This window comes from Salvia splendens, chromosome 14 (assembly GCF_004379255.2).
Source record: "Salvia splendens isolate huo1 chromosome 14, SspV2, whole genome shotgun sequence".
Classification (NCBI taxonomy): domain Eukaryota; kingdom Viridiplantae; phylum Streptophyta; class Magnoliopsida; order Lamiales; family Lamiaceae; genus Salvia; species Salvia splendens.
Genome location: NC_056045.1, coordinates 28,835,549 through 29,068,624, shown reverse-complemented (window position 1 = coordinate 29,068,624; position 233,076 = coordinate 28,835,549). Strand labels below are relative to the sequence as shown.

General features: G+C 37.9%; 33 protein-coding genes, 1 long non-coding RNA gene, 3 other non-coding genes and 3 pseudogenes across 45 annotated transcripts; 24 read left to right on the top strand and 16 right to left on the bottom strand.

Annotated features, from left to right (window-relative positions):
* Positions 1-14,246: 14,246 nt before the first annotated feature.
* Positions 14,247-17,227, top strand: LOC121763902 (mannose-1-phosphate guanylyltransferase 1-like). 2 transcript variants are annotated; one of them, XM_042159997.1, is made up of 5 exons: positions 14,247-14,412; positions 15,549-15,674; positions 15,805-15,867; positions 15,943-16,182; positions 16,259-17,227. In XM_042159997.1, exons 2-5 carry the CDS (start codon positions 15,564-15,566, stop codon positions 16,928-16,930), a joined length of 1,086 nt encoding a protein of 361 aa, XP_042015931.1. In that variant the 5' UTR covers positions 14,247-14,412; positions 15,549-15,563; the 3' UTR covers positions 16,931-17,227. The 2 variants fall into 2 exon arrangements, with proteins under 2 accessions (XP_042015931.1, XP_042015930.1); XM_042159996.1 differs by having other exon boundaries at positions 14,248-14,412; positions 15,540-15,674.
* A 736-nt stretch (positions 17,228-17,963) lies between these two features.
* LOC121766163 (protein YIPF1 homolog) lies at positions 17,964-21,608 on the bottom strand. The gene is made up of 6 exons (XM_042162515.1): positions 21,493-21,608; positions 20,891-20,933; positions 20,720-20,806; positions 19,304-19,469; positions 18,803-19,076; positions 17,964-18,329 (listed from the first exon to the last, which is right to left on the bottom strand). Exons 1-6 carry the CDS (start codon positions 21,544-21,546, stop codon positions 18,138-18,140), a joined length of 816 nt encoding a protein of 271 aa, XP_042018449.1. The 5' UTR covers positions 21,547-21,608; the 3' UTR covers positions 17,964-18,137.
* A 754-nt stretch (positions 21,609-22,362) lies between these two features.
* On the bottom strand, positions 22,363-28,963 carry LOC121765343 (annotated as a pseudogene).
* Positions 28,964-29,413: 450 nt separating this feature from the next.
* On the bottom strand, positions 29,414-30,217 carry LOC121764486 (secreted RxLR effector protein 161-like). The gene has a single exon (XM_042160498.1). The coding sequence runs from the start codon at positions 30,215-30,217 to the stop codon at positions 29,414-29,416; it is 804 nt and encodes a 267-aa protein (XP_042016432.1).
* A 4,431-nt stretch (positions 30,218-34,648) lies between these two features.
* Positions 34,649-35,354, bottom strand: LOC121764485 (GDSL esterase/lipase At2g40250-like). Its single transcript, XM_042160497.1, has 2 exons — positions 34,786-35,354; positions 34,649-34,678 (listed from the first exon to the last, which is right to left on the bottom strand). Exons 1-2 carry the CDS (start codon positions 35,215-35,217, stop codon positions 34,649-34,651), a joined length of 462 nt encoding a protein of 153 aa, XP_042016431.1. The 5' UTR covers positions 35,218-35,354.
* Positions 35,355-41,408: 6,054 nt separating this feature from the next.
* LOC121764979 (GDSL esterase/lipase At2g40250-like) lies at positions 41,409-42,897 on the top strand. The gene is made up of 3 exons (XM_042161008.1): positions 41,409-42,064; positions 42,190-42,472; positions 42,553-42,897. Exons 1-3 carry the CDS (start codon positions 41,450-41,452, stop codon positions 42,756-42,758), a joined length of 1,104 nt encoding a protein of 367 aa, XP_042016942.1. The 5' UTR covers positions 41,409-41,449; the 3' UTR covers positions 42,759-42,897.
* A 677-nt stretch (positions 42,898-43,574) lies between these two features.
* On the top strand, positions 43,575-44,996 carry LOC121765009 (GDSL esterase/lipase At2g40250-like). Its single transcript, XM_042161042.1, has 3 exons — positions 43,575-44,211; positions 44,292-44,604; positions 44,699-44,996. Exons 1-3 carry the CDS (start codon positions 43,597-43,599, stop codon positions 44,899-44,901), a joined length of 1,131 nt encoding a protein of 376 aa, XP_042016976.1. The 5' UTR covers positions 43,575-43,596; the 3' UTR covers positions 44,902-44,996.
* A 237-nt stretch (positions 44,997-45,233) lies between these two features.
* LOC121765499 (serine/threonine-protein phosphatase PP1) lies at positions 45,234-49,794 on the bottom strand. The gene is made up of 4 exons (XM_042161679.1): positions 49,452-49,794; positions 47,283-47,842; positions 47,005-47,219; positions 45,234-45,571 (listed from the first exon to the last, which is right to left on the bottom strand). Exons 1-3 carry the CDS (start codon positions 49,627-49,629, stop codon positions 47,031-47,033), a joined length of 927 nt encoding a protein of 308 aa, XP_042017613.1. The 5' UTR covers positions 49,630-49,794; the 3' UTR covers positions 45,234-45,571; positions 47,005-47,030.
* Positions 49,795-52,866: 3,072 nt separating this feature from the next.
* LOC121765971 (protein DA1-related 2-like) lies at positions 52,867-56,437 on the top strand. 2 transcript variants are annotated; one of them, XM_042162276.1, is made up of 12 exons: positions 52,867-53,025; positions 53,390-53,544; positions 54,131-54,218; positions 54,295-54,412; positions 54,506-54,626; positions 54,727-54,810; positions 54,897-55,016; positions 55,086-55,298; positions 55,373-55,435; positions 55,538-55,653; positions 55,734-55,792; positions 55,894-56,437. In XM_042162276.1, the coding sequence occupies exons 1-12, from the start codon at positions 52,980-52,982 to the stop codon at positions 56,223-56,225; spliced, it is 1,515 nt and encodes a 504-aa protein (XP_042018210.1). In that variant the 5' UTR covers positions 52,867-52,979; the 3' UTR covers positions 56,226-56,437. The 2 variants fall into 2 exon arrangements, with proteins under 2 accessions (XP_042018210.1, XP_042018209.1); XM_042162275.1 differs by having other exon boundaries at positions 52,887-53,025; positions 53,387-53,544.
* Positions 56,438-58,593: 2,156 nt separating this feature from the next.
* On the bottom strand, positions 58,594-60,486 carry LOC121766002. The gene is made up of 2 exons (XR_006042886.1): positions 59,597-60,486; positions 58,594-59,468 (listed from the first exon to the last, which is right to left on the bottom strand). It is a non-coding gene; the product is annotated as an uncharacterized LOC121766002 (long non-coding RNA).
* Positions 60,487-69,396: 8,910 nt separating this feature from the next.
* On the top strand, positions 69,397-71,083 carry LOC121764725. The gene is made up of 6 exons (XM_042160736.1): positions 69,397-69,632; positions 70,171-70,243; positions 70,347-70,456; positions 70,548-70,623; positions 70,742-70,795; positions 70,904-71,083. Exons 1-5 carry the CDS (start codon positions 69,492-69,494, stop codon positions 70,756-70,758), a joined length of 417 nt encoding a protein of 138 aa, XP_042016670.1. The 5' UTR covers positions 69,397-69,491; the 3' UTR covers positions 70,759-70,795; positions 70,904-71,083.
* Positions 71,084-71,355: 272 nt separating this feature from the next.
* On the bottom strand, positions 71,356-72,328 carry LOC121764898 (putative lipid-transfer protein DIR1). The gene is made up of 2 exons (XM_042160923.1): positions 71,945-72,328; positions 71,356-71,522 (listed from the first exon to the last, which is right to left on the bottom strand). Exons 1-2 carry the CDS (start codon positions 72,270-72,272, stop codon positions 71,506-71,508), a joined length of 345 nt encoding a protein of 114 aa, XP_042016857.1. The 5' UTR covers positions 72,273-72,328; the 3' UTR covers positions 71,356-71,505.
* A 15,661-nt stretch (positions 72,329-87,989) lies between these two features.
* Positions 87,990-90,440, top strand: LOC121763605. The gene is made up of 5 exons (XM_042159663.1): positions 87,990-88,291; positions 88,365-88,607; positions 88,717-89,008; positions 89,593-89,730; positions 89,821-90,440. The coding sequence occupies exons 1-5, from the start codon at positions 88,133-88,135 to the stop codon at positions 89,937-89,939; spliced, it is 951 nt and encodes a 316-aa protein (XP_042015597.1). The 5' UTR covers positions 87,990-88,132; the 3' UTR covers positions 89,940-90,440.
* A 3,971-nt stretch (positions 90,441-94,411) lies between these two features.
* LOC121763381 (class I heat shock protein-like) lies at positions 94,412-95,146 on the bottom strand. The gene has a single exon (XM_042159392.1). It carries the CDS (start codon positions 95,025-95,027, stop codon positions 94,584-94,586), a length of 444 nt encoding a protein of 147 aa, XP_042015326.1. The 5' UTR covers positions 95,028-95,146; the 3' UTR covers positions 94,412-94,583.
* Positions 95,147-96,054: 908 nt separating this feature from the next.
* On the bottom strand, positions 96,055-96,681 carry LOC121764484 (receptor-like protein EIX2). The gene has a single exon (XM_042160495.1). It carries the CDS (start codon positions 96,679-96,681, stop codon positions 96,055-96,057), a length of 627 nt encoding a protein of 208 aa, XP_042016429.1.
* A 158-nt stretch (positions 96,682-96,839) lies between these two features.
* Positions 96,840-98,621, bottom strand: LOC121764483 (receptor-like protein EIX1). The gene has a single exon (XM_042160494.1). It carries the CDS (start codon positions 98,619-98,621, stop codon positions 96,840-96,842), a length of 1,782 nt encoding a protein of 593 aa, XP_042016428.1.
* A 2,716-nt stretch (positions 98,622-101,337) lies between these two features.
* LOC121766196 lies at positions 101,338-101,458 on the top strand. Its single transcript, XR_006042932.1, has one exon. It is a non-coding gene; the product is annotated as a U5 spliceosomal RNA (small nuclear RNA).
* A 562-nt stretch (positions 101,459-102,020) lies between these two features.
* On the top strand, positions 102,021-102,140 carry LOC121766203. Its single transcript, XR_006042938.1, has one exon. It is a non-coding gene; the product is annotated as a U5 spliceosomal RNA (small nuclear RNA).
* Positions 102,141-103,181: 1,041 nt separating this feature from the next.
* Positions 103,182-103,948, top strand: LOC121763374 (17.3 kDa class I heat shock protein-like). The gene has a single exon (XM_042159382.1). It carries the CDS (start codon positions 103,354-103,356, stop codon positions 103,801-103,803), a length of 450 nt encoding a protein of 149 aa, XP_042015316.1. The 5' UTR covers positions 103,182-103,353; the 3' UTR covers positions 103,804-103,948.
* A 2,185-nt stretch (positions 103,949-106,133) lies between these two features.
* LOC121764692 (7-deoxyloganetic acid glucosyl transferase-like) lies at positions 106,134-109,400 on the top strand. Its single transcript, XM_042160712.1, has 2 exons — positions 106,134-107,477; positions 108,319-109,400. Exons 1-2 carry the CDS (start codon positions 106,958-106,960, stop codon positions 109,272-109,274), a joined length of 1,476 nt encoding a protein of 491 aa, XP_042016646.1. The 5' UTR covers positions 106,134-106,957; the 3' UTR covers positions 109,275-109,400.
* Positions 109,401-109,996: 596 nt separating this feature from the next.
* LOC121766140 (17.3 kDa class I heat shock protein-like) lies at positions 109,997-110,676 on the bottom strand. The gene has a single exon (XM_042162485.1). It carries the CDS (start codon positions 110,609-110,611, stop codon positions 110,141-110,143), a length of 471 nt encoding a protein of 156 aa, XP_042018419.1. The 5' UTR covers positions 110,612-110,676; the 3' UTR covers positions 109,997-110,140.
* A 1,221-nt stretch (positions 110,677-111,897) lies between these two features.
* On the top strand, positions 111,898-112,699 carry LOC121763484 (17.3 kDa class I heat shock protein-like). The gene has a single exon (XM_042159506.1). It carries the CDS (start codon positions 112,074-112,076, stop codon positions 112,542-112,544), a length of 471 nt encoding a protein of 156 aa, XP_042015440.1. The 5' UTR covers positions 111,898-112,073; the 3' UTR covers positions 112,545-112,699.
* Positions 112,700-115,706: 3,007 nt separating this feature from the next.
* Positions 115,707-116,409, top strand: LOC121766100 (17.8 kDa class I heat shock protein-like). Its single transcript, XM_042162442.1, has one exon. It carries the CDS (start codon positions 115,805-115,807, stop codon positions 116,273-116,275), a length of 471 nt encoding a protein of 156 aa, XP_042018376.1. The 5' UTR covers positions 115,707-115,804; the 3' UTR covers positions 116,276-116,409.
* Positions 116,410-121,141: 4,732 nt separating this feature from the next.
* TRNAV-UAC lies at positions 121,142-121,213 on the top strand. The gene has a single exon. It is a non-coding gene; the product is annotated as a tRNA-Val (tRNA).
* A 6,389-nt stretch (positions 121,214-127,602) lies between these two features.
* LOC121765766 (18.2 kDa class I heat shock protein-like) lies at positions 127,603-129,101 on the top strand. Of its 2 annotated transcripts, XM_042161989.1 has the most exons (2): positions 127,603-127,809; positions 127,904-129,101. In XM_042161989.1, the coding sequence occupies exon 2, from the start codon at positions 128,180-128,182 to the stop codon at positions 128,867-128,869; it is 690 nt and encodes a 229-aa protein (XP_042017923.1). In that variant the 5' UTR covers positions 127,603-127,809; positions 127,904-128,179; the 3' UTR covers positions 128,870-129,101. The 2 variants fall into 2 exon arrangements, with proteins under 2 accessions (XP_042017923.1, XP_042017922.1); XM_042161988.1 differs by having other exon boundaries at positions 127,604-129,101.
* A 5,216-nt stretch (positions 129,102-134,317) lies between these two features.
* On the top strand, positions 134,318-135,264 carry LOC121766142 (annotated as a pseudogene).
* Positions 135,265-144,390: 9,126 nt separating this feature from the next.
* LOC121765900 (16.9 kDa class I heat shock protein 1-like) lies at positions 144,391-145,144 on the top strand. Its single transcript, XM_042162184.1, has one exon. The coding sequence runs from the start codon at positions 144,391-144,393 to the stop codon at positions 144,907-144,909; it is 519 nt and encodes a 172-aa protein (XP_042018118.1). The 3' UTR covers positions 144,910-145,144.
* A 955-nt stretch (positions 145,145-146,099) lies between these two features.
* On the bottom strand, positions 146,100-148,211 carry LOC121765898 (7-deoxyloganetic acid glucosyl transferase-like). 2 transcript variants are annotated; one of them, XM_042162183.1, is made up of 2 exons: positions 147,622-148,211; positions 146,100-147,137 (listed from the first exon to the last, which is right to left on the bottom strand). In XM_042162183.1, the coding sequence occupies exons 1-2, from the start codon at positions 148,139-148,141 to the stop codon at positions 146,212-146,214; spliced, it is 1,446 nt and encodes a 481-aa protein (XP_042018117.1). In that variant the 5' UTR covers positions 148,142-148,211; the 3' UTR covers positions 146,100-146,211. The 2 variants fall into 2 exon arrangements, with proteins under 2 accessions (XP_042018117.1, XP_042018116.1); XM_042162182.1 differs by having other exon boundaries at positions 146,100-147,140; positions 147,622-148,208.
* A 782-nt stretch (positions 148,212-148,993) lies between these two features.
* On the top strand, positions 148,994-150,471 carry LOC121764481. Its single transcript, XM_042160493.1, has 2 exons — positions 148,994-149,797; positions 149,944-150,471. Exons 1-2 carry the CDS (start codon positions 148,994-148,996, stop codon positions 150,469-150,471), a joined length of 1,332 nt encoding a protein of 443 aa, XP_042016427.1.
* Positions 150,472-156,872: 6,401 nt separating this feature from the next.
* Positions 156,873-159,812, top strand: LOC121763263 (7-deoxyloganetic acid glucosyl transferase-like). The gene is made up of 2 exons (XM_042159240.1): positions 156,873-157,457; positions 158,562-159,812. Exons 1-2 carry the CDS (start codon positions 156,926-156,928, stop codon positions 159,488-159,490), a joined length of 1,461 nt encoding a protein of 486 aa, XP_042015174.1. The 5' UTR covers positions 156,873-156,925; the 3' UTR covers positions 159,491-159,812.
* A 1,338-nt stretch (positions 159,813-161,150) lies between these two features.
* On the bottom strand, positions 161,151-163,259 carry LOC121764480 (receptor kinase-like protein Xa21). The gene is made up of 3 exons (XM_042160492.1): positions 162,708-163,259; positions 161,559-162,591; positions 161,151-161,476 (listed from the first exon to the last, which is right to left on the bottom strand). The coding sequence occupies exons 1-3, from the start codon at positions 163,257-163,259 to the stop codon at positions 161,151-161,153; spliced, it is 1,911 nt and encodes a 636-aa protein (XP_042016426.1).
* A 194-nt stretch (positions 163,260-163,453) lies between these two features.
* On the bottom strand, positions 163,454-166,074 carry LOC121764222 (7-deoxyloganetic acid glucosyl transferase-like). Its single transcript, XM_042160279.1, has 2 exons — positions 165,445-166,074; positions 163,454-164,606 (listed from the first exon to the last, which is right to left on the bottom strand). Exons 1-2 carry the CDS (start codon positions 165,965-165,967, stop codon positions 163,684-163,686), a joined length of 1,446 nt encoding a protein of 481 aa, XP_042016213.1. The 5' UTR covers positions 165,968-166,074; the 3' UTR covers positions 163,454-163,683.
* Positions 166,075-178,498: 12,424 nt separating this feature from the next.
* On the top strand, positions 178,499-180,439 carry LOC121764479 (annotated as a pseudogene).
* A 67-nt stretch (positions 180,440-180,506) lies between these two features.
* Positions 180,507-183,033, bottom strand: LOC121763704 (7-deoxyloganetic acid glucosyl transferase-like). 2 transcript variants are annotated; one of them, XM_042159761.1, is made up of 2 exons: positions 182,406-183,033; positions 180,507-181,524 (listed from the first exon to the last, which is right to left on the bottom strand). In XM_042159761.1, the coding sequence occupies exons 1-2, from the start codon at positions 182,926-182,928 to the stop codon at positions 180,584-180,586; spliced, it is 1,464 nt and encodes a 487-aa protein (XP_042015695.1). In that variant the 5' UTR covers positions 182,929-183,033; the 3' UTR covers positions 180,507-180,583. The 2 variants fall into 2 exon arrangements, with proteins under 2 accessions (XP_042015695.1, XP_042015696.1); XM_042159762.1 differs by having other exon boundaries at positions 180,507-181,521.
* A 1,656-nt stretch (positions 183,034-184,689) lies between these two features.
* LOC121763705 (7-deoxyloganetic acid glucosyltransferase-like) lies at positions 184,690-186,708 on the bottom strand. Its single transcript, XM_042159763.1, has 2 exons — positions 186,111-186,708; positions 184,690-185,728 (listed from the first exon to the last, which is right to left on the bottom strand). Exons 1-2 carry the CDS (start codon positions 186,562-186,564, stop codon positions 184,782-184,784), a joined length of 1,401 nt encoding a protein of 466 aa, XP_042015697.1. The 5' UTR covers positions 186,565-186,708; the 3' UTR covers positions 184,690-184,781.
* Positions 186,709-189,555: 2,847 nt separating this feature from the next.
* Positions 189,556-190,740, top strand: LOC121764478 (probable LRR receptor-like serine/threonine-protein kinase At3g47570). Its single transcript, XM_042160491.1, has 2 exons — positions 189,556-190,315; positions 190,403-190,740. The coding sequence occupies exons 1-2, from the start codon at positions 189,820-189,822 to the stop codon at positions 190,738-190,740; spliced, it is 834 nt and encodes a 277-aa protein (XP_042016425.1). The 5' UTR covers positions 189,556-189,819.
* A 1,521-nt stretch (positions 190,741-192,261) lies between these two features.
* Positions 192,262-195,782, top strand: LOC121766125. The gene is made up of 2 exons (XM_042162470.1): positions 192,262-192,994; positions 195,345-195,782. The coding sequence occupies exons 1-2, from the start codon at positions 192,576-192,578 to the stop codon at positions 195,586-195,588; spliced, it is 663 nt and encodes a 220-aa protein (XP_042018404.1). The 5' UTR covers positions 192,262-192,575; the 3' UTR covers positions 195,589-195,782.
* Positions 195,783-201,127: 5,345 nt separating this feature from the next.
* Positions 201,128-203,780, top strand: LOC121766171. Its single transcript, XM_042162523.1, has 3 exons — positions 201,128-201,540; positions 201,677-202,024; positions 202,899-203,780. Exons 1-3 carry the CDS (start codon positions 201,271-201,273, stop codon positions 203,529-203,531), a joined length of 1,251 nt encoding a protein of 416 aa, XP_042018457.1. The 5' UTR covers positions 201,128-201,270; the 3' UTR covers positions 203,532-203,780.
* Positions 203,781-208,888: 5,108 nt separating this feature from the next.
* On the top strand, positions 208,889-211,643 carry LOC121763255 (proline transporter 1-like). 3 transcript variants are annotated; one of them, XM_042159218.1, is made up of 8 exons: positions 208,889-209,035; positions 209,139-209,298; positions 209,842-210,066; positions 210,161-210,255; positions 210,348-210,537; positions 210,655-210,779; positions 210,861-211,076; positions 211,155-211,643. In XM_042159218.1, exons 1-8 carry the CDS (start codon positions 209,000-209,002, stop codon positions 211,530-211,532), a joined length of 1,425 nt encoding a protein of 474 aa, XP_042015152.1. In that variant the 5' UTR covers positions 208,889-208,999; the 3' UTR covers positions 211,533-211,643. The 3 variants fall into 3 exon arrangements, with proteins under 3 accessions (XP_042015152.1, XP_042015153.1, XP_042015154.1); XM_042159219.1 differs by having other exon boundaries at positions 208,986-209,035; positions 209,131-209,298; XM_042159220.1 differs by having other exon boundaries at positions 209,010-209,074.
* A 13,139-nt stretch (positions 211,644-224,782) lies between these two features.
* On the top strand, positions 224,783-228,598 carry LOC121765998 (receptor-like protein 19). 2 transcript variants are annotated; one of them, XM_042162322.1, is made up of 6 exons: positions 224,783-225,433; positions 225,666-225,809; positions 226,128-226,271; positions 226,428-226,640; positions 226,973-227,116; positions 227,183-228,598. In XM_042162322.1, the coding sequence occupies exons 1-6, from the start codon at positions 224,797-224,799 to the stop codon at positions 228,538-228,540; spliced, it is 2,640 nt and encodes an 879-aa protein (XP_042018256.1). In that variant the 5' UTR covers positions 224,783-224,796; the 3' UTR covers positions 228,541-228,598. The 2 variants fall into 2 exon arrangements, with proteins under 2 accessions (XP_042018256.1, XP_042018257.1); XM_042162323.1 differs by lacking the exon at positions 226,128-226,271.
* Positions 228,599-233,076: the final 4,478 nt, after the last annotated feature.

The window sequence follows — 233,076 nt, the reverse complement described above, 5'->3', positions numbered from 1 at the left end:
TATCTATTTTGTTATGTGAATGAACCTCAAACTCAAATTACAGAATATATCTTGTTTAAAGTAGGGGTGAGTTAAATAATTTTTATTTATTTTTAGGAAATTAATTTTATGTCATAATTAATACTCTTATTAGTTTATTCATGGAGGAATATATTTTGACTAATATATTCTTATACTACTTTAGATATAGATGAATCAATTAAAGATACTAAAATAATGGAAATCAAATTTATCAATATGGATAAATTATGAATTAGTTGAAGCCTTGAATATGTCGCTCTAAAATTAATTTTCATGGATAATATATAGTTACGATCATATGCACATTTTTGACATATAGCTAGATTATCGGAAGTTTTATTTTTCATATTATACGATAGATTATTTTATAAACTGTAGTATTATTTTGGCTTGACAAAATGTAATCAATTCAAATTCTATTTCCCAGAGTTTTTATCTCTCTTATATCCCATGATATATAGTTTTTAAAAATACTCTCAATTAAAAGCTTTAATAAATAATTCTAAATAATAATTGTAAAATTAAACTCATGAAATACCACATAGAACAAAACTAACGGCAATGTGAGTAAAATGTGCTATTTCAAAATTTATTGTAATATTTAATCAAAATAATCAAAGAGTATAACAAGATATAAACACAAAATATATAAATTTGAAATTGATAAATATATTTCAAAAATTTCTTGTAATGGTCCCAGTAAATTAAAACATTATGATCGATATCTAACACTTCTCAATCTGTTAACTTAAATTGTACGTTGATTACTGATATTGAATGAAAATAAATTGGAAAATACTGCAACGAAAGGTTAAAAAAATAAGTTAGTACAAAAATAGATGACTTCCTTCATGTCCGACAAATTATACTACATAATTAATTTTTATACTATTAACTGTGATCACTAACTAACTCAGGAGACGTATGGAGTGACCCACTTTAAACTACACTATTTCAACAAATTGAATGAGGGAGATTGAGTTTTTTTTGTTGTTAATGTTTGTTTTTATAGCGCGACTTTGCACATAAAATTTATGCCATTTCATAATTTGATGTGTTGGCAGTCGTTTCATGATTACAACTATAAGAAATGAAACCATGGTTAGTCATTGTTAAATCAGCTATTCAATAATTTGAAAGAACTAAAAATTATGGGCAATGTAGCTTGCAAATTTTTGTCCTTGTTCAAAAAAATACTCCATTTAATTTGTTCATTATTAGAGTCGTAGTTTACTATTTTAGCGCGCGCAGTTAAGAGTCTTGATTTATTTTTACAATAAATAGTAAGTATGCCCCATATTTTACTAACTACTTATTCCACGAGGGAATTTAGTCTTACTATGACATTATTACAATCTTGTCGCATTTTCATTCAAAGACCCAAAATGATGAAAATGGGAAAAGAGAGAGGAGATGATAGACAGATATAGAACATAATGACTAAAAATTACATTAATTCTTTATCTAGAGACGGTCTCTGGTGATATATTTTTTACACTAAGTACTAGAAATGTTCAAATTACATTAGACATTTTTTTAGTTCACTCCTATAATTATATATGTTCAATAATTCTCCATAAGGATAATGATCTCTAAAACCAAGAATTTTATCCTAATTCTAATATTTTCCATGAACTTATCTAAAATGTTACTACATATTTTACATTTAGTGTATTATTTTCCACGATGTCAATCGTCATATCCAACTAACATATGTGGTTTTGTTTATCCTTCGTGGCCCAACTAATCAGCATGAGCTCTTTTTTTTAATCTTATTTGCCACAAACTTAAAAATTAGAATTTTTTCCGCCGAAAATATCTTATTTGAGTTGGGTTGGAAAATAACATGCATATGGCAAATTTGTGATATTTTATAGTAGCAAATTTAAAATTCATAGAAAATATCAAAATTAAACAAAAGTTGATGATTTTAGGAACTAATATCCCTTATCGAGTGTCCCGTTTATTCGGTGTAAATGATGTATCAGTCGAAGCAAACGTAATACATCAATACAAGGAAAACAAGTTGAACAGAGTCATGCAACTTGACCCAAAACAAGCCAATTCAAAACAGTGAACAACTTCACCACACAGTCATACATGCAACATCAAAAGCAACAAACAACTTCAACACAGAATGCAACAATCCAAATCTAACACTTGGGAGAACAAGAGGGAGGTCGAGGCTTCGCTGGAGTGCCCAATTCTTGTACAGTTACCGACGAAGACGACACCAACGTGTTGTCTGCGTGGGGGATGTAGTTGTGGCTATCTCCGATCGTGGGGATGGGGGTGTCGTCTTTCTCTGGTGGGAGGTCCCGCACTCTGGCCGCCTCGTTGGCCTGGAACGAGGCGAGGAGGAGGAAGAGGAAGAAGAAGGGAAGCATTTGCTTGGATAGCATTTGGAATAGGAGGAATGAGTCAGAGGGACAAGGGTTCCAAATGCGGTTTTTATAGGAAAATTTAGGTGGAAATATGGGCAAGATCCTTAGGTGTCGTTCGGCTGCCATGACTAATAATCACGAGACTATCCATTTAAGATTAAGTTGTGAGATTATTTTAGTTAGAGGGGATGGCTATGACTAAGTATCACGAGACTATCCATCTAAGATTAAGTTGTGGAATTCCATCTCATGAACAAAATATATTTAATCATGAGATTTAATCATGAGATTTAATCTTGCCAACCGAACAACTCTTTACCTTACTATATATTATTTGTTTGATGATCACAATAATGCTAATTAAAATATTCATATTTAGGGGATGCAAATTTATGTAAATCAATTCTGTGATAAAAAAAATGCATTTTAATTGGTAATATATATGTTTCTCTTTCATTTAAATGGTCATGTCGTGATTTGGATTTCCGTCAGAAAATTTGTAGATTTCATGTCTTTTTTGCAATTTTTTGAGATAAAAATGTTCCCCCTACACAGTACAGAACATCTTTGTATATTTCCACACCTTAATGAATCAAATATTGGATATAGTATAGAGTTATACTTTTAAGTGTCACAAAAATGTGAGTCGGGGTGATGAAATGATAATAATGACATATGTCTTAATCACACGACCTTAAGCCAATAATCAAATGTAATATGTAACCTTGATTTCATCAATCAACGGAGAATTTATTAAAATGAGCTTCTTCGTTAATTCATGGTGAAGCATATTCACAATTATAATGAAATTTCCGCAGATTAATTATAATGATGTGTTGCATAATGTTTCAGCATTGTTTTTTTATTGATATAAAAAGTTTAAAAATTGCATAAATAATAAAAAGTTTTCATTCACATTAATTTCGTTTCAATACATTTCACCAATTATGTTTAAAAAACGTCATTTGTTGCAAATGTGAGTTGCGGAAAAATTTATTACTTGGTTTAAAAAATTCCATCATTATTTGATATTCACTAAGTATATCGTATAGCCACAAAATTATCTGCATTTAAACCTACATGTTGGAATGTATCAGGATGGATTTAGGTGGGATCTGTCTTACTAGAGCGGTGTTGAATGAAAATATTAAAAATATATATGGATATTAATCGATTTCATATATAATTATTGTCAAAATGTCAACAAATATTTTGCAATATATCAATTTTTTCATTATTGTTTGTGTGAATAGATGTATATTTTATTTTTCTATATTGATATTTTTGGTGACAAACATTGAGTCGCTGAACAATATGGACATTTGAAAAATTAACTATATAAAACTGTTTATAATTTAATGTATTTATTTGAAACAAATGTTTTATTCTTCCCCAAAAGAGAGATAGAAACTTAACATTGGGGTAAACAAGTCGGTGGAGATGGTTTTGTTGGAGGCTCCGATTCTACAACATATGCTGACGGTGTCAGTGGCGGTGGCGGTGGTGGTGGTGACCAGCGGGCATCTCCACCGGGGGTGATGGAGGCCGCCTGGGGGGATCGGGCGATGGGGTGCATGCCGTCTAGGGACATGTTGGAGGTGTCGTGTCCACCGTGGATGATGGCAGCGGCGTTTCCTCCAGGGGCAAATCGGGCTAACGGGCCGGAGAAGTCCTTGGGGAGCATGAAATGGCTGCGGCCGTCTTGGGGCATCTTGGAGGCCGCAGGGAGTGGGAGGAGACGCACTGCGGCCGCCATGGGCAGCAGGGACGAGACGAGGATGGAGGATGAGGAAGCCATTCTAAGTGTAGGAAATGAGAATGAGTCTCATTTGTGACTTACTACTTTGTAAAATGAGTGAGTGTAGTAAGTAATAAAGATGGAGTATATTGCTTTATCGAGTTTTAGTCGGTGGAATGGAAACACCCGGGAAGCTGCTGCCTTTTGGGCATGTGGACGTATAAACTCAAAATGGGAGCCTTTTAGAATCCCGAAAGGGACGCCTTTTTTTTTGTCATTTCTCCCCAATCCCTCACTTCAAATCCAGGGGCATTTTCTTTCTGTTTCTTGTGGGGTGGGGGTGTCTAATTATTGCATCTACTGCTTGGATTTTAGTTTGTTATAGTTGCGTTGATTCAGAATTCAATAAGAATAATCAAATTTAACAGTCTGTATGCTAACTGTCAAATTTATTGAGTATTTTTAGGTTTCATATATAACTCAACAATAAAAAAAGCAAGATCAACCATTAGAATGAATTAATCATATTTTTCAATTTGTTTTATTGGCTAGGACGTCGGCTAGTCCTAGTGCTATGCTATTATTATGCGGTGGGATGTCCTAGTGATGTGACAGTTCAATGGGATGTTCTAGTAACGTGACAGGAGGTGTTTTTAGAATGTCCTAGTGCTAGGCTATTGGGATGCCTACAGCTCGATGTTATATAACTGGTTCAGGTTTGGAGTGATAAAAGGATTCAAAGCAGGCGTTTAGTATGTCAGTTTGGGTGATAATTTGGTCAAACAGATTTATTCACTTGAGGTAATTGGACCAAAACGCCCCTACACATTTTCCATAATTACCACCTTTTTGGAGGTTAACTGAAATTTCTAGAGGGGCAATTTTGTAAATAACGTGGGAAATCTTGGTCTAACAGTGGAGAACAGATATGAAAACCTGCTCCATGCGAGATTTAATTCTTGGCTAATATGAGAAGAACCTACTATCTTGGGCCTACAAGTTTTCAATCTGGAAAACTGAACAGTTGTTAAAGCTATGAATTTAACCCAAATCATGACATTTCATGAAAATGAAAATGAAATGAAAATGTCCGTATTGGTTATCATTGTTATAAGAAAATGAAAATGAGTTGGTTTAGATGAAAATGGATGCTTTTAGTCTTTAGACTTGAAATCTAATGTTACTAGTAGCTAGAACCTAGGTTGAAAGGGAATATTTGGATTTCGCTTGTTTGACCTTATATATTGATGATACATATTTGCTATTAATGTAACTCATTAAAATGTTGCATTTAATTGATTGATTTGATTATTAATGGAACGAATGTTGCAATTATAGTTTTATTTGATGATCACGATACTGACTTGAAGGTAATGAAGATAATGACTCAATCTCAATAATCAATTTACATCAAATAGTGATGAGGATCGATGTCATCATATGTGCCCTAGTATTGTAGAGTTATATACTAGTATAAATTTAGCTATTTTTTTCGACGTTGCTATATGTAAGTCGTTTTTATAATTGTACCGTGCTTCGCAGTAAAATTAAACATTAGGTAGAGACATATTTTCTTTGATATGTAATTTTCTAATACTTCCTTGGTTCTTAAAAATTTGCCACCTATTTTTATTTTAGTTCATCCCTAAAAACTTATCATCTTTCACTTTTATCATTTTTAATAATAGACCCAACATTTTAATAACTCATTCTCACTCAAAATGTTATTATAAAAGTACTACATTCCACTGATCTTTTTAACCTATTCCACTTTCTATATATATTTCTTAAAACTCATGTCCATTCAAAACATGACACTCCCTCCTTACCCAAAAAAATTTGCTTTTTGATTCGGCACGAGTTTTAATATAAAATCGATAAAGTAATAGAGAGGTAGAGAAAAAATGTAATTAAAGTATTGTTAGTTGAGAATAACCTCATTAGAGAGAAAAGACTTTCTAAAATTAGAAAGTACTATATATTCTCGTGGGACGGACTAAAAAGTGAAGAGTGCGTATTCTTGTGAGACGAATGGAGTAAAATTTAAGGGACGTATGGATGAATATTATTTTGGAAAATTGGTCCCTAAAACCATAAACTTTGCCTAAATTTTGGTATTTCCCATGAACTTTGAAATTGGTCTATAATGTCACAAATTTTGTACTTTGTTTGGTATTTCCCATGGCATGTCTATTACTATATTTGACTAACTTACGAGACTTTTTTTTATCATATTTGACACAATTAAATCAACGTAGTTTTCAACGTGACTTTTTATTCTACGTGTTGTGAATTTAAAAAGTGATTTAAAATATCATAAAACATATCACAATTGCCTACGTAAAATAAGATTTTGATGAATATATCTTATTTGAATAAGTTTGAGAAATATCAAACGAAATGCAAAGTTTGTGATATTATAAACCAATTTCAAAATTTATGGGAAATACCAATGATCATTCTTCCATAAAAGCAAAATTTAATATTAAATCATAACGCCGAATTCTGTTCAGCCATGTCCGTACAAAAATTGTGGACATGGTTATAACTTATAGTGGTCCGTTAATTAGGCCATTTCTTGGGCTTTGGTGAAGGAAATGAGAGCAACCGATGCGGTGGTTTTATAGGTATTTTGTCAGAGTTGGAGTGGTGGTGATGTGGGTCACATAACGTTGCAATTTAGGTTCGAGATAATTATCATTTAATTTTTTTTATTGATTTATAACTATATTAGTAATAAATTTTTAAACTTTAATTATCTAATACAATTTTTATTTTTTTGCAATCGTCTCACGATGATCGAAATCAGGACTAATGTTGAGGAGACGATAAAACCACATCGTTTCGGACGCTATTTTAATTTACACTCAGTGACATCATTATATCCGAAATAACGTCATTTTGTTGTCGCTTAATATCTTATTTTAACGTACTCCCCCGTCCCTGAAAAGTATGAACTACTTACTATTTTTTTAGTCTGCCCCTGAAAAATATGAAATATTCTAATTTTGGATTAAAACACGTGCCAAACTAAATATTCATACTTTTCATTGACGAGAGGAGTATTAATTTCGATTTTTTCTTTGGGACAATTGCAACAATAAAATAAAAATTGTTCAAGAATTATGAGATGAACTAGTCTAAATGAAAATTGTCACTCTAAAGTTTTATAGGTATTTTGTTGAAAATTCGTGTGGTGGTAACTTACAATTTATTGATTTGATAAGCGCATCCCCAACTTTGAGCTAATTTATCAATATAAAATATCGTCCAAAATGTATATAGGATCGAGAACAAAATTTTGATGTCAGTAATTTTCAACTCATGCATTTCTATTGACTAGGAATCTAGGATCAATGTTGACAGGCCCCCTCTAGAAAAATATTGACAATATAATACTCCCTCCATCCCATATATACTACTCCGCTAGATACATTTCTTTTATGCAATTATTCTGAAAAAATAAAAATAAATAATTAGAATGAAGAAAATAAATAGTAAAAATGAAAAAAAAAACAACACAAAAACTCAAAATTATTAAGTACAAGATATTTAATAAGGACAGAGAATATAGGATGAGTAAAACTAGTTATTAAATATGTCATATTTGAATGTACCTCAAAAACTCAATTTACAAAATATATGTACATCATTAGTATTGCGACGGCGAAGCCCGCCGAGGCTTAGCTCTGATCGGAATATATATACATATATGGATACAGGTAGTTATGACAGTTTTTTTTGGAGGGAGCTCTTTCTTTGTTTTTCTCTTTTGGTACACTTGATGTTGATTTCACTTTTTCTTTGAATATTTCTTTGAACACTTTTAATACTGTTGGAGAAGATCACGAGATATGCTCCAAATCATACGAGAGATATGCTAGATTATATCTTACCAAACATAAGAGATATCAATCATTGTAATTAATATGTTTTTCCACGTATAGCTGAGTCGAGTCCTATTTAATTGTAGTGCCTAATGTATGATGAATATCAGTGAATAAAGCGAGAACACCTTTTACCGATCAAAGCCTTCGTTTAACATGGTATCAGAGCCAAAACGATCGCGGCTCAGAAAACTATCATCATAGCCGATACCAATCCCGACCCTTTCGTAACCAAGAACCAGAATAACCAAATCCTGCAACAAAATGTCAGAAACAGAGGACAACAAAATCGATCCAGAACAGCCAGCAACGAAATTGAAGAATAGCAAGAATGTCACGGTGACATTCAAGCTCAACGGAAAGAACTACTGACTGGGGAACCCCGAATGGAGGGAGGAGAGGATGAAAGCGGCGCAACCTCAGGCGAGAATGGCGGTCGGAGTTACCGAGGACAGACAACCACGGAATCAAGGTGGAAACCGTGGGGGAATGACCGGAAAAGGACCGGCGGTGAGCCAGGAGGCATCAACCGCCGGCGGCCAGGTCCGAGGAGCATGCAATTTCGCTGAACGGGTGGGAGCGGCTCCTGACCATGGAGGTACCGGGTTTGGTTTAAAACCAAACCCTAGGGAGTTAGATAAATTATGTTCCAACCCCCTAAACTATGAGAATCTACATTTTCGACCCCATTTTTTGAAAAGAAGACCCCCAAATGGCCGAAAATTAAAAAGTGACCCCCCCTCATATTAGAAATTCTGAAATTATCCCCAATGTATGTGAATATGTGACAGGAAACCCATTTGCTCCCTTAGAAAATACTTCCGCTGTATTTCACGTAAATAGGGAGACTAGTATGTCAAAGGGTTGGATTTTTGATTGTGGGGCCACTGATACTATGACACCGGATAGGAATGATTTTGTCAGCATGAGTAGAATCACCAAAACCTATATTAAAACGGCAAGTGGGGAGTTAATTACTGTTGAAGGGTCTGGCACTATTGAAATTTCCCCTACACTTCGACTCCAAAACTGCTTATATGTTCCGACTTTATCTCAGCGATTGATGTCTATCAGTCATGTAACGAAGGAATTAAATTGCACTCTCCTGATGCATCCCAATTTCTGTATTTTACAGGATATTCGGACGAAGAGGATACTTGGGCGTGGCACTGAGAAATGTGGACTCTACTATGTGGACGAGATAGCTCAACATGGTAGTGCGATGCTGGCTCACGGATCCATGAGACAAGAAGTTTGGCAGTGGCACCGAAGACTAGGACATCCTTCCCCTGGGTATTTTAAACTACTTTTTCCGAACCTTTCTGTTCATACTGATTTTTTTGTGAAACCTGTGTTTTGGCAAAAAGCCACCGTCAAACGTTTAAACTCTCGAACAATCGTATGCAATCCATTTTCTCTTTAGTCCATTATGATGTTTGGGGCTCCGCGCCTTCTGCTGGGGGAAATGGCTTTCGATACTTTGTTATATTTGTTGATGATTGCACTAGGATGACTTGGATCTATTTTATGAAACATAAGTCCGAGGTCATGGATAAGTTTGTCTTGTTTTTTAAAATGATTCAAACTCAATTTCATACCTCAATTAAAACTCTTCGATCCGACAATGGGAGGGAATTCATTAACAGCCCCATGACCAAATTCTTCCAACAAAAGGGAATGGTTCACCAGACTTCATGTGCCTATACACCAGAACAAAATGGGGTGGCCGAACGGAAAAATAGGACCATCCTAGAAATAGCCAAAGCCCTAATGATCGAATCCAAAGTTCCACAACATTTTTGGCCTGAAGCAATAGCCACATCTGTCTACCTCATGAATCGTCTACCCACAAAAATCCTAAACAAAAAAACCTCCCTCGATATCCTATCCTCCAAATCCAAAATCCCTCCACACTTGAACCTTCAACCTAGAGTCTTTGGTTGCACAGTCTATGTTCATATCGCCAAACACGAAAGAACCAAACTATCCCCATGTGCTACCAAATGTGTCTTTGTCGGATATGAGGTTAATCAAAAGGGCTATCGGTGCTACGATCCTAATACCCGAAAAATCACCACAACCATGAACTGTAACTTTCTAGAAACCGAGTTTTTCTACCATACCCACCTTAGTAGTCAGGGGGAGAGTGATCATGGGAGTTCCGTGGACTATCTAAGTTGGGTCGTGCCACATCCAAGCTCTTCGATTGAGGATCTAACAGAACCAGTTGTCACTACCGCCGAGCAGATCTCGTCAGATGAGTCACCGTAACCGCGGACCCCAGATCCTCTTCCACCGATATCCGAGGTAATTACTGAACCAAATCTCCATACGGTTTCTACTGACCCGGCAGATGCAGAATCATCCGAAGAGAACAATACGATTGATAGTGACACGGGGAGGTATATTCTCCCCCCCGGAGTACAAGAGGAGTCCCACCGAAGAGATATTCCCCTGAGAAGATTGGAAGGAAGAGCAGATACGGAGTGGCAAACTTTGTGCAAGGGAACCTATCAAAAATGGCAAGAGCATTTGAAGCTGCTCTATACGAAGAAGAAGAGATCCCACAATCAGCTGAGGAAGCAATGAAACACAAACATTGGAATGCGGCTATGCTCACTGAAATGAAGGCACTGATGAGGAATAACACTTGGGTCAAAGATAAGTTGCCTGAAGGAACAAAGACTGTCGGGTGTAGATGGGTGTTCACGATAAAGAGGAGACTGGACGACACAATTGATAGATATAAAGCCAGGCTGGTGGCTAAGGGGTACACCCAAACCTATGGAGTCGACTACGCTGAGACCTTTTCACCTGTAGCAAAAATTAACACTGTAAGGGTGTTATTCTCGATTGCTGCCAACAAGGATTGGCCACTTCATCAATTTGATGTGACTAATGCCTTCCTGCATGGAGAGTTACCAAAACCGGTTTTTATGGAGCCTCCGCCCGGATTCATCAACGAGTTTCAAGGAGGGGAAGTTTGTAGACTCCAGAAGACTTTATATGGACTGAAGCAATCCCCGAGAGCATGGTTCGGAAGGTTCACAGAGGTAATGAAAAAGTTTGGGTACAAACAGAGTAATTCCGACCACACGCTGTTCATCAAGAAAAGGGGAGATAAGATTACATGCTTGATCATATATGTGGATGACATGATTCTTACCGGGGACGATACAGAAGAAACGGCGGAACTAAGAAAGAATCTGTTCTGCGAGTTCGAGATGAAAGATTTGGGACAGCTAAAGTATTTCTTGGGAATAGAAGTGCTAAGATCGAAGAAGGGAATCTTTATCAATCAGAAGAAGTATGTGTTGGATTTATTAGCTGAAGTCGGGATGGTGGATTGTAAACCAGCAGATACTCCAATGGTCCAAAACCATGGACTGCAGATGAAGGAAGAAGCAAGGCAGACCGACAGAGGAAGATACCAACGATTGGTCGGGAAGTTGATTTACCTGTCACATACAAGATCAGATATTGCGTATGCCGTAGGGATCGTAAGCCAGTTTATGCACGCACCCCAAGAAGAGCACTGGGATGCAGTTTTGCGAATTGTGAGATATTTGAAAGGGACAGTCTAACATGGGCTTCTATTTGAAAAACATAGGCACTTAGATATACATGGATTCACTGACGCTGATTGGGCCGGCAATCCGAATGATAGGAAGTCCACAGCAGGATACTTTACCTTTGTAGGAGGTAATCTTGTGACATGGAGAAGCAAGAAACAAAAGGTGGTAGCGATATCTAGCGCAGAAGCAGAGTTTAGAGGAATTAAGAGTGGACTAACAGAATTGCTTTGGCTGCGGAAGCTTATGAGAGAGTTAGAACTTTCGTCGACCCAAACGTGCAAGTTGTTCTGCGATAATAAGGCGGCCATAAGTATCTCGGAGAATCCAGTTCAACATGACCGGACTAAACATGTGGAGGTTGATAGACATTTCATAAAGGACAATATTGAGGCAAAGATAGTCGAGATGCCATATGTCAAATCCGAGGATCAGCTGGCAGACATCTTGACAAAGGCAGTAAACTCAAAGTCATTTCGGGAAGTATTGTGCAAGTTAAGTATCGGGAATCCCGTCACTTAACTTGAGGGGGAGTGTTGGAGAAGATCACGAGATATGCTCCAAATCATACGAGAGATATGCTAGATTATATCTTACCAAACATAAGAGATATCAATCATTGTAATTAATATGTTTTTCCATGTATAGCTGAGTCGAGTCCTATTTAATTGTAGTGCCTAATGTATGATGAATATCAGTGAATAAAGCGAGAACCCTTTTACCGATCAAAGCCTTCGTTTAACAAATACAATCTTCTAGCTAGAATAATATCATTTCATGAATCACAACACAACATCATTAAAAAAAATTTGGGGGATTTTTTTTATGGCTTTGTAGTGTGAATCAGCAATGTTCGATCCTTATGACCTTATTCTTGATCCATTGTGGAATTAGGTTAGTTCGTTGTACCCTACGTGACTCATTTAGGAATGAGCAAGTCACGGGTTAGTTCGTTATTGCAAGAGGAATTGTAACGAATATGGTGATTTGGAGTTACGAAAGTCTAGTCAAGATACACAAATCCCTTTGAATTCGAATTCCAAGGTATTCTTTATATATTTTGGTTTTGAATTCTAATTGAAAACTAAGATGTCTAAGGTTAGAGTCCACCTATCTCCAAGTCGTGATATAGCATAAAAAAGCCGTATAATAGAACTTGATTTCTTGTTTCGGTTGTTCTATCTATCATTCATGTGTGTTGATACGATGCATCCATTAAGCGATCCCACCATTCGTCAGAGGCTTGAATCCTTCCATCCAACACTGATCCATTTATCCATTTGGTGGCTTCGTTTTGAACTGATTTTTTCCCAATCTGGAACTACTAAAGAACCTATAACTTCTTGTCATTCAAGCAAGTTTTGAGCATCAAAAAGAGAAGAGTAGTAAAGGTGAAGAGTTTACCTCAAATAGTCAAAAGGAAGTTAAAAAAGTTGATAGCTGAGTTATATATGGAGCCTGACAGCTACAGCTCAGCTGTACCTTTTTGTATGAAAACGTTGCAGATAAGGCAATAATTGTTTAGGTTATTAATACTGCCACAACTAATTTTCTATTGCCAAACCAGAAACCACTCATAGTAGTATTAACTTCTTTCTTTGCCCTCTTGCAATTTCTACTATGAGAACCTTTTCTCATCTAATTGTGATAACGAATTTCAGGGATGAAGAAGGAAGATTTTTTTTCTAAGTAAAATTATAATTTATATTATAATTTTAAAAAACTAAATGACATATTATCTTAAAGAAACATACAAATCAAGAGGCGGTCGTAGCGTGTCGATCGACCCTAAAAGAAAGTTCAACTCTCGTGGTCATCTGGGGACAGTTGCCCTCTCCAGGCTCCCGTCCCTTTAAATTTATCGTTGTTCATTGATATTAAAATCGGACTACCCACTTAAATGAAAGCATATTTCATCCAGTCAAATATGGATTACAAAGTAGGAAAATATTCAATTGAAAATTTTCTTAAATTGTACTCTCTCTGTTTCTTCATAGTTGAGTCATTTTTCTATTTCGGGAAGTTTCTTCATAGTTGAGTCATTTCCATATATAGTAATTATTTTCTCTTTCTTACTTTATTCTCTCTTACTTTTTTCTCTCAACTTTATTCACTTTCTACTATATTCTCTCCGCCTTTTTCTCTCTCTTACTTATTTTATCTATTTATTCAACACACTCAACATACCTTTCTTAAACTCCGTGCCGAAAAGCTTCGCCTCAACTATGGTAAAACGGAGGGAGTATGTGTTTGTGCAATAAATTCGTTGTGTTGTGTATTATGAGTTTGTTTTCATAAGTTTTGTCTTAGATTGGTCTAACTTATCATAAGTTTTATTTTTTTTATACTTTACTAAAGTTAAGTTTTGTATCATAAGTTTTGTCTTAGATTGGTCAAACTTTTCACTAATACTAGTAATTAAATCACTTTTTTTTAATATTTTTCTTACCAAATTTATTTTTCGCGAACAAAAATAAGTACTTTCACAATTTATATATATAAAAAAAAAAGTAAAACAGTATAAAGAGAGACATACAACCAACAAAATAAGTGAAGTTATTGGGTGTGGCGTTAGAAAAAATTGTTATGGCAATGGCACCCACCAATTATCACAAATTCACAATGGATATATATTTATACAGTATATTCCAAGAGGAAGAGCTTCGCTGTCCGGTCCACATCGTCAATCCACACCGACACACATACCACACTGCACTTAAATTCGACCAACAACGCTTCTGTTGTGGTGGTTTCTCCTTCAACACCAGGGGGAATTTTCTCCACCAAATCCTTCCAATCGCTTCTTCAAGGTTTGATCTTTTTTTCCCAACGTGATCTGGGTTTCTGCTGGAATTCACTTTCGATGCGATTCATAGCCTGTTCAAGATTTTTGTGCTGTCAATTTTATAGTAATATTTAACAATGTGAATGTTTGAATCGAGCCGTTTGTTGACGGAGCTGATTTATACTGATTTCTATTATGGGGTTGCTTATTATGTAAATATTTATTCTTGCTGATTGAATTGTGGAAGGGTGTGTTTTAATGCATCCGTTTTTGCTGTGTTTTTTTGGATCTGATATAAATTTGGAGTCTTTGAGTAACTAAATGGTGTTTTGCTGTGAATGAGGTTATAATTGGATAGTTTGGCATTTGCTTGATCAATTTTTTCTAGGATGTGTCTATCATATTCATGAATTAGGTTGTGGTAAGTCGGTGTTTTGTGCATTACTATCATGTTGATCAAGAGTGAGTAAGATCTTGAGGTATTAATCTAACCCGAAAAGGAAGTAGCAAAGAGGTTTACAACCGCGATCTCTCCGCTATTTCTGGTCGAATTAAGTTCACGCGTTAGTTTCATGGACGTTTAGGCCGTGCCACACATGAAATGTTAGTTTTCACTGAAACGGCTTCGCTCTTTGCACTTTAGCTATAAGTTAGTGTAGCGAAATTCGACAAGAAACTGAGAGGGAGAGTTCATCTGTGTATTTTTGGAATATAACATTTGGATGCAGAGTTAGATCTTAATGATTTTCATTAAACTATCGTAGATGGACCCCACCCTCAACTATGGTATGGTTGCAGAATGAGTATTGTATCTAGTTTATCCTCTAGATATTCTTTGTTTTTGTCACGAAATCAAGGTATCCAACTTTGGTATAGCTGGAAAATTTGTTTCCTTTCTTCAGCTAAAGTTCTAGACGTTTTCTCTTGCGTACCTAGCTACTGCATTGATCACATGGCGCATATGTTGATATCTAACTTCCCAACTACATCTTTAAATGTTTTGATCTTTCTCTTTCCAACTCTTTTGGTTTTGTTTCTTTCTTTTTTGCACTTATTGCCTTCGTGTTTATTTTACCGATGTCAATATAGAGTTTCATTTGAGCTGCATAAACAGAGAAAGGGTTAAGAAGATTTGTAACTTTTCTTTTACAGGATTTTTAGAACATCGTAACTAAGATGAAGGCACTTATTCTTGTTGGAGGGTTTGGAACCAGATTGAGGCCGTTGACACTCAGCGTGCCAAAGCCACTTGTTGATTTTGGCAACAAGCCCATGATTTTGCATCAGGTATGTTATATTCTTAATTATGTTAGCTTGCAATCAGGTCGTATGTTAATTCTTGACTGCATCAGGGACCAAGATATATATCTATTTTCTTCTATATGTACTCTGACGATAATATTTAACAACGAATCAGATAGAAGCCCTCAAGGCTATTGGGGTTACTGAAGTGGTCTTGGCAATCAATTATCAGCCAGAGGTAACCTGTCGATCGACTCTCAGTTTCTACCATTCTAAAATTTTCATATTGAATGCTAAAAATGGACCTTTTCAGGTAATGATGAACTTCTTGAAGGATTTTGAGGCAAAGCTCGGGATAAAGATTACATGCTCACAAGAGACCGAGCCTCTCGGTACTGCAGGTCCCCTTGCTTTAGCTAGGGACAAACTTATTGATGACTCTGGCGAGCCATTTTTCGTACTTAACAGTGATGTCATCAGTGAATACCCGCTAAAAGACATGATCGAATTCCACAAATCCCACGGAGGAGAGGCTTCTATCATGGTGACCCAGGTAGTATCTCGATGCTCCAGTCGCATTATTTCTCGGATCTGTGTGTGACAAAGATTAATTTAAATAGTCAATATAGGTGGACGAGCCTTCAAAATATGGCGTTGTCATTATGGAAGAGTCGACCGGACAGGTTGAGAGGTTTGTCGAGAAGCCAAAGATATTCGTGGGTAACAAGATCAATGCTGGCATCTATCTGCTCAACCCCTCAGTTCTGGACTGTATTGAGTTACGACCAACCTCCATCGAAAAAGAGGTGTTCCCAAAAATCGCAGCTGAGAAAAAGCTGTACGCGATGGTGCTGTCGGGATTCTGGATGGACATCGGGCAGCCAAAGGATTACATCTCTGGCCTGAGACTTTACTTAGACTCCTTGAGGAAGCAGTCGTCTCCGCTGCTTGCCTCTGGCACTAATATAATCGGCAACGTCTTGGTGGACGAAACTGCCAAAATCGGGGAGGGATGCTTGATCGGCCCCGATGTTGCAATTGGTCCCGGTTGCGTTGTCGAGTCGGGCGTGAGGCTGTCTCGCTGCACAGTCATGCGGGGAGTCCGGATCAAGAAACACGCTTGTGTTTCGGGCAGTATCATCGGCTGGCACTCCACTGTCGGCCAGTGGGCTCGCGCGGAGAACATGACCATCCTAGGCGAAGATGTCCACGTCGGGGATGAGGTCTACAGCAACGGCGGCGTGGTCTTGCCTCACAAGGAGATCAAGTCCAGCATCCTGAAGCCAGAGATTGTGATGTGAGGTCCGTTCAATTACAAAATCTTGTTTACTAAGTTATATGTCTGAAATTTGTAATGGTTTGTGATTTGTTCTAGTGCTTCTTCAATTCTTGATTTTGATTTTTAATTTAAACAACTGTAAAAGTCAGTCCCTGCCTTAGTTTCTCCCTTTCTCTTGGCTTGAACAGACATACATCTCTGTTTGTGTGTTAATTATGTGATATGATCTTGTAAATAGAAATAAGTTTAAATCAAGCATTGTTTCTTGGTAACTTTTTTGTGGATGTATTGTATAAGGATGATGAATACTTGTTTTGGATGTGTAATCTCTTCAAATTTAGATTGCAGAATTTTGGTCTCAATTTTTTTGTATAGAATCCTTTAAAGTGAGTTTGTCAACTTTTTTGCTAGTGCTTGTTGTATTTTTTCCTTTGGAGAATGATCTTGTACTATACATTATTTTGCATCTCATTATTCAATATTAGTATCAAATTTATACTTTTATTTTGTTATATGAATTAATAATTAAATACTATATAGGATCCTCTTTTGGGTTGGGTTTTGATTTTGAGGCAGCTAATCATTTCACATACCTAATTTCTTTCATCAATTTTATATAGGAAAGGTCCAAATCAATTTATTTCATCCAACTTTCTAACGTAGATAATCTTGCAAAATAACACCTTAAGCGACATGGTTTTTTTTTTCAAAGAAGATACGTCTTGGGCTAATTTTTTCAATTGTCCTTTAGCAGATATATTATTAATCGTTTATCTTGTGAACACTTTATAATATTTTCCAGCTGTATATAAAATGGACGAAAAATTGACATAACGTAGAGTAACATTCATGTTTTTGTATGAAAATAATTTGATATTAGATGAAATTATTGCGTTGCACAGCTAAAAAGATCAAAAATCGATTGTTCTCGATAGACAATCAATCTTTGGACAATTTACATATCAGCTAAATCATTGATACTATATTAAAACTTTGAAATAATTTTGATGGAGAGTCCAAATAGATGCAAGACAGTTAACCAGAAACCAGAATCCTTACAAAGTTCCAACCAAATTTGTAGCATTTGAGAATATACACAGACACCAGTGCTTACAATATAAGAATACACCAGCAACCAACGACTACATACTAAACTGTGGAAAAAACGTTTACAAGGCTAGTAAGTCCAGTTCTGTACTCAAACATAGAAAAACACGATAAAGTACAAGTTAGGGGAAAAACCACATCTTGATGAAGATTGACAAACCCATTTGCAGCACGAATGCTGAGACGACCACAATCATAGTATCAGTGGTTTGTACATAATTCTTGAGGTTCAAACTGACAAAGCTGGCTGATGCAGCACCAGCAACCAATATGATAATCCACCGAAGAAATTCAAGGGGAATCAGCAACAGAAACTGGACAGACAATGAAAAACATGCATCAGATATTGCGCACATAAAAAAAACAAAGGAAAGACTGTTGATGAGAAGCAAAATGCAGCCAATAGAACGTCTCGACTCTCAAGCAGCACACGCTTCTGTTATCTAACAGGTATTTAAAAGCATATAATGTCATTTTCATGATGGAATCGATCCAAGTGTTCAATCATATCCACATTCATCAAGCAGTGAGGCTCAAAAGGCATTCCCCAAGTGAAGAAAAGAGAAAGAATATGGGAAAAGAGAAAAGAGATACTTCATGTAACAAGACTATTGGAGCAATTACAAGTTCACAAGAATTAGCATTAACTGAATTTTTTTGTTTAGCATTAGTAGACACTAAGAATTTAAAACTGTTCTGAAGGGTTGCAAACAGTATTATAGGGAGATAAACAATTGTTAGAACTTAAACACCAAAAAATGGAGGTGAATGGGAAAAAGATACTTACAGAAATCAAGATAAAAATGAAAAGGGAATATCCCCACAAGCACCAAAAACGTACGAGGCTGACACTTGCACCCAAGTACTGAAGCAAAAAGTAATATCCCAGCGGAACTATGAGTGCATAACCATAAATGGAGCCTGCTGCGACATTTACATAGTTGACATCAAATGCCCATGTGATATTTGGGTTGCCTTTGCTGTTCATTAAGTAGGTGGCACAATTTCCAAGCGAGGCAATCACAAAAACCAATGTAGTAGAGATCCAGACAAGCCCATAGCTGAAAATAGAAAGAAATGAGCAATGTCATGGGGAGACACAAAAATAATCAAGTCACAACATTTCTGTTTATGAATTCAGATTTTGAGAAGAAATATATTTTTCAAATAATTCTTTCCAAGCAAACCCCTTCCTAATAAAAAATGCAACCACAAAGGCAGAGGTTGGTATGGCAAGTAGTTGATACGATATCCAACAATTTCACGGAGTGTTCTTCATCAAACTTACAGGTCTGGGTTTGCATCAATCTTGTTGACAAAGTCTCCGGTTGTAGGATACAAAGAACTTATCAATCTGTTTAAAACAACGTCAGTGTCTACATTAAAATATTGTGTGTATGAATAGATGCTGAATAATCCCTTCCAGTTGTTTGTTGGCTGTGGACCACCATCATCTGAGAACATACACATATTTAGCTTAATTTGAGAGCCTAGAATGTTTAAGTAGTTTCATATATTGTAAACTGAAGAGATACGTCTTTTAAAAATAGGGGGACAGAAAGCAATTCACACTGTATGTACAAGTGTATATTTACTAATGAGCATGATATTTGTCATGGTAAAAGCATGGTTATTCGAGCTACTTTCAAGTGACAACACTTGATTGTGATATTGACTCATCAGCACTAATAAGCATGTCATGCCAATTGCTAAATTCTCATTTCTTTATATGCATTATCTCATTACATTGCAAGGGGGGCATTGGCACGGTTTAATGGCCACAGCCCACAGCTCAATATGAAAGTTTTCACTTTTTATACAAAATCCCGAAATCAAAATACTTTAGCAAGCTGCATAAACTAGACAAGAATTGAAGCTAAAATTTTCTCTATGAATTCCAGTAAATGATTATCTCCATTACCCTCCCAAAGAATAGTAATGTTTCAAATGCTCAACCTAAAGGATCATGCAAAAGTTGAATAAACCATGGAAATTAAAGATCAGAATGATTTATTACCAACATCATCCCATTCCTACACGCAACAATTGATGGCAATTTCTCTTGAATGGAAGTCTAACTTTCCACCTAGAAATCAAGGGTTCCGATGGAGTAGAGCTTCTTACATGTAGACTCTAGAGTCAATGGCTATACTGCTCCAACTAGCATCCTAGTGTCCTATCTAATTCTTGTAATAGGCTGATAGATACCTTTGTTTCAGAACTATTCTAGGATTTTGTTAGTTGAAAATGGTGATTCTGCTCATGCAGCAAAAATCGAGAAACAAGCAAAAGAAAAACAAAGGTTTGCTAGTTGACGAAGCATAACTAGTACTCCCTTTGTTCCATAGTAATAGAGTCATTTTACCATTTTGATACGTTCCATAGTAATAGAGTCATTTCCCTTTTTAGTAAAAGTCAACACATTTTTCCACACATACTTTTACTCTCTCTTACTTTTTTCTCTCTTCATCTCTCTACCTTTTTCATTTTCCACTTTATTCTCCCTTTACTAAACTCAACTAACACAATTTTTCTTAATCTCTGCGCCGAAAAGAAACGCATCCATTACTATGGAACGGATGGAGTACTCTACTAGGGAAAAGAACTATTTTTCGAACAATACAATCATAGGATGCAGTAGTTAAGTACTCCATGATCCCTGCAAAATAAACAATTCACACAAATAAAGGATTCTATTACTTACCAGCATTACCGCTGGGACCACCTATTGTTTGGTAGCCCTGACCATTATTAGTATTGGGGGGAAATATTTGCAAGTTTGCTCCTGGAACTACATAAAAATCAGAGTCAAAGGAATGCATTATTATTGAATGAAATTAGTAAATACAAATGAAACTTCTAAAAGATCTTGTACCTTCTGGCGGGTTAGCCGGTTTCTTATCTTCACTAATAACAGCCTGTGCATATCCAGACACATCATAAAACACATCAATAAATTGATATTCATAATTAGATTATATCTTGGCTAGGAGAAATATATATCTATTCTTCAAAAATATGTAGCTTAATGGAATAACATATTGACAGCCAAACCCATGCTCAAAAGCTTAGGTCAAAATGTAGCCATCATAAATAGGAAAAGAGTAACTCAAACCTCAATTGAGTAAATACGATCTATTACAGTATATACAAAGAAGATAACATTCCATCATCCCCAAATACTTGGAAAAAATAAAACATAGACAAGGGAAACCCTCACAAATGAAAAACGTGATAGAAAAGGAAACCCACTTAACTTAATGCTCAAATTCTTAGCTCGTCTTCTTTCCAAACCTCAAATTCATGCTAAAACAATTCTCTATTGCAAATATCACAATGTGATAACTAAAACCCAAAACTGATCCAAGCAAAAATCCCCGCCCTAAAAAAGTACTCCAAAAGGCACAATTACAAAAACATGCAGATGCAATTTTCGGCCTATATAGAGAAATAGCTATGTGATTTCGATTATCGTACCGGCACGGATCCAACAAAGTGGCTGCTGGGGATGTTGGTAAAGGATTCGTCCATTGATTCGAGCAGCTTAGCAGAAAAGAAAGAACTTCGTGATAATATTCATGTTATAATGGGTTGATTGTTGAATTATGAAGAAAAGTTGGGGCCAAATTTTGAACCCGAGTTTGTTATTCGTTGTTAGGCCGGGCTGCCCCGACCCGAATATATTGGCCCAATGTGAGAAATTTTAGTTATATTTTTTAAAATTTAGGTTGTTATTTTACAAAAATATTTTATAAGAGTGGTTATAATTCAATTAGGGTATCATATTCATTTAGCTATTTTATATTTTTACGAGAAAAAATCAAATTATATGTATCTCATATAAATATTTTATCATTATGTCTCATTGTATCCTATTATAAGTTTCAATATTATTATCTTTTAAATGATTAATATTTATTAATACTAAATATAAAAATTTATGGTAACACTTAGTAATTAAGGTTTCAATTAAGTATAAAATAGTTTATAAATCTTTATTTGATTGGTTAGCACTAACTAATTCTTTTTAAATTAAATTGAAATACAATAGTTTAAATTTAAGAAAAAAAAATTTGGTAGTGATATATGGTGTACAAAATTGGATACCCAGATTGGATATTCGGAATTTCGAATCTATTATGATAGTATCTTTAAATTTAATATTGCAATTACTCGGGAAAGATAAGGTAAGACGAAAAGAAGTGTTATAAGTGCATCAAACCAAAAATAAAAACTAAAGTAAATTGTTATAACACCGAAGAATGAACATAAAATGATTATAACATGAAAAAATGAACATCTCCAATCATCTATTATAATTTACACTTGCTCAAGGAGATTAACATGAATAAAAACACCAGAAAAACCATCCCATTGTAATTGGAAACAGACAAAAACAAATCCTTAGCAATACAAATATGTAATGATGATACAATATTTCCAGTGTTAGTAAAAGAGACATCTTGTCGTTGAGTTTCTAATCAATGATGAAATCAAACATAGAGAAAACTGTGATCCTTCCAACTTTACTTCTTGATTAATCAAATATATAATGAATGATGAAATCATTTATAGAGAAATATGTGATCCTCCCAACTTTACTTCTTGATTAATCGCAATGCGTCGCCTACTAAATGCAACGAGCCAGTCACCAGGACCTGGTGAAGCAAATACAGAGACAAAAACTTGTTAAACGCCAATAAAAATTGCTACATGAGGATGGATCTGTGAAAATATCAAATGACTACCACATACAGTATATTTCAATGGTTTCTTTGTTAATAACTACTTTGGCAGCTCATTGATCTATGTTATCATGTGAGTTAATGAATTGATGCCGGTCCTATTTCTCGACCCGGTTGCTTTCCCATAAATACCAGAGCATCTCAGAAGTGATGGTAATGATATCATAAATGTGATTCCTTTATGGTGTAGGATGTAAGGAGTGTGGCAGGTTGCATGAATCGTGAAGGCTAACGTTAAAAGCAACAGTAAGTGTGGATCCCTACTCTATGTAGTAAAACTGTGCTGTTCTCAGAGTTATGACAACCTTTCTCAGCATCGTTATTGCCAGCTTCACACGTTAATTCTGTGTTTTTGGGATCTCTACCTGCAAGATAAGTGAGAGTTAAGGCCAGCTACAGAGACAACATCCTATTTAATGTGAAAATTTATTCATATTCCATACGATATGCAGAAAATTCAAGTCAGGTAAGCAACCACTATAAAATTGCAAATACACCCAAGGGGAAACTTTACCTTTTTCCCCAACAATGAGACTTTCCCATAATCTTTGAAGCGTTAGCTGCCACGATAAATCAACTTGAGCATCAGCAGCAGGTAAAGCCGCGCCCACCTTGTAATAATACACTGACGTGTTTGGAAAAATAAGGCCTTCTTGAAGTGGACTCCTGAAAGCATTGATGTAGGGAATTGTTTAAAAAGTTTTGTTTTTTAAATTCTTTCCCTATTCATTTATAAAAAAAATTACAATTTCCTTGAAATTCAGAAAAAAAACAAATGAAATAAATATATTGGAATATATTTACTTCTATACCAAATATACTTGATGAACCTGGTATTTACCATGACTAGTGCAGGCATCTATCAAGCGTGGAAGAAACAACTGAGGGTCTCTCACAGACATACAATTGAACAACAGAATCTGCGCATTTGCCAACAAATTAAAAATCATCTTATGTCAATAATTGATCAACACATAAAATATAGAAAGAAAGATAAGTACTACTCAGAAAGAAAGAAGAGAAAAGTTAACCACAAACCAATTTTTAAACTAAGGTTTAAAAGCTATAAACTTAATGGAAGTCATGAAGTGCTCTAATTTTAAAGCTTTACTAGATACAAACAATACCTCACCAGATCATATAATTTAACAATTAAAGTTATTTTTTCTCGGTGCACATTATTCCCCATGAATCATAACTATGAAACTCAAGAGCTTGCTTATTAACAGTCATGCAACTTCTATCATCTCTTAGATGAGCCGGTACTACAACAGAGATGGTTCTACCAAAGCAAGAGGTTATAAAGATGCAATGAGTTTTGTGCCAATGATGAGGTTATATGTCATACACAACACAACTGTTGATCAATACCTGAGTAGGAAACTTTCTGAGTGGTGCACTGTTCCCTGATTCATGTGATCCTTTAGTGATATTGTAAGATTGGTTATATGAAGGGTTATGATCTTCTTTGGTTGCTAGACAAAACCATTTTGCACATACGTCCATACTTTCGGGGCTGTGGGCACCATCCAAATAGAAGACAAGATCTCCAGGGCTCTCACTCTCAATAAGATGGTCAGGGACAATTTGAGCACGTCCTTGCAAAGAGGCAGTTGCACGTCCTCGAATGAATTCCTCTGGGAGAGAGGTCTACATCCGCGCAGAAGTCAGAACAATGGATGAGCATATCGAGTGATGTAATAAATGTGAATTGCAGTTAAATAGAGCTAACATTCTGGTTTAAGTAATTGATTCCAACATGACCTTCCCTCTGAAGCCAAGTAGAGCATAATGCAACTGCAAGTCCTGCATTTAAGTATTGGTGCTCACCCTCAAGCCCAAGATGCACATCACTCAGTAGGCTAGGATCTAAAGGATCAGCTACTTGAAGATTTACCTATAAGCATTATACCGTAAGCTTTACTCATTGTAAATCTTTGTGTTATAATAGTGTGGAAACATGAGCTGGCAATCAAGTCTAAATTAATGTTGTCAAAGCAGTATGGCGGCTTATGGCATTCCGCCCGAAAACCGCCACAGGGATATGGTGTATCAGTATGGCGGGATATGGCGGTCATTAATTAAATAAATAAAATAATAGTATTTATATACTCCCTCCGTCCCGCACTACTCGCACGTATTTCCTTTTTGGGCGTCCCAAGTTACTTGCACTCTTTCCATTTTTAGTAAAAATTTCCACCTACAGCCGTCATTTTTGACTTTCCTATACACTCATTCCTTAATCTCCGTACCGAAAAGGAAATGAGCGAGTAGCTCGGGACGGAGGGAGTATAATTCAAAAAAATTAGAAAATAATAAAAATATCACATCAAAATTCAAAAACTCTTTAAACAATTAATAAAGCAAAAAAATAAAAAGCTAGTATTATATATAAGTCTAATAATTAAAGTCTTTAGTTCAACAAAACATAAAGCCATCCTAAGCAATACACAATAGTCATCGAGCTCAACATAGTCTTCTAGTTCATCCTCATCACTAGAGGTGCCCAAGGTTTACGATTCCGGCGGTTAACCGCGAAACCGTAACCGTCGGTTACGATTCCGAACCGGAACCGAAACCATCGATTTTAGAACCGTGGTTCGGTTCAGGTTCGAAAATTTCCGAACCAAAACCGTACTAGAACCGCCGGGTCTGGGTGGTTCCAAACCGGAACCGTGAAAAATCGCCAGAAAACCGCAAAACCGAGCCGGAACCGTAAAAAACCGCCGGTTCGAAACCAAAACCGAAACTGGCGGTTTTGGAGCCGTAATCACGAAACCAGAACCGACGGTTCCGAACCGTAACCGTCGGTTCCGGAACATTGGGCACCTCTACTCATCACTATCATAGGCATTCATTGCTTCATACTATAATTAGGGTTTCAATTTCTATTTTAAGTTTAATCTATTTTCATTTTAATTATAAAATAAAATGGGTTAGAATGGTTGGGTGGGCCGGTTCAATTTTGGGCTTATACCAAAATTCAATTAAAAAGTAAAAAATCCATTAAAAAGTCAAAATTAGAACCAAAAAAGTCAAAATTATAGTAAAACACCGCCATGGCGGGATATAATGGCGCCACGACCGTGGCGGGCATGGCGGCCGATACAGAAAATGCCATAAATCGGTGTGGCGATGGCGTTTTCATTACTAACCGATATGATATAGCGCCATATCACTGCCATAGCCGCTATTTAACAACTTTGGTCTAAATAGAATAAGCACTGCAAAATATCACCTTTAAAGGACAGTTCATTTATCACCAACATCCTCAAGGAATGTATTTATCAGAGATTGCAAAGACTCATAATGTACAAGATGTATTCAGCAAATAACCCCATCAACTAAGTAAATCACAAGACATAGTTTCACCAGGCCAAATACTTGCACCTCAAACACTCTGATTTGAGCAGGCTCAAATATAAAAGAAGGGTGGGGAAACATAATCTATTGTAATTCAGTAATCAAATTACTAAGCAAGGTCTGCATATAAAATTCCGCGCCTTAAAAGTACCACTTTACGTGTTTACCCTAGTAAAAGCAGTACTTTATGGTTTACCTACCCTCACCAAAAAAGATCACAAATAGTCTTCAAGCTGCTCAGTGATATATCTTCACGATTATGATGTAAAAGTATGATTTGAACAGAGCAGATAATCAATTTATATAGAGATATTAACTCACACTGAGCTCTGCGGCCTTCTGCACAAGAACAGTCATTGCTTCTTCAGGTTGTGGCACGGTAAAGGCTGGAATACCATTCTAATTACAGAAAACAAACATTAAGGTCTTACAGGGGGAAGAGATTACTGGCATTCTCTATATCTCAAATAGCGAACATCGCATCAGAAATCAGTGCCATCCAACCTTGAAGATACCAGTCTTTTCCCCAGCAATTTGTCCTAGTGTATTTCCTGCTCAAGGAACCAATCAATATATAAAACACACAGCAATGCTTTTTTTTTTCACAAAGAATAACACCACCTTGAAAGAGTAACATTGGGATTTTAATAACCTAAGAAAGTTAGATTCCTTAACCATTGTCTGTATTGGAATCATTCAGTACATAATAAATCGAAGGGGGAGGAGGCTTCCTAAAACAGTCAAATTATCATGGAGAGAAGGCACTAACCAAGAATTTCCATGTGGTCATACCCTAAGGATGCTATGCCACAGACGACTGGATTTTCAACCTGAATGAAATTACATCATCATAATGTTAGAGATCCATGAAACACTGATATTTCAGAAGATATTGCAATTCGGAAAAGCATATAGTTCAACTTAAACATAATGATATAGGTGAGGTCAGTGTGCAGATGAGTCTGATTCATACCACATTTGTAGCGTCAAATTTTCCACCTAAACCAACTTCCAAAATGACAACATCGACCTGGATCAAATAACATCAAAATGAGATAAAATTTTCCCAAACAGTACAATCTATGACACAATACAGTTTAAAATTTACCTGCTCAGCTGCAAATATCTTAAAGGCGAGGAAACGGAAATATGTTGGCATGGGTACCTCATTGGAGGTTCTTTCCTAAATTAAATCAATAAAATCATTGAGCAGGTCCCAGAGAAAACTAAAACCAGCAGCCTCATTTCTGTACAGCATAAAATGCCAAGATAATGTGGACCCATGATTGTAAAGGTATCTCCAGTATAAGAGTTTGGAAGACCAACAAAATACTATATATAATGAAAATGCTGGAACAGTATTGTATACTTGCCTTTAGTCGGTCCCAACACCACCAAAAGTATTCCAGAAACTTCTCTTCACAAATATCTGAACTAAAATATCCGGGAGGGGTGGGGGATAAAAATAAGAAAGTCAATCTGATTGCATTTCCCTCTCAACATATGCACGTCTGTATTTACGTCTGTCCGTGTGTGACTGTGTGTAAATACTACTCCATAAGCTTTGTAATAGTAGTAGACATTCTCCACACATGCTGTTTTTAAGATCATACCCATTTAGCCTAAATCTTTCGCGAACATCAATAAGGTGAGGAGATGTGAAAAGCCCAGTTTGGAAGCCACAGTTACGCATAATATATTCTGCAAAAGTGCAGGTTGACCCCTTCATGTTACAGAGCACCAAACAGAAGCTTTATCAGTGCTATACCATGAGAAAACCAGCACTAAGAAGTGGACTCATATGTATTTGCTAAAAAGTTGATGAGGCAGAGCCATTCGAAATCCATCAAAACACAAAATACTAATAAATCCACTCCCTCACCTTTCCTTTGGTGCCCGCCACATGAATAACCTTCATCTGTTTTATTGGCTCCTCTAGTTCAAGCATCTACATTTCGAAAACAAAGAAGACGGAAAAACAGTTACAAGATTTGAATTAATAAAAAAAAGGAGTCATATCCAAAAGACATTTAAATGAACGGAGATACCTTAATGTAATCAAACAATATGTCAAACCGATCCCCATTGTTATTGTTATCTGCACGGCTGCGCTTCGTTATCAGTGACAGAGCCTCCATTGCCTCATCGTATGGAGACGGCATAGTGTCTACTGATCCATTTCCATCTTTATTTACATAAGAAATGATAAAATCACCCAAAAAATCAACTAAATCAGCAGAAATGCCTAAGCACAGATATGTGACCAGCTTCAAAAGAGCATTATACAGTATCGATTACACAACCATACAACAATATATCAGACATATATGTATAATAGTTCATTTTAGTACTATTGAAAAAATAAATAAACAGCAGTATTTGAACGAATTTAGGCGTGCTCACTTTTCGACATTTCTTCTATCCAAACAAGCATTATACAGTATCGATTACACAACCACGCAGTTTACCAACAATATCTCAGATACATATTAGTTCATTGTGGTATTATTGGAAAATTAAATCAACAGAAGTATTTGAAAGAATTTAGGCGTGCTCGCTCACCTTCCGACATCTCTTCTATTCGAAGGAATGCTTCCCTGCTTGATAATCCGACGATAGTACGATTCACCAAAGCAGGGATGTTTGGTGTGAAATATTCATATCTGTATTTTTTTTGTGTGTTTGTGTGTGGATATAGAGAGAGAGTGTTGGTGTGAAGCTGACGAGCTAAAACGTGAAGAGATGCAGAGTGACGGTTGGTGAAAGCGTCATATATTATTCCCACACTTTTAATCATACCATTTTTTCCCTCTCTTCGTTCATAAGCTATCCCACCGCTCTCTTCCACGCCGTCGCTCACGGCTGTCGTCGAGCTGAGGGTTTGGTCTCGTCGTTGCTGTTGGCGAGGATGAAGAAATCAATCAAGCAAACAAGAACAAGATGAACACTATAATTTCTGGGAAACAATGAAAACCCTTTATTGAATTTGATCGATCTACAAGACTCAATTGAGTGTAACTACAAATTGGGGAAACACAGCTAAAAGCGACGAAGTAAACAAACTCAAGGTTTGTTACAACTAATACAACGGCTAGTTGTATTGGACGGCCAGGACTTAATCATCTAAACTAATCAAATCTGACGGCTCTCAACTGCGCTCAATACTTGAGCTAAAATCGTGCCTCCAACTCGCGACTTTAACATTGTCTTTCTGAGTTTGCCCGAGCTTGAATCCAGCAGCCAACACTGAGTCCACAAATCTCCACCTTGACTGCTTGATTCCGAGATCACTAACTCCTTTCACACATGCCTATCGGCTTCATGCACAAATCAAATTTCTCCTTAGGCAACGGCTTTGTAAGCATGTCAGCCGGGTTGCAAGCTGTGTCCACTTTGAACACCACAATGTTCCCCTTCTCCACCTCTTCTTCACAAAGTGATAGCGCACATCTACGTTCATGAAAGAATTGATGCTTTGACAAAGTGCTAGCACCATTACTATCACATCCTATGGGAATAGCCTTATGCTCCACACCGAACTCAGCTGCAATGACTCTCAACCACAGGCTTTCTTTCACTGCTGCAGTTAATGCCATATATTCGGCCTCCGTGGTGGATAAAGCCACCATGCTCTGCAATCCAGACTTCCAGCTGATAGCTCCACCATAAAGTGTGAAAATGCAACCGGATTGCGACTTCCTGTTGTCAAGATTGCCTGCAAAATCACTATTACAATGACCCACCAAAGCATCTCCTTCCAACACTACATCACCCTTATATAGAATACCAAAACCCCCAACACCTTTCAAATACGTCAAAGTCCACTTCAAGGCTTGCCAATGCTGCCTTCCATGATCTGCCATGAAACGGCTAGTTACACTGATGGCTTGAGCTAGATCAGGTCTAGTACTTATCATGGCATACATAATGCTGCCAACTATGTTAGCATAAGGTATTACCTGCATCTCCTTTCTTTCATCCTCACTCTCACTCTCTGGCTTTCTTTCATCCTCACTCTCACTCTCTGGCTTCTGCTGACTTGACAACTTGAACTGCCGCCCCATTGGAGTCCCTACTGCCTTGGCTCCTCCCATCTTGAATTTCTCAATTACCTTACTGATATATCCAGACTGATTCAGCCAAATTTCCTTCTTGCTTCTGTCTCTAACAATGCTCATGCCAAGAATCCCGCCAACAGCACCAAGATCCTTCATTTCAAAAGCTTTACTGAGAAATTATGTTTGGGATAAGACAATTTCTTTGATTCACAGGAGCAGGACCCCACAAATCACTATGAGCATAATCCATTGGAGCAGTAGAGGTGTGCTTACCTTTGGGATAAGACAATTTCTTTGATTTTGCTAGAATGCATTCTTCACATGTCTGATCAGCTTTCTCCACAGAACTGGTAATCACCTTTTTCTTTATCAACTGATCAATACTACCAAAAGCAAGATGGCCCAATCTCAGATGCCACAACTTCACAGAGTCTGCTTTCACAGTGTTCAATTCACCATTCCTTATCACAGATGCCTCAAGATAATATAGACTCCCTCTTCTTTCAGCTTGCAGCACCATTTTTCCTGCCATTCCCACCATCATAATACCATCTGAAGAGCAGAAAGAATATCCTTTTCTTTCAAGAGCTCCCAGTGAAATCAAGTTCCTCTTTACCTCAGGGATGTATCTGACCTCAGTCAGAACCTTCACCGAGTTATCTACCAACCTCAGCCTAATACTTCCCATCCCTTCAATCTTGCAAACCTGATTATTCCCTAGCACAATTGATCCTGTTGTCTCATCAATGGAATAAAACCAGTGCAATCTAGAGTAAATGTGGAAACTGCATCCATTATCAAGAATCCAGGAACTTTCCTCCACTTCTTTCATAATATTCAAGGCTTGTGCACCCTCAATTTCCTGCACACAATAAGAGCTTTGCTTGTTCCCAGCAGCCTCCTCAGCCTGTTTCTTTTTCCAAGCAAAACAGTCCTTTAGATGCCCTGGTTTCTTGCACCAATGGCAAGATCTAGTCTCCTTCCGATCCTTGTTATTTGGCTTGGGAGCCTCTTTCTTGGCCCCCTTCTTGCCCTTGAACTTCTTAATGTTCGAGCTCTCTGGGATCTGAGTATCTTGCTGCCTTCCCATTCCTTTTTGCAATTCTTTTGCCATCAATGCCGAATGAACCTCTGCCAAGGTTATAGGCTTGTCTCTACTATACAAGATAGCATCCCTCAATTGATCATATGATTTTGGTAAGGCATTCAACACAAGAATCACCTTATCCTCATCACTGATTTTGACATCTACAGCTTCTAGGTCGTCAACAGACTTGGTAAAATCATCGTATTGCTCCATTATAGATTTCTCTTCTACGAAACAATAAGAGTATAACCTTCGAAACAATAAGAGTATAACCTTCTTTTCATATAAAGCCAGTTTGCAAGGGATTTACCTAGATATAGCTCATCCAATTTCTTGAGGATCCCGGCTGCAGTTGTCTCCTCCTGCACCTCTCGCAACACCTTGTCGCCCAGGCATAGAATCACCGCACTGTGCGCTTTCATCGACATTTCTTCCTGTCACAACCGCGCCTTCTCATCGAGCGGCTCCTTTCCTTTTTTCTTTCGGATCCTTGGGCTGCAGCGCACTCGCAAGCCCTTGTTGAATTATAAGAGCTCGCATCTTCATCTTCAGAGACCATAGTCGTTCTTTCCATTAAATTTTTCAGCCTCAAAACGAGACGCCATTTCTTGATCGATTCAGAGCTCCTCCCGACGAATTTTTTCGCTTCCCACGGACGTAGCCAGTTGGCGAGGATGAAGAAATCAATCAAGCAAACAAGAACAAGATGAACACTATAATTTCTGGGAAACAATGAAAACCCTTTATTGAATTTGATCGATCTACAAGCCTCAATTGAGTGTAACTACAAATTGGGGAAACACAGAGATAGAAGTAAACAAACTCAAGGTTTGTTAGGCTATCCACAATGGCGCCTAGCGCACGGCCTAGCCGAGCGCCGGCGCTAGGCGGTCGCTAGGCGAACCATTGCAGCTTCCGAAAACCGCCGAGCGGTTTTTCGGAATTAAAAATCGCCTAGCGCTAAGCGGTCGACGGGCGCTGGGCGATCCGCTCGGCGCCGTTGCAGCGTCGGGATCGCCCAGCGGTTTTTTTTGTTTTTTTTTTTAAATTTTCGAGACAGTGTATATACGCGATTTGCACTTCATTTTCATTCGCACGACGGCGTGGCCGTCCCCAACGCACGGAGTGGGGTACCTCACGATGAAGCCGGCCTCCTCCAAGCACATGCCGACATGCGCCAAACGGAAGCTCATATTCGACTCCAAATGATTTAATTGAAGAGTTATGGGCGCGGAGGACTGCTCGGAGTTAGTTTTTTTTATTTATTTAATTTTTTAAAATGTATTTTTTTTAATGTAATTTTTATTATTAATGTACTTTTTTAAAATTTTAGTACTTTTTTAAATTTATTGTACTTTTTTAATTTATTGTACTTTTTTAAAATTAAAATAATATTATTAATGTTTCCCGTATATGTCGCGTAAATTAAATTCCGTATATTGTGTTATTAGTGATGTGGCTATTGATGTGGCTGGGCTATTTATGATATGACTAGGCTATAGCTGGGCTATTTCTGATGTGGCAGGAGGATTTTTAGTATTGATGATGTGGCAGGAGGAGTTTGTGGCTGAGCTATGGCTGGGCTATTGCTAGGCTATCACCACTGTGGATACCCTTACAACTAATACAACGGCTAGTTGTATCGGACGGCCAGGACTTAATCATCTAAACTAATCAAATCTGACGGCTCTCAACTGCGCTCAATACTTGAGCTAAAATCGTGCCTCCAACTCGCGACTTTAGCATTGTCTTTCTGAGTTGGCCCGAGCTTGAATCCAGCCGCCAACACTGAGTCCACAGTTGCTGAATGGCGGCGGTGGTGTACGGACGGCGAGCTGTAGCCGGAATTTGCGATGAGTGGTGAAGAAATAGGAGAGAGAATTGCAGATTTGGAATTTTTGCTAAGATGGGCTAGCTAATTCATATGCGCCTTTTAATAAGTGGGCTTTAATTTTCTACTGTAAACATTTTGGAAAACGTAAAACAATGGAGTATGAATTAATTTGTGTATGTAACTAACTAGTTAATTAGGCCGAGATTTTTTTCGGGCCTATTGATTTACATAGATGCATTGATCGAGATTGAGCCGGCCGTGTTTTTTTCTCGAAATCATGGCCGGCTAAAAAATGCATTGAGCCACGGAAATGTATAACACAACGAAGCTCGAATGGTTGTTTATTGTGCAATTTTTAAGGTTGGGCTAGCCCTAGGCCTAGCCCACTAGACTTTTACATAATGTAACGTCGGATGTAAGAGTAGGGAGTGATCGCCGATGGATATACACGGACATGGAGCAGATCCTACTTCAGGAAAATGTATATTGTATAGCATACAAGATTTTTTTTTCGTTCAACTTAATTAGTGTGGCTGAATTTGTTTCCACCTTATATAACCCAACTGTGTGTTACAAATAAATAGTAATGCAATATATGAAAATTCCACTAAACCTTAAAATTGGAAAATATGTGACAAATCTCGAAGACAAATATATGAGGAATGTTATACCAATTATGATAATGGGAAAATGGAATCATTCCCGAAGATAAACAGTAGTATAAAATAAATAAACTACCTAACAATTATGCTAGCTAGAACATAAATTATTTAAATAGAGTAATCTTAGAATGATTCTTATCTAGTAGCTAGCCATCATTATATAATTCTCAAACAGAACTAGGGTATAGACGACGAAGTGATCTGGCCTTGAAATTGTTTGTAAGAGCTTTGTAAGCAGCTTCTGATGGATTAATTGAATCCCAAAATACATACTCCGAATGAACATGACATGCAATTGAGGCTACATTGCAAAGTGGCCCCAACTCCACCGAACCACTTCCACAACATCCCTTTAGTGTAGTCTTGAACCCTAGTTCACAAAATTAATTATAAACACATTATACATATATCATTAGGTGAAATATACTAGTACTACATATGTTATGAAAAGTGGTAGTAGCTCACCATATTTACTAGGCGTGTCAATCATATCCATCATTGGAGTGAAGAGATCCATATAAATAACCTTGAGTGTAGGCATTGCCACCATCATCCTCTTCACTCGAACCTCGAGCTTCGCGTTGTATTCCTTCGCGTCCGCGTTGTGCTTCGCTTTGCACTCGCGCCTGAAAAGGTCGCCGGTCAAATTTTCACTTTTCTGCGACGGCGCGGACGAGGGCGAGGGCGGCGGAAAGACGGTGGTGTCCATCGGCAGACACCCTAGCGGCGGAAGACCAATGATAGCTATATTTTTGGCACCAGCATTGTACAATTTCTGCATAAACCCGAATTTAATTATTAATTTATAAAAAGACAATGAATGACAGACTAATACTATTATAAAATGTACTTTAACAAAAGTGTCTAGGTTTTTGAGAAGCATGTCATGGTAGGTAGGTAGGGAGTACATAGCCCTAGTGGTTGGCAACAAATAGTAATTATCAATCATGTCACTTGATCCCGCCGAGATCATAAACAACGCCCTCTGCACCGTCGCCGTTGTCTTTTCAAGCCCGAATACCTCCTCCATTTTGACAAACGCCTGTTCAAAATTTTGGAACTGTTTGTCCAAGTTGAGGACGCCGACCTCGGCCGCGGTCAGGTCGTGGAGGCCGGAGCACGCGGACGCGAAGCTGACGCCGGTGTCGAGGTCGTCGGCGTCGAGGGTTGAGTCGGCGTAGGCAGGCAAGATCTCCTTGATGCGGAAAGCGGAGACGAGCATGTCTCCGGGGAGCTTTCCGTTGCTGAACCTTCCGGTGTGGCTCTGGCCGGGGAAGTCGATTCCGTAGGGTTTGTGATTGGCGCGGCAGACGGTGAGGAGCTTGTTGTTGTTGCCGGAGTCGAGAATGGAGTCGCCGAAGGCGTATATGGCGGTTGGCCGGGTGGCGGCGGACGGAATGATTGTGGCGGAGAGGAGGAGGAACAGAAGAGGGAGATGGCTATTCTTCTCCATTTTTATGCCACACTATGAGAGTTAAACAAAATATGAGATGACACATTTATACACAAGGAAGAAGAGGGAGTTTTGGTAGCATTTGAATGTGTCAAGGAAAGGAGGGCTAATTCAATGATTTGAGTGTAACCTAGATCTGTTCCATTGATGGGGAGAGCTAATAATAGTTAAAGTATCAGTCAATCCTATATGTTAGGAGATCTATTTGATTTAGTTTTTGATTCCCTTAATATCCTTGAGTTGTATAGTAGAGAGCCCACTTGTTAAATTATGCACTCTATAACGCATTATATGTAGAAAAAGTGGGTCCATAGGCTCCAAGATTAGTATATACTTAATTTCGTATTATAAATGACTAAGAAAGTGTTTATATCATACTATTTATTATTAGGGCTAGGTAGACGGTCGGTTCGATTTTTAATCACACCGGCCAGTGATACTAAACCCGAATCGAACAAGTTAATTAATCGATTTATTGATTTCAAATGCGATAAAGAATGTCACATGCAGAGTTCAGACTGTGGGCTTGCAGAGGAAAGTCGCGCATGCGTGCCAACTAAGATATCTCTTTTTCATCATTTTATTGTTGTAATGAAAACCATTTTATTACTCTTTCCGTCCCACAATAATTGTCACTCTTATTGTAGGCACGAGTTTTAAGAAAATGTAAAGAAAAGTTTGTTGGAAAAGTTAGTAGAATATGAGACCCACTTTTTTATATTGGTTTTATAATAAAATGTGAGTGAAGTAATTAGTGGAATGTGAGACCTACTTACCATTTATGGTAAAAATGAAGTGTAACAATTATTGTGAGACGAACCGAAATGAAAAAGAGTGACAATTATTATGGAACGGAGGGAGTATCAAAGTTGGATTAGAGTTTACTATGTACTATATGTAATTCCAAGAGTATGAATTTAAACTTGGTGTTCAACAAGGTTACAATCTGTTTTCTAGAAGCATGGTAAGTGTAATATATAGAACGAAAGTAATTTTCAGCTCTCATAAGTTCAATTTTAAACTATGATACAATTCCATGCTTTAGTTTTCTTGATTGTTTTACTTGTATTTTTTAGTACTCCCTAGTTTTGCTTTGTGTAATTAATCGAACTATAAAAAAAGAAAAATTGTGAATGTAAACGAGATCTAGATGTACATCATAATTGTGAATATTGCTGGATCAACTGAGCTGGAGCTCAATCGAACTCGTTAGTGTGAAGATGTACAGGAGCCGTTGGATTAGATTAGTTAAATAGCTTTTAATCTGAGCCGTAGATCTTCGACTAGCCGTTATGTTTGAAAGGAGTATAAGATGTTAGTTTGTTGAATTAGTTTTTCATAGCTCAAATTGTATTCGTCATAATCTGCAGATCAATAAGAGTTTTTCCCAGTTTTCTCAAATCCATCTTCTTCAAGTTAATGCGATTGATTCTAACAATTGGCGCCGTCTGTGGAAATTGAAGTTGCCGATTGAGTGAAAATTCATTCGATATTGTTCTTGTTGGAATCGGATCCGCGACACAAAGATGGCATCAAGATTTGAAGCTAAAAAGTTCACTGGCAAGAATGATTTTGCCTTGTGGAGGATGAAAATTCGTGCTCTGCTTACGCAGCAAGGACTGTCTTCGGCCTTGACGACAGAGGCGAAGGAAGAAAAGAAGGGAGAGGCCTCGGATGCGAAATCTGCTGCGAAAGATGATGAGATTGAAGCAAAGGCGTTCAGCACGATTGTTCTATGCCTCGGAGATAAGGTTTTGAGAGCGATATCCAGAGAAACTACAGCGGCAGGTATTATGGCAAAACTTGAGGATCTATACCTTACAAAGTCTCTAGCAAAATAGATTACTTATGAAGCAGCGTTTATATTCATATAAATTTGTGGATGGAAGATCAATTTTAGAGCAGCTAGAGGATTTCAATTAGAATGTAGACGATCTTGAAAATATTGATGTTTCTATTGGTGATGAAGATAAGGCGATATTATTATTGAATGCACTTCCTCATAGTTATGATCAGCTACGGGATGCAATTCTTTATGGCTGAGAGAAGACCATCACGCTTCTTGAAGTGCAATCGGCTTTGAGGTCTAAGGAATTACAGAAAGGAGATGGAAGATCTGTTGATTCTATCTCGGAGAGCTTAACTGTCAAAAAGTTTAAGGGGAAGAAGCCATTCAAGAAGTTTAATGAGTCTTATAAGCCAACACCACCAACTGATCAGAAAGAGACTCGTTCTTGCCATTGGTGCAAGAAACCCAGTCATTTGAAGAAAGATTGCTACGGTTGGAAAAAGAAACAGGCGGAGTTGGGTGGAAAGGCTGTGAATACCACTCAGGCAGTGGTTGATGATGAAGCTCCAGTGGCTCTTAATGTTATGGAGCATATGGAGAATGGTTCTTGGATCATGGGCTCTGGGTGCAGCTTTCATATGACCCCCAATCTCCACTGGTTTGATGATTTGAAGCAGATAGCTGGCTCTGTGATCCTGGGAATAATCAAATTTATGAAGTGAAAGGCATAAGGACAGTAAGGTTGAAGGCTGAGAATGGCTGAATCATTGTCTTGAGTTCTGTCAGATTTATTCCGGAGGTTAAAAGAAATTTAGTGTCTCTGGGGTCTCTTGAAAGTAGAGGATGTAGAGTGGTGTCTGAGAATGGGGGAATGATAGTGAGTAAGGATGGCAAGGTGCTCATAGAAGCCAAGAGAAAGGGCAGTCTGTATTACATGAGTGTTGCTGTCATATTGAAGGATCAGAATGAAGCTCGTGTTGCAGTGAATGATAGCCTGGATATTTGGCATCAAAGACTTGGCCATCCTGCCATGGGGACAGTAAAGGAGTTAGTCAAGAGAGGTTTTGTGAAGTGTAGGGATTCTGGTAGTGTTTCTACAGAATGTGAAGAGTGTGTGTTGGGCAAGGCCAAGAAGCTGCCCTATCCAAAGGCAGTGCACACCTCAACAAAACCCTTAGATTATGCCCATAGTGATTTATGGGAGCCAGCTCAAGTGAAATCCATTGGAGGATGCAGATATTATATGAGCATCATTGATGACTTTTCTAGGAAAATTTGGATCTACATACTGAAAGAAAAGTCAGAAGCCTTGGCCAAATTCAAAGATTGGTGCATTGAAGTGGAAGCTGAGAAGGGGTTGAAGCTTGGTTGTTTGAGGACCGACAATGGCTTAGAGTATGTGTCTGGGGATTTTGATGCATTCTGTAAAGCTAAGGGCATCAAGAGACACATGACCGTGCCCATGAATCCACAGCAAAATGGAGTGGCAGAGAGAGCTAACTGCACCATCCTTGAGAGAGTAAGATGTATGTTGCTTACAGCAGGGTTGGAGAAGAAATTCTGGGCTGAGGTAGCCTCCACTGCAGTGAAACTGATGAATATGCGCACCTCATCAAGTATAGATGGAGATGTTCCAGATGTGAGGTGGTTTGGCAGACATGGAAACTATGAGAGCCTAAGGACTTTTGGTTGTAGAGCTTTTGCACATGTCAAGCAAGGAAAATTGGAGGCTCGGGCTCTTAAATGCATCATGATAGGATACCAACCAGGAGTAAAGGGGTATAGGTTATGGTGTGTAGAACCTGGAAATGGCAAGATTGTCATTAATAGAGATGTTATCTTTTGGGAGCATGATCTGCCTTTTAAGAAGAAAGATTCTGGTGTTTCTGAAACTGAACATGTAATGATCCCTGAAGTCATGGTGGAGCATCAGGAAACTCAAGGGAGCCAAGATACTGAGGTTGCAAATATTCCATCATCACCACAACAAGTACAGTAGTCCACCCCAGAGCCATTCAAGGCAGTTGGAAATTGGCCAGAGATAGAGTAAGGAGAAATGTCAGGCCATCAACCAAATATTCTGATGCTGAGTTCTTATTCTTTTGCTTGCTTGTGGCAGAGGACATAGAGTACTCATAACCTAGCAATTATGAAGAAGCTATGGAGAGTAAAGAGTGGGATAGCTGGATGAAGGCCATGGTGGAGGAAATTGACTCACTGCTCAAAAATGGCACTTGGGTGTTAGTTGAAAAACCTGATGGAAGAAGGGTGGTTAGCTGTAAGTGGGTCTTCAAGAAGAAGATAGAGGCTGTTGGTGGAGATAAGGTGAGATTTAAAGCAAGATTGGTGGCTAGAGGCTTAACACAAGAGCATGGCGTTGACTATGAGGAGGTTTTCTCTCCTGTGGTGAAGCATACATCCATAAGAATCTTGTTGGCAATTGTAGCAAGGAAGGATTGGGAGCTTGAGCAGCTAGATGTCAAGACAGCCTTCTTGCATGGTGACCTAAAAGAGACTATATACATGGCTTAACCAAAGGGCTTTGTGAAATCTGGAGATGAAGGAAAGGTGTGTCTGTTAAAGAGAAACATCTATGGGCTAAAGCAGGCCAGCCGACAGTGGCATATGAAGTTCAATGATCACATGATAAAGAGTGGATTTCTGAGGTCAGCCTATGATGAATGTGTCTACATAAAGGATCAAGGTGGAGCTGTGGTTGCCTCTCTACTTTTGTATGTAGATGATATGTTGTTGGCAGGGGCTGGTCTGAAGGAGATTGAGAGAGTGAAATCTGATCTTAAATCTGCTTTTGAGATGAAAGACCTTGGGCCAGCAAGAAAAATACTTGGCATGTCCATAGTGAGGAAAAGAAAGAATAGACAGATCTGGTTGACTCAGGAAGATTATGTTTCAAGAATGATCAGCAAGTTCAAAATGAGCAATGTGAAAGAAGTTTTAGTGCCAATGGGACAACATTTCAAGCTAACTACTGAACAGATGCCAAAGTCTGAGGAAGAAAGGAGGGAGGTGCAGAATGTTCCCTATGCAAACATCATTGGGAGTGTAATGTATGCAATGATAAGTACTCAGCCAGACTTAGCACAAGCAATATCTGTGACTAGCATGTACATGTCAAATTATGGAAAAGAGCATTGGGCTGCATTAAAATGGTTGATAAGATACTTAAAGGGAGCAAGTGACTTTGGGATTCTGTTTGATGGAGAAAGGGGGTTTGAAGGTGATGCATTGGTGGGCTGGAGTGATTCTGATTATGCAGGAAACTTGGATACTAGAAGATCTCAATCAGGATACCTATTTACACTCTATGGGTCAGTGATAAGCTGGAAGAGTAGTCTACAAGGAGTAGTGGCTTTATCAACTACTGAAGCAGAGTTCATGTCCCTAACATCTGCTGTCAAGGAAGCCTGCTGGCTAAGGAGGATTCTAGCTGATTTTGGTGTAACTCAGGAAATTGTGAGCATTGGTTGTGACAATAACAGTGCATTGTGCTTAGTTAAACGTCAAGTCAATCATGAAAGAAGTAAGCACATTAACGTGTAGATTCATTTCATCGGGGAGAAGATTGAAGAAGGGGAGATAAAAGTGTTTAAAGTAGATACTGCTGAGAATCCAGCAGATATGCTAACCAAACCCATACCAAAACCGAAGTTGGATCTATGCATGAAGCCGATAAATATGCAGAAAGGATTCAAGGATAGTTGACAGTTGAGCCATCAAGGTGGAGTTTGTGAATATTGCTGGATCAACTGAGCTGGAGCTCAATCGAGCTCGTTAGTGTGAAGGTGTACAGGAGCCGTTGGATTAGATTAGTTAAATAGCTTTTAATCTGAGCCTTCAACTAGCCGTTATGTTTGAAAGGAGTATAAGATGTTAGTTTGTTGAGTTAGTTTTTCATAGCTCAAATTGTATTCGTCATAATCTGCAGATCAATAAGAGTTTTTCCCAGTTTTCTCAAATCAATCTTCTTCGAGTTAATGCGATTGATTCTAACAATAATTAATTTGGATTACTAGGTTTTCACAAAAGAAGTGGACTGAGGAATTCAATAATTTGTTTAGGACACACCACAGTTAATTAGGATTACTAAGTAAATAGTACTACTCCTACATACTACTTGTCGCTATTTTTATATGTCTCAATGTTTAATTTTGTTTCATACCATGAAGTTAAGAAATAAATTAAATACCTCCTAAGATATAGGATTCAAACACTGAAATTGTCTACCTATGATTAGCTCTCCTATTTTACTACTAACAGATCACTCAACCTTGAACCGTCATTCTTCCTTGAAAATTTCAAATTCCAACAAATTCTGTCTCTCGAGTTTGTGTATAAATATGTGGCCTCTCATAGCATTTTACATCAGAGTTCATCGAGTTAATCCATTCCTATCAAAACAAAGCAGTTCGAATTCAATCAAAAATGAAGAGCATTAGCCCTCTCATCCCTCTACCCTTCCTCCTCCTCCTCCTGTCCATCACCACCACTCCCTCCGCCGCCACATATGGGCCAAGCGCCATCTACGCCTTCGGCGACTCCATGCTCGACGCCGGCAACAACAACCAGATCCCCACCCTCTGCCGCGCCGACCACGAGCCCTACGGGTCCGACTTCCCCGGCAAAAGCCACACCGGAAGGTTCAGCAACGGAAAGATCCCCGGAGACTTCCTCGCCTCCGCTTACGGCCTCAAGGACCTCCTGCCGGCCTACGCGGACCACGCCGTCGACTACAAGGATCTGATCACCGGCATCAGCTTCGCGTCGTCGTGCTCGGGCTACAGCCACCTCACCGCGCTGCCGTTGGGCGTCCACAACTTGGACAGACAGTTGTGGCATTTCGAACTGGTGTTCGACAAAATGAGAAAGAGATTCGGCCTTCAAAAGACAGCGGATATAGTCGAGAAAGCACTCTTCTTGATTTCAGCAGGCTCAACTGACATTGTTAATGATTACTATATGCAGCCACTTACTAGGGCTAAGTACTCTCTCCCTAGCTACATTCAAATGTTACTCAAAAACATGGAACATTTCGTTAAAGTACGTGTCATATCCATTCCCTTTTTAATAGTATTAATTTAAATCTTTTGTCAGTCATCTTGAATGAGACAGATGGAGCGTTACTGTATTAGTGACACTGATTTGATTTTGATGTGATGGTGCAGAAATTGAGACTAGCCGGTGCCAAGAAGATAGCCGTTATTGGCGTTCCACCGCTAGGGTGTTTGCCGATAGATGCCTTCACCAACATCCCGCCGTTCAAGAACGAAAGTGGCGACCCACTAAGGCGCGAGTGCAGAGACGACCACAACTCCGACGCCCAACAATACAACACGAATCTCGCAACCCGAGTGAAGAAGATGGCGGAGGCAATGCATGATCTTAAAATTGTCTATGTGGACTACTACACCCCTATGATGAACATGATCAACAAGCCATACGACTATGGTGAGCTACCTGGTTAACTAACTAATGCTAATTTCATTAACATATTTCCTAATCATCTATATGTTTATTTTGTGATTTAGGGTTCAAGACTACAACAACCTCATGTTGTGGAACTGGTGCAATCGAGGTGGGGCCTCTTTGCAATGTGGCCTCTCTCATGTGTCATGATCATTCAGAGTATGTATTTTGGGATTCATCCAATCCCACAGAAGCTGCTTACAAAATTGTTGCAGAGAGTTTCAAAGACGGTGCGCTTAGTAGTCTATTTCCTGGAGTCAAGAATTAATTTAGGCTAGTTAGCTTGACTCTAGTTTTAGTTGGTATATTCCACGCATTGCAAGAATTTCATTTTTAGATCATTGTACGCAACCTTAGGTTGCATTTCTATTTATTGATCAATTAAAAAGAGTTTTAATAATATTTCAGTCTTTTGTTTCACTTATTTACGATGATGAAATTAACAACAAAGTAGTGGTAATTTCTATAACAATTCATTAATACTCCATAATTATGTCTGTGTTACGATTTAATTGTAATTAATGTTTCTTAAAAACTATTTGTGTTGTTTTTCTTTGTACTATGAAATACGAGATCATAATAGTGGATGAATTAATATAAAAATTGCTTATAATTTGCACATTAAAGAGGTACTCCTACTTTATTATTGTGTTGATATTTTGTAATACAAATTTATTGTTGTTTAAATTAATTATTACTGTGCATATCTATCGATCAATACTATTATCTATATTTTAAAATTATTACTTTCATTAATCAATTCATACTATCCAGACGATCAATTAAAAGAGAACTTTGATATAATTAATATCTTTTGAATCTCACATAAATCAACCAATATAAAGTTGTGGCCTACAAAAAGCAATGGATCCACTTTTATTGCATTACTAATCGTGTGTAATGTAATAACTAATAACTGTCCCCATTTTTGGATCCGATTTATGTTATACTCAAACATTGAATTGGTCTTCCTCCTTTGACAAGCATCCAAACTCTCTCTCCTGCCTTCTTGTTTGTTGTGTATAAATTTGTGGCATTTCATAGTTTGTTTATGTTTAACATTAGTGTGAGTTAATCAGTTAACTAATAGTACCTGCCAAAACAAAATGGAGAAAAATAGCCATCTCCCTCTACTCTTCCTCCTCCTCTTCATATCCATCAAAGTCATTCCGGCCGCCGCTGCTGCGGCCCGGCCAAGCGCCATATACGCATTCGGCGACTCCCTTCTCGACCCCGGCAACAACAACAAGCTCCCCACCGTCTGCCGCGCCAATCACAAACCCTACGGGCTCGACTTCCCGGGGCGAAACCCCACCGGAAGGTTCACCAACGGGAAGCTCCCCGGGGACATGCTCGTCTCCGCTTTCCGCATCAAGGACGTATTGCCGGCCTACGCCGACTCCACGGTCGACGTCTACGGCCTCCTCACCGGCGTCAGCTTCGCGTCCGCCTGCTCGGGCTACCACGACGTGACCGCGGCCGAGGTCGGCGTCCTCAACTTGGACAAACAGTTCAGAAATTTCGAAAGGGCGTTTGTGAAAATGGAAGAGAGATTTGGGCTTCCAAGGGCAACGGCCACGGTTGGGAATTCGTTGTTTATTATATCAGCAGGGTCAAGTGACATGATTGATAATTACTATTTGTTGCCAACCACTAGGGCTAAGTACTCCCTACCTGCCTACCATGACATGATGCTCAATAACCTAGACACTTTGGTTAAAGTGCGTGTTATAATATTATATTCTTCGCCGGTCATTCATTGCTCTTCTCATAAATGAAAAACTAATTAGGGTTTATGCAGAAATTGTACAAGGCCGGTGCCAAATATTTAGCTATCATTGGACTTCCGCCGCTAGGGTGTCTACCTTTGGACACCACTGTCTTTTCGCAGTCGTCGCTATCGCCGTCAGCGGCGCCGCAGAAGAATGCAAATTTGACCGGTGACCTTTTAAGGCGGGAGTGCAAAGCGAAGCACAACAAGGACGCAACGGAGTACAACGCGAAGCTCCAAGTTCGAGTGAGGAGGTTGATGGTAGCAATGCCAAAGCTCAAGGCTATTTATATGGATATCTTCAACCCTATGATGGAGATGATTGACAAGCCTAATCAATTTGGTGAGCTATATATAATTACCTACTACTTTGCATAACATATATAATACTATCATCTAATTAATATTATGTATGTGTTTATAATTTTGTGATTTAGGGTTCAAGTCTACACTAGAGGGATGTTGTGGAAGTGGTTCGGTGGAGTTGGGGCCACTTTGCAATGTAGCCTCAGTTTCATGTAATGTTCATTCGGAGTATGTGTTTTGGGATTCAATTAATCCATCAGAAGCTGCTTACAAAGCTCTTACAAATAATTTCAGAGCCAGACCACTTCGTCGTCTATTCCCTAGCTCTGTTTGAGAATTAAATAATGATAGCTAGCTATTAGATAATAATAATAATAATCATTCTTGGTTACTCTTTTTGATTAATTTGTTCAAGCTAGTTAGCTTCATTCTTTGTTTGTCTATTTATTTTGTAGTACTGTTTATCTTCGGGAATGATTCCATTTTCCCACTGTCATAATTTGTATAACAATACTCATAAATTTATCTTTGAGATTTGCCACTTTTTCCCAATTTTAAAGTTTAGTCGAATTTTCATACCAATATCCAACTTCCCTACCCCCAAACTCCAAACAAAGAAAAGAAGCAACTAACATCAACCAAATTTATCAACAGACAAAAGGGGGGTAGTACACATAATCATCTCTACCATTAAACTAGTGAAAACATAGTTCAATTCATGGAGGCATTGCAAGTAAAGCTCATTTCTAGACAAATATGCCAACCTTTTCCAAATAAATTGGCCCATTATGGCGCCCGTGGTTTGCTAACATGAGTTTGAAACAATCTTTATCTACTTCTTATCCACCCCTGAAGACGCGCTAATAAAAACTCCTTCTCAAGTGTACTATAGTTTGAGATAGGAAATAAAAAACAAAAAAAGCTTAAGCACGGTTCTTATTCAACGCTCTTGGGGGAGATCGAGCCAGGTGCAGCTGCGACTTCTACTAACTGAAGACTAGTACCTGCAGCAATAAGATATGGAAGGCAGTGCATAGTTAGTAGATCATGGGATTAGGAAAGGAATCAACCATTTATTTTTACGTTTGAAGTGATCACAAGCCAGTCTTTATGTTAAATGCATATCGCTTGAAAACGAACTCTAATTATAAAATTCTACAGTCAGTGGCGTTGTACAAAACTTAGCTAGCTGATTGAATTACCGAAATAGGATGCAAAGGGACTTTATTGATATGTTTAGTGGCCTCAACAGTGCAGCATAGTCTCATAAATTAGAGATTCAACAAGTACAAGGAACCAAATAAATTACTCAAAAAGTTTGAAGTTTATATAGGAACCTCTCTCAAAATGGGCATCCATACAGATAAAAGTATCAAACAGTAAGCTTAAGGGTGCATTCTCTTTGGTTGCAAATTTACCATAATAAAGTGAGGGATACAAAAAAATGGCCAAATTTTCCCACATTTTAGTGGTCTCCACTTTTTTTTATCAAGTTTACTCTAGGGTGGAAAAAAAGTTAATCCCATACCAATGATAGAATCGAGCAAAACTAGCTCGACGACAGAGATTATTAAGGGCCTTGGGATATCCCGAAATTCCAATACATCTTAGTTCACAATGATAGTCTATAACATTTTAACTATCTACTAGTATCTAGGGAGTGTTTACCTTGAGTGAGAGGATTACTTAGATAAATAATAGGATTGAGTATTCGAAGAATAAGATGGTCAAACAAGTTCAAAATCAATCAATCCACCAAAGTAAATGGTAGGTTAGCCGTGAGCCATATATTCATTCTTTTAAGTTTTAACTAGAATATTAGATCAACATATTAAGCACCACAGTAAAAAAGTAATGCACTTGTATAAAACCATGATATGAAACATATATATCAGGATATTGCCATAGGCTTATGCCGCAAGCCATAGCTCATGCCAGTTTAGATGTTTTGAGATCTGATTTCAAATCAAGCGCTGATTTTGGGTTTTCTCATCTGCACAAGCATTCTAATGATATGGATGACATGGGCAGTAAGCACTAAACACTGATATTAAACAGCAGGATATCTTGTATGAGATGATAGGTGTTTCATTATGAGGATGAATGGCACATGCACGGATGTCCGACCACAGGATATCTTGTGATGTTAGGAGGGAAGTTCACCACACAGTAATTGAAAGTAGGCAAATGAAGGGATAAAATGTAATGTCTTGTTCTGGAAAGTCTACTGCTAAGCAAGAACACAGGAGAACTTTGATTACTTTACTTATCAGAACTGACTTCATTCCTTTAGGCTTTTGCCTTTTCCTTTTAACGTGGTTTTTATATATCTAGTAGTATTGATTATGAAATAGCTTTAAGGACCTCCAATAAACTGCATGTAAGCAGTCCCAATTCAAGAAAATTGACAGAGACATGAGCAATAATTTGAGCTGACCTTGAAAATTAGGATGTGGTGAAGCATCACATTTTAGTGGACATCATGAACTTGTTTTTCCTCTCGGCTGGCTTCAGAATTTGAAAAGAGCACATTAAGTTTTCGTCAACGCTCATCATTGCACCAGCATTATCAAATTCACCGCAGTAGTTTGGAGCTGAGAAAACTGTTACAAGTTGCCTATCTGCAAAAAACTCATAACCATCCTCCACAACCTGAAATGAGACAGAGGTTAGGAAAACAGTCTTAACCCAGGAACAGAGCAAAGATCGATTTACCTGATGAGCACGACAGACAAGGTCCAAATCATGTTTTGCCAGGAACTCTGAGACTGTATCAGCGCCAAATGTAAATGAAACTCCCCTATCATTCATTCCCCATCCTTTAACATCTTTACCAGGGTCTGACCATAACAAATCACAGAGCAAACCAGTGTCCGGTATAGCAGTCGGGCGAGGCAAACTCCTAATCTGATCCAGGTTATTCAGTTCTGGAGAAAGGCCCCCATGCATGCATAGTATCCTGTCATCGACTAGTGCAGCAACAGGAAGCCAATTGAAGCAGTCAGTGAAGGCTTTCCACAATTTCACATTGAATCTGCGCTTGCATTCATCATAAAATCCATATATCCTATTTATAGAAGCACATTCATGGTTCCCTCTAAGAAGGAAAAAGTTCTCGGGGTACTTGATTTTGTATGCAAGCAATAAGCATATCGTCTCTAAACTCTGTTTCCCACGATCTACATAGTCACCCAAAAATAGGTAATTGGATTTTGGAGGAAAACCCCCATACTCGAAAAGCCTTAAAAGATCGCTATATTGCCCATGGATGTCACCTGAAATAAGAACGGAATTACTACTGGTTTGTTTAACAAAATTCATCACACAGCACTGCTAGAGACATGATTGATTGTTTTCAATGATTAAATAAAACGATCGTTCATCATGACGCTACTAAGAGAAATTGATTAACTAATCACTTATAATTGAGCAAACGTTACAAAAAGCTAGTGAAACAAAAATATTCAGTAAATGTATTAAGTTTATGAACAGACAACTTTAGCAGTACGAAATTGGAAAAGTAAGCTAACTACAAAGGCATAAACTTCACATACAACCAAACCACCGGCCCCTCTTCTTTGTTTCCAAATGAGACACTGTTTTGGGTCATCAAGCCCTTCCCTTTCCCTCGTCAAGACAACCGACAGAAACCAGGGTGAAAAGTCATATAACCATTCAATATGGGAAGATGGGATCTCAAAAGCTGCCTCCTGTTCCATTTACAGCACACGGACTCAGTATCTTAGATGTTCTTTCTTTATTTTTATTAAGTTAGTATAATCTATGACAAGTATGATTGCAAAATCTCTTCACTAATCACTGTTCAACTCTAAAGCATGATAGAACTAATTTTGTGCTCATGATAACTTTCTCAGCGTCAATTATATTTTCCTATCAAGAGTTGGAGGTATCTTGGTTAGTGACTACAGGCAGGATATTACTAAAGCTTCCTTATTCACTTTGTGGGGTAGTTTGTCATGTAACAAGACCCTGTTGATATTTAGTTTCCACTTTCCAACATGACACTCAAAAGCATTTCATTGAAGAATACAAACTTGATCCTGATTCCTGCTTAAAGCATTTCATTGAAGACTACAAACATGCACTTAAAACCATTTCATTATTATGACAACTGACAATACCAATTGTCTTAATATTGGAAATAACTTTAGAACACATATTTTACTTCATCTGAACCGGTGTTTGTGCTACTTTTAAAGCTCTGGGCCATGAAGTTGAAGCATAAATTAATCGAGGACGTACAAAATATTGAAATTTTAGCTCTGCCTGTATAAAAACATCGGCAAAGACAACAAACCTAAAACAATTACACAAAAAATACAAAGAAAAGATTCCAAAACAGGAGTACATGCATGTTACTATGAGTTACCAGTGAAACACAATTAACAGAAAAGGAAATTATCTTCGTCACTACACTAGGTATGAAAAGTTTCACTTAGACTAGATCGAAGCTAAATATCGCATGGTGCCATTGCCTAGCCTTTCATTCACCAAAATGATAGACAAAGGCCAACATCCCCAACCGATCCAACTAAACTAATACAAGGAACTTCAACTACATACAGCTAGAGCAAATACAACCTTCGCGTAGAACTTTTCCAGTCTGATCAACAATATCACGTGAATAATAGAGAAAATCTCAACAGTATTCTGCTAAACTAAGTTTTGAATTAAAATTGCATAACAGTTGAGAAGCTTAACAGCAATCATAGACTTGAATATCCAGGAAAAGACAATGAAAACAATTTAGGTTTTTCTAAAGCTTTTAGAACAAAAGCGGAAAACTTCACACACAAAAACAAGCAAAATCCCCAAAAATCATCAAATCAAAACCTTAATCCTAAAGAAAGCGAAAAAAATTACCACAAATCTTGATAGGTGCTTCGAGTTCGAGAAGATTGGGCTGACTAATGAAGATTTCACGCGACGCAGCACAAAGCTGCTTAATCTCAGACTCCGAGAGCTGCACTAATTTGCCCGGCTTCGAGGATCGGACTTCAATTAGTTTGTCAATTATCCTGTCCAAAACCACAGGGTCCATTAGCTCACCCTGCCGCCCTCTTTCCCTTCCTCTCGAGTGCGTTTTCTTCACACACACATACGCATGGGTGTGTGCGATTTTTAGGATTTTGAGCGAGAAGAGTCGTTTCCCTGTTGCTTGGTGGGTCTCTGCAACAGATATTTTGGGGGTTTGAGAGAGAAGTAATTACGTAATGTTTTTGAATTAATTGGTGCATTGACTTCAAAAACTATTCATTTTAATATTAATAATATTCACATATTTAAAGCCATTCATCAAATCAATGGAAAATACTAGTAATGATGTTAAATTACATTATCAAAATTAGCGGATTGTGAAATCAAGAATACTTTTCAAATATGCCTTTAACTACTTGAATTCATGAGTTTTAGTGAGAAATTGTGAGATTTTTCAACCTAAGTGAGGAAGGAACAAAATTGAAGGTCACGTTAATTAAGATGCACATTTAATTAGAAAATTACTAATTCAGTTTGTCATGAAAATTATTTGGATTATATGGACCAATTATATAATATAGTTGCATTCATTTATTTTTGGAGATTAGTAGCTAAAAGGATTCGTTTTAGTCAAGGGTCATTTTCAAGTTATATGCCAACAATATAATTGTATGAAAATTGTGTGGTTTTGATCAAAATTGCATCACTTGTTAATATCTCTTTCGTTGATTGGTATTGAAATTATGTAACGGATAAGATGCAAAAAGACACTTTTAATATTCTTATAAATGACAGTTGTGGTGAGACACTAAAAGAGGTTATGGTGTTTGATAGATATAGTAAATTCAAATTTGAGATTTAATTATTTTTGGGCTCGGTGAAATTAATAAAAATGTTGAGCTTTTAAGTACAAACTTATTTTGCTTATATTTACTTCAACTTGTTTATATCCAGATCTAGACATCGTCTACAAAAGATGATAGACAATGTCATCAAACAACGGTAAGTCATCGATGACTTTCACTGTGTTCGATTCCACGAGTCTCGTACTTGGGATCTATTACTAATTTCGATTATACAAAGATAAATAGTGCAACCGATTTCTATTTCCAAACTAATTTTTCTATATGATCATTCAAGTGACCCCATTAAATCTCTAAAGTTAAAGGAAAAAGGTTATTTTGTCATGTCTATTTTAGAACCACTTTGAAATACAATCAAGATGAGATCATGTTCTCAAGCCTAATTTTTGAAACTCAATTATTGGACATAGAAGTTCATATAATCGTCACAATGTTTTATCAAAAATAAATCTTCATAAATTTATTTCTATAAATTGAATGGAATAATATTGTGCTGACAACTATAAAAGTAAAAAAGTAGTAATACTGTTGCATGTGGCTAAATAAAAATCTTTTTCAAGCACATCTTGGCTGGAGATACGTCAGAGATTGTAAAAGAAGTCACAAAAGGAATAACACTAAATCCATGTCTACATCTTTACCTCCCATAAAAATATTAGGTGATTTATTCTCGATTTTTATACTGACAAAATATAACTTTATGAAATCTTAAACAGTTAATAGTAGTATATATTTATTCCCTTAATTATTCGATCAATTTCCTTTAGGAGTATCCAAGGAGTAGAATTTAGGGATGTCGCTGGTTTAATAACTCATCCAAAAAATCGAAACTTTAACCAGCCCGATGAGATAATACACGATTTCAGTATCGGTTCTTATTCAACATCGGGTGATTTTGTAATAAGAATACTTTTTAAAATGTATTCATGAAAATTTTAAATTATTTCTTAGTAATGACAAATAGGGCATTAGTTGCTAACTAATTTGCATGTCCCACAACACTAACGTAACGTAATTGCATTAATATTTGAGCATCGTTTACTTTTAATTAGATTGCGCAATCGTAACAAGTTAGTTCATATCGTTGAAAGGAATAGAATATATCTTAAACTTTACATAATTGAAAATTAAATTTTAAGTTAAATGTGTTTTGAAACAAGGCTGATTATTCTTGCAGCAGACAGATCTAATCTTTATGATAGATTCGCCATTTGTCTCCCTTCTTTAATAAAGCCAAGTATCATGCTGATCTAATAACTACACTTTTTTCTTGGCTATAAAAAAAGAATGCAAGATAATAATTACACCTTTTTTCAATGGAATTCTTTCCACACTAGTTTACTTATATTATGTTTCAACTTCTACTAAAGGAAGAATGTCAATAAAACAAAATAGATTTCAAATTAACTTCTTTGGAATAAATAAAACTAGTGGTGGCTGGAGGATTTCAATTATATACTAATATTCCCTTAAGTCTTGAGGTTATATTGTTAATAGTATTTTTTTTAAGTATGTTGATTGATGAAGTTAAAGTATGTAACTGAAAGCATTTTTATTGTTGATAGCCCCATTATTTGCAACTTTTGACTTGTTTTCTTCTCTAGGGGAAAGACCATGAAAATATTCATAAAAGGTGATTTTAGGTCTCATATTGCACTAGAGAAATAACATGTTTTAGAGCTTGACTAAAAATCCATGCGAGGTGCTGAATTATTATGATATGATCCAATATAATCGTCTAACGATTGTATATATTTATAATTATTATTAAGCAATCTGATTATGTGAAGTACTTAATATAAATATGATGGTCAAATGATCATCTATAACACCATTGTGCAGATACCATTTTAGCTAACTCTCTATTTGTTATGGTTGAAATTGAAGTTCGAATAAAGTTGTGAACTTGTTCTCTATATAGAGGCCATGACCTCTAATGATAGTATCATCGAAGGTACCAAACGAGAAACATAACTCTTTCTCTACATTTTCAAACGTATCATTTGCAAGACGCTCAACCCTATTTGAGATTCATTGACGGCATGAACACAAGTATGCTTCCGCTTTCATTATCGTTTGTATTCAACATGTGTTAATTTGCATGCGAACCGTATTCCAAAAATACCTAACCCTTCATTAGAATGGACTCGGAAGTTAATGTTATAAAGCTCAAAAGGTGAAATTAAAATCTAGTAAGAGGCATATGCATTCATGTTGTAAAGTTGAAAGATAACACCAAAGGTGGTGGGCAAGAATATTGTAGTTCACTCAAACTCAAGTTGATAAATTCATAGCCTTTCTGCATATTCCCTTCCTTTTTTCTGATCTGACCTCAATCCTCATCACCAGATTCTCCCACCATTAACTTTCTTCTCTTGTTTCTCCAAGCCAAGAATCTCTTTCCCCCCATCTCAGATTCTCTCTTTTCTCCACCTTTATTTACAATGCTGTTTCCCTCTTCATCTCTCTCCCCTCCTCCTCTCTCCTCATCTCTCTTAGTCCCTTTCACCATTGCAAATTTACAACCTTCTCTTCATCCTGGAAATACCCTATGTCTTCCTCAAATGTCAACCACCTTGCCCAGCCATGCATTTATGGTATGTATTTCTCCTTTTGTCCTAATTAACTTAACAAATTTTGCCTTTTTTCACAATTCCCACATGATATTTTTGGTTTGGGGGATGAAATTTGCTTCTGTTTGTCTCAAGATTATCCCTTTTTGCCAATTTATTAATGCCCTTATTATATTTATATCAGTTATGCATCAAGAAGGTTGTTTCTGTATAATCTGGATTATTGTTGTGCCATAACTATGTGTAAGGGCTATTTGTGGTTGCATTTTGATCTAGTGCTTAGTTTAGTTTTCAATTTTGTTGATGTTTGGGATACTTTTCTTCAATCTTGTATAACCAACTGTTCAATCATTAAGAAATTTATGTATTCATTGTGGGGTTTAAGCAGGGAATATCGTCTCTTCATACGGAGAGAGGAAGTCGCGCCTCATGAGATGGCTGAGCAAGGTTTTCCAAGGTGGAGGTAGTAGAAGGAGAGCTGCAACGGGCGTGCAGCAGCCCGGTGATGGAAATGTCATCTTACGCGCCCCAACTAGATCTTTGGTATTGATCCCTCTGTCTCTATATGTGCCTTATGTTCATCTTTCAAGGTTGAATTTTCATCACTAATTGTCAGCTGTTGGAATATTACACTTTAGTGATTATTTTTCTGCTCTATCTTATGAATTTGAATTTAAAAGTGTGGTTTGAAGATAGGTGGAATATATTCCTGATATGAATATATCAATAGAGATGTTTCAAATTGGTATCATATACTAATCCTACTTTAGAGATTTTTTTTATCTTCTAAGATTTTCTTATCTTAAATCCAACTGAGTTGTCAACTGCACTATCCCAAAGAAATAAAAGTAGATCTTGGATAGAGCTAAACCACACATAGTATTGGAGATCAGAAAAAGAACTAATTAGTGCTTAATTATTATATGATCCTGCCTTTTGTTTTTATAATTCCGTATATCATGTATGATAATTGCCTGTTGCATATTTCTACAATCAACTCACTCACAATATAATCAAATTTTGAATTTACATGGCTTGATGCCTTGATCCAAAGCATAAAAAATGGAAAGTTCATTGACAACGAATGGACAGTTTTCGATTGTAAAACTTGCGCTGGTTGGACCTGCAGGATGACCGGTCTCGGGCCAATAAAGAGAAAGAGGAATTAGATCGTGCAGTAGCTCTCTCTTTGAACGAAGATATAAGCAAACCGAATGGTAATATCTTCTTGTTTTCATCCTAACAGAAACCACATAATGAGTGATATCTAAGGTGATGGACTTAACTGTGCAGGATATAGATGGAGAACTGCCAACGATGAAGATCTAGCGAGGACACTTCATGACAGTTTCAACTCAGCCCTGTATAACCCTCAGTATGGCCATAGAGACTACTATCCGGAGGCCTATAGGTACTTTTTTTACACATTTTCTGCCAAGAGATCTTGAAAATTTCTTCACAAATTTCTAGTTTTTCTTGTCAATGATGCAGTGATCTTTTGCAGAAAGTGTGGAGGGTGCGAACGTGAAATTTTGCAGGGGAACTATCTCGGATGCATGGGGACATTTTTTCATCGCGAGTGCTTCTGCTGCTTCGCTTGTGGTCACCCTATTACTGAGCTTGAGGTAGTTAGGTCCTTCGGTCTTTAGTTACTAATGCTCTAGATATGAATCGAACGTTATTATCGAACCTTTTTTAATACGCAATTCTTTTTGTTTAGTATAGTTCTCTTTGTCAGGAAAAGACACATACCACAAGTCCTGCTTCAAGGAGCTCACTCATCCAAAATGTGAAGTCTGTCATCAGTTTGTAAGTAACATCATCCATTTATTTAACTCCCAATCATTAAAATCCTATTATTCACACTAATTTGCTACTCGTCGTTTAATCTGCAGATTCCCACTAATGGAGCTGGCTTGATAGAATACAGATGCCACCCGTTCTGGTCTCAAAAGTACTGTCCTTCACACGAACACGACAACACAGCTAGGTGTTGCAGTTGCGAACGTTTGGAGGTACACATTTTTTTTGCATTTCAACCATAGGATGAAACTCTGCAACTTACAGTTTTTTGTTTTTTCAAGTCATGGAATGCTAGATACATATCGTTGGGAGATAGTCGTAGCATATGCTTGGAGTGCATGGAGTCGGCTATCATGGACACCGGTGACTGTCAGCCGTTGTACCATGCAATTAGGGACTACTATGAGGGACTGAACATGAGGATTGATCAGCAAATTCCAATGCTTCTTGTTGAAAGAATAGCCCTTAATGAGGCCATTGAGGGCGAGAAGCATGTAAGTATTTTCTCCGTATCCATTTTTAGTATTGTTGATTAATTTTATTTATACGAATCACTACCATTTTGCAGGGCTATCATCACATGCCGGAAACAAGAGGCTTATGTCTATCCGAAGAGCAGACTGTTACTAGTGTAAGCTCTTCTTTAGTAGCATTGAATCACTCTGTCTTTGAACAAAGGTACTATTAGCTAGGTTGTTTGTTACCAATTCTGTGTCGTACGACCAATGTTCAGGTGTCGAGAAGGCCAAGAATGGAGCGGTGTGGACTAGTGGGAATGAGGACACAACTGCAGAAGCTGGTTAGGAGGTGTGATGTTACAGCCATTCTGGTTTTGTATGGCCTTCCAAGGTAACTACTGTCTAGCTAGATCTCGGGTTTGCAACGTTGAATATAACACGTTGAATGTGTTTAACCAATTCTTGCTGCAGGTTGCTGACTGGAGCAATCCTTGCGCATGAGTTGATGCACGGATGGCTGCGTCTCAATGGTAATGATCCTAGCCCTTAAAATGGTGTCTCACTTCGCATAAATGATGGTTTTTACGCGCCTTCTATGCTAAATAAGTCATTCCACTTATGGCGCGTGCAGGCTATCGCCATCTGAGGCACGAGGTTGAAGAAGGTATCTGTCAAGTGCTCGCGCGCCTATGGCTGGAGTCGGAGGTATTGAGCATACCATCCGCCACCTTTACAGCTTCGTCTTCCTCCTCATCATCGTCATATTCTCCTTGGTCAGCATCCAAGAAGGGAGGTAAGTCGGCTGTCGAGAACAAGCTAGGAGAGTTTTTTATGCACCAGATCGCCCACGATGCCTCTCCAGCGTACGGAGGGGGGTATAGAGCAGCCATGGCGGCCGTGAATAGGTATGGTCTACGACGTACGTTGGACCATATTCGACTCACGGGAACCTTCCCGGAATAGAGAGTTGAGATGGAAAGAGGATTGAGTTGATCATATGATCTATTCATACAACTTCAAATGTGAATGCATAGTGTTATTTATGAAAATGGGGGGAATAATTTTTATTTTTTTAAATTGTGGTCTTCAGAGATTCTTCCTCATATTGACCTGTTTTGAGTTTATTTTATAAGATTGGCTAAATAAGAAATTTTGTGTTTTATTTAAAACTGAAATTTAGAATTTATTTGTAATCTTGTTTTCTCTATCTTAAAACTATGTTTTCTCGATATTAAGTATCAGATCATGTCTACTAAACAAACAACATATAATGTGATTAAGTTATCTCAATTCATTCAATCGAATTACCCTTGTATTACAATTATTGGTTAACTTAATAACGGACTTGATTACTTCGACAATACCCCTAAATGTTTCAATAGTTTGTACTTGCATAACTCAACTGGTTTTCCAACTAGTTATACTTAAGAAATTCATCTCCAACTAATTCTTTGCCAAAAACTACCATTTTGGATAGCCAAAATTTAGTGAATGTTAGGATATTAGTACCTTTTTCTACTTAACTTTTGAGAGGAAATAACTAGATTTTCATTTAACTTGATTCAAAGAGTACTCCCCAATTCGTTATACCAATCGAAACCAAACAAAAATACTGCAATTTACTGATAATGGCTGTTCAAACTATCAAGAAAACTAAGAGATGAGCAAATTCTTTCACAATAGGAAAGAAGATTGAAATAAAAATCACATCTTTATATTCAAAACGAAAGCACAAAAGTTAAATGAATAAACCCCAGTAAATAACAATACTACATGATCAAATCAAACCAATAAAAATCTTTCTCACCAATTACTTCTCAGATGAATTTGGTCCCCTCTTCTTTCCAAAGCCGACAACTGCAACAAATACACCAATAGCAGCTTATGAATTTCGTCCCCTCTTCTTTCCGCATATCAATTCATTCATAATTATACATATCTAATCAAACACATCACTGAAACTAGGGTTCAAATTCCGATCCTATAATCCCCAATTCAGAAGAAAAAATCAAACAAATACAATCATGCTAAATGTAAACATTACATTACGGTAAATTCAGCAAAACACAATTAGTTAATAATGCAGCAGAATTCTAGCATAAAATCACACAAGAGAAGAGTGAGGGTTACCGGCGGTGACGAAACGGCGATTGTACTGCATCCGCTTGTGAGCTCGGCCGCGCGGCTTCTTCTTCTTGTCCTGCTTCGCCACCTTGGGCGTCTGCCCTCTCACCTTACCGGCACGTGCCAAGGAACCGTGAACCTTACCCATGATCGATTAATTGATTGAATGAATCAAGAGGGAGAGCAGCAGCAGCAATGGGAGATTAGGGTTATCATGATATATAAATATAATATTAATTGGGTATTTTATCAAAGAATGAAAAGCCCAGTGGATTATGATACTTCAGTCTTCGGCCCAATCTCTTTCCAATTTATATATTCAAATGGCTGGGCTTTTCAATCTAGTCCCTCGGTCCATTAAGTAAAATGTGATTAAAATAATTTTAATAAAAAATGAGATTTGCCAAAATAAAAAATTTTACAATAAATAGATAAAGACTAATTTTGATGGACAAACCAAAATGAGACTATTTGTTGTGGGTCGAGGAAATATTTGATTATTGCTAATACTCCTTCCCTAAAGAATATGTACTTTGTGGTCGACACGGTTTTAATGTAAAATTTGTGAAATACGAGAGAGGTAGAGAGAGAAAAAAAGTAAATAAAGTATTGTTAGTGGAGAATGAGTCTCACCTCATTAGAGATAAAAGACTTTTCAAAATTAGAAAGTGCATATCTTGTCGGACAGACTAAAAAGGAAAGAGCGCATATTCTTGAGGGACGGCGTGAGTATTACTTAAGATGCAGCGAGCTGCGTCGATTCCGAACAAGGGAAATAAAAACGGAAGTAGATTCACAGATTTGGTTTTGAACCAACGAATCCCGTTTCAGTTTTAAATCGAGGGCTTTTATCGATTTTAGCCATCTTTTACTGATTTTTAGGTTTTTTTTTTCAAGATTTTCCCTGATTTTTTTTATTTATCATGGTTTTGGCCCAAAATAGGCTGTTGATTGCTGATTATGGTTCCAAAAATTCTTGAAATGGAATCAGATCGGTTGAATTGGTATAGCCAATTTCAGTTCAACACATTAAAATATTTTTGGTACCAAACATTTGGTGTAACAACCCGCTAAGCCGATATTATTAGCTTGATTATTTATATAAGTGACTTTTATGCGTTAAATCCGAGCTACGATAGATTGTTGTCGTTGTTTGTTTTGACGTTAGGCAAGTGAATAGAACACGTAAATATATTACACCTATAAGAATATAATAAATTTAAATAAATAAATAAGATCTCAAAAATCGAAATAATAATAATGTCCGATACATTCGATAAAAGTCCAACAAAATTTAATTTAATACATCCTTCGTTCTAAAGAAGATCGGGAACTACAACGCGGACAGCCACGAGCTTGAAACGGGTTCTTTCCTACACCAAATTAAACCATAATAAACAAATACATATTTTAAATAAGTAAATAAGGCAAATTGAAAGATAAAGCAATATGAAAAGCTGATACATATCCCTGAGGATCGTTTTTTTTTTCAGCAGCATTTAATGCTGCATTTAATGATAGCATGCAGCCATATCTAAAGTGTCAGGCGAAAATTTTTTTTAGATATGATTATGTCTGGCAACTTGTTTTCCTCATCCTAAATATCATGAATCCCTTTCACTTGCCCACCTCATAACAATTAACTCATCTCCAAAAGCAGTAAGAATCCCTCCACCCCAGGAAAATGACGTCCACCCCACAGAGGACAAAGTCTAAAATCAACCACTCATTCTCTTCTTCACAACACAAAAGCAAGTACCAACAACACCTCACTCTTTCTGCACATATTACCACATATTGCAAAACATGTCTCTGCCAACATATGAACTTAGTATATCCAGTATTGTAGAACCCCAATTTAGCATTTATAGGTTTCATTTAGACTTTTTAGCACCTCAAAGACATAGTATTCATAGCATCCCAAGAAAAAAAATGTAGATTCTCTCAATTAATATAAGAACTTATCTTGAACCAATCTGTAAATCTGCCGAAGAACTTCCGCCAACGAGCTCGGCACTCCGTCGCCAACGATAGCAGCCCACGCTCCAAAATCACATCTGCCCTTTTTATCATTCCTTAAATCTGGAAATTATGGAAAGTGATTAACAAAGTTTTATCAAAAGAATGTATTCAAAATGTAATCTTCAACTAAAACAAATAAAAAAAAATGAAAGAGAAGGGGATGAAGGGTCGATTTCCGACACCCTCACCTGACGGGAGTCGGCGTCGGCGTCGGCGGCTGGGGAGTTCTCGGCGACGTCGGCTGAGGCGCGAACCGCGACGACGTCGGACCCGCAGTGGTGGCGGCGGTGTGGCGAATCTGGAGGTAGAGAGAGGGAAGTCGACAGGGAGAGAGAGAGACGGAGCGTGCAGCGGCGGACTCCCGGGAGTAAGACGAGCGGCGGCGGCGAATCTGGACCAGCGGAGGGGGGTGGCGGCGCGACGGCGTGAGACCGATAGAGGGAGAGAAGAGAAAGACTGCTGTACATTGCTTTGAAATGAGGGAGAGAATAGAGAGAGATGAGGCGGAGGAAGGGAAACACCGCTGGAGACGAAAACGGAAGCGGAGGCGGAGGCGGCGCCGGTAAGGTGGCTGTCGACGGAAACTCTGAAATGGGAAGAGAGATTTTCTTTCCTAATTTGTGAAATTGGGGAAGGAGATTGAATAGGTTGTTAGAGAGAGAAACTGTCGGTGTGTGGGTGGAGTATATGGATTAATAAATCCTAGAATTGAGGGCTTCTTTTGTTTCCTAATTTTTTTGTTTGTTGGGCCACTTATTTAATTAGAATTGGGCTAATGATAATTCATTTGGGTTTAATTAGTGAAAATAATGAATCTGGGCACAACTCCCTTTAATAGATGAGAATGCAGTAATGTGTATTTTTTTTAGAGTAGTCCAGTTTCGGAGATGGAATCTTTTGGGAGCAAATCTAGTATTAATTTCTAGCCTAAGTTTAGAAATTTCTTAACGAATAATAATAATACTAATAATAGTACTAATGTTAATTATAATAATCATAATAAAAGAAAATTAATAATAATAATAACTTTGAGCCCAACTACTTGTGAATAAATTGGTGTAGAAGAAAATAATCACGAAGGGCCAGATTCAAATTTAATTTATTTTTTTGGCTTAAAATGATTTGTTTAGTTTGGACTCCATTTATTTTATTTTGGGCTTTAAACTTTTAATTAGAGATATAAGGTGGAGAAATAATTAAGCTTTGGGGCTTCTAATTAAGTTTTGGGTCGATAATTAATTGTGATGAATTATTTAAATAATCCCGGAATATTTCAAAGGATGAATAATTTATCCCAAGTCCGAAATAAATATATTTTCGAGGGGAAATGGTTGCGATAATTTAATTGTGCACTTTTATAATTTTGAGGATTTTAATTCGATATCTTTGAGAAAAACACGAGGAGCCAACGGAGGAATTATGGGCGTAAGCGGCCGACCGGCGTCTCAAGCGACGCCTTGGGCGGCCGCCAAATAATAAAAAAATACGCGAAAACCGAGAAACGAGATAAAAGATTTCAATGAGGGTGCATGCATTCTAATTTAAGTAGTTTTGTCCTTGAGTCTAATTAGTGTATTATTATATTGTGATATTTTCAAAAGGGTACCTTTGCAAGTAAAGTTGGAACGAGAATTTCAAGTAAAGGAACTAAACGAACCAGGTGAGCTTTCTTATACTAAAAATACAAATTTTATTTTATGAAAACTTGAACACATGTTCGTGATTTTTAAAGATGTTGTCTTGCCATAAATGTTTTTGTGTATGATGCCTATCTGTTGGCTACGGCCAAGTGAATTATGAATGATGATATAAGTCGAATTCGGGTCCCAGTGAGGGTGGTGTCCCCACTCGGACTAGTGTACACAAGCCCCCTCTGACATGTTGGGCAGAGCAGGTGACCGTGGAAGGTGGCCACCTTCCCGGGGCACAAGAATACCTCTGACATGATGGGCAGAGAAGGTGACCGTGCGAGAACACCATCTCGACGGCACAATGTGATCAGATATGGCTAAGTACAGGAAAAAAAAGGGACTGCAGTCCAATGTGAATATTTTTAGTAAGCTCGGGCATTTTTAATAACACCCCCGAGTGTTACTGTGATGATGGCTTGACAATATTTTCAAATGTATATGTGTAATTTTCGGCAATGTGTTCACTGAGTACTTTTTGTACTCAGCCCTGCATATATTTCTAAATGTGCAGGTTGAGCAGCGAAGTGGTGGAGGAAGTGCTATTGAGACAAGACACTTACTTCAGTCAGATTTTGACTCTCGGAGGTTCATGTCTTCATACATGGAACCGCGTTCATTTGCTTCCGTTGTGCATCTTAAAAGACTCAAGTCTATTTTGTTCAAAACTCTGATTTATTTCGAGCTATTCCCATTTGTTTCGGGTTGTGGTTGAGTTGTGTTGATTTTCCCCTTTCTTCCCCGCTTCTTTAATCCCCCCTAGTCGCGATCAACCGTGTTTTCTATCCTTAAAAAATGCGGTCGTGACATTTGGAAACCTCAAGTTCCTTGATTTTGAGCATTTCTTACTTAAAAAAAACATATATACTATTTCATTCGTCCCACAATAATATGTATCGTTTCTTTTTAGTCTATTCCACAAGAATATGCACTATCTAATTTTAGAAACTTTATTCTCTCTAATGAGGCGAGACATGTTTTCCACTAACAATACTTTAATTGTTTTTTCTCTCTACCTTTCTCTTATTTTACCAATTTTATATTAAAATCCATATCGAACCCAAAATACAAGTATTCTTTTGGGAAGGAGGGAGTAATAGTTTTGAAAATATAGATCTTATTTGTGTTACCCACAGCTGTATCTCGAAAAGAAGCTTCTTCTTTCTTTTTTTTGCTTTGAATCGTAACTAAGTTCATATAACTTGGACATTTTGCATCAATCAATCAATAAGCCCATGCTACACGCCCAATCGATCCATGTTTCCATATTTACTCTTGTTTTTTCAACTTAGAGATTGAACAACGACAAACATGGGTTGTTTCCCTTTTAAGTCGCTATAGAATAAATGAAACCTGAAAACGACATGCTCTAAATTAATTTCAACGATACCTTCGATTTGTTCATTATGAATTTCGTACTAATTACGTTACGACATTGATTTGTCTCATAATGAAATTTACAAAATATTTTTAGATACAACTCACCACTCAAATATTTGAAATTACTTAAACTCCAAACCTATTGAATAATTTAAGGAAAATGACTTAACAACTTAGCAGAATTTCATCGTCCGAAAATGCTCTTATGGTTTTTTTATTCTGAATTCGAATATCATACCGAAATTGAATAATGTTATTAGTTCATAAGCTCTATTGTATATATAGATAACATAGTATCACGGGAAGGGTTCGTCGATGAACACATGATATTAATAACAGTATTTTTGCTTTGGACCCAATTTTCACATGTTGTTTTTAAGTCACAGTTAAAAAATCGCATACTAAGAGCATCAGCAGTGGCGCGGAATTTCCCGCGGAATTCTAAAAAACATCTTCTGCCACGTCATACGGACTTCCCACTGCACTGCCACGTCATAAGGACTTCCCACTGCACAGTGGCGGACATTCCCAAGGACTTCCCACAATTAAAAAAAATTAATGCAATAAACGGGAATTCCGCGCGGACGTCCGTGGGAGTCAACGCAATGGCGAACGTCCGCACGCCCGTCGCGACGGAATTCCGCGTAACGCCGCGGAACTGCGGTGTCCTCGGCGGAATTCTATATCCGTGCATACCATGCACAATGGCGGACGTCGGCGGAATTCCGGCACGCCGGTCGGAATTCTGCCGAGACGGGCGCCATTGCTGATGCTCTAACTACAAATGGGATGAATCTGCACCCAATCATATTAAATTCATTGGAAAATCATGCATGTTCGAGACAAATATATTTTCCTTAGCTTGTAGTTTACTAACAAGACCTTTTCTATAGAAGCATCTATTCACTTTTACATTTTGTAAAAAACAAATTTGAAAATATATAACCAATTTGGTCCCAGACATGCTCCGTGCATTTTATGTTTGCAATTACATGATGTTCTTTGTATTAACATTTTGGCTTGATATATATATATACCAAGTTTTTTTATTCTAAAGTTTTGCTATTTTACAAGACGAATTATTCGAAGAAAATGTGCTACATTTACTTCCGAAATATTTAGTGCCAATAATTATTTAACCCTTTAAAACCAGGAAACATAGTATTTGGCTGAAATTTGCTATTACTTTCTTAGTAATATACAAATTAAAAATTATTTCCATTTGATCACTTTTTGGGGCGAGTTGAATTCAAACTTGCACTTCGATTGGACTTTAGAAAAACTTTAATTACTTTCAGTTTGAATTCAAACACACACCTATATATATATGTAAATATGTAGATGAAGTTTACAAAAGTTCAATATTATCTTCTTATTTTTCCTCTTAGCATATTTTTCTTGAAGCTGAGAAAAATTAAAGAGACATGTTTAACAAACAAGTAAAATGCTTGATTGTGTTTCTCATAGCTTTTATTGCCATCAATCATCACATTCGGAGCTCTCAAGCCACAGCTGCTGTTCTTAATTATCAACAGAGTAAGTCTCTTTACATTTAGTTAACTCAATCCCAGATGGTTCACTCGATCTTATGATGACTCTTTGTCTCGGGCTTGAAACTCATGGGTAGACCTGAATAATCCGATAGAAATATAACTAAAAATTTATAGCCAAAAAAATCATAACTCAAACTACTATAAACCGAGTCTTGCAGAGTTGACAAAATATAAGTTCTTATTATCTTTTCCTATTAAGAGTTTCATTTTAGTTTCATGTTTAACTGACACTCATTTACTAGTCAATTCGTTTATTTATAAATACTGTAAAATTATCGAGAAAATATTCAGTTAAAATAATTTAATTATTTCGAACTTGTGTGACAGGTTAGCCTGAAACTAGAAAGTTAGGGTTAGGACGAGAATATCTAGCTGGAAAAGTTACAAACCGAATGACTCGCATATTACATATGAATGAATAGCTAACCCGATAAGTGTAGCCCAAACTCGAGAGGATTGACGCGATATTTCTATATTAATATACGTGGCTAAAGCTGTTCTTTCATTACCATGGACTATTCAGGAACGTTCGCGAGCATTGGATTAGTGTGTCATTGTTGCGATGAAGCAAATGGGGAATGCGCACACAAATGGGAGGGCAACTGTCAAAACAAGCTTAAATGTGTTCCATGGAAGCATCAATAGTAGTCAAGTAATAGTAATATTAATGTCAATTCTTTCAAAAAATTATTGTCAATGAATACACATGTAACACTAAAAATAAAAATTAATGTTTCGTTTATGTGCAACTTATAAGCTCAACCCAATCTAGACCCGTTTTGTTTCTCTGCAACTGGGTTGGGTCAGCCTGGTCCAGTTGACAACTCTAGTCTTGTGAATACTACACCACTGCTACTATGAGTGTTTTAGTTAAGATTCACTAAATTTTTTCCTTACATATTTGGGTTTTTATTAGAGAGAATTGGCCTTTTTGAAAAATTCAAAAACTGATAGGATTGATTTAGTAATTTAGGTTTTATTCACCTGCAAAAAAAATCGCACCTTATGACAAGTTAAAAGGTGAAAAAGATGATGCTCAAGAAATCACATGCTTTGGCAGCTTTGAGTTGGGAGTTGCTCATTAAAAATGGCCTACGTACAATGAATGGCTTGCATAATTGATACTCCTATATGACATTAAATTGAAGGAATTTTTCAGTTCGATGTCGGCCCGAACCAAAAATGGCCCGAAATTAAGTAGCTAATCAATAATTAAGTAAATTAGTCCGATTAAAATTGGTATGTTAATATTCCTATGAACTTGTATCGAACCGTCTTCAATCTATGTTTTAGTATATATAAAGTAAAATGATCAAATCAAAAGAATGACAAGTCTGAAAGTTCAACAATACAAGAATGGTTTGCCTAAACAACAAAAAAACAGAAGAAGAAAACAGAAGATAGTAAATGAGAAAACACCAAAAGAAGGTCACACCTTTCATAAAATCTGAAGGAGTCACCTTATACCAATTAAGATAGTACATTGAGCCGGTGTTCGGTTTCCTAGATGAAATAGTGTCAAGATATAATCTAGCCATCTAGGATTGAGTTGTGAGATTATTTTAATAGCTGAGGTTTAGCTATATATGGCTAATTACTCATGATTGTCCATCTAGGATTGAGCTAGCTCATGAACCAAACACACTATATATTTAATCCCGGGACACAATCTTGCAAACCAAACCCCTCCTAACAAGATAAATAATACTACTATATGTTTGGAATTCATTTTTATAATCAAATGATACGCAACGAAAATTATGTATAGATAGAAAGCTGAATATTTCAAGTAATTAACATAAAGTTGCTCCCAATTTTATTTCAGTCGCGGCAAAGAGATAAACACTACTCATATCTCTTGCTTTTTATCCTCATGCTTTAATTGATTATTACAAACAAGTCTATCTAGATGAGATTCTTTCCCTCTAGCTACAATATTTCACCATATAATAATTATGTGTGTTTATGCTTTATAAATGTGAATGATGTGCATTTTAAAAAATGGCAATCGCAACTTTTAGTTTTAAGGATACCCAAAAGCAAAGTCGGTGTGCGAAAAATATTACTCCATCCGTTCCACAGTAATAGAGGTATTTCATTTTGAACATTCGTTTTGAAAAAATGATAATAAATGGTTAAAATAGAGAAAGAGTAAAGTAAGATAGAGAAGAGTATTATCTACACTATGGATGATGTGTATTTTCAAAACGAGTGCTCAAAATGAAATGTCTCGTTTACTGTGGAACGGAGGTAGTATATAAAAATAACATATATCCTTAATTTCCAAGAAAACATTATGAGCACATTAAAAAATTATCTTTTGTGAATGTTGAATGATGATATTATATATAGCAAGAAAATTATCTAGGGGGGAGGGACCACACAATATTTAAAATGCAAATCGAATTAATTAATTATTGCAACATGGGCTAATTAATCAAGATCACTTGAATGTGGACCTATTTTTAGTAGTATAAGACAATTTGATTGAAATGATAGATGAAATTAAAGTGAAATGCAGCCACTTTAATTATTTGTGGGCGTATGGCCTTAAATACGACGATATGAGAAAATGAGCTATAAACAAAGTTGAGTCAATTCATAACTTTTGAAGATAGCTCATCACATATGTGATATGACTAGTCTTGAAGAAAATTCAAATTATTCAAAAAAGCATTTTTTTTATAATTAATTTCCCTATTTATATACTATTGTGGCTCCATTCCTCAGTAAAGGGTCGTTGCATTTCAGCAATAGATAAGGGTCAAGGGACAAAATAAAAGGATGGGATGAAAAGCTAGCAAAAATGAAACCACAAATGAAATTTTTAAAAAAATCTACATATATAGTTTCGGACTCCAATTTTAAAAGAATATTATTAATTTATTGTCACATGTTGAATTGATCTCTTTCTTTTCTCAAATCAAATATTCTCTTCAAATATACGTCAATGGAAATAATATACCCTAAGAATATAATGTGTTTTTGGATGCCCAAGAATAAAAGTTATATCTTCTTGAAACGCATGGTTTAATTTGCTTAGCATATGAAATTCAATCTAAAGGCACTAGGAACCGACCAGTTTTACACTATCGAAAAACATATGATCAAAAATACAGTACTAGTATATAATTTGGAGACTTATTTAAATTAATGTAGAATACTCCATTATATTAAGAAGAGATTTTAAGGGAAAAATGAGATTAAATTAAATTGAAGACATGCACTTTAATATCAGTGGCATCCATATGTTTTTTGGTTCTTGTTTGTGATATGAGTGTTAGCATAGTGTGAATTTTTTTTTCCTAGTTTGTTGTTCTTATACTTATTTATTCCTGGTTTATTTATTTCCCTTTTTTTCTCTTTTTCGCTCTGTTTTTCTCTTTTATTGAATTTTTAATTTGATCACCTTTAATTTGGGTTTGAGCATTTTGTATTCATAAAAAACTAACATGAAGACAAGGTCACATACATGCAATAATAATTGAGCCTAAGAATAATGTCTATCTTTATTTTTTCTTTTTTTTAGAGAATTCTTTTCTTTTTTCCTAAAACCAGATATTCTCCTCATAGTTTCGTGGGCCACATGCACGTGTGGCGAGCGACCCACCAGCCTTCCCTCCCCGCGAGACGTCTCATCCCACACGGGTGGTGGCCATCTCATTCTTACAAGACATGCCAGCGAGCCCTCGTTGTCGATGCTCTAATATTTTTATTGATCCCATGGTCATTCAAGCAACATTTGCAGTAAAAAGAATGGAGGAATTAAGAGTCAACCGTTTGAACAAGATCATGAAATTGACATCCGAATATATTACTGTTGTCTGAAAGGTGATGGATAATGTTGTGGGGGTGGGATGGGTGTAGGGTGGGATTGGGTTTGGGGTTGGGGTGGCTAGGAGATAATCCTAGATAATTGGATAAGGTTCTCACCCTGTCTGGAAACATGTATATACATGCAGATAGGTCAAAGATTGCTTTAATAAACCCATAATTAAAAATACTTAATTAAAGCTTCAAAGTTTTAGTTTTAGCATTATAATGTATAGGCCTAGTTCATTGGATTCCTCATACAAATGGTTTAACAGTAATGAAAGGTCACTTACTAGTTTATATCTCTTCTAATAGAGAATATTACTTGTGATATTCCATTTGTTTGTGCATGTATATGTGTATATCATTATTCTCATTGCTCAATGTGGATTAAGAAGTCAATCTACCGAATAAGATTATGCTAGATTAAGATATAGGATTTTCTAGATGTAGATGTCAATGAATAATACCATTTATGGCTAATTTTCTATTAGACATTATAATTTATAAATACAGAAATGCTAGTACGAGTATTAATTTCATTTCAATTTCAGAAATGGAATGTCCATTTGAACGAGATTAGACCGGAATTGGACTATTCAAATTTTCCATATAATTAGTTTGGTACCATGTTTCATACTGTATTATACATTTACAAGTTTAAGTTATAGTATTATATCACCATCTCCGTCGCATGCTACTCGCATTTTTCTTTTATGGTCGTCACTTAAGGATTGAGTAATTAATGTAAGTAAATTAGTATTTAAAGTATAATAACGAGACACTTAATTAACTTCAATATCTTAATTGAATACCTTAGTTCTTACTTAAAATATAAATAGTGCAAGTAGCTTATGACGGGGTGAAAAAAAAAGTGCAAGTAACATGAGACGGAGGTAATAGTATAAGTTTACAAAACTAAAAATTGCAAAATACCTTTCCAAGAACATTGATCATAAATGTATTTAATTCTCCTTTATATATTTTGTTTCTATAAAACGAATCCTTCCTTTCCTTGTATCTGGAACTTTGTGGATATAATACGCATACATTTCAAGAAAACATGGGTTCTTCCAAAAATACACACTAAAATTCAACTACCATGCATAGAATATATGTGCCTCCAACCCACCAAATAAAAGAAGAATTTAAGCACAACTCCAATCCCAAAAGCATAAACCATCATTTGAATTTTGACCCTTACTATAAAGCACACAAACGAACAATATGATTTTCAACCAAGAGAGAGAAAGAGAATAAGATGAGGACTGCAATTGTCAAATAACACAAGTGGGATCTTGATTATGGTAAGTGAGATTTCATTGAAACCGACCAAAATTATATACCAATATTCGGATTAATTTGAACACAAAATGTACTCTAATATTTTATATTTTCCATCAAGACTCCATCCAAATTAACACAAAAATACTAATCAAAAAATAAAGTAGGAGATAGATAGAATAATACTTTTACCCTATCTTCTTCTCCCAAAAGAGTATCTATATATATGGGCAATAGAGCCTATCATTTTCCTCACACTCACAACTTCACGTGTCCTCTCCCTCTCTATCTTCATAATTCTTCTTCTTCACCAAAATCTTTATTATCTTATCCACACCTCCATTTTCAAAATTATCACACTTGAAATGGAGAGAGCAAATAAGCAAGTGGGATCGTCGTCGCCCTCGTCGTTAGCAGCCGATCTGTTTGGTCCCAAAGACTCCTCAAATCCTCCGAATTCCTCCCAAGGTTACTTTGGATCAATCTTTGGGCCACAAACATCCATGGTATTCTTCATACTATCTTTGATTTAATATTTTCTAGCATTATGGAGTATAATTTTTAACTAATGTTATCATGTTAGAATATATTGAATCGTCGAATCTCCTTTAACTTTGATTCCACTTATTGTAAAAAAGACGTTGGTTAGATTATTTATTAGTAATTGTATAGCTACTATAATATATGGAAACATTATTTTTTCCAAGTATATTGGAAAGCCAAAGGTATTAACTATATACTCCTATTAATATTTTTCTTATAAGATCTATATCCATATATGTAGGTGAATACTGTTAGGAAATCCATAAAAAGGAAACTTGCAAGCATGGAAATCATTTAAAGAAGTTTTCCTTTTTGGATTATAAAATTAAGAATTGCATTATATAATTTGTGAATATTCTTCCATTGAGATATTTTACTTTAGTGCAAGATTAGAGAATATTCTTGCACAACATGTATTATTGTGAAAACGATAAACACTTAACATGCTATATAGTATTAAATTAATTCAAATATATATTTATACTGTTTAAAAATTTTCAGGTTCCTGGAAGAGATCCTTCTCACAAAGACTACGCATATGCCTATGGAAATGGCAAACAAGAAATTGCTAAAGGTTTTTTTATTATACGATGAAAAAATTATTAGTACTAACTTTCTTCAAAAAATTAATTATAAAATCAAAATATATAATTATGTGAGTGTTGCTTTCACGTCAGATTATAAGAGTGTGAAAGACAATCCAGCTGAACCTTGCTACTATAATTCTTCAATTTATTATGGTGGCCAAGAAAGTTACTCTCCAACAACTAATAGTCCTCCACAAAATGTAAGTCTACTACTATTTATTTGTAAATTTCAAGAATTGTGAATTTTATTCTTTTTGAATAATCATTATAATACCAATCGTTGGTGATCAGTTCAAGAAAGATGGAGGAAATGGTGAGCAAAATGACAGCAATTCTAGTTGTGCTTCAAGAGGAAATTGGTGGCAAGGTATGGGGATTTTTCTTTTCCTTTATATGATTAATTAACAACTATTCTCGGTTTATATATGTATTTCTTTTTTTCACAAAAAAAATCGCTGAACAATTCAATTTATAACACATTGCAGGATCTCTCTATTATTGAGGATCTAAAATTAGGAATTACTACTAAAAATGAGAAGGTAATTTAGAGAAAGATCTTGTTCTTAATTTACACTTTTATGTGGGGCATTTATCTTTTGATATTTGATTCGGATGTTAATTGCTAACTTATTTTAATATGTTTGTAGGAACAGGGATGAATATTTATGAACACAAGCATCATGCAGAGGGGCAGAGAAGATTATATAAATAGATGTATGTAGTTAAGTAATCATTGTAACATTCTATTTCCTTTATCTTGTATTGTAGGGGTATAAGTATTTCTACCTGGTTTATATAGGTATTAATATTATATGGTTTATTAATTACAGATTATCCTTGATATATCGATATAGTTGGGATATAATTGGCTAAGTCAATTTGCACTATCATATTGAATGCATTAATCCACAATATAATTAGACAATCTATACGCTGTATACATAGAATATATTTAGTTGAGAAATGAACAATAATTTTCAATATTTAAATATGCTATAAAAAAATGCAATCCATAATAATTAAATATCATTGTTTTCTAATAAAATAGAAGATAAATTAATATATGCATCATGCAAGAGTAAAATGCTACTACTATATATTGTTATAAAGGTGACTTTTTTATTCCAGTGATAAATTACATTATTTAAAGGCTAGAAGAACTAGCTCGGGATGCACGATACATCCCATTTACATACACATAATTATAACTAGAAATCACAAATCGATCCTCTTCACCTTCTATCCCATCTCAAGGCAAAGTGTATGCTGCAAAATAAAACAAACCAATAATTAGATAAACAATAGTGTAACATTAATTTATTGAGAAAATAACTAATCCAATTATAAAATACTACTATACTCTATGCATGTTCGTGACGACTGCTCAGATTTTAAGAAATTGTTAGTGGGTAGAATATAGTTATCCCACATTTTTGTTTATTTTTATGTCAAAAGAATGACATTTTGTGTAATAATAACAAAGGATAAAATTATCCTTATCAATTGCGGATTCAGGTGGGATCGAGGGTCACATAATTGACACTAATTGACATGAATGAATCAAAAAGTTATACCAGCAGTTTTTGAAAATTGTCTTGATTGACATCCTTAGGTGTTAATGACATGACTCATATACTGCACGTAAAAATTTTAAAATAAAATACGAGATTAAAATAAGACCGACTCACGTCCGCATTTGTACCCAACGGGCCGGTTAGCAAAGTTGCATCTCTTGGGGATGGTGAGTGCCACCTCCGGCTTCACACCGGAGCTCTTGGCTGTGTTGGAAAGCATCACGGCGCACATGCATTTGGGGTTCTGCCCCAGCCGCTTCACCTCGGCGCAGCAGCTTGCCGGGACCGCTGCGTTCGGGTCCTGCGCCGCGGAGGCGCATGGGTACAGCTTCATGGCCTCCGCGTCCGGGGTGGATTTCGGGCATTCGCCCGTTGCATCCACCGCGATCCCCGCAATTGCGAGGATTGCAAGGACGAAGAGGCATTTCACCGACACTTCCATTTTCCTGATTTTTTTTGTTGATGAATGATGATTGATTGTTGATGTTTTTTGTTGTAGTAGTGATGGCTTGTGTTGTGATGGTAAGAGATGGTTTTGGTGTGTTTATATAGTGTTGAGATTATGGGAGGGTTTAGTTTGGAGATGCGACGAGTGGAAATCCACCATTTTTTTTATTTAACCACGGGTGTACCGAATCCGCCTTTTGGTGGAATCCGACTAATCCTGCTCGACCGGGCTTTCGGATTAAGGCTTTTATTTAACCACGGGTGTACCGAATCCGCCTTTTGGCGGAATCCGACTAATCCTGCTCGACCGGGCTTTCGGATTAAGGCCGAAAGTCTCCCAACGGATGGCGGGGTTTGAACCCCTGACCTCAAGGTCACCACAGTTCTGCACTGCCAACTGCGCTGCGACCCGTTGGTGGACATCCACCATTTTAGTGGAGCACTTTGGTAATTTTATTGGAAAAATGGATTTTTGATTATGTGTCAAAAAAATTTGGGGTTTTAGTGGAATCATGTTGTTGGATTCAGAAGTTAATTTAGTTCGTGATATAAAGCGGTAGACAGTGAATTTACCATAAGGTCCCTTCACCTACTCACATTACTCTATGAAAAATGAAAATAGATACTCCCTCCGTTTCCTCATAGTTGAAGTGAAACTTTTTGGCATGAGTTTAAGAAAGGAATGTTGAGTATGTTAAATAAATAGATAAAAAACTAAGAGAGAGAAAAATATAAAGTGAATAAAGTATAAAGAATAAAGTAAGAAAGATAAAAATGTTACTATATATGGAAATGACTCAACTATGAAGGAACTTTTCAAATGGAAAAATGACTTAACTATAAGGGAACGGAGGAAGTACATTCATGAGAAGTTTGGGGTCGAACGGCCTCGCCTCTAGCTTATGAGTGTCGGAAATATTAGGTTTTTGAGCTGCCGCCAACCCCACGTTGTGGTAACTCGACCGTGACCAAGCAAGGCTACAACTTCATTTTTCATGTACCTTTCACACTTGGACATATTTTTTTGGTTATGAAGAAAAATATTTTAAGTTGAGCTGGATGATTGATACATATATAGAGAAGATTGTTTTAAATTGAATTGCTGATAAATCCTTCCTTTCGTCCAACAAAAGTAGTCTCAATTGGTGGATGACATGAATTTTAATGTGATATTAGTAAAGTGTGAGGGAGATATAAATTGGGTAGTATAGGAGTATGAAAGAAGAAGAATGTAGACAAAGTATTAGAGAAAAAGATATAAAAATGAGTAATAAAGTGGGAATAGGGCTGGCAATTTTTGACACGACACGATAACACGACACGAACCGGCACGAAAATAATGAGTTTGGGTCAGAGCTTATTGGGTTCGTGTCCTTATCGGGTCGACCCGTTAAGGACACGAAAATTTCGTGTCGTGTTCGTGTCGGGTTCGTGTTATCCGTTAACAATACGTGTCCGTGTCGTGTTCGTGTCGTGTTCGTGTTATCCGTTAACAAATAATATTTTAATATTATTAATTCTTATTATTTTCATTTTTAATAGGTTTAACCGTTATCAGGTCGTGTTGTTATCGAGTCGTTATCGTGTCATCTCATGTACGTGTTGTTATCGTGTCGTGTCGACCCGAATTGGTTCGTGTCGTTAATGGGTTCGTGTCGTGTTCGTGTCGTGTTCGTGTCTGAGGGTTTCGTGTCGTGTTCGTGTTCGTGTTTGAGGTTTTCTTAACGGGTCGTGTTCGTGTTTGTTGTTATCGTGTTCGTGTCGTTATCGTGTCGACACGATAACGACCCGACACGCACGATTTGCCACCCCTAAGTGGGAATAACTTTCCATATTTAGTACAAGACAAATTTTAATGGACGGACGAAAATGGAAATACGGGACTATTTTTTATAGACTGTTAGTGGCCGTTTGGTTCAAGAGATATCTCACGACTTCTCATCTCCCTCCTCTCTAATCCGATGTTCGGTTCCATTTTTCCCCAAAACTCAGCCCGAGACAATTCAACCTTGGCCCGTCTCAACGGTCATTTTTCTACACTTATCCTGCGACAAGTCATCTGACCTCAACCCCTGCGACAAAATTTATCTCAGATATCTTCTCTCTGACTTCACCCAACTACTCCTTCGCCACCGTGCGCCACTAATTCTCTCTGATTTTATGTGTATGTGTGTGATATCAATATTGTGTGTAAGTACCAATTTTTGTTTGTGCGTCGCCAATTGCTCTGTATGTGTGTATAGATGGTTTCAAGTTTTCAACAGCGATTTGTGCCTTTGTGGTGTGGGTGCATTAATAATTAAGCAATTAAACAACCAATAAATTACTGTTGTTTTTCACTTTTTTCAACAACAAATTATGCAATTGATTAATTTTTTGATTAATTAATGATTTTTTTGATGGGGTGTATTAATTGCAGCGTGATGCACAATAATTAAACAGAATAAGTGGATTAATTTTATTAATCAATAATCATTTTATAATCAACAAATTATTTTATTAATGAATTTTAAGTCTTACATACCAAATATTCTATTAAAATAATATTTGAGATAATGTTGTCAACCAAACAACAAAATCAAATCCAATACTAATTAAATTCAATTTAGAGTATTATTTTATAAATATGACAAAACCAAACTGCAGACCCAGCCCAATACTGTGGTTCAAGTTTCAGTCGGGTTGGGCCACTCTTTAGTATGATGGGTTCGGGTCAGTCCGTGTGACATTTCCTTAAAAGGTTACTAAACTTGGACCCTTTTTCTACCTCAGCCCATGAAACGTTGTCGTTTTTTAACAAAAATAAGAATAGTGTCCCTAGGTTCTAGCGTAATTAAAAAAATAACCCCAACTTTCGTTTTTTCATCAAATGGCCCCCAATTTTCAGCGTTTTCTATAAAATGTCTCCCGATATAACGACAAAGTTGATTCAGCATGTCAAAAATTTATTTCTGAACAAATACATTACCATAAAATGGCTCGAATAGGAAAATGTAATTCAAACTAAAGCTATGCCTTAAATATATAACACTACCGATCTATTAGCTGCGAAATCGACTCTTTGTGGACGCCATGCTCAGATGAGACGATGCTCTACCTTCAATCGCTCGGTTCGTAACAGCATCGACCCGGGACGTGCAGGCTTGTTGTCCGGGAAAGGCGTTCTATCTCCGCCCCGAATCCGCGTCCGCCCACCTTCCCCACTATAGCTGCCCGCCCACCGCCCCCAGACGCGGCTATAGCCGCGTCCTACCCATAGTGGACACTGGACACTCTAAGGAGTGCCTGAGACGGCCACTGGGTACGGGAGTGGTTTTTTTTTTCTATACTAGCATTTAATATTTGAATGGAATATATGGTTTTTTAAGTTCGAAAAAATTAAGATTATAACATGGCTTGTCACTTTTATTTGAAATTGAGATCACAATACAGTAATTTTAAACAAAAGAAACTGGTTTATGTCAACAGCAAGTCTTTCTTTTAGAGAAAAGCCACTGTTACTTTTGACCGATCAACTTTATTCAAGCATAAACGAATAGAATAGTACTGTAATAAAAGGAATTGCATCATTTCTATTTAATTAATTACTAGTTGTAGTGTAATGCTGAATATGGTAAACAATAACTACACTATTTTATGGTAAATAATAAACAACAGACCAGAATAACAATTTCCAAGAAGAATTAATACGTGACAGGAATATATTTCAGACTTATGGGCTAACCAGAAAATATAACTTCAAAGACCTTGAGAGCATCCCACGTTCATTTGATTATGTAAATATTCATTAATTACACTGACTACAACTTTACTAAGTTCAGTTAATAATTTATTCTCCTACTAGTATTATTTAAGGTTGTCTAATTTTATGGAGTAGTAATTTTCCCTATCTTCTAATAAAATTTGTTAACAACAAAAATAATAGTATCTAATAATTTACTATAAATGGGCCCTTTTGAAATGATGGACTGATATAGCGAGCTGGGCCAAGGCCTCACTTTATTCTTCAAAGCTCAAATTCAATCGAAACATGTTCATTTTATGCCTAATGCAAAATGAATTTGAAGGTATCTTATTAATCAACAATTTGCTAGTATAAATTTGATAAGGTATACCTTATTGTCTTGTTTTTTTTTATTTTAAATGATTAATAATGACTCCTATTATCCACATGATGACTCGAATCTACGACTTATTGTACAGAGAGGAAATTTCTTAACAACCAAACTATAATTCCATGAATAGTGACATTTATTGTAACTAAGGTGAATATCAAGGAGTGATAGAGCCTGAATCCAATATTTGGATACTTTTATGGACTTGATATTTATTTATGTTGGATTTGTCAGATTGATTATGTTTCTTTTTTCTACCAAATTATATCATGATATCCTAATTTAGTTAAGATGTGATCAATTACATATTCTTCTTGTGTCAGTGGGACAGTGTGTCATTGTATTTAAGCATTCCTTTATACATTATTTTCTCCGTCCCCAAATAATATGCACTTCGAGGATGGAACGGGTTTTAATGTAAAATTGATAAAATAAGAGAGATGTATAGAAAAAAAAATAATTAAAGTATTGTTAGTGGAGATGGGTCCCACCTAATTAAAGAGAAAATTTTTCTAAAATTAGAAATTGCATATTCTTATGGGATGGATTAAAAGGGAAAGAATGCATATTCTTGTGGTACGAAGGAAGTACCTAATATTTATGCATGAAGTAAGGTGCCTCTGTCACTAGATTTAGAACTTGCAATATATATATGCATATAAGTGTAGTACTAATTACTTGGTTGCAACAAATAATCAGTTATATAAAGGTTTTGGATATAATTATTGAACAATCACAAAGTAATTGTATTAGTACTAGTACAATTTTATATTAGAGCATCCACATCCGTGCTCTGACGAACGAGGACGGATGTGGGCCCAGACCCATTTTTATTACTTTTTTTATTTTCTGCTCTTAGGCAAGAGCACAACACTCACATTCGTGATCTTCCGCAAGGACAAGCTCAAGGGTCCCACCATTCTATTATTCAATTTAAATAAAAACATTTCCACAAAATTAAAATGCATTAAAAATACCCTGAATAATATTACAAATTACAAAAAAATTAAAAATTACTACATAATTAAAATTATAAAAATTAAAAATTACATAATTAAATTCCTAAAATTAGAAATTACATAATTAAACACCTAACAAATAAAAATTACATAATTAAACTCCTAAAAATAAAAATTACATAATTAAAGGTTAAAAATATTAAAAAAATTAAAAAAATAAATTAAAAGTGGGGAGAAAACGGATATAATTTTTTGGAAAGCGGGAAAATATTTTTTTTTATTTTTAATCAGATTTTTTAATTAAAATCTGTTTTTTTTTAAAAAAAATTTGACGCCGTCACGTTAGCTGCTCGCTGGCACGGACGTGCTCTTAGCTAAGAGCAGCGCCGTGCTAGCGGCAAGAGCGCAGCGGGGAGCAGTGTTCCGCCGTGCCGCTGGCACGGATGGACACCGTGTCCGACCACTAGGATGCTCTTAGAACCAAATTCGTAGATTAAATATTTAAGCCTCATACATAATAAAAGGACGAATGTAAAAAAGATTGAGGAAGTGCAACAGAGGATCAAGAATCTCATTCATTGTTTCTAAGAATATTATCTTTGGCATGTTGGTGTATATAATTATAGGTATCAAGTAGTAATTTGGCTCCTTTATATACTCTGTAGAAAAGAAACATTTAATGTGGATTTTACTAACCTCTTTCAAGACATTTTTTGTCACGATAATTAAGAAAAGTATGTTTAATTAGTGATTTAAATATAGAATTAATAAAATATAGTAGTATTAACGAAAGAACATAATAGGAAAAAGAATTAAAGTGTGGAAATTTTACTAACCTCTTTCAAGACATTTTTTGTCACGATAATTAAGAAAAGAATGTTTAATTAGGGATTTAAATATAGAATTAATAAAATATAGTAGTATTAACGAAAGAACATAATAGGAAAAAGAATTAAAGTGTGAAAAGTTAGATACGTTAATTTTTTTATCAAACGATGGAAATATTTACTTAACTTGAGATTTTTCAAAAAAAAAGTAACTTAAGACAAAAGGAATATGATTTCAGGTGAATTTAATGTGTCATTCAACCACTAACTAATAGGCTAATTTTTATTGGAACCACAATTACAGAAGTCACATAATAATTTAATTACATTATGAATGGGATTGCTATATAAATACTAATAAAAATAAATAAATAAATAAATACTTTAAGTGGAAGACAGGCAAATAATCATAAAATAAATGTGTATTTGGGTGTGAATCTCCGACATAATGCCTTCTTTTATCTCTGGAATCAAGGAAGCTATGTCCCTCCAAAGACAGACCCCATGCTTATGCAGTAATAATGTCTTTAGTGGAAAGAAAATGATAATCCTAAATGCATGCCTTCTTCCACCCCTCAAACCTAGAAAATAATATTTTTTTAATTCTAAAGAAAAATGGCATTTACCTGGATTAATTATATTTCCCAGGGAAATAAGGTACGGTGTTCACATACATATTTGGGAAATATTATCATAATTGGAATTTAGAAAGAAAATTAAAGAAATGTAGAGAAAAATAGCATTACCTTGAGTAATTTGATTTTCTTTTTTCCAAGAGAATAAAAGGTGTTCACACACATATTTGGGATGTATCACAATCGGAATTTAGAAAATAAAATTAAAGAAATTAAAGCAAAAATATAGAGATACCTGTTTACCTTGATCAATTTGATTTTGTCTTTTCCAAGAGAAAAAAGGTGTTCACATACATATTTGGGAAAACTATCATAAATGGAATTTAGAAAAGAAAAATTAAAGAAATCTAAATATATAATAGGATTGCCTTGATCAAATTGATTTTCTCTTTTCCAAGAAAAAAAAAATAGGCGTTCACATACATTTTGGGAATTATTATCATAGCTTTGTAATGAATTTAGTTATATGATTGGACTTATTTGGTTCGAGTATGGAAATGAGAAAAAGACTTGATTACAGAATAGGAAAAGAAGAATCATTCTAAACTTTTTAATTTATTTTCAGTATAATTAAGTTCTCCCTGATTTTTTTTGTTAAGTTTGTTTTTCTAAAAATGGGAATCAGCTTTAATTTTCATATATGTAAAACAATTGAAAATTCATATTTTAATTAATCGTATCATATTCGTACAAAAAATCATGTAATTCGAATCGTTATTCTAATGCATGATCCAAAGTATTACTCACCTCTCAACTTTAAATAAATACTTTCCTTAGGCATCCCATTCAAATTGTTATTTGAAGTATTTTTGAAATGAGATTACTATTTTTTCACTCTCTTAATTTAATTAACAAATAAAATATCGTGGCAAATTAAAATGTGTTGATTAAATTTAAAATAGGGCAAAGAAAATATATAATGCGATGAATTAAAAACATTGTAGGAAATGTAAAATCCACCGACGAATAATTAACGAGTATTCTAACACGCATTTCTATACAATCCTAGTATTTAAATTTCTAAAGCATTACGTTACAAATGTATTTAGTCTTTGGAAGTACTTATTTTATATCATGATGCAGAACATAGATATGGTCTACTCCTAGAATCTCGAACGAGGTGAATATTTTTCATGCGTTTATACAAGAGCTTAATTATTTAAATTTGATGAGTAAATATACGAATGAATAATAGTATAATAATTTTTTTCACATCTCGATCTTGACTAAAATAATTTGTGTTCCATACGATCACATGTTCATGCACTAAATAATGGCAAAGACTAATCATGTGATGCATGATCCATATATGTAATGATCATATGATGAGACAAAGATTTTAAATTGAAAAGCTATATTGCTAAAAACACAATATTGTTATGGAATAACATTTGATGTAGCATATGATTGAGACAGAATCAAATGGGCTGAGTATAATTTAATCTTCCATGATTTATAATTTTATATTTTTCTATTATAGTAGGAGACATTCTTCAACTTAAGTGCTCTGATAAACACCTTCTGTCTGTCTACAGATTGTACTTTAAATTGTCTCAGCTTTGCATTGATTAATTTTGCCAACAGGTTTAATTATTTTCACTTAATCTTAAATTATCGACTTGTTCCCCATCTATGAAATTTTCTTTATAATAATAGTTATCCTTAACCCGGGCCCGGATTCAGGCCCAAGTCCCCTCCACATCATCATTCCCCTAAATTTGAGTCACAGGCCACAACTGCTCTAACCTTGCAGGCCCCAACCCTGGCCACAACTAATAAATTGCACTATTTACAACTTCAACCTATTTTACTTGTAAATGCAATACGTTGAACAATTCAAACCGGGAAAATACATTGTTTAGTAGAAATTAAAATTACAAATCCTAGACAAAGCAAATTAAAAATCTTAGAAAATAAAAATACAAGTCATACATTTTTTTTAAAAAGGATAAAACTACTACTTCTTCATTTGTGTGCGAAGATATGCGATCATCTATTGGTGCAATTCGAGATCGAACTCTGACATTGTCGAGGTATCCCTCGATGTCAACTCCGTCAGCTGGCTCATCCGCCAGGTAATACTCATCTCCGACATAGAGTCGGCGATCTTATCCAGAGACTGATTGGGCGGCGGTGGCGGAATAGCGGATCTCAGGAGGTCCAGTCGGCATCCCCCCTTGGCCAATCCACAACGGATCTCAAATTCTTCGCGCATCAACAAACGCGCGCTCAGATGGTCAAGACGATGGCCGAATGGCGGGCGGCGGTGGACCCCGTGGAGAAGAGTTTGCTTCAAACATTGCTCCTTAGCATGCAGGAGGATTTGGAGGCGGCACGGAGGGAAGCCGACGGGAGTAGAGGCGGCGGCGACGGAGGCGATGGTGGCGACAGCGACGGAGGAGATGACGACGGCGACGAGGAGTGAATTATTGTACTTTTTAAAAAATTATTGTAATTTTTTTTAATTATTGTACTTTTTAAAATTTTAATAGTATTATTAATGTTTCCCGTATATGTCTCGTAAATTAAATTTCGTATATTGTGTGATTCTTAATTATTTCATTTTGTATATATTTGTTAATAGTGATGTGAATATTATGTGGCTAGGCTATGGCTGGGCTATTGCTGGGCTATTTGCTTGTTTTGATGATGTGACAGGAGGATTTTTAGTTCTTATGATGTGGCAGTGGCTAGACTATGGCTGAGCTATTGCTAGGCTATTCCTATTGTGGATGGCCTAAAAGATTAGCACTAAAATTAGGAAAAATAAAATTGTTTAAAATGGATATGTAAAATTATGAGTCGAGGAGTAATCTTTGTAGTTTTTGAGGTAAGTTTGGGATTGTGTGTCTGTGGGAGACAGCAGAGTGAGAATTGGAAAATTGGAAGAAAAAAAAGCCGATATTGAAAGCGATGTCTGAAATTGGGCGGGAAAGTGAAAGGTCGTATTCAGAGAGCAGCAAATTCCCCAATTGTTATTGGTGGTGTTAGCTGATAGACTATTGAATAAAGCGTCAAAGCAAATGGTATTGTACAAAATAAATTTCTCACTCAATCCTGACAAAAATATAAAATTAAATTGTTGTTAGAATTTTTTTTTTAAAAAAATCAAATTCTGGCTACATTTTAAAAGTCATAAGTAGAGAATATAAAGAAGATACTACTGGTATAAAATGGAGTAGAATAACAGTGTATATTGCACATAGCTGATCTTATTGCATTGAGACAAATTCAAACTACATTATTTTTTGGATTGATTTTTAAAATTGCAGATCATAATTTAATTAAACTTAATTTTTTACAATTTACCTAATATACAATTATATTGTAATATAATTGTTGTTCAATTAGATAGATACGAAACATGTTTAATATTGATGAATCAATCCAATCTCGAGCATTCTCGGGTAAATCTAATTTTAAGTAACCAAGTGTAGTACAATACGTGTTTGAAACAAAGTTGTTAATATAGTACTTCCTCTTCTCGTCCCACGATAATATGCATTTTTTGGTTGGTCACATATTCTAATGTATAATTGGTAAAATAAGAGAGATGTAGAAAGAAATTCTACTAATTAAAGTATTGTTAGTGACATAATCCCACCTTATTAGATAGAAAAAAGATTTTAAAATTAAAAAGTGCATGGATGAAGTAAAAGGAAATATTGCATATTCATATAGAATGAACTAAAAATAAAAGACTAAATAATCTTGTGGGATGCCGGAAGTAATATAACTAACTTTTCTAGATTTATTAAAAAGTAAAAGTAAATATTTTTTAAAATGGGGATGTTTCCATTTCAATAAGGTCATCCGCAATGTTGTTTGTTATTCGTCTCTTAACCGTCTCATCCATTAACTATTCATGGGTCCCACTGTACTTTTCACTCCATCTTTTAGCTAAGAGACAGAACCTACAACCCTACATCTCTTATCCGTCTTCTAACCATATCTTAACTTCCTATTCATTCAATTTTATTTTTTATGTTTTTTCCAACAAATTCAATTAATAAAAAACACACTTCATTAAATAAAATAAAAATACAACTTAAAATCATAAAAAAAATTCGTGGCAAAATAAATAAAAAAACATAATTTAAAATACAATTTTATTGTAATTAAAAAAACTACTCCGCTGGAGAATCATCTCCCGAAGGCGGTGGCGGTGCAGTCAAGCTACCTGGAGGCGGAATACCAATTTATCTTGTCATATACTCAATTCCGGCATCGTGGTGATCATCTCCCGATAGACTTGGTATTGTGGAGGCGTCATGCGGGAAGTGTCCGCCATCGTGGTGATCAAGTACATGGAAAATAGGGTGTTCGAGCCCGAGCCCGAGCCCGCCTGGCTTGATTCGCCTCGGCCCCTCCTCTCTCTAGCCGCCTTCGCTGCATTTCTCCCTTGCGGCCGACGACGCCCACGGGAGGACCCCCTGACATCGTCTGTCGTGCCCTCAACCTCCTGTGAGGCAAACTCTTGTGCGGTGCTGCCTGAACCGCCCTCACTAGACGAGTATTGGCCACCCGCCGTGTGCTTCGTGCGCTTCGAGGTCGAGCCCGAGCTGGACCGGACACCGCCGGCCCACCTTTTCTCGTCTTCGACGACCTCCCAAACATCGACATGTTTGAATTGTTTAGCGGTGTCGTCGAAGTAGACTCATAAAGCCGAACGTAGAATGTCGGCTCCCGTGGCGCCGCTTTGGTACTGAGCCGCTTCACTCTTGTAGATGGCGCATAATTTTTTGACCTCTTTGTTGACTCGGTCAAAGTGAGGGCTGAGCATCTTATATGTGCGGCGGCGGGACCCCTTTGACTAAATCTCGTGGTAGGCCTCGGTGATCTTTTCCCAGAAGCACTTCCGGGATTGTTGATTCCCGACGATGGGATCGTACGAGACGCTGATCCAGGCGTTGTACACCGTCATCGTGTCCTTGCGGCTGTACAGATGCCGGCCTAGATCCTCCTCCTCGGCCGCCTCTGCCCTGGAGCTTCCACCGCCTCGGCCTTCTTCCGGAGTGGGTTTAAAGGAATAATCCTCCCGAATCTGGGATAATCCCTGCGAATACCTCGGGCCGGAGGGACGGGCGTATGCATCCACATCAAAATGGGGTGGTTGGTACCCCCCGGCGACCGGCGTCGACGAACCGTAACCACCACCTAGGACATTGTACATGCCCCCAGTCGCCGAACGCGTTGATGTCGAACCCGCCGGAGCCGCCACCGCCAGAGTTTCCGTCGCTGGACATTTTGTGATGAGAGGTTAGATGAAAATTGGAGAGGAAATGGAGATGATTTGGGAAGAATAGATATGTATTTGTGTGTGAAATGAGGATGAATTAGGAGTATTTATAGAGTAAAGAAATAAAAAAATAAAAAAAAAGAAAAAACGGTAATATTAATAGTAATATTACCGTTTTTCATTTTTCATTTTTTTTAATTCGAATTTTTTTAAAAAATAATTTATTGTGTCAGCGTGACGATGCCCACTCACTGGCTGCGAGTGGGCGTCACGCATGGCGCTGGAGCGTGCCACGTCACGCTGGCACGTGGCGAGATGTCTCGCTATCCGTCTCGGTGGGACGGAACGCTCGGCGGGCTGGGGACGAGACGGGGCACTGCGACACATCACGCCGCTATCTCGTCCAGACGTGACGGATTACGGACCACCCATGGGACGCGTTGCGAGTGGCCTAATGTACTTCTGCCAAATACTAACTGCCACACCATTTCCATATTGGAATATGCATTTCTGTTGCGGATGTCAAAGGACAATTTAATTGTGTATAATTCTTAGTTAGATGTCAACTCACCTTCACTCAAATGATCTTCCGAAATCCTATATGTACATGTGGAATATCATTATCTAGACTCTAGAGGTCTTTAAAAATCTTTGAACAATATCTCTAGCATCAAAGATACTGTTGACTGCAATTTAATTATTGTAAAAAAAATAAAATAATCACTTTTTATCATTTTAGTCCGTTGCATAATAAAAGTCATATTTCATTTTAACAATAACGTAGCGTGACATTTCACTTTAACAATAACATAGCGTGACATTTAACAATGCTAATTTGAAGTGGTGACATGACCAAGTTGAAGTAGTGGTATCGAAAATTGTAATCCTTATGATACATTGCATGACTAATGGCGGTCGACGGATCTAATTGGACTCTGGGGTCAACCTATTCTAATGTCAGCTCAAGAGGGTCGAAAAAATTTGATTAAATTCGGTCATTAGAACTATGGTGAAATGGTCACAGCTAAGGTACGGCAATTCCATCCAACCATTCAGGATTGAAGTTTGTTTTTGCTCTTTGTCAGTTGTTCATTGCTAGTAACAATCGCTTTATAGTCATTGTCTTTTGACACCGAAAACGATATTCTTCCTGATCCATTGTGCACGAGCAACCCTTGTGTTATCATTTTATGTTTATCCACTTATGTACATACATTATACTTATATTGATAGAAAATTATACAATAAGAAATAAATGATGTAATGTCAATGTCGAGGCCATAACGCATATGATTACTCACCTAATTAGAATAGTAGAAATTCACCAACTTTTGCCAAACATGTCCTTGTTAGCCGCAATTAAAGGGATGAGAATTATGCATGTTGAGGCAACCACAATGGCATATGGCCTCATAGAAAGCGATTTGTTACCCTAGTTAATTAAATCATTTTGACCCAAAATAATGATTCTTGGATACTTTCTCATCATTGTGTTTGACATTTTCATATGGTCCACCTATGATCATAGGGAAACATTCTAAACATAATTTTGAACTGTATGCAAATTTAATCTTCTAAACATAATTTCGAATTGTATGCAAATTTAATCTTCAAGAATGTGACAAAGACCATATTTGGTGGTTGAAAGAATGGGGCATGCGGCGATTAGGATCCATAAAGAAAACCATGGTACCACACCGCTAGGATTGATAGTGTGGTGGCTCGTGTTGCGGATGGTGAGTGCAATGCCATACTTAGTGCGATACCGGTTAGCCGATGGCCACTTGGTACCGAGAGCGATGCGGTGTATCAAGCCGGATATGTAGATTATTTTTCAATTTCAAAGTTACATTTATAAATTCACACAACTTACTTTCAGTTTCATATTCAACTAACTTCTTGCAATTTATGTCATTCAATTTCATCTTCAACTCACTTTTTGTAATTTATTTCACTCGAATAATGGATCCTAACAATCATGATTTCATGCTCGACCCAAATATGCACGTGTGGTTCAACAATTTTGTTCACCAAATGAGGTGAGATTCAGTAAAACTGGAAAGTTGGTTTGTGAGACAAATAATACCCCTTCTTATTCGTTGATAGGGGTCAATCGAGAATCCCTTCTAGTTGATGAGGGTGAACATCAAAGACTATGGAGTCTTCGACATGGAACCATCAAGCCTTCCAGAAACGGGAAGAAGACGACCATCAAAGAAGGAGCCAAAAAGTAGTACAGAATTTAGGAGACGCAAATGCCAACTCACATTAGAGTCGATGTTTCGAAAAATCTATTCTTTGCAAAAACTAAAAAGTGGAAATCTTTTGGGAGAAGATCGTCTCATAGTACAACATAAAGTCGATGGCAAACACTAGATTGTGATTATGACCACCAGTGCAATTTTTAATTATTTAATTTTTTTTTCAAAAAAATTATAAAAATCGATAATTACAAAAAGATGAAATATAGATATAAAGTCTCACTATAAAAAGGTAGGGTATGATTTATAATGTGGTTTAAGTAAAACGGAATGTTGACGCGATGATAATATAAGTTAGGATATATAATGAGGTTGAATGATTGATAGTCTTCCGAGTGGAAGTAACTTCGTTCTTGTAAAATCAAATTCTTTTATGAAGTGAAATAAAAGTATGCATAACTTCCCAACAAATTATATCTGCATTTATGTTAATAATAGTAGTAATAAAATAAGATATGTTAGTGGCGCACAAGCGTGAGGGTATCCACGATAGCGGCCGGCGCGGAAAGCGTCCGCCCCGACGTGGACGAATGGGAGCGGGCGGAAGGGCAGTCGCCGACTCGGCAAGGACACGGCGGGTGGGGAGCGGCGCCACGATAGGCGCTGCGATCCGCCGTTATTTATTTATTTATTAATTTCAAAATTTTAATAATTTTTATTATAAATACCCTTCCTCCACACACATCTTCACACTCATTTCACTCTCTATCCACACACATATTTATTTTTTTAAATGTTCGTTGTATAATTTTCCCGTATCTATAATCCAATGAATATTTGGTCCCAATATTTTTTTTAATTTTAGTATTATCTCATTTTTTAATTATTTACAATCTGATAATTTTAAATATAATTGAATTAAAATATATAAAAAAATAAAATAAAGTGAAATGTGGTAAAAAAAAGTGTCCATTATTACTGTGAAAACTTTTTTTTTATGGCAGCAGACAAATCAGAAGTGACTTCTTATAAAAAAATAGAGTGATGCTAAATGGCCATAATGTGGCCGGCCATAAAAAGTTAATTTAGTCCATTTACATGTATAAAAAAATTAGAATTATCGATATAAACTTATATGTGTGTGAATGGACTTGTGAGTTGATACTTATCTTTGAATTCCATTACGTAAAACACATTAATATCACGAATTACTGTATACGTTGAGCAACAATCAAGAAATGACAGTAGTAATAAGTTGAGCAAAAACTACGAAAGAGCAACACTAACATGTTGAGCAACATATAATAAAGATGATATAAAAATAAAATCAAGTAGTATTAAACCAAAAATTTAAAAAAAAATCAATTTTTTTTATTTAATTAATTTATGACTGACCATAATGTGGCTGCAAAGTATTATTCAAAAAAAATAAGTGGTTTGTCCAGGGAGTCTCCTCACTATTGTGGATAGTCTGACAAATGCCTTGAACCCTGCATGAATTTAGGGCTGTTGACACACACCCACACCAATTTTTTTTAAAAACACTTCCCTCCCCTAACTCGATTATTATGCAATTTAAATTTAAAATTTAAAAGCGAATACCGCAGCCTCAAAAACAAGCGGAAAGAAACCCATTTGATTTTTGAATTTCTTATATTCTTTGTCCAAAAATAGCCCTGTACCCATAATAAATGCTTTGCCCTTGTCTTCCTCAACATTCCTCCCTCTCTCTCTCTACATTTCTCTCTCTATCTTCGCTGGGTCCCTCTCTACTCACAAAATACTCATTCCCATTACCGCCTCATTATTATAGCTTCTCCAAGCAGAATCCTTTACACTCAACACACTCACTCACTCTCTCTCTCTCTCTACAAACACAATGTCAAGTAACGCCGAAGCAGCTGGGTTCTTCTTGCCCTCCGAGTTCTTAGACGACCTCCTCCTCGACAAGGAGAATCTCACTGAGTCAGACCCCGAGTTCTGCTTCCCGACTGAGTTTCCTTACGATTTCGGCGCTAAAAGCGACGAGCTTCTTCAGGTAGCAATTTTTCACTTTACTCTTCTTAATTTTGTTTGATTTTTTTTCCCTCACATTTTTCAATTTTTTGCAGAAGCGGTGGGTGATGTCGACGTCGCCGCAGTCGACGCTCTCGCACTTGAGCAGCTGGGCCGGGTCAACCAACGGCAGCCCCAACGGCTTCCCCTCTCCCCCCACCACTCCCAAAAACGACGCCGTCGGAGACCTGGTCTACCTCGCCGCCGGCCAGCTCGCCAAGCTCAAGCTCAACGCCGACAATGGCCTTCACGCCGCAGCTGCTAAAACCCCCAATCCCTCTCTCGTCCACAGCATTTATGTACGATTTTTTTTGGGATAAAAAATTACACGGTTTTTTCGTGTTCTGTTTTTCAATTTTGTTTTTTTTTTATTTTTGAATTTTGAATTTTGAAAATGTCTGGTTACAGCTGCAGCAGCAAATGGTGAAGCAGAAGTACCAAATGAGAACGGGTCAAGAGCCATGGCCTGTTCAGCCCGACCCGACCCGGATCGTCGGGTCTGGCGGAAGGGCGGCGGCTTTTGGTAGCGGCGGTGCGGCGGTGAAAAGGGGGTGCGCTGGCACAGGGGTGTTTCTGCCACGGCGCTATGGGAATAATAATATTAATAGTAATACTAATAATAATTATATTATTAATAATAATATTATTATTAAAAATGACTGTAACGCTTACGCTTCGGATACTCGGAAGAAGTCTGCAGGTATATTTTCACACTCCACCGTCTTTTCATTTCCTTTTCTTGATTAGTTTTGTGTTTTCATGAAATGGGTAGTGATAAAAAAGTGATCTTGGAATCGTCCATGCCCTTATACTTTTGTTTTCTTTTTCAAAAACTTGCCTGTTATCTGTTGGTATAGATGAGGAAGAAATACTAATTAAAGAAAAATAGTGTACTGGGCTCTGTCTCCATCACTGCAAAGCTTGTATAGCTAGCCAGTGTGAATGGGCCCTTAATTTGACCATTTTCTTTTCAAAGGTTTAGGTTTTGTAGCAAACTTTTGACTATACATATATTTCCAAAACAATTCAAATCCATGCCTCTTGTCTTGTGCTAGCACAAGATTCCATGTTAAAGCACTAAGGAAACATACAAACTTATAGTAATAGCATCATGAATATAGTATGGAATTGGAGGTTGAAATGTCTATTATGCCAAAAGAATATGTCCATTTTAGTTCATATTCCAAAAGTGTGACAATTTGACTGGATTCACATGCTCTTATACTGTTTCTTTTTACTAGTTATGTTTTAGTTTTTTACATATTCCTTTTCCCCTAATCTCAGGTTACTCAGCTGCTACCATTCCAATTAGAAGTGTTCATGCCTTGAAAAAGAACTTGGATAACATGAATGGATTTGCTCAATCTCTACCTCAACCAATTTACCACCCCAAGCTGGACAGGGGGTTCATCCCCGACTACGGTGTGTAATCCGGGAACTTAACACATTGCATAGATGTGGTTGTTCAGTGATTTGTTTTGTTGCTTACATTTGGAAAAATGATGTGAATAGATCTGTTGATGGCGCGAAGGAATGCCTTGCTGTTGCAACAGCAACGTCGGAGCTTTCTGCTCGAGGGTTCGTCTCCGATCAACCGTGGTGCTTACCTCCCTCAGGAGTGGACCTATTGATGATGCCCTGCAGGTTCATCTAGGAATGGTGTTTTAGCCTTTTTTTGAAGATGGTAGAAAAGAAACATTCTATGCTATAATTAGCTATATGGTGTTTGGTTTTCTTGATGATTTACCAGTCAAATTTGAATGATTGTAGTTAGGGGAAGGGTAATAATAGGAAATCCCATGTTATTTTTCCTTTTTTTTTGAGATTTTATCCTTTTTACAAGATTAGGAAGGAGGGGTATGAAGTAGTACTAGTATAGAACAGCAAGAAAATTAGTTTGGAGTTGGGGGTTTTTTGTAATGTTTTCAAGAAATAAGTGGGCTTATTCCTATGTGTGAAGTAGGTATGTTGGAAAAAAATTGGGTTTTAGTTACTTTTTGGGAAAATGTTTTAGTGAAGGAAAATCCACAGTCCCCCTTTTGCTGTTGTAATAGATAGAGTATTTAATTGCTGAAGTATAATGTAATAAGAATGATAGTTTTACTTATTAATGTATCATATTTATCTATTTATTGCCAATCTGCCCTCTTTAAATTATTACCCTTTGTGTTGTTGGATGGTAGATAGAAATGTAAATATAATTCTTAATGTTTTGGTAATATTGGGGGCTATTATTGAATGGCAATAATCATGAATAATAATTGGGATTGTGTTATATCATTTGTGACTGTTGTTATTGCTATTATTAATTTATTTATAGTAGGTATGCTATTGAAGTGCAATTATTGATATTTGGAGTTGGCTTTGTTGTTTAAATATATGATTGGGTTCTTTGAATGATTCATGTCTTGGCAGGTGATAAAATTACTCTCACCGTCAATGGACATTTATTATAAAATCAATACTAACATTTTTTTTACATTTATTTGCCTTTTCCATATTTTTGGACATAAATTCAATTCCTAGGGAAAAGAGAAGAGTTTTCTTAGGCCACTTACAATGCGTCTCGCGGGTGGCTTGTATCTCGTCCCGCCTAGACGAGACGGCGGCGAGACGAGTTGCAGCGCTCCGCCTCGTCCTAGTCTCGCCGAGACGCTCGTCCCACCGAGACACCTCGCGGGCTGTCTCACCACGCGCTTGCGCGATGTGGCGCGCTCCGGCCCAATGCGTGACGCCCACTCGCCAGCCCGCGAGTGGGCTTCATCACGCTGACGCAATAAATTAATTTTTTAATTTGAATTTAATAAATAAATAAATAAATAATCGAAAACGGTAATATTACCGTTTTTCGACCGTTTTTCTTTTTTTAACTCTATATATAATCTTATTTCGTCTTTATTTCACACACAAATACACATCAAATCCTCCAAATCATCTCCATTTCCTCTCCTATTTTCATCTAACCTCTCATCACAAAATGTCCGGTGACGGAAACTCTGGCAGTGGCGGCTCCGACAGGTTTGACATCAACGCGTTTGGCGACTAGGGGGCATGTACAACGTGTTGGGTGGTTCCGGTACGTCGGGCACCCAGGGCTCGTCGACACTGGGGGGGTACCAACCACCCCATTTTGATGTGGATGCATATGCTCGTCCCACCGCCCCGAGGTATTTGCAGGGATTATCCCAAATTCGGGATGATTATCCGGATGAACCCCATCCGGAAGGAGGACGAGGCGGTGGAAGCTCCAGGGCATTCGACGCCGTGGAGAAGAGGCGGAGGCGGGCGTGGAGAAGAGGCGGAGGCGGGCTGAGATCGCCTTTGCGAGTCTACTTCGACGACACCGGCGAAGAATTCAGACATGTCAATGTGTGTGAGGTCGTCAAAGACGAGGAAAGATGGGCTGGGCTCGGCATACGATGCCGAGGCGTCCTCCATTGGGCGCTCTCGGCCGCAAGGGACCAAGGCGGCGAAGGTGGCTAGAGGGAGGAGGGGCCGAGGCGAATCAAGCCAGGCGGGCTAGGGCTCGGTCTCGGGCTCGAACACCATATTGTCCATGTACTTGACCGCCACGATGGCGGACACTTTCCGCATGACGCCTCCACAATACTAAGCACATCTTGCCGGAATTGAGTATATGGCAAGACAAATTGGTATTCCGCCTCCAGGTAGCTTGACTGCACAGCCACCGCCTTCGGGAGATGATTCGCCGGCGGAGTAGTTTTTTTAATTTCTATAAAATTGTATTTTGAATTATATTTTTTTATTTATTTTACCACGAATTTAATTATGTATTTTTTTAAGATTTTAAGTTGTATTTTTTTATTTAATGAAGTGTGTTTTTTATTAATTGAATTTGTTGAAAAAAAATAAAAATGAAATTGAATGAATAGTAAGTTAATAGATGGTTAAGAGACAGATAAGAGATGGAGGGTTGCAGGTTCTGTCTCTTAATTAAGAGATGGATTGAAAAGTACAGTGGGGCCCATGAATAGTTAAGGTATGAGACGGTTAAGAGACAGCGTTGCGGATGGCCTTAGTGTTTAGAGTTAATGCACACTATCAAAATTAGAAGATTGGTTGCATCTTAGAGTGTCCACTATAGTCGGACAGCCCCAATAGCCCCGCCCCTTTTTTGTCCACAACCCTAGTTAATTTGTCTGCGCCCACAAAAAAAAATTGTCCGCAGTTATAAGATGGACACTTCCAATAGCTCCAAAAGTTTTAGCCACTTATCATTTTATTTTATTTTCGTCTATATTAAATCAATTAAAATTATCGGATGTAAATAATTAGAAAATGAGGTAATTTGGACCGAATATTCATTCTATTGGAAACGGTAAAAGTATACAACGAACATTTAAAAACAATATAAATAATAAAACCGCCACTGACTACTCGGTGGCGGAATCGGATTCCTCCTCCTCTTCTCCGCCGCCGGCCGCCCCAATACAATCCTCATCATTCAAGCCTAGCCGGCGCTGGATCTCCCTTATGAGTTTCCAATATATACCCTAGATGACCGGGTCGGTTGCGGTCTCGTAGAAACGACAGTTGTCCTGCAGTTGTTTCAACAACTGCACATCTAGGTTCTCTCTCAAGACCTCGTGGGGACCAGGGGCCATGGGTTGCGGTATAGGGGCAGGCTACGGGATGCGCGATCCCGACGCGGCCGACGATAGGCGGGAGGAACTTCCAGCCACTCAAGCGCTTCGGATAGAGGCTTGTTGTCCCGGAGGGCGTGGGCGCCTAGAGTGTGTAGCGGAGGGCTCTTCGGTTTGCTCGTCGTTGAGGTCGAATGATTGCGAGCCGCTGCCGCTGCTGTAGTCCCCGACTATGTTATGTCTAGTACGCTTCGCCCAAGGAGCTCCTGCCCGCTCTTGCGCACAGATGGCCCGGAATTTCGGACAGTGCTCGAGAACCAGATACTCCTCCCACATGGTGAACTTCGACCAGCCTTCCGTGTTGAATTGGGCCATAGACAGGCCTTCACATCGTCTTGTTTGAAAATGGTGTAAAATGTGTGGTGGTGGAGTGGTATTTATAGTAGAGAGTGAATGAATTGAGATTGTTTGAAAAGGGTGTAAAATGGGTGGTGGTGGAGTGGTATTTATAGTAGAATTTTCAAAAATAAAATAAAATAATGGGGGCGGCGGGCGCGCCGATCGCCGGCGCACTATAGGCAGGCGCGCCTATAGGCGCAACGATCGAGCACCGGCGCGTCCTTGCACATAACTCGCCGGAGTGCCGTTTGCCCCAACAAAAATCATCAGCCCCGGGGCGGACGCTCCCTCCACTATAGACCAGCGGGGCGGTATCGGAATGGGGGCGGCCGGAGCGCCTATAGTGGACACCCTTAGGGTTTGGGTTTTTGCCTTTTTGGACCTTTTGAATGGGACTTGAATTTTGGTATAGAACAGAAAAAAGGTAGAAAATTATGTTTATGGATCGTTATATATTATGGCCCAGCATATAAACTATTTACATTAAAATTTTAAGCATAATTAGATACTTAATTGAAAGATTAGTTTGTATATGAGATGATGTTTGCATGAAAAATAAATGAGAAGAATATTTTCTATTCTTAAAAATGAACAAGAGATTTGCCTCATATTTGTGTAAAATTTAACTGAACAGAAACACAAGACTCATTTTTGGGATGCCAAAAGTTTTGTCTAAGTGGCTAAGTACCATATTTGAATTTACATGTAAGTAATTGAAATTCAACTTAACTAGCGCGCTTAGCGCTTAATATCGCCGTGATACAATCAATAATTTATTTTTTATAATTATATGGCATACAAAACAGAATTTATAGAATTTTCAAATTAGGGTAATTTGGTCACGTTAAATCGGTGATACAATTCACATGTGAAGAAGTATAATAGGAGTACTTCGTTTATGGTTGCGTGAGGCGTGATATGCATACACGTAAACACTTGAATGCCTTTCTCCACGAGTCACATTATTTCCAAAACACAAGAAAATGTAAAAATCTAAAATCTTCGTTCTGAAACACGTTTATTATAGATTTCCTTGGATACAAATAACCTCATATCTCATATTCCAACAATAAAATCAAATTCAAACATTAAGTCTAAAATTAACCTGTCGAATCATCACTTTAATCATTCAAATTAAAAACAAAATAAAAAGTAAGTACACAATTTTATTTATTTTAATACAAAGTAGAAGTATATTACAAACACAAACCACACCTTCATTATTTAATCACACTCACAAAAAACAAGCCTACGCTCCGCTCCGCCGCCGTCTCAACCGGAGATCTCAATCGCCTTCACCTCCGGCTTCTTGACCTCCGCCTTGGGCACGGTAACAGTGAGCACCCCATTCTCCATGCCCGCCTTCACCTCCTCCATCTTCACATTCTCCGGGAGGCGGAAGCGGCGCAGGAACTTTCCACAGCTCCTCTCCACGCGGTGCCACGTGTCGTTCTTCTCCTCCTTGTCGCGGCTGCGCTCGCCGCTTATCTGGAGCACGTTCCCGTCCTCCACCTCCACCTTCACCTCCTCCTTCTTCAGCCCGGGCAGGTCCGCCTTGAACACGTGCGCCTCCGCCGTCTCCTTCCAGTCCACGCGCGCCGCCGCGAACTGCGACGCCTCATCGCCGCGAATGTCGCGGAATGGGTTCCACAGGTCACCGGAGAAGGGGTCGATTGCGCCTCTCTGCCGTCCGAAAACGCTTGGGATCAGAGACATTTTTTTTCTGTGTTAATTTGATGATGAGATTGAGATATGTTTGAATGAATTTTTGATGTTCGAATTTGATGAGTGATTTTGAAGGAGGGAGATTCAGGTATATATATAATTTCGTTTGATTTAAAAATAGTTGTGTGGACAAGTTTAGAGAGTTCAGGAACATATTAGATGACCTTATCTGGAATACACACAGAAATCTCTCGAAAATTCAATTTCAACTAAGCTATGATTAATCAAGGGATAATGATTCCTAAAATCGAAAATTTGGAATTTTTTTTTATGTACTTCATAAAATTTGATACGCTAATATAATGAATTTACGTTTTTCAGCAATTTTTTCAGGAGTTTGATTTTCTTATAAAGTAAATTCGATGTAACATGCCAGATTATGTTGATGGAAAATTTTTTATGTACTTCATAAAATTTGATACGTTAATATAATAAATTTACGTCTCCTAGTAATTTTTTCACGAGTTTGATTTTCTTATAAAAGTAATTTCAACGTAACATGTCATATTATGTTGATGGAAAAAATGTCAGTATAAAAACCGGTGTTCCTTCTAAATATGTACTCCATGTTCTATAATTTTAGTACTCTTCCGTCCAAAAAAAATAGTCTTATTTCTTAAAATAAAAAATTTCAATAACATACTTCTATATAAAATAAGAGATGTTACACAATAATACAATTGAGATTGAACTTTGAATGCACTACTACCTCATTATCCTATCAATGATTCTTTGATCACCACCCATTTTATGGTGGAATAGACAAATTCTGTGCCAAACTCTCTCCACCAAACCAAAATAGGCTTCTCTCCACGATTTGTTCAAGACCAATATCATACACACGACTACAAATCCAACCACATATCCAAGCAATACCAACACTTTAAACCAATCTATTACATCCTTGTTCTCCTTCTCATCCTCATCCTCATCCTCATTCGCGTTACAAGACTCGTTGCAATTACATGGCAACGGCGGCCCACAAAGATGGTTTCCGACAAAACTCGAAGCATCCATGCTAAAGAATTTGAGTACTTTCCGGAATCTTCCCCTCCAACAAATTATAAGACAAGTCGATATAACTCAGAAAGGAGAGTCTTGTGACACTAATTGGAATCTGACAGATCAGGGAGTTTCTTGAGAGATCAAGAGACTCCAACTCCCTCATATCTCCGACTCTCTGTGGGATCGACCCTATCAAGTGATTCCTCGACAAGTTCAAGAATTTGAGCTCGACCAAGCTGGTGAATCCCTTCGGGATCTCCCCAGAGAGATTGTTATCAGAGAGGTTGATGCTTGTCACCAATACAAGAATGGTATCATATTGAAGCACTAATCCTTTTGCATCGATCAACACACTCTCTATAAATGCATCAAACACTTGAGAATATTGTATGCCTCCACCACCAAAACTTCTTCTTGTAGCCATTGCAGTGAGATTATGAACACAAGGAGGTATCACCCCAGAGAAATGATTACTTGAGATATCCAAGATTTGGAGGGTGTGTAAGTGACATAAAGTTGAAGGAATGTCACCACTAAATTTGTTGGAGCTCAAGACAAGAATCATCAAATTGGAGAAGCTAGTTCCAATCCATGTTGGCATTTTCCCAACAAGGCCATTGTCACCAAGATCAAACTTCATTAGTTTGGTGCAATTTGGTATTGACAGAGGTATTTGTCCCGAGAAATTGTTTCCACCAAGATTCAAGGATAACAAATTAGACAAAGACCCTATAGAGCTAGGGATTCTTCCAAACAACAAGTTGTTACCTAGATTGATGTATTACAAAGAAGACCATTTCATCCAAGAATCTCCCCACTTATCAAATTATTTCCCAAATGGAGAATCTTGAGTATATTAGTACTATCACTTGTGGCATCGCATAGAAAGTGTGACAAACTGCCTGAGAAAAAATTGTTGGAAAGATCCAACTCCAATGTATCATATGATACCCGAGGCAACGGGCCACTAAATCGATTGGAACTCAAATAAACATGACGATAATAAGGGAAAACAAGGCGATTTCCCCACGGTTTAAAATCCGGGATTTCTCCATGAAAATGGTTGTGAGAAAGGTTGAGTGAAATCACATCCCAAACCCATATTGGAACTTCACCAGACAGCCCAGTGTCAGATAAATCAAGAACTAAAACATTCTTACAATGTAGTTGAATCCATGAGGCTATCTCAGAAACTTTCCCAAGATTCCATGAACCAAGGCCAATTTCCAAAGGTGGAATCCAATCTGGGCTCACTTTCAAAGTAAAGTTGTTGCCGGATGCAAACAAGTACTTCAGTTTAGTGAGTTTTTCGAAGTGAGTTTCGTTCACAACTCCTTCCATCATATTACGCCCGAATGTAAGACTTCTCAACTTTGAAAGCTGCCCTATGCTCACTGGCAACTCTCCTCCCAGTTTGTTGAATCCGAGCCATAATCTCCTTAGGCGTGATAATTTACCTAAACTATTAGGAATCACTCCGGATATTGAGTTCTTGGTGAGATCAAGAAACCTCGAATTCTTAAACTCACCAAACTGATCCGTCAAGTGACCAGACAGTTTATTCTGCCTCAGGCGCAGTATCACGACTGCTTCCAAGAAGCAACGGGACATATTTTCAAATAAATGAGATACATTCCCTTCCAGTCTGTTACCAGACAAGTCCAATACTCGCACCATGCACAAACTACTAATATCTCTTGGTATTTCCCCAGAAATCACATTGTACCTCAAATCATAAGTTTCAAGAGACGTTAGATTCTCTACGTGTTTTGAAATCGTACCGTTCAAGAAATTATTTCCCAGATACACAAACTTCAGATCATGGCATGAGTAAATCCAATCCGGAATCGGGGAGCTGAGTTTATTCCAAGAGAGATCAATGTGTTGCAATTTGGTTGTATTGCTAGTAGATGGAATGTAGCCTTGGAAATAGTTTCGACTCATTTCAAGAAACAGAAGGCTACCTTGTCGGAGAATCCACCTTGCAATTGAAAATGAGGCAATCTCATTCCTAGAGAGATCAAGAAAGGTTAGAGAAGTGACATTTACATGATCAATTCTAGGTGAGAGAAGCTTGCAGCCACGAAGATGCAGCTCAACCAAACGAGGAAGAGCGTTGATGATTTCCAACCACTTGTTATCCCTTCCGATGTCGACGAAATTCATGTTGAGATGCTTCAAACGGACTAAACCAGACAGCCATTCGAGCCCTTGCACTTTCTGGCCAGAACCTTCTAGAACCAAAGTGCGGAGGTTCGAAAGATTCCCTATCGTCGGAGGAATCTTTCCGTGGAATCTGGCGTTGGAGAGATTCAGATACTCGAGATTCTTGAGTGAAGCTATGGATGAAGGGATTGATCCTTGGAAGCTGTTTTGGCTGAGATCAAGATATGTGAGGTGCTTGAGATCAAGAAGGGTGGAGAGGTTTAGCTTGGCGTGTAAGGATTGAGAATGGAGATGGAGGCGATGAACGTGGCCGGTTAGATCGCTGCAGACGACGCCGTTCCATACGCAGCAGTTGGAGTTGGTGGTGTTCCATAAGGAGAGGGTGTGGTTGGTGATTTTTAAGGATTCCTTCATGGTTAAAAGAGCTTGTTTTTCGGTTTTGTCGCAGAAACTTGTGCTGCCGCCGTAGCTTGATGTGAAGGAATTGGAATTGGAGAAGATGGTGATGAGGAAGAAGAAGAAGAAGAAAGCTCTATGTTTTGAGGTATTCATCGTTTCATTTGAAAAAAATAAATTTGTAAAGCACTTTGAATTAATCCCTTCATCTAAGAAATTTCTAGGAAGTCTATGATGAAGTCTTGGATTCAGAAATTTCTAGGAAGTCTATGATGAAGTCTTGTTGAATCCTATTTCCCCACATTAATTTATTTTATGTCACTCTCTCTTATAGTATGATTTTTTGTGTTTTCTTATATGGATTATAGCTAATGCTGCATTCATCTAGAAACAAATTTGACATGGATGACACGGATTATAATAAAATAATCTAATGGATTTGTCATTTTTAATAGTTAGTCATTAACTAATATTGTGGATTTGTCATTTTTAATAGTTAGGCCATCCACAACGCTGTTCCTATACCGTTCCTTAAACCACTATTTGAGGGTCCCACTGTACTTTTTTACTCCATTCCTTAACTAAGGAACGGAACCTGCAACCCTCCGTTCCTTAACCGTTCCTTAAATTACTATTCATTCAATTTCATTTTTTTTAATTCCAACCCAATTCAATTTAGATAAACACACTTTATTAAAAAATAAACACACTTTATTAAAAAATACACAACATTAAAAAAAATTTAAACTTTTAGAAAAATAAAAAGCACACAATTAAAATCCTAAAAAAATAAAAAGCACACAATTAAAATCCTAAAAAAATAAAAGTACACAATTTTAATAATTTCATCCGCCAAAATTTGCCCAAATGTGCTCAATTAGATCCTGTTGGAGTTGGGTTTGGGCACTAGAGTCACGTGTCCTTGCACGAATAGATAACCGTTCTTGTATAGACGGATGCGCTCCACTTCGAGGCGGACTACTTGCGGTTGAGCTTCCGGGGGATTCGTCGTCGAACCAATTTCCCGCCTCGGGTCCTTCGTCTTGGACAATCATGTTGTGCAAGATTATGCACGTATACATGATGTCGACCATGTTTTCCATGAACCACGTACGAGCCAGGGCTTTGATGATGTTGAAGCGCGCTTGGAGAACCCCGAACGACCTCTCCACATCCTTGCGAGCAGCCTTCTGCTTCTGCGCAAAAAGAGCCTGCTTTGGGTTCGCAGACCCACTGCACGTCTTCATGAAGGTAGGCCACTTCGGGTAGATGTCATCGGCGAGATAGTACCCCATTTTATAAAGCCGGTTGTTGGCGACGAAGTTGATGGCCGGCGCTTTACCATCCAAAACTTCGGTCAAGAGGTCGGACTGGTGGAGCACGTTTACGTCGTTGTTCGACCCGGGGACCCCGAAGTACGCGTGCCAGATCCAAAGGCGGTAGTCGGCAACGGCCTCAAGTATAATGGTTGGGTGGGTGCCTTTGTGGCCGCTCGTGTAGGACCCCTTCCACTCCACCGGGCAATTCTTCCATTGCCAGTGCATGCAATCGACGCTGCCGAGCATCTCGGGGAATCCGTGCACTGTTTCGTGAAGGTCGAGCAGGAACTGACAATCGGTCGTGCTTGGCCTCCGGAGAAATTCGTCGGTGAAGGCTGCCCGGACGCCTTTGCAGAATTTGAGCAAGCACATTCGCCCAGTGCTGTCTCCGATGTGGAGGTATTCGTCGAACATGTCGGCCGTTTGTCCAGTCGCAAGCTGGCGGATTGCTGCAGTACATTTCTGCAGCGTCGTGTGGCTGGGACGGCCGACCGCGTCGTACCCTTCCTGGAAGAACTCTTCCCGGGCTGCCAAAGTATTCGCGATGTGGAGAAATAAAGGTTTTCCCATGCGGAAACGGCGACGGAAGTACGTATCTCCCCAAACCGGGTTATTGCAGAAGTAGTAGCGTACTAACCTTGCAGCGGCTTTCTCCCGGTTACGATGGATGTACGTACGGGAGCGTCGTTGGGGCGGCGCGGCTTCTTCGGCCTCCCGTCGTCGATCTTCTTCAAGTGATATTTGCAATATTTGACGCATTTGTTCAAAAGGATCCATTAATTTGATTAAATTTGGGAGAAGGAAAGCAGAGTTGATTTGAGATGAAAATTGGGGTGGAAATAGAGAGGAATAGATGTGTGTTTGTGATTGAAATGGGTATGAAATATGAGTATTTATAGAGTAAATAAATAAAAAAAAATAAAAAAAAATACAAAACGGATATAAAAAAACGGTCACATTACCGTTGCAATTTTTTTTATTATTAAATTCGATTTTTTTTTTAAAAAAAAATTGAATTATTGCGTCACCAGGACGAAGCCCACTCGCGGGGCAGCGAGTGGGCTTCACGCGTCGAATGGGAGGCCGCCACGTCGCCTCGGTGCGTGGCGGAACCTTTCGTTCCGGGTTCCTCCGGAACGGAACGCGGCACGGTATGGGAACGGCATGGGAACGGAATGGCGACGGAACGAGGCCAGCAACGCGTGCCGCCGCGGAACCGTTCCGCCGGAACGGCATAGGAACCGCAACGGCACAGCGTTGCGGGTGCCCTTAGTGATTAACTAATATTGTTTTGAACTTGTATGGAAGAGGAGATGTAGCTTTGTTATTATATACATCCCACATTGAATAAACAACCAAACAACCTAGGAAACAACTTGTATAAAGTATCCATGGTTTGCAGACTTTGAGTCAAGCAGCTGTGCATTGAGCACAAAGCGAACTATTCTTTCGCCTTTTACTAAAGAATACCGTGAGCTCGTTGCATTTAAGCAGCATACTACTATTTTTGAAGGGTGATTCCAATAATTGGAAACTCCCAGCAATTCAGTCTAGATTTTACACCTAGTTATCACGTAGTACTATATTTTGGAGATGTTCATTTCATAATACATAAAACAATATGTTGAAAAAGCCTGTTATGAATGTAACTGATTTTCTTTTGCATCTTCGCTTGACTATGAACAACTCAATTGGTAAAACGTTTTCTTTCTAATTAATAAGTCGATTGTTTCAGTCATCCAATGTTCGTTACAGCGTGAGTATAGAGTGTGTCCGAGCGATAATTAAAAGAAGTTGAACCTTCCTGTTCCTACTCAAGCTTTTTTCTTAATTATGGTGAATGGGTGGATAAACAAGTTCTTGAACTAAGAAAATTGAAGTAGTATATAAGAACTCTGTCAAAGAGTTTACTAAAACTATTTTCGCTAGAAATAGAGCTTAAGAACTACTCCCCAAACAACTACTATGACAGAAAAATGAGACGCAACCAACTTGAATAGTAGTACTACTATATATGTCCCACACCAAATAAAAGAAAAAAAATGAGATAGGAAACTCCTTACTCAAAGTCTCCTGGTTGTGTATGACTTGGTTCAAGCAGTTGCGCCTAGAGCACAAAGCGAACTATTCTTTCGCCTTTTACTAAAGAATATTGTGTGTTTGTTGCATTCAAGTAGCATACTCATATTTTTTGAGGGCATTCCTAATATTGGAAACCCCCAATTCAGTCTAGAATTTGCATGTGTTTGTTGCATTCAAGCAGCGCATACTCATATTTTTTTTGAGGGCATTCAATACACTTCTTTTGCTTTCCCAAAATTTTTACGTAATTCATTTGAAGCTCAGAAACCATAACCAAGGTTTCTGAAATTGTTTCTTGAATATAATTTAATTAACCATGGTGAGCAGGATACAATTTAATTGTAGATAACTAATACTGAATCGTCTCCCTTTGTTAAGTTTTATCATTGTATCCCACATCGAATATACAAACAATACTATGAGAAATAATTATAAAATCTCCCTAGTATGCTGAATTTCACCCAAGTAGCTTTGCAATGAGCAAATATCAAATTATTCTTTTATCTTTAGTATCTGCTTGCTATGACAAGCAACATGCTCTTATTTTTTAGATTTTCTTGTGATTTTAGACTCCCAACAATTTGTAGTCAATATTTATCATCTTTGTACTCATGTGTAGTAGAGACTTCCCATTTAATTTTTTCAGTTAGTAAAAGATGATACCATTATAGAATCACTAGAGACCACAAATAAACATTGGATAAACTCATTTGAAAAAAAAATGCAAATGTTCTCAATCGATGTGATGTGAGTGAGTAGAGATTCACGTTTCGAGTCAATCAAATGTTTAGTGGTAAAAAGGAGAAAATATTTATTTTTTTACATTTTTTAGTGATTTTAGCGATATTATTTTAAATTCAGAAATCTAAAGATGTAAACTGCAAAGTGCATTTTTTTCAGCTACTTAATTTGAAGTTCACAATTTTTTAAATGTTCACGAGTTCTTGTAAATTACTAATGGTTTCTGTATACCCATTTCATGAAATATAAGTACATAGAGTTTAAATAAAAAGAAATAAAATCATAAAAAATACTAGTAATTATTATTTACACGTCATTTTTAAATAAGAAATGGATAGCAAATAATATAAACACGTGCTAACATTTGATTGGCCATCACCACGGCCTACATATGTGACATACACATACTCCTCTAGAAACAACTTTTAAAATCTCGAATCCTCCATAACATTCTCCCTAACACTAAATTCTTCTAGCAAACAATTTAATAAATGCACCATTTCATGACATATAAAAAGCGTGCACCTCCTCCTCACCGATCAACAACAATAGAAACACTTTGATCACCATTTCATAGTATAATTCACTCTCATAAATCATCAATCACAATGTCGCTCATCCCAAGCTTCTTCGGCCGCCGCAGCTCCGACCCATTCTCCCTCGATCTCTTAGACCCTTTCCGCGACTGGCCCGTGGCTTCCTCCGGCCACGAGACGTCGCAGTTCGCGGCGACTCGGGTGGACTGGAAGGAGACGCCGGAGGCGCACGTGTTCAAGGCCGACGTGCCCGGCCTCAAGAAGGAGGAGGTGAAGGTGGAGGTGGAGGAAGGGAACGTCCTCCAGATTAGCGGCGAGCGCAGCCGAGAGAAGGAGGAGAAGAACGACACGTGGCACCGCGTGGAGAGGAGCTCTGGGAAGTTCCTGCGACGCTTCCGCCTCCCGGAGAATGCGAAGGTTGAACAGGTGAAGGCGAGTATGGAGAACGGGGTGCTGACGGTGACGGTGCCGAAGGAGGAAGTCAAGAAGCCTGAGGTCAAGTCTATTGATATCTCTGGTTGAGTTGGAATTTGAATAAGCATGTGCATTCATTTTTACTTATAAAGTGTGTGTGTGTTTTGTTTTGTAATCATGTTTGAATGTGTATTGAGTCGAATGTAACACATGTGCAATGAAGAAGTGAAATGAAATAATCTTTTATGTTTTATGTGGTTGGAGTTTTTAATTTAATATAAAAGAATTTTTATATGAATTTTTGTAAGGATCATATCTACAAGATTCATTAATTATTGGGACTTTTTTTGCTAGTAATTTGATGAGGTGATAGATCCATTACAACGAACACAAGATGCAAGAACTTAGAAGTAAATCTGATACGTCAGTTGATTTGGGTATTGTGTAGGGTCAAATCATATGGCCACAGTACTCCTAGGTCATGTTTGTTTGATTATATAAAATAATAATTAGATCATGTTTGTTTGATTAGATAAAATAATAATGAAATACAATATGAGATATTTTAAGATGGGCTTTATCTAGGTTAAAATTAGTATTGGATTAGATTATATGTTTGGTTACCTAGACTACATCTAAGATAATTTTTAGTGTTTTTATGATAATATTATTTCCAATAATTATTTTTAATTAAAACTGTAAAATTAATTAATTTTATTTTAACTTGTCATTTTTAAATATATGAAAAAAATTTAAACTAAAAACTGTACGCGAAAATTTAATTAAAATTTTCATAATATTAATTTCAATAAATATAATAAAATAATTAATCAATATTTTTTTATAAATTATTAAACTGAAAAAATTAGTAGACTAAACAAATAATCTTAATGATGTTAATTTTTATGAAATTTAAAATTAAATCAGTTTATAATAAATTATAAATAATTAAAAATATTAATATAGACTAAAAACTTCCCCAAAAAATTAAAATAAGAATCAATTATTCGTATAAAAGAATTAATGATTTTTTTTATATAAAAGTATCGATTATCATTTATAGTGTAAAAATATTGAAATTACTTAATTTTGGAATTTGAACTTGCTTATTTAATTAATATTTTCACCCACCCCATCCCAGTTCCCAACACAACCCATCCGTTTCATTCCCAATTTTTCTTCAAGAACTCCGCCCAAATCTGCAGATTTCCACTAATGGTTTATTAATAAGCCAAATTCCAAAAAATAAAATAAAAATAGCATCTTAAACATCTAATTCTCCCAAAAGACCAGCATCAACAAGCCAGTTCCTTAGGAAAGGAAAACACTAATGTACTTAAATTTACAAATTAATGTAGGGTCTCCAATTTTGTTTTTATTATTTTATCACTTTCGATTTGGTTAGTTTACAATCAATTTACGTTTAAATTTGAAAATGTACTATCTGACTCACATGAATGTTTTTGTTTTATAATTTGGACAGTTCCAGTTTTTGAATCTCTCTTTTTTGTGTTAGGAATTTTTGATGAGTCATTTTCTTTTTAAATAGTTCTGCGTACTTGTTGGCTCAACTCAATTTAACTATTCTTATATCGAATGAAAATGAAAAATGTAAGACCCCGTTTGGGAACATTAAATTTGGAGCGTGGAATTAAATTGGAAGTAGAGTATTCAATTTCAAATCTAATATTTGGATATCAATTTGAATTCTATATCTAAAGTAGATAATTGGAATTTCAAAGTTTTAAATTGTATCTTTCACCTCATATATCCATCGTGCACACACATACACAAAATACACACACTAGAAAATACTCATACTGCGCACACACACACATACAAACAAATTGTGTGCGCAATGTGTATTGTGTGTGTTGTGTGCGTACACACAAATTTTTCAAATTCAATTTTATAGTGTCAATTACTCTACTTTACCTAGGATTTAATTTCTATTCAATTTTATAGAATTATAGTCCAATTTCGTATATCAAATAGACCCTAAATAATTTTAAATCACGAACGCCCTAGAACAAAGAAATAAGTAAGACATTATTTCATGAATTAGTTTGTAAAAGCATATAAGTGTATGAGATTCCCTCATACAAAAGTCCAAAACTATTGACATATCACTACCCTAAAAAAAAGAGCTATTTATTGAGATCTACAAGTACTATATTCCTAACTCCATTACCATAACTATTGACATATCACTATCCCAAAAAAAAAGAGCTATTTATTGAGATCTACAAGTACTATATTCCTAACTCCATTACCTTAACTATTGACATATCACTACCCTAAAAAAAGAGCTATTTATTGAGATCTACAAGTACTATATTCCTAACTCCATTACCATAACTATTGACATATCACTACCCTAAAAAAAAGAGCTATTTATTGAGATCTACAAGTACTATGTTCCTAACTCCATTACCATTAGAGTGTCCACAATGGGGAGCCGTGGCCCGCGGCTCGGTGCGCGGCCCCCCATTGCAGAGAGCCAGAGCCGGGGCGCAGGGCCGGGAGCCGAGGGTGAGCCGCGGAGCCGTGGGAGCCGCGGCCCTCCACTGCAGCGGGCCGCGGGATTTTTTTTTTTTTTTATGTTTCGAAAATTACTTTATAAATATACACTCCCATTTCCATTTTTCCAACTCCATTTTACTTCCATTTTGCTCCAATCTTTCCTTCCAATTTCTACAACCTTGGAACTATGGATTCCGACGATGAACAATTCCAACAAGCGGTAGATCTGGAGTTCCAAAACCTTGTTGCAGCGGTGCAACGTGAAGCCGACGAGGCGGAAGATGCGGCGGAGGCAGCGGCCGCAGCAGTCCCTCGGCCATTCTATCATCGGCGATTTTTCGACCGTGATCATACCGGGGCTGACCGTGATAATACAACGAAATTATTGTTACATATTTTTTGTTTACAATCCAAATTATTTTAATTAAATTTATAAACATCATAAATTGAAAGACTAATAAAATTTATTAGACATAAATTAAAAAATATTATTACAAAAGCAAACAAATTAATTTTATTTTTTGGAGAGGACCATATTTCGTGGCCCTATTGTTTTTATACATTTCGTGGCCTTTATCATTGTGAAGGCCACAAGAGAGCCACGAATGATGGCCGGGCCACATTTGGTGGCCTTCAAGGGCCACCATTGTGGACACTCTAAGTATCCACTAAATCAAGTATACTACTCATTTTAAAACTGCTTGCCTAAGACAAAATATAACAGTAGATAGAAACAAAGATGTTGAAGCAAGAAACCACCGTAACGCCGCCGCCTCATATTCTGATATTCCCGGTCCCACTGCAAGGCCACGTGAACTCCATGCTCAACCTGGCGGAGATCCTCTGCCTCTCCGGCCTCCACGTCACCATCCTCCTCTCCGATTACACCCACCGCCGCCTCCTCCGCCACGCCAGCCTCGACTCCCGATTCTCCCGCTACGCCACTGCCTTCCGCGTCGCCACCATCTCCGACGGTCTCCCCGACGACCATCCCCGCTCCGGCCACCGCATCCTGGACATCGTTCTCAGCCTCAAGGAGGTGGGCGGGCCGCAGTTCCGCCGCCTCATGGAGTCGAGCGACGGCGGCGGCAGGCAGCGCGTGAGCTGCCTGATCATGGACGGAGTGTTCAGTTTCGCGATACCGGTGGTGGAAGAAATGGGGATTCCGTTTGTGTATTTCCGGACGATCAGCGCCTGCTCTTTTTGGCCGTATTTCTGTATTCAAGAGATCATCGACGCCGGCGAAGTTCCTTTGAAAGGTACTATTCTTACTGTTTTAGTAATTTCTCTTTTGTTTTACTATATGTTTTGTTCTAATAATTTCTCCTTTATCTTTTGTTTTAAGAGCTACTTTTGCTTAAAGTCAACAAATTTTTTCGAATGGAAAAATAACCAACTCAATACAATCATACTAGTCGAGTACTAAATTACTTTAGCACCTCAAAGTTAGGTCGATTAAATTCAACAGTACTCCTCAAAGTTAGGTCGATTAAATGTAACAGTACTCCCTCCGTCCGTCATTAAATCTCTCATTTTTTTCCGTCTACTAATAAATGTCTCATTTTATTTTTATTATATTTGGTGATTAAATTCAATAATACTCCCTCCGTCCGTCATTAAATGTTCAATTTTTCCGTTTCATCCGTCCGCGAATAAATGTCTCATTTCACTTTTACTATATTTGGTAAGTGAACCATACATTTCACTAACTCATTTCACTCATATTTTATTATGAAATCAATATATAAAAGTAGGTCTCATATTCCACTAACTTTTCTACCCATTTTATTACAATTTCTTAAAACTCGTGTCGGTCAAATATGACACATTTAATCACGGACAAAGGGAGTACTCGTATATCTCCTATTTTTCATTTCAATCAGTCTTTCGTTACATGTTTCATTTATTTTATACAAATAAGTGAATCTCACGTTCCGTAGTTCATTCTACTCATATTTTTCATTATAATACTTATATTCCACACAAAAGTGTTACTCAAATAACTTTTTTATACTTGCATTCTTTCATATTTATAAAACACGTGTGTAGATAAAACGGACAAAAGTATTTTCATCCTAATTTCTAGTGAATTTGATTTAGATAAAAACGAAGACAAATTGACATTTTGGAAAAAGAAAGAGATGGACTTGATGGTCACAAGCGTGCCGGGAATGGAGAAGCTCCTCCGGCGACGTGACATCCCGGCCTTCTGCAGAGTCGAAGACGTCAACGATCCCGGCTTCCAATCCATCAAAACAGAGACCAAAAAAACAGCTCAAGCCACCGCTCTCATACTCAACACATTCGAAGATTTAGAAGGTCCAGTCCTCGATCAAATCCGCAAACACATTCCCAATCTCTACTCCATCGGCCCCTTACACTCCCATTTGAAATCATTGTTAAAGGAAAAAGGAATCGAATCATCGCATCATTCTAGCAGCTTCTGGAAGGAAGACAACACCTGCATTGCTTGGTTAGATTCTCAGCCTCCCAATTCAGTGATATATGTTAGCTTTGGGAGTATCACAATGTTGACAAAAGATGAATTGTTGGAGTTTTGGTATGGTTTGGTTAATAGTGGATATACATTCTTGTGGGTGGTTAGACCGGATTCGGTTATTGGGGACAGGGACGAGATCCCGGTCGAGATTGAAGAAGGTACGCGGTTGAGAGGGTTGATGGTGGAATGGGTGCCACAAGAGTTAGTTCTAGGGCATGAGTCGGTTGGGGCGTTTCTCACGCACAGTGGATGGAATTCGACTCTGGAAGGTATAGTGATTGGGGTCCCGATGCTATGTTGGCCTTATTTTGCGGACCAGACGACGAATAGTAGGTTTGTGAGTGAGGTGTGGGAGATTGGATTGGACATGAAGGATACTTGTGATAGGGTGTTGATTGAGAGGATGGTTAGGGAGGTGATGGGAGTTAGGAGAGAAGAGTTGTTGAAGAAGGCTTGTGGTATGGCGAATTTGGCGAAGAAGGCTATTTGTGAAGGGGGATCTTCGTATATGAATTTGAATCGATTGATTGAGTTCTTCAAGTCTACGGTTTTATGAAGGTTTTGATCAATTTAGTTCAACATCTATGTGTTGGATGATCATCGAAAAGAATTGTAGTGGATGTTGTTATTCATAAGTTGCAATTTGGATGGATCAAATAAGACTACTTTGTTAACAATGCTACATGACAAATCTAGCATACAATTTTAGAAGGGACGTAAATAAAGTTATTTCATTTCAACGATGTGTAATTTTGTAAATCAAAATTATAAAATCTCAAACCACATCGCTTGTTATCGTCTTTTTCCTCTTAAACGAATTCTGCAAATTCGGTAACAATCAATGAATTTTCTATTATTGGTTGACAAATTTCCAAGAAATCTCAAAATTATGTTCAATTCTATTTAGCTTCATTTTAATTGTCTTGCGATATAAAATTTCGCTTTTTGCAATCATCACATGATTTTTACCATTATCTATGTAGGTTAAACTTAGAATTATAGACATGGCGCATACGTGTCTCAATCTGATATTTCGATTTTTTGCAATTTTCATATAAAATGAATTTTGGTGGTCCATATGTCATGACTATTTAGGATGGAACATACATATATATTTAATTTTTGATGATATAAGTGGTGTCGATACTGACCATTAGTTTATTCGCCGGAAAACTTAAGAATTTCGTCAAACTATGACTAGACCCTCAACTTTTAAAAACACAAGTATATGTTGGGAGTTATTTTTACTACTAGTATAAATTTAGAGTGAAATTAGGATTTTCTTTAAAAAAAAGTTCTTATTAACATCTCACACATACAAAATCAAGCATAGATTACACATTACACAATTTATTACATCGTCGTTTTCACTCCATTAACATCAAAGATATGAAATCAGAAATTCTTGAGATGATTATTCGCTTAACCAGAGATATCAATGGCCTTAACATCAGGTTTCTTCACTTCCTCCTTGGGCACAGTCACCGTAAGCACCCCATTCTCCATGGCCGCCTTCACCTGCTCCAGCTTGGCATTCTCCGGCAGCTTAAAGCTGCGGAGGAACTTGCCGCTGCTCCTCTCCACGCGGTGCCACTTGTCGTTCTTCTCCTCCTGCTCCTTGCTTCTCTCCCCACTGATTTGCAAAATGCAACCATCTTCAACCTCAACCTTAACTTCCTCTTTCTTCAATCCGGGAACATCAACCTTGAAGAGATGTGCCTCCGGCGTCTCTTTCCAGTCGATGCGGGCGTTGGCCACCGCGCTCGTTTCACGGGCGGAGGAGGGGAAGTTGGTGGAGAGAGGAAAGCCTTCGAAGGGATCCCACACATCGAGGGAGAATGGGTCGAACACGTTGCTGCGGCGGTTGCCAAAGAAGCTTGGGATCAGAGACATTTTGAAGAATTGATTGTTGGATTTGATTATCGAAGAATTTGTCGGAATTTGATGATAATCATTCGACAAGTGAACATGTCATTTATAGCAGCTTGTGATCATTCTAGATAATTCTTTTAGATATCTGCGAATTGCAAATTTTACAGATTCTGGAAAATTCTAGTACGTTCCGTTCATAGTCATCACAAAATGGGCTTTTGTATCAGCGTATTTAATTCTAGACCATGAAGATTAAGGCCCATTTTGAGCCCATCTTGTAATTTATTTACAAATAGGAGTATTACGGAGTATTTAATTTTTTAACACTGTAAATTGTAATTACATAATATTTCACCCGTCTCAGGTCTGGGTTGTTTATTTTAGTTATCTCATATTGGGAGCCTCAATTTATTTATTTTTATAAATGATAATAGTCTCACATTTATTAACTTAATTTTATTCACATTTTACTATTAAATTAATACTCCATATTTTATAAAATAAGATTCACTTTTTTCACACATTTCTTATAATCCGTATCAAATTCAATTTGGACTTATAATATAGAAGTAATGGAGAAGTACAGTAATAATTTTATAATTTTACATATGTTTCAAGTCAGAATTTTTGTACTACTTAGTATACATTTGTTAATCAAGATTTAGTTGCTCAAATGCCAAATTTCTCCTATTCAACTACGACAGTTGCTTCCATAGTTTTCGACAATAACATTTGATTTGCTTTGCCAACCGATTATCATAAACACAAATGAGAAAGAAAACATAAAGTCATATACATCGGGGAGCGTTATTCTCCTATTCATCCCTTAATCCTTTATTCTTCTTAATATGGGCTGTTAGATCTCATTCATCAACGGTCCAGATGATCTGCATTATTACACTATAATGGTGCATTATTAGTCGGTGTGCATTATTCAACTGAAAATCTGCATTATTAAATGACACGAGGCACCAATTTAACCGTCGGATGACAAAATCGTGGGGTTGAGATTAAAAAGAACAAAGAACAAAAGATACAAAAAGAAAATGAATATATCCCCATATACATCAATCTAAATATTTAAATTTTAATAGAATATTAATATAAATATAATCGATACAAAATATCTAAATTTGAGTATTTTTATAGTAGTAGTAGTTAAATCGGAATGAACCGAAAAGTTTGCAATATTCAGACTTAAAAATAATCTAAAAATCCCGAATATTGCTGAATAGTTATTTATATTGACTTAGAAATAAATTATTACTAGTATTTGAATAAATGGATGCATCTGGAAACGACTAGCTAAATCATGAGTTCATCATCTTAGCCCAACCTCGACTCTTCGAGAATCACCAGAATTCTCTCCTCGCGCTATAAATTATCCTCCTTCACCCAATTCCCCATCAAACAATTCGAGTGATACAAATTTCCCCATTAATCAATCAACTGCACACACACATTCTCTGATTAGAAGCAAGAAATGTCTCTGATTCCGAGCTTCTTCGGGCGCCGCAGCAGCAACGTCTTCGACCCATTTTCTCTTGATGTGTGGGATCCCTTTCAGGACTTTCCTCTCTCCACTAACCTCCCCTCCTCCGCCTGTGAAACCACGGCGGTGGCCAACGCCCGCATCGACTGGAAAGAGACGCCGGAGGCCCATCTCTTCAAGGTTGATGTTCCCGGATTGAAGAAAGAGGAAATTAAGGTTGAGGTTGAAGATGGTGGAATTCTGCAAATCAGTGGAGAAAGAAGCAAGGAGCAGGAGGAGAAGAATGACAAGTGGCACCGCATCGAGAGGAGCAGCGGCAAGTTCTGCCGCCGCTTTAGGCTGCCAGAGAATGCCAAGCTGGAGCAGGTGAAGGCGGCCATGGAGAATGGCGTGCTGACGGTGACTGTGCCCAAAGAGGAAGTGAAGAAGCCTGAAGTGAAGGCCATTGATATCTCTGGTTAAGTGAAAACTTTGGGTGGCCAAGTCTTTCTTGATTTTCAATTTGTGATGATTGATGTTGGTTGTGTTTTTTTTTTTTTTTGAATTTTCGGACACTAATGTAAACTATTATCAAAAAGTTGTATAAGATCGTATAATAAACAGAATGTTCTGATTTAGTGTTTGAACTTTTATACTCTGCAAAACCTAACACATATTCTAAGGTTACAAGTCTTCTTGTAAACTTAATCGCATTCTTAATTTAGCAATATAAAAAGTTTGTTTGCTCAATTTCTGAAAGTTGCATCAACCTCAATGGTACTTATCAGATATGAGGTGGAGTAAGGTGAAATAATTTTTTACTTTTTAGGACAGTATAAAAGCACTATTCGGATCATAATTTTTCTGGCTTAAATAATACTCCTACTACTTCCATGAAGGATAATACAACCTTTCTCAATTAGGAGGAATCTGATCTTACAGTCTATTCCAAATAATCTATTATGGGGTGTTCGGTTTGCAAGATTGTATCCCGAAATTAAATATGTAGCATGTTTGGTTCATGAGATTCAATATTACAACTCAATCTTAGATGGATAATCATGAGATAATTAGTCATAGCTAATCTCATATGACTAAAATAATCTCACAACTCTATCCTAAATTGTATCTCGGTACTATTTTATCTAGGAAATCAAACACCACCCATGGAGATCAATATAGTAGTAGTAAAACATAACACTAAACAAGATTCATTTCAGGACCATACAGGATCAGGGCAGATTCTTTTTTTTTTTTTGGATTAAACAAAGATTAGTATTCAAGATTAATATAAGATTCATTTTAGGATCATGCAGGATCAGGAATTAATGGGCAGCCTCATTTTCGATCTAACAAGATTAGTACTCAAGATTAATATTTCTGTCGTTTCTTCACAACTGAGATGTTTTTCTATTTTGTAAAGTTCCTTTATAGTAAAGTCATTTTCATATATATGAATAATTAACTTACATTTTCTCTTCTACTTTATTAACATTTCTCTTACTTTATTCACTTTGTCATTTTATTTTGCTCTATTTTTTTCTCTATCTTTCTCTATTATGTGTCCACTTAACAAACATACTAAACATTCATTCATAAACTTTATCCTAAAAAGAAGTGTCTTAGTTATAAAAGAATAGAGAAAGTAAAAATCAACAGACATTAGAAGAATTTTGTATGTATAATCCTTTACTCGATTGAATTAAAATTGAATCAGTGATATCATGTTCGACACTTTACATTTATACAAAAACAAACTCCCTCAGTTAGTCCCAAATTTTTATATCCATCATTAATTATCTCACTTTATTTTTACTATTTTAGTCATTGATTTCACACTCTACCAAATTACTTCATCCATATTTTAATTTAAATTAATATATATATTAATGGCCAACATTCTAGTACTAACTTTTACTATCTTTTATTTTATATAGTATTTATTAAAATTCATGCCGGATTAAAGTTGAACGCACAACTAAGGACAGAGAGAATATTTAAAAAGGTTAATTTTTCCCTTTTCGTTTATCTCGCGTTTGGCTTGCTCATTAGTCTATGTGTTACTTTAAAAACAAAATTAGCTATTGAATTTTATCTTCAATTTAACTCGCCCATTACAGAATTGAGTCATTGACTAGCAAATATTACTTTAAAAAGCTAAATTTGTATTGAATACTTTTCGTTACACTCAAGACAGACTAAGTTGGGCTTAACTAATGTTTTGATAAAATTAATTATACATATAGATATACATTATTTCTATCTAAAAAAATAATCTTATTTTTATATTTTGATTATTCATCAAAATTAGTTTACTCGCCCATCTGTAGAAAATAGAACTATTTCATTTTAGTCTATTCATTAAAATTATGTATTTTCTATTAGAAAAAAATTCTTTAAAATAAAGTAAGATTCATTCTTCATTGGCAATACTTCACTCACATTGTTCTTTTTATCACTCTTTTCCTTAAATGTCTCATTAAAAGTTCATATTTTAAAAGAAATGTGAATAGTTATGGGGAGGAATAAATATAATATTCCATACATGATCCATCCCCTATTATATGTCGCTGTTTTTTATTTTGATCAATTCCTTTAATTGTTCCAATTCACTTTTACAAGTATTATTGTAACGGATCTCATATTCTACTAACTCAATTCCACTCACATTTTATTTTTAAAATTAAAATATAGAAGTAGGATTCACATGCCATTAATTTCTTTTTACCCACTTTCGTTTATATTCCATCCGTCCCACTTTAACAGTCCCAAATGAATTGTGCGCAGATTTTAACAAATGTAAAGTAAAGTTAATGAAAATAATAGTGGAATATGGATCATATTTTTATATACATAATATGTGAGTGTGAAGTTAATGGAATATGAGTCATTTTACCATTTATGAAAGATTCTAATTATGACTTCTAATATGAGATAGAACAAAATAGATAACCAAGCCTGCTAAAGTGAACTGAAAGATTATTTCTTCTTAAAGCCCATGTCAAGTTAAAATGTGACACATGTTGGATGACAGAGAGAATACTACCTTCTATCGTGGGTGTTAAAAATCTAACCAACAAATATATGCAAGGCCTAAAGAGAATTACTCCATAATTGAATACCGTCTACTTTGGATACTCCATTTATTGGAATTTTCTATACTCCCTCGTCCGTCCCAAAAAAATATGTACTTTGAGTTTGACAAAGGGTTTAATGTAAAAAATTGACAAAATAAGAAAGAAGTAGAGAGAAAACGTAATTAAAGTATTGTTAGTGGGGAATGCGATCACCTCATTAGAGAGAAAAAGTTTCAAAAATTGGAAAATACATATTCTTGTGGAATGAACTAAAAAGCAAAGAGCACATATTCTTGTGAGACGGAGAGAGTAATTTTACGGTGCTTGATATGTTTTTATATTTTTAAATACTCCACTAAATAGCCACAATTTGGGCTGTTTTAAAATGGGCCGGTATTTATTGGAAAGCCCAAATTCATAATACAATCGTAATAGAGAAGAAACCAGAGACTTGCAGAAAGTGGCAGCAGAATCTAGAATCTACCATTTCATTACCAATGCAGAAAATTCCAGAATCCACGCGAAACCGACCAAATTATCCCCACATTACTATAAATTATCTTCCACATTCATCCCGATTCCTCATCAAAACATCTCGAGTCTTACTTTATAAGTTATCAGCAATCAAAACAATCGCACACATTAATTTTCTGAAAAGAAGCAAAAATGTCTCTGATCCCAAGCTTCTTCGGGCGCCGCAGCAGCAACGTGTTCGACCCATTCTCGCTTGATGTATGGGATCCCTTTCAGGACTTTCCTCTCTCCACTAACTTCCCTTCCTCGGCGCGTGAAACCACGGCGGTGGCCAACGCCCGCATCGACTGGAAGGAGACGCCGGAGGCACATCTGTTCAAGGTTGATGTTCCCGGATTGAAGAAAGAGGAAGTTAAGGTTGAGGTTGAAGATGGTGGAATTCTGCAAATCAGTGGAGAGAGGAGCAAGGAGCAGGAGGAGAAGAACGACAAGTGGCAGCGTATTGAGAGGAGCAGCGGCAAGTTCTGCCGCCGCTTCAGGCTGCCGGAGAATGCCAAGCTGGAGCAGGTCAAGGCGGCGATGGAGAATGGGGTGCTGACGGTGACGGTGCCAAAGGAGGAAGTCAAGAAGCCAGAAGTTAAGGCTATTGATATCTCTGGTTAAGTGTATAATTTGGTGGCGAAGTCTTTCTTGATCTTCAGTTTGTGCAGATGGATGCTGTGTGTAATTTAAAATTTCAACAAGTTATGTAAGATTTTGATAAATAAATACTACAAATAAAGGAGTCTTCATTTCAAGTTCTTTACAACCGATTTTTTGCACTTTTTGTTTTGCAACATTTCAAGTTTTAGTTGCCTGGCGTATATATCATGTAGGAGTATTTTAACTAGAAGGATTATTATGTTACTCCCTCCGTCCTGTGTTAAGGAATGAGTGATAGACAAAGTCAAATATTACGGCTGTAGGTGAAAATTTTTACTAAAAATGGAAAGAGTGCAAATAACTTGGGACGCCCAGAAAGGACTTACGTGCAAGTAACACGGGACGGAGAGAGTATTATTTTATTATATAGTGTAATACGTTAATCTGAGGATAGAGAGCAGAATAAATTGAGCTTGCAGATTGCAAGTATAATAGGGGGGATCCGACTTCACATTATTTTACTCCATTAAATGATCAAACATAAAGTTGAATTGATTGTCTAAAATTTAGTTCAGCAAACTATTAAATGCTAGGCGAGATAATCTTGTAGTAACATCTTATTTAATTAAATAAATAACTGAAGTGATATCAATTTTAACATTTTCTGAATACTAATTTGAAAATACTTTGGTAAAGAGATTTGATTCGGATCTATATGTAGTCTATGGACCAATGTTGAGTTATTAAAGATATTAATTATTGGGCTTCGCTAATGCTGGGGTTGATGTCCACCAAGTAGATCAGCCCAAATAGTTTAGATACTGCTTGCAAATTCCGCCCTCGTAAGTTTTCAAGGCACAGGCTACAAAAAAAAATCTTGAAGGCTGATTCATTTAGTAGTCTCGGATTAATTATTTATATAAGTATGAAGATTAGTAAAATCAGAAAAGTGATTAATTATATTCAAATTAAATTTTGTTTACGTGGATTTGAAACTTTTAAAAAAATAATTATAATATAGGATTAATTTTTTATATTATGTTATAACTTTTAAGTAATACACTTCTATTAACGTTAATTTGGAGTATAGTAGTAAAAGTTATAATAGGAGTACATTATTCATGAAACTTAATTAATATAGATCATTTCTGTATATTATTATATATTATCTCCATTTTTGAAAATTAGATATTTTTGAAACTATACCAATATTAAAATGGTAATGTAACAAAAATAACAAATTTATCGACTGACAATTCCGACGATAAATCCCATATTTATGTTGGTAAACTGTGTTACCGACGGAATATATCCCAAAAATAACAAATTTACCGAAGGACAATCCCGTCGGTAAATCCCATATTTCCGTTGGTAAACTATGTTACCGGCGGAATATTCCGTCGGTATTATGTTTTTAGCTACGTCATTCGGAGAAATGTCGTTGGTAATTTATCAAATCACAAGGTAACACCATTTTCCGTCGGTAATTATGTTGGTAATTGGATTTATTTTTGTGGTAAAAGAGATGAATTGGTAAAGTAGAACATTGAAAAAAGTAAGAGAGAATAATAAAAAATATGTGGTGGAATTATGGTAGTGGATTGAGGAGTTGACTTTTTAGAAACTTTAGAAATTTTGTACGTGACCGACAAAAATAAAAATACTTTCTAATTTTAAGAGAGAAATGTATTACTTCGTCTCATTATAAATGTCACACTTCTTGTTTTAGTTTGTCTAGTAAAAAGATATTCACATTTTTAAAGATTTTTTTCTCTAATTAGTACTCACTTCGTCCAAAGATAAGCGAGTCATATTCCTTTTTTTGGATGTCCTAAGTGAGTCATTTTCATTTTAAGCAAAATATCTTCTCTCTTACCTTAATCCCCATCTATTTTATTCTCTCTTGACTCGTGTACTTTTCTCTATCTCATACTTTATTCTTCACTTTAACTATTTAAATGTCAATTCCTTAAATCTCGTGCCATAAGAAATGTTTCGCTTATCTTAGGACGGAGGGTGTACAAATATATCATTTTCTCTTACTCTTAATCTAACGAAACAAGTAAAATTGACAGAGGGAGTACAACTATAATGCCATTAGAGTGACTCCAATAGGAGCACCGCGTTGCGCTATAGCTGGACACGAGAGAGGCGTGGTGGGGTGGGTTGGAAAGGCGCGAGCCACGTTTGTGGCGAGGAAGGGACGGTGGGGTAGACATGCCCACGGTTCGTAAACCGGCGGTTCTGGTTCGGAACCGCCAGTTCCGGTTTAGAGTAATATGAAACCGGAACCGGAACCGAAACGTGAGGCTATTTCACGGTTCCGGTTTCGGTTCAAAAATCGGTGGTTCCGGTTCGCTGTTCCGACTAGATTACACGGTTTTCCGACGGTTTTTCACTGTTCCGGTTTGGAACCCGTCAAGAATCGGCGATTCCGGCACGGTTTCGGTTCGTAAAATTTGGAACAGGAACCAGACCGCGGTTCAAAATATGGCGGTTCCGGTTCAAGAAAAAAGTTACGGTTCCGGTACGGAACCGGAACCGGCTGTTACGGTTCCGCGGTTAACCGCTGTAACCGAAAACCTTGGGCATCTCTACGGTGGGGTATGGGCCGCCACGGTCTATTGCACACCGCCGAGAGCTGCGTCGTTGCCTCATGATATATTTTTAATTTTTAAAATCTTTATCTATAAAATATTTATTCCCAAACCATTTTTTTCATTTCATTCCATTATATTTATTTTTTTCTAAATAATTCAATTCAATCTAACTAAAAATATACTGACAATTGATAACATAATGTGATTATGGTTGTGACCTGACCAAGATTGGATTGGACAACTTTTTGTAGCTGCGAATGAATTTTTGTGGCTATGGCTCGGCAGAATCGATGCTGCCGTAGTAGTATATTTTGGACGCTCTTATCGATTAAGGGCATCCGCAAAGGCGCAGAATTCCAGACGGAATTCTCAGTGGAATTCCCAAAAACATCTTCTGCCACGTTATAAGGACTTCCCACTGCACTGCCACGTCATACGGAATTCCTAATGCACAATGGCCCAATTCCCACAATAAAAAAATTCAAAAATTCACAAATTAAACAATTTTCGGAAGTAAACAATTTACGTAATTAAAATTTCGACACAAATAGGGAAAAAATGAAATAAAAAAATGAAATAAAGTGGAATTCCGCGGGAGTCGACGCAATGGCGGACTTCTCCGCGGAATTTCGCGGAACGCCGCGGACCTGCGACGTTCCCGGGGGAATTCCGTATCCGTGCATTGCATGCCTAATAGCGGACGTCCCTTATGAAATTCCGGATCGTCCGTGGAAATTCTGCCCCGAAAGGTACCATTGTGGATGCTCTAAGAGCATCCGCAACGCTGGAGCGTTGCGGTGCCTAAGCCGTGCCTCCGGCACGCCTCCGCATAGGAACAGCGTTGCAGCCTCCGTGCCGTGCCCATGCCGTTGCCGCGGCCCGCGGCATGACACGTTCCGCCACGCGCCGAGGCGACGTGGCGGCCTCCCATTCGTCGCGTGAAGCCCACTCGCTGCCCCGCGAGTGGGTTTCGTCGTGTGACGCAATAATTTATTTTTTTTTAAAAAATAATTCGAATTTAATAATAAAAAAATTTTATTTTTGCAACGGTATTGTTACCGTTTTTTTAGCCGTTTTGTAATTTTTTTTTTTATAATTTATTTACTCTATAAATACTCCTATTTCATATTCATTTTAATTGTGTACTTTTATTTTTTTAGGATTTTAATTGTGTGCTTTTTATTTTTTTTAAGTTTAAGTTGTAACTTTGTTTTAATGTTGTGTGTTTTTTAATAAAGTGTGTTTGTGTTTTATTAAAGTGTGGTTTTTTAATTGAATTGAGTTGGAAATAAAAATAAAAAATGAAATTGAATGAATAGTAATTTAAAGAACGGTTAAGGAACGGCTAAGGAACGGAGTGTTGCAGGTTCCGTTCCTTAGTTAAGGAATAGAGTAAAAAAGTACAGTGGGACCCTCAAATAATAGTATAGGTTGTGGATGGCCTAAGGGATTTGGTTATTCGACAGCCGTAAAACCATGAAGGAAAATAAGATAGGACCATTGCAGTAACGATAAAATTCTCGAAATAAACAACAGATTGCTTTCTACTGATTGAGTGTCTGCTTTTAAAAAGAGAGTAAATTGATAGGTACAAAAGAAAAAAACTAAACATATTTTGGACACACTTATCGATAAAGCGATTTAGTCATTCGACAGCTGTAATACACCATTGCAGTAATGATAAGATTCTCGATGATTACAGCAGATTGTTTTCCACTGACTGAGTGTCTGCTTTTAAAAAGAGAGTAAATTGATGGGCACAAAAGAAAAAAACTAGACTCATGCACACATAGTTCCTAGGAAATGACCAGACACTGTGATATTGCATGCTTGACGATATTTTAAGATTTCTTTGGTCATTGATTGAGGCATTATAGTGGGCGGCGCCCAAAACCTCGCCCTATATACTGTACTGTAATATCAGTATTTTATTCTTCTACCCTTCCTCCTGTAGTGGGACACTCTAAGTCACGCCCTTAAGGACACCCTAAGCATTTACTTTTATTTGAAAACTTAAATAACTACAAAAATTGAGAAAAACATTCATTTCATTTGTAAAATTAATCATTTTAAAAACTCGAAGAAGCAAATTCTCGATTTACCGAATTCTCCTTTTTAATCATATTTTTATTTATTCATTTTCCCAATCATACTAATTAAATATAACTTATTACGAATAAATTCTTGTAAATCTAAAACTATTTAGGAGCTTACTTTAACGAAGCTAATAAATAATTAGTAAGAAACTAAACATTTTTAATAATTAGTTTTCAAAAGATCTCAACTAGCGTTTGTAGTCCAATGGTTAGGATAATTTCCTTACAAGCAATAGATCCGGGTTCGACTCCCGGCAAACGCATTTTTTAAGGAAAATGCGTTGCATCGTACACGCCATCGTCCGCGTCGCTCACAGTGGGTGAACGATGGCGCGGACGATGCCCTATACTCTGCGCTTCGTCCGCGGACTATAATTAAGGCGCGGACGACACATCGTCGGTCGTCCGCGCACCTATAGTGGCGGACGATGGCGCGCCCAAGGTATCGGGCAGCCTATCGTCCGCCCTACCTTGGATGCTCTGAAAATTTGAAATGCATATCCACTTAGAAAATCCACAATAGAGGATGTCCCGTAGGACGTCGCAGGGCATCGGCCATATGCGTCGCTTTCGCTGCTCATCCAATTGAGGTCCACCGAATATAAGTCGCTTTCGCTGCTCGTGTAATCACCGGCGGCAGTGTTCATCTTCCTCTTTGCAGCAGTCGAGGGCAGAATCCCTCCTTGGAACTTCTGCTTGTCCTTCAAGAGTAGCAAGACGTTGTAATGCTTGAATTCGTCGTACAATGAAATGTATGACGCAAGCACTCTATCGCGCACATCACTCAAACTCTGGCCATTGCCCTGCTCCCTCAAGCACTTATCGTACTCACACGAAAACAAGTTGACATGCTTCTTCACCTGATCCCAATGCTTTGCGGAGCTGCTCCCTATGGCCCTTGTCGGATCTCGGCGGCTTCGCCTCATTGTAACGATCAGCGAAGCGCTTCCAGTACGGTACTTGCTTTTGGTTGTTGACAAACACTGGGTCCTCTGAAATATCTATCCAACTCCACGCCAACACCATTGTTTCATCCTGATTGTAGTTCGTCCTTCCTGGGGCAAACTCTTCATTCTTCTCCGGATGAGGCAACTTTGGGCCCTTTGCTTGTTCCGCCTCTTTTTGGTGGCAGATCCCGAGGCGGTGACGGCGGCGGTTGGGAGAGGGCTCCATGTCTGAAAGCCCGTACGTATCCATACTGAAATCGGGATCGTACTGGGTGTTGGAGTCAAATGGCCGATATTCATCAAGGTTTGTACCCGGCCACCGTGCACCTCCACCAAACATCGGACTATTCGGACTTGAGTAATCACCTGGATTCATTTTATAAAGTGAAATAGAGAATGATGAGATGAAAGAGTGAAATGTAAAGAGTGAAAATGAAGTGTAAATTGTGATGTATATATATATATATATATAGAAAATTTTGAAGAATAATAAAAAAAACGTAAGGTCCGAGGTATCGTTCGCCTCGCCCACAGTGGGGTGGACGATACCGCGGACGAAGCATAGGTCGCAGACGATGGATGTGCCATCGTCCGCATACCCACTGTGGCGGACGATAGCTTGCCCGATGCATCGATCGGACTATCGTCCGCCCCACCATGGATGCCCTAAGTATGTTTTAATCATGTGTTTTGTAGGCAGGACTGGTTATGTTTAATTAAGTTGTAATTGTAAGACTATTGTAATTTGCCTAGTCTTGTTTCCATGTTCTTTGTTCCGGAGTATGAACGTCTTTTCCGTTTGAATATGGGTAATTATTGCTTTCGGGAGTATGTTATTGTAATATAGCAACGAATGTAAAGAACATTACAAGGCAGGCCTACGAGCTTTTAGAAATGAATAGCTAAGAATATGAACTCCAAATTTACAAGGAGGCAAGGCAACTTCTGTTAACTAACTCTCTCTGTCTTTGGATTAATGCTATTATTTCCAGTTTCATCCATCCGAGTTGCACTTGGAACTTTATATAAACGCACACGCTTTGCATTTATAACTAATTACCATTAGCTTAACATTGCAAGGCTAATCATGGCATGAATGTGGATATATGTTTTTGAAGATGAGAAGTTGAATTGATAAAAATGGTTGAATAGCTGTACAAAATAATGATGGGAATAAAATGATGTATACCAAAACAGTGGTGAAAAGATTCTCAAGAGACAAAGCTATTTTGAGCACAAAATTAATTTTTAGTGTAAATCGTGACGTTGGTGCCAATTAAATAGACTAAATAGACCTGCTCAACTAGTTCCTAGGAAATGACTAGACACTAATCTTTCAAAAGAATTGTAAGGCATCCACCAGCTATTCCTATACAGTTCCTAAATCGTTCCTTAAATTACTATTTGCGGGCCCCACTGTAATTTTTTACTCCATTCCTTAACTAAGGAACGGAACCTGCAACCCTCCGTTCCTTAACCGTTCCTTAAATTACTATTCATTCAATTTCAATTTTTATTTTTATTTCCAACTCAATTCAATTAAAAAAACACACTTTAATAAAAAAACAAACACACTTTATTAAAAAACACACAACCTTAAAACAAAGTTACAACTTAAACTTAAAAAAAATAAAAAGCACACAATTAAAATCCTAAAAAAATAAAAGTACACAATTTTAATAATTTCATCCGCCAAAGTTTGCCCAAATGTGCTCAATTAGATCCTGTTGGAGTTGGGTGTGGGCGCTAGAGTCGCGTGTCCTTGCACGAATAGATAACCGTTCCTGTATAGACGGATGCGCTCCACTTCGAGGCGGACTACTTGCGGTTGAGCTTCCGGGGGATTCGGGGTCGAACCAATTTCCCGCCTCGGGTCCTTCGTCTTGGACAATTATGTTGTGCAAGATTATGCACGTATACATGATGTCGACCATGTTCTCCATGAACCACGTACGAGCCGGGGCTTTGGTGATGTTGAAGCGCGCTTGGAGAACCCCGAACGCCCTCTCCACATCCTTGCGAGCATCCTTCTGCTTCTGCGCAAAAAGAGCTTGCTTTGGGTTCGCAGACCCACTGCACGTCTTCACGAAGGTAGGCCACTTCGGGTAGATGTCATCGGCGAGATAGTACCCCATTTTATAAAGCCGGTTGTTGGCGACGAAGTTGATGGCCGGCGCTTTACCATCCAAAACTTCGGTCAAGAGGTCGGACTGGTGGAACACGTTTACGTCGTTGTTCGACCCGGGGACCCCGAAGTACGCGTGCCAGATCCAAAGGCGGTAGTCGGCAACGGCCTCGAGTATAACGGTTGGGTGGGTGCCTTTGTGGCCGCTCGTGTAGGACCCCTTCCACGCCACCGGGCAATTCTTCCATTGCCAGTGCATGCAATCGACGCTACCGAGCATCCCGGGGAATCCGTGCACTGTTTCGTGAAGGTCGAGCAGGAACTGACAATCGGTCGTGCTTGGCCTCCGGAGAAATTCGTCGGTGAAGGCTGCCCGGACGCCTTTCCAGAATTTGAGCAAGCACATTCGTCCAGTGCTGTCTCCGATGTGGAGGTATACGTCGAACATGTCGGTCGTTTGTCCAGTCGCAAGCTGGCGGATTGCTGCAGTACATTTCTGCAGCGTCGTGTGGCTGGGACCGCCGACCGCGTCGAACCCTTCCTGGAAGAACTCTTCCCGGGCTGCCAAAGTATTGGCGATGTGGAGAAATAACGGTTTCCCCATGCGGAAACGGCGACGGAAGTACGTATCTCCCCAAACCGGGTTATCGCAGAAGTAGTCGCGTACTAACCTTGCGGCGGCTTCCTCCCGGTTACGATGGATGTACGTACGGGAGCGTCGTTGGGGCGGCGTAGCTTCTTCCGCCTCCCGTCGTCGATCTTCTTCAAGTGATTGTTCCAATATTTGACGCATTTTTTCAAAAGGATCCATTAGTTTGATTAAAGTTGGGAGAAGAAAAACAGAGTTAATTTGAGATGAAATTTGGAGTGGAAATAGAGAGGATTTGAGATGAATAGATGTGTGTTTGTGAGTGAAATGAGTATGAAATAGGAGTATTTATAGAGTAAATAAATTTAAAAAAAATAAAAAACAGCAAAAAAAAACGGTAACAATACCGGTGCAAATTTTTTTTTTTTTTTTTTATTAAATTCGATTTTTTTTTAAAAAAATGAATTATTGCATCACCGTGACGAAACCCACTCGCGGGGCAGCAAGTGGGCGTCACGCGTCGAATGAGAGGCTGCCACGTCGCCTCGGCGCCACAGCCGTTGCGGGTGCTCTAATCTACCTAGTGTAGCTTGACATGATATGAATATATCCATTAACTTATTTTTAAATGAATAACAAAACATAAAATCAATGATACTCCCAACATCTCCACCTGCAATCCTAATCTTCTATTCCACGAAAATATAAATGCATTTTTACTTTTATTGACCGTACATTTTCTAATTATATTTTAATTACTACGAGTATTTCTTTCTTACTTTATTTATTATATATTAAAATTCATATTTAACTAAAAATATACTCCCTCCGCCCCGCACTACTTGCACTTATTTCCTTTCTGGGCGTCCCAAGTTATTTGCACTCTTTCCATTTTTAATAACAATTTATACCTACAACCGTAATTGTTGACTTTGTCTATCACTCATTCCTTAATCTCCGTGCCCAAAAGGAAAGTTGCGAGTAGTGTGGGACGGAGGGAGTATATTCCCGTGGAACGAAAAAGTACTAATGCTATAAAGGAAATTTCGTGTGAAATGTCAATGGGATTTGGGTCCATTTATTTATACTCTATCTGGCCCACTATATATGACATATTTTTCTTTTTAAAAGGTCTCACTTGTCTTAAATGACACATTTCTTAAAATAGAAATATTAGTTTTTCTACTTTTTTTTCTCTCATAATTTATCCTTTCTACTTAACTAATAAAAGTGAAATGCTTCTATTATTGTGAGACGAAAGGAGTATTAGCTTTATAATAAAATAGGAGTAGAGTGAAGTTAGTGAAATGTGAGATATTACTCCCTCCATCCCAACTAAGTTGAGTCGTACTACTTTTTGGGATGTCCAGACTAAGTTGCGTCATTTATTTTTTTGACTAAAAATAAAACATTTAATTACTCTTACTTTATTTCATTATCAACTTTATTCTCTCTTTATCTTTCTTACTTTATTCATTTCTCCTACTTTTCAACACAATTTCTCAATCTCCATGTCCAAAAGTTTTGATTCAACACCATTTATAAAAGATTTTAATTAGGACTCCTAATATAAAACAGACTAAAATGGAAAAACTGATATTACGGAATGGAGAAAATATTTAGAATCATATTTTAAGTCGTTAGAGAAAAATTGGATATTTGTCAAAATTATTGTGATATTATAATTAGGAACAATAGTTCAATATTTAATGGACACAGCAACATTAATTTAGTAGTGTTATAAGTTGACGGAAAAACCAGAAATTCGGATAAATTTCATGATATTAATAAAAATTAAATTATGATTGAAATGAAGCTGCTCTCATTACTGAGATTGTGGCAAAAATGAGATTGAACCCACTCCACCTCCAGTGGTCAGATTCTAGACCTCCGCAATGTGAACCGTGACCGGCGTCTGATAAGGGTTTAACCCCTTATCAAGTCGAAAGATAGGAGGAAGTCGCGAGGACACCAAGCCGTCGATCAATTCAGTGAGATTATGGTTTGCGAACGGAAAAATAGAAGAAAGGAAATATGCGTAAACTTGTTAATTCATTGATTAATTAATACTTGTTAAGTAGTTTGTGACGAGCCAAAATGGAACAGTGCAAGTAACATAGAATGGAGGCAGTATAATAAATTCCATACATATATAATATGTGGGGATATAATGAAATCCTAGGGAACGAAATCAAATTATATCCTAACAATATTTGAAAAGATATAGTAGTACATCAAATGACACTAAACTAACGGATATAGCGGGAGGCTCGTATCAATGTCGTATCCAAACGCAAGCCGTGTCTCGCACCCATGAGTGGTGCCCCGTCTTAGACCACTCCCCCCGCAACGCTAGATGCCGTGGTCTTCAACGCCCAAGCAATTCGACAACTCTTTGCTGTTTGAGAGCCCTTAGAGCATCCTTAACGCTAGGGGCTAGGCCGCACCTGGGCCCCGGCCAGCGTTACCGTGCGATGGAGGAGAGGGAGTTGTGGCCCAGGCGTTAATTGTGCCCGGGCCGCACCGCCAGCGTCCCGGCCCGGCGTTGGATGCTTTCAGGGCCGGGCCGCAACTCCCCAAATTTTTTTTTTCGTTTTATTGCCTATAAATACTTCTGTTGTGCATCATTCTTCTACACTTTGCCCATTTCAATTCTCTTAGTATTCCAATATTGCCTAAAAAATTTTATGACTTGTATTTTTATTTTTTGGGAATTTTAATTTTCTTTGTCTAGGATTTGTAATTTTAATTTCTAATGAACAATGTATTTTTTCGGTTTAAATTGTTCAACGTATTGCATTTACAAGTTAAATAGGTTAAAGTTGTGAATATTGTAATTTATTAATAGTGGCGCGAGTAGGGGCCTCTAGGGTTAGAGCAGTAGTGACATGAGACTGAAATTTAGGGGAATGATGATTTGGAGGGAACTTGGGGCTGAAATGCTGAATACAGACCGACCGATATTAAGGATGTTCTATAAAATCTGAAAGCAACTCAAAATCAACTGCAGGCTATATCATCATGTCAGCTTGAATAAAACACTTAAAAAGCAACACCGACGTTTACTTTTCTCTTCTACATGCAACAACTCTGTGAGAAACTTCTGCCCCAATTCTTCGGTGAAATTTTTTTGTTGCCAAGTTTTCCAGCTTTGATGTTCCAAATCTCAGTCTAAAATGGTGTTAAACTGATGTTCAGGTAACTAGTTAGACATATGGAGAAATTATCTAGAAATTTATTTCTTGGTGAAAATAGCTGTAATAATTCTCAGAGCATTGAAAAATATCTTCAGAATTGGAAGCTCCCCCCTTCTTCAGCCTCAGATATTTACAAGCGAAGTGGTATTTTAAATTACAGTCATCGGTTCAAACTCAAAACAGTGGAGGAAGAAATTCCTTTATCTGATGGATACGCCTCTTTTAACCTCTTCTCCGATGATCTCAAATTGACTTACCGAAAATTTGATTACCTTCATTTAGGAAGAGTTGAGGTTGCTTTGAAACCCACAAAACTAGATTCAAACAAATCTACAACCATCTGTCTTCGTAATAAGAGCACAATCTTGAGCATGGTTGAATCAAGTTTAAGCGAAGGTCCAATTTACTTCTCCTACTTCTATTCCAATTCTAATTTTGATTTCACTTTGTCTGATCCTGATTTGGCTACTAGCTTAACCCTTGATATCAAAATCGACGGATCTAAATCTACTGAGGAAGAAAAAGTAGTAATTCTTATGTTAAGGTTTCAATACAATGTGATGAAAGGGTATCAGCTTGTCCGAAGTAAAAGTTATCATTTTGTTAAGGAGAGTGGAAGAACAACATTGTATGTTACTAAAGTTGCTCAAAACAACCGTGTGGTGTCGAGAAAGATCATTTGGGATAGGGTTTTGGTACCGGAAAGGTGGCTGGTTGAGAACAATGCCGCCTTTTCGAAGGAGCAACCCCGTGGTAATGCTTGCGTGGATTGGAAGGAGGCGGCGGATGCGCATGTGTTGAAGGTGGATGTGCCTGGATTCGGTGAAGAGGAAGTGAAGGTTGAGATTGAAGCTAGTGGTGGAATTCTCCAGATCAGTGGAGAGAGAAGGGAGGAGAGGGGGGAGGAGGGATACAAGTGGCACTGCGTGGAGAGGGGCGGTGGAATGTTCCTGCGCCGGTTCAAGTTGCCGGAGAATGCCAAGCTGGAGGAGTTGACGATGGGGTTGGAGAAAGGGGTGCTGACGGTGACGGTGCCGAAAATTAATCAAGTGTTTGGTTAATTAACCAAATAGTTTTATGATTAATATTTGTTGTGGTGGTAATTCTATATATGTTGGCAGGTGGTTAAGTTTTAAGACTATTGTAATTAGTCTAGTTCTGTTCTATGTTAATTTCGCATCATCAAATATTATGTAAGAAAAATAGTTCCAATTGTGGTTGACACATGTCTAATGTAAGATTAATGTACCTCCTCTTGAATTTCTTGACAATGTATCATAATAATTAGTGTAATTAAGGCGAAGTGAGTGCTTAATTTCTGTCTGATTATTTATTGAGTTGAGAAAGTTGACCTTTGTTTGCCGATGAAATGGTGTAGACTGGCTGCAATTAGTTCAATGAAATGGACTAAACACATAGTATTAAACTCTATTGACATATAACATCTTAGATTAATTGATGTTACATGACCGTTCTTTAAGAAATTCCAGTTCTAAATGATGCGTATGGCACATTGCATTGGGGGAAGATTAGGTCAATATAAATACATTTTCTCTTTATTTTTGTCTTTATCCTTTTGCTTTAATTTGATCCCTTCATTATTTCTACTATGTTGAATACGATTTTATTATCACGCTATGTGTGTCTTTGGTGATGCTATAATTAAAAATTATGTTTATCATATGACCAAGACTTTGCTTTTGCAAAAAGTCGTTAATACTATATGTAAACAAATAAGCAGGTAAGGCATCTATTTGTTTTTCGCAAAAAGAAAAAAGGAAATAACATAGTGGATCTGTGGATGTACTAGTTCGACACAATTATTGAAGTGCTCTCCAATTTTTTAAGCCAATTTTATTTTCAATCAAGTGGATGTACTGTTTCGACGCCATTAGTGCATCCACATCCGTCCTCTTGCCAACGAGTACGGATGTGAGCACGGCCTACTTTTTCTGTCTGCTCATAAGCAAGAGCACAATACTCACATCCGTGCTTTTCCGCAAGAACGAGCATAAGGGTCCCATCATTCTATTATTCAATTTAAATAAAAACATTTCCACAAAATTAAAATTCATTAAAATATTACAAAGTAAAAAATAAATAAAAAATACATAATTAAAATCCTAAAAAATAAAAATTTCATAATTAAAATCTTAAAAATTAAAAATTTCATGAAGCAACTAAAAGTACAAGATTTAAAAATTACAAATTTTATAATAGTAATACATAACTAAGACATAATTTATAGTATTAAAAAACACATAATTAAAAATTAGAAATAAATAAAATATGATTGAAAAATGAATAAATAAATCCAGTTTTAGAATTTTTAAAAAGAAAAAGAAAAGAAGCATAAATAAAGTTGATTTTTCAAATTAAAAATAAGTGACATATACTACTAGGACATAATCATAGATAGTCTTTTATACGTATGTGTATAAACGAACAATCAATGTTTGCCGCAGTTGTTCGAATCGTCGACTGCAACAATAATTTGATATTTTCCACTTTGAGTCACTCCTAAAAAGGTCTCAAACTAATAGGGTTAAACAACAATTATATATACATTTCAATATCCCTCACACTTCCGATGCAGGATGAGTTTGTAGTCAATAGTAGTGTTGTATATATGTGACAAAATCCGAGAACATGATGACACACAACATAAGTATAGCCCGATAGTACAACTATAATGCCATTAGAGTGACTCCAATAGGAGCACCGCGGCGCGCTATAGCTGGACACGAGAGAGACGTGGTGGGGTGGGTAGGAAAGGCTCGAGCCACGTTTGCGGCGAGGAAGGGATGGTGGGGTATAGGCTGCGACGGTGTATTGCACGGCGCCACCCCATGATATTTTTTTTAAATTTTAAAAATCTTTATCTATAAAATATTTATCAATAATTTTTGTGGCTATGTCTCGGCTGAATCGTTGCTGCCGTAGTAGTATATTTTGGACACTCTTATCGATTAAGGGATTTAGTCATTCGACGGCTGTAAAACCATGAAGGAAAATAAGTAGCACCATTGCAGTAATGATATGATTCTCGAAATATACAGCAGATTGCTTTCTACTGACTGAGTGTCTGCTTTTAAAAAGAGAGTAAATTGATGGGTACAAAAGAAAAAAACTAGACATGCACACATAGTTCCTAGGAAATGAACAGACACTGATATTGCATGCTTGACGAGATTTTAAGATTTCTTTGGGCATTGATTGAAAATTTGAATGCATATATCCACATAGAATATCCACGATAGAGGATGTCCCGGCGGACGTCGGATTGGCAGACGTTGGACGTGTGAGCGGGACATCCACCATTAGGCGAGGGAGGAGCGGATACGGACGTCTGTTGCGGACACCAAAGTTCCGCTGCTTTTCGGGACGTCCGTCGTGACGTCCGACATTGCGGATTCTTGACGGACGTCCAAGTGGATGTTCCAATTTTTTATTGTTTTTTGGATGTCCGTCGGGATGTCCGCCATTGTACAGTGGAATGTCCTTATGACGTGTCAGTGCAATAAAATGTTCTTACGACGTGACAGAATGTGTTTTTGAGAAATTTATCGGGATGTCCGCCGAGACATCCGTTCTATCGTGGATGCTTATAAAAAGAACAACCCTTGCGAAAACGTAGATTATTTCGGTCTTTTTAAATCATCAGTAATTCCTCTTGTTGTCAAGGTAAATCTATGTATTGACTAATTAGATATGCAAACATTATCTAGAGTTCTGTGTCTTGGTGAAAATAGCTCTACAAATTCAAATAGAATTGAAAAATGTCTTCAAAATTGGAAACTGCCTCCCTCTTCAGGCTCAGATATTTATAAGCGGAAAGGTATGTTCGGTTATGGTAGAAATTATAGAGTCAAAACTGTGAATGAAGAAATTTGTTTATCTGAGGGATACTCTTCATTTACCCTATTATCTGATGATCTGAAAATGACTTACCGAAAATTTTATTATTTTCACTTAGGAAGGGTTCAGGTAGCTTTGAAACCCACAAAACTAGGCTCAAATAAATCTGCGACGATTTGTCTTCGTAAGAAAAGTACAATTTTGAGCATGGTTGAATCAAGTTTAAGTGAGGGTCCAATTTATTTCTCTTACTATTCTACTGTGTCAAAATACGATTTACGTTTGCGTGATCCTGATTTGGCTACTAGTTTAACACTTGATGTGAAAATCGAGGGATCTAGTCAGATGCAAGGGGAAGAAAAAGTAATTCTTATGCTTAGGTTCCATTACAATGTGTCGAAAGACAGTGAATATGTGAGAAGGAGGAGTAGTCATTTTGTGGATGAGACAGGGAAAACAACCTTAAACATGATTAATGTTGCTCAAAACAACCGTGTGGTGTCGAGAAACATTTATTGGAGTAGGGTTTCAGTGCCGGAAAAATGGTTACTTGATGACAATGCCGACGAATGGACTGATGGCGACGGTGCCGGAAGAGAGAGTCAGCAAGAAGCGACTAGTGAAGTCTGTGGTTAATTAAGCAAATTGTGTGGTAATTTGTATTGGTGATATTTGGTTTTCGTAGCATAGACTTGTACTCAAGTTCCTACTTTTAATCGGTGTTAATGTTATTGTCGATTTCAAGGCGCCGAATATCATATTCTCACTCATTTACTCCTATACAATGTATTACTGTACTCTTTGAAGGATTGGAATATTGTACTACTCCACGTTTTAATTCAATTTTTTGAGCTTAATATAATTGTTTAAATAGATCGGTATCATTGATCATCAATAATTAGTGTAATTAAGGCGAAGTGAGGGCTTAATTTCTGTCTGATTATTTATTGAGTTGAGAAAGTTGAGCCTTGTTTGCCGAGGAAATGGTGTAGACTGGCCTGCAATTAGTTCAATGAAATGGACTAAACACATAGTATTAAACTCTATTGACATATAAACATCTTAGATTAATTGATGTTACATGACCCTTCTTTAAGAAATTCAAGTTCTAAATGATGCGTGTTGCACGATGTTGCATTGGGGGAGGATTAGGTCAATATAAATACATTTTCTCTTTATTTTTGTCTTTATCCTTTTGCTTTGGTTTGATCCCTTCAGGATTTCTATTATGTTGAATACGATTTTAATTATCATGCTATGTGTGTGTTTGGTGATGCTATAATTAAAAACTATGTTTATCATATGACCTAGACTTTGCTTTTGTAAAAAGTCGTTAATACTATATGTAAACAAATAAGCAGGTAAGGCATCTATTTGTTTTTCGCCAAAAGAAAATAAGAAATAACATAGTGGATGTACTAATTCGACACAATTATTGACGTGCTCTCCAATTTTTTAAGCCAAATTTATTTTCAATTAACAAGTGGATGTACTGTTTCGACATAATTATTGCTGCTCGTGGTATTCATCATCGCGGACAATCCCACGAGACCATACTTTTTTAAATTTGTAATTTTAATTTATTTAATTAGCTGTTTTTTTTCTAATTTTATATAGTCCGATAATTTTAATATTTATTAAATTAAAATATACAAAGAATAAAATAAAGTGATATATGACCAAAAAAAATGTCCACTGTTGCTGTGGAATTTGTTGCTGGGGAATTTTTTCCTGTGGCCACAAATCAGAAGTGATTGAGAATAAAAAAAAGTGACTTGTCCAGAAAATCTCCGATGCTCTAATAATATGCTTTTCAAAGGGAAAGGAAGTTCAATAATTCCAACTTTGCTTTTCAAAGGGAAAGTAAGTTCAATAATTCCAACTTTGAAAGGAAGTCTAGTTTTGCAGGCACAACGTGATTGACTATAGATATTATTAGATGGACCAAAATAAAATAATTATAGTGTAGAAGGTTGGGTTGTGGTGCCCCGACTCGGGAGAGAAGGGACGCGGGTGACCAATGGTTGTGGGTGGGCTTCGACGGGAGAGCCGCGCCCGGTGTGAAAGGGCAATGGGGCGCCCGGGCGGCGTAGCGTGTGAGGCTGCAGGTGTAGTGGCGACAAGCCCTATTTTTTAAATTCCAATCATTGTTTATAAATAACTCTTTTTCACCCTTTTTTTCCGTTTTCGTATTTTACATTTTTAGGATTTGTAAATTTGAATTCTTAGGATATGTTATTGTTAATTTATAGGATTATAATTTTTAATTGTAATGAATGAAAAACGAATTTTCGTGTCATAATTTTCAAATTTTCAGCTAAAAGCCTAAAATATTACTCTATCAATTCCATAGTAATAGATGCATTTTTTTTCGGCATGAAAATTAAGAAAAATTGTATTAGATGAGTTAATTAGAAAGAGAATAAAGTGGAAAATGAAAAAGGTAAAGAGATGAAGAGAGAATAAACTAAAAAAATAAAATATGTATGAAAAAATGTGCTAATTTATATTAAAAAAGAAAATGATTATTGTTATCGAACTTACCCAAAAAAGACAAAATAACTAACGAAAGGAGTAGTTAATAGGAGTATAAATTAATATTTGTAGCATGCGGAGCGGGAGGAGATGCATAGAGTTATTAAAATTGCTGGTGGGCGGAAATCAATTAAATCATAAGCCCAAATCATTGCTGGGTGAACTTCAAATGAAGAGTATGTTGCTCAAATTAACTGTACTTAAAAAAGAGCTACAATTTGAGCTGGCTGGTCATGGTAATAATGGGCCGTGAATTTATTCATGCGATGTGTAGAACGTAGGAGTAAAATCTAGAATCCACCATTTCTATCCCAAAACAGAGCATTCCAGAATCCGCACGAAACCGACTCTGATTACTATAAATTCTCAAGTCTCACATCAATCAATCAATTGCACACATAAATTCTCTCTGATTAGAAGCAAAAATGTCTCTGATTCCGAGCTTCTTCGGGCGCCGCAGCAGCAACGTCGTCGACCCATTATGTATGGGATCCCTTTCAGGACTTTCCTCTATCCACCAACTTCCCATCCTCGGCGCGTGAAACCACGGCGGTGGCCAACGCCCGCATCGATTGGAAGGAGACGCCGGAGGCTCATCTCTTCAACGTTGATGTTCCCGGATTAAAGAAAGAGGAAGTGAAGGTTGAGGTTGAAGATGGTGGAATTCTGCAAATCAGTGGAGAGAGAAGCAAGGAGCAGGAGGAGAAGAATGACAAGTGGCACCGCATCGAGAGGAGCAGCGGCAAGTTCCTCCGCCGCTTTAGGCTGCCGGAGAATGCCAAGCTGGAGCAGGTGAAGGCGGCCATGGAGAATGGGGTGCTGACGGTGACGGTGCCAAAGGAGGAAGTCAAGAAGCCCGAAGTCAAGGCTATTGATATCTCTGGTTAATAACAAATCCACTGTTGGTATCTTGGTTTTCTGTATCCACCGTATAATAATACTATTGTTAAATATCGGTAGAAGAAATCATCTTCTATTCAGTGTAATTCTGATATAGAGATTACAATTTTAAATAGGCCATTTTACATATGGTAAACCTAATTTACAAATATTGCTACTCTAATTTTGGCACAATATATACCCATATCAATTGCATATCTTTTCCCTGATTTCATACGGTATTATTCTAGCAACTATAAAGTTATGTGATGTTTTGTTTATGATGATCAAAGAGTGATATTGAACTTTTTTACTTTTGCAATCTTCGTTATGATCTCCAACGCTCCTAACTTTTGGCCTTCTCCTAATATTTAAAAAATGGTGGTTCATTTGTTATATTTTGGACATGAGATAATTTATTAGCAATGGACTCTGGCCTGAAAAAGTAATATGATTTCGAAAGTTTCTGATTATTTTTATATACACTTAAGAAGTGATAAAAACTACTATTGAATATACAAAAATACTATGACAATTGTATTCACTCTAAAATAAATGTAGCACGCATACATGCATGCATTCATTGTAATTGAGTTAATATAAGTATATTTTTCTCTATTTTTGTCTTTATCTTTTTGGTTTGGTTCGATTCCTTCATGTATGTTATGTTGAAATTTCACAGGTACGATTTCCCTTGTCATGCTTTGTGTGAATGTTTGGTGATGCTATTATAATTAGAAATTTATACTCCCTCCGTTCCATGTTAATAGAATCATTTTTCTATTTTAGAAAGTTCCAAGTTAATTGAGTCATTTCTTTTTTTAGCAAAAAGTAATTCTTCTTTTTACTTTATTTTCTCTTCATCTTTCTTACTTTACTCTCTCTTACTTTTTTCACCATCCATTTAACACACTATTCTTAAACTCCGTGCCGAAAAGAAATGCCTCTATTAACAAGGAACAGAAGGAGTAGTTTATTAAATGACCAAGACTTTGCTTTTGTAAAAAGTCTCACTAGCTAATTAGCACCTATTTCATTTTCTTTAGTTCTAGTGCGCTCTCCAATTATTTGCTTCAAATCCACCATATTCAATCAACAAGTGGACGTATTGTTTCGACACAATTATTGATCATGAAATTTGTATAGTATCTGTTGTGTGATTGCTCTATACATGAGTGACTGAGCTTAAAGAGCTGAAGAAGGAATGAAGAAGGCGACGAGCTTCAGCAGCCGTTGGAGGAAGATTAGTTAATTAGTTCTAATCTTGACCGTCCTTTTTACTAGCCGTTAGAGTTAGATAAATTGGCTGTTAGTTAGTTGGTTTTGTGCATCTTTTTCCCCAAATGTACACAGCTCGTTTCTGATATTGAATCAATAAGATTTCCTCATTTTTCTCAATCAAAAGTGTTCTTCAATTCTCAGTTTTAGAATTCGATTCATAACAGTATCTACTCGATATCAGCCAATCATTTCATTTTCCAACTCTCTCTATCTCACTTATGTCTCAAATGCTGTTAGATTGTAGCATAACTCAGCCAATTTTTATAAACAATGTTGTCTCGAAATCTCGAAAAATCTCTTCAAGATTGGAAACTTCCTCCCTCTTCAGCCTCAGACATTTTTGGGCGAAGCAGTAGTGGCTACTTCTTCCCTGATTGTAGCGTCAAAACCGTTGAGAAAGAAGTTGTATTACATGAAGGGAGCTCATCCTTTCCCCTCATCACCAATTATCGTATAAGAGCACATCAAATTTGTACCGGAGGGCTTATTCATGTCGGAATGATTCAGGTGGCTCTGAAACCAACGAAGCTGGATTCAGACACCTATGCAACAATATCTCTTTCCGACAACAGATTGAAATATCCTTATTCTGTTTTGAGCATGGTGGAATCAAGTTTACGCGATGGCCCCATTCATTTCACCTACTTTCCTACCTACTGTGTCCCCTAACTGATTGCTGCCATTCATTTGGCATCGATGTTGAAATCGGAGGGAAGGGAAGCATAACCCTTATGTATAAATTCCACTATAAAGTGGTGAAAGAGGCATATCTAGCGAATTTCTCGAATCGCTTTCGTGTCGATGAGCGAGGGAAAACTACTAATATTGCAGAAGTGTGGTGTCGAAAATGATCTCCTGGGAGCAGGGGATAGGCCTGGGATCGGTGGCTGGGAACGAGCTCGCCTCCTCCAGTGCTGAGATGGGTAACCCTAATGTCGACTGGAAGGAGACGGCGAAGGGGCATGTGTTGAAGGTGGATGTTCCTGGTTTCAAGAAAGAGGAGGTTAGGGTTGTGGTTGAAGGTGGTGGGATTCTACAGATCAGTTGAGAGAGGAGCGAGGGCGGCGAGGGGGGTGAAGAAGGAACTGACAAATGGCACTGCGTGGAGAGGAGCAAAGGGAGATTCGTCCGGCGGTTGAGGATGCCGAAGAAAGCCAACTTGGATGAGGCGGAGGCGGCGGTGGAGAATGGAGTGCTGACGTTGACGGTGCCCTAAGGAGGAAGTTGTCAAGAAGGTTGAAGTGAAGTTTATTGATATCTCTGGTTAAGCAAGAGAATTGTGGATTTGTGATTGTTATGTTGTGTAAAATAGAGATGTTGCTGTGTGTTTGTGTTTGAAACTTTGTTCAATCAGAAAGAGAGGTGGTATCTTTGGTTTGCTTGGGATGAAACATAGTGACTTTGGTTTGGTGCCATCATATGTACTCTCTATGTCCCTCATTATGTATCCTCGAACACGCTTGAACGTGTAATTATCGCGTGTTCAAAACGCTTCATCGGCTTGTGAGCACGGCAGTTAATATGTGCTTAATACTCAGTCTTGGTTTTTTGTATGCACGAGATAGTAACGTTGTGTAAATGTAATTTGTTATGATAAAAAAGTGATGTTAGAACTCATAATTAATGTAAAAGTTGAGTATGTTGAACTCCTTGTTGATGCTTCCTATCCCTTCAAGAGGTAGGTGGTTTGAAATTTGAATCATCATGGCGTAAACGAGTACCATGATTGATTATTAAAAAAAACTTTGCTGTTTTGGTAATCTTTATTATGTTCTCCTATCTATTATATTGGAGTCCAATCTTTTGGCCTCCTCCTAACATTTTTATGACTTGAAGGAAATTTCTTATATACATATTTTTATCAATAAATGTTGATTTTCAATACCTATACGAGATCAATATAGATGAAACATGGGTTGAATCCTCCAATTTTATGAAAAGATATATGAATTACCACGGAGAAAGCTTCATCAAAAGTTCTAAAAAAAGTGGTAAAGATTATTTTTCTCTTTTTTCGTCCTTTTCTTTTTTATTTTATTTGACTCATTCATGTAATGTTATGTAGAAATTTCCCAAATAAGATTTTCCTTGTCATGCTATGCGTGGATGTTTGGTGATGCTGTGTGATTACAAATTTTAAATTTATACTTTATCGGATGACCAAGACTTTTCTTTAGTAAAAGTCCTTGTAATTTATGCAACAAAAAGTTAATGCGGTCTCCAATAATTTGAGCCAAATTTACCATATTAAATCAACAAGTGGATGTACTATTTTGCCACAATTATTGATGCTAAAATTTATTATAATCTGATCTTTACCTAATTTAAGCACATTCTATTTAGTATCTGCCCTATATCATGCAAATCATTTCATTTTCCAAATCTGTCCAACTCACATAATAATGTGTCAAATGGTGTTAGATTGATGCTGAGGTAAGTCTACTACACCCATTTTTCTCCTTGTTCATAAAATTTTCCCAGTTTTTATAGCCATACTATCCAAGGCAATATGAATAATACTAACAAAAAAGTCCCCGAAAATTTCGAAAAATGCCTCAAAGATTGGAAGCTGCCTCCTTCTTCAGCTTCAGATATTTTTGAGGCAGGGAATTTTAGTTGTTTTCCATTTGGTAGAGTTAACACCGTGGAGAAAGAAATTCGTTTAAAGAGAGGATTCGCAACGTTTACTCTCTTGTCTAAATTTCGTAGAAGAGCACATAGATTGGCTCATATTATCGGCTACAGATTCGTTCATATTGGAATGATTCAGGTGGGTTTGAAACCCACAAAACTAGGCTCAAACGCCTCTGCAATAGTCCAACTTCGCGACAAGAGTTACATTAACTACGAAAATTCTATATTCAGCAAGGCTGAGTCAAGTTTATGTGATGGCCCTATTTACTTCACCTACTTCCATGGCTATTGCTTTGATTTAGATGACTCGTGTGATACTTTCGCCGTTGATGTTAATATCAAAGGCTCTGGTGGGAATGAGAGCGCAGTTCTTATGTATAGGTTCCATTATCAAGTGGTGAATATGCTGTAAACAATTGAGGAACGATTTGAGTAGCAAGATCAATCGGTTGAAGATTGGAATGAAATTGTAAAGGAAATTTTATTCACTGGAATGAGAAAAACGAGAGCGAGAAGATGAGCTACAGTATGTAAAACTAACTACTGAAAAAAGCTATTTAACAGAAACTAAAACTAACGGCTAGTTTCAATCCTACGGCTAGGATTAAAACTTGACTAACAAACAGATCTAACGGCTGCCGGAAACGAGTTGTCATAACAGCCGATCTGCCGAGCTGCCGAGCTTGACGAGCTTGACTAGCTTGCCGATCTTGACGAGCTTGCCGAACTTGCCGAGCTTGACGAGCTTGCCGAACTTGCCGAGCTTGGCGAGCTTGGCGAACTTGCCGAACTTGCCGAGCTTGGCGAGCTTGCCGAACTTGGTGCTTGAGCCATCACAATCTACCAACAAACTCCACCTTGATTGCTCAATCACCAACCAAACTCTTCCTTTCCAGTCCCACTAGTTTCAAACATAGCAGAAACTTTTCCTTAGGCAATGGTTTAGTTAACATGTCTGCCGGGTTCTCTGAAGTATGAACTTTGAAGACTTTCACATTGCCTCTTTCAATCTCCTCCCTGATGAAGTGATACCGCACATCAATGTGCTTTGATCTCTCGTGATAAGCTTGATGCTTGGCCAGAAATAGGGCACTATTATTGTCACAGCCAACTGCTATCGCCCCTTGCTCAATCCCAAAATCAGACAACATTCCTTTCAACCAGAAACTTTCTTTGATTGCAGCAGCAAGTGAGATAAATTCTGCTTCCGTTGTGGAAAGTGCCACCACACTTTGGAGACTTGATTTCCAGCTAATAGCAGACCCAAACATTGTGAATATGTATGCCGACTGAGACTTCCTGTTGTCTAAGTTACCAGCAAAGTCCGAGTCACAATATCCCACAATAGCATCAGCTCCACCTCCATCATTCACTCCATATAGAATGCCTACATCCCCAGCACCCCTTAGATACCTCATCAACCATTTGAGAGCAATCCAATGTTCTCTTCCATGATTTGCCATAAACCGGCTGACAACACTTGTGGCTTGTGCTATATCTGCTCTGGTGCTGATCATAGCATACATAATGCTCCCTACTATATTAGCATAGGGTATCTTCATCATTTCTCTGGACTCAGCCTCACTGTTGGGCCTCTGATCAGCCTTGAGCTTGAAATGCATTGCTAGTGGAGTAGCCACTGCCTTCATATTCTCCACCTTGAACCTTCTCAGCAACTTTGATATATAATCAGATTGTGTGAGCCATAATTGCCTTTTAGCTCTATCTCTGATAATGTTCATGCCTAAGATTCTCCTTGCTGGCCCGAGGTCTTTCATTTCAAACGCAGCATTGAGTTCATCCTTCACTTCTTGCACTGCCTTCCTGCTAGCTCCAGCAACAAGCATGTCATCTACATAAAGTAGAAGATATGTAGGATGTATGCCCCTTTTTCTGACATATACACAGGAGTCATAACTTGATCTCTGAAAACCAATCTTGATCATATAATCATCAAAGGTCTTATTCCACTGTCTACTAGCCTGCTTCAAACCATATATACTTCTTTTCAGCAAGCATACTTTATTTTCATTCCCTGCTTTGATGAAGCCCTCAGGCTGGGCCATGTAGATTGTTTCCTCTAGTCCTCCATGTAAGAAGGCCGTTTTCACATCAAGCTGCTCCAATTCCAGATCCAACTTAGCAACCAAAGCCAGCAACATTCGAATGGAAGAATGCTTTACAACCGGTGAGAAGACCTCATTGAAATCAACTCCATGCTCTTGAGTGAATCCTCTAGCCACTAACCGGGCTTTAAATCTGATCTGATCACCCTCAGCACCTTCCAGCTTCTTTTTGAATATCCATTTACAGCTGATAACCTTCCTTCCATCAGGTTTCTCAACCAATATCCAAGTGCCATTTTTCAGTAGAGAATCAATTTCCTCCACCATTGCTTTCATCCACTTTTCCCATTCTTTGCTCTCCATTGCTTCCTTATATGAGGATGGCTCTATATACTCAACATCTTCAGCCACACATAATGCATAAAATAGCATCTCAGAATCATCAAATCTTGATGGCAGCTTGATCTTTCTTCTGACTCGATCCCTAGCCAGCTGGTAGTTTTCCAGATTATCTGGAGGCTGTGTTTGTGTCTCATTCTGAGCACTCTGAGGCTCAGTGACTTCTTCACTCTCCCCATGTTTCTCATGCCTCCCATGCTCCACCTCAAAGTCAGCTTTATCAACAGAATCAGTCACAGAATCAGGCTTCTCAACTATCACTTTGTTCTTATCCAGAAAAGGCGTTTCAGTTTCAGAGAATACAACATCTCTACTAATCACAATCTTGTGATTCCCTGGCTCTACACACCACAAACGGTATCCCTTCACCCCATGTTGATATCCCAACATCACACACCTAATAGCCCGAGCATCCAACTTCCCTTGTTTGAGATGAGCATATGCCTTGCAGCCAAACACTCTCAATGTGGTGTAATCTCCATGGCTGCCATACCATCTAAAATCAGGTGTGTCTCCCTCTATACTTGATGAGGGACATTTGTTGATAAGTTTCACAGCCGTGGATGCAGCCTCGGCCCAAAACTTCTTCTCAAGTCCAGATGAGAGGAGCATACACCTCACCCTCTCTAATATGGTTCTATTTGCCCTTTCTGCTATGCCATTCTGCTGAGGATTCAGAGGTACAGTCCGGTGCCTTTTAATTCCCCTCTCCTTACAAAAGTTATCAAACTCTTTGGAGAGATACTCCAAGCCGTTATCAGTCCTCAAACATTTAAGAACCACTGACTTCTCCTTCTCCACTTCCAGGCACCATTGCTTGAACTTACTAAAAGCCTCTGATTTCTCTCTCAAAATGTATATCCACATTTTTCTAGAGTAGTCATCTATGATACTCATATAATACTTCCCTCCACCTACTGACACCACAGATGCAGGACCCCACAAGTCACTATGGGCATAATCAAGAGTGGATGTGGAAGTGTGCTTGCCTTTGGGATAGGGCTGTTTCTTGGACTTACCCAAAATGCATTCCTCACATGGAGTAGTGTCCATCTGCCCAGAACTTTGTATAATCCCCTTCTTGGCCAGCTCTTTAATGCTTCCCTCAGCTGCATGAGCAAGCCGCATATGCCAGATTTTGAAGTCATCAGCCTTCACAATATTTGCCTGTGCAGTAGGGATTTCAACACTAGCCAGTAGATAGTACAAGCTTCCCCTCCTTTCAGCTTCCATCACCACTCTTTGATCCTTGGAAACTGTCATTTTTCCCCCAGTAGAGCAGAATGTATATCCCTTGCGTTCAAGAAGCCCAAGTGAAATGAGATTCCTCTTGATATCAGGTATATATCTCACTTCACTTATAATCTTCACAGATCCATCTTGCATTCTCAGCCTGATCTTGCCTATACCTTGGATGGTACAAACCTGGTTGTTGCCCAATATAACCGATCCAGTCATCTCTTGGATCTCCTCAAACCAGCCAAGATTCGGACTCATATGCAGACTACACCCCGAGTCCATGATCCAAGATCCTCCCAGACCACCCTCCATCACATTCAGAATTTCTGGCACATCAGTTTCCTCAACACAGTCAGTGGATGGAACACGGTTTCCACCACCATTTGCTTGCCTTCTTTTCCATGCGAAGCAATCCTTTTTGAGGTGACCCGGCTTCTTGCACCAATGACATGAGCGGGTTTCCTTTTGATTATTTGATGGAGTTTTCTGATTTTCTTGGCTCGGCTTCTGAATTCTCTTGACTCCCTTGAACTTCTTGACATTTAGGTTCTCAGCCATAGCCTCTGGATTCTTAGAGCCTGACTTCTGAATTTCTTTTGCTCTTATGGCCGACTGAACTTCAACAAGGGTGATAGTACCCTCTCGGCCATACAATATGGCATCTCGTAGCTGATCAAATGACTTCGGCAGAGCATTCAAAAGTAATATTGCCTTATCTTCATCCCCTATCGAGGCGTCGATATTTTCAAGATCATCGACCGCCTTATTGAAGTCTTCAAGTTGCTCCAATATCCCTTTATCATCCAAGAATCGATAGGAGTATAACCGCTGCTTCATGAGCAGCCTATTGGCCAAGGACTTAGCCATATACAAGTCTTCGAGCTTCGCGATTATTCCGGCTGCAGTCTTTTCTTTTGCAACCTCTCGAAGAACTTTATCCCCGAGGCATAGCACAATTGCACTATGAGCTTTCGCCTCGATCTCAGCTCGTTTAAGGATCTCCTTTTCGTCAAGATCCATCTTCTCCCCTTTCTCCGACTTGTCCTCCTTTTCGCCCGCCTCCAACGCCGAAGCAAGGCCTTGATGAATCAGCATAGCCCGCATTTTCATCCGCCATAAGCCGAAATCATTCCTACCCGTGAATTTCTCGGCCTCAAACCTAGAAGCCATAACACCCTCCAATCTCACCACCGAAAGAACAAATCAGAAATCAATCGCGCCTCCCGATTCCCACAGACGGCGCCAATTTGTAAACAATTGAGGAACGATTTGAGTAGCAAGATCAATCGGTTGAAGATTGGAATGAAATTGTAAAGGAAATTTTATTCACTGGAATGAGAAAAACGAGAGCGAGAAGATGAGCTACAGTATGTAAAACTAACTACTGAAAAAAGCTATTTAACAGAAACTAAAACTAACGGCTAGTTTCAATCCTACGGCTAGGATTAAAACTTGACTAACAAACAGATCTAACGGCTGCCGGAAACGAGTTGTCATAACAGCCGATCTGCCGAGCTGCCGAGCTTGACGAGCTTGACGAGCTTGCCGATCTTGACGAGCTTGCCGAACTTGCCGAGCTTGACGAGCTTGCCGAACTTGCCGAGCTTGGCGAGCTTGGCGAACTTGCCAAACTTGCCGAGCTTGGCGAGCTTGCCGAACTTGGTGCTTGAGCCATCACAATCTACCAACATATGCCATATCGAACGAATTATTCGGCTGATTTTCCTGTTGATAAGAGAGGGAAGACTACTTTATACCTTGCTAAGATTGCTGAGGGCAATCGTGTGGTGTCGAAAACGATCTCTTGGGGTGACACTGAAACAGACCAAGGATCGGTGGGTGTAAACGAGCCCTCCTCCTCCTCTTCCTGTGGTAGCGCCAGTGTTGACTGGAGAGAGACGGTGAAGGCGCATGTGTTGAAGGTGGATGTTCCCGGTTTCAAGAAAGAGGAAGTTAAGGTTGTGGTTGAGGGTGGTAGGGTTTTAAAGATCAGTGGAGAGAGGAGCAACAAGGAGGAGGAAGAAGAAACTGACAAGTGGCACTGCGAGGAAAGGAGCAATATCGGCAAGTTTTTGCGGCGCTTGAAGCTGCCGAAGGATGCCAACGTGGATGAGGTGAAGGCGGGGGTGGAGAATGGAGTGCTGACGGTGACGGTGCTCAAGAAGGAAGTTGGCAAGGAGGAAGTTAAGGTCATTGATATCTCTGGTTAAGCAAGATCATGTTGGAAAATTGTGTATTGCAATTGTCATGGTTTGTAAAAATAAAGTTGTTATGGAGTATTTGATTTGAAGTAGTTGTAATTGTATATGTGTTGAACTAGTGTGTAGTTTTATGTTTGATCTAGGAAGTATTGCCTTTAATATTGTGTTTGGATTAGTGCTATGGGTTAATAGGATGCTGCTCCATTATGTTGAATCTAATTGAATCATCAGTTTGATTCTTGAATTATTGTTGTTTGTGTGCTTTTTGACACTCAATGTTTGCTATTAAAAAAGGCGCGGTTTACTGACGGAATTAGTGACGGGGTATTAGGCATGGGCACTTATTCATTACATCAGTTTCATGTTAGGATGAAGATTCAAGGCTTGATTTGCATATGATATACTACTATTTTACTTTGACTATCTTTTTTCAGTTTTGTTGATTAAAATGGATATAATATGCCTTGAAATCCAAATAATGTTACTGTGTGTGTTTCTCACAAAGTTTATATCATTTCACGGGAGCACTTGCTCACTCTTTTCGTGAAAACACTTGTACCAATCTATGGAATTTGATCGAGTGGATGATGAAATAATGTTGGTTCTTGGAGGCTGCCAAGATTCTGCACGGGGCAGTCTATGATGCTGAGGGGTGCATACAACTTAATAGGCATAAACCATTACACAACATGCTATGTAAAGAGAAACAACACTAACATCATTGGTGTCTTGTTCAATGACTCCCTTCCAGACAAACTTATGAATGTGGAGTACAGGCCAACTAAACTACTCTTCTCTCACACTTCTTTACTAGTAAGAAGTGTGTAATGAAACTTGGAGGTTAGCCTCTTCATCTTGAATGTTGGCAAGTGTAACTGAAATAACCGTCAAAGTCTGCACGGGAAGAGACCAGCAATTTGGAGGTTCTGGAAAATGCAAGCTTGGAACTTGGTTGCTGTCAAATCGTTCCACCCCATTGAAGTCTGCAGATTTCCTTAGAAGTCCGATCAGATTCTGGGATTCCAACTAGATGCAAATGTCAAAGCGTTGAAACAAATAGAAACATCAAAATGAACGCATCTCAAGTACGTGGGAATGTGGGATGCAACTATATTTGACAATTTTAAACATGGCATCAAGTATAAATCGAGGTGCCGGCCTGCGTCATTCTTTAATTTAACTACTTACTCAATTTCTTGTAATTTGTAAACATATAAGATTCCAATTTGCAATGAAAAAGACCTTGAAATTTCAAATCACCAAGGAAAACATCATAGAAGCCATTATTTGAACTTTATTTAACTCATTCATTCAAATAACCAATGAGCTAATGTAGTCAACCAAATCATCCAAGTTGACTGATGATGAACCTCCTTTCCTAACAGCCTTTTTAGCAAGTTTTGACCAATCTTGTGCCCTTTCCAAAAACTCATCCTTCCTCACTTCCATAACCTCCCTAACCGCTTTCTCAACAAACAATCTATCACAACTATCTTTGATATCCAAACCCATCCCCCAAACATCACTCACAAACCTACTATTAATGGTTTGATCACCAAAATAAGGCCAACAAATCATCGGTACACCTGCAACAATGCTCTCCAGAGTCGAGTTCCATCCACTGTGCGTCAAAAACCCACCCACCGCAGGGTGGTTGAGCACCTCCTCCTGCGGGGCCCACTTCACCATGTAACCCTTCTCTTTAGTACCCTCCACCACTTCCTCCGGAACATCATCGCCGCCTTCTTTTCCGGCGACGGAGTCCGGCCGCATCACCCACAAGAATCTCTGAGAACTATTCACCAAACCATGCCAGAACTCCATCAACTGCTCTCTTGTGACGACCGTTATGCTCCCGAAGCTCACGTAGATCACTGATCTCGGCGGCTGAGAGTTCAGCCAGTCTATGCAGCTCCGGTCTTCCGCCCAGAAGTTGCCGGAGAGAATTTCGGCCTCGGCCTCCTTCTCGATGAGCCTGCATTTCAGGTGCTCGTGGATCGGGCCGATGGTGTAGATTTTTGGTATGTGGCTGTGTAGTTGCGATATGATCGGACCTTCGATGTCTTCGAATGTGTTGAATATGGCACCTTGCGCGCGCACAAGCTGCCTCGACACGGCGGCCAACGACTTAAGTAACGAATCGTTCGCTTCGCCGCCTCCCCGGAAGAAGCTCGGCAGGTCGCGGCGGCGGAGGAAACCCTCCATTCCCGGTACGCTTTTCACTAACGCATCCATGTCTCCTACCCACAATATATATTCGAAATTATCAACCACAATTATATGGGAAATTGTTGGAAAATTCATTAAGTTTGGTGAAATTCAGATTTGCCCCGTAACTTTAAAATTAGTTGGGGAAATGTGAAGTTTTAATTATTCGCAACTATCTCATGAAAAATCATAAATTTTGGTCAAATTTTAATCAGTCCGCAACTTTAAAATCAACCAGGAAAACAAAAGTTTTGATTCGTTCACAATTATTCCGTAACAAAAAACTGATCGCCTACGTGTAATATTGTTGGTTTGTCGGTATTATTGTTGGTTTTCAGTGACATTGTTTTCTTTTCGAATAGGCAAAATGGTGAACATAGTGCACAAAATTTCAAAAAAGCCAAATTTTCTTACCCATTTTTTAAATTGTGACTCATACTGCAATTTCACCGAACTTTATAAAATTAATATTAAAATTCACAATCAAGAAATGAGAAGTCAAATAATATATACCTTTAACAGGAACTTCTTTAGCTGCAATAAGCTCATTTATGTGGAAAAAAGCCCATAAATTCGAAAGAGTCGAAGTTCGGAAATACAGCAAAGGAATCTGACTCTCCTCCGCAAAATCGACGGCGAAGCTGAGCAACCCGTCGGCGACGAAGCACGTAACCGGCCTACGCGCCGCGGACGCCAAAAAATCCTCATCAGCCATCATCTTCTTGAAGCGCGGCACCATCACGTTTGTGACGGAGGGGTAGACTTCCAAGACTCTCTCCCCGGCGCGGGGATGATCGTCGGGGAGGCCATCGGAGATCGTCCGGAACTGAAAGCCGGGGTGGTGGGCGAAGGTGGAGGCGACGGCGGTGTGCTGGAGGAGGCGGCGGTGGCTGAAGTCGGAGACTACGAAGGTGACGTGGAATTCAGATAGGCAGAAGAGATGAGCTAGATTAAGCATGGGGCTGAGATGGCCTTGAATCGGATAGGGGAAGATGAGGATATGAGGCGGCAGCTTTTCACCTTCGGATCCCATTTTTGGACAGAGTTGCAAAACGATGTAATTTGGCGTTGGATTTATATTAGTACTCCCTCCGTTCCTCTACAGTTGAGGCGGAACTTTTGGGCACGGAATCTAAGAAAATGATATTTAGTGGATTAAGTAGAATAAAGTAGAAAAAGTAGTTAGACTTTTTGACTCTGAATTTCATTATTCATTTGAACTTTTTATTTAAAGTAAACACTAAATGCACAACAAATTCAAATTTATAAATTGGTTATTCTTTTGTTAATTAACCAAATCTGCCCAAATTTAGATGATGAATTTTCGAGAGAGAGAGCAGTGAACACTTATGCTAGAGAGTAGAGTAGAAAGCAAATTCTTTTTTATTCATCCATTGGTACTGTAACAATGTGTTAAATTTACAAAGGGGGGAATTAAAATGAATGTGGCGCCACTTACACAGTAGGTGCACTTCACATTAATTGCACTCAATTTACAATGCAGAGAATTCAAAAGGAGTTGTATCAGTAAATTCAATTTACAAAGGGGGAAAGCTGGCGCCACTTAGTGTATTCACTGCTATAAATAGTCTTCCACCAACTTCAAACATTAAATAATCCAAGCCCCTTGGCCTAGCGGTAAAGGGTGCTGGATACCGCGTCCATCCTGGAGGTCTCGAGTTCGAACCCTGGGTGGCGTAATTTGTCTTTCCTCCTTGTTATAGGAGTTGATTTGTAATTTCCTCCTTCATATATATGATATAAATATATGAAGTTAATTTTAAAAAAAAAAAAAAAAAAAAAAAAACTTCAAACATTAAATAGCTCAACCAACAAATGGAGTAAATGCTTTCCTTGGCTGTTGAAGTCTTTTAAATGCTCATAAATGGGGCACCAAGAGTATTCCTCAGAATTCAAGAACCAAGTGGTCCAATTCATCATCGGAAGGTGTGTGGGCGGTGTACCTCCTCGTGGCACACTTAAGGAAGCACAACTGAAGTTTACAATCTCCCGGCAAACCTGTACAAGGTGGTGGAATGCTGCAAAGAAACAGCAACAACGAGGAACATCAGTTCAACTGGTAAGTGTCAAAAAAGTGCGGCATTACCCCAAAAGGCTGCAATTGGATGTTGATCTGTTAAAGAGTTTGCATTTCTCCAAAAGGTGCAACCTCTTGAGTGTGGCAGTGGGTTTAGGTTGTTCAAAAACAACCGTATGGAGGTGGGTTAAGGATGGCCTGATTATACCACACACATCAGCCATTAAACCCAACTTAACAGCTGCAAACAAGCTGTTACGACTGATATTCACAGTTGAATCATTAGAATTTGACAGAATCCTCAACAAAATCAGATTCATGAATATGCACAACACTATACATATTGATGAAAAGTGGTTCTACATGACAAAAGGAACTCAGAGATTCTATCTTGCTCCAGGAGAGCAAGAACCTCATAGAACATGTAAAAATAAGAAGTTCACATCCAAAATAATGTTCATGTGTGCAGTTTGTAGACCATTGTTTGGTGTTCATGGTGAAGTGTTGTTTGATGGAAAAATTGGAATTTTTCCCTTTACCAAACAAGTTGCAGCCAAGAGGTCAAGTAAAAACAGGCAGGCAGGCACTATGGAGACAAAACCCATAGAGAGTATCACAACAGATGTGGTGAGGGAATGCTTGATCAATAAGGTAATGTTTGCATCTCTTTAATGCATTTAATTTATGCACATAAGCCATTACATACCAGTGAGCCTACATTCTCATGACACACTGTTAATAAATGGTGTAATGTTGTGCAAATGATGATTTTATGCATGTCACATTATTGAGAACAGATATTACCTGCCATCATAGCCAAGTGGCCAGATGGGGCAACTAAAGTTCTCAAGATACAACAAGATAACGCGAGACCACACATCAAAGACAATGACCCAGCTTTCAGAGAAGCTGCACAACAAAGTGGGTTCTCAATCTCAATTGTGCAACAACCACCTAACTCACCTGACACCAATGTGAATGACTTGGGTTGGTTCAGAGCAATACAGTCAATACAAACTCAGACTGCATGCAATAATGTGGATGACTTAGTGAATGCAGTTGAGAAATCATTCCATGAATTACAACCAGAGACTTTGGATAATGTTTTCCTAAGTCTTCAAGGCTGTTACATGAAAATTATGAAAGTCCATGGTCAGAACAGATACAAGCTGCCCCACATGGGGAAAGCACATTTAAGGAGGACAAATCAGCTTCCACTGAATCTAGAAGTTCCAGTGGAACTGGTTATGGAAGCAGTAGCTTATCTGAGAGACCAGGGGAGCAATCATGGATTGGAGTCAATATCCCAAGCCTTAGGATTATGAAGGTATAGAAGAAGCACATGGTGTTTTTTTGGATAGACTGTCAATGTGCATGAATGATGCATTTATTGAAGGAAGGTGAATGCACATATCATGCCATTTTTTGTGTTTTGAAATGACTGTCACTATGCAACAATTAAGCATTTTGTGTTTTGTAAAATGATGTAAATGCTGCAACAATGATGCATTTTGTATTTAGTAACCCCAATCACAATCAGCCAACATATCATGAATGCACATATCATGAATGCACATATCACCAACAAATTCACTACATCAGCAACCCCAATCACAATCAGCCACCAAAGTCACAACATCACCAACAAATTCATAATCATCAGCAACCCCAATCACAATCACCAACATCAGCAACCCCAATCACAATCACCAACATCAACAATGACATACACTAACAGCCCATCATACAATAATCACAGATCATAGATCACTATTTGAAATCAATTCTGTTAAATGAAGCATTAGAAAGATCTCACCCATATCAGGAATTAATGCATTTCTCCCACAACGCCTTTCCAGCCTCGGTGACGCAATATCTCCTTACAAACTCTTCATCCGACATAGAGGTGGCATCGCCTTCATCGCCAGCCTTGCATTTCTCCCACAATGCCTTGCCAGCCTCAGTGACGCAATATCTCCGTTTAAATTCTTCATCCGACATAGAGGTGGCATCGCATTCACCCCCGTATAGGACTCCACTCGAGGAGGCGCCGCCTTCACCGCCAGCAATGTATCTGGTCGGGGTGGCGCCCCCTTCACCGCCAATTACGCCTCCAGTCGGCGGAGAGTCGCCAACGCTGCCAGCGGGCTCGCCTATGGAGGAACGGCAGATGTTCCACCATAGATGGTGAATTAACCCTTCATCATCTCGAGATCTACGACGAGATCCGGCCGAAATATGACCTTTAACACGCGACGCTGCGGGAATACGACCTCTTCCCCGAGATCCGGCCGAAATACGACCTCTACCACGCGACACTGCGGGAATACGAATGATGCGAGGGTTAATCCAACCGTCTCCATCGGCGAGGGGGCTGCGTGGCTGTCTCCGATCGTCTGCCTTGGCGATGTGCGACCGATGCATTGTTTGGGGTCGGCGAACAACCCTGAATCGACGACGCGTGAGATGAGAGAGAAGAGTACAATCGACGTTGTGAGTGAGAATAGGAGGGTGGAACCTTGATTTGGTGTTCGAATTTCAGAGGGAGCGCCGGATTTTAGATCTAGGGTTTCCAGATGAAAGAGATGAAGAAGAGAGAAGGGGGAACGTTTTTTGTTCAAGAGAGATAGGGGAATGCGGCGTGTGATATGGAGAATTAGGGTTGGGGAGTGTTTTTTTAATTGTCTAATTAACTTAATTAATTGTGATAAGGGGTGTTAATTAAACCAGCTAAATCACCATTAAATATGCAGATTTTTTCCATTTTTAGAAACGACTCAACTATGGAGGAACTTCCCGAAATGGAAAAACGACTCAACTATAGAGGAACGGAGGGAGTACAATGTTGTCTAATACAACAAAGTCGGCCATTAATTAGTTCATTCATGACCGTATTAATATGTCGGATAGTCAAGATATTGTTTTTCATTTGTGTTATTATTAGTTGGGTAATTGATTGGGAATTAAATCACTATCTTTCACTTCTTTGGGTTAGAGACATCAAGTTTGGTCAATCTCGAAACTTTCAGAAATTGTAATAGATAATTATGCGATAGACAAAAAATACTATATGGACAAATCAACTATTTAAATGACGTCATTTAATACAACCTAGCTAGTTTGCCACAATTTTTATTTATATGCGTCACATCAACAAATTCATACTGGCACCGCATAGTTTTTGGACAAAAATAATGTCATACTTTTACTAGAAGTAGATCAAACTTATGGGTTTTTAACCCTATATCGTCCATAGATTAATATTCCACTTTGAATCAACATTGATTTTGAAAAGAGATATTTAATAATAGATATTCTAAAATAAAACTGTGAGATATTTAAACGAATAAAATATTTTAAATATCAAGTCACTATGTGGTATAACATGTTGTGCGTTGTAATTCGACAAACCTAATTTTGGTTTGACAGTGTCACGTAAACTCTCCAATAACAACGGAATTTTGGAAGTACTAATTTTGTATAATGTTGAAATATGACAATACTATTGCGACTTTCAATAATTGGATATTGATAATAATGTTTGTTTATTTTTCTTGTTTTGTTTTAGGATCAAATTTTAATTAGGATGCTGTCCTTTTCTGACCACACTAGTGACTTGGATCGGTCAAAAAGAGGGCAAAAAGTTGCTTTTTTTATATATAATACTGTATTGAATAACTACTATGCACGTTGCTCACTGCTTTTTGAGGGTAAAAAGTTGCATTTTTTATATATAATACTGTATTGAATAACTACTATGCACGTTGGTCACTGCTTACGTACGTTGCAAATTATTTTTTTCAAAAATAGAAACTTTAAAAATTATACAAATTTTAATTGGTACTACGTTCACTTATTATAGTACTCAAAATTATAATAACGAATACGCGCGTCAACTAATTCTGCCGCCAAACTTGTAAATTCGTAATAATGTTAGAGCATCCACAGTTGGACACCCTATAGTCCGCCCTATTGGGCGCCTTATGCTCCGCTAAATCAGCATTTTATCCTTCTATCTATTCACCTGCAGTGGGATGTCCTATAGTCCGCCCTAAGCATTTTATTTCTTTGAATATTAAAACACTACAAAAATTGGAAAAAAATTCATTTCATTGAAAATTCAAACATTACAGTACGAAATAAAAAACTACAAATTCTCAACGGTGATTATGGTCCCAAACTTCTTCAATCATGTCGTTCATGAGATGAGCATGGTCTTGTTGGTTGCGCTTTGAGGCATGTCTAGATAGAACCTCATTGTAGCCCATCGGTAATCCTCGAACGTGGGGCGGGGTCGCCGTGCTGGAGCTAGATCCACCTTCATCATCGCCCCAATTGGTGACTCTTCCACCTTCATGTTCAACTATCATGTTATGCAAGATGATGCACGCATACATGACATCGGCGATGACTTCCTTGTACCAAAAATGCGTCGGACCTTTCACTATTGCCCACCGCGATTGGAGCACACCAAATGCTCGCTCCACACCCTTCCGCGCAGCCTCCTACTTTTGCTCAAATAAAACTCTCTTGTCACCCATTGGGCAGCTGGTCGTCTTCACAAAAACAGGCCACCTTGGGTATATGCCATCGGCCAAGTAGTAGCTCATATGATATTGGCGTCCGTTGGCAGTGAACTCGATGGTCGGGCCGTTGCCATTGCATTGATTGGTGAAGAGGTTGGATGAGTTGAGGACCTTGATGTCGTTGTTCGACCCCGCTACACCGATGTAAGCATGCCAGATCACGAGCCGATGGTCAGCGACGGCTTCAAGGATCATCGTCGGGTGGCTGCCCTTGTATCCATTAGTAAATTAGCCTCTCCACGCCGTCGGGAAATTCTTTCACTCCCAGTGCATACAATCTATGCTCCCTAGCATACCTGGAAAGTCGTGCGTCGTCTCGTGCATCTTCATCAGGGCCTAGCAATCCACAACAGTCGTCTTTCGCAAATATGTGTTGCTATAAGCCTCCACAACTCCCCTACAAAAATTCTTCAGGCACTCGCGGCCAGTTGTCTCCCCGATGTGAAAGTACTCGTCGAACATATCCGTCGTGGTGCCGTATGCCAACTGCCGGAGCGCAACCGTGCACTTCTGCAATGGCGTAAGTCCGGGTCTACCGATGTCATCTTCCCGATACTGGAAGTATTCATCACGTGCCTCCAACGTTTGGACAATGCTGAGAAAAAGATCTCGCCGCATTCTAAAACGACGGGGAAAAACCGTTGGGCCCCACTCTGGTTGCTCGGCAAAATAGTCTGCGAATAGACGTTGGTGAGCTACGTCGTGCTCGCGGCGGACAAACGACCGACGTCGAATCGGCCTCAGGATCTGCACCGTCTGGACCTGCTCCGCCGCTTCACTCTCGCGCTCCATTTCGGCCAAGCATTCCGCCGCAGCCTCATGAATGCAATCGAATAAGGCCCGAGTCAAGGCCCGAGTAATGCCCTCCGAGGTACTCCAGTCGTCGCCGGGTCTCATTTTTTTTAGTGAGAAATATTGGTGTGTGGGGAAAGTGAGATATGGGAGAGAAAATTTTGTATGGAAAATGGAATGAGAAATGTGGTTTAAATAGATAAAAATTCGAAAAAAAGGAAAATCTGTTGCATCGTCCGCGGTATCGTCCGGGTGACCCGCAGTGGGGCGGACGATACCGCGGACGATGTGTGTACCGACGCCATCATCCGCGGACGATAGGGCGCGGACGATGCATCGGGCATAGACTGCATGACTACAGTGGCGGACGATAGCCAGCCCGATGCATCGGGCGTCAACGAATTCTGCCTTCAAATTTTCTGTCTAATTTCGTAACTAATTTAACACATAGTAATTAATAATTTTAATAAGTAACATATAAATTGAAATCAAATTAACCTTCAACATATACATTAACCCACAAATTTATATTATGATTGATTCGATTGACACTTAGTCAAATTGATAAGTGCAACTAAAATAAAGAGAATAGAGTGACGGTTCCCTTCTTTTCCTTTTACTTCTGCAATTCCATTTTTACAGTCCCTTAATTGGCATGATTTTTACTATCCATCAATCGCCAAGATTTCTGATTTTCAAAACTTCAATTCGAATCTTTTCTTTCAACAATATCTCACTTTGATACGGTTTCTTTTCGGATAAAATATCCTTGATTGAAGAGATGAAATTGCTCCATTGGATTTGCTGAGAAATCGGAGTTGGAAATCGATTCTTTATTTACTGAAAAAGTCGGTTTAATTTGCGGGAGGAAAGCACCGCAGTTCTGTTGGGCTTGCGGATAATAAAAGTGTTTGTAAGTTTGGGCTTTCTTTCATTTTATTGGACTTTATGCTACATAAATGGGATGCCTTAAATAGGATCCTATTTTATCATTTTAGACTATTTACTCCATCGGTTGTCACCAAAATATCTTCTTTTTCATTTTTAGTCACACTTTTTAATTTTGAAATTTTTTTTGAGATTATTCTTTACTTATAATATTTTAATTAACTTTTCTTTCTATTTCTCTCATATTTTTATTAATAGTGCATTAAAACTTATGCCCAATAAAAAATGTATATTCTTGTAGGACACGGGAAGTACTATTTCAAATCTCATTTCTTCTTTTTTTAATAAATAAAATTCATAGTGGACGTTTTAATACTCCCATCGTTCTAAAGTAATTAAGTCGTATTTCTTTTTGAGTTGTCGAAGGTAGTTGAGTCATTTTCTTTTATGACAAAAACTTTATTCTCTTTCATTCTTTATTCTTTACAATACACACATATGTGTGATTGTGTGTGCAATTTGGTATTGTATCTTCATATTCAGATATTAAAAAATCCATACTTTACTCTTTCTTTATATCTCTTATTTTATTCACTTCCTTAATATATTCTCTTCACTTTAACGTTTAATACATCAATTTCTTAAATCTCAAAAAATAAATAAATGCGCCCAACTCTTACAAATTAGTAAACTAAAAAAAAAGGTATGAAGAAAAAAAAATACTATGAAGAAAAGTGATTGAAATCTCATCACTAAATAATGATGCATATCTCGTTAAAGATAAAAATTTACAATAAAATGAGATTAATTTTTATATACAACCAAAAAAAATACTACTAAAAAAACATGATTATTGTTTTTCATGGAAAGAATATGCTCTATATCAATTAAAACACATAGATTGAAGTCAAATTTATAAAAATATTTTAATATTTTTTTTGTAAACTATGGGGTTGATAAGTTTTTTTCCTTTAATTTTCAAATGCAAAAAGACAAGAGATCTAGATAGAGAAACAAAAGTGTAACTCCAATTGTACGGACGAAGGAACCTACTCTATCATCCACTAATAAAAGTTTCATTTTTACATTTTCATTCGTCCACTAATATAAATACTTTTTGTTATTTTTAAAAATAATCCTACATTTTACTGACTTTATCCTATTTATATTTTATTATAAATTTAATATATAAAAATAAAATTCACTTTTTTTAATAATTTTTTCTCACCTACTTTTTATTACATTTTCTTACCCCATCAAATATAGTCTTATAGGGGACGGAGGAGTAGTAATCAATAAGGTAGGCCGGAATCATGAATACTTCAAAAAAATTAATGGGACCTCGAAGACTCTACCCGAATAGTCGATTCACAAATTAAATCATCAGACAGAAAAAAAATAAAAAAATAAAAACCACAAAAAATATCAACCAATACACAGCTATAAAGGTCCAACAATCAACAATTTTAAAACCAATTGGGAAAAAATCAGAATATTCACCCCACCAACAAACATGACTTCCGATTCCGACCAACAAAATCTCCGACCACCGCCGCATGTACTGATATTCCCGATGCCGGTGCAGGGCCACCTCAACCCCATGTTGAAGCTAGCCCATCTCCTCTGCCTAGCCGAATTCCACGTCACCTTTATCATCTCCGACTCCAACCACCGCCGCCTGCTTCAGCACACCACCGCATCCGCCGCCTTCTCCCGTTACCCGGGATTCCAGTTCCGGAGTCTCCCCGACGGCCTACCCGACAACCACCCCCGCAGAGGTCACGGAGCCATGGAGCTTATGTCTTCCGTCGCAAACGTCACAGTCCCACTTTTCAAGAAAATGATGATCCAAGAGAACTTCTTGGCTTCCGCCGCCCGTCGCTCGATTACATGCTTCGTCGCCGACGGTCTGCTCAGTTTCGCCCCCGACTTTTGTGAAGAGAATGGAATTCCTCTCATCTGCTTCCGACCTGCCACCGCCTCCTACTTTTGGGCTATTTACCGTTTTCCTCAGCTTCTTCAAGCTCAAGAAATTCCTTTTGGAGGTCAGTTAAACTAAATTACATATTCGGAAAATTGAAACAAGAACCATAAAGTAAGGTCAAATTATGGTACGCCAAGCCACTTTAAAACCAATCTGAAAACAATAAAGTTTTGGTTTGTTTGCAATTATCCCAGGCTGAATTTATGCGGTCATCTAGTTTCTATATAATTTTTAGGCAAACGATATAATAAATCACATATGTAGGCAGTGGCGAAGCCAGAAATTTTACGATGGGTCCAAATTAATGTTAATAGTTATAAGATTTTTTCGATGCTCATGACGTCAAAAGCTCGATTATTTGATATTTTCAATTTTTACGTAAGTATAATGGATGGAAACAAATTTTATATAATGTTTAAATATCTCCATAAAAAATATTAGCGAAACTTATAACAAATAGAATACAATAATTATATCTTTAATTTTTTTTAATTATGAGTATAATGATGAAAAAAACAATTACGAGACAAAGAATTAAAATGAATAAAAATAGTGGTATAAAAGATAACAAATAGAAATTATGTTGCAAAAAATAGAAAGCAAAGAAATATAACATATCGACATTAACCTGCATAAATAGAAAAAGAATAAAAAAAAGTTGCATAAAACAGAAAGAAGAGGAAAAAAAAAGTTGAAAACTATCACCAGAGAGAATCGAACTCTGGTCTGGACATTTACAAAGGTAACAAGGTTTCCTATCAATTGCGCCATTTGCTTCACATATAATCTTTGGTTTACGTATGTTATATATATATAATTGTAAAATTTATGGGGGACCAGGGGCCCCCTTGTCCCAACGTGGCTTCGCCACTGTATGTAGGTGACATGAATATTTCAATTGTAGGACAAATGATAATGTTAAACACCATGAAATTTACTATGGTTTTAGAAATTGCGAGATAGACCATGATTTGATTAAACATTAAGAGAATTTTTGAATATATGATTGCTCGACTGTCATATCATATAATTAACTTAGGGCAGGCATGCTAGAATTTAACCAAACTTTGTTGTTTTTCTTATAATTTGAACTATTATATTAATATTTTATAGTAAATCTTATGCAAAATATATCTAATTTTGTAGTTTGTTAAGGATTTTGTAGGAAAATCGATGGATGGATTAATAGAAAGCATACCGGGAATGGAAGGTTTCCTACGGCGTCGTGACTTGCCGGGTTTCTACCGTGTCGATGACATAAACGACCCCACTCTCAAGGGAGTTGTAGCTGCAGTGAGGCAGATTAATAGGGCGCAAGCCGTAATACTCAACAGTTGTGAAGATTTAGAGGGGCAGATAGTTGCAGAGATGCAAAATTACGTGCCAAGAGTTTTCTCCATCGGTCCAATCCACGAGCAAGTGAAATACAGACTGACGGAGAAGGAGGCGGAGTCCTCAATCATCACGGCCAGCCTATGGGCCGAAGACCGGAGCTGCATCGATTGGCTGGACGCGCAGCCGCCTAAATCCGTCATCTATGTAAGCTTTGGGAGCTTAACACTTTTGACGAGAGAGCAAGTGTTAGAGTTCTTGCATGGATTACTCGAAAGTTCCCAGAGGTTTTTGTGGGTCATGAGGCCGGATTCTGTCACCGGGAGCAACGCCGAGGACCCGGTTCCGGCAGAATTAATGGAACGTATTAAAGGGAAGGGTTTGTTGGTGGAGTGGGCCCCACAGGAGAAGGTGCTCAATCACCCTGCGGTTGGAGGGTTTATGACGCACAGTGGATGGAATTCGACCCTAGAGAGCATTGCAGCCGGCGTGCCAATGATATGTTGGCCATATCTTGGGGATCAACAGACGAATAGTAGGTTTGTGAGTGAGGTTTGGAAGATCGGGTTGGATATCAAAGATACTTGTGATAGAAAGATTATTGAGAAGGCAATTAGAGACGAGATGGAAGTTAGAAAAGATGAGTTTATGGAAAGGTCAACAAATTTGGCTAAACTTGTGAAAAGGACTATTAGTAAAGGGGGTTCGTCGTATAATAATTGGGATGACCTAATTCAGTATATTAAGTCGTTGGTGATTTAGTTATGGATTGCCAATTGTATTATTGGTGTTGAATAAAGTAAGAGTTACTTTGCATTAGAAAAGGTCACAAAATATGGCTAAACTTGTGAAAAAAACTGTTAGTAAAGGGGGTTCGTCGTATGATAATCTGGATGGCCTAATTCAGTATATTAAGTCATTGGTGATTTAGTTATGGATCGCCAAATGCCAATTGTAGTTTGATTTGGCATAATTTGTTATTGTTAAAGATGGTTTGTATTAATGTAATAAGGGTCTGAATGCATGCATAATTAATTGGTTTTAATAAAGTAATAAGAGCTAGTTTGCATTATATGTACATGTGAAATTATGCATATACCACCTATTGGGTGACCATTGACATTAAAAGCTATTGTACCAAATATTGATTTGAACTCCCATTGTGTTATGAGATGGGGGTACTCAAAGAGATTGTAAAGTTCAAAACGCATTCGGAGCAAAACCCACTTAACCTGCTGTAATTTCACCATAGTTGCTAGACACTAGCCGTGAGCAAAAAATTTGAAAACCATAACAAATTTTAAAATGTGATTCTTTTTTAAGATTATGGTTTGGTTAGATTAAATTTAAAATTTAAAATTAAGTTTAAAATTTGATTTTGGTTATGAGGCCAGATTCTGTCACTAGGAGTGACAGAGAGGATCTAGTTCCGGCAAGACACATTTAACACTAAACTAAACATTAATTCTAAATGCAAACCAACATATTTATATAGAAACCATAAAAACACTCAATTTAACTGTAAAACTAATTGCCCATCAAAACCACATTCTCTCCGTTTCATAGTAGTGGAGATATTTCTTTTCGGTACGAAAGTTAAAAAAAGGTGTGTAATGTACACTCTCCGTTCCGTAAAAACATGTGCACTTTCTGTCCTTCCCATAAAAATATTGCATTACTATTTATGGAATATACATCAATTAATTTACAACTTATATCATTATGAACCACCATTAAAACTCATTAAATACTAATAATAATGTGGGTTCTACTGTCCACGAATACTACTTTACATACTCTCTTTTCATTTCATCTCTTACTTTACCAATTGTATATTAATTTCTGTGTCATTTCAAATGCTCATATTTTTTTGAGATGGAGTCATTCGGTATATTAAGTCGTTGGTGATTTAATTATGGATTGCCAAGATGCAAATTGTGGCTTAATTTGGCTTTATTATTGTTAAAGATAGTTTGTCTTGCATGTGTTTAATGATATAGGAGTCTGAATGTATGACATAAATATGTGAAATTATAGATGTCATCTGGCTTAGCAGTAAAATGGTTAATGCCTGAGGTCCAATGTTTCATTCATTTGAAATATTACCTCCGGCCCACATCACATTTAGTGTGGGCGCATATTTTAAGAAATGTAAAGAAAAGTGGGTTGAATAAATTAGTGGACTATGAGTCTCGCTTATATGTATTAGTTTTATAATAAAATGTGAGTAGAATTGGTTAATGGAATGTGGGGTCTACTTATCATTTATGGTAAAAGTAAAATGTGACTCTTATCGTGGATGGACCGAAATGGAAAAATGTGACACGTAATGTGGGACGAAGGTAGTATATTATAACTGAATAAAGCTAATTAAGGAATAAGATTGTAGCACATAATATTATCCTCATTCCAGAAACCCACTTTAGACTTTTTGCAACTCAGCCAGAGCATCTTTCTTAGTAGTCCTTTCATAAGAAGGATCTGCACAACACTTTAAGGCCAACTCTGATATGGATGATGTGAAATCCACGATTTTATCGCCTTGTTCTTCATCAACATTCATAACTAAGTTGGCATCTATAACTTGATATGTGAATTCTGGAACCAACCTTTCAATCCAAGTCTTCAAGCTTAGATCTCCAACAAACATGTTGTCACTTGGCTTTTTTCTAGTAAAGACTTCCATCAACATCACACCGTAGCTATAGACGTCGCACCTTGTAGAGACTACTCCTTCTGAACCATACTCTACAATCACAAAAACATACGAAATTAACAAGACTTCATTTATTAAAAGTATTTACTTCATTAATGTAGAATAACAGGTCACCTGGAGCTATGTAACCCAATGTTCCTAGGGTATTGGTTAACACCATGCTATCTCCATCGCATAGCAACTTTGCTATCCCAAAATGGACAATAGGCGCCGAATACCCACCGTGAAGATACTCCAAAGCCGATGCAACATTGATCATTATATTCAATCTTTCCATGAAATTCAAGAAATAGTTGTCGGAATGTAACCATTTCTCAAGATTTCCATTGGGCATATATTCACGCACTAATGCCTTGAACTCTTCTTTGGAACAACAACTTATGACACTATTCAGACACCTATGTCGAATGCTACAAAGAATCTCACATTCAACATCAAATATCTTTGAAATACCTTCCAAATGAAGATTAAACACCTTGACAGCGATAACCTTCCCATTGTTAAGAATTCCTTTGTACACAGAGCAAGAACTCCCAGTGCCAAGCAAATTGCTCTCACTGAATTGTTCAGTTGCTTGCATAAGTTCATAATAAGAGATTCTTTCGGGCACAATGGATATCATCTCAACAACTTCTCGAACTTTCTTATCTTTCCTTTTGTATCTGACAAAGATAAAAGCTAGACAAACAATTGAAATGAAAGCCACGACCCCAAAAGCAATAAATAAAACTTGTACCTTCTTTTTCCTCTTCAATCTGTGATCAGAAACATCAGGGCAAATTGGGACATGGAACCTCGGAATTCCACACAATGCCACATTTCCCTTAAAAGAATCCACAGTGAAGATTTTGAAAGAACCACCACTTGGAATTTCTCCACTCAAATTATTGAAAGAGACATTAAAGTAGTTTAGGTGTTGAAGTGCTTCCAATGACTTTGGAATTGAGCCAGAGAGGTTGTTGTGAGACAAGTCAAGAGTCACCAAACTTATCATGTTTCCCATGGAAACGGGAATAGAACCTTCTAAACTATTATTTGCCAAAGACAGATTAGCCAAACTCTGTAACTTTCCAATGGAGCTAGCAATAGACCCTGACAACTGATTCATGGACAGATCTCTAGATATTGCTGCTCCTAAGTTACTCATCTGTTGAGGTAAAACTCCACTCAATGAATTTGAGAATAAGTCAAGAATCACCAAATCTTTTATGTCCCATAAGCGCCAATACTTATAAAATTAAGGTTGTATAAATCACATACAACCTTTAGAATGGGGCCTTGCAACATGTTATCAACAAGATATAATCTTTCAAGCTTATGCAGATGTTTGATGGAAAGGGGAATATTACCAGATAACTCATTCTCGTCTAACGCCAATACCGTCAAGCCTATTAAATCACCTATTTGATCAGGAATGGTGCCATTTAATTTGCAACGGCCGGCAGAGAATCGTTCGAGCAAGGAAGATAAATTCCCGACCGAAGATGGAATGACGCCGTATAAAGGATTATCTGAAATAGACAAATGAGTTAAAGACCTGCAGTTTGACAATGATGTAAGGAAGCCCATGTTTGGAGAGGACGGTGCATTTGTAAGATTGTTGCTTAACAGTCTAATGCTTTCGAGAAGCCTTAGGTTTCCGAGATCGGTAGGTATATAACCACTGAATTTGTTATCACCAATTGAGAGTATTGTGAGTTGAGAGCAATTTGGGATGGAGTTTGGTATTAGTCCAGAGATTGAATTCATGCCAAGGTAAAGTTCTTTAAGAGAGGGAGATGTATGACATAGATTGGTTGGAAGAACTCCAGACATAGTACCACTGAAGCGGTTCAGCCCTAACCCTAATTTGTGATTGTATAGTTCAGAAGGACTAGTCTCCACAAGGTGCAATTTCTATAGCTATGGCGTGATGTTAATATATGGAAGTCTTGACGAAGTGACGACATGTTTGTTGGATATGTAAGCTTGAAGAGTTGGATTAAATGGACAGTTCTACAATTCAAGACTATTAATAATATTCATATTACTTAATTAGCATTAGCTGAAGAAAGGCATATTACATTTTGTCCAATGCCAAGACCGAGTATAATATTATCTACACACAACAAAACACAAAAACATCTCTTGTTGATATTTTCAAAACAGGTCATCCTCTCTTCTGTTTCTAGCATTTTATTCACTGCATTAAAACATAAAATATAAAATAAAATAGAGATTCTTATTGGAATAATATTGATCAAGTGATGATCAATGACTTAATATAGTCAATTAAAGCATCCAAACTGCTATAAGAGGAACCTCCTCTTTCAACAGCCTTCTTAGCCATTTTGGCCATTCCATCTGCCCTTTCCAAGAACTCATCCTTCCTCACTTCCATAACCTCTCTAACTGCCTTCTCAATAATCAATCTATCACAAGTATCTTTAATGTCAAGACCTATCTTCCATACCTCACTCACAAACCTACTATTTATAGTCTGATCACCAAAATAAGGCCAGCATATCATCGGCACACCAGCAACAATGCTCTCTAGAGTCGAGTTCCATCCACTGTGAGTCAAGAATGCACCCACAGCGGTGTGGTTGAGAACCTCCTCCTGCGGAGCCCACTTCACCAGGTAACCCTTTTCTTTAGTACCCTCCATCAGTTCGGTTAGAATTTGACCGCCCCCGGTGATGGAATCCGGACGTATCACCCACAAAAATCTGTGAGAACTATTGACCAAACCATGCCAGAACTCAATCAACTGTTCTCTCGTCACAACTGTTAGGCTCCCGAAGCTCACATAGATCACCGATCTCGGTGGCTGACCATTCAGCCAATCTATGCAGCTCCGGTCTTCCTCCCAGAAATTGCCTGCAACAATCGAGGCCTCTGATTTCTTTTCTTTGAGCCTGGATTTCTGGTGCTCGTGGATTGGGCCTATATTGTAGATTCTTGGCAATTTTTCGAGCATGATTGATAAAATCGGCCCCTCGAGATCTTCGAAAGTGTTGAATATGACCGCCTGTGCTCGTACGACTTGCCTCGTCGCCGCTGCTAAGCTCTGGAGGAGATGGTCATTTACATCATCGGTGCGGAAGAAACCCGGTAGGTCTCGGCTGCGGAGGAATCCTTCCATTCCTGGTATGCCTTTCACTAATTCATCCATCGATTTCTCTGCATAATCAAAGTACCAAAGTTTTGATATTATTTTACAGACCAAAGAGGAGAATTCATATCCAAAGTTTCGAATGTTACTGAAAGTGACCGTGTTACATACAAAATCATACAAGATCTCATTTGATCTATAAACCTAGCACCACCCAAACTCATACCAAAATTTTCAAACTACAGTTTTGAATATCACAAAAAGTGATCATGTGACGGTGAAAATAGGAAAACTCATAATTTTATGAACAATGATATGTTACACCAAATACTTAAGCTCATTAGATGTATAAACTTCACATCTTCCAATTAAGCTCATGGCAACCAAAGTTGCACATTTTATGAAAAGTCATGACCATGTTGCGGACCAAATAAGAGAACTCATGCACAATTTACTTAAGCTCATCTCCTGTGCATGGAGAGATCTCCATAAACCAGATGTCTCAATTGGTCGTCGTCACTAGAAAAAGTTAATTAATGTGACTCTCACTTTTATATATCAGTTTTATAATAGAATATCAATATCTTTGTATAGTAGAATATCAGACCTACTAAATAGTAAAAGTGAATTAAAACTCCAATTGGCAGAAGAATCAAAATGGAAAAATGAGACTCCTAATCACGGACACAGGGAGTAAGTACATTCTATTTTCATGATTGACAAAATAGGCGCTTTTTCCTATTTAGTCTCGAGATCTACCTATTTTTCTATATATTTATGAAAATCTGCACCGATCTAAAATGAAACTCCTATTCACGGACAGATGGAGTATACAGGCGAACGGATCAAAATGGCAAATCGAGATTTCTAATAGCGCCAAGCGGACTGAGGTAGTAATTAGATTACCTTTAATAGGAATTTCTTGAGCTTGAATGAGATCATCGACGTGAAAATACGCCCAAAGGTAGGCGGCGCTGGGAGTTCGGAAATAGACCATGGGAAGGCAGATCTCTTCCGCAAAGTCAGCCGCGAAGCTGAAAAAGCCGTCGGCGATGAAGCACGTGGCCGGCCTGCGGTTGGGGGAAGCGAGGAGGTCTTCGTCGGCCATTATTTTCTTGAAAAGTGGAACCATGGTGTTTGTAACTGCGGGGATGATATCGGCGATTTTGTCACCGAAGCGGGGGTGATCGTCGGGGAGGCCGTCGGGGATAATCCGGAACTGAAAGCCGGGATAGGCAGCGAAGGTGACGGGGACGGAGGTGTTCTTGAGGAGGAGGCGGTGGGTGAACTCCGACACGATGAAGGTGACGTGGAATTCAGTTAAACAGAGGAGATGAGCAAGATTGAGCATGCTGTTCATGTGCCCCTGCGCCGGAAATGGGAATATCACCAAGTGGGCCGGCAGCTTCTCTTCCGATTTTGAACTCATAGTTATTTGCTGTTTTTGATTATTCGAAAAGCCTCGAATCGTTACACATGTAGTTAAAGAATGCTCTTAGTCCTTAAGAGATGAAGGATATTTTGTAGGAAAAAAGATCAAAGAGTACAAGAATATGTTCAGTGACAACAATGTTTTGTTTTTGTTTTATCGTTTTACTATAGTATCAAATTTTAGTTTGAATGTTTTACTTTTCTATTCAAACTTTGTGACTTGGATTATTCAAAAAGAGGGCAAGAAAAGTTGCATTAGTTTTGATACATTGAATAACTACTATACATGTTGCTCACTGCTTACGTATGTTGGTAAATTATTCTATATATGTTTGCAAATTAATCTACTACTACTATAATTGCAACCTAGCTTCACAAAATTAAGTTTAGAAAATAATATTTTGATTGATATTATGTATCATACTATAAATGATAATAATGGAATACATAAACTAATTCCATGTCACGACCACAACTCTTTAGTGATAATGGACGCAGCTATATCGTGACTACACAAATAATAATATGAAAGAAAGGGCAAACGTGATAAGTCAAAGTCAAAACATCACTTTCGAAGGAGAAAAATGGTACAAGGTCGAATTAAGGTCAGAGTACATTAACTAGGTTCTTAAATTCCTAGTACAAAGTCTTAGTGCAGCGGAAGAGAAACAAGACAAAGTAGCATGTGTGAAGACACACTACTTTGGGCTACCTAACTACTTATTAATACCATATTCCCAACACCTTCGCCTCCTCATTCAGGCTCAACTTGCACATTAAAAAAGAAACATGCAGAGCTGAATACTTTAATATACTCAGTGGACATAGTGCCAAAATATAAGTTTAATTTAAATTTGTCAACCACAGTTGAGTGAACATGAGGTTTTATTTAAAAGGCCGAGTCACTAAAATTTCCTTTCATTTCATAAGTGTGGGTGGAAAGGGGAAACAAAAAAATAAGCTGAAGTGTGAAATTGCTTGTAGGAAGGCAACATTTACAGCCATGACTTGTATGCTACTGTGATGTGCTCTAAAGTTTGAGAAGAATTAGGTTTTATTTCTCTGTTTTAACTCAACACCGAAAAAAAAACAAAAGCATGCTTGAGATTTGCATTCTACTGCCTTCTACTATTTCCATTATACTATGCTCGAGGTTTTAGTTACTACATGATGACATTTTAACTTGGAAGAGGATGGAGGTGTATTACCTCTTGAAGTTGTGACTGCCTTGAATTCTGCTCCTAGAACATCAAGCTCTCTAACTCTCTCTAAATTTGCTGAATTTTTAGGGTGTGTGGGAAGGGATCCGAAGGTTGTATGGAGGGGTGGGTTTTTATAGGAGGACTTTGGTGAATCAAATGGCTGATATTGTAGTTTTGTCTCCACCTGGAGCATATCTCTTTAGTTGATTCACTTGCAGGACTAAGTTTTGGTGTTACTTGTAGTACTATGCACTTTGCCATTCATTTCTTCTTGTTCCTACATGACTACCTAGTACAACACCTTACAAGTCATTTTAATTGATCTTGTTTGTTTGTGGCTGGTACATAAGCATGGATGTAGGATTTGACTTTCCTTTCTTGGAGAGTCTTTGGTTTCTCATGCTAAAGGAGGGTTGTCCTTTGCTCCTAGTGTAGTTTTCTTTAATTTCTTGTGTCTTTACTCATTAACTCTTGTTTGTCTCTTGTAGGTTGGGGAAAAGGCTCGGCTGCCCCTTTAGCTACCCCGGGACGTGGGCTTGCTGCCCGACGGCCGATTGGATGGGCTATGGTGGAGGTGCGGTTTGGGCTCGGGAGAAGGAGGCCCAAAGTAGCTAATTGAAGCTTTTAGTTTCTTGGCTCATTATTGAACATTTTTTTGTAATAGTAGTATTCCGTTTAGCTCAAATGTATTATTCAACAATTGTACGCACATTTTAGTTCGGGAGGGAGAAACTTCATATTCTTGTACAAGGTCCCCATATTTCAATAACATACTGTAAAAATCATGGATTAAATATGCCCGGTCAATGGTTTTGACCAAAGAATAAATGTGACGAGACATTTAATTTTGTGAAATTAAATGATATAGCGTCAATCTACATTTTACGTAGATAAATGTAGTATATTCACTTTCTCAAATCCGATTTCCGGTGAGTGAGAAATAGTGGATTAAAGTTGGGCATAATTAGCTTTTAATTAAAGCTTGGAGCATGTGCTTAGGGAATAATTAACTAGTGTTAATTATCCCACATTGGAAGATTAATACATCTTTAATGTGTTTAAATTAAGTGACTTTATGTTACTTAATAATTATAGTGGATCAAGATGGGTGAAAAAGCCCACACGCGCGCACACGCGCGCGCCGCCGCCCGCCCCGCCCGAGCCCGTGCCCGTGCTCGTGCTCGTGGGCGTGGGCGTGGGCGCGGGCCGCGGGCCTCGGGCCCGGGCCCGATCTCGATCTCGATCTTGATCTTGATCTTGGACTTGGATCTTGGCAATTGGTCTTTGGGTGCTCTCTCCTCCATCCAGTTCGCCGGAGCTCTAGTGATTGCGGTGCTGCATCAATAGAGACGTAGCCGTTTTACCTTTGGGGACGACACGCCAAACCGAAGAGCACTACAGGGGCGTATCTCGTCTTGCGGGAAGAGACCTCCTCGACTCGGCTAAACTTAGTTCACGGTTCTTTGTTTCGAATTCTTACGTTGTAATTTCATTTAGTTCAGTTTCTCCTTTTCTTTCTTTTGGGTTGTATTACGCCCGGTTTTGTTATCTCTTGTAATCACCAGAAACCAACATCGCAAGACGAGATAACTTGCCTTTGAAGGAATTTGAACTTCTAAACTGAACTAAAACTTCCGAAACATTAACACCTTTTGCTGGAGATGTCGACGGAATCCAACACTGCTGCTGCCAACGCCACCGCCGCCATTCCCTCAACCATGGCGACCACTGGACCGATCAACACTTCATCGGTTCCCTCGATGATGCCAACTCCCGGCTTCCCAGCCGCTTCATCCACTGTCCCTTGGGTTTGGGACAACCCTTACGGGGCGTCCACTGGTTCCACCTTTGGTGGTTCGGTTGGTTCCACTTTCAGTGGTTCCTTCGGGTCCTTTAATGGATCGAGTGCTGGGGCCTTCGGGTCTCACACGGGTGTTGGGACCTTCAGGTCTCACACGAATGCTGGGGCCTTCGGGTCTCATGCGGGTGCTAGACCCTTCGGGGCTGGTACGACCATGGCGGGCTCTATGCCCAACATGAATGGTGGGGGCTCTATGCCCAACCATGTTGTTGGCTCCTTCGGGGGCAACGGAATTGGTTCCTTCCAAGGACCAAGCGCGGCACCTTTGGCACCAAGAATGATGCCACCTGCCGAGAAGCCACCAAAGTTTGGAGGATCTGACTTCAAGCGGTGGTACCAGAAGATGTTGTTCTACTTGACAACATTGGGCGTCGCCAACTTCCTCACGGAGAACGAGCCGCCCGCACCAAGCGACCAAGAGACTAGGCTCGAAGTCATGGCAGATTATGAAGCTTGGAGGAAAGGAGATTACCTTTGTAAAAATTTCATTCTAAGTGCTTTAGATGATAGTCTGTACAATATATACTCCAATGTAACCACATCTAAACAAATGTGGGAAAACCTAGAAAAGAAGTATAGCATAGATAATGCTGCAGGGACTGAACAAGTTGTAGCTTCCAAATTTATGGACTACAAGATGGTCGATTCTCAACCTGTCATGGAGCAAGTCCAAGAGCTCCAAATGATCATCAGCTCATTAGTGGCTGAAGGGATGACCTTGCCCGACAAATTCCTAAGGTGCACGATCATTGACAAGCTCCCTCCAAGTTGGAAGGACTTCAAGAGTTATCTCAAGCACAAGCGAAAGCAGATGACCCTTGAAGACTTGATCGTGAAGTTGCGCATCGAGGCCGACGTGCGCAAAAGTGATCAAAAGGCTAAGGGATTCACCCCAAATGAAGCCAAGGCCAATCTGTTGGAGCGGGGCGGACCCTCCAACAAACGCCCTCGCCCAAACCGTCCAAATGACAAGGGGAAGGGAAAGCAGCCTTCAAAGAAGTTTGAAGGCGACTGCTACAAGTGTGGCAAACAAGGCCACTTTGCAAAGGACTGCCGCAGCAAGAAGAAGAAGCCGGCTGCCCACGTCGTTGAGAAGGAGTTCAAAGACTGGGATGAAAACGACCTCATTGCTGTGGTCACTGAAGAGGTCAACCTTGTTAACAACAACAATGGTGGCTGGTATATTGATACCGGCGCTACTGCACATGTTTGCTCCGACAGGAGCAAGTTTGCCTCCTACACTGCTGTCGAAGGGAGGAAAATCAACATGGGGAATCAAGCATCGTCCGAAGTCCTCGGGGTTGGCAACGTGATTCTCATGATGACGTCTGGCCTAACTATCACGTTGAAGGATGTGCTGCATGTCCCGGACATCCGCAAGAACCTAGTGTCAGGATCAATACTAGTTAATAAGGGGTTTAAACTTGTATTTGAGTCTGATAGGTTTGTCTTGTATAAGTTTGGAAAATCCCTCGGAAAAGGTTATGTAACCGACGGGCTTTTCAAGCTTAGTGTAGCAACTCGCAGTGTTGCAAAGCCATTGGCCAATAATAATAAAGCATCTACTTCCTCTTATTTGACCGAGTCTTCAAATTTGTGGCATTGTAGATTGGGACATGTAAATTCAAAAGCCATTAAAAGATTAGTGAATTTAGATTTACTAAAGGCTAATGAAGTGGATAATCAAGATAAATGTGAAATTTGTCTTGAAGCAAAAATGACTAAGTTGCCGTTTCACTCGGTTGAACGAAGCACAAAACTCCTTGAATTAATTCACACGGATGTATGTGATTTAAAGATGGTGCAAACTAGAGGTGGTAAAAAGTACTTTATCACTTTCATAGATGATTACACAAGATATTGCTACATTTATCTTTTAAGAAGTAAAGATGAAGCAATAGAGGCGTTCAAAAATTATAAGAACGAAGTTGAGAATCAACTTGGTTGTAAAATCAAAATGATTCGAAGCGATAGAGGAGGAGAATATGTAGCCCCGTTTGAGGAGTTATGCAACGCAAGTGGTATAATTCATCAAACAACTGCTCCATATTCACCACAATCTAATGGTGTTGCAGAACGCAAAAATCGAACTCTAAAAGAGATGATGAATGCACTGCTTCTAACTTCAGGATTACCACATAACATGTGGGGGGAAGCTGTTTTGACAGCCAACTATATCTTGAATAAGATCCCTCTCAAAGGAAAAGATGTCACTCCTTATGAGTTGTGGAAGGGAAGGAAGCCATCCTACAAATACCTCAAAGTGTAGGGGTGTTTGGCAAAGGTGATGGTTCCTCCGCCCAAAGAAGTTACAATCGGACCTAAGACGGTTGATTGCATCTTCATTGGATATGCACTTAACAGTAGTGCATATCGATTTGTTGTTCACAAGTCTGAAATATCGACTATAACAGTGGGGACAACAATTGAGTCAAGGAATGCCGTATTTCTCGAAAATACATTTCCTTGCAAAGACAAAGAAAAGGCCGTAACCAATTCTGAGACAAGAATTGAAGAAGAAACCACTAGTTCTAAACCAGTGGAAGAAGAAGCCACTAGTTCTAAATCAGCGGATGCGGAACCTGAATCGCGCAAGCGTGCAAGGCCCGATCCTAATGATACAGTACTAAGACGTGGTAATAGGGTCAGAACACCAAAAACATTTGGTCCTGACTACATTGCTTTTATGCTAGATGAAGAACCGACATCTATAAAAGTAGCTTTCGATGGCCCAGACGGGTTGCATTGGAAAGAAGCTGTTCAAAGCGAAATTGATTCAATTTTGCTAAACCACACGTGGGTGTTGGTTGATCTACCTGAAGGTGCGAAACCTCTGGGTTGTAAATGGGTACTTAAAAGAAAATTTAAGGCCGATGGAACAGTGGATAAGTATAAAGCCCGACTAGTAGTAAAGGGTTTTAAACAAAAGGAAGGACATGACTTCTTCGATACATACTCACCTGTAACGAGGATTACTTCCATCCGAGTGCTTCTCGCTATTGCTGCATTGCACAATCTTGAGATTCATTAAATGGACGTAAAGACTGCGTTTCTAAATGATGAACTAGAAGATGAAATCTATATGGAACAACCTGAAGGGTTTGTAGTACCTGGACAAGAGAAAAAGGTCTGCAAACTGGTTAAATCCCTCTATGGATTGAAACAAGCGCCATTGCAATGGCACTTGAAGTTTGATAATGTGATGTTATCAAATGGTTTAAAATCAACGAGTGTGACAAATGTGTCTACATCAAGAGCACTAATAACGGTCATGTTATAGTGTGTCTCTACGTTGATGATATGTTAATCTTGGGTAGCAACACTCAAGTAATTAACGATACAAAGGCCATGTTAAAGAGAAACTTTGACATGAAAGACATGGGTCTAGCCGATGTAATTCTTGGAATGAAGATTCTAAGAACGAATGATGGAATCATCTTAACACAATCACATTATGTTGAGAAGATATTGAATAAATTCAAAGCCTATGATGGCGCGCCGGTTAAAACTCCAATTGAACTCGACGTTCACTTGAGCAAAAACAAAGGCGAGCCCGTTGCACAAGAAGAGTATGCACGGGTCATCGGGTGCATTATGTACTTGACTAATTGCACTCGACCTGAGATTGCTTGTGCCGTGAACAAGTTAAGTCGTTACACGAGCAATCCAAGCAAAGAGCATTGGAGAGCTCTTGTGAGGGTTTTGAGATATCTAAAACATACTCAAAATCATGGGCTACTCTTCTCGAGATACCCCCCGGTACTTGAAGGGTACTGTGATGCCAATTGGATATCTGATAATAGAGACTCACTTTCGACAAGTGGATACGTCTTTACTATTGGGGGTGGTGCTGTATCGTGGAAATCCACAAAACAGACATGTATAGCCCGATCAACAATGGAATCGGAGTTCATTGCCTTGGATAAGGCTGGTGAGGAAGCCGAGTGGCTTAAGAACTTCCTTGAAGATATTCCATTTCTGTCTAAACCAGTGCCACCAGTGCTAATCCACTGCGATAGCCAAGCGGCTATTGGAAGGGCAAACAATGGTTTCTATAATGGTAAGTCTCGACATATACGTCGACGACATAACACCGTGAGACATTTGATCACAACTGGCGTGATTACAATTGACTATGTGAAGTCAATAGATAATCTAGCGGATCCGCTAACCAAAGGGTTAAACCGTGATCAAATGAATAAGTTGCTAGAGGGAATGAGTTTGAAATCCACAAACTAAAGAATTATCATAGTGGTAACCCAACCATGATGACTGGAGATCCCAAGAACTTGGTTCAAAGGGACAACTAAGCTATGAGAGTTCAAGAGAAACACTCAACTATATCTATTCCCTAAGAGCAATAGAGTGTTGGAGAACTTGCCTTGTGGTAAAGGCTAAGTCTATGACTTTTAATGATTCTTAAGGATCTCAAAGAGATGGAGTTCTCAAAGAGACCAAGTATGGCAAGGTACTTGACCAAGAATCACCTATATAAGTGCGAAGTGTGGTCGCTTCATAAAAATACTTATGAATCCAAAGTGGTGTCCAAGACCGCAATGGACACAAAACGTGAGAACGGATGAGGTCGAGGTGTTTAAGTGTTAACACCATTGTCTCGGTGCACGCCGTGGGGGATTAGTTCAAAGCATCGCGCTACTAAGCCGCCTGTGTATCCGATGGTGTCGACTATGGAGGGTTCAAAGTCAACAACTACCTATCCTTATGCTTATATACCTCTCGAGGGTTGAGCTTATGTCTGCATGCATATGCATTTGGCTATTTCCACTCATGTGGGGGATTGTAAAAATCATGGATTAAATATGCCCGGTCAATGGTTTTGACCAAAGAATAAATGTGACGAGACATTTAATTTTGTGAAATTAAATGATATAGCGTCGATCTACATTTTACGTAGATAAATGTAGTATATTCACTTTCTCAAATCCGATTTCCGGTGAGTGAGAAATAGTGGATTAAAGTTGGGCATAATTAGCTTTTAATTAAAGCTTGGAGCATGTGCTTAGGGAATAATTAACTAGTGTTAATTATCCCACATTGAAAGATTAATACATCTTTAATGTGTTTAAATTAAGTGACTTTATGTTACTTAATAATTATAGTGGATCAAGATGGGTGAAAAAGCCCACACGCGCGCACACGCGCGCGCCGCCGCCGCCGCCCGCCCCCGTGCTCGTGCTCGTGGGCGTGGGCGTGGGCGCGGGCCCGGGCCCGAGCCCGATCCCGATCTCGATCTCGATCTTGATCTTGACAATTGGTCTTTGGGCTTGGGGCTTGGCCCAAACTATTCTTTTTGGACCACCGCCGAGTCAGCAATCCAAGTGGCTTGACACGTCGTCAAGCGAGGCACAGTCACGGGTGCCACGTAAGAAATCCACACGCTCCACACACGAATGACACACTCCTGCCACACGCCTGTAACCGACGTCGGTTACGAATTGGCCATGATGAGCCTTCAATGGCTGGTTGACCCTGCATGGTGGCTTGGCCTATAAATAGGCTAGCCATACCACTGCATTAGGATACAACACATACAAGCATTCTCTGCATAAGCTCTCTCCCTCTCTCTGCATTGTCTTTCTGTCGAAGCTCTGCTCTCTCCTCCATCCAGTTCGCCGGAGCTCTAGTGATTGCGGTGCTGCATCAATAGAGACGTAGCCGTTTTACCTTTGGGGACGACACGCCAAACCGAAGAGCACTACCGGGGCGTATCTCGTCTTGCGGGAAGAGGCCTCCTCGACTCGGCTAAACTTAGTTCACGGTTCTTTGTTTCGAATTCTTACGTTGTAATTTCATTTAGTTCAGTTTCTCCTTTTCTTTCTTTTGGGTTGTATTACGCCCGGTTTTGTTATCTCTTGTAATCACCAGAAACCAACACATACATTTGCTTGTTTAGCTTGTTTGAGTATTTTCTAAATTTTGTTTGCAAACTAATAACATTAAGTTTCAACAAAGGCTCGAGTTCCATTTATTTCCACAAACAAGAGGGTGATACATCGCTAGTTCGACACTAACATAGTGAAGAAGGTAAAAAAAAAGGGCGGGTATTACATTCCACGTACCGCCAAATTAAATTTGCGATTTTCACTAAATTTGCGATTTTCGCATCTTTTCTCGGTTGGAATTAGGGATGTAAGTACACTTCAGATACGTGGGATGACTTGAATAAGCCACTAATTCATTATGGGTTTAGGATTAAAATTTATAGTCCAATAAAATTTCAATACAATTAGTCAATTAGACACATTAAGACTGACTCGGAATTGAATAGATTGACATGATGAGTTGGCCATAACTCAAAAGTACAATTATTATCTATTTTTTCGTCCTTGTTTGGTAACTAATTAACACTTTAGTAATAATATTTGTAAAATACTCAGTTACATAGACATGAAAATTAATTAACACTCTAATTTATTTTTAATACTATACACACATATGCGAATTATTTTTTATTAATATAATTTGGTAATAAACAAAAAATAAATATTTTAAACAAAAAATAAAAAGATTCTGAATTTTAAATCGGCTTTAAATTTTTTCTGAATCTATACATATCTAATGGAGCAGTCGTAAAATTTTATAAATATTTATAAAATTTCGGACTTTGCAGGCATGCAATGGGGGCGGAGTATAGTCCGGACTATAGTCCGCCATTGCGGGCACCTGGACTGTAGCACGCCATTGCAGGCACCTGGACTACAACTCCGACTATGGTTTTTTAATTATTTATTTATTTTTGTTTTTATTCACATTTTCCATTCTATAAATACACCATATTATCTTCATTCCTCACCCCTTCCAACCTCTTTCCCCAACTCACTTCCATCGAAAAAATTTGTTCATGTAACCGTTGAAATTGTATATTTAGTATTGCACGTTGTACTTTTTTGACTTTTTAATAAAACGAAGTTTTCCATATTGTGGTCTTAAATTTATGTATATTGAAAATCTAAGTTGTGTTAGTATTTTTTTTTTCACAAATTACAAATATATTAAATTTTATTTTGAATAGGAAATTTTATTTTAGATTAGGACGAGAGGATCATTCTTCTTTTTTAATAAAAAAATACTCCCTCCGTCCCTGATTAATTGTCACTCTTTGACCGGGCACGGGTTTTAAGAAAGGTAAAAAAAAGTTGGTTGAAAAAGTTAGTGGAATGTGGGACCCACTTTTTTATATTGGTTTTATAATAAAATGTGAGTGAAATGAGTTAGTGGAATGTGGAACCTATTTACCATTTATGGTAAAAATGAAGTGTGACAATTATTGAGGGATGAACTGAAATGGAAAAGAGTGACAATTAATCGGGCACGAAGGGAATATATAATTATAATTTTTAATTATATACAATTTATATTCATTAGCTGAAATATTCTTTGGTCCGTGCATAGCACGGGTATTAACACTAGTTTGTTGAAAATCAGAGTTGGATATCGATGATTAAATAGCTGAAAAACTCATGGGATGCTGGTAAAAAGCATCGCAGTTCTATTGGGCTTACAGTTATAGATGTGTTTGTAAGTTTGGGCTTTTCTTATTTAATTGGACTCGATGCTACATAAGTGGACCTCCTTAAATGGATCTGAGATTAAAATTAGTACTATTAGTATTTGACATGCATGACATAATACAAAATTAATAAATTATACTAGTACATACTTAAATTGAATTATATTTATTATAATGGATATGAATTAAACATAAATATATATGATATATAATAATTATATTTAAAAACTGGTTTGATATTTAAATAGAATATTATACTACAATGATATTATATGATATATTCTATTATTATTAAAAAAATTATTTTGTTGCTGTAATTTTATAAAACAATTATTTTAGTTTATTTGAGTTTATCTGTAAATTTGTTCTAAAATGTTGTTTTGTCTATCATTCTTTAAATTTTAATGTCTATTATAATTAACTTTTTATCTACTGTTTTTTGTCTGATCAATTGAATCGTGAACTCATATTTCGTCGTTTTGCTCGCAAGTCTGATCCGTATTAAACATTGGAGTCAAATGATATGTGCAACTTGCACTAAGAGAGGTTCGAGTTTTGACTTTTTGCAGAAAGGCTTCAAAGTTAATGCTTGCTACCATCTTTACTCCTCATATTAATTATATCATCAAGTTGAAGCTATTCAGTCATTTAATGGCAAAGAATCTACTTTGAGTATTAAGCTGTTTTTTGTCGGAACAATTCTTTTTTGGGTAATGCATGTTAATGGAATTCCATTTTAATGAAGAGTTTAGTTGTATTCCGACTCAGGGAGTGACGCACAACAGTTATGCGTCGTTATTAATGAACGATGCACAACCCATATGCGTCTTTGGTTAATGACGCACAAGGGTTATGCGCCGTTCAAAGACGCATAAGAATTATGCGTCTTACCCTAATGACGCATAACCCTTATGCGTCACACTGGTAAGCATTCCCGCCTGTCACCCGGGGGGACCCGGGTTCGATCCCCGGCAAAGGCGCATAATTCTTTTATAAGAGTAATATCTATTTGCCAAAAATAAATGTTTAGAATAACTCATTTTTATCAAATACTAATCACTTAAAAAATTGCGCCGTTGCCGGGGATCGAACCCAGTAATATCTATTTGCCAAAAATAAATGTTTAGAATAACTCATTTTTATCAAATACTAATCACTTAAAAAATTGCGCCGTTGCCGGGGATCGAACCCGGGTCACCCGGGTAACAGGCGGAAATGCTTACCAGTGTGACGCATAAGGGTTATGCGTCACAAGGGTAAGACGCATAATTCTTATGCGTCTTTGAACGACGCATAACCCTTGTGCGTCGTCATTAACCAAAGACGCATAAGGGTTGTGCGTCGTTCATTAATAACGACACATAATTGTTGTGCGTCACTCCCTGAGTCGGAATACATCTAAACCTCTTCATTAAAATGGAATTCCATTACTAGACTAGAACAAAAGTAGAAAGAGCTCGTTTTTTGTCCATGGAGAAACCTAAAAAGATGATCGAGTCAACGATCATTTTTTCAACTAAAATTCGACTAACGTCTTTATTGTGCCCAACCTAATTATAAAAGGTCTCGATTTTGTTCTGAATAGAAATGTCTGATTGATCAGTTTATTTGTAATTAATATGTGTTGCGAAAATATACGCAAAAAACATTGCTCGTGAAAATCTAGGAAAAATAATTTCAAATTAATCTACAGTGGTAATAAGTTTGAATTACGGCTATCAAAAGTATTGATACTAGGCTTGTGAAAGTTACTTTTAAAAGACTCGATTAGAAATTAGAGAACAAACAAAGGTAGCTAGCTAGCTGTATTCGCCTATCTGAACAAGCAAAAGTGGTTTCTTGTAGTTATAAATGCTTGGATTTGATGTCAGTATCATCAAAATAAACAAACAATAAATCACTTTTGAGTTTGCAATCATAAATCTCTAAGTGATGATGGCTACGAGAAGGCTCTGTATTTTGCTGGCCTTTGTTATGTTATTTATTTCCTTGGAAGTAAGTAGCATTCTCGCCCAAAACAGTGGCAATGCGAGTAATGGGGGAGGCAGGAATGGAAATGCTAATGGCAACGGGAACGCCGGAGGCAACAACGGTAACATAGACGGGAACGGGAATGCTGGAGGCACAAACGGAAATGCTAACGGCAACGGGAACGCTGGAGGACGCAACGGCAATGCAGATGGCAACGGAAATGGCGGAGGCAAAAACGGAAACACTAATGGTAACGTTAATGATGGAGGCAAAAGCGGAAACGCTAATGGGAACGGAAATGGTGGTGGCAAAAACGGAAACGGTAATGGCAACGGGAATGATGGGGGCAAAAATGGAAATGCAAATGGGAACGTAAACGATGGAGGCAAAAATGGAAACGCTAATGGCAACGCAAACGGCGGGGGCAAAAACGGAAATGCAAATGGCAATGGAAATGATGGAGGCAAAAGCGGAAACGCTAATGGGAACGGAAATGGTGGTGGCAAAAACGGAAACGTTAATGGCAACGGGAATGATGGGGGCAAAAATGGAAACGCAAACGGGAATGGGAATGATGGAGGCAAAAACGGAAATGCTAATGGCAACCGAAACGGTGGGGGCAAAAATGGAAATGGAAATGATGGAGGCAAAAACGGAAACGATAACGGCAACGGAAATGGTGGGGGCAGCAACGGTAATGCAAACGGGAACGGGAACGGCGGAGGCAGCAATGGAAATGGTAATGGAAATGGCAATGCAGGAGGCAACAACGGCAACGGAAATGGGAACGGAAACAACGGAGGCAACAATGGGAATGGGAATGGGAACGGAAACAGCGGAGGCAACAACGGCGATGGCAACGGAAACAGCGATAGCAATGCAAGCAACGGAGTTAAACAAAAGAGGCCTCCATACGACGCGGCTTCGACAAACTATATTGTAGTAACCCCATTGCCAAACACAGGGCAAGAAAGATCTTTCTGCAAAGCAAGGGGAAAATGCCTCTACAAGACCCTCTCACCTGCCCTGCTGAGTGCCCACAGAGGAAGCCGAAGAAGAACAAGGGATGCTTCGTCGATTGCAGCAGCAAGCGTGAAGCCACCTGCAAATGTAAGTCTGTTTTTGATAGTGTCCATTTTAGGCTAGGAAAGTAGTCCTTATGCAACTTTTCTTATGGCAGGGAGAAGGCCTAAGTGCAATGGCTACGGCTCCCTATGCTACGACCCGCGTTTTGTGGGAGGGGATGGCGTAATGTTCTACTTCCACGGATCCAAAGGCAGCGACTACGCCATTGTATCGGACGAGAATCTCCACATCAACGCTCACCTCATCGGGACCAGGCCGCAGGGGAGGACTCGTGACTACACATGGGTTCAAGCCCTCTCCGTCATGTTTGATTCCCACACATTGGTCATAGCAGCCAAGAAACTCTCACATTGGAGTGACAGCGTCGATGCGATTTTATTCAAGTGGAACGGCACCCCCATTAGCATCCCCAGAGACGGGGAGGCCGAATGGAGGGCGGACACAATAGAAAGAGTTGTTACGGTTGAGAGGACGGATGATGTCAACACGGTGAGAGTGAGCGTGACAGGGCTCGTGGAGTTGGACATAAGGGCGGTCCCCATCGGAGAAGAGGAGAACCGGGTTCACAACTATCAGTTACCCAACGACGATGCATACGCTCATCTGGAGACACAGTTCAAGTTGTTGGATCTGTCGGAGGGAGTTGAGGGAATTCTCGGGAAGACGTACAGGCCGGGATACGTGAGCCCGGCCAAGAGAGGAGTGCCGATGCCAATGGTCGGAGGAGAAGATGACTACTTCACGCCCTCGCTCTATTCGCCTTCCTGCAAGGTTTGCATATTCCAGAGGCCTTCATCCGATGCTGTTGCAGTAGCCTGATTTTTTAAACGTATATATATAATCATCATGTATCAATAAATCATAAATGTATTATCATCCATTTCGCTTAAGAAATTGTAAGTTCATTTTTATTATATTCATAACATAATTTGAAGTTTATGATGTCCACTAGTCCAATATTTATCAAGTACCAATTGTTATCAATGACTTAATATACTGAATCAGAGCATCCAAATTGGTATAAGAGGAACCTCCTCTTTGAACAGCCTTCTTAGCCATTTTGGCCATTCCATCTGCCCTTTCCAAAAACTCATCCTTCCTCACTTCCATAACCTCCCTAACCGCCTTCTCAATAATCAATCTATCACAAATATCTTTAATGTCAAGACCTATCTTCCACACCTCACTCACAAACCTACTATTAATAGTTTGATCACCAAAATAAGGCCAGCATATCATCGGCACACCAGCAACAATGCTCTCCAGAGTCGAATTCCATCCACTGTGAGTCAAAAATGCCCCCACCGCAGGGTGGTTGAGAACCTCCTCCTGCGGGGCCCACTTCACCATGTAACCCTTTTCCTTAGTGCTCTCTATCAATTCCGCGGGAATTTGACCGCCCCCATCTTCTCCGGTGATAAAATCCGAGCGAATCACCCACAAGAATTTGTGAGAACTGTTGACCAAACCATGCCAGAACTCCATCAACTGCTCTCTCGTAACAACTGTTATGCTCCCAAAGCTCACATAGATCACCGATCTCGCCGGCTGAGCGTTCAACCAATCAATGCAGCTCCGATCTTCCGCCCATAAATTGCCAGCCACAATCGAGGCCTCGGATTTCTTCTCTATGATCCTGGATTTCTGGTGCTCGTGGATCGGACCAATAGAGTAGATTCTTGGCAAATCTTCGAGCATAGCTGATAAAATCGGCCCCTCTAAATCTTCGAAAGTGTTGAATATGACTGCTTGTGCTCGTACTATTTGCCTCGTTGTGGCTGCTAAGCTCTGAAGAAGACGGTCATTTGCGTCGTCGGTGCGGAAGAAGGTCGGCAGGTCCCTGCGTCGGAGGAATCCTTCCATTCCCGGTATGCCTTTCACTAATCCATCCATCGATTTCCCTGCTGTTAAAGAAGGCTACAGTGAGCAAACTGGAGGTGCTTGCAATGCTGAGCTGAATGAAGATGATCCAAGTCACTGCCATGTGAGCAAGCTTGGAGCACGAGATAGAGTCAAGATTGTACCACTGCCAGCTGGTGAAGATCAGAGAGATGCTGTGGTCTTGCCCAACAAAAGTGAGAACCACAAGTGTACTTGGAGAGACATAGTTGTTAAAGCATTGATGAAGAAGAAAGCTTAGTGATTCTGTTATGATTAGTGTCTGTAATCGCGGTTTGTACAAGATTAGTGAAGTGTTCTAGATCCTTCCTAGTCTGGATATAAATTCAGTTTGTATGTTACATTATCATCCATCAATGAAACAGTAAAATTATCCAATTGCAGAGATTATCAAATGTCTTGTTCTACTTTCTTCTTCATGTCTTTGCTTGATTGTTTTCACATGCACCATCAAAGAAACAATTTTTCGAACTTTACAAAAAGTGTTCATGTTATAGATGAAATAAGTGACAATGTTATATATTCCCCTGTTTGCTAGTATCTACTTGCTCACTAGATTCTTTTTTATTTTGGTGTCCACCAAAGCTATTTACAAGCAATATTTCAATCACCTTTTTAAAATCACTCTCTTACTTTTCGACTCGCAATAAAACTCATATTATCATTAACAAAGTTATTTTCATGTACAAAATGAGTAGTTATTCTTTCACGCACATATACAAAATGAAGTTCCTACCAAAAAATTTTTTTGCGTCCACCACTTAATGTGGGGTCGGGTCTATTACTAAAAGTAGTAAAAAGTAAGGATGTCAATTAATTGAGGACGGACGAAAATGAAAATTGATGTCAATTAATGGGGGATTGAGGGAGTATTAGTTACGATTACCTTTAATGGGAATTTCTTGAGCTTGAATGAGATCATCAACCTGAAAAAAGGCCCAGGAGTAGGCGGCACTGGGGGTTCGGAAATAGAGCAAGGGAAGGCCGTTCTCTTCCGCAAAGTCAGCGGCGAAACTGAAACTGCCGTCGGCGACAAAGCACGTGGCCGGCCTGCGGTGGGGGGACGCGAGGAGGTCTTTGTCGGCCATCATTTTCTTGAAAAGTGGAACCATGTTGTGTATAACAGCGGGACTGACGCCTCCGGCTTGGGCACCAAAGCGGGGGTGGTCGTCGGGGAGTCCGTCGGGGATGATCCGGAAATGGAAGCCGGGATAGGCGGCGAAGGTGGCGGGGACGGAGGTGTTCTTGAGGAGGAGGCGGTGGCAGAACTCCGACACGATGAAGGTGACGTGGAAGTCGGATAAACAGAAGAGATGAGCAAGATTGAGCATGCTGTTCATGTGCCCCTGCGCTGGGATTGGGAAAATCACCACGTGCGCCGGCAGCTTCACTTCCGATTTAGAACTCATAGTATTTGCAGTTTTGATTATTTAAAAACACTGGAATCATTACTAATGCAGTGAAGAATTCTTGCATTTTATAAAAGGACAATGGCAATTGAGATTTTTTTTTATTTTTTTTTATTAACTATAGTGTTGCATTATTGCATGTAACCACTGGCGGATCCAGGTGGGGTCGGGCGGGGTCGGCCGACCCCACCACCTGCCACGGAGTGCACCGGAAAGCTACTTTCTTCAGCCTCCGACCCTACGGCGTTCACGTCTCCGCCCCCACCTCACGTCCTCACGCTGTGTGAGATGATGAGGAGACTGATCAGAGAGAAAGGAAGGAAGTGAGGCAGCCGGATAGGTAGACTGTTGTCGAGAACGAAGGAGTTGGAGGGGAAGAGTCCTTCCGCGGTTTTTGTTTTCGAAGAGAAAGAGGAATGGTATTGGCGATGTCATTATTGTTTTCTCATCCCTATATTCACTCGTGAAATAGAATAAACCGGCATCAATAAATTTAACTAAGTTTAAAAGATTAAATATCTTAAATATGTTATCTAATTGTAAAATGGGCTTTGAAATATTTTCTTTATTTGAATTAATTCTTAGAAGTCCATTAAAAATATTTTCTCATCTTATCAATTAATGTTAAATAGTAGTAGTAGTAATATTTTTTTTACAGTATATCAAAATCAATTTATCTAAATTAACCACCTACTTATATAAAGTAAATATTTCTTAATTTCTTCTACTCTTAGTTTTATAATTTAAATTTTCAACCTTATTATTCATATTCAATTTTTCAAATCTTTAAAAATTTGGTATGTTACAGAAAAATTATGCTATGTGTATGTCATTTTTTTTTGTCAAAATACGTAATATAACATAATTGTTCTCTCTTACTTTATTATTTATTTGCATCTTTGTTTTATCTAAGATCATATTTTATTCTTTCTTCAGTTAGCTCCATAAACGTCTTTTTCTTAAATTTTGTATCCAAAAGAAGAGTCTCGCTTATAACGGGACGAAGAAAGTGGAGTATGTTGTTTTAAGAATATCGATACTCGCATGAATTATTTATATTAAAAAATATATTTATAAAAATAATTAATTTAAACAATTATTTTAAATAAATATTTACTATCTTGTTCGACCCCACGATAATTTGTTCCTGGATCCGCCATTGCATGTAACTGTGGTACCAACTAAAGAAGAATGTGTGTTGACAAAGTTTTTCAAGATGGTGACAATTTCGAGTTTTCGACGATGAATTTTCTGGACATGCATTGGTCATTGATTACCTAAGCAAACATGTAATGGATGCCAGGTTGGCCAGTTTTAAAAATTAAATATTCCATATACGATAAATATAAATAATTTCTATCATTAAATAATGAGAGCATGTATCTCGCATTGGAGGACTGATAACATGTGGGCAACATTCCTATAATAATGGTAGCCTAAAATAATACTAGTACTTTGCATAAGTTCATTTTCATCGTTAGGTTTTTCCCGATTAGTTCATTGGCTAGTCTAAAATCCAAATGTTTAGAGTTATAATATGTATAATTACCTCAATAATATTTCAATTAGATTAGCTTGCAATTTAAATAGGACATACCTAAAATTCGATGGACTTGACATCGACTTGAGTTTTAACGAGCAATGGGTAAAATATGAGATAAAGAGAAAAAGTGAGTAAAGTAGATAAATAAAGAAAAATAGTAGTGAGAAAGTTTCTATCGATAAAAATAGGACTAACTTTGGTGGACAATCAAAATGGAACATTGAAAAACTTAATACAAAAACTGAGCAAGAGACTGCGAAGTGATGCACGCGGCTTGCCTCCGTTTGGCACAACATTATTGAGCTTTCCATTAGTCTAATCTTTCTGAAGTTATTATCAATGAATTGATATAGTCAATCAAAGCATCCAAATTGGTATATGAGGAACCTCCTCTTTGAACAGCCTTCTTAGCCATTTTGGCCATACCATCCGCCCTTTCCAAAAACACATCCTTCCTAACTTCCATAACCTCCTTAACAGCATTCTCAATAATCAATCTATCACATGTATCTTTAATGTCAAGCCCAATCTTCCAAACTTCACTCACGAATCTACTATTAACAGTTTGATCACCAAAATAAGGCCAGCATATCATCGGCACACCGGCAACAATGCTCTCTAGAGTCGAGTTCCATCCACTGTGAGTCAAGAATCCACCCACTGCAGGGTGGACAAGAACCTCCTCCTGTGGGGCCCACTTCACCAAGTAACCCTTTTCTTTAGTGCCCTCCATCAATTCCGCTGGAATTTGATCGTCCCCATCTTCTCCGGTGACGAAATCTGAGCGCATCACCCACAAGAATCTATGAGAACTATTAACCAAACCATACCAAAATTCCATCAATTGCTCTCTCGTCACAACTGTTATGCTCCCAAAGCTCACATAGATCACCGATCTCGCCGGCTGAGCGTTCAACCAATCAATGCAGCTCCGGTCTTCCAGCCATAAATTGCCGGCAACAATCGAGGCCTTGGATTCCTTCTCTATGAGCCTGGATTTCTGCTGCTCGTGGATTGGACCGATAGAGTAGATTCTTGGCAGTTTTTCAAGCATGGCTGATAAAATCGGCCCCTCTAAATCTTCGAATGTGTTGAATATGACTGCTTGTGCTCGTACGATTTGCCTCGTCGCCGCTGCTAAGCTCTGAAGAAGATGGTCGTTTACATCGTCGCTGTGGAACAAGCTCGGCAGGTCACGGCGGCGAAGGAATCCCTCCATCCCCGGTATGCCTTTCACTAATCCGTCCATCGATTTCCCTGCGTAATGGAAGAAGTAAGTTTCAAATTCTACAAAAAAGTAATAATGTTATAAAAGAACCATCCTAAAAGGCTAGCATATCAATATAGAATGTTCTTCCTCCGTTCGAAAATAATTAGCTTAGTTTGACACTGCTCGAATTTTTAGAAATGTAACGAAAAGAGGGTGGAAAAGGTTAGTGACGAAGGTGTCACTTACTTTTATACTATTGTATCATTAATTTTATAATAACATGAGTAAGATAAACTTAGTGGAATGTGGAATTAATTACCAAAAATAGTAAAATGCAAATGAGATCATCATTCATGAATAGGAAAAAAAATGGCAAATTGAGACGATCAGACGATTAATGGCAGACGGAGTGAGTAGTAATCGGCTTACCTTTAATGGGAATTTCTTGAGCTTGAATGAGATCATAAACTTGGAAAAAAGCCCAGAAGTAGGCGGCGCTGGGGGTTCGGAAATACACCAAGGGAAGGCCGTTCTCTTCCGCAACGTCAGCGGCGAATCCGAAACTTCCGTCTGCGACGAAGCATGTGGCCGGCCGGCGGTGAGGGGAAGCGAGGAGGTTTTCGTCGGACATCATTTTCTTGAAAACTGGAACCATGATGTTTGTAACAGCGGGAATGATATCGCCGAGTTTGTCACCGAAGCGGGGGTGATCGTCGGGGAGGCCATCGGGGATTGCCCGGAACTGGAAGCCGGGATAAGCGGCGAAGGTGGCAGGGACGGAGGTATTCTTGAGGAGGAGGCGGTGGGTGAACTCCGACACGATGAAGGTGACGTGGAAGTCAGATAAACAGAAGAGATGAGCGAGATTGAGCATGCAATTCATGTCCCTGCGCCGGAAATGGGAATATCACCCCACTTATACTTAATAAGCTTTAGCTGAAGATAGGATTAATATAATTGTCCAATGTCTAGATTGAGGATAATATTATCTACAACAGCAAAAACATCTCTTATTGATATTCTCAAAGCAGGGCATTAACTTCTCTGTTTCATGATATCTTACGGTTTTCATGATACAAAAATTACAACTGAATACATGAGAATTATAGATATATTGCATTAGTCCAATATCAAAGTACCAAATTACCAATGATATTAGTCCACTATCCAAATTTAGCCACATCTTCTCCCCTTTCCAAAATCTCATCTTTTCTTACTTCCATCAAATCACTAATTGCCTTTACATCAAGATGCAAACCTCAACACATACTACTTCATTATAAAGAGTATTTTACATAAAGTAGTCATACTACCACACTTCTTATCTTTTACAACTATAACCACATTAAGGCAACAAATTTCATACTTGGTTGAGAGCATTAAACGAATACAGTGAAAAATATAGTACCTTTGTACGCCCAACATATTGTGATATCAATAGCCTTTTTACTCGTGAACCTGTTCTTTTCTCGTCTTGGTGGCTAATGCTCAATACTTTATCACCTTCAGTAAAAATTACATATATCACACATATCAATTAGTTACCATTATGCAACAACTATTAGAATACTTCATCTAAATCTTTTGTATCCAATTATTACGATAAGAGACATATAGTAGATCATTTTGAACATATGCATATTTCTGTTCAAAATAATATTTCTCATCTAATTCTCGAGGATCTTAAATTGGCATTATAGATTACTACTAAGAAAGCAGATGCTAAGAATATCCAACCATTCTTATTACACATTGATAAGCTCAAAATGTGGGTTAAAACAAGTATAGCATTGCTTTAGGAAAGGCTTGAAAGTCAAAATGGAAAATTTTGGGGAAATCTCATAGAGATCCTCTGTTCACAAAGCAGATTTTGGAGGCTCCGTTCTCTCTGGTCCGAAAGACTTAGAAGGTGTTCCATGTATCAACCAAAAGCCACTGATGTCTAGTTTCATTTAAATAAAAGTTCATTCCAAAATTCAAAGTGTCTTGGAAGATGTGAGCGTTTTCCCTCTATCTGTCAAAACGAGATATCTTCTGGCAGCTGTGTTTGGAGATTTTCTAAACGACCTCCAATTAACTTGAAATTCTACTTGAATTTTCCCAACGTATCCTAGTCTACACAGAAAATTATAAAACACACTTTATAACATCTTAAGGTATCGAAGAGTTCAATTTTATTAGCTGCAAAACAAAGGATATCTAATAAAGAAAAGAGTTCTTCAAAAATGTCTCAATCATTCATCATATATTGCTACAAGTTGAAAATTCTCAAATCAAATTAACATCTCTTCGGGCATTACACCTCGGTGCTAACAATTTGAACGGTAATATTGGTTCTAGTATCATTAGATTCACACAAATTTGATGTAAGTATATTTGTTTGAATAGTCATAATTATTTGACAGGTACACTACCACTTGAGATTGGCAATCTTCACAACCTGGTTGCTTTTGGTGTTGAAAATAATCAGATTGGGGGAACTTTAAATATTTTGGGAACATGTCTTCTCTACAAGAATTAACTCTATGGCATAACAATTTAACTGGGGAAGTTTATTAAGATATACTCCCTCCGTCCCATAAAAAAGGCCATTTAAAATTAGCACGAGTTTTAATGCTTAATTGCTAAAGTAAGAGAAAATGAGAAAAATATGGCGACTCAACTATATAAAGTAGCATTTACATCAAGATGCAAACCTCATCACATACTACTTCATTATGAAAAATATGTTACATAAAGTAGTCATACTATCACATTTCTTATTATTTTTAGAACTATAACTACATTCAGGCAACAAATATCATATTGGTTAAGAGCATGGAACGAATAGGTGAGATATACACTACCTTTGGACGCCCAACATATTTTTATTTTAATATCCTTTTCACTCGTGAACTTGTTCTTTTCTGGTCTTGGTGGCTATAATACTCGATACTTTATCACCTTCAGAACAAAATACATATATCATAATAAATTAATTACCATTATGCAACAACTATTAAAATACTCCATGTAAATATCTTGCATCCAATTATTACGATAAGAGACATATAGTAGATCATTTTCAACATATGCATATTGCTATTCAAAATAATATTTCTCATGTAATTCACCAGGATCTTATACGGCACCATTCCAGCGTCCATTGGGAATTTATCTTCCTCGCTTGGAATATTCAGAGCCGCCCGCTGCAAATTAAATGGCAGCATTCCTGATCAAATAGGCAACTTAAGAAACTTGACACTCTTGGCATTAGAGGGGAATGAATTATCTGGTAATATTCCACTTTCCATCAAATATATGCATAAGCTTCAAGGATTATATCTTGATGCTAATAAGTTGCAAGGCTCCATTCCAGAGGCTGTATGTGATTTATACAACCTTAATTTATTAAGTATTGGCCAAAACCAATTATCAGGTTCAATTCCTAAATGTTTGGGAAATATCTTTTCTTTAAGATATATCTTTATGCAGTCCAACATGTTGCATTCAAGCATACCTACAAGCTTATGGGATCTAAAAGATTTGCTGATTCTTAACTTGTCCTTCAATTCATTGAGTGGGTTTTTACCTCAACAGATGAGTAACTTACGAGCAGCAATCGATATAGACCTATCGATGAATAAGTTGTCGGGGTCTATTCCCAGCACTATTGGAAAGCTACAGAACTTGGTTAATCTGTCTTTGGCAAATAACAGACTTGAAGGTTCTATTCCAGTTTCCATGGGAAACATGATAAGTTTGGTGAGGCTTAACTTATCTCATAACAACCTCTCTGGTTCAATTCCAAAGTCTTTGGAAGCTCTTCAACATCTCAACTACTTTAATGTCTCTTTCAATAATCTGAGTGCAGAGATTCCAAGTGGTGGTTCTTTCAGAACCTTCACTATGGATTTTTTTAAGGGCAATGAGGCATTGTGTGGAATTCTGAGGTTCAATGTCCCAATTTGCCCCGAGGTTTCTAATCACGTATCAAAGAGGAAAATGGTGGAAAGAGCTTCATTGATTGCTTTTGGGGTTGTGGCTTTCATTTCAATTGTTTCTCTAGCTCTTATCTTTCTCAGAAAAAGAAGGAAAGATAAGACAACTATAGAAGTTGATGAAATGATATCCATTGTGCCAGAGAGAATCTCTTATTATGAACTTATGCAAGCAACTGAACAATTCAGTGGGACCAATTTGCTTGGCACTGGGAGTTCTTGCTCTGTGTACAAAGGAGTTCTTAACAATGGGAAGGTTGTCGCTGTCAAGGTGTTTAATCTACGGTTGGAAGGCATTTCAAAGATATTTGATGCCTAATAGTGTCATAAGTTGTTGTTCCAATGAAGACTTCAAGGCATTAGTACTTGAATACATGGCCAATGGAAACCTTGAGAAATGGTTATATTCTCAAAACCATTTCTTGAGTTTCATGGAAAGATTGAATATAATGATCGATGTTGCATCGGCTTTGGAGTATCTTCACTGTGGGTATTCGACGCCAATTGTCCACAGTGACTTGAAGCCAAGTAATGTCCTGTTAGACGAAGATATGGTTGCCCGTGTAAGCGATTTTGGGATAGCAAAGTTGCTATACAATGGAGATAGCATGGTGTTAACCAACACCCTGGGAACATTGGGTTACATTGCTCCTGGTGAATTGTTATTCTAAATTTATATATGTATATACTTAATAATAAATGAAGCCATGTTTAATAGCAGTCCTTTTCTTGTGATTGTAGAGTATGGTTCAGAAGGGCAAGTCTCCACAAGGTGCGACGTCTACGGGGTGACGTTGATGGAAGTTTTTACGAGAAAAAAGCCAAGTGACGACATGTTTGATGGAGATCTAAGCTTGAAGAGTTGGATTGAAAGGTCAGTTCCACAATTCACATATCAAGTTATAGATGACAACTTACTGATTAACACTGAAGAAGAACATGGCGACAAAATTGTGGAATTCACATCATCCATATTGGAGTTGGCCATAAACTGTTGTGCAGATTCTTCTCATGAAAGGATTAATATGAAAGAAGCTCTAGCACATCTGCAGAAAATCCAACATGGGTTTTTGGGGTGAAGCTTAAATCTTAGTGGGGAAGTGATGAGTTATTTTCCTATTAATGCCAAGAGTTAGAATAAGTATGCACTGTATTATTATTAGTCATACTTAACTTTTGCTGAAGACATGTAGAATATATTTTGCTTTACTCTTTATTTGTCACTCCTATCCTATGTCAGCTAAAAATTAGCATTGAATATATGGTTTGAAAACTTTTAGTGTTTTTTGAATAAATCCATTCACATAGCTTACTCGGAGAAGCAAATTTGGAATGGCTGATTCTTGAAGAATATCGGCTACTTGAGGTTTTTTTTTTTACACACACGCGCGCGCACACACACACATCGGAGTTCGAGATACATTGGCAAGCGAACCAGCCTCTTCCAGCCCCTCGTGGTCACGTCCGAACTAGCCTCCTCCTGCCCCTCGTGGCCCACGACCTAGCCGATATCCCACCCTCAGACCCCTCGTGGCCCACGACCAAGTCGATATCCCACCCTCAGGTCCCTCGTGGCCCACGAACTAGTCGATATCCCACCCTCAGACGGGTCTTGGCTCGTAAGTTGACCACCCTCAGACTGGTCCAGGCCCGTATGCTTGCAAAGTCCCAAGGCAACAAGCCTTGGGCCCACAGGGAAATTAATCCCAAGTTGGGCCATCCAGGATTCGAACTCAGGACCTCCTGGATGGCGCCATATCATTGCCTCCCTTCCCAACCAGTTGAGCTAGGAGGCTTGGATTATCGGCTACTTGAGGTTTAACTCTTAGGATTTAAGATTTGTTGGAAACGACGTCATATGGCTTAAAATTCACCATGAGTACACGTCGACTTGACGATTGTCTACGTAGATTGTATATCATCGAAATTTTGTTACGGTCGGGTTGGAAAAATACACGGTTCATAAAGTACATGGTTTTTAATACCACTTTTATAGCCTATGAGAAGTACCGGATTTTGGAGAAAGTTAATTATTTTAGAGACCCAAATTCCTATTTTTTTTAAAATTTATAAATATATTTATAGGAATTAACTTTTTATTTAATATACTTAAAATAGTTGATAAAACGTTTGAATTATGTATCTAAAAGCGCATTATGGAAAATTAGAAGTGTATTGTTTTATTAACTACAAATTGAAAAAAAAACCTAGGCAATAAAGTACTATATTATAATTTTTTCTCTTACCGTCTACTATAATTTTTTTTTCATATATTATCACTAGTTTTTAAAAAAGATTAATTGAAATATTATTGAAGGATAAGAGGTAAAAAAACATTTCTGAAAATATTAACATGTCGCTCTATTTTTTTTTTCTCTTACTTTATTTCCTTCGTTAACACCGTATAAAATCTTGTGCCGAAATAGAATTGCTCCCATTTTAAAGTGAGACGATGAAGTTAGCTAAACCATATTTTACGAAAACAAAGTCTTTTTATACAAATCACATGTTGAATTACGTGTACACATGAATGTCATAAAACTCACATGTCTGCCGCAGCTATAAGATACTTTTCGTGAACAATTATGTCAAAAATTTGGATAAAGGTTTCGCTATATATCCCAGCAAAAAGAGGGGGCAGAGGCGAATGGTTATCCCTCACACCGACGCTCATGTTTCACTTGCTGCACTGCTTTTTTCTTCTATTTATACAGAATTAAAATTCAATGTATAAAGCTCATTTCTTTGTTGGCTGCTCCATCGTCACAATCAAATGACAGTGTAGAGCCAGAAAAGTATAACCTAGAGAGAGAGAGAGAGAGAGAGAGAGAGAACAAATGGGTGATGATTAATTCTTGATGTTCTGTCTTGTTTTTGCTGTTCATGAAGAATCTTGATCTGGGCTACTGTAAAAATGTCATCTTTACAGCAATCCGGGGATGTTGATTTAGAATCAGCTAACACCACTCATGTCTGCGGCGGCGGCGGCTGTGGAGGTGGTTGTCCGGCAGTAGTAGCCGCCGAGAGAGGAGGCGATGCGCCGCCTTCCTCTAATGGAAATGAGATTATTGTTAATGTGAATGAGAAGAATGAGAGGAGGGATTCAAATGTTTCAGAGTACTCAGTGGAGATGGTGGATCTGGAATCTGGTGCAGAGGAATCTAAGCTGCATCTGACAAGAATCATCAAGGATTGCAGGATTTGCCATCTCAGCATGGATGCAACTAATCAGGAATCTGGGATCCCTATTGAGCTAGGTTGTTCTTGTAAGGACGATTTGGCTGCCTCCCACAAACAATGCGCAGAAGCTTGGTTCAAGATTAAGGGAAACAAGTAAGTTTAGCTAATATTCAAACAATTTAATGTGTTATTTTTGTATAAAGTTTACTTTTTTGCTTCAAATTCATCATTACATGCTTGTGGTTGGAGTATATCATAATTTGGGAATAAATGTGGGATTCTGTGGATTGTTTGTTATGTTTTATGTCTCTGTGTGCATTTGTGAGTTGGGCTTTTGATCATTGATTCTTTGAGTATAGTGCAATGTTGAGGTGGATAATAGAAAAAGCTTAGTTTGAAACAACTGTAACTTTAAAGGAAAAGATAAAGAGTATTTTGGTGTGGCCATGGCAACTGTGGGAAAAAGGAAGAGGTTAGGAAAGGAAAAGCCTCAAACTGTAGCTATTAAAAGAATCTATAATAGAGTAAAGGAGAAAAGATGAAACCCCTCCACTAGGAAATTCTGCTTTTTTTTGTGGCAGCTGGTTATATTTACATTACTTTGTGAACATTTGACTTTGATTTTAGTATTTGTGGGGTTATAATTATTTGACACTCTTCTCATGTCTCCACAATTCTTTTTACAGCCATTTTTTTTAGTGGAATTCGTGTATTTAGGTGCTTTCTTCTTCTTAGTTTCTACTTCAAGATTGCAGCTCATACAGCTAATAACTTAGGACATAATTTTGTGTTTGAAGTGTTTTGTATCTCAAATTTAGCTAATGGTTTCAGTTGCTAACCTTGTTTTATTCTGTCCATGTTACACACCTTCGAGAGATAATCCAAAGTCGTATAAAGCTTTAGTATGATGAGATATTTCCACCTATAGATGCACAATTGTTATTATGTCAGCATAGATGCAAGTAGATAGTTTGTTCCACCATTCTGGTCCACTTAACGTGAAATATCTGTTGATTGTTCAACGTGTTGAAATAGGCTTATGTAGTTAGTGCTTGTCTCTTTTGCCTACATAGACAATATGGAGTGTCCAGATCTTATCATGTGAAAGAATGTACCGAATATTCTGCAATTTAGATGCCTATGTTAGTGCATCTTACCTATTTTGTACGGGAGTGACCGACTTGTTCTAGTTCCTTTTAGAATAATGGTAAAATATCTTGAAAGTATCCACTTATCAAAATAAGCACTTCATTTTTGTTTTCACCCTTGAATGGTCCTTTCAAGTACTCCTAAAACTTCATATGCGGATCTTTTGGTGTACTGACATGACTTTAGATTCCTGTAACACGATATCTAAAAATATGAATGGAATAGTACAAGGTGTAGGGATCTCTAGGTTTGTTTGGGAAAGAATGGGGGAATCTTCTAACAGTGACTCAAACATTTAGCATGTGTTTTATCCAACCAGTCTCACACACCACTTTGCTAAACATGTGCAACTTCTGGCAATACAAACTTCAAACGAAGAGTAGTGGTGATGAAACAAAAAGTTTTAACTCAAATACAGCCGAGAAAACTCTTCTAAACAAAAGTACCTGGACAACATTTTTTTTAGTTATTTGGACACTTTTTTCTAAAGCTATGTCAACCATACCCTGATTGTCTTTGTAATTTCTCCTTATTTGACATTTTGACTACATTCAGTTCTTAGCTATCATCAGTTCAATGATTAATGTGAAACCAGATTTTGTTGGTCCTATATCTTCGGGATAAAGGTTTAGTCTATGTATATGATTATTTGCTCATTACAAGTTAGGAGATCGATGAATTAGGCCATGTTGTCTCTTTAACGGTTGCACGGTGCAATGTAGGCTAACGTCCTGTTTTTTTATTGTGACTTCGACTTTTCTATTTAAGGGTACGTTTGTTGCTGCTTGTATTGTCATGAATCTTTTAGTTATCTGAATTTATTTAGTTGAAACCTCACCCATTAGAGTAATATGCCTGTAAACAGCTAAAGACTATGTAGTTATCCTATACTATGCTCCACTCCGGTAGCCTCTGTTAAGAAGATATTCGAATACAAAACTCAAAGTTAGGAACAACTTTTTCCAGTTATTAGAATACAGAGATTTATGTAGGTAATGGCATTTCTACGAATTTCAGCAGCTCTCACTTAGCTCCACAGAGGATTTGGATGATTGAGCATTTTTTTTCTTATGTGATCGCTATATTTTTAGAATATTCTCGCGTCACTTAAGTGGACAACCTAGTTTCGTGTTCTTAGAATACTAATACATATGTTCTGCTTGTACTAAGATTCGAGACTGATAAGAAATCTGCACTCTTCTTGGTGATCTAGATTATAAAACCTATTGGGTTTTGAAACTGTAACATGATATGATCATACATGTGAAAAAGTTACTCGGTGTCCCTTTCTTGATTTCTATTTATAAGAAACGATCAATCTTGCTCATGTTTATGGCTCATGCTATGCTTGCAGAATCTGTGAGATATGTGGCTCAATTGCACAAAACGTCGTTGGTGTAAATGAGGGTGACTTGATCATGGCACAATGGAACGAAGCAAATGATGCTGAAGCAGCTGCAGCGACTGCCCCGACTCGTGCACCCCTTTTGGAGTCTCAAAATTTCTGGCAAGGCCATCGTTTTCTAAACTTTTTGTTAGCTTGTATGGTGTTTGCATTCGTAATCTCCTGGCTATTCCACTTCAACGTACCCTCGTGATTCTAACACGAGAGGTAAAAAAGGCGAAATACCCGTGAATTGTGAGATATTTTTCGTGTATTTGCTACTAGGTTGTGTATAAATAGTGTGGTAGGGAAGACTGAGATGGTTTTGTGCAAGTGTACTGTAGGAATCAGACAAGTCCGGTTTCACTAATTACCGAGACCTCTTTGTTCTTATACAAGAGAGCTCAATCAAACTCTCACCCACGCGGCTGATTTATACAATATGAATCCTTAGCTAGCTATTACAACAACTAGCAATTACTATCGGACCATGCAATCCTTGACCGGATGCGCCACTGGACCACCGAGAACCTGCACACTCAAAACCCTAGTTAGTAAAACACAAATGATCCTCTCGGATCTAAAATAGTAATACAAACACAGTGCAGAAATAACAAGGAAAACAAATTATTCGAATAGATCTAGTGGCTATGGCTCAGCCATCCGCTAATAGTACGGATCTATTCTCCAGAAACCAAGATCCAAGGGAGCACGGTAGAATCCACAAGTGATTAACCTCACACACCGGATACCAACCCCAATCCACTCCACAATGCTGGATCTAACAACTCTCCAAACACAAGCTCACAAGAAACCCCTCGAAACAGAAACCCTAGTTTCTCCGACACCCAAGCAACCGAAGCAGTTACTTTCTCCCACGCTTACACAAGATCAATCACTCAAATAACCGTGAAACATCACCGTGAAACAATCAGAGACTCATTAGAGAAGAAGACAGAAAGAATGGAATCATACAGACGCGAGAGAGAGTAGAGAGAGAATGAGAGAGTAGTGAATGTCAAGCGGCAGATAGAGGGAGAGGGAGGTATATCATCCGGAAACTGGGGTAGGGCAGCCACAAGCCCAAGTTACCACCTGGGCCAAAATAATTCTCAGGCCCAAATAATAGTCCACCAATATATCAGCCCAATAAATCAACATGTACATTATTTGCTCAAACCCTTTTTCATGTATGATTATATATCAAGGTGGCATGCCTCCTGATATTGAGTTCTTAATCTCATATATTATTATCGACAAATGTTTGTTGGCTTCGTTTTTCTCAATTTCAAGCTGTTAGGAATTCAATTCACCTTGCTTGTGATCAAGATTAGTGTTAGATATGTGGATGTGAGTTGGCCAAGCAATAGAGAGGTTAATAATGCTTGAGGTCAAATGTCTCGAGTTCGAATCCTCCGTGACGTGGCCTTTAAATTTAAGTTCATTTATTTAACCATAAAAAAAGATTAGTGTCAGATCAAGAACATAATTTTTGGGTGATTCGGTGACAATGGTTTGCAATTTGAAGTGAACATAGGAAAGAGAACTGTTTTTACTATTAAAAAGAGGTAAAATTGTAATTTCACAATGTAAGTATTTAAAAAATACCCAAGAGACCGTTTGTTGGCTTCGTTTTTCTCAATTTCGAGCTTTTCTCATTAGGAATTTTATTCACCTTTCTTGTGATCAAGATCAGTGCCAGATCAAGAAAATAACGTTTAGTTTATTCGGAAACTATGGTTTGCAATTTGAAGTGAACAAACATAGGAAAGAGATTTTTTTTAACTATTAAAAAAAGGTAAAATTGTAATTTGACACTGTAAGTATTTAAAAAATTCTTATTAAAAAAAAGTCTATATGCATTATTAACCAATCGGTCTAAAGAGTGGGCATTTGTTACCAAATTGTGAGGAGTCGGTATCAATTTATGTTGGATTGCTCCACATAGCATTCCTCAAACCACATAGCATTTTTTGAACTCATTTAAAATAGAATACAACAATTCTTACCAAACTCATCTATAGTACTATATATATCACATAAAAGAATTTTATGAATGATGGATTTCACAAGTATCATAATAATCGAAAAAAGATTAAGGATGTGTTGATATTAGTACTCCAAATCATGAATCATTAAAATAACTGCAAAAATAAATAAACTAAATCAATATCCTATAGAAATCATGCATCTGATTTAAAAGCATATCACATGTATACCCATTTAAAAATGCTTCATTCTCATACAACATATCCAAAACATACACATTCCTTCCCCATCACATGTCAATTTTTGTCAATAAGTTAATTCTACTAATGTTATAATTCTACTAATGTTATAACGGATTAACTGATCTTAAGCTGATCACAACATACTTTGGCGAAATTATGTGATCATTTTTCTCTTTTTCTTCCCCTTCTTTTTGAATTTTTGTTGGCAATCTCATGAGATTTTTCTTGTATTTAATCCAACCTATAATTAACTTCCACATGTAGAAAACAATAAGTAATACGTACTACTATAATTATATGTTACTGATGTATAAGACTATAAGTATATTATTTGTAGACTCTGGTAATTATCACCATTATGTTATACTATATAATTGCTATTTTAAACATAGTTTCGTATTCACTTACCATCATATAATATTATACCGTATAACTTTTGAAATTGAAATCCTATAAAATCACAACAACACAATGTTTTTTTTTGGGAAACGATGTCACTCTATTCCAGATGTTAGTTAATATTAAACGATGTTGTTTTTACTTTTTATCCAAAACAGTATGGATTTATTTCCACGGCAGAGTATTTGATATTTACAGATTAATTTTAATTTTTATTATTATGGAAATGTTTTAAAAATTTGAAAAGTTCGAGTTTCATTAGTATTCAACTTTGAAATTATTATATTTTTCCATTTGTTTAATCTGCAGATAATATATTTGGCTGCAATATATATTAGTTAATCTTTCTCTATCCCTTCAGTTTAAGTGACAAGACAGCCAATTTATTGATGTTGGTCTCTCCGTTAACATACATAAAGAAACAACTTTTATGTACAACACACTTTAGCCTAATCTCTTTAATTCATGAACATGTTATCCATATTATTCAAAATATAATTATTAAAATTGCAACCTCCATCTTCCAACCCTCCAATATCTTGTCTTTGTCTTTTATTTTTCTATTTGATGGTTAAAAATTCTATTTACGTCATCCCACATTTTCATATGTAGTGATATTTCATTCAAAAGGATCTGCCCAATTTTTCAACTTAAGAAAAATATTAATTAAATTGCAAAAATAACTTACAACGAACCTGAACATAAAATTAATGTCAACTAGTAAGAACGTGCGTGACATGATTAGAGTATTTCTTTGTCAAAGGGGGACACGTGTCCGATTCAGGTGCGATGTGGAATCTAATTGATTATAGTTGCATATGTTTTATTTAATTTTTATGATAGATTTCAATTGAGATCTCGAAATACATTAATTAGGAAATTAAGAAAATTAAATTAAGTCGAATCTATAGATTGCCGTTTTAAACCGACCAATTTAAAAGTCGGTCGTGCATGTGACAATTCATGCTTGGGGTTGGAGTTGATGTTACTCGAACTATTTTTGTCGTATTTTGTTTCTAATTTATTGTCTATAAATTAAAGTTAGACACATTAGGGGTGACGGTTTGCTAATAAATAACGTGGCCGACAAATATACAACACAAATTAGAGAGTTTGAGGTGAAGTTTATCGAATTTATACTATTCTTCAATAACCAGATAATGGGTATATTAAATGTTAGAATCAATCAATCAAATAGAATCAAGAATTGATGAATCAAATGATAAAGAATTGAATAAGTTTATTTGTATTAAATCGCATGTCATAAATGTTATAGGAATTAGTTATATAAATAGTTAGTTGTAATAAAAAAAATCTAAGTCTAATACAACAATTTATCAAGTTAATAGTAATATTTACTAACTTTTGCCATTCTAGAATAATATTTTTGGATATGAGCGGAAAAGGTTGGATTTGTCAAAACTAACAATTGACTAAATTCCTAACAAAGGTTTTCTCCACAATTCTCGCAGCCAATTCCATTATAGAATCTTTATTTTAAGAGTGGGATTTAATTCCTAGCTAAATTTCTTATTACTATGAGCTTTGTCTAAGAAGGATAACAACCAATTTCATTAGTTGGACAGTTCGCATGCATTCATTTTTTCATATAATAGTTAATCCCCTTTCTTATAAACAGTGTTGATATTTTATTATTTTCTTCTGAAAATCAATATATATTCATTGTCGCTTAACTTTTAAATCATGTAGCAAATTGAACTAAACATGTTTTTACCATGAATTCAATTCAAAAAAACATTGATGCCATGCATTAGTTGTATGTGTGTATGTAAGGCTAATGCCAATATTTCATTTGGTATTAGTTTCTTAAATAAGATTATTCTTTTTTTCTCTTTTGAGGTAATAAATATTGGGACTAATTACTTATTTCTTTTTGTTCGTCCTTTCTTGCACTATTATTGCATTCATTTTGGTCATTGAATGAGCTGGTAGGGGTCCCTAAAACCGACCCCCCTCCAAAGTTTTTTTTAAAAAAAGTTGTACTTTTAAAACTATAAAAATGTAGATTTAACCGTTTCTGATTCGAAAATCAAATATATGTGCTGTATAAAATTAAACTCCATAATCTTGGAAAAAATCAACAATCATACATGTACCAAAATTTTAAATTATGTTGAAATGTTTTTTTTTTTAAATCTCAGCTTTAATTTGCACTATCGATATATTAAATTATGTGAGTCATTATAATCTTGCTCTTATATCGCTGAATAAAATAGTACTCCACTTAATGTGTATGATGAATTATCATACTCCTACAATGTAAAATTTCTCTTGTTAATTGTTCACTATTTGTCTCCTCCTCTATCTATAAGACAAGGAAGTGAGCTGACATTTGATTTCTTGAGATTGTGTCTCAAATAATGGTATTCCAATCAGTTCTCAATTTATGTATTATGATCTCTGAATTATGGAGATTCATGTACTATTCTTTAATTCTTTATTGAATATTTATTGGAAACTGTTTCCCTTTTATAAAACAAATTTTTCGCCCATTCAACGAAATATGCATTCTTCTAACCTTATTACATACAACACCATAGAATATTAATATATTTGAATTTAACAATAATTCTTAAAATAGATTTACTCATTAATATGTTGTATTTGAAACCGGCACATATTCTAATAAATACGATTAATATGAGTGGAAAAATGTTAATGGAACGTGAGTCACATTTTTATATATTTATTTATAATAAAATATAAGTAAGTGAATTAGCGAAATTTCAAACTATCTGCTGAATACAATAAAAATAAAATGAGATAAATAATGTCAAATATCCGAAAATAATAAAATATAATATTTAATGGCAGACAAAGAGAATATTACTTTCATAAATATGAAGTCAAATTGATATGATCCATAGTAAATCTCAGTGTTAAAATTATAGAAGGTATATTTTCCAAACACCAATAATTATTCATATTATGGCCCACATTTTTAAGAATCAGATAGAAAACCATAGACTATAATGTCGTTGTAAAAAACAAATTACTTCAACACAAACAATTTGAATCCATGGAGAAAAAAAGTACTATTATTCGAACTAAAGTAATACGAAAATATAAATAAAAATTCCATTGACGAAACATTGTGTCCCCTACCATGAGAGAGAAGACTGTGCGTGCATCCACGATAACATAAACAAAGCCCCACACTCTCACTTTCTTCACATACAAATTCACAATTTAATCCTTTCTTCCACTCCTACCTTCTTCCACCAGTACCCTCTCTCTCTCTTACAATGAGAACTTTGTGTCCCAACTTGGACCGGGAAGACGGCCTCGACACCGTGCTAGAGGTTCCGATCCCCGAAGAAATGCTCGCTTCCACCAAGAACCGGTCCTGGCAGAACATGAAGTCATGGATCACGGCGCGCCAGCCTCCCGCCTCCGTCTTCGGCGGCCGCGCCGCCGAGATTCAGTTCCTTCTCGGAGTCGTCGGAGCCCCCCTCATCCCCCTGCCCATCCGCTGCGACCGCACCGTCCACAACAACTTCAAAGGCTGCCCCATCGTAAGCATTTCATCTATAACCAATAGTCTTGTCAGCCGATGACACGAGTTTTAATATAAAATTAATAGAGAGAAATATTTATGATTATATATTAAAAATAGAAAAATATGGTAAATTAATGAAATTGTGATTGTAGGAGAGTTCGATGGCGAAGTACATCGTGCAGCAATACATAGCGGCCGCGGGAGGAGAGCACGCCTTGAACTCGATCGACAGCATGTACGCGATGGGGAAGGTGAAGATGGCGGCGTCTGAGCTTGTGGCGGGAGATGCCAAAGTGAAGAATAATGTGAGGCCGGGAGCGGGTGAATTGGGTGGCTTCGTGCTGTGGCAGAAGCGCCCCGATTTGTGGAGCTTGGAGTTGATGGTTGGTGGCTGTAAAATCAGCGCCGGCAGCGATGGTAAGGTGGCTTGGAGGCAGACCCCGTGGCAAAACTCCCACGCCTCTCGAGGCCCGCCTCGCCCCCTACGCCGCTCTCTTCAGGTTAGTCGGCCGTTTACTTTGAGTAATAGATTAAATCGACAATTAAAAAAAAAACTCAACATTTTAGTCCTTTTGTGCACTAATAATCAAAAGTGACGATTTGTTGTGTTTCAAACTTCACTATTATTCCTTGTGTTAGGTAATAAAATTGGAGTATATACTAAATGAGTTGTCTAATTATATGGGGCGTGTTCTTTGATTTGTAACATTGATATTTTCATAAGAAGCCCAATGACTTGGAATGATGTGGTGTGGTCAATAACATGAGCAATATATAGTGATATGATGTTTCTTGCATAAAGTTGATCCATCTACTTTAGATATTTTTTGAAGCTTATGAATAGAGGAAGCCAGGCATTTATTTTGATTGACAAAAAAATTTAAGTTTTCAACAGGTTATAAAGTTGTTAACAACTCATTAAATATGTTGTCCAATTTCTTCTTGTCATGTGGTCCCACCTACCACATTGAGTTTACCTAATCATAACCTTCATTAGACATATTCATTATGACATGAACTTGTATCATTAAACACAGTCCTCGTCAATTATAACACTAATATCCAACCCCAAAAATAGAACATGTACTAGTTATGTAAATTGTAATGTAAAAATGCCTTTCCACACTGACAAAAAACACTTATTAAGTGCCACTAGGCTCAAAATATTTCTCTTAAAAATTATTGAAAATTTGTAAATCGGTTCAATTGGTCAGCGGTTCATAGCCTACGCAACTGCTTTTTCCGATTCATATCTTTTATGTGTATGAATTCAATTGGACCAAGCACCACTTTGCCGAACCGGCCGGTCCGGTCTGATTTTTTAAATAGTACTACTCCAGTTTCACTAACTTGTAATAAAATGGTGTGAAACAGGGGCTCGATCCAAGATCAACAGCTAATCTCTTCTCCAACTCGATCTGCATCGGCGAGAAGACCATCAACGGCGAAGATTGCTTTGTGCTGAAGCTGGAGGCCGAGCCCCCGATGCTGAGAGCGAGAAGCAGCAGCAACGTCGAGATCATGAGGCACACAGTGTGGGGCTGCTTCAGCCAGAAAAGCGGCCTACTGATCCAGCTCGAAGACTCCCACTTGCTTCGGATAAAGGCCGCGGCCGGAAACAGAGACGACGTGTTCTGGGAGACGACGATGGAGTCGCTCATTCAGGACTACAGGACCGTGGAGGGCGTCAATATAGCGCATTCGGGGAGGACTTGCGTCTCCCTCTTCCGATTCGGGGAAAACTCGGAAGGACATACAAGGACGAGGATGGAGGAGGTGTGGAACGTGGAGGAGGTGGATTTCAACATTAAAGGGCTGTCGATGGACTGCTTCTTGCCTCCTGCTGATTTGAAGAAGGAAGATGATGACGAAGAAGACGGAGAATGTGGCGTGGTTGGTGGTGGTGGTGGTGGTGGTGGCAAGAACATAGGTGGGAGGATTGGTGGTGGTGGTGGTGGTAAAGGTGGGAGGAGAGTTGTGGCTATTGATGAGGATATGGAGATGTAAGTGTTGATTTTTTTGATGATTAAAACATTTTGTATATATGTATATTATGGTATAGAGAGATAGAAGCAACTGGCCTGGCCTAGTGCTGGTGAAGCCAACCAATGCATTGTTTGTAATGTTGTTTTTTGAGTAGTCTATTAGTAATTAATTCAAGGAGGCTGCATTTTCGCCCCAAGAAGTTTCTTGTACTTAGTGTTGTTGGTCATGTATAGGTATAACAGCATCGAATACAGGATGATCGATTTCTAACTGTCTCCTAAAAAACAACTTTTGACTAAGGCTGGTATAAAAGAAATTTGTTCTTGTAAGAGCATCTCCAATGGTTCTGGACAAGCCATAGGCCAGCTATAGGCTAGCCACAACTCCTCCTGCCACATCATCAACACTTAAAAACTCCTTCTACCACATCATCAGGACAAGCAACTGGACAAACAATAGGCTAGCCACAATAAACAAAATTATAAAAAATAAATGATTACCAATCACACATAATACGGAAATAAATTTACGACGCAGATACGGGAAAATTCAATAATATTTAATTCAAAAATTAAATAAAATAAAAAATCGACTGGCCGATCGGGAGCCTGCAATTGCGGCCAGCGCCAGAAAATCGGCGTGCGCTCGCCGTTTTTCTCGCTGATTTGCCGCTCGCCGGCTGCAATGGTTCGGCCAGCGGACCGGCCAGCGCCGGGAATCGGCTAGCCGGTTCGCTCGCCACCATTGTGGATGCTCTAATAAACGAGGAAGAAGAATTTCAAGGCGGCTTCGGGTACGGTGTGATTAGAGCATCTCCAGTGGTCGGCGGACAAGCAATAGGCCAGCCATAGCCCAGCCATGCCACATCAGTAGCACTAAATTCCTCCTGCCACATCAGCTGGACAAGCAACTGGACAAGCAATAGCTCAGCCATAGCCTTGCCACATCATTAGCACTAAAAACAAATAATTAAACAATCATACAAAATACGGAATTAAACTTACGACACATATACGGGAAAATTCTCTAATAATATTAAATTTTTAAAAATACATTAATTAAAAAAAAGTAAAAAAAAATTACATTACTTAAAAAAAATCTTAATCCACGCACGGGCCCACCCCTTCCGGCACCGCCTCACTCCTTGCCGTCGTCGCCGCTATCCGGGACCCCCAAATCTGCGGCATCTGAGCCCGCGCCAGAGCCCCCCACCTGTGCCGCGCCGGGATTCAAATCCTGTCGCATACTCACGAGCACGGCGTGAAAAAAACTCTTCTCCTCGGGGTCAGTTGCATTCTTCCATTGATCTATGACCTTGATCATTTGAGCCCGCGCTTGTTGACGCGCCAAGAAGACGAGGTCGGCTGTCGAGCTGCCAACAGGGGGATGCCGACTGAACCTCCTGGGACCTCTGGCGAGGGCGTTGCGCCCGTCTTTGACCAACCGGGCGAGTGCGGCGAGTAAACGAGGGAGGGGACGGTGTCTCCTGAGCATCTTCGGGGAGGTCGTGGGAACCGCCGTTGTTACCTCCGGCGTAATCACCTGAATAGTTCAGGCGCTGCTTCTTCGGGTAGCCCGCGTTGACTCCTGCCTAAAACTTCTCAGAGTCCATTAGCACCTCGTAGCAGTTCCAGTAGGTGAAGTCCTTGTAAAGCCCTAGCAGGGGGAACTCTTTCTCCGCCAGCCTCCTGCAGTCGTCGTCAGTTTGGCCGCTGGACTTCATTCGGAGGGCGTTGGTGTACAAGCCCGAAAATCGGGACACCCCAGACCGGATTCGGTTCCACCCCTTCCGGCACTCCTCCCCGCTGCGTGGCCTCCCCTCTGGGCAAAATGCCTTGTAGGTTGCTATTATTTTAGCCCACAAGTTAACGATCCTCTGATTGTTTGAGGCGAGAGGGTCATCGCAAACACTCACCCACGCCTTGGACAGCGCGACGTTCTCCACGTCTGTCCACTTCCTCTGTACCTCCGTCTGCGATGACTCGCCGACCACCTTCTTCCCCTTCTTCTTCTTGGGCGCGCCCCGACCCCGTGGGGCGGGGACCCCGCCCCACGGGAGTGTCCGGTGCCCCGAGATCTATACCCAACTCCTCTAAGGAGAAGGACTCAATCCCCTGGAACTGCGTATCCGTTGGGGTCGATGTGTGCGAAGCAGCAGTACCAAAATCAAAGTTGGGGCGATAGACGTCAGAGCCCCCCGGCGTCCCCTGCCCCCACGGTGTACCATGCTTCCCCTGCATCCCGGGTGCCCACCTCGGCATCATCGGCATCCCGGGATGCATCCCCGGTCCCCCCTGACCCTCCGGCATCCCCTGCCATCCCGGCATACCACCACCAGATGCCATCCCGGGCATCATCTGCTGCCAAGGGTACATGTTGTTTTATTACCCGGGCATCTGATTCCATCCACCTCCCACGGGGACCGCGGGAGTTTGAGACCCGCTCGACCCTGAAGTTGGCTCGTTGTTGAGATCTATTTCGCGTTGTTGATCTTGTACAGAAATTAAGATAGAGAGAGTACTCGTTAAAATAAGTGGTGCGAATGAAAATGTCGTGCAAATCGCGTATATATAGTGTTTCGAAAATTAAAAAAAAATTAGCTCGCCGGTTCCTCGCCGATCGGGAGGCTGCAATAGCGGCGAGCCGATCGGCGAGAGAATCGGCAAACTCCCGGGAATCGGCGTGCCCTCGCCGAAATTCTCGCCGATTTGGCGTTCGCCGGCTGTAATAGTTCGGCGAGCGCAAATAATCGGCGAACCGCTCGCTCGCCGACCATTGGAGATGCTCTTAGAGGAGGTGTTGATGCGAGGGAACAGTAATAATAGAATGATAGTATGTGACGTATTGTTATTGTATCCATATGGTTGGGCAATTGTAGTTTAGATATATTTGGGCATGGGCTTTTTTGGGCTTTATGTCAAGGCCTACTTCATTCAAAATTTCTGCCCAAAAAAGTGAGTTTTCAAAAAATATCGGTAGATCCAACCATTATAGGAGTAAAAAATGCTGCGGAAAATTTTATTGGAAAGATGAATACGGGCTTGAATGTATGCCTTGTATCCTAACTGGCTTATCGGATTATAGAGTTTTAGATTTATGAGAGTTGTACTTAGAGATTAGGGCTGATAAAGTCAGTATTTTTTTATATTTATATCTATGTATTAAAGAATTTTAACTATGATTAAAAAATAAGTGGAAAACAAAATCAAGTCATTTTTTTGGATAAAACATAGACATGGCTCAAGTCGTAACACTAGGAGAGCCAAACAAGACAAACCCCAAAAAGATATTACACAATTTGAAAATACACTAAGCACAACAAAGCAAAAATCAAAACAACTTAATGATCTTCAAAGGCTAAATAAGTGATCACATAAGAATGAATTAACAAAAACTTTAGAAAAAAACTTGAAATCAACTTGGCTTACCTCTTTGCAGATTCAGTGATCACTACTAATTTCAAATTTCACCCGCACACCAACCATTGACCCAAGTACCAAGATGTCATAAAAGTAGTTTTTTCTCGACCTTTCGTCTTAAAATCTCAAAAATCCACCCACATTCCATGGAGTCATTCTTTCATAGTGAACATATTGACCTTTGTTTGGGTTCCTTAAAGCCTTCCATAGTCTAAAGTAGCTAAAATTTTTCACTTGCGCCGTGAATAATGGAAATTCTGGGTACCATCCTTTCACTCACATACTTAAACACCAAAATAGTCGTCTCTCTTTGAACTTCCAATTGGGATTGAAAGCTTTAAAAGTAATCTTATTTCGAATATCCCAAATAGACCATGAGATGAAGTAGAACATAAAAATCTTGAATTCCTTGTCATATTCTATGAAAGGGGTACTGAAAATCAAAAGCAAAGATACATCTTAGCTATTTGGAGAGACGGAGAGATATGTTCCATTGCTTGCAACAATAATTTCAAAGATTGCTTGAAATCTAGCAGTACAATACTCCTATTTTAGTATAGTTTTTTTTTCTAAAAAAAGGACCATTAATCATTTCCTCCTTCCAATGCGATTAATCAAATCATTGGAAAATAATCGTATGGCCAAAGCATCACTAGAATGGACCACTTTTTTCGTCAACTAGTTTTCCACCTTATTTGGTTTGTAAGGGAATATGATTGAATAATATTATCAGTTAATTACAAAATAAATAAACGACAGAATCTTTGAATTCCAATTTCCAGCTTAAAGAGAAAAAGTGAGAAATTATTCGATTACTTTGTGTTACTTTATTTACATTAATGGTGCACCTGTCTTTGCATTTTAGACCACTAATCAATTAGATGTGACTATAAACACACATTCTATATGGAATTCCGATATACTCAGTCAGCGGTCTTAAATAATTTTCTAATCACCTTAAGATGCAACTTGGGCCAACGATAGTTTCACAAATTTAAATAATTTTCTAATCACCTTAAGATTGTATTTTTGAGTCAACAATAAATCCTGCTCCTTATAAATGGCCTAGTGGTATAGTATTACAGGTGCAAAATTATGTGTCTTTATGTAGTGGAGTACAATATGTTAAGTGTTCGCCAAATATTTCGATCACACCATGAAACATGTAAATACTAATCGGATAATTTTACTATATAAAAATTAAGTTGACTGAAGCAACAGATTAATTTTTTTTAGAGAAGCAACAAATTACACAACGTATTGTTTCATATATACTCATGAAACTATAGTTTTTTTTATAGTATCAACAACTACCTTGTTGCTCAATATTATATGGCGCAGTATTCAAACATAAATTATTTGACTTTCCAAAATTATCGATGGCGTAAGATATGAATAGGTCAGACTTTTATTTAATCAACCATGCTTATTATGAAAGGTAATATAACTATTTGTTAAGGTCTTCCCCTTAACGAGCTACTGCGTACCTAGATTTAACCCCCTCACATAATGTCGGGCCGGAGTGTGGAGGCCCCAAGGCGACGGTATCGCATTTTCAAAAAATGCTGCAATATAAGTAAGTACTTGTTAACAAAAGTTGTTACGTAGAGCTCGAATAAATGATATGGAATCTCTACCACACAGATAAACAAAATAGTTGAGCAATTAGCATTAATTTGTTCTTAAATCAGAAATATTAACAAATTTTGAGAAATCACATGACCTGTCTCGTTATCAAACATTAATTGGTAAGAGTAATTAGGTGGCTACTTTTGTCATATCATTCTCGTTAATGACATACATATGCATTTGATTTGTTTGCTGGCATGAAAAAAACGGTAAAAGTGGGGCCCAACCGAAGAGTCCACAATTCCAGTTTGCACACGCATCCCGACTGAAATAAATCCAGTAAAATCGACGTGGCAGAAGCTCAGCCGTGGATCGAGTCAAATCCACGGCGCAGCAGCATCAACGGCCGAAAATAGTGCTTCAGTCAGCGCATACAATCATACTCCGTTTACACGAAGGATCCCGAGAAGCGCGGCTAAATATGTAACGAGCCCCCAATGAATGGAGCCCCGCAGCCATTTGTCCTCTCCCCAGATCGTGAGCGCATTCCCACACACGCTCGTTTCTATCTAAATTGTGTGTGTGTGTGTGTGTGTTTTCTTGATTTTTCTTGAATTTTTACGGATTCGTAGCTTTGTAGTTTGATAGCGGCGAAGAGGAGGAGAAGGAGGCGAGGCGGCTGCTGGCGGAAGAAATGGAGTTTCCCGAAGGAAACGGCGTCGTTGGGGGTGATGGAAAAGTGCACTCCGATTATCATTTGGATATTGAAATGCCGGATACTGCACATCAGATTAGCCACGGTATTCTTTCTTTTTTCTTGTTTCTGACAATTTTTTAAGTTTTGTTTTTTTGGCTTTATGTGTATGTGTGTGTTTTGGAAGTTGGTTGGATTTGGTTTTTTGGCTTTACTGTTTAGTCTCTTTTGGATTTTGATGCGGGGGTTGAATTTGCCATTTTTCATGATTACTTCTATTAATAGAATTGTAATGATGCCATAATTCTTAGGATGTTTGCTGAATGAATTAATGCTAGTAGTACTACTTTTTTTTATACTGAATGGATTTTGAATAATTTTTTTTAAAAAAATTGAAATCATCAAGTTTCTGGAATTCTTGATTCAGTTAAACTCCTTTATGTTTTGCAGTTTTTATGCTACATCAGTTGCTTTCTCAAAAGCAATAGTATCTTGGAGCACTCTACTTTAAAAAACTAAGAAAAGATTTTTAACTTAAAATTAAGTTTATATTTAGTGTATAGTAAAGTGATGAGGGAATTCACTATTTGTTATTTTTCTCTTAATGGAGTATTGTAGGCTAACTTCATCTTTGATGATCTCAATGTAGACTCGTGGTTTCAAGTGGGATTTGTTCTCACAACTGGGATAAACAGTGCCTACGTGCTAGGATACTCGGGCACCATCATGGTTCCGTTGGGCTGGGTAGGTGGCGTGGTTGGGCTTATTCTAGCTACGATGATATCTTTGTACGCGAATACTTTAGTTGCCAAGCTTCATGAATTTGGAGGAAAGAGGCACATCAGGTATAGAGACCTTGCAGGATTTATCTATGGTAAGCAGAAATGTGGGACTTGCTAAATCTTTATTAGAATTGCATTACTTGGAAAATCATGTTTTAACCGCATGATGATGCTTTGGTCGTGCAGGTAAAAATGCATATGCTCTTACATGGGGACTCCAGTATGTGAATCTCTTCATGATCAACGTTGGATATATTATTTTAGCCGGGAGTGCCCTTAAGGTGATATACTGTTTCTTACATGTGATTCTGTTGCAGAAGCATGGCTGTTTCCACCGTTTTCTTGATTCTTTCGATTGTGTTGCACCGTGCAGGCTGTGTATGTTCTGTTTAGAGACGACAATGATATGAAGCTCCCGTACTTTATTGCTTTAGCTGGCCTTGCCTGTGGTGTATTTGCTATTTGCATACCTCATTTATCAGCGCTGCGTATTTGGCTGGCGTTCTCTACGTTCTTCAGCCTTGTATACATCGTTGTAGGTTTTTCACTGGCGCTTAAAGATGGTACAGTTTGCTACCTCTTTTTCTGTTTTCCGAGAATGCTGTTGAGCATTTCGCATCCATTATTTCTGCGGCATGTTTTGTTGATATTTTAGCTTATTGGATCATGCATTTTGGTAGGCATAAATGCTCCTCCAAGAGATTACAGCATTCCTGGAACAAAAGTAGGCAAGATTTTCACAATTATAGGTGCAGCAGCAAATCTTGTTTTCGCCTTCAACACCGGAATGCTTCCAGAAATACAGGTAGATATACAAACTGTAGTCTTTACACTTCTTAATGCTTCCGAGAATGAGACTGAATCATAAACAATCTCATCTCGACAGGCCACAGTGAGACCACCGGTCGTTCAGAACATGATGAAGGCTCTGTATTTCCAGTTCACAGTTGGGGTTCTGCCAATGTATGCAGTTACCTTCATGGGATACTGGGCTTATGGATCCGAGACATCGGCCTACTTGCTGAACAACGTTAAGGGTCCAATCTGGGTGAAGACTTTTGCTAACATCTGTGCTTTCTTGCAAACAGTCATTGCTTTGCATGTAAGAACCTTCCTAATATCATAATGTCTATCAACATCTTTCTAGTAGAAGCTGCTTTTAACATCTTCTCATTTCCAGATATTTGCAAGTCCGATGTATGAGTATTTAGATACAAAGTTCGGCATCAAGGGTAGCGCTCTAGCTGTGCGCAATCTGTCTTTCAGAATCCTGGTGAGAGGGGGCTACTTAGCCATCACCTCGTTGGTGTCTGCGTTGCTGCCATTTTTAGGAGATTTCATGAGCCTAACGGGGGCTGTGAGCACGTTCCCGCTCACCTTCATTCTTGCAAACCACATGTATCTCATCGCGAAGAAGAACAGGCTGAGTTTTCTGCAGAAGAAGTGGCATTGGCTCAACGTTGTCTTGTTTAGTGCAATGTCGGCTGCAGCTGCAGTTGCTGCTGTGAGACTCATTGTTGTACATTCAACAACTTATGATGTCTTTGCTGATTTATAAATTTCTTATAAATGAATACTAATATTTGAGGCACATACACATAAGTGAAGAGACACCTCTCTGTTCTGTTATAACAAGAATATTAAGAAATAATTGTAATATCTTTGTCAAGTGAGCTACCAACCGACATGTGCAAACACAGCCTTCACAACCTCAAATTGCTCCGTATATCTTTCACTAAGTTGTATGGAAAAATACCATCGAGCTTGGGCCAATGTTCAAGCCTTGAAGTGCTTTCCTTGTACAACAACAGCTTGGTTGGAGAGGTGCCAAAAGAAATTGGGAACTTGACACGGCTCACCCTGTTATTCCTTGGCTTCAACAGGTTAAATGGTATGTATATCTTCTTTTCTCTATGCTTACTTAAATTTTATTGTGTTTCCCTCATGTTTTTTTTTGTTGGATCTTCATGTAATTGCCTAGTTATAGTCTTGAAAACCAATATTAAATCACAAAGTTTTAGTCTTTCTAAATTGGTCCATCTACTCTATATAGTGCTTATATGAAACGATGTCTTTTGGTGATTCTTGAAACAATTTTTTACTGAAATAAATATTTTTTTCATTTTCTTTTCTTTCCTTTCTTTTCTTTTATTATTTAAGTAAACAACATCGTTTTAAGCATCAGCAAATGCATCGTTTTGTGTATGGGTATAACAATTAATACGAATAAAATTCATGATTTAATATTAAATTTTCAAATATTATGAGATTGAGAATTTGACCCAACTATGTGTAAGCATAAGAAAGTGTTGATACATATTTTTAGCGATAGTGTGTTGCAATTTGTCGACCAAAAGCACGACAACTATTTTATTGCAATTTGTCAACCAAAAGAACGACAACTAATTTATTCAGGTTTATACACTAATATTAATACATGCAACATATTATTATTATTTTGACTGGTAATATTCCGAAAGAGATTGGTCATCTTAATAGTTTAGAATCATTAAACATGGCATCATCTGGACTTAATGGATTGATTCCAAAAGAAATTGGGAACATGACAGCCCTTCTTCATATATACCTCGATAACAATGCATTAAGTGGTATGGATTTATCCTTTTTTGTTGATCATTATTAATTTCCTTGTTTTATTAACATTTAATTCATTACTCACACTTAGATACCAGCAATCATTTTAACAACATATGTAGAATTTTCAAGGATTCATACCACCAGCTATTGCAACATCCCTCAACTTAACTTATCTTGACTTGGCAAATAACAATCTCTCAGGCTCTATACCTTCCACCATTGGAAATCACTACTCCTTAAAAACCCTAATTCTCCATTCCAATAACATACAGAATGATCACTCTATAAATCCCAGATACAGCCTATCTATTAGTATTGAAATTTAACACTATTGTGATGAATAATTATGTTCAATTTGACAAAGAATAGCAGTTTGTCACATGTTACAGCCTATCGAATATATGTCACATTAGATAGGTAACATATTGCAATTTCCTTGTTTGACAGAGAAGATTTGAATATAAAAACACAGCTGCACTTGCACAAGACAGCAACCAAAGAAGCAGATCATAGATATCCATTGCTAAAAGATGAAAACAAGGAATCAGTTCAGATTGTGTTTTGCCTGGAAATGTTTGTTAATAGTTCAAACATTATCAAACTGGACAATTCGGCAAAAAATTACAGCAACTCGATGAAGTTCTATGAATGTGAGACAATAGTAAGTTACTAGAACAGATTCTCAAGGTAAGATTTAACATCCTGTTGCAAACAGATAGTCTTGATCTTCAAAGAAACGTCGCTTCTTGAAAGAAACATATAAAAACCTCCATGCCCCTGAACTATATCTGATATAAGAGAAAAGAATTTCCCTTTCAGCATGGTAATCCTCAACAATACATGCTATGACAAACATAAACATGAGGGCTTATATTAATTTGACCAAACAGGTAGAATCAAGTAAGAAGACTACAAAAATTGTATGATAAATCATAAGCAAAACAGTTGCAACTTTCAATAACCTCTCTCTTTTGAAGCAACAAAGTAATGTCGAGAAATCAACTATCAAGACGAAAGAAAACTATTCTAATGACCACATCTGCAATGCATGGTTGGTAAAAAAAATACTATAAGAGTATAGCAAGCATATTCTAATCAGCAAATAGAAATATAAAGACACACTGACACAAATTGCAACATATCGTATTGGCATCCTAGTTCTTTCATCGACTTTTCTCCCTCTTTCAAACTTATAAAGCCACTTACCAATTAAAACCATCCCTTGAAAAAGGGTCACAAGCATCACCCTGATACCACCTTCACAATGATGCAGAGCAAATTAAGAAGTATAAAAGGCACTCTCATGTATTGAGTTGCGTAGATAAGGCCAAGTATCTGTCCCTTGAACGAGTTTCTCTTAATCCCAGAATACTCTTGGAAGCTCCATCCTCTAGGGGCAAGAAACCGGTCTTCATTTAATATCGCCAGGGCATTTGCAAGAAGCAGGAAGCCTTCTAGAAGTGTCCACAACCCCATTCCTGCATCATATAGCAATTCAGAATTTCTTTCCTGGACTATATGTGGAAAAACAGACTTTCATTAACGGATCGATGATTATAGAAACAGATATATACAACAACGACAACATGTATTTAAGGACAATCTACAGACCTATTCCAGCTTACAAACCAAAGTAACATCCTCATTACAGCCAAAAATATAAAAACATAGATAGGCCTCTTTCAAACTAAGATCCAACAGAATCTTCCATTTCCAGAATGCTGCAGGATCAAGCTTAACAATATTCGACCCTTGTCCATTAACATAAAGAACAGCAGTCACCATCAACATCCACACTACAATGTAGAAGCACATTGACTAAAATGATATATAACAACTTATCAATTAAGAAGAGTACTCTCCAATGCAAGCTATGCTGATTATGGGAGTTGGGAGAGTTTGGAGTCTTAGGACATATAAAATTCAATCTTTTATGCAAAATGGAAACAATATTTGTCATTATATATGCACTAAATGATCTAATACCATTAGGCATCACAAGAAGGTAGAGCAGTCTATCCAATAAAGTCAAGATCTAAATTTCTAGCTGCTAAATTCTGAAATTTAGAAAATGAGATGAACCCACAACCTGAGCAGGAATCTAAACTAATAAATTTGCATAATCCCAGTCTAATTCAATTCAGTTTAGGTCAAATTCTTTTCTTTAGCGTTGTAGAAGTGAAATATTAACATTTCCCCCAATACTTGAATCTGCATTTACTACTCCATAATCAGAAGATAAACACAGAAAAACAGGACAGAACACAAGCCCTAAAATCGAAATACAACACGAATTAATGCGCGCGTTCCACAACAAAGAGTTTCATAAATTAAATTTCAGTTATAAATCTAAATGGGCAATCTTCCGATATGTTTGCAGTTGGGAGAAAAGAAAGAACATCTCACCGAGGAAAAAAGCATACAATTAAAGGGATAGACAGAATAAAAAAATATTGGCAGATCGCTACCAACGGAGATTGTTGTTTGGGACGCCGGCTTTTGATCTATTTTCAATAAAACAAGGAGTAACTTTCGTTTGATTTTTGTTAATCTTCTTCCCTTAAACAAAATAAATATACGACTGATGTTACAGCAATATTATAAAGCAAACAGCCGAAAAAATCATGAATTTTGATACTAATATTCTTCTTAATTTTGTTAATTTTGTGAAGCAAGTGTACAATTACCAATTTTGTTTTCTCAAATTTTCATAACAAAAGAGTCCAATTTCCTGATTTCAATCTAATGACATAATCGACTTATCTGCCAATCTTTGAGAAAATGCTAAAATTTTTAGGTGGTGTTGTTTTAGCTAAATTTTTAATATGTCATATTAAATGCCATTCGTCTCATTAAAAAAGAAATATTTTTTCAGCACGAATTTTTATGTAATGGTGTTTTGTGAGTTAAAGAGGATAGAAAAATTAAGAGAGATAAAAAAGTAAAAATGACATTGTTTCCATTTTAGAAAACTTTTCATTTTTAATGGACAACTTTAAAAGGAAAACGTTCATTTTTAATGGGACAAATGGAGTACAATTTAATTCAAATTAGTCCCGTGAAAATTTAACAATAGTGTTAAAAACTTAAAATTCATAATTTTAGCGTTGGTTTCCAAAGTTGCATGACGAGTCTGAATTTGACTGACATGCCTAATTATAACTTGACCCGAGAAAAAGTAGATGACTATTTACATTGGAATTCAACGATTTGTTCTGGATGGTCGTTCTCCGATCACTGGGAGCTCTAGTACCAGTATGATAGGATTTTACCTATCAAAAGTGAGACAAAAGAAAATAACCCCTAGTTGAAAATAACATTAATATTTTAATTCCTCATTCTGCTTAATAATAATAATAATAAAAGACTCCACACATATTTATAATATGTGTGGTACAAAAAGATCTCCTATAAACTCGGAAAGCAAATCAAATCATAACCAATAGGAAAGTAAATAAAATCATAACAACTAAATAATACTAAAACATAAATAAGCTAAATAAATATACGGAGAGAATATCAGCTCATTTTCGGAATAAAATAGAATACCAGGTCCCTATCACAGTAGTACAGAGTTTCTGGAGAGCTTAGAGTGGCCGATGATTAGAGAATGGCCATTTAGAATTTAGTTAGAAAAGAGATGAGCGAAATGAGAATGCAGAAGAAGAATATCAATAAGCATTAAAGAAGAATAGAGTTCCAAGAAACATTGAAGATGTGCATGCATTGTTCCAATAGTAGTGTAGTTCCATGAATATACATTTATTGTAGGATCTCAAAAGTCACCAACATCCCTATAAATATATGGGTGTTGAGTACCATTTCATCATTCAATCAAAATACAATAATCTTCTCCCATTGCTTTCTTCTCTAAATATGTTGTCTATACCATTTAACATGGTATCAGAGCGTGTTTGGACTCAGATAAGGTATCATCATCGTCCTTGATACCTTTCTCGGTCCCTTCCCGTTTTTTTGTTTTTCCTTTTTCCGTTGTACCTATAACCATAAGCCAAAATGTCAAATGACAACTATATAGTAACCGAAACCTCAGATTCATCTATGGAAGATGAATTTGCCCGGCAATTTGCCAACTTTATGCGCAATAGTTTTGCGATGAACCAACCAAATCCACCAGAAACAGCTGCCATGCCATTCAGAATTGACACGCAGCCCCTCCACATTGGTGGGAATAAGTTGAATGGAGAAAATTACGCCCTTTGGTCCGTATTGATGAAGACGGCAATAAGCGGTCGGGGAATGGTATCTCACGTCACCGGAGTGCCTCCTTCCCCACCGCGAACCGATCCAGCCTTCATACAATGGGAACAAGCCGATCACTGTGTGATCACTTGGTTAATACAAAACATTGAGCCTCGACTGGTCAGTCGAGTTTCACAACATCCGACGGCAAAGCATATATGGGATGCGTTGGCCGTCACATATGGGAGCGGAAGAGATAAAATCCAGGTGTATGATCTTCAGTTCAAAGCAACCACACTGAGACAAGGAAGCAGTTCATTAGAAGAAATATGGAGCCGGTTGGGAGAGATCTGGATTTCAATCGACCAAAAACAGACGAACCCAATTAAATGTCCAGAGGATATGGAGATTCATAACAAATTCATACAAGATCAGAGAGTATGTCAGTTTCTCTATGCAATTGATAGCAAATATGAAACAACCAAGAGGGAGATACTAAAAATAGACCCGCTTCCTTTCGTCGACTATGCGTACAACCTGATTCAGCAGGAGGAGACACGACTCCGAGTGTTACAACAGGCAAACACCGGCGGAGCAGCTGCCATGGATGGAATTGGAACTGGCCTAGCCATCCGAGGGTGGCAGAACCCTACCGGCGGCTCTCGGGGTGGCGGTCGCGGCAGCAACAGTGGTGGTCGCGGCAGTGGCAATGATAGAAATCGGCGAAGTGATGAAGAAGACAAGTCAAAATTGGTGTGTTCCTACTGCAAACGGAAAAGACACACAAAAGATTCTTGCTTTGAACTAGTTGGATATCCAGATTGGTGGGAAGAGAAGCACGGCAAGCCGCCGCAACCGAAACACCCTGGAACCGTGGCGGGCACGCCGCCGCAGCAGTTGGAGGCGACGGAGGCAACGCCGTGCAGGGGGTCGCGCAAACCGCCGGTGCTGTCCAGCCAGGAGGAAGGACCAGAAATGAAGCTGCTCAGCCGGCGAACACAACCGGGGCAGCAAACTTCGTTGCCAGCGGAAGTGGGAGTGTAATTCACGATTGGAGTGAAGAATTGATGAGGGGAGAGGCGGCGCCCGATTCAGGTAGATTAGGGTTAGGGGGCTCTTTTATTGGAAGCCCCCAAATCTTTGGAAAATTGCAGGTTTTACCCCACCAAAATTCTCAGTCACAATTAGCCCCCAAATCTCCTGAAAATTCCATAATTTCCCAAACCACTTGCCAAAATCGATTTCAGCCTCTCGAGAAGCTTGGAGTTGTGTGTGCAGTATCTAATGGCCATGAGAAAAATGATAAATGGATTTTTGACTGTGGGGCAACCGATACCATAACATATGATGCCTCAGACCTTACCAACCTTCAGAAACCTCTAAAATCTCATATCCAAACTGCCAATGGGGAATTTACGGTGGTTGAGGGGGCTGGAACCATTAACATTTCCCCAACTTTGCAGTTATCAAATTGTCTATATATTCCTTCGATGTCTCATAAGTTATTATCCATTAGTCATGTCACAAAGGAATTGAATTGTACGTTACTAATGCAGCCACAATTTTGTCTGTTGCAGGATATCCGAACCGGAAAGATAATTGGGCGTGGCACTGAACGTGATGGGCTTTACTATGTGGATGAGATAGCTCAAAAAGGGATTGCCATGTTAACTCACGGATCAGCTGACCGGAAAGCTTGGCTTTGGCATCGGCGCTTGGGTCATCCATCTATCGGTTACTTAAAATTGTTATTTCCTAGTATTATTCCTAAGCATGACATGTACTGTGAAACTTGTCTTTTATCCAAAAGTCATCGGAACTCTTACCCATTAAGTAATACTCGTGTTGAAACCCCATTTGCCTTAGTACACTCTGATGTTTGGGGGCCCGCACCAGTTATTGGGGGGCAAGGTTTTCGATATTTCTTAGTTTTTGTGGATGATTGCACTCGCATGACCTGGATATATTTCATGAAACAAAAATCTGAAGTTTTGTCACACTTTACCCATTTCTATAACCTTATCCAAACTCAGTTTCACAAAACCATTCAGGTCCTTCGGTCAGATAATGGGGGGGAGTTCGTTAATTCTACCATGAAACAACTCTTCCAAAACAAAGGCCTTATACACCAAACCACATGTGCTCATACTCCCGAACAAAACGGTGTGGCTGAAAGGAAAAATCGATCTCTCCTCGAAATGACTCGTTCTATACTTATAGAGTCAAAAGTCCCGAAACACTTCTGGCCAGAAGCCATTGCCACCTCACCCTATCTCTTAAACCGATTGCCCACAAGTATTCTCAAACACAAAACTCCTCTACAAGTCTTGTCCACCTTCACAAAAATTCCTCCGCCCTTGACTCTTGAACCTCGCGTCTTCGGATGCTCCGTTTTTGTCCACATTCCTAAACATGAAAGAACTAAACTATCCCCTTGCGCTATCAAATGCGTTTTTGTAGGATATAGGGTAAATCAAAAGGAGTATAGGTGTTTCGATCCAAAGTCCAACCGGATGTTTGTTACAATGAACTGCAACTTTCTTGAAACTGAGTACTTCTTTACCCATCTTAGCGGTCAGGGGGAGAGTAATGTTAGGGATAACAATGATACGGACCCGCTAAGTTGGATCTCAATGCCACTGCCAACGCCAAGCAATCCTGATGCGGATCTATCAGAGAAAACAGTAAGCAATTCCGCTGAGCAAGTCTCTGATGTGGTAGAGTCCATCGTAGAAAGTGGCATCGCCTCAAATATTTCTCCGTTAAGGTTATCCAATGTAAGTAATCCTGTGGATACAGATAATTGTTTGGCTAACACTGTAAGTGCAGAAGAAAATTCAATTGAGGCCGAAGAAAGGGAAATTGAGGAAGTCGAGGTCGAAGGAGTTGACCCTGACACTGGGAGGTACATACTTCCACCAAGGTCAAACAGAGGAGTTCCACCCAAAAGGTATACGCCAGAGAGGATTGACAAGAAAAAACGGTACTCTGTTGTGAACCTAGCCAAAGGCCATTTATCAGAGATGGCTCGGGCTTTCGAGAATGCACTATATGAGGAAGAAGAAATACCACAGACATGGGAAGAAGCTATGAAATACAAGCATTGGAGGGAAGCAATGAAGAAAGAGATTGATGCACTGATTCGAAACCACACATGGGAGAAATGTGCTCTACCAGAAGGGAAGCGACCAGTGGGTTGTCGATGGGTCTTCACTATCAAAAGAAGACCTGATGGCTCGATAGAAAGGTACAAGGCACGACTTGTCGCAAAAGGCTATACTCAGACATATGGAGTTGACTATTCTGAGACCTTCTCTCCAGTAGCTAAGATGAACACAATTCGGGTGTTGTTATCCATTGCTGCTAATAGGGACTAGCCATTACACCAGTTTGATGTGACGAATGTCTTCCTACATGGAGAGTTGAAGAAGGAAGAAGAAGTTTACATGGAGGCACCCCCAGGTTTTGCAACAGATTTTAAAGCAGGTGAAGGGTGCCGATTGAGGAAAACCTTGTATGGATTGAAGCAATCTCCAAGAGTATGGTTTGGGAAGTTTGCTGGGGCAATGATTAGCTATGGATATACACAGAGCAATTCAGACCATACGCTATTTTTTAAGAAGCAGCGTAATAAGATCACATGTTTAATCATATATGTTGATGACATGATTATTACAGGTGACTACCTAGAAGAGATTGAGGAATTAAAGAAAAATCTTTTTCAGGAATTTGAGATGAAGGACTTGGGGAATCTCAAGCACTTTCTTGGGATTAAAGTGCTAAGGTCAACCAAAGGAATTTTTCTGCGACAAAGGAAGTATATCTTGGACATCCTAGCAGAGACTGGCCTACTGGAATGTAAACCAGCAGACACAACTCTGGCAGTTAATCACGGATTACAAATCAGAGAAGGAGCCAAGTTGGCTGACCGTAGTCGATATCAGCGACTAGTCGGAAAACTCATATATCTCGCGCACACTAGGCCAGATATTGCCTATGCAGTTGGGGTCGTAAGTCAGTTCATGCATAAGCCGCAGACAGATCACATGGAGGCAGCACTTAGGATTTGTCGGTATTTGAAGGGAACTCCAGGGCATGGAGTGTTGTTCGCTAAAAATGGGCATCTTGAGATTCATGGTTATACAGATGCTGACTGGGCAGGGAACCCAAACGATAGGAAGTCTACAGCAGGCTACTTTACCTTTGTTGGAGGTAATTTGGTAACATGGAGAAGTAAGAAGCAGAAGGTGGTGGCTCTTTCGAGTGCCGAAGCAGAATTTCGTGGGATTAAAAGTGGGTTGACCGAGATTTTATGGTTAAGGAGATTGATGAAAGAGATTAATCTCCCTCCAAGCAAGTGCCAGTTGTATTGTGATAACAAAGCCGCTATAAGCATATCACAAAATCCAGTACAACATGATCGAACGAAGCATGTGGAGGTTGACAGACACTTCATCAAAGAAAACATTGAGAATGGGATTGTCGAACTCCCTTTTGTTCGCTCTGAGGATCAACTTGCCGACATCCTAACTAAAGCAGTCAACTCAAGGAGCTTTGAAGATGTGCTTTCCAAATTGAGTTTTGGAGATCCCACCACTCAATTTGAGGGGGAGTGTTGAGAAAAGGGGAAGTATCAATAAGCATTAAAGAAGAATAGAGTTCCAAGAATGAAGTTCCAAGAAGCATTGAAGATGTGCATGCATTGTTCCAATAGTAGTGTAGTTCCATGAATATACATTTATTGTAGGATCTCAAAAGTCACCAACATCCCTATAAATATATGGGTGTTGAGTACCATTTCATCATTCAATCAAAATACAATAATCTTCTCCCATTGCTTTCTTCTCTAAATATGTTGTCTATACCATTTAACAATGTATATGATTTCATTCGCTGATTGATAAATCAAAGTAAAAATGAAAATATAAACTTAAGAACTTCTTATATGCATCCAAGCTAGTCCCTTCTTTGCTTTTTGTCCCACTTGCAAAGATATAGAATAACAACATTAAAATTGAAACAAAGTGCCTACTTACCACTAAAAACAATCCTTTTAAAAAGGGTGACAAACATCACCCTGATACCATCTTCACAAAGATGAAAAACAAATTAACAAATATATAAGGGGAACTCTAATGTACTGAGCTGCATAGATCAAACCAATCATCTTTCCCTTAAATGAGTTTCTATTATTCCAATACTCTTGGAAGCTCCATTCTCTTGGGACAAGGAACCTTTCTTCATTTAATATGGCTAAGGAGTTTGCAAAAAGCAGGCAGCTTTCCAGAAGTTTCCTCACCCACAACCACAATCTTGTATATAATGAACAAAATAGCAATTTTATTTGTATAAGGTCAATTCCATAATTAATTCGTAGAAGAAAATTAAATTTAAAACACTTATAATGATAAAAAAGAGACAAGTAGCTTATTTTGACAATAATTTGATAACCTTTGAGCATAAATTCTCATGATGCAAGGAAATAAGAATACCCATTTTATTGGAGTGCAATAATTGACGTAGTCCAAGTTGTGTAGCGCCAAATGTGTTTTGTCTTATTTATAGACTTTCATGAGAAGAATATATTATGATAATAATGATAAAATCATAGCATGTATAGGTGCTGAAATTTCATGAATATATTATGACAACAATGATACTATAAATTATAATCATACACATAGGTGGTGAAATTTTTTATGCCCTGAAATATATTCTTGTATTTAACATAGGTGTGAAACTTATTATGCCTTGAAATATATTCTTTTATTTAGCATGATGAGAGAGAAAAATTTTAATTTCACAGTGAAAATCTAGGCCATCTTTTAAGAAGTGGTATATGTCACTGCCGGATATCTAGTTACGACGTGATTGGTTACCTAGAAATGATAGGAAGACCGGCGTAATTAACAGCTCTCTATCAATTTTTTTTCGAGAAATTCTAAAATTTTCGGTTATTTGAAATTAGGGTTTTGAATTTTCTTTTAGTTTGTGCAACTACTTAAGCGACGACCACTACTCAGTCTTCTTTGACAAATCCAACAAGTCAAGTTCAAGTTTCTTTGCCAAAATTACTCCAAAAATACATTTTCAAGCATCGATAGCATATTTCTTTTCGTAAAGCGGTTCTTGCCAGTAACTTATATTCTTGTTTGGCTGGAAAGCTTAACCAATGTCCAACGGATTCCATATAATCGTCACATAATGTGACGCCATATATGATATATGTCCTAATAAATGCAATTAGCTTAAATAAATGTCACATTAGTCATTAATTAAGCGGGTATCCAACGTTCGAATTTTAATTCTTTTCAAATTGTGGACTTGACTTTTTTTTGCATGTTTTTTCGACTCAACTTCTGCTCAAGACTGGAAAAAATTACTCCATAATAAAGGTGACACTTTATAGCAGCTAGCCAAATACTAACATTATAATTCTTCGTGTAGTTATTATTTTCAATCAATATTTATTTAGAGCGTCCACAGTAGGAAGGACTTTCCCACGGACTAGCACTAGAACTTTCCAAAAACACTCTCTGCCACATCATTAGGACTTCCCACCCCATTGCCACATCACTAGGACATCCCGCTACACAATAGTGGACAAGCACTAGGACATCCCGGCGGACAAGTACAATAATAAAAATTCACAAATTCACAAATAGGCAATTACGGAATTAAAATTTCGACACGAATACGGGCGGAGAAAGTGTAATAATAATTTTATTAAATAAAAAAAATTAAAATAATACAATGCAACAAAAAAACTGGTAACGTCGTAATATAAAAAAATATTAAAATAATACAATGTAAAACTGGATAGTTAGAGCATCCGCAATGGGCGGACGATGGCACGCCCGATGGCGTGCATCGTCCGCACCCATTGCGGGTGCGTGCCATAGGGCGCGGACGATAGTCGCGCCCTATACTTCGGTCGCGGAGGATAGCGCGGACGATGGCCATCGTCCGCGCCATCGTCCGCCCCATTGTGGAGGTCGCGGACGATCGACTCGGACGATGGCACGCGGTTTTGATTTTCTATTTAAATCTCGTTTCTCATTCAGTTGTGCATACGAACATATCGACTATCTCTTTACATATTCTCTCTCTACATCCAACCAAAATGAATCTCGGCGACGATACCAATAGTTCTAGTTCGTCTGAATCCGGTGGTTTGCTTGACGAAGCATTAGATGCAGCCGTTGAAGAGGCCATGGTGGCATGCTATGCGCAAATGCGGCGCGAGAAGGAGGCGGCGGCTGAGCAAGTCCATTGGCCTATTCGACATAGGTCGTATGTCCGACGCGACCACCAGGAAGCTCACAGACGTCTGGTTGAAGACTATTTTGCCGATCAACCGCGATGGGGCCCGACTGTTTTCCGCCGCCGGTTTAGAATGAAGACGACCGTGCATCTAGCTCTTCCTGCACATCGACCGACACACCCGATAGAGGGTTACCGTTAGGCTTCGAAGAGGTTCTATCTAGACAGACCTCAATGCGCAACCAACAGGAGCATGCACAGCTCATGAGTGACATGATTGAAGAAGTGTGGGCTCGTAACCGCCGTCGCAGAGTTTGCGTTTTTTTTAATTCGCATTGTAATGTATTAATTTTTATTAAATGAAATGAAGTTTATGAAATTCGTATTTTAATGTATTATTTTTTAAAATTCGTATCGATTTTGTAAATATTAAAAAAATGATGACGTGGCGCGCCTTAGTGCGCCCCATTGCTAATGCCCTTACTAGGAAACAAATAAAAATGAGAAAAGTGAACGATTAATGGTAATGCCATACATGATGACGCCATTGTCATAAATCCTACATTAGTCATTTAGGCTCGCATCCAACGTTCGAATTTGATTCTTTTCATTTTGTGGACTGACTTTTTTTCACATGCTATTTCCACTCAACTTCTTAGGGTTGGAAATAAAGGTGACACTTTATACCAGCCAATAACTTTACAGGGTATTTAAAGTATCTTCACTTCCTAATTTCTCAAAAAATACAAGTCCATAATATGGATATATTTTCACATATTTTATCACTTGCTCTTCTTTTGCTGGTTCATTGTTTAATGTACAACAGTTTAGCCTTTGTAACCAATACCAATACCAATACCGACCGTTCTTCACTTCTTGCCTTAAAATCTCATATCACATCCGATCCTCTCAATTTATTGAGAAAGAATTGGACTGCCCAAACACCTATTTGTAACTGGATCGGAATTACTTGTGATCCACTCAATTACCGTGTGACCGAGTTGAATATTTCTTATATGCAACTCGCGGGCTCCATTCCACCAGAAATCGGAAATCTTTCTTCTCTTATATCTCTAGATATAAATGAGAACTCCTTCCACGGTCCCATTCCGGCCTCCCTCTTCAACATCTCATCCATACAAGTAATTAATTTGGGAGGTAATGCTTTGTCAAGTAAACTGCCAATCGACATGTGCAAACACAGCCTTCACAACCTCAAAACGCTTCGTATATCTTTCAACAAGTTGTATGGAAAAATACCATCGAGCTTGGGCCAATGTTCAAACCTTGACCGACTTTCCTTGTACAACAACAGCCATGTTGGAGAGGTGCCAAAAGAAATTGGAAATTTGACACTGCTCACTCGATTATTCCTTGGGCTCAACAGTTTAACTGGTATGCATATATTCTTATAATGTGTTTTTTAAATAGGTGAAATAATTCAATTTCTTTGCAAAAAATCAAGTGTTCGGAGTTGTTAGAATTTCTAGCTAGGGGAATCTGTACATAATTACTTTGATATATCACTGCCTTTATCTTAGTGTGAGCCATAAATTCATGTTCATTTATAGTAGTTTAGAAACCACACAAAACGAATAAATAGTTTGATAAATTTATTATTCCACAGGTGATATTCCAAAAGAGATCGGTCATCTTTATATGTTAAATTCGTTGTGGATGGATTCCAACATATTTACTGGACCACTACCTCAAGATATTGGGAATTTGACTGCCCTTCGACAATTAGACCTCCACAATAATACTTTAACAGGTTAGTAATTTATTCCTCAATCCCACAAGTGTATGTACTCTTTTCTTTTTAGTCTGTATCACTTTCTAATTTTGGAAAAAAATTTCTCTCTAATGAGGTGCAGTGAGACTCATTCTCCACTAACAATGCTTTGATTAGTTTTTCTTTCCGCATCGCTTTTACTTTATGAAATGTGCATTAAAACTCGTGCTTAACCAAAAGTGTATACTTTTGTGGGATGGAGGGAGTACTAGCATTCCCTTCCGTGTACATATATGTATATCTAGATATTGTCTAATACTATTAAAACTAATTTTATATGAATGATTTATTCCACAGGTAACATTCCTAAAGAGATTGGTTATCTAAATAATTTAGAGATGTTAAACCTGGAATCCAACGGATTTAATGGATCAATTCCAAAAGAAATTGGAAACATGGCGACCCTTCGTATGATATACCTTGACAGAAATGCATTAAGTGGTATGGTTTTGCTCTTTTTGCAAACCATGGAGTATTATATTTCTTGTTTTATCAATTTTATGGTAGGGAGTTTAAAGTGTATTGATCAAAATTTTACATTTGTCTTGTTACTTTGATAACTATAAATTGACTTTTGGTTATTCTACGTTATTATAGGTGGTATTCCACAAGAGATTGGGCAGCTTGATAATTTAGTAACTTTGTCCATTGACTTTAACAAGTTGACGGGCACTTTACCGACCTTTTCTAACATGTCTTCTGTGAATTATATTTCAATAAGTGATAACACACTTAATGGGACATTGCCAAGAGAAATTGGGAACATGAAAGCTCTTCAAGGATTATACCTCATTAACAATACTTTAACAGGTAAGATTGTATTGATATTATATATGTAACTATTTTTTTACTCCATCCGTCCATGAAAAATAGTCCCATTTTGCCATTTTGGGATATCCACAGAAAATAGTCAAATTTCTGAAAATGGAAAATTTATCTTTCATACTTTACCCACTTTGTCTCCCCTCTTTCTTATTTTATCTATTTTTTCCTCTATCTTTCTTATTATACCTACTTTTTTTTTTCTCTCATACTTTACCAATTTTTCATTATATCCCGTGTCAACTGTAAATGGGACTATATTTTTTGTGAACGGAGGGAGTATATGATTGACTACTAAATGATTATATATGTTTTCAAAGGTGTGATTCCAGAAGAGATTGGTGGACTTGATAACTTAGGTACACTATACATGAGTTCCAACAAGTTAATCGGCCAGTTGCCTCCAGTCATATTCAACATGAAATCACTTGCAGAATTATCTCTTGACAAGAATGATTTGACTGGTATCCTATCACAAATTTTACAAGTATCAAGAATAAAATGAGTATCTAACTTGATATATATTTCAGGTATTATTCCTGGAGAGATGTTCACTGCCAATATGAAGAGTATTGATCTCTCCAATAATCAATTTCAAGGTTCCATACCACAAGCTATTGAAACATCCCTCACCTTAACCTATCTCAACTTGGCAAATAACAGTCTCTCGGGCTCTGTACCTTCCACCATTGGAAATCTCATCTCCCTAAAAACCTTAATGCTCTACTCCAACAGCTTCATTGGGGAGATTCCGCCATCCATTTGCAAATTGAGATCCCTCCAATTCCTCCATCTATCAGACAACAGTTTGCACGGATCAATTCCCAAGTGTTTAGGAAAGCTGAGTAAATCCTTGCAGGTTCTTAATTTGAAAGGGAATAACTTTCATGGCCTCATTCCTCCATCCTTTCCAAAGGGCTGCGCTCTTGAGTCTTTGAACCTCAACAGCAATAACCTAGATGGAACACTGCCACAAACCCTAGGAAATTGTGGGAAGCTGCAAGTTCTTGATGTTGGGAGCAATGCGATACAAGGTGGATTTCCCTTCTGGTTGGAGGGTCTCGTTGATTTCCGAGTCCTTGTTTTGAGAGATAACAGATTCAATGGCAGTATGCTTCTACCCATTGCTAATGGTAAGATAAGTAGTGATGCTCCATTTGTGAAGTTGCAAGTGTTTGATGTATATCAAAATGAATTCAGTGGGCCCCTCCCAACTAGATATTTAACCACCTTCCCAGCCATGGTGAATGCCAAGGAAGATGATTCAGAAAAGAGTAACTGGTTCAGCAAGTATGAGGATTCATTGGTGTTTGTTTTGAAAGGCACAGATCGACCAATAGTCAGAATCTTGAAAACATTCATCACTATTGACATGTCCGTGAACAAATTCACCGGGAAGATTCCGGATTCCATCGGGAATCTTAATTCCCTCATGTACTTGAATTTGTCTCACAACAGTCTCACTGGGAAGATACCATCATCCCTTGGAAATGTGAAAGCATTGGAATCATTAGACTTGTCTTCAAACCGACTCAATGGTACGATTCCTAGGCAGCTGACGATGTTGAATTTTCTTTCTACATTAAATCTTTCAGTGAATGATCTTGTTGGAGAGATTCCTCGGTCTAGCGGACAGTTTTGGACATTTGATAACAGCTCCTACATTTGGAACTCGGGATTATGCGGACTTCCTCTGACCAAAAAATGCAAGCAAGATCCCACGCCGCCTGCTCAAGAAAGTGAGGGTTCCAATTTTATTGATGGATTTAGTTGGCGACCGGTGGTTTTGGGATATGGATGTGGTTTCGTTATAGGAGTTTCGATATGTTGTTTCATAATGGAATATGGAAGCCCTAAATGGTTACTAGAAATCTTCGGTATTCAATAAGTTTGAGCTTGTTTGATCGTGTAATCTGTTAAATAGAGCACTATCTAATTCTATGTTATTGTCAGCACTTTAATTTGTTTGTAAAAAATGGATGCTTATAACACTATCTCAATTACGTCTCGTCCAATCCAATCTAATGCAAGAAAACTTTACAAAGCGCTAAAACTAAGCTCAAGTAAACCAACTAAAATAACACAAAAGCACAACCTAATTGATAAAATGCTTCCCCTCCAACCAATTGGTCGGGGTTCGAGTCATCACGGAATAGATGGGGGACCATTGTCAATCTTCTTAAAAAAACACTAGAATAACACAAAAAATTAAACTCATAAGCAAACTAGGAGAAAACTACCAACACAACTAAACTTTAAGCACAATAAATTAACAAGAACTAAAAGCTATAACTAATTCAAATATGCTTCGAAAACACTCTCAAGATTTGGCTTGTTGTTGTTGGAAAAAAATCGTCGGACTCCCTACATGGCAACCAAAATTCGATGAACTCGGCAAACTGCTCAGTTAATACTGAGGCTATCTTGCTCCTTTATCCTTGCTTTTCTCTGCATTTTCAATCCTTTGCCTGCTTAGGATCATTGGCAATATAGGGTTTTTTTTTTCAAAATTATAATTCACACACAACACCTTACACTCACAATTAGAGATGATATGAACTAGGGCTGGAAAATCATCTAGGTCGTTATCGAAAACCCAAACCCATCCTGAAATCACCGGGTTCTTATTGGATCGACCCGATAAGGACTCAAACCCAATAAGTCTTTATCCAAATCTATTAGCTTCATCCGTGTTCGTGTTGAGTTTTTTGTACCGCGTCAAAAATCATCCGCCATAATTTAAATCATCCACCTATTGATTCGATGGAAAGTATCTTATTAATTGAGTTAGAAAATTTTCGTCAATTATATAGTTAATGGTGTCAAATATATAATATAAATATCCAATTAATTTTAAGGCAGCTCCTAAATTAAGGCAGTGAGAATCATTACAGAGTTCAATAAAATGAATCCTACTAGGACCTTAGTTACTTTTTCCATAATTTTGTTATCCCACAAATTCATTTCAGTTATTTTTTCTTGACCTAATGGGTCTGTCTACTTTGATTGTTTTCTTCAAACAGAAAGCAATCAACATCGGAAGTTTAATGTTAATTTAGCAAATTTGGACTTTGAATCTCAAATCCAAAGTCCTTAGCCCGGATTATAATTTGCTTTCAACAAAATTTCCCATGTCAAATATTTTCTATATATATGCGGCGTTACACTTGTTTCTTCAATATGTGCATGCAAATTGATACTAACTAAACCTATAGAAGGAGTTTCAATGAATTTCTTTTTGAAATTTTTGGTGATTATGCTTCAAGTGATTTTCTCACAATGTGTGAGAAATCCATTTTCTGCCAATGATATTTATCTTTCGGGTCAAACCCTAGAAAGGAACCCTAATTCGTTTTCACACACAACTCTTGTGTTTCATGACTACGTACCCTCGCCACCACCGCCTCCGACCCTTGGAAGTGTGAAAGCATTAGAATCATTAGACTTGTCTTCAAACCGACTGAATGGTATGATTCCTAGGCAGCTGACGATGTTGAATTTTCTTTCTACATTAAATCTTTCAGGGAATGATCTTGTTGGAGAGATTCCTCGGTCTGGCGGACAGTTTTGGACATTTGATAACAGCTCCTACATTTGGAACTCGGGATTATGCGGACTTCCTCTGACCAAAAAATGCAAGCAAAATCCCACGCCGCCTGCTCAAGAAAGTGAGGGTTCCAATTTTATTGATGGATTTAGTTGGCGACCGGTGCTTTGGGATATGGATGTGGTTTCGTGATAGGAGTTTCGATATGTTGTTTCATAATGGAATATGGAAGCCCTAAATGGTTACTAGAAATCTTCGGTATTCAATAAGTTTGAGCTTGTTTGATCATGTAATCTGTTAAATGGAGCACTATCTAATTCTATGTTATTGTCAGCACTTTAATTTGTTTGTATACAAATCCATGCTTACAAGACTATCTCAATTACGTCTCGTCCAATCCAATCTAATGCAAGAAAACTTTACAAAGCGCTAAAACTAAGCTCAAGTAAACCAACTAAAATAACACAAAAGCACAACCTAATTGATAAAATGCTTCCCCTCCAACCAATTGGTCGGGGTTCGAGTCATCACGGAATAGATGGGGGACCATTGTCAATCTTCTTAAAAAAACACTAGAATAACACAAAAAATTAAACTCATAAGCAAACTAGGAGAAAACTACCAACACAACTAAACTTTAAGCACAATAAATTAACAAGAACTAAAAGCTATAACTAATTCAAATATGCTTCGAAAACACTCTCAAGATTTGGCTTGTTGTTGTTGGAAAAAAATCGTCGGACTCCCTACATGGCAACCAAAATTCGATGAACTCGGCAAACTGCTCAGTTAATACTGAGGCTATCTTGCTCCTTTATCCTTGCTTTTCTCTGCATTTTCAATCCTTTGCCTGCTTAGGATCATTGGCAATATAGGGTTTTTTTTTTCAAAATTATAATTCACACACAACACCTTACACTCACAATTAGAGATGATATGAACTAGGGCTGGAAAATCATCTAGGTCGTTATCGAAAACCCAAACCCATCCTGAAATCACCGGGTTCTTATTGGATCGACCCGATAAGGACTCAAACCCAATAAGTCTTTATCCAAATCTATTAGCTTCATCCGTGTTCGTGTTGAGTTTTTGTACCGCGTCAAAAATCATCCGCCATAATTTAAATCATCCACCTATTGATTCGATGGAAAGTATCTTATTAATTGAGTTAGAAAATTTTCGTCAATTATATAGTTAATGGTGTCAAATATATAATATAAATATCCAATTAATTTTAAGGCAGCTCCTAAATTAAGGCAGTGAGAATCATTACAGAGTTCAATAAAATGAATCCTACTAGGACCTTAGTTACTTTTTCCATAATTTTGTTATCCCACAAATTCATTTCAGTTATTTTTTCTTGACCTAATGGGTCTGTCTACTTTGATTGTTTTCTTCAAACAGAAAGCAATCAACATCGGAAGTTTAATGTTAATTTAGCAAATTTGGACTTTGAATCTCAAATCCAAAGTCCTTAGCCCGGATTATAATTTGCTTTCAACAAAATTTCCCATGTCAAATATTTTCTATATATATGCGGCGTTACACTTGTTTCTTCAATATGTGCATGCAAATTGATACTAACTAAACCTATAGAAGGAGTTTCAATGAATTTCTTTTTGACATTTTTACTGATTATGCTTCATGTGATTTCCTCACAATGTGTGAGAAATCCATTTTCTGCCAATGATATTTCTCTTTCGGGTCAAACCCTAGAAAGGAACCCTAATTCGTTTTCACACACAACTCTTGTGTTTCATGACTACGTACCCTCGCCACCACCGCCTCCGACCCTTGGAAGTGTGAAAGCATTAGAATCATTAGACTTGTCTTCAAACCGACTGAATGGTATGATTCCTAGGCAGCTGACGATGTTGAATTTTCTTTCTACATTAAATCTTTCAGGGAATGATCTTGTTGGAGAGATTCCTCGGTCTGGCGGACAGTTTTGGACATTTGATAACAGCTCCTACATTTGGAACTCGGGATTATGCGGACTTCCTCTGACCAAAAAATGCAAGCAAGATCCCACGCCGCCTGCTCAAGAAAGTGAGGGTTCCAATTTTATTGATGGATTTAGTTGGCGACCGGTGCTTTGGGATATGGATGTGGTTTCGTGATAGGAGTTTCGATATGTTGTTTCATAATGGAATATGGAAGCCCTAAATGGTTACTAGAAATCTTCGGTATTCAATAAGTTTGAGCTTGTTTGATCATGTAATCTGTTAAATGGAGCACTATCTAATTCTATGTTATTGTCAGCACTTTAATTTGTTTGTATACAAATCCATGCTTACAAGACTATCTCAATTACGTCTCGTCCAATCCAATCTAATGCAAGAAAACTAAACAAAGCGCTAAAATTATAGTACAATTTAAACTCAAGTAAACCAACTAAAATAACACAAAAGCACAACCTAATTGATAAAATGCTTCCCCTCCAACAATTGGTCGGGGTCGGGGGTTCGAGTCATCACGGAGTAGATGGGGGACCATTGTCACTCTTCTTAAAAAACCACTAGAACAAATCAAAAAATTAAACACATAAGCAAACTAGGAGAAAACTACCAACACAACTAAACTTCAAGCACAATAAATTAACAAGAACTAAAAGCTATAACTAATTCAAATATGCTTCGAAAACATTCTCAAGATTTGGCTTGTTGTTGTTGGCAAAAAATCGGCGGACTCCCTACATTGCAACCAAAATTCGATGAACTCGGCAAACTGCTCAGTTAATACTGAGGCTATCTTGCTCCTTTATCCTTGCTTTTCTCCAACTTTTCAATCCTTTGCCTGCTTAGGATCATTGGCAATATAGGGTTTTTTTCAAAATTATAATTCACACACAACACCTTACACTCACAATTAGAGATG

Coding starts and splice junctions, on each gene's coding strand:
- LOC121765998 (XM_042162322.1), top strand. CDS start 224,797: ATGGATATATTTTCACATATTTTATCACTTGCTCTTCTTTTGCTGGTT. Junction 225,434..225,665: donor TGGGCTCAACAGTTTAACTG/GTATGCATATAT, acceptor ATTATTCCACAG/GTGATATTCCAAAAGAGATC. Junction 226,641..226,972: donor CATTAACAATACTTTAACAG/GTAAGATTGTAT, acceptor ATGTTTTCAAAG/GTGTGATTCCAGAAGAGATT.
- LOC121763705 (XM_042159763.1), bottom strand. CDS start 186,564: ATGAATTGCATGCTCAATCTCGCTCATCTCTTCTGTTTATCTGACTTC. Junction 185,729..186,110: donor TCAAGAAATTCCCATTAAAG/GTAAGCCGATTA, acceptor TCCATTACGCAG/GGAAATCGATGGACGGATTA.
- LOC121764480 (XM_042160492.1), bottom strand. CDS start 163,259: ATGTCTGGAGTTCTTCCAACCAATCTATGTCATACATCTCCCTCTCTT. Junction 162,592..162,707: donor TGCAAGGCCCCATTCTAAAG/GTTGTATGTGAT, acceptor TTACCTCAACAG/ATGAGTAACTTAGGAGCAGC. Junction 161,477..161,558: donor ATTGGGTTACATAGCTCCAG/GTGACCTGTTAT, acceptor TTGTGATTGTAG/AGTATGGTTCAGAAGGAGTA.
- LOC121765766 (XM_042161988.1), top strand. CDS start 127,826: ATGGAGAAATTATCTAGAAATTTATTTCTTGGTGAAAATAGCTGTAAT.
- LOC121764478 (XM_042160491.1), top strand. CDS start 189,820: ATGAACTTATGCAAGCAACTGAACAATTCAGTGGGACCAATTTGCTTG. Junction 190,316..190,402: donor ATTGGGTTACATTGCTCCTG/GTGAATTGTTAT, acceptor TTGTGATTGTAG/AGTATGGTTCAGAAGGGCAA.
- LOC121763704 (XM_042159761.1), bottom strand. CDS start 182,928: ATGAGTTCTAAATCGGAAGTGAAGCTGCCGGCGCACGTGGTGATTTTC. Junction 181,525..182,405: donor TCAAGAAATTCCCATTAAAG/GTAATCGTAACT, acceptor CTTCTTTAACAG/CAGGGAAATCGATGGATGGA.
- LOC121763263 (XM_042159240.1), top strand. CDS start 156,926: ATGACTTCCGATTCCGACCAACAAAATCTCCGACCACCGCCGCATGTA. Junction 157,458..158,561: donor TCAAGAAATTCCTTTTGGAG/GTCAGTTAAACT, acceptor AGGATTTTGTAG/GAAAATCGATGGATGGATTA.
- LOC121763381 (XM_042159392.1), bottom strand. CDS start 95,027: ATGTCTCTGATCCCAAGCGTTTTCGGACGGCAGAGAGGCGCAATCGAC.
- LOC121763374 (XM_042159382.1), top strand. CDS start 103,354: ATGTCGCTCATCCCAAGCTTCTTCGGCCGCCGCAGCTCCGACCCATTC.
- LOC121764692 (XM_042160712.1), top strand. CDS start 106,958: ATGTTGAAGCAAGAAACCACCGTAACGCCGCCGCCTCATATTCTGATA. Junction 107,478..108,318: donor CGGCGAAGTTCCTTTGAAAG/GTACTATTCTTA, acceptor AATTTGATTTAG/ATAAAAACGAAGACAAATTG.
- LOC121764979 (XM_042161008.1), top strand. CDS start 41,450: ATGAAGAGCATTAGCCCTCTCATCCCTCTACCCTTCCTCCTCCTCCTC. Junction 42,065..42,189: donor ACATGGAACATTTCGTTAAA/GTACGTGTCATA, acceptor GTGATGGTGCAG/AAATTGAGACTAGCCGGTGC. Junction 42,473..42,552: donor CAACAAGCCATACGACTATG/GTGAGCTACCTG, acceptor TTTGTGATTTAG/GGTTCAAGACTACAACAACC.
- LOC121764486 (XM_042160498.1), bottom strand. CDS start 30,217: ATGGGAGGAGCCAAGGCAGTAGGGACTCCAATGGGGCGGCAGTTCAAG.
- LOC121766125 (XM_042162470.1), top strand. CDS start 192,576: ATGTCATCTTTACAGCAATCCGGGGATGTTGATTTAGAATCAGCTAAC. Junction 192,995..195,344: donor TTCAAGATTAAGGGAAACAA/GTAAGTTTAGCT, acceptor CTATGCTTGCAG/AATCTGTGAGATATGTGGCT.
- LOC121763484 (XM_042159506.1), top strand. CDS start 112,074: ATGTCTCTGATTCCGAGCTTCTTCGGGCGCCGCAGCAGCAACGTCTTC.
- LOC121765971 (XM_042162275.1), top strand. CDS start 52,980: ATGTCTTCCTCAAATGTCAACCACCTTGCCCAGCCATGCATTTATG. Junction 55,017..55,085: donor GCAGTTGCGAACGTTTGGAG/GTACACATTTTT, acceptor TGTTTTTTCAAG/TCATGGAATGCTAGATACAT. Junction 55,436..55,537: donor AAGAGCAGACTGTTACTAGT/GTAAGCTCTTCT, acceptor ACCAATGTTCAG/GTGTCGAGAAGGCCAAGAAT.
- LOC121764483 (XM_042160494.1), bottom strand. CDS start 98,621: ATGAAGGAATCCTTAAAAATCACCAACCACACCCTCTCCTTATGGAAC.
- LOC121766140 (XM_042162485.1), bottom strand. CDS start 110,611: ATGTCTCTGATCCCAAGCTTCTTTGGCAACCGCCGCAGCAACGTGTTC.
- LOC121765499 (XM_042161679.1), bottom strand. CDS start 49,629: ATGGACCCTGTGGTTTTGGACAGGATAATTGACAAACTAATTGAAGTC. Junction 47,843..49,451: donor AGCACCTATCAAGATTTGTG/GTAATTTTTTTC, acceptor TTCTTATTTCAG/GTGACATCCATGGGCAATAT. Junction 47,220..47,282: donor TTGTCTGTCGTGCTCATCAG/GTAAATCGATCT, acceptor GTCTCATTTCAG/GTTGTGGAGGATGGTTATGA.
- LOC121765898 (XM_042162182.1), bottom strand. CDS start 148,141: ATGGGATCCGAAGGTGAAAAGCTGCCGCCTCATATCCTCATCTTCCCC. Junction 147,141..147,621: donor TAAAGAAGTTCCTGTTAAAG/GTATATATTATT, acceptor TATTGTGGGTAG/GAGACATGGATGCGTTAGTG.
- LOC121763255 (XM_042159218.1), top strand. CDS start 209,000: ATGGAGCCCCGCAGCCATTTGTCCTCTCCCCAGATC. Junction 209,299..209,841: donor TGCACATCAGATTAGCCACG/GTATTCTTTCTT, acceptor ATCTCAATGTAG/ACTCGTGGTTTCAAGTGGGA. Junction 211,077..211,154: donor AAACAGTCATTGCTTTGCAT/GTAAGAACCTTC, acceptor TCTCATTTCCAG/ATATTTGCAAGTCCGATGTA.
- LOC121764898 (XM_042160923.1), bottom strand. CDS start 72,272: ATGGAAGTGTCGGTGAAATGCCTCTTCGTCCTTGCAATCCTCGCAATT.
- LOC121766171 (XM_042162523.1), top strand. CDS start 201,271: ATGAGAACTTTGTGTCCCAACTTGGACCGGGAAGACGGCCTCGACACC. Junction 201,541..201,676: donor ACTTCAAAGGCTGCCCCATC/GTAAGCATTTCA, acceptor TTGTGATTGTAG/GAGAGTTCGATGGCGAAGTA. Junction 202,025..202,898: donor CCCTACGCCGCTCTCTTCAG/GTTAGTCGGCCG, acceptor GGTGTGAAACAG/GGGCTCGATCCAAGATCAAC.
- LOC121764222 (XM_042160279.1), bottom strand. CDS start 165,967: ATGAGTTCAAAATCGGAAGAGAAGCTGCCGGCCCACTTGGTGATATTC. Junction 164,607..165,444: donor TCAAGAAATTCCTATTAAAG/GTAATCTAATTA, acceptor TTGATTATGCAG/AGAAATCGATGGATGAATTA.
- LOC121765009 (XM_042161042.1), top strand. CDS start 43,597: ATGGAGAAAAATAGCCATCTCCCTCTACTCTTCCTCCTCCTCTTCATA. Junction 44,212..44,291: donor ACCTAGACACTTTGGTTAAA/GTGCGTGTTATA, acceptor GGGTTTATGCAG/AAATTGTACAAGGCCGGTGC. Junction 44,605..44,698: donor TGACAAGCCTAATCAATTTG/GTGAGCTATATA, acceptor TTTGTGATTTAG/GGTTCAAGTCTACACTAGAG.
- LOC121763902 (XM_042159997.1), top strand. CDS start 15,564: ATGAAGGCACTTATTCTTGTTGGAGGGTTTGGAACCAGATTGAGGCCG. Junction 15,675..15,804: donor AGCCCATGATTTTGCATCAG/GTATGTTATATT, acceptor ACAACGAATCAG/ATAGAAGCCCTCAAGGCTAT. Junction 16,183..16,258: donor CTTCTATCATGGTGACCCAG/GTAGTATCTCGA, acceptor TAGTCAATATAG/GTGGACGAGCCTTCAAAATA.
- LOC121766100 (XM_042162442.1), top strand. CDS start 115,805: ATGTCTCTGATCCCAAGCTTCTTCGGGCGCCGCAGCAGCAACGTGTTC.
- LOC121764481 (XM_042160493.1), top strand. CDS start 148,994: ATGGGGCACCAAGAGTATTCCTCAGAATTCAAGAACCAAGTGGTCCAA. Junction 149,798..149,943: donor GGGAATGCTTGATCAATAAG/GTAATGTTTGCA, acceptor TATTGAGAACAG/ATATTACCTGCCATCATAGC.
- LOC121763605 (XM_042159663.1), top strand. CDS start 88,133: ATGTCAAGTAACGCCGAAGCAGCTGGGTTCTTCTTGCCCTCCGAGTTC. Junction 89,009..89,592: donor TACTCGGAAGAAGTCTGCAG/GTATATTTTCAC, acceptor CCCTAATCTCAG/GTTACTCAGCTGCTACCATT. Junction 89,731..89,820: donor GGGGTTCATCCCCGACTACG/GTGTGTAATCCG, acceptor TGATGTGAATAG/ATCTGTTGATGGCGCGAAGG.
- LOC121764725 (XM_042160736.1), top strand. CDS start 69,492: ATGGAGAGAGCAAATAAGCAAGTGGGATCGTCGTCGCCCTCGTCGTTA. Junction 69,633..70,170: donor TTGGGCCACAAACATCCATG/GTATTCTTCATA, acceptor AAAAATTTTCAG/GTTCCTGGAAGAGATCCTTC. Junction 70,244..70,346: donor CAAACAAGAAATTGCTAAAG/GTTTTTTTATTA, acceptor CTTTCACGTCAG/ATTATAAGAGTGTGAAAGAC.
- LOC121764484 (XM_042160495.1), bottom strand. CDS start 96,681: ATGAAGTTTGATCTTGGTGACAATGGCCTTGTTGGGAAAATGCCAACA.
- LOC121765900 (XM_042162184.1), top strand. CDS start 144,391: ATGCCATATCGAACGAATTATTCGGCTGATTTTCCTGTTGATAAGAGA.
- LOC121766163 (XM_042162515.1), bottom strand. CDS start 21,546: ATGGACGAATCCTTTACCAACATCCCCAGCAGCCACTTTGTTGGATCC. Junction 19,470..20,719: donor TGGTCCCAGCGGTAATGCTG/GTAAGTAATAGA, acceptor GTATGTTCTCAG/ATGATGGTGGTCCACAGCCA. Junction 18,330..18,802: donor TCATTTTTATCTTGATTTCT/GTAAGTATCTTT, acceptor TTGTCTGTCCAG/TTTCTGTTGCTGATTCCCCT.
- LOC121764485 (XM_042160497.1), bottom strand. CDS start 35,217: ATGGAGAAGAATAGCCATCTCCCTCTTCTGTTCCTCCTCCTCTCCGCC. Junction 34,679..34,785: donor CGTTTGTCAAAATGGAGGAG/GTATTCGGGCTT, acceptor GCCAACCACTAG/GGCTATGTACTCCCTACCTA.